This window comes from Sylvia atricapilla, chromosome 13, assembly GCF_009819655.1.
Source record: "Sylvia atricapilla isolate bSylAtr1 chromosome 13, bSylAtr1.pri, whole genome shotgun sequence".
Lineage (NCBI taxonomy): Eukaryota > Metazoa > Chordata > Aves > Passeriformes > Sylviidae > Sylvia > Sylvia atricapilla.
The window spans coordinates 2,084,458-2,322,196 of NC_089152.1; the positions used below are offsets into that span (position 1 = coordinate 2,084,458).

Here is a 237,739-nt window from a genome sequence, read left to right on the forward strand (position 1 = left end):
CTCCTCCTCCTCTGATAATCACCACAAGATGTTTGGTGCTTCCAAAGAAGGCTGAGTCTCCCTGCCTGGTTCAGTCAGTTCTTTGCTTCTCCTGCTCTTGATGGAATGTCATTCAGCATCAGATCTCGATTCAGTTCATTGCACAACAAAGATTGCACTGGCTTGTTTGGAAGCATCTTTTTTTCCTGGGGCAAATGCACCACATTGTGAAGGATTGGCAAAAGCTCCTGGTTTGTGTCTCTCTGTAGGTCACAGGCGGGGCTCATCCCACCCTCTGCTGCTTCCCAGTCTGTCAGAGGCACCATTGTCCCACTTTTTACCGTGGAAGCCACCTCGAAATGCCTTTGATGAGAACAAAGGAGTAGGGAAAACCATGTGGCTGTGTTAGAGCAGGCTGGACGCAATGTAAACCTCTGAGATTGGGATGAGACTTCAGGTAGGATGTCCCGTGAGGGTTTTTTCTCATGGAACAAAGATAGAAGAAATATAGTGGGTCTTCACTGGGGCAAAACTGAGCACTGAGCTCAGGGGAAGGGGTGTAACTGAGAAAAATCAGAGGAAAATATGCTGGTGTCTTTTTTGTTTTATCTTCTTCAGCAGATGTTCTCGGTCCTATTTCTCATTTCAAAATGGGGAATATTTAATATTATTTTTAACTATTCTGTTATTCCCCATTCCAGAATGGGAAATACTCAGTCACTCCCAGATTAGTCTGTACAGATTCTGAGGAGAGTCCAGTCTGAGGGAATAAAACAGGAGTGTGAACCTGACAAAGGGGCTCTCCTGGGGTGGATTCTTCTCTTGCTTTGTCATTTGTGGGTCTACAGGCAAGCACTTCAATATATGTTTACTTTTGATAGATCCCTTAGTCAGTTAATGTCAAAGGGAAGAGTGTTGTGAACTCCTGAACCGAGCTCTGAGCCACACAGAACCTGCCTTGAGAGAGATCTATGCAAACTGAGCCATCCAAAATCATAAAGAAATTCCAAGGCCACAAAAAAGATGTAACTTTTTGCAAAAGATGTAACTTTAAAATCACAGTGTCCTAATCTTAACTGAATGATGGCAGCTGTGTCCCCAAGCTGCCTGAGGTTTATCCTTTGTTTCACACGCCCTGTCCAACACCGCTGTGCTCAGGACCTGATCTACCCATGATAAAAAGCAGCTTCCTGCAAAATCTCTCCATCTCTGTATGTTGAAAGGACGTTAATTTATGAGTTCACATTCCTCTTACTGTGACACATTCGCCGCTTTGTGGAGAGCTCTTCTCCATCCCTCAAATGGCAGCAATGCCCCAGGCCTCTCCAGCAGGGAATTCTGGAGCCTGTGCTGGGAAAGGGGCAGGATGGGACTGAGGCACTTCTTGGACACTAAAGAAATTAATCCTGAACTCCTGCACCAAGTGATCCTAGACCAAAGCCTTTCTGTTCCATGCCTTATAATGGTTTGAATGATCAGAACATAATGGAAACTCTGTGATATATTTATTAATATCTTCCCCCATAATTACTTCTCTTTAAAATATTACTGCCTCCCTTTTTTCAGGCCTGCTGTTTGTGGCTGACCTTGCCTTTCTTCTTTTCAACTGTGCCCATCCACATCACTTGTAGCTTCCCACTGTAGAGCTATAAATCCTCAGCACCACTCACAGACAAGAACAGATGATTCAGTCCAATCTGGTGCATTAATGTACAATCAAGCAGAACTCAAACCACAAAGGAAGCCTTGTTGATTGTGTCATCCCAAGGCAGGAAGTGGAGAGACAATACTGGCCATTTACTTCACAGATGAACAACTTTTGATCTTGCAAATCTTCATGCGTTTGCTTTTATGTAATTCTTACATAAAATCTTGCATGGCTGCTGCACCATCACAGTTGCTCTGTATGCAGCACATCCTCTTTCTGTGTTCCCTGTTTAGAAAGCTAAGCACAGCCTTCATGGGAGATTTGGAAGAGCTTCAGTGACTCCTGTGCACCATGAATTTGCTACTTGTTCAGCTTGTATTTTAAGCTGAAATTCAGGAGAAAATGTCTTCTTCTTTTATGTGCTCTGTGGTGTCACCTTCAAACCATCTGTAACTGGCCTGTGGAAAAGGATCTAGAAGTTTGCCAGACACAAAACTCTTCCTCACCCAATTTCTTTTTGCATTTATTGATGATTTATTATGCTGTAAAATGTCCTCATTTGCACCCTGAAATACTCTCCTCCCTTCTCATAAAAAGAGAAATCTTCAAGAGCAGTTTTTAAAATTTATAAGTGGAGGAAAGACTTGTGGGGAACAGGATTTGCTCAAGTTTATACAGTAAATCAGTGTCAAGTGACAGGCAGGACCACTCTAATCCACTAGAATCAGTCCACATCATTAGTTTATTACAAACACCCTTTAAAGAAATAACAGGGTATTTTTTCCCTCAGTTCTTTGCTCTCTGATAGTTTATATTTTATTGAGAACATCCAGCTCAATGAAGCCATGTGCTTTTAGTGGACGTTCCTGGCATAGAAATGCTCTATTGATCTACCTGCACAAGCCAGTCCAACAATGCAGTATAACTTTAATTTCTTTTGAGAGTTTGTTCTTTCTTGACTGGCTCTGCATCTTCAGAGACTCAGTCTCCATGCCTGATTAATATTGTAATTCTTATATTGTCTTTTTTTATGGTGTAAAGTTCAGATACCTGTTAGAGAAACTGCATAAAATCTTCATCTTCCCCCTCTTTCCCCCCATTCCTACAGATTTGACCAATGCAGAAGAATAACACTTTTTAAATCCTTCCTTAAAAACATTATTTACCTTCCCCATGGTCCTTCCAATAGAACCTTGGGGATTTCAGGCTGTATTGAAGTGATGGGGTTTGTGCAAGAGCAGTGTACCTGCAAAGCAACTTTGCAGCCCATTCATTAAACTTCGGCTTTTTTTGTCTCATGTCCATGTGACAAACAGTTGCCATTTCCTTCTCAAGAGAGCAGATGGTTAAAATAAAAGCCACTGAAGATCAATGCATAATTTTTTGGTGTAACTTCACATCCTGGCCTAAATGGTGGTTTTGTCTCCTGACACAGCACTTCTTTTATTTCATTTCCTCTGAATATTATATCATAACAAATGTGGTGCTTCTTGCAGCGTGCTTTAATGTGGAAATCCCAGTGTTAAAAATCAATGAAGTTAATTAGTGGTGATGAATGAGGGAACATTAATTGCCAGACTGGCCATTAGGATTGCGGGCGGTCAGAGCTGTCAGAGGGCTTTAACTGCTCAGCCTCAGCTCACATTGTTTGTTGCACTGTAGGCACTTTGGTTAGTTTCATCATAATGCTAATTAAATGCCTTGAATAGAAACTATTAATGAAGGATGTAAGTTATATATCACCAGATCTGCAAAAATACATCAGTGTACCTTTTCTCTTTGTTAAATTAACACGGCGACTGTCCCACTCTGTGTGATGATGATGGGTCAGTCTGGAGCAGCGCAGTTGACTTCATTAGAATTATTTGAATTTACCACAGTGTGACTGAAATAAAAAACCTGTCAGTTGTGATTTATTTGCTGACTTGCTGTGCCTCAGATTCTTCTTACTATTCACTGAGTAACTCTGCAGAGTAAACAACCAGGGTATGAAAGTGACTTTTCCCCTGCTCCAGTACCACAAGCAATGAGGCAGAGCTGTGCAGTTATTTGTACACGGGAATGGAACAGATCCTGCCTCTGCAAGCAATTAATACTGATTTTTTCATTATCGTTTCCTGTCTATCCTTAGCACATCAGTGATGTGCAGGGCTTTCACACAGCGTGACTGTGGCAAAGTTTGATAATGTCACAGAGCTCTAAAAGGCTCCCCCTTCCCTTTCATTATGTCATGAAAGAAGAAGAATGCCCAATCCCAAAGAAAACCCTTTTCTTCTTGCATGACATAACCTCTTTCGCATTTGAAAGTCTAGTGCCAGAAGTTGAATTGCTTGCTATTTAATCTTTACTAGAAGCAGCACAATTTAGCCTTTGGAGGGGAGGAATTGGAGAACAGAAACAAACAGAAATACACGACTGTCTTTCTGGTACAGATAGCTATTAATGGACTCCCAGGCAGGCCAAGCTCTTGCTCAGAGCACAGCAGTTTTTTATAAACCAACAGAGGGCTTTTGGTCTTTGTGGCATTACGCTTTCCTGCTTCTAAACAAAAAAAGAAATAAAGCTTGTGTTCAGTTGATGAAATGTAAACTGACTTTCTCTAAAAGGAAAACTCTTGCCCTCACAGTGGGTTGTGCACTTTCCAAACGGAGCTGAGGTTAGCAATTTGAGAGTCAGACAAATTATCAAGTATTCTGAAAATTCTGATTTATCCTTTTTTTTGCCCTTATGTCTCCACTTGCCTGATATTTTCCAGCCAATATATTTGAGCAGAAGGGCATATTTATTCTCTGTAAATGAGCCCTTCCCATGTCAGCAGTTGGGCTGGGTGGGCTGTGACTCAGAGCCAGAATTAGGTGTTTGTTCTGAGAAGCCCAGCTCAGTATGGTCAGGTCACAGCTGGAACACGTAAATTCTAAATGCAGAAATTATAACTTATTCTCATGGCCTAAATTAGTTGGCAAAGTATCTGAAAATTAAGAAATCAACATGCTTCAATTACTTGCTGGCTTTGAAAATCTTTCTCTAGCTGCTGCCTGTGTCCAAACTCCCACCTCACAGAAGAGCTGTCCTTCCACAGCCTGGATAAACAGGGAAATCCCTAGCCAGGGTTTCCCATCAGGCTGAAAAAAAAAAGGAGGCTGTGAGGTGAGATTTAAGACATCTCTCATCCTTCCCTTTCCTTGTTTAAAACAGATAAAAAAGGAGGAAGTTAAATATTACAAAAAAATGGTCACATAATACTAAGAGCAAAGATAATCAGGATTGGGAAATAAAAAGGTTAAACCTATTTGTTGGCTTGGAACTACATGATCTTTGAGGTCTCTTCCAACCCAAGCCTTTCTGTGATGATTTCTGTGATTGTGATTTTGAGTTTCTGATTTGGATTTTGATTTCCATTCTCTACAGCTGGGTGTGTATGCAGCCTCCTGGGCACTGCGAGTGAATGACATTTAATCCTTGGTGCACTAGAGCTTGTCTGAAACTGTCTTATAAGTATTATAATAAATTAATTGCAGTAGACATTTTTAAACCAATCAATTTTGATGTAATTATCATGTTGATGTTCATTACTCAGCAGATAGAACAATGAATCCTGAACAGCTTTTCTTTTATTTTTTATCAAATGCCAAAATCTTAAAATAGATTCTCTGAGCAGCAGAAAGGTTCTTCCTGTGGTTTTCTTCTGCTTGGGGAATTATCTTGGGATGAGTTTTGTTCAATTCCTTTTAAGCTGGAAATGCACCAGACCCAGCAGTGGCTGTGACAGCAAAGAGGGGACCAAGGGGACACACACTGCCAGCTGTGAGAAGTGCCATGAACTTCTTCCTTCTCCTCCTCCTGAAGGCAAAACCCAACTTCTTTGGTCCTTAGCACTCAGTTCTTCTGCTAATGCTGCCACAAGCTCATTGTGAGTAGGATGATCTGGTAGCCACAACGTGTACAGCATTAAAGGACCAGAGGAAAACGTTTTGGAGGCGATAAAAACACTTCAGTGTGTTTGTTGTGTGTGAGAAAAGGGCATGAAAAGATAAATTTCCAAGTTTAGGGCTTGGAGCAAATCTTCGTTTTGGATGTGTTTGGCTTTAGGCTTGTGAGCTGCCACACACATCTCATGGAACAGAGGCAGCAAATCCCTGCCCCAGCCGTGGGCTCTGGCTGCAGGAGGGATTACCTGGAGCACATCTGTGCAGTGGCCAAAATGCAGATTTACTGCAGCTGCTCTGCACCTTCTCCTGCAAAATCAATCAGTCAGTGGGGCCTCATTTCCTCTCCAGTTCTTTGATCTGTTCCTGTTCTTGGAGGAGAGGTGAAATGTGTGGTTTAGCACAGACCAGGGGAGAGAGGAGCTTCCTGAGCTTTGTCAGGAATGTCTCAGGCACAAAGACAAGCGGTCCTCTGTGCCCAAAGAGGATCAGCCCCGGTGTCCCCGATGCTTTTTGCATTTTGCTTTCCCTTATACACAGAAACTGCCTTAAATGTTGATCCCTCACCGAGTGTGAACCAAAGGGCAAATGTCATAGATTTCAGTGGGGTGGACAACACTCCTAATATCCAGTATTTTTCACCTCCAAGCTTTGGAAGCATGGGATGGTTTTGTGGAGCTCTTTTGTCTAATGGCAGCTGGCCAGACTTGCTCAGAAAAAGTTACAGATTCTAAGTTTCTCAGCAGTGAATTGTGCTGACATAAGTAGGCAGTGTAAAAACATGTGAAAGACAAGGCTTTTTTTTTTTTTCTCCTGCTAAGACTGGAGAAAAAACTACAAAAGGATTTCCTACTGCCCTGAGCTAAACTGGCTACTGTGAATCCTGTGCTGGTTGAGTTGCTGCCCAGAGTTCTCCATCTGTCCCACTGGAAGTCTACCTGAAAGGAATGAAAAGAGCTGTGAAGGACACGGCAAAGAAAAGCAACCAAGGAGCAATAAAAAGAAAATAAGGAAATCTGACATTATACTAAGAAATGTTTCTTCAACTCCCACATGAAAATCTATTCAATGATTTTTCATCTAATTAATCTAATTAAGCATCGAATTAATATATTCTTTATTTAGAGGATTTGCATGTTGCTATACAGCAAGATTTTGAATAATTTAGGTTTTACATATGAGTTTGCTGGTCAGTAATGAATGGAAAGCAGGCAACATGATTAGAAGAATGTATTTCCTGAGCAAAGGTCCATGTTTCCCATTCTCAGAATGGCTGAGCAGTTCACAATCAGAGACAGAATTCCAATAATAAACTGCCAATGGAGCTCACACCATGTGGACTTCCCAGTGTGCTGATGGCTTGGCAAAGCCCTCAGATGAGAAAACAGATTAAAACTTCAGATTATGACATTTCAGTGGGAGATCTAATAATTTTCTTTTCCCCTAGAAAAAAAAGTCGTGTTGATTTTGGTTTGTGTTTCCACCTCAGGTTTGCACAGAGCAAACATTTGGGTGGTTAAGGGTGGCCACAGCTTCGTTCCCTTTTGCTGGGTTGCAGCAGAGAGCAGGTGCTGGGTGATACCCCTGGAGATTCAGCTTTTCTCTTTTTCCCTGCTCTCCTTTCTCCACAGCTGTCCCTGAGTCTCACCCCTCACAGTCCTTCTGAGCTCTCCCAAACAGAGCTCTGGAACGTGGCGCTTGTTGAGGCTCAGTTTGGATAAATGCCTTAAGGATGAAGGTGTCAGTGCAGCCTCCCCCAGCTGACTGATGGCTCCCACTGAAGTCACTTCCTAGACGTGGTTAATGTACCTGAGCATGTCACAGCTCTAGGACACTGCCTCCCTCCAGCAGAAAGGGGTGAATTCATACTTTGTGGTGTTAGCTTAGTATTTACTCTACAGAAAGTTGGACGGCCTCGCCGGTGTTTTAGTTAGCTTTAGTTTGGCAGTCAAGCAGATAGAGACACTCACCTGTTCCATTTGCCTGATTCCATCAATTAGACAGTGATTGGCAGGTGGGGAAGTCACAAAAACAACCTTTTCTGCCTCCTCATTGCTTCAGTGTGAAATTGTTCTTGTGGAATGTGTCATTCCTCAGCTGGGGACTCTGGGAAGGAGGCTTTCCACACCACGCTCTATTGGCTGTTTGAATATTCTTCCACACTTGGCTTAAAGTGATGGATAATAAAAAAATGGCTAAAAAGTGTATTCTTCTTTAAAGCAGCTCCTAATCAATAGGATTTTGTTTTGCCAAGTGATTTAATAGTCAAATAGCATTATTATAAAAACCACACCACTTGGTTGAATTAAGTGTCTTTTCCTTGTCATGTTGAGAACCTCCTGGACATTTGTTTGGATCATTTTCTTAGTAAAAAGTACTTCTGCTGCCTCAGATTCTGCACTTTCCCACACAATACTTCAATGAACTATTCCATGAGGCAGAAAAAACATCTGTCCATGTAGATTTGAGAGGAGACAAGGTTGCACCTGAAACTTACAGAAGCTAAACACCATAATTAAATTACAGCGTCTGGGCCGTGGAAATATAGATTTATGATAAGACAGCGGTAAAGTCTTTTCTTCTGGAAAGTAATCCATTTAAAGAGCTCACTTATCTCATCTGGAACAATACTTATTGAAAGATTTGGACCTCAGTTCATACATCATCCTTAATGTATTCTTATCTAAACTCTGCCACATTCTGTGGGATAAGGACAGGGAGAATTTGAATACACGAGGCTCCTTCAAGGGTTTGGGTTTACCTGGGTCCCACCTGAGCTCCTGATTACAGATGTGTCATCTGAAGAGCATTTTAATGGCAGCACAAGAGCAGAACTGAGGAACACATGGGATGTGCCAAAGAAGAAAGGAAAACAGAAAAAATATTCTTAGTATTCAGGAGTCTGAAGAATCAAAGAAATATTTGGAGCAGATTTCACGACAGACGAGCTCTCTTAAAAAGTATTAAAAATGTATGATTGAAAAGTGGAATGTCAGATAACGAGCGTGTTTACAGCAGGGGAGGAACAAAGGCTGACAAGGAAAGTCCATGAGTCAGCACTTGCTGGTGTTCCACGAGGGGCTTTGGGAGCCAAGTTTCCAGGACTGAGGGAGCTGTGTTGTCATCCCTGATGCAGCAGAGCAGCGCTGACACTCCAAGGATGGGCAACAAAGGCTCCAGAAAGGCTGAGTCAGGTCCTTGCTCTGTACTTTGAAGGGCAAAATGGCTCTTTTTTTTTTTTTTTTTTTTTTTTTTTTTTTTTTTCAGGATTCTTTTAAAACTCAGATTTTGCAGGCAATGGTGAACAGGGTGATAAAATCCCACCACCAGATAATAATTTATGGATCAGGGAATGATTTTCTCTGATTCCCTATTGACATTTTTCCACATAAGGGAGGCCAGGCACTTCTATTCAATACTGATACCCCCAGTGTGCCTGCCAATGGTTTTTTATAATCAAGGGAAGGAGTGAAGTCTGCATTTACAACGACCTGCATGGAAATTCCTTGGCACCTTTGTTGTCAGCAAAAATTAGTTGAGCAGGAATGTACATTCTGAAAATGGAGCAGATTAATATCTGGATTTGATTCCTGTCAGGACTTACATGTTACAGACAGGTAGTATTAAAGATCCATTTTTACGTAATGATTTTTTTAAATGCCAATTTTTCTATCTTTTTCTTTTGGGGAAGTTTTCTGGAAAGTGTTATGCACCATTTGCAACTGCTGCTGAAGAGATCCTGGAGGTTTTGCTTTTAAGGGAATTTTAATTTCATTAAAATTCAATTTTGTGATGCTATAGTTTTAGTAATAATTTACAATGAAATTTTAATCTTAAAAAGCACTAATAAAATGCACCTTTTTATTCCAGAAAGTTTTATTTCTATATGATATAGCCAAATGATATGCTTATTTAGCTGTGAATATATATTTCCTTGCTGTATCTTAGAATGGAAAAATAAATGTAATTAAATTTTAGTCAGTCTAATAAGCTTAACTAGAGCATCTTCCAGCAACATGCTCTAGAATTTAGTTTTCCAAATAAACTCAGTGTGTCCCTGATGTGCAGAGAGGATCAATAGAATGGAAATTGCATTTTCCCTCCAAGTGCTGCCATGTTTTATCCCTTTCCCATTTCCAACCAGTCCCTTTTCCCCTTTCCCTGCCAGATGGGGCCCATGGCCCTGCCAAGCACAAGGAATAGAAGGAAACAGAGAGGGAATATCTACAAATGGTGCACAGTTCACATTCCTTTTCCTTCCTGGGTTTCCCATCCCACTCTGGCAAGGCCCTGAGCTGCTTTGTCTCCCCAGGGAGCAGGAATTTCCCTAGGGGTGCTCAGTGTTGGGAAGGCTTGGATTTGGACTCTTCCCCAAGAGGATGTGATATCATGCCCAGCCCTGCAGTCTGTGCCTGCCGCTGCTTGCTGGGAGAAGGCAGGGATGGAATTCCAGCATGGGGGAAATGCCCTGGCACTGCTGGACCAGGGAGGGGATTTGTTGACTCGTGTGCCGGATTCATCACATTTCTTTAAGCTGCAAGTCATGGCCCAGAAGCTCAAGAGCTAACCTTGAAGTGAATATTTGTGTGTATTTCTCACGCAGTGATGATGCCAAGCTCACCCTCAGCCAGTTTTGGCACAAGGATAAGGAGTTAAATGCGGAGAAGCAGCTGGCAGGAGGCTGCTCTGTGGCAGCAGAGGAGGGGCTGGATGGGCCCAGACTGCCACTTTTGGGACTGCAGCCTCTTTTTGGTGTGATATTACTTGATTTCACATTAATGGGAGCAACTTGTGTGCATCAAACAGAGATTAGACTTTACAAATTCGTTTGCTGTCTCTCCAGCTTTCCCTCCCCCAGGTCATATTCCATATGCTGGGAGAATTTTGTTTGATTTGTCCCCACACAAACAGAGTGGAGCAAGACCAGGGCCAGTGGGGCTGGGCTCAATTGAGGCTTGGTTTGTGCTCTAAAGCAAGTGGATCATATTTCCAGTGCTGAGGCTCTCAGGGTGTTCACAGGGTGTTAATGATTTCACATGAAGTTCAATGCAGTTTGAGGGCACAATGGGCTCTAATTATTCCATCCCTGCCCAGATGCATACTGAGCACTGTACCAAACTCAGGGAAACCTTCCTCTACTGTTAGCTACTCTATTTGCTCTAAATTAATCTGAAGTTGAAGTCATTGCCAAGATTTGAGTTCACTGAAGCTTTTCCCAAACAGAATGAAAATTAAGACAAACATAGAGAAATCCTTTTTTCCCCAAGGCTGGTGTTTATCATGCATTTTTCCAGGTTTCCCATTGCTGTTGTTGAGATCCAACTTCTTTCACCTGCCAGCTGCAGTGACTTACTGGAAGAGCAGATTCCTGAGCCTTTATCTAGTCCTTACTTTCCATCTGACATTTATTTATTTCTCGTTTGAAATTGATAGACTTTGGCTTCTCCTTCTAATGAATTTTGGATAGGGGACTGATGTACATTTATACACCCTTCTGCTTGTTCCAAACTGGGGCCATCTCTCCTGTCGTCTGGTGAAAAGAATTTTCCTCTTGCATTGTGAGGAATGAGAGGCCCACTGAGAACTCTCCCTAGCTTGGATCCTCCAACCCTCCTTGTGATTTGGCGTGGAATGGCAGCACAGAGGAAAACTGCAAGTTCCTGTGGCATGTTGTGGGTCAAATCTATTTGGAACTTTTCCAGGGATCAGGATAGGCTTTTGTGTTCTGCATTTCTCCTGCTCACCATGAGATTTCTTCCTCAGCTTTTGGAGATGATTTCAGGATTTTGGGTAGGGAAGTTGGTGTACTCAGTGTCCTGGCTCTAAGAGTTCCACAGCAGCCCTCAGACCTGAGCTGGGAACCTGACAGGAATCCCTCCAGTGATGGGGAGTCACACTTACCAAAAGCACTTCAAATGTTAGAAATAGGTGGGACTAGAAGGGGAGAAGCTGCCAGGCAGCACTGTCCTCATTCTCATTCTTTATGCTGACCACTGTTCGCATTTTTCATTCAGGAAGAAGGGAAATGTTTAATCAAGTGCTGTGCACTTGCTTTCCCTCGCTTTTTCTCTGTGTCTTTGAAAAAGTATGAAAAATGCATAAGTTGGACAGTGATGTTTGACAGATTATCTCTGGTATCCCTTGGGAATGAAGAGATTTTGCAGTTGGGCTTCCTGATGTGTTATTTAGCAGAAGAGACAGACCCTGAGTCCTTTGGTTTCCCACTTCCCAGGCTCCTGGAGTACAACTGAAGTACGTGCTGGAGCAACATCCTTCTCGTCTTCATGGGAAAAAGCATTATCAGATAATTAGACTGTGTCATGAAGATGTAATAAAAATCCTTAGGAAATTAATTAATGCACATGTACAATAGCTACTTTACACCACAACACTTGAGCCGTTTAAAATGAGGTTCTTTTTAAATAGCAAAAGCAATTAGTCTGCTCGGACTGATTGCTGGCCAATTTTTGTAATGCAAGACTTTTTTTTGATTTATGGGAGTAAAAAAATTGAGAAGGGGAAGGGTAAAATTCCATCGTGGCTGTTCTTAGCAAGAAAACTATTTAGTTCCGTAGCTGTATTTTTTTTTTCTGAGCAGCAGCTCTCTCTTGCTTCCTGCAGTCCTGAGTTTGAAACTTTTAATGCAGTATCTTCACAAGTATTAGCTCACTGGTGCAATAATGTTTACTAATATCTGCTGTGTTCAGACACAGAGTTGGATGGGGTTTTTTTTATGTTAAATCTCTTCCTCCTTAAGGAAAATTATTCAGGCTGAAATATCCACGTTCTTTTTGGTGGCATCTTGAAATAAAACCTCCTCTAAAGTCCCTAGTGCTAAACTTTTACTTTAGTAACAATAAGCCAGAATATGAGCAGTGAAAGTAAAGCAGGAAATGCAGCATGTCCCTGGAATGGCCACAACCTCCAGGGCTGAAATCGAATTTGTGCTCTTGGCCTGGGTGCAGCACAGATCTCCTGCTCCACGCCTGACTTAAAACAGGTCCATTGGTTCTGCTGAAGAGCTGGTACCCGGGAGTTTAAACTTCTGATTGAATCCCAGCTCATCTTGGCAGTCAGGAAGTATTTACAAGTATTTACAATTTTTAGGGGGCTGCAAATAACTACAAAAATTTCCTGCCTCAGCTGCTGTCTCTCCACAGGTTGGTGTTGTAGTGAGACCTCGAGGAGTGGTGGGAGTTGTGGTCACACATGGGGCAGAATTTTAGGCAGGTGAGGAGCAGTGGATGCATCACAAGTTTGATGGTGGTGTCATTCACCTCTAGCTGTGCCTCATCAGCAAATGCTCCTCTCCTCAGAGCCCACCATGATCTGCCCTGCCCCTCTCTCCGTGGCTGTTCTGCCTGCCTGGGTTCCTTCAGGACAGGACACATTTTCTTGGCTGCCCTCCTCCCTCCTGCCTGCACGACCTGGAGCAAGATTAGGGCTTCACATGCCTTTTCTTTGGTAGAAAGGGAAAAAATATTGAGTAAGTGACACAGAAGAGGAATTGCTATGCATATTAAGCAGAGAGTGATTGCTGACAGCATGCATTATGTAAAAGGGAAACCTGCACAAAATGAAATACAAACCTTGCTGCAATTTAGCTGTTAATTTAATGTATATTATAGGATTTTCTGATATTACATTGTCAAGGGACAACCCAGCTTAAATTTTCTTACAGTTCCCATGATGTACTTGTAGTCTTTCTATTTCAGCTGCATCTTAGAGTGACTTTTTAAGAGCTTGTAGTGACAGGACAAGGGGGGAATGGCTTCAAACTGGATGAGAGCAGGCTCAGATGAGATACTGGGGGTGTGAGGTTGTGAGGCCCTGGCACAGGTGCCCAGAGAAGCTGTGGCTGCCCCTGGAAATGCCCAAGGCCAGGCTGGATGGGGCTTGGAGCAGCCTGGGACAGTGGAAGGTGTCCCTGCCATAGTAGGGGTGGCACTGGATGGGCTTTAAGGTCCCTTCCCACCCAAACCATTCTGGAATTCTGGGATTCTATGCTGAACTTTTTCTTGTCATGTCAGGCTTGTCCTATCCCTGGTATGGGTTGAGAGAGAACTATTCCAGAAAAAATACTAACCCATTTTTCAAGGAAAACACGATGAACCTTGTGATTTCTCTGGTTTTCTTTCAGTCTCATGGTTTTTTCACTGCTTGTGAGGAGCTCCTGAGCTGCTCTGTCATAGCATGTGACAGGATGAACTGCTCAGTTCTCTGTAATTTATACCCTCTTGGAGAACTGTGTTTGATGAAGTTTACTGATGTTTTCTGTGCCCACAGTGTGCTCAGCAGTGAGCGAGTGCAAGTCCTGCCTCAGTGCCTGATTCCTGCTGCTCCCCTGGGGAAGGGAATGCAGAGTCCTTGGGCAGTGCAGGGCTGGCTGCAGGAGCCTGTGCATGACAGAGCACTGAGAAAATCCTCTGTGCCAGGAAACAAAAAATGTGTCTGGTTTGCTGGGAGGTTAACGAGTCAAAGAGGCTGCGAGGCAGGGAGCAGAACACTGAGCCAGGGCTGGGGAGCTGAAAATGGGAAATAAGGAGAAACAAGAAGAGAGATGAAGCTGTTCTGTGAGGAGAGGGTGAGAAGGAACAGGTTCTCTGAGTGCCCTGATCTGTGTTGTATCAGACAAACTTGAGATTTGCATCACTGCAAAGCATTATTAGTGTGACCTGACAGATCTTGGTGTTGCCTATCTGTTATTGTGAAGTCTCCTGTGTGTCACTTTGGTAACAGAGGGGCTTATTCAGCAGGAACACTTGACCCAAAATCGATGGCTCGGACTTGAGTTTGTAAATTAAACAGCTTTTGACCAGAGCTGAAGATTTTGTACTGCCGAAGTGAAAATTCAGATAATGGCTATTCTATGAATAATGTAAAAGTCAGATTTCAACAGACAAGCTGGGGTGGAGGAAATACAGGGATCATTTCACTATCACTCCATTCACAGGTACCTGGTTGTGCTGCCTGTCAGGTGAGATATCCCCTGAACACTTTCAGTTGGACATTAACATTGTGTATTTGAATTGTTAACAGGGGTGGTACAACATGTTGAAAAAAAAAAAAAGGTTGTTTTTTAGTCTGTGTGGTTGAGGTGAAGCTGAAGGATGCTACTGACATATTTGCTGCTATGGATTTTGACAGAAAATTTGCAGGTTCACAGTCTTGGAAAGTGTTAAGTACTCAGATTGTCTCAGCTCCATGAATCTTCCCAGGAACTCAGTGTGTTGCAAGACAACTGTAAACAGCTTCAAGAAACCTTCAAGCCATTAGTTGGGGCATGTTTGAATCCACACGGTGTTTTTTAAAATATTATTTAGTGATCCCAACATTTCAAAGGCTTTAATCAGTAATTTAGCTGTAATATTTCACCTGGTGTAGTCCTGTTATGACCCATTGGGAAATGTCCCACAGGATGAAGGTTTGGGTTATTTATATGAGCTCTCAAAGAACGTCCCTTTTGTGTGCTGGGCTCTCCACAGTTATCCTGAAGGCTTGGTTAAAATCCATTAAACTCAAGGAGTGATGACCATGGGATGCCGGAGATGTGCACAGCTCTTTGGGAGCAGCAGAAAGCAGCTGTCTGCCTCCTCACCTGTGACCCACCTTGGAGCATGGCACAGCTCCCCACAGTGCCTGCCAACCCATGCCTGAAACCACGGGGATTAAACTGCAGAGCTCAGGGAGGAGCAGAGGGTGAACAGCTCCAGTGCTCTGTCTGCCAGGAGATTCTTTCCTAAGTCTCTTCTTCCAAGAGAAATTCACATCCTATCAAAAGGAGGCTGGATTGTCTGCTTGATGCCACCGTCCTACTGTTTCTACTGGGTAAGGGAAAACCCTTTCTTCCCACCCTAAATAAGAGCCTGGATCTTTGGCCTGGAAAAGCTGTCTTCCTCTTGATCTCAAATGATGGATAACGATGTATCTTCAAAGCGTGTCAGCTTCATCTTTTCCTTTTTCTCTCTCAATAGTGTCTCGATATTATTTAAACCTTCAAAAATGTTTCCATAAAGAAAAAAAACCCCACCTATTCTCCCTTCCTAGACAGAGAAGCAGGAGGCTTCATTTTGGTGGAAAAGGTCTCTTACTTTAGGAGTTATTTGCCAGATTCTGAGCTTTCAGGGCAAACTGCCAACCCCACGGTTTCTGCAGGCATCTGGGAGGTCACTGAACTGGTTTATAAGGAGTTATCATATAGTGATTACTTAGATGGCTTGTGGTAATGCTATAATGGCAGTTCAATTAATATGATAAGATCTTAATTGGTTGTGTGGAATATTGTCTTTTAAACTATGCAAAGAGCCAAGGGTACAGCAGAGGTGCATATAAATCTGACTAAAGCCAGAGTGCTCCTGCCTCTCACTTGCTTAACTCCAGATTTTAGACCACTGCAGGCAGATGAGTCTGTAGGACACTCATTTTTCCCAGTGACGATAATATTGTTGGTGCAAATTCTGCCCACAGAGGGGATATAGAAAGAGCCTGTCTCCAAAAATAGAGGCCTCAGCTCCTACTCAGGGAAAGGAGATGCTTGATCAGCAAAGGAGTGTCTGACAGGCATATCAAAAACCAAAAGAGTGACCTGTGGGCTGAAAAACATTTCAGGAGTTTCAGCTAAAAAGTTGGGCTTTTTAGATAGGAGCTTTAACAAATCTGCTTTATTGAGCTCAGTTTGTGACTCCTGGACATGTTCAAATTTAGGGATGGCTCTCTGTAGCAAATAAAAGTCAAATATCAGCAGCCTTGTTTTTCTCATTTACCTTTCACTGGCCCATTAGAAGAGTCTTCAGCCTCTGAGAATTCCCAGAGCAGTTTTGAATCTGGGAAGTGGGCACAGAGCAGAGTCCTGTCACAGAAACTGGTAAGGGACCTTCCAGCTCTATTGCACACAAATTTACCTGGGCTAACAAAAGTCATAAATCCTCACCTGTACCAAAGTGGTGTTACTGCAGGAACATGGCATTAAATATGACTTGGTTGCCTGGTTTAGATTATAATTATTTCCATTTAAGTTTGTATCATCTGAATGGGACACAGGAATGTCTCACCCAGCTGGGCTGTCCAATCTGAGTTTTTTCAGTTCATATTCACAGAATCATTTAGGTTGGAAAAGCCCTCTAAGACCATCAAGTCCAACCATTCCCCCAACACTGACCCATGTCCCCAAGTGCCACATCCACAGGGCTTTTAAATCCCTCCAGGGAGGGGGCCTCCAACACTGCCAGGGCTTGGCAACCCTTTTGTTAAAGAAATTTCTTCCCATATGGAACCTAAACTTGGAATTTTTCTTTGCTACTACAGATTAACGTAAAGAGCTGTGTTAGAAAACTTCCTGCAGGGGGTGTGAGGGAGTGACTTTGGGCATCAGTTGTGACAGTTTTACACAGGGGAAGGGCATGGAGGAAATACAAAGAGGTGCCCGTGGTCACGGTGAACAACTGGGACACGGACCATGAGGAGGAGATGGGAACCCAGAGGGATGAACGGAGCAGGAACTGCTTGATTCACACCCTGAGGGCAAGAACAGCCTTCCTGTGCTGAGAGCAGGGGATGGGTGTGAAGGCTCAAAGGCTTGGACGTGGTTTAATAATTCAGAGTTTCTTGACTCTGAAAGTCAAACATTTCTTCAGTGAGAGCCAGAACCATCCTGTCCTTAACGAAATGGGTTCCACAGTTCCAGCGCAGGCTGGAGGGGTGTGATCTCTCCAGCATGGCCAGGGCTATCACAGTAGGATTTCTTGCCCTTCTGAATAATTCTGCTGTGCCAAAAGGTGATGCTGAGCTTAGGCAGATGTTTTGCTGCTCTTTCTCTCCAGTGGTCAGGTTGTTCATTCCCCACTTTGCACGGGGGCTGTGAATAACCAGCAGCTGCAGTTCTCAGAGAGCAAGTGAGCATTGACTCAATGGTTCTGAGCACATGTTCCCTCAGCTAGAGAAACATTCTGTCTTTGTTCTGTTTTTCCACCTCTGCCTTTTCATTAGGAGAGAGGACTGCATCGTTAATGCACAACTTTACAACCTTTTATGTAGAAAGATTAACAAAAAGGAACCACACTTAATTTAAGATGACAACTTAGGTTTGCCTCTGGATTCTTTTTTGGCAGACGTTCTCTTCGTAAATTATATTTGACAACCTGAAATAAATTCAAACCAAAATTTATGCCTGAATTTGCTCACAGGGCTGTGGTTCATCAGACTGTGTGGTTAAAAAGCTATGAAAAGTAACAGCTAATTTAAAAAATTATTTTTAGACAACCTACACAGGCTACCAATGCTAAAACTTTGTTTAACTGAAGTCAGGTTTCTGAACACGTGGAGGTAATTTTTCGGTTGATAACAGAGTTGCTTACAGATGTTTGTGCAAGAAAAAAGAAAACAACATTACAAAACAAGAAGAAATGAGTCATAATGATACACTTTCAGTTGCAGTTTAACACAAAAAAGGTTTTAGAAACATAACCAAGGACACGGCATCATTGAAAATTTTCCCAAAGGAGAAGTCAATGTTAGCCAAGATTGCCAGAATTTACTTTAGCTATTACTATGGATGAATAATTATGCTCAATTCAGCCAGTGATATGGGTTCACAGCAGGTTAATTGGTAATAATGGGTTTCATTCCAAACAGTGAGGAATGATTTTTCAACAAGAAAAGTGCTCTCACTGAGGGCTGAAGATGTCCTTGCTTTCTGTTCCCCACAGTGACAATAGCACATGTAGGACAGCAGGGCTCTGGGTTCAGGGAGCTGCCCTTGGTTGCTCGTGGCTATTGACAGAGGATGGGACAGGCTGAAGCATCATCTCAGCTGGGCAGCCTTGGCCTGCTTTTTAAAATTATTTTCCTTCCCCCTGGCTAAAATTTGTGTCTGGACCAAGGAGAACAGAACGATCTTGTTGAAATCCCCAATGCAGACAGACCTTTATCTCTCTTGCAGAGGTGTAAACACAGAGTGAGTCATTTGAAGGAAAGAAACTTGATACAAATTGGTCTAAGAAGAATTTTCTGTGCCTGTGGAATACCATGGGAGTTCTCCATCCCTTCCTCACCGCACCATATAAATAATAATGAAGCAGGAATAAGTCTATTGATTGTGAGCTGGCTGAGAACAGGATCTGAGCTCTCGATTCAGAATCTTCTCTCCCTTCAGCACCTTCCCCTGAGACAGGGCTGTCCTTTGTCATGTACACACGTGCCCAGGAATGAGGAATATCAGTGTGCAGGACAGGATAAGATATGAACACAGTTCACCCTGGATAAGTTTCCTCACCTGGGTTAAACCCCAAGTCATCTCCCTTGAAATGTTTTATCAAATTCTTCCGTCCTCCACCTTCTGTGGATGATTTCCTGTCTCAGCATTTAAGTCCTTGTTTTTTCCCTTTGCTTCCTAAATTGTAGTTTCTACATTTGAGGATCCCAGTGACTTTATCAGAAGCTCTCCAGACAGCAGGGAGTAAATCTCGATTTAAGAAAGAAAAAAGAAAAAAGAAACCCCTCAATATTTAGTTCTTTCATTAGTTCAAAAAGAAGGAAAAAACCCCAAACCTCAGTATGCATGTTCAGAAGCTGCTGTGTCCTAGTCCTCTTGGATTTGTATGCAAGTCATTCCATACAAAGAGAAGTTGGAAATACATTAATAGGACATTTCCAAGGTTGAAATATTTGGGCTGTTATTTTCTCCTCTGCCCTAACTGATGTTTCTTTGTAAAGTTCCCCAGAGAGAAAAATGCTGTTACAGTGTTTGGATTCTTCCCCACTTTGATGAGTCAATGCCCCACGCTCTGCTGTGGGATCTGTTAGAGCTGCAGCACATGGAGAGCCCGTGGAGATGAGCACTGAATGAATGTTTTCCTCTCAGCCCCTGAAATCTGGAATCCCGGGGCTGTGTGACTGAGCAGTCCTGAGCCAGGCCTGGCCACTCAGCTCTGCCTCCCAGCCCTTCCTGCCAAAATACCCCAACGTTTCAGCGTGTTTCCTGGGAGCAGTGGCATGGGAACAGGGACACAAATGTCCGAATTCAGGATGTTTAGATGTAACAAGAGGATCAGCAATGGATCAGTGGATGGAAATGGAACACACACCTGCTCTCCCTGGTCCTGTGGGCAAAGGGCTCAGCTGGGATTCTCAGTGTCCTTCCAAACACGAGTTTTAGACAGCGGGGAAAGAAGTTTGTGGGTTTGGTCCTCAGATGGGCCATTCACTTAAAAGTTGGACTCGATGAATCCTTCTGAGTCCCTCCAACTGAGACCATTCTGTGATTCTGTCATTATCCAGCTGGACCTTTCATGCACAGTGGGGGCTTTCTCTCTGCTGAGCTTTCTACTGTTCTGTCTTTTGACTGTGCTGCTCACATTAACTTTCCATAAATTTTGTAGATTTTCTTGTTGAAAATTTTCCACTCTGTTTCTTTTTATTTTAATTTCTTCTTGATTTAGTCCTGCATGATCCTTTTCTTTCCTTGCTGTTTGAGACTTCAAGCAGAAGGAGGTGTTTGTTGGCTGTCCTGAGGAAGGCTGGAGCCTCTGCTGAAAGTCACCCCCATTTATGTCCACAGAGGTAAAAATATGAAATACTGACCAGCACTTGCCCCTTCCTGTCCCCAGAGGTACTGGCTGCTTTGCCCACCATTAATTACACCACCTGCAATCTCACCTTAGACTTTTAAAACCTTCTGTGGTGTTTTTACTGCAAGATTGTCTCAGATACAAATTGCAGGTAATTATCTACATCCATCATCCTTCCCTGTGTTTCATTAAACATGGAATGGTTCTGCACTGCTGTCTTGACTTCTCTGTTCCCTTTCCCTCTCTGCCCATCAGTGTCTTTAAGGAAGTTTTGCTTCCAAGGTCTTCAAAGGGCAGGTAGGATGAAGTCTCAGGAATTGGAACACCACATATTAGAACAACACCACTGCATCCCCCTCGAAATAATAAAATATCCAGCATCTGTCTTGGGTAGAATAACCTTTTGCTTCAGGCTTTCTCACTCCTGGGAGCTGTATTTTACCCTGAGGAAATATTTTACTGCTTTTGTTTCCTGAGTCTGCCACCAGAGTGATATATGTCTATGTATTTAATATGCTCTCCATGCAAAATCTGAGGTGACCTATCCATCCTGTGCTCAGATCCACGAGCCTGCCTCTGGTTTCGCTAACCAGGAAGGAGCTCTCCTCCAGTCAGGGAGGTAATTCCAGTCTGAAGTTGCTGGAAGTAATGAATTAAACCATGAGATTGTTCTGTGACTACAGCAGTGGAGCTTTTCCAAGTGCTTCCCTTGCTGTGTAAATCACTTGGATTCAGATTCTGAGCTTAACTGAATCACTCATTCCACCGGGGCTTTGAAACAATCCAGGGAATCTGCTCACTTCCTTAGGCAAGAGAGAAGGATTTCATGTGATGCTCAGATTAAGGAGCAGATCTGACACTTTTAAAAGTCCAATTAGAATCACAAAATTCTTTGCATTTGAATGCATTTTGAACAACACAATTTATATAAGAAATAAATCTATTTTTCAAATAACATTTCAAAATGTTGCTGCTCTAGGAGCTGAATGAGTCTTGCAGATGTGACAGGAATGCTTTGAAATGTAGCAAAATACTTTTTAGCCTGTTGAAGAGATAGAAATTGCTCACATTAGAATAGAAATGGGTAGTAAATTTATATAATAAATGATGAGCAGTCTGGAGTGCGTGGATCAGACATTCAAATTAGTTTCTCTCGTAACTCCAATGAAATTTAAGTTACACAAAGATGAAAAGGGAAGATGTGAAGCAGCACCTGACCAAGGTCCTGCACCTGGGTCAGGGAAGGGGAACCTCCAAGGCCAGGTTGGACACTGGGGCTTGGAGCACCCTGGGACAGTGGAAGGTGACCCTGCCCTGGATGGGCTTTAATGTCCCTCCATTAAATGTCCAGCCAAACCATTCTGGGATTCTGTGGAGATCTCAGAGGTGAGATTCGGTGGGATGCTGTCAATACCTCATTTGGCAGAATTCATATGAAGAATCAGGCATTCATGCCAATGAGAAAAATGATCCACTGTTTGCTAGTCCAGATTCACTTGCTTGCCTCTAGCCTGTAAACAGTAAAGAATCTGAACTACTTGGGCTGCTGTTTTGACTAAATGTAGCATTTTAAAAATCTCCTGTTATTTCTATAATATTTTCAACTTTGCAGATGCTTTGAACCAGCAGTGATAGTGACAATATGGTGATTTTAACAGCTGAAGAAGTGCTCCAATTCTCCTGCATTTCTCTATCAGCATATGAATTCCTTCAACCATAAACCAGAATCCTAATTATTTATATATTGATTATATATATATATAAATTATTTCTGACCCACACTCTAGGAGATTTATTGGTGTGAAATCCACTTGTTGATTTTTATTATGCTCTAGGTGGTGGGAATGGTTTTGATTGATATCCCATGATGATATTAATAATATTGTTTGTATATTTTAATGATTGTAACTCAGCTAAATGAGGATATAGATCTGCAATGCCAACATATTAATTCTGTTGTAGTACAAACATCTATTTTTTTGTTAATGCAACTTTTATGTTCCCTTTTAATTTCCTCAGCTGATCCTTGTGTTAGTGTGCAGGAGCAGGCGGAAGCAGCTCCGGAGTCATCCATCACAATTTATAAAAACTTTTTAGCAGTGTGTGGGTTGTCTCATGCCTGCAGAGAGGATATAATTCACTGGCTGTTTTCTGCTGCTGAGGAAACAGAGCCTTTCTCTGAGGGCAGCAGGAACTGGGCTTCGTTAATGTGTTCTTTTACCTCCTGATGGTCACAGAGTCCATGGAATGGGTTGGGTTGGAGGGGACCTTCAACACCACCTTGTTCCAATCTCAGCTTCCTCAGGCTGCTCCAAGCTCCATCCAGCCTGGCCTTGATCCTCACGTCCTTTCACTCTGAGAGTACAGCACAGCCTTATCTCACAAGGAAACTTTAAATTATTTTCCCTCGCCATTAAACAGACGCCCTGGAAACATTTCTGAACAAAATAGGTCAGAATTGAAAAGGTTCAGTTACAGTCGGGGCCTTTCCATTACAGCAGCTATGTGCCAGTGAGGTTCTTTGTCAGCTTCCCAGTAAATTACTGGTCCAATTGAACAGTTCCACTGATGGCAATCAGAAGGAAGTGTTCTTTTCATGTTCGTTTTTATGTTTATACATCACACGTGTGTATAACGTTCATGTAACTGTACACACAGAGTCAGATGGCCCAGATCGAACCCCAAATTTCAGGGTCTGCCACTGCTACCAGGTAGAAATCATTGAAGCACAACCACAAGGAAAATAAAAAAGCAAACTCGAACGTGGAGGTATTTCACTGGAAGAAGTGTTGTTGATGGACATTCAAGTGTATCCTATACAGCTCTGGAAAAAATCAATACTGAAGTTCCTTCAGTGCTGCTTGAAAAATTGTACAGTGACTTACACAGTGACTGGTTCACAAACAGCTTTGGAGGACTCTGAGTCCATGTGTGCTGCTGATTTAGAGCTGGGGGCTCTTTTTTTAGAAGTCAGTGGACAGAAAGCAATCAGTGAATTAGATTGTGAAAAAGTAAAAGGTTTTCTGTTCATTTGCTGCAAAACTCTCCTTGGTCCTGATTTACCAACCTTCCTAAATCCTTGTGAGGTCTCTGTCTCAGCTGCTCCTATGGAGTAGACACTTGAGCCAGCAACAAGAGCAGACACTTTAGTGATAGAATGCTGTTAATCAGAAAACAATTTGGGCTTTTGGAAAAACCAAGTCCCCTGTGGTGTCAGTTGGGCAGGGCTGCAGTGGAGTGTGCACTGTAAGGTGAAACATTTGGGAAGTGCTGCTGGATCTCTCAATCCTCAGAATCTCCAAGGAATTCACTTTTAAGAGAGTGATGGTTTAAGAATTTTTAAACCCAGGGATTTTACACATACTGCAATATAATAAATTATAGCTTACTTTGAAAAAGCTGATCAAATAATTGGTCATTACTTGCATTTGTCTCCTTGGTACTAGTTAAGTAAATGTACATGAAAGATCCCACTGTTTCCATACTAAAGAAGCAGGAGCTGAATACTTGTTGAGAAAGAAATCAAATTGGCAGTTTAAGAACCACTGATCTGTAAAAATGAAATTTAAATTATATTCTAACTGCATTTTTCACATTCAAGACGTGAAAAATATATCTGGTACATTTCCAGCATCTGGCAGTTATTTGTGGCATTATAGGAACTTTCATCCCTGGAACTCTAGGCCATATCCTTCACTGGAAAAACTCAGTTTTAACCCAGTAATGACTTTGTTAAATACAGTGTACAATGCTCTTACACAGGAATCCTCCTTTTATCCAAAGGTCTCAGAACTTGATAGCTCTGCCCATTAAAAAAGTAAACAAAATTTTAACCTTCCTTCAGAGATTCATCAGAAAGGTCAATGCTCTGTTCCCTCCAATTTCCCAGGCTCAGCTGGGAGCTGATTAAAGCTGCCAGCTACAACTTGTCAGTTTTGTCAGAGACAACTTTATAAACCCTTTGTTATTCACTTTGCTGTGTGTTATAAATATATTTATCTTCCTCTGTCAGGCATGGACTGGACAGGTGCTAAAGGAGCAGTTAAGCTCTACCATTAATCTCTCTAACAATGTCATTACTTAGTAACTCAAACCAAAAACATGGACAGAATATTCAGGAACTTTCTCTAGTTCTTCTTACAGGTGACTGGAGTGGTTTGGGGGGAAAATGTTTGTTATTTCAGGAGGTTTCCAGCAAGTCTATGTCTGTAAAATCAGAATACTGACTGACTGTTATTTTGTGTCTCTGGAGGAATTTTCCTGAGTTTCCTGGGTGTATTTGGGATCCAAATATTACCTGAAATCAGCTTTCTCACTTCCTTTCTGTGGTTGCTGAGGCTTGGCAGGCATCTCCTACTGAACACAGAGGTCACGTTCTGCAGCTACAGGTTTAGGCATAACACTGCTAATCCTGGCTTCTTCCAAATCAGGTAGAAGTTGTGACTAAAACCAAGCTGTGTAATGTTAATTTAAGATTTTAGATTTTAGATTTTATTAACGTTAATAAAATCTAAGTAGAACTGTTCAGCTGCTGAATATCTTCAGCGAGGTTCTGCAAACCTGGTTGTTTGGTCTGAAAGATTTTTACTTACAGGGGTACAGCTAAAGCAATAAAAGGCCCCATGACGTGACCTGCACAATGCAAGAGCAGTTGCAGAAGGGAGTGTGCTGTGCAGGTTTTTCTGGGAGCACACACACCCCAGTGTCACCCCGACACTGCAGCTCTGAGCAGGGCTCCCAGCAATCAGAGGGACAGTGGCTGAGCACAGGCAGTTGGCAGTGCTCCCTTAATCACAGGATATCAAACACGGAGTTATCTTTGTGTGCTGCCTCTCAGGAGGGAGAATTCCTGGGCACAGGAGAAGGGCTGCTCATCTCCAGTTGGCAGCATTTGCAAGGGAACTGACTCAGTTTCACAGACCTGTTCTTGATCAAGGGTGGAGCTTCTGCCTCGCTCAAGGAGTTTAGAGGCTCCAGTATGACACAAACTATTATAGACAGTGTGGTAAAGCATGCACTGTTACTTCTCCTCTGAAAGGTCTGAATTAATTTCTGATCTTTGACGGATCCTGAAGGTACATAATGCTTTTCTCTAATACTGATGAGTTTCAGACTGTGCCATTGATGTGAGTCTGGAACAGACGAAGGAGCAAAGGACAGAGTGTGGCCTGGGTGGGCAGGTGTGGAGAAGTGGCAGAGGGTCACTTTTAGAATCTCCCATCGATTAATTTCCTGTTCTTGCTTTGCAGTCTAATGCATTGTGACTGTGTGTCACTTGTTTCTTTCATTTCTCGAGGGTCATGAACAAACAGCACCATTTTAGGATTTTCACAGCGTTTCTGACAAATTCTCTGACTTTTGAGCTTGACTGGAATATTATTTCAAACTGCAATAAATTGAAATCTCTGTTGATATCAGCACTTCCTCAGAGGCTTCATTGTGTTCTGCTCTCAGAGCTGGAAGATGTGTCTTTTGGTTATACTTAGAATCACAAGCAACATAAATTTAGTTGTTTAACAAATTCCCTCTTGGACTTTTCATCACCCAAACTGATGTTTGTAAGTTTGAACATGCTGTTCTCTGTAAGACAGTCTGTTCAGGAATCAGGATGAAGAAAGACAAACAGAGGATTTCTTCCAGGTCATGTCTGAGTGAAAGTGTTAATGTGAACATGCTTGTAGTAGACTTTAGTTTCTAGTTATAATCAATACTTGACATATTTTTCCCATGATTAAATTAAAGCCGGGAAAGTGAGATTTCCCTGAGGAGAAAACAAGTGGCAAAAGAGTTCATTGGTGATCTGCACTTAATCGAAATAAGTGCTATAATTACCTCTGCTCTCATTCATCTCTTTGTCCCTGCCCCCTCCCCCTGGCCTGGTGCCCAACAACTTTCTGGCTTTTCACCCACATCAGAGAAAGAGAGAGCTCACACAAGTGGACTTGCTTTTTCAGAACTCTGCAGGATTCCTTAGGAGTCAGGTAGAGGAAAATTGTGTTAGAGCTGTGTTTCTTCTGCATAATATTTTCCAACAAAATGAAGAGGCACTGAGCATGCTTAAGGTTCCACGGCAGCATCCACATGGAGTGAGGGAGTTTTCCTCATCAGGGGTGAGGCCAGACTGGTTCCCACCAGCACATGGGACACTTCAGGCTCCTGCAAGGAGGTTTTTTTTTCCCCTAGAAGTTGGATTAGTGCTTTCTTTGCCTTGTGCTCCCCTGCGAGGGCTGGATTTGACCCTCCTTGGCTTGAGCAAGGTGTGGGACGTGGATGTTCTCCACACACCTGCAGAGGAGTCAGCTCCTCCCTGATCCTCTTCCTGCACCTCCAGCCCTACCTGGGCACTGGGATTGCTGGTGTCAGGGACTGACTCACTTGCTTCTTTGAGGGCAGTTCCAGGGAAATGAAAACAGGAATCAAAATAGCTTGAAGAAAGACATCAAGTAGAAAAATGTGACTGGAACCATTTAAGGAGTATTTTCTAGAAAATTATACTCAGGCCTTATCTTCCCCACACCAGCAGTTTGATTAGATTCTGAATGAGCCTTTTCAGAGTCCTCCTGGCAGGTCAGCCAGAACTCACCTGCCTCTGGGAGCCAGTTGTAGCCTTATTTCTTTGTTTCTAGGAATAGAACTCAGCAATTGCTCCACCATTAATGATTTCTGCATCCTGAGTCTCTTTCCCTGTGGTTTTTTTAAGGATTAACCACTGGAAACAAATTATTCTTTTATACCTCACATTTCTTTCAAGATTTCTTTTAGACCATGTAAATAATTAAACTGTTTTGAATCTGGAAAATTGATATATTAAATAAGTTGTCTGGGTTTTTATTTCAAAAGCAAACTTTCTTTGTGCATCGCTACTGAACTAGGAAAATCCTTTAACAATACCTGACAAATACAGATGTTTACTCAGTTTTTCCTGTGAAAAGCGTAAGAATGTTATAATTTATGCTCCATTTCTGAGGTACCTGCTAACAGACTGTAAGATTATGTTCCCATGCAAACTGAAAATTACAGTGGCTTTAAATTAAAATTAAGAGCTCAATCTTTATGACGTGAAGTCAGAGGCAGGCTAATGCTATCCTGCCCACAGTTATTTACAACCCAGATGTTTACAGAAAATGAACCAAGCTCTTTATTTTTATTTTCTTATGGAACTACTGTCTCCTCATTAAGTCCCTCCTCGGCGCTGGCCCACGCGGCTCTTTGAGGCAAACGTTGTTTATGACACATCTCCGAGCTGATTCAGAGCTGAGCAGAGAGAAACTGGGAATAATTCCACTGCAAAAACAAGCCACAGTTCAGGTGTTCAACTACCAAGGTGGAAAATTGCTCTGACAGTTACGATGTTGTTCCATCTTTTCCTTAGACTTAAACATCATTTCCTTCCAAGGCGTCACTGCTGCTGTGGTTCCCAGCATCACCAGCCTGCCCTGGACTGCTCATACTGGCCATACTGGTCATACTGGTTGTGCTGGGCACTCAGCACAAGGACCCACTGGATAAAAATTTCCACGGATGATTTACCAAGCAGGAGTTCTTCCCTGTTGTTTATACTTGTACGCTTCACACTGAAGCAAAATGCAAATAATGAAATGCAAGGGGCAGGTTTATCAATCTGAGTTTCACTTTTATATACTGAATTATGAGCATCCAGCTATTTCTTCGTGAAATTCTCTTTAGCCTCTAATTAATAGGAATGCTGAACCCAAAGGCTGTATTTCTGTTTTCTAGATGTAAAGTTTTGATGATAAAAGACAACTTGATGGGATTAAGAAGAATTTGGTAATTTGAATGCTTGACTCTAGAATCCTTTGTATTTTTTTTTGCTTGTTTATCATGTTTTGGGAGTTTCAGAGGGGGAAGCTATGAGATATCAGAGTTCTTGCCTGTTTCTTGCTTGCTCAAATGGCACTCCATGATTAATCTGGGGGACTAATGAGCTTCTCAGTATCAGTGGGTTTTAACAGAGGAAGAGCTGGATGACCTTGTGCACTGCAAAAACAGCAAGAGGTTTAATAAAGCAACTACAAAGATTAACTGCAATTAACTAAAATAATGTGAATCTTTGCTGTGAGGTAGAGGCTCATCATTTGGATGTGAGAGAGGAGAAGAGGGATCTGGTTGCAGTCGGGTGTTCCAGGACTGATTCAATGAGTTATTTTTGTGCAGAGATGGACAAATGCCAGAACCTTTGTACAAAGCAGTGCTCCTACAAGGTAGAGTGGGGATGGGAGAGGTCATGAGTGAACAGAAGAATAAATTTGGCAGAAAGAAATAGAAACCTCTCTCATGTGAAAACTTGTTTATTCATGAACATCATAAAGGCCATAATTTTTTTTGAGCCCACTCACAGTGCCAAAAATGGCAGCACGAGGAGCAACGTGGTGGAGAACAAGCATCGGATGTGAGGCTGTGTGATGTCACAGGATCATTCTGCCCCTCAATGCCAATGATTTCCAGGCTGATTGCAAGCAATCATTAATCACTTTGTATTGAGAGCAACCAGCTCCTTCACATCTGGGGCAAGAACAAGTGGCACCTATTTAGCCAATGGTCTGCTCTCAGCAGTTTCACACGTTGGCTTTCAAAATAAACCAAACTGGGAGAGATGAAGCAAGATTATATTTTTTTTTCCCCGGGAATTCAGATCATTGAAAACCTTAGTTTACTTCTAAATTCAGTGTTCCCCACTCACACTGATGAGAGTGTGCCAGTGAACAACAAGGAATGTCCTACATGGAATTAATGGAGCTGCTGTAAGAGTATTGACGATTTCTGAGTATTATTATACTTCTCTGTATGGTTATTGGAGAGAAGAGTGAGATCATATGACAGCTGTTCCTTTTTTACTCACGTGCACTGGGAAAGGCTGCTGCAAGTCAGGTGTGTACTCAGATGATGGGATTAGAATAATCTCACCAATCCCAGGGGTCAGTTACTGTACATGGCTGATACAAAGCAAGAGCATTAGGATGTATGTTTCCCAATTTATAGATATTTATCCCCCAAACCAAAACGTCTTGGGAAATGAGTCTAACTGCCATGGCATATTAACTATAAAATCTGCCCTATTGTGTTAACACAATGTATTTATTCCACCTTTCTAGTTTAGAACCAGACTTATTAAACTGGGTACGATGTTTCTGGTGAATCCCACGGTGTTTGATAATAATGAAAAATTTCCCTTTGCCTTTCTCCTGTGCCTGACAATCACGAGAAGCTACTTCGACATGTTACATCAAATTGGAATATTTTAAAATGTAAATGTTTCTCAATAACTGAGGTCTCAGGCAGTCAAAGTGAGAGGTAGCAAAGTGCTGCATTTCTATGAGTTAATGAAATACTTTGCCTTTCTGTAATCGTTGTTCCCTAAGGATTGCAGTTGTTCCTTTGAAAGCCTGCTTAATCTCCACAGTTATTTATTTTGTCAGTACCTTCGGTCGTGATGGTTTGCTGTCAATCATCCATTGTCAAAAGAGAAGTGAATTTCATCAAATATTCTGTGGGTGCTGTCCCAGAGCTGAGGAAGGATTTACCTGCAGCCCTTGGTGCTGTAAATGAGACAAAACTCGTTAATGATGTGGCTCATCTGCTCTAAGTGGCTCTGTCAGGCAGGAGGAAGAAAGTGGAGCTAAAGATAACTCATAACCCCAACGTCTTCTCAGAGTGCCCTAAACAATAGCCATTGATCTAAACATAAATTGCACTTATTACAGACTTCATTTTTTTATGGCACATAATTAGATAGCTCTCCCAAGAACTTTTTATCACATGCATTTTCATTAATTAATATTAAACGTCGTTAGCAGTCAACTCGGCTTGATCAAAGGCAGATAAGTTGTGGCAAGGTTCTGAGAAATAACACAGCATTTACTAATTATATTATTGATTTTCTGGTCTGGAGAATCTTCCTTCCAAGTGATCCAAAGTGGACCTTGCTGAGCCTGCTGGGGGTGCTTTGAACATGAGGAGTCGCTCGCATAAATCACTCCTGGGCCTGCTTGTGCATCTGTTTTTTCAAAGGTGATGCTTTAATGGACTCTGAAAGCTGCAAAAGTGTGTTCTGTGTGGCTCCACATGAAAGAGGAAGGAGATTTGGGGGTTTTTACTCCTGATTTTAATCATTCAGAAAAGATTTTAGATCTGTAGGCGGATACTTTTGAACAGTGGAAATAATGTGGCATAGTTGATTTTAATTAGTAGGCCAGCCTAAGACAGAATTTCCCATAGCTCCCTGTGACTTTTTTTTTTTTTTAAATGAGTTTTTAGTACTTTTTTCAAAGTTAATGATACATTCAGACTTTCCAAATTTTAATTTCATGTGAAGGCAAAAACTGAAAAAAAAAAAAAATCAAGCCCAAAACAAGTCGTGAGGTGAATATTTGATTAGAACAAATGTGGATCTGAGCAACAGGAGCAACCTCAGATGTGTCTTATGTAACTTTAGTGCTTTCATAGGAAAATGAAAAGGAATTGAGATCAATGACATAATTATGAAACGTTACTCTTACCCTTAATTGCTTATACTTAAAGCCATGAAAAGCCTAGATTTTAAAGTATGTGTCTGTGTATGTGATTAGCCTATTCAGTTGCATGAAATTTCAATTTACTGTCAATTCATGATAATAAGGTGAGATATTACTAGTAAATATTTTGTTTAGATTGTGAAGTTTGAACATCTTTTAGAGCTAAACCACTATCCAGACTCCAGCTGGCCTTTTTGTGCCTGTTTTCATTGAGATGTTAAAGGTTGGAGGATTTTGACTAAATCCTTGAGAGGAGCAACTCACAGACAGATAAAAAATCTTGATCAGAGTCAGTATTCTAAAAAAAAAAATAAGGTGTCTGAAAAATGAGAAATTAACTATAATTGCTTAACATCAACTTCCGATTTTTGGATTTTTAAGCTCTTAGAAAAACATTCTAAAAACTTCTGACTGCTCTGGTTCCCACCTACTCGTTCCTACTCCCACCTTCTGTTTGACTTCCTAGTTAGCAAATCAAAGAATTGAAACAGGCTGAGAAATGAATGTCTGGGCTGGTGGGTGGGCTCCAAGCTTAAACAAATAAACAGACGAGCAAAACACATCCTATCCCTGTTTCTGTTTGTGCCTGAGTCGGCTTTGGCAGAGGATGAGGAGTTCCATTCCTCAGCAGATGAGGAGGACACACTGTGGCGTCTTTTCCGCTTGGTAGAAAGTCCAGAGGATATTTCAAGGTGGGTTAACAGCACATTCCCCAAAAATCAGTGTAAGGAGCAGCTCAGGAGTGCTTTGAATAGCCCAGGTTATAAACCAGCAATCATTGATTTATTCAGGTATTTCGGTGGTGTGTTTTTCTACTTACCCCTTGTGGCAGTTTTTTAATTGGACAGAGATTTCTCTGGCTCATACACACCTGTTAAACATCCCCAGCTTTGTGTGGCCCAGCTATAGCAGCAGTGAATCATGTAAAACGCTGGGTTAGGAGGAGATGAGCTGGAGTTTAGCTTCACCATACCTGAAGAAAGGAATTCCATGAAAAGGAAGCAATGCCATGGAAGAAGGAGGGAGAAGGAACAGGTGGTAGGACACCAGAGTGGTGTGCATGCTACTGAGATTCTAAGAAGTGGCCAGAAGAGAGTTTACAATCACCTGTCCTGCTTCCACTCATTTTCATGCACAGAGAAAACTTGTTTGTTCTCTGGTGAAGGAAGGATCACTAAATTATACAATCTTGACCCTTTACCCCGCAGCTCATGGCACTCCTGCAGTCCCAGCAGGTGCTGGAATTCATAGCTAAGAGCACAGAAACTGCACAGGTTCCCTTGGAGACCGAGTGAGTTGGGTTGAAGTTTAAATGAATAGAGATACAATTGCCTGTAGTGAGTTCTGTGAAGGGGATGTGGCAAGTGGCTGTTGATGTGGGAAGAAGTTGCCGTAGAATTCTGAGTGGAATCTTCCAGAGGAGTTTTGGACAGCAGTGTGTGAGATAACACCTAGAAGATGATGGTCAGAATTATGCCTGAAGAGGGAAACAAAACTCACAGCAGGTACCTGAAGAACTGGAGCAGGTGGAGGGAGGGGAATAATCTGTGGGGAGCTTAGAAAACCTTCATTACTGCTGTGCTCTGCCAGGGGGATCAACATCAGCTCACATTTTTTCCACAAGTTTTCCACAAGTGTGGTGCTGACAATACCAAAAGTCTCGAGCCTTGTTGCTTTTTTTCCAGCTGTGCTGAAGATGGTGTTTGATGGGAGAGGAAAATGGGGAGCTCCCTTGTTTCCTGCCAGCCAGCACCTCATGTGCCCTCTTTGAGGAGAGGAGAGACTTGGGTTTGGTTTTGTTTAGCAAGATGAGTGATGTTCGCTCAGAGACCCTCAATACACAGTGAGCTGTGTTAAACTTTGCACTAAGTTCAAAGATATAGAAGCAAGTTTTAAGCTCTGATTTTTTGGCCTCTGCAGAGAGATTAATAAAGGACTGGTGATGAAGTGTTGTCCTTGGTCATCTGAGAGCAGTGGAGCTGAGAACAAGCCATGGAGAGAGCTCAGTAAGAGGACTCAGCAGATGGCACATGCATGATGTGGAAAGAGCTCAGAGAGAAAACTGTGCTTGTCTTACCTGGTAGGAAAAAAACTTAATTAGTACATCTGAAAATGAAGGAAATTAAGTCCTAAAATTTCCCCATAAACTCAGGCTTTTATAATTTTCATTAACCTTTTTTCTCAAAGCAGTTAAATAAGTTTTTAGTGTCAAATTTAGGAGGAAGGGGAAGAGGAAGCCAAAGCAGTTGCACGCACCAGTTGTTCAGGTCTGCTTTTGTCCATAGTGGTTTTCCCAGCTCCCGTTTTCCTGCCAGAAAAAAGACTCTGGCTCTAACCTGAGTAGCCCCAGTGCCATCTGCATCAGACTGAGCTGGCACATCCAAATCCTCCCCAGATTCAAACTGGCACAGTGAACTCACTGGACTTCAGCCATCTACACCAGTAGAGACTTTGGCCCGTGCATCTTCTTTGCCTTTCTTCTACCTGAGATACTCCTTTGCAATCCTGCAGTTCTCTGTGGGTATGCTCTTTCTGATGTGTTTATGACTGTTCCTCCCTTGAGTTTTTGGCAGACATTTTGCACAGTGCCCTGTTACTGTAAGCCAGGTACTTTTATCCCTAATGAAGAGTTTCCTGGAAAAAGAAAAAAAATAAACAATAGATAAAGTAGGTCATGGAGACAGCAGAGTCGAGAGCTTTGAGTAGTGATATAAAATTAAATAAGGCTGGGGTCATGTTCTCGTTTATCTCTGCAGTTACTGCTCCAGCAGGGTCTCTGATGGTTCCTGGAAAGGTGAGGATATTTTGGAGGATTGTTTAGATCTGCTGGGAGTTCTGGGCATAGTCTCTGTTTCTCAGCTCTGCACAGAGGAGAAAGCAGACACAGAAGTGTAGGAGCTGGCTGTTATCAGAGCATTTACAGCTGCTGTTCCTGCCCATCTCAACCCCTGAGACCCCTCTCGGTGAAGGTGCAGCTGCTGCACTCAGACTGCTCAGGGGCCCCTGTGCTGGTGTAGCCTGAGGGCCCACCCTCAGTGCTGGCTGGTTGAGAGATCCCCCAGATCAGGTTTAAATCAGGATTGCAGAGATATTTTGCTTTTTGCAGAGGCTTTCCTCAGCCCAGACCCAGCCCTTGATGCCCAGCTCTCCTCTTGCCTGGTTCACAGGGGAATCCAGCAGGGATTGCAAAGATCTCCTCCACACACCTTCTCCATGGCATCAGCTTTGTGTCCTAGCAAAGGGCACATCTGTTCAGCCTGTTTTCAGTGCTGGATGCCTGAATCTGGCAGTTTATAGCTGGGCACCTGAGTAACCAGCCTGATTCTCAGACAGATTTGTGCATGCTCAGAAAACCAGATAAATTTTGTGGAGCTCTGCTTGAGGCTTTGATTGAACCAAATATCAATCCTCCAGTATTGACAGTGTTCCAGATGTGTCTGTAAGAAACACAGGAAAGCACAAAGGATTATTGCAGCTTCTGAGGGAACCTCTTGTATTTCAAGTAAAATTGGCAGGTTTTACGTGGCCACTCTAATTCTTAAGCCATTAGAAATCTAAAAATTGATTGACCGTTTATCTTATACTTACCAGGCATCCACAGAAAGTTATGTTCTGTCTGGGGTATCAATGTCTTTAATAGCTATGAAATTAAAACCTCTTAGATTAAGGTTTCAAGAGGCAGAGAGGGGAATAGAGTGCAGAAGGAGGAAACCTGTGTGCTGCTGTAATGGGGAATGCCAGGGGAGATAAAGCTCTGGGAAATGCCCCAGGAGAAGAGCTGAGGATAACCTGCTGCTGGACCAGTGGGGTCAGTAAAGGTGGAGGTGCAGAGGCAGCAAACATTATTTCCTTTCTGCCTGCTGAAGATACTGAAGATAAAAAGCTTTTCCCTGTCCGCAGCATTTTTTAAAAAGACATGTTTAATTTCGGTGTTCATTTTATTCTGGAGTTTGGTTTGGTTTTGGTTTGGTTGGATTGGTACCTCGAAAGTCCAAGGAATTCACCAACTTTGAAGCCAAATTGGAAAAACTGAATCAGGATTCTCAGTGCAGCTCGAAGGCTTGCAAATCAGCCTTCTCCCATAAATACTGCACTGTTTCTGGAAAATAAGAGATGGATCTTTAAATGAAATATGAGCTGTAGCATTGGGATGTGATGGTGCTGCTGTAGATCAACAGCCATCAATCTGCGTTACTTAATTTGTCCCTGGCTCAGCTGTTCACTGTACTTGAGACTTTTTTGCTGTTTGTTTCATTTTATTTTCCTCTGAGATAAATGAAGACAAAAAGAAAGGGTCAATTGTTCTTGACAAATAGAAGTAATTTTTAAAAACATATAACTGTAAAGGATATTTTACATTTTCAAATGACTTTTTTTTTTTCTGACTTTCACAGCACTTTCACAGATCACAGTTAATTTATTTCATGGTGTGTCTATTGAACATCCTTTTATTTTATTGCTTGTTACTCTCGTTTTCAGGTCAACTTTATGTGCACTCTTTAAATGCTGTAAAAAAGTCTGTTGGAATAAATAGCTGAGGTTTTTAAACTAAGTCTTTAGAAACATTATTCCTCATCTGGGCATGGCTGTAACACTTGGGTTGCTTTATTTATCTTGAGTGTTCTGGGGATCCGAGGTCTTTGTTGCTCCAAGTGTCTAAGGAAGCATATGCTGTAATTGTTTGCCATCTTGCACATGGGTTGGGTGGGTGGCTGGGTGTGAGCTCAATTCAAGCTCATTTGGCTTCTCAGAGATGAGATTTTTGATGAGTAGCAGCCACTTTCCCTCCTGATGGAATGTCTGTGGAGGCATCTCTGAAAAGGCATGGGCTGGGGGATATAAATACACTGTTCACTCAGGAGCCACTGTGACTCCTCACACAGTTTCCAGCAGCTCCACTGAGGGGGAGTTCTGGGAGCAGTGGGGAGGACACGGAGCCTGGCTCCTTCCTGCCCATCCCTGCAGCTGCTCTCAGGTGAAGGGAGCAGCCAAAGGCACAGAGTGCCTCTTCTTCAATTTCCTTCTTTTCCATGTTTTCATGGAGAGGGTTCAGAGAAAGCTGCCCCAGGAGGGTCTCCCAGCCTGCAGGACAGTGGCTGTGTTGAAATCCTTCATGGCCCAGGGATTTGCCTTCCAGCACCAAGCTGCTTTTGGCAGAAGGTGCTGCTGGAACACCAGCCCCTGTCCCAGCTGGCAGGGCCTGGAAGGACAGCTCAGGCTCAGGCACTACCAGGAGCACAAACATTTCACTGGGCTTGACTTTGCATTGATAACTCTGAGGGCCAAATGTTCAAAGGGCTGGCTTCCAGTTTTACACTGGTAGTCAAATATACAAGTACAAAATTATGGGCAGGAAATCACAGGAAATCTTTTTCCAAGCCAACCTTTCTGAAAAGAAGCCAGCAACTATGTGGATTTGGGCACTGGTTCAGCAGTGTTTTTAGGGGTTGTTAATGCAATATTTTCATTATATTTCTGCTGGACTATTGATTAAGTGTTCAATTATTTAAGAAAAAGAAGTTTAGCATTGTAGTGAATAATAGCTTTTTGGATGGGTAGTTGTGCTTTGCACAAACGTTCACAGAGTCTGTGTGAGAATTGACAAAATCCAGTCTGCACCTCTTTGTATGCTGATGGTAATCTCCTGGGGTGGATGAGGAATGCCAAACGTGTTTGCACATTGTTGCTTCAGTGTTTTAACACTTTTCAGTTTGTAAGAAGCTGATTTCCAAAGCACCTGGCAGGTTGGCCAGTGCTCTTCCCCTGGGGAAGACACTGAGACTTTGAGAACTTGCATGGCCTTAATTCCACCTGAAGTTCCAGAGCCCAGTGCTGTGTGTGGGCTCAGATGGAAAACACTGGATGCAGGATTTGGGGGAATTTTGAGCCACCTCAGCCCAGCCCACTCTGCTAAGCCAGGGTCAGCCCTGAAACCTTTGCCAGGGTGATTTAAACAGGGGCCCAGACACATCCACCAGCCTTGGTCTTGATAAACATATTTCATTAGCCACAACTGAACTAATTGCCCAGATTCCTTGCCTCTGACACAGCTCTGTGGTATTTTGACCCAGTTTTCCTCTGAGAGCACTGAAGGAACAATCTTGAGCTTCCAAAAATAACATTTGATAGATTAAGCAGCACTTACTTCATTATTTATTCTCACTTAGCTGTGGCCAAGCTCCTGATGACTCCAGAAGTCAGCTCAGAAAAGCGTTAGCACTGAAGCAGATCTGCAGACTTCATAACTTATCCCTGGAACTGGAACAATGTTCTCTCTATCAAGTACAACTCTCACTGATGTATTTTAGAGCTTAGAAATTTAAAACAGCTTAAGAGTTTTGGATGTTCAGATACCGTTGGGTTGGAGGGCTGATTTCAGTTTTGGAAAACTGAGCAACTCAGTTTCAGAGAGTATGAGGGAGAGTCATGAGGGCACTGCAGCAATTATGACCCTGGTGTGTGTATTCAGGCTTTAAAATAGAGCCTCCAAAACGAGATCTTGGAAATGGAATTGTTTCCTTTGTGGGTACTGAAGAGCACCCACTTCACAGGATGATACAGCAGAGGTGGTGGCTGTGAGACTGAGCACACAGGACTCAGGATTTCCCCGTAAACTGTGAAAATCTCTGACTTTTGCGTTTATTCTTTCATTTCCCAAGTCGTGGTAATTACATGTTAATTTTTGTCTCCTGTCTCCTGCATTAACCCTGCAAGGTGCCAGCAGAAGGAACGCAGCAGCCCAGGGCACAGTCTGCTGTTTCTGCTACTTCTTCCATCACTTGAATTTCTCTGTGCTCAGATGATAAGAATCACATTGTCAGTGCTTTTGTATTCAGTACCTGATCCTTCCTGGAAGTGTTTATCTGTTTAAAACAGCTTTAAATTTTCATTAAAAAACAAACAAAACCACAACCTGTCACTGGCAATATTTCTGTTGGTCATGACAACAACTTTTAGAGGTAACTGGTGAGGTAGAATGGATTTGTTCTTGACTGCCCAGATTAAAACAAGCTGTTCTGAGCAGGTATCCTGAGCTCTGCAAATTATCCAGTCCTTTCATGGTATCTCAAGTTATTAATCATAAATAGAGGCATCCAAAAAACCCTGATCAGTTTTGAAACTCGTGGCCTCATTTAGCTTTCGTAACAGCTTGTTTCGAACAAAATCTGATGTGGAGCCAAATGAAGTGTGTGTTTAAATGATCCCTTGCCTAAACTATCATGAAAATTTCAGATGGGATGAGAAGAAGGAATGCCACCGAGGGCAGCTTGTTGGAAGCTTGCTACTACTTAGAGACGAAAATAGTGTAATCAGCAAACACTCCGTCACTTTAATGCTTCTCCAGTGAAATCCAACTTTTTGTTTCCTGGCTCGACCACTCTCTTGCATTTTCCTCAATCGCTCCCACACAAATACTAGGATCCATTTTCATTTTGGCACACCTCGTTTTCCTGTTTGGTAGAAACTAGAGTTAAGAACAGAATTATTTCTCTTGGTGCATGGAATACATTTTTGAAGAATCAACATGGCTTTGTAAAGCTTTCTTAACGTGAAAGGTCTTTAATGTAAAAGTGTGCACATAGAAGGTGCAGTTAGATCTCCAGGAGGCTTTTGCAGGGTCTCACATCAAACTTCCTGAGAGAAACTGGACTTTTTTGGCAGGATATTAAAGAAGGAAAAGTCTAGATGGGAACAAAGTTAGGTAGGAAATTATAGGAAACAAATTTCTGGCGGCTGGGAGGGTGTAAGAGGGATGTGTTACAACCCCCGTGCTCTTCCACTCTTTCCAAGTGCCCTGCTCTTGCCTGAAAGCAGGAAAGTGGGATTGGTCTGAAACAGCACAATTATGTTCTGTGATCTAATGGTTTCGGATGTTTTGTTTCATTTTTGCCTTGATTTGTTTCTGCACCCCCAAACACATTTCCTCTGACCCAGTTTTGTGTTTTTGCCGATCGCTCACAGGGCCAAGTGACTTCCCAAGAGCTTTCTCCCACTCTCCCGTTGATGAGCCCTCTGTCCCCATGTGCTGTGGATCTGTGAAAACGGGACCCACTGGGGATTTTTAGCACTTTAAGGTAAGACTTTTTAACGTGGCTCTTTGCTAAATGCGTCACTTGGAAATTTGTGGGGGAAATTCAGCCTAGGTAAACTGACTGCATAAACATTTAGACTTTATGATCTTCAAAAGTGCATACGGATTTAAGAATGGTGTGTGCTAGTGAAAAACACCTCTGCTTACAGCTAGACACAAAATTAGGTTGTTTTTTTTTTTTTTTTCCCTTGGTTTAGAGCTCACTTCATCCCAAATTGAGGGAAAAACATTCAATTTAGAATTCTGTCATGGACTGCAAGTTCTGTTTGAATTTTATGTCAAAGTCATGTTATGAAATATTTTATGACAGAGATGTCAAAATGAAATGTTTCACCACTTCTGGCCCTGAACAGGAAAGTCTCCAATGGTCATTTTTAGTTAGATTTTCTAGCCTGTCAGCCAAGGAAGCAGAGGAGAAATTGAACCTGTAGTTTTGGGTTTCTTTTTTGTTTTTTTCCCTCAGCCATTTAAACGACACACTTTTGTTTGGGTTTTTTTCCACAAGAATGTTACCAAAACCAAGTCCTCAACATCTAGAAAAAGCTTTATAGGATATTTATTTCACCCAGCAAGAATTATTTGAGATCTTATTTTCTTTGCAGGTAGGTCCTACCCTCAGGGACACTGCTGCAGGAGAATATCAGACCTGCTTTTTCTTCATGATGTTTATGAAATTTAAAGGATCATTTGCATCTTGAGGTCTCTTTGCAAACCTCAGCACAGTTTCCTCAAAGTTTTTTTGTAAAGAGACTCCACAGACAAATAAATTAATGATTTGCCACCTACTAGTTTTTCTGTAGCTAAGATTTGGAACTTTCTTTGGTGATGGAACCACTGACTTGTATCAATATTGTAGGTTAAATACCAAAACTTTTCAAAAAGGAGGAAGGGGGGAGAAAATAACCTAAGGAATAGTAGTACCTAATCAGTTATAATTAATAGAGTGTGACACTTGTGAAAAACCACCCAGTTGTCCTTTGTATTCAAAGACTCTGCCAAATTTTCCCTAAATTAATACTTTCACTCCTGAAAAAATAATCAGGCCTGGAGAGACAAGAAGTTAAGAGTCCATGTGGGGGTTGCACAGACAACCTTTGTGTCCTTTATTGTGGTGTTCAGCCCCAAGGCTGCCTGTCCTGGCTGAGTGGCAGGCACTGGAAATGTTCAAATAATTTATCTGTAGCTTTAATGAAGTTACAGACATTGTCCCCCTCAAGGCTGGAGCTGCCTCCTTGGAGAATCTGTCCCAAACACTGAATCTGAGGCAGGAATTTCCTGTGTGCTGTGGTGAGCAGTGAAAGCTGAAAGCCCAGTGTTAGATGTCATTACTGGATTCTTTTTTGATATTGGTTTTTAATATGCGTGCTCCTATTTTTAGAGTTTTATTCTGACTCCTGTAATAGCAACCATTCCATTTTGGTGTGAGGGCTTTTCTATTAACAGTGATCAAAGTGAAATATTTCATTTGAATTACAAAAAAAAAGAGACACTTGAGATGAATGAGGTTCTGCTGGATTTGGGGAGTTGGATGGTTCTGATCTTTGATCTGACTTACAAAGTTAGGAAATTAATGACACAAAGCAGCTCCCTCACAAACAGATAATAACAGAGTGTTAGCAATAAAAGTTTAGCAGACAATTTGGAAACTCTTTCTAATACATGTCAAAAAATGTTCTGGGTGCTATTAGGGCTTATAAATAATTCTCTGACGTTTGTTTGGTCTAAAAACTAAACTGAGGCATCCTTTTCTTAAAAACAAATTGAGGTCTCCGAAAACTACAGAATTCAAATATGGGGCTGCTTTAGACCTCATTCTCTTTAGAGTGAGTGAGGCAGCAGGGCTCTATTCTCATTTATTTTTATTTTGTGGGAAGTACTTTAATATAAAGGCTATATAAAATTCAATATAAAGAATGGGTAATTTTCAGCAGGAATAAGTGATCTTAAGAGCCTCTTTCTTAGCATCTGGTGTATTCTAAGCAAATCTTTCTTGAAAGTTTGCTTCCTCCTGAACTCAAGGGCACTGGCTTCAGTTGGTACTGAAGGAGAAGAAATTGTAGTGGGGGAGAAGTTTTATTTCTACCTTGAATTAATTATTATTTACATTTCAGTTTCTGATAACCGATGGAAAGCAAATGCAGGCAATAAATTACTGGTTTAAAGTCAGGCTGCCTTTCTGCCTGTAATTAATGTAGTACAGAGCCAGGCTGCTGATGCTCTGCAGAAGTTAACTAACTGAGCACACAACTGTGTTTAGATTTAAACCCTCTCTGAAGATCTGCATTTCCTGGAGCAGCTTTGTCCTGCTCCTGCTTTGCCCACATCTGTCCATCAGAAGGAGCTTTCCTTTAGCCCAGTTTGCTCAGCCCTGCCCTGTACCAAAGGTGCAGAGGCTGAAGAAGGAGGGTAAATTACAACCTGGAAATACAGTGCCAAGAAAACACTTGTCCCCTGTGCTTTGGCCTTATTGCAGTGTCACAGTTATTTTTGGGAGGGATTTGTGTCAAAAGGGCTGCCAGTTTGTGGAGCCTCACCCTTGGGTTGTTCACATCCATTGTCCATGCTGTGCTCAGGGAATGTTCAGCTCTGCTCTCCCACAGCTCTGACTGTTTGAACACCAGCACTTTTGGCAGCTCAGCCCTCCCAGACACTTTTCCTCCACGGAGAAGCAGTGCCCAGGACAAGGATTGGCAGTGGCTTCTCCAGAAATACATCCTTTCCTCCTCAGCCCTCTGGATTCCCACACTAAGCTTTTGCATTGTCGCTGTGGGACTTTGGAAAAGCCCACAGGTAAAAAATGGTCACTCCTTGACTTAAACCCATTTCATGAGGAACATTAGCATTAAATCTTTTTAATTAACATTAATATGACTTACATGGCTTAAGACCTATCTTTGGGTTTAGCAGCGCTCTAGGAATAATTTAAAAGATGAGCTATTGCTCCCATTGGGATTGTGACTTGAATCCACTGAAGGCAATGGGTGTCCTTGAACTGGCTAAGAAGGCTCTGGGTCAGGAGGTAATTTCTGAGCACTTTTCCTGGCTCTTCATTCTGCTTTGTGATGGCTTCTTTATGCTGGGCTGTATATCAGGGCCCTGCAGAGCAAACCTCTTAACATCCCTTTGCTGTTCTGGACCCTGAGGCAATGAGCCATGTGTTTTTTGATGATCATATGAAGATTCAATCTATTTTTAGGGCAATCTTGTTGCCAGGAATAATTTCTAGGACTTCTGATTTGAATGGTGAATTATGTGTCCGTGTAAATGCCCGAAATGGATATTTAAAAATACTTTTCCCTGACTTAATGTTTTACAGATTAACACCTCTAATGCTGTTACAAAAAGAAAAAAAAAAAGGCAATTTTATTTTCTATCTATTTTGAATTTTTGACTGGTGTCATTGGAGACTTCTAGGCCAACACCTCAAGTTTGGTTTCAAAGCCCCAGGCAGGTGTAAGTCAGTACATTTAATAAATGAACAGGAAGGTGATGATAATTATAAGATAAATACACCCAATGAATTTGGTACAACCTCTGTCCAGCTTCAATGCAAATATTTTTATTCCGTGTTCAGTGTTGTGTGTAATGTGCCCCAATGCTCTGACCTCTGTAATTCTCAGTGGTTCCCCATCCAAGGCTTGAGGAGTGCATTGATTTTCCTTCCATCATGCAATAAGCACGAGTCTCACATCCAGCCCATATTGACACCTGTAAACCCCATTTAAATAAATCAAAGGGGGCATTTGGGTATTCTCCCACCTGCCTGGAGGTTGATGGAAGAATAGATTGCTTCAATACCTCAGTGATTTATTTGTCAGTACAGACAGCCTATCATAAAAATAATCAGTATCAGAAATGTTCCTTGGAAGAATCATTGGGGCTATCAATATCTTGGGGGGCCTAATCATCAAATCCATTGGGTTTATTAGATTTAAATGTATAAATTCCTTTTAGAATGGATTTGAACTTTTAAAGCATTTTACTGTTTAGTTGATTGCTTTTTCAAGTATTTCAATTTCTGAATAGCTCCACAGTACTTGGATTTGCACAAAAATAAGGAGGAAAAGACCTAGAAGGATATTTTCTTCAAAATTGTTTTTAATGGCTCTGCTTTTTTCTCTTTACCCAGGTACAACAATGGTGGCACATGAACTGTTCCAGTGGATTCTGAGAGGGCTTATTCTGACTTTTCTGCTGGAAGCTACTCTGTCCCTAAATCCAGATGATCCAAATGTTTGTAGTCACTGGGAAAGGTAATGTGTAACTTGCCAATTTACTTTTTTTTACCATCCATTTCAGATTTTCCCATTTAGAAGGCAAGCTGAGAACCATAACCTGGTAAATACCACCAGGTCTCAGAAAAGAGCACAGATGTGCTTTACAGAAATAGTACTTTTGAGTGCCTTGGGGCTTTTGCAGCATGCCAAGGAATTGGTTCTAAGGCTACAGCTACTGACCACATCTCCCTGTGCCTTTTGGGAAGCTCCTCCAGAGTCCAGGCCACAGGAGTGCACTGGAGTGTTTGCATTTCTCATGGAGAGACCCACAGAAATGCTGGCCTTGTTCTGTCCTGCTTCTCTCTGCTTGTTGTCCAGCCAGAAAGTTTGAAGCCCTTCCTGCTGCAGCATCCAGGCTGTTTTTGTCTGGCCTGAACTTTGGGGCTCTTCCTGCCAAATTCGTGTCAGCATCAAAGAGTGAACGAAAGCGCTGAACATGAAAGGCCCTGGAATTTCTTGTTCTCTCTATTGTTCCAGTGTCCTGGTCCTAAAAGTGGATCTGAGCAGACCTGTGAGCACAGAGAAACCCACAGCCTTTGATGGGGTTCACGCTCATGCAGGGGCTGTTTGCAGAGGCTAAAGGTCCTGTAGTTCTCAGTTTAACTTGCTTAATTTCCAGTTCTGCTCTCTGCTTCAATTCCACACAAATCTGAATTGCTGTATTTCAGCAGAATACACCCCTGAACAAAGGTAAAAATAGCATCATATTTAATGACTATGTTGTGAGACCTCAATTAGGGAATTAACTCTTTGTAGATAATGCAGCTGCAAAGCAAAGATTGTACAAGAAAAGGATTTTGCAGTCTGCGTGCTGGAAGTGCATTCAGAGCACAGGAATAAAATATTGATTTTGTCTGAAGAAAGTCAGCAACCTAGAGACCCAATCAAGGAGAAACAAAAATTAAATACCAAAATTGATTGGTTGTACTGACCAAGATGACTTTGTTAGTTAGATGTTAATAAATCAAAGGGAAAAGATTGTTAGGGCTATTGCCGGATAATAAACGGCATCATAAAATAATAATTGAGATTTGCAAGTGTTACTGTCTTCCATTAATAATGAGCAATGTAAATATTTTATATTTTGGCATTAGCAGAAGTAAAAACATTATTGTCAAACCCAGCAAACAGTGACTGAGGGCAAAGCAGCATCCAGGGGAACCTTGCCCTGTCTAGAAGGGACACAACAAGCAGGGCAGGAACAGCCCAATCTTCGATTTCAAGCCAGTCAGCCCCTCCAAGCAAATATCTTGGCATTACCTTGTGGGTGCAATCTCCCAGGGTTTAATCACAGCTGCAGTCCTGCTGATGAGAGGGAAATCAGCTGCAGAATTAAGACAGTCGATATAATGAGTGACCTGGAGGATCTAACTCCTGGGTCTCGACCTGCCTAGGGTGATTTGTGTATTGTTCTCCAAAGATATTGTAGCTGTGATAAAGGGGCCAGATCAGCTCCTGAGAGAGGAGTGCCTTGAGCAGAGCACACAGCTGCTGTGGGGCAGTGCTCTGACCCCAACGTGAGCACAGAACCTGGCCCATGGCTTAGTGGTGTTCTGGGAAGATCATTCAGTTCTTGCTGTTGTTGGAGCTCTGTGATTTCTCATCAAATTGCCCAGGTTTTGTCCATATCCATTCACCTTTTCACCTTCTGAATTTCCATGAATTTTGGTAATATTTGGTTTTTTCCTAAAAGAGAATGGTTTAATGCTACCAGTGATATCTCTATGCCCACATCAGTCACGAAGCCAAGCATTTCCAAACTTTTCAGAAGAGCTCTAGCTGAAGGAAACCCTTTTCTGCTCCTTGCTAATACCCAAATTTCTAATATTCTCGATGCAAATATATTTCATACTGGAGTTCCATGAGCAGCAGATCCAGGGAACTGCAGCTTTTCCTGTGGCCCCAGGCAGGCTCTCACCTCCCTCCTTGTCCCCTGGCAGCTACGCCGTGACCGTGCAGGAATCTTACGCTCACCCCTTTGACCAGATCTATTACACACGATGCACAGACATCCTCAACTGGTTCAAGTGCACCAGGCACAGGTAAGAGCTGATCCTCAGAAACCTGAAATCCTCCTGCCTCTTCATCTCCTCACACTCCTCTTGTTGGTACCCATGTTTGTGGTGCTCCAATAAAGATGTGTTTTGGGACAGGGTGTTTGGAATTCCAGGGCGTTGAATAGAAATATGGAGATTTTTGCCTGAAGTTTGAGTGAGAGAAGTGATAGTGTTGGATAGTTGTGTCATGAGATTATGACACAAGCAAAACACAAAGGGGTTTTGATCAGCATTAGAATCCAAATTTTATTGATAGGTTTATAATGCCATGGAATAAATGTGAAAATGGTACAATTATCCAGCTAACTACAAATATCTTGGCACTGTGCTTTACAGCTATTTCTTTTAGCTGTGTTGGACTCATATTGTAATACATGAACAGCTGAAAACCATGAATGGACCCTGATCTCATTTTTGCCTGAAGTTTGAGTGAGATAAGTGATAGTCAGTCCCTCATGGAGCCATCCAGAAGGATGTGTCCTTCCACTGGCCTTACCATGGGGTTGGAAGTGTTTATTCCCTGACCAGACATGACCAACTCTCTTTTCCAAGTGATTGGTGCATGTTCAGGTTTGTAAAAGGAGGTCTATGCACTGCCTAAATTGTGAATAATCAGGCATTTGAGGGTTAGTGATAACTAGAAATGGAGCTGTGTTAGAATTACTGCCCCCAAATCTGCACTGAAAATCAGGTAAAATGAAAATGGGTCCATTTCTTGAACTCAATGAAAGCTTGTACCAAAGAGTTAATTTTTCCCAGGCTGCAGGATATTGCAGTGATATTCATTCTGCTTCCAAAATATCCTAATAAATATCTACTAATATTCTCAATCTTTCAAGAGTTTAGCAGCCAATTTATAACTCAACTCTCATGCATTCAGTTGCAAGTTGGCTGTTCAGCACGCTCCCAGTGTGACTGTGGCCCTTGGCTTTTTAGCTCCTGTGTTACAGTGTCTGGAAGTGAAGAGAGCTGCAGAGCTTTCTGGAATATTGTATAGATTGGAATGCAGCAGAGTAAATTCGATCAGTTTATCTAACATGAGGGACAATAGATTTTGTTCAATTGAGGTAATTTCCATAAACTGGCAAAGCTCTTTTGGAGTGTTTGCTGTTAAATATGCAGTTAAATATTACCTTTCTTATGTGGTATCCTTGCAAATGCTATGAATAAATGTAGGAACGCTTCAGAATGCTAAGAACCTTTTAATTTCTGTGGCTTACAGTGTTGTGGTGGGAAAACCAGGCTGTAAATACTTAACTGGGACTATAATGACACTTTGCAAGGTATGAATGCCTTGGAAGGGTTAGCAAGGAGGAACAAATCACTGGGGGTTAACTTCTCGAGTTGTGTATTGAGAGCAGTTGCCACTGTTGGGAAGGTTTTTGTGCAGCAGCTGACACAGTGGTCTCTGCAGAAGACTCTGTTCCTTTCCATTGATGAGATCTGACCTTGCTGATGTGCAAAAATAAATCATTTATTCTTGAAGAAACTCCTTGCCCTTGAAGCAGGACTGGGAAAATGTTTAAAGACAGCAGCTGCCCCAGGAAGGGCTCCAGTGACTGTCACGAGCACCGTGTTTATAACACAAGTCATATTTCAATCTTCAAAACAAGTATCGATTCCTTCCTTATTGCGCCTTTTATTATCAAAAACCTTCCATGCATTTAAAAATTAATATCGAATGCTTACCCTTAGTAGAACTTAACCCAAATACCATGGCAGCAGGAGGCATTGATTTTCACTGGTGCCCACTGTGTTTTGTGTCTCGTGGTGCAGGATCAGCTACAAGACCGCCTATCGCCGGGGGCTGCGCACCATGTACCGGCGACGCTCCCAGTGCTGCCCCGGCTACTACGAGAGTGGGGACTACTGCATCCGTATGTACACGTGCCACAGGGAAAAGTGGGCTTTGGAGAGGCTGGAGATGAGCTCAAGATGTGTTCGTTGGGGTTGGGGGGCTTTCAGCTGGTGCTGATAGGCGGAATTGCGGGTACGGAACGTTTCGGGGCGTTTTGGGCAAGTTAGAAGGGAAAATTTGGCTGAAGTCATTGGGGAGGGAGCTAAAGAAGTTCCTCGGTGCCTTCTTGGATCAGAGCTTTCTTTGGGGAGTAATTAATGCAAGTATTCACCAGTGCTAAGGAATTAGGGGAACGGAGAACACTCAGGGATAAACTATCGCATAATTTAAACAGCGGTGTAAAGGTTCTGCCTCTTACCTTTCAAAGTTCTTACTTCAAGAGTTAAATGAGTTTAAATATCTCTTTTTTTTTTTTTTTTTTTTTTTTTTTTTTTTTTTTTTTTTCACAATCGTTCCCATCAACAATTTAACTTCTTAAAGCTTCTCAAATGTCAGAACTTTTTCTCTCAGCTGCACTGCATAAATAAATACAGAGCTCAGGAGTGTTTTAGGTCAATATGAGGGGGGATAAAAATCAAAATGGATCTTTCAGCAATGCCTAAGAGCCTTGTTAATTAAAAATACCCTGCACATTAGTGTCACATGTTTTCAGTATTGCAGCTTTCTGAGTGTTCTGCATGTGCTCAGAAGGAAGGTGGAGATGGGACCTCTTGTCCATGTCTTGTGTTGTGGAATTATGACACAAGGAAAACACAAAGAGGGTTTGATCAGCATCAGAATCCAAATTTTATTAACAGGTTTATAATGACATGGAATAAATGTGAAAATGATGCAATTATCCAGCTAACTACAAATATCTTGGCACTGTGCTTTACAGCTATTTCTTTTTAGCTGTGTTGGTGTTTTTATCTGAGGTTCTGTGTTGGACTCATATTGTAATACACGAGCAGCTGAAAACCATGAATAGACCCTGATCTCATTTGCAATGACCTTTACACCAAACAGTTACATTAAAGGGGTTTGGACTGTGAAAAATCACCAGCCCTTTGAGATAAGGCATTAGAATTATTTTACAGAAAGTGTAATAATTTGATCTTTTGAAGTGTAAAATGCTGTTAGTCAAGTCCTGAAAAACGTTTATTGCAACCTCTTGTCTTTGCTGGAACCCTCCCTATGGTAAGCATGTACTTACCTTCAAATATCTCAGGTGTCAATACCATGTCAGTTGTTGTCCCACATGCTTTTATTACAGTCCTGAATTTCGTGACTCAGAATCCTGTCTGGCACAGAGCATATTTATTATCACTTTTCTCCCTGCAATCTATTGATTTTTTTATTTTTAAATTTATTTTTTAATTGCCATAATGTCGCACCAATAAATCTCCCCAGACTTTCTGATTCTTGGAGGATATTAACATTTGTTTTGAAGTGGGGTTTTTTTTGCTAGTACTAATACTTACTCTTCTGCTGCTGCCAGGCAAATTTTATCTTTTTGTGGTGGAGAAAGAACAGCATTCACAGAAATTTTGCTAATGCAGAGCAGGCAGCAGGTATCTGGTCAGACCAAGAGCCCTGTGTTTGACACAGAGCAGATAATAGTTACACTCTCTCTGCTGTTTACATGTGCAGGAGTCAGGTTCTTGTATTTCATTATCAGCCTGCTGTGTGCTCAGGGACATCTGCTCTCCATCCTTCCCGGAGATCCGAGCAGCAGCAGCCGCCGAGAGGGAAATGATGTCAGGGAAGAAGTTCTCCATCATGATGGATTCCAGACGCTTGGACTTATTATTTTGCTACTACAAGTAGCCACACAGCAAAAAAAAAAAAAAAAACCAAACCACAAAACAACCCCCAAACCAAAGAGAAAACCTCCTTGAAATTCTCTGAGCCCTCAAGCAACAGTTTGGAGGCACAATATTTTGCTAATGGGATCCTTTTCGTGTCACCTCTTTTGTTTGTAACACATCGAGCCCTGATCCCATTTGTTTTGTTTTGTTTTGTTTTGTTTTTCCACAATATGTTCCTGTGCCAACAAGCAAATTCTCTCATTCATCATTCTCTGCAGTCAGCAGTGAATTCCATTTTCATTCCTGGAGGCACTTCTCTGCTTTTGCCTTTTTCCATCCCATTTCTTACTTCTCTTTAAACTGGTCTGGTTTTTTTGGCTGTTTCCTAACGATCTTGTCCAGTTCTCCTGTCCCACGTTCCTCTAGACACATTCAGTGCCACTCCTCTAAAGGCAGCTGCTCCAAGAGTGGTCAGGGCACAAAATTCCCCTTTCCTGGCAGGAAGGAGGGGAAACTCCAGCCCTGCAGAGAGGGTTCTTCCCACTCAGCCAGCCCTTCAAAATCCATTCCATTAGCAATCATGGAAGCCACTACAACATGGGGAGGAGGGCTACATCCTGCAGTGAGTCTGATGATCAAAAGAAAGTTTGATTAAAAAACAGTGTGTAGATTAAAGGCTAATTGGTTCTTCTTTCATTAATAGCAGTCTTTATTTCTTGCAAAAGTTAAATAGCTTTGTAATTAACAGTGACATGTTTAGACTAGAGAGGGCTGAGTTTAAATCTCTATTAATGACTGTTTCTTGGATTTTAAAGCAGAAGTGAAGGCTTTCAGCTACAGTTTTGATCTTTTCCCTTCTCGTTTACTAACTTTTGAAAGGATGTCAGATACATGGCTTTATCTTTGTCCTCCTGTTGGGGCTTACTAAATAGATTAAGTCTAATAAAATCTACCCTCAGTTCTAAATAATCATGTTGATCCAGACCTTCTTGCTCTGCCACTTCTCTGGTGTCTTCTTTGCCTTTTTGGCGTTTATATGTGCTGCTGCCCCATAAAATGTGGAATCCAGGCACAAGGTCCAATAATTTAGCTGGTTGCCTGGTAAATTATACAACTGCCCAGCCCATTAATACTTAGGCTAAAGAGTTTTGGGCGTGAAATTGTCGTTGTGCCTCCAAATGGCTTGAAATATTTTGGGTTTGCAGTGGCATTCAAAAAATCCCCCCTGAAAAATGCTGCAAATGCACATCTGCATTTTTTCCCCCCTTCACTGATATCTTAGCAATGTTGTTACCCTTGTGGGAGCTTTGCAAAACGATTCCCCTTCTCTGAATGTTCTTACACTTGACAGAGCTTTTCCCTGAGCTGTCCCTGAAAACAAACAGCACAGTCTGGGCAGTAAATCAGAGCAGCTATGATTTACTGTACTTTGTATGCTAAGGTAAGCTTTTGGCAGAGCAAATGCATAAACTGCAGAAAATCTTTTTTTAAACAACCACAGGGTTCAACTGCCCTTCAAGGTTTTTGTAAGGATGTTTTAAAATTATATTGCCTAGATTAGTATCTGTGGTAGATAAAGCAGCACGGAATACTTTGCTGCTCAAAAAAAAAAAAAAAAAAAAAAAAGAGAAAAAGAATATTACATGACTCTTTTGTGCTCTTTAGCCTGTGAGGAGATGGTAATTGAATAGTTGCCTTTAAGAATATGTCAGGTGGAAAGATGCCCTGTGTGCTAAATGGATGCATTTTTGTCTGAGAGACCAACGCTTTGTTCGGTCTGTCCATTTTAATCTTATTCTTGCACAACAGATTTGTACAGAGGAGACACTTCTTGTGGGGAACAAAGGGTCAGAGACCTGACATCAGAGGCAAGGCAGATGGGACTCTGAGCAGCAGCTATGCCAGCTGACTTTTGGGCAGAAAAGCACCAACCATGAAACAAAAAATGGGGAATTCACCTTTTCTTCACAGATTGAGTCGAGCTTTTAAGTGTTTTCTTCATTCTCCTACCTCGCACTCTTTTTCTAATGTCTAAATCTATGCAATGTGACAGGATGTAATAATGACAGGATTAGTGATTTAACAATCTGATTTGCTGCCATTTATCTGTCTTTCAAACCTGCCAAAATTCAGTAGACTAATAGATTGACCATTTCATGGTGCTTTCCCTTCTTGGCCAAGATATTATTGATCTCAGATTGTTTCTCAACATTCAGCTTTCCACATTACAATTGTCACAAGCATCAGCAGGGCTCCCTGACTTTGACAAATCTTGTTCTAGAGGAGTTGTTGGTCTCACTGGTTGAATTTTTACCAGCAGTGGTATTTCCCTCAGGCCAGAGGTTGGGGACATTATTGTATTTACATGAATTTATTTACCCAGCTTTTCAACTCACCTTTGTTTGATGCCCTTAATGAATTTCAAAAAACAAATGAGGAACGTTCTTTTAATAGCTGACTTGGGAGAATTATGCAAATACACAGCCTGATTGTTTTCAGGAGTTTAAATAACGTTTCCTAAATTCTCTAATTGCAATAGCCACACCGACTCACTGTGTGATGTGTGCATTTCTAGTGCAGGCACACGAACATCCCCACCTCAGGACTGCATTCCCATTCACAGGGCTCGGTGTCTAGTGCAGCTTTTGTATCCTTTGACAAGGCTGCCTTATTGGAGCCATATGGTTGGATTGTTAAACATCTGTAGCATAGGAGTAACAATTCCAGAGCTTCCTGCCATCTGGATGAATTACAGTCCCTGCAATTCCAGGCGTAGGCTCCAGCAGCACACCGACACCACAGCCCAGTGTGCTCATGGGGAGAAGAAAAGGGAATGGCTTTTGTGAGCAGTGCAAAAGTTGGACACTCCTAGAAAATGTTGAATCGGCGGCTCAAACGTCCTGAATATTCATAATGTTTGTTCATATGTCAGATTTGTTGATTTTTTTTCACTTTATAAGGCAGCAGCTCGTTAGCATTTTAGAAGTGTTGCCCCCCCTTCTCACCTCAACTTTAAATTCCTTGTGGTGAGCATTCCTGTAACTTGAAAATATATTGTTTGAAAGCTGCTGGACTTCTAAAATACATTTTTCTTATCTTTACAGACACACATTAAAGCCAGTGCTGGTGCTTTCTGTGAGAGCCTTACTGTTACATTATTCAAGTACAGAGTTCTGTACATCAATAATGCAACCTAAATTAGGGGAAATGCTATAGCAGGACATAGATACTTCCTATCAGGGGACATTCTTTTTCCCTGTCTGATTTGGGATGTGTGACAGCGAGAAAATGGTGTGGAAGGCCTTTCTGCATATAGTTATTAATTATAGAATTGAAATGACAGTAGGAGACACTTTGAAATCTCTCCCTTTATATGCATTGGAGATGACTCCATACATCTTTTCCCAGTGAAGAACGTAGGGAAAAATTATTTGAATCCTTTGTTCCCATCTGAAGGGAAACTGAGCGGAAATGGGCCTTTGCTTGTTCATTCAGAACCTCTGGGGACACAGGAGTGTGAGGGCAGAGGGACACCAGCCCCAGAAGCAGGTCAGTTCAGCTGGTGACACAGGTGAGGCCAGTGGGTTCCTGTTTAGCCTGAAGACACTGGAGAGACCCCTGGATGGGAAGGTGGAAAGGTCAGTTCTCATCCCCCATCCATCAGCCTCTGGATGCTGGGGGATTTGCAAAGATGCTGGTGGGGAGCAGCAATGAAATAAGGGAAGGACTTCTGGAAGCAGTGCAGGAGAAGGAGGAGAAACAAAACGCTCATATGAGGGAATGAAAATAGGATAAAATAAAAAAGATGGGAATGCTGAAGCTATGTAATGTCTCAAGGGGCTTAATAAATATCAGAGGAAAAATTATGCAGGCATAATGGTTGGAAAAAGATTCAGACTGTTGCTAGCATAGCAGCAAAGACTTTTTGGCTGCTTTAGGCAGTCTCTGTTGGGTCAGTATGAAAGCACACTAGGATTGCAGACACAGAAGGAGGCACAGGATCCAGAGCTCCTCATGGTGCTCATGCTAATGCCTGGATGGCTGGGAGCTCCAGCAGGATCAGAAAAAAGCACAAGAGGCATAGATGTGATTCATTGTTGAGTTCAAAGGAAGAGCCATGCAAAGTTTAGTCCATTAATTTGCCCTCTTTTAGCAAAGTCAGGCTGGTCCCCAGCTGCTCTAAATCAGCCCAGATCCACCAGGATGTGTCTGGATGCCCTTTCAAATCCTGCACCTGCTGGGATGCCCCTCAGCGTGGTTCATGGCAGTCCTGCACGGCCTGGAGGCACCAGGGCTGGCCCATAATGGTTCTGTGGCCCAGCCCTCCCCTGCTGCTGGGAGACGTTCACTTGCACAGAATGAAAACAGGCGCCTGTGCATCCCAGGGATGAAGGAGGCTGTGGACACACAGAGCCTTTGCCACTTATGGAATTATGCAGACACAATTCCAGAAGATTTTTCCCCTCCAAAACAGTTTGCAGTTCATGAGTAGTCCAGGCGTGTGGTGAGCCAGGTTAATTTATGGAAATCAATAGGGTCAGAGAGAAGACAAATGTGTGAAATGGAACAGCTTTAAAATTGAAATTGGAATCATAGAATGGCTTGGGTTGGAAAGGACCTTAAAGGTCAGCTTGTCCCAACCCACAAGTTGTTTTCTTGATCACTCCTTTACATCCTTTTCCCATTAATAGATTTCTCTTGTGCTCTGGAGAAGTGTTAAAGCCTAGGAGAAAAGGAAGGAAAGGCAGAGAGAGGAAAAGAAGTTACCTAAATTGAGATGGCCTTTAAAAAGAATTCCTGATGTCCATACAAAATCTGAGATAGCATCTCTGTCTACTTCCTTTATGTATTCCTCTGGCTGTGACCTTCCCTGAGCAGATCCCACACGAACTCTGGGTGTCTGGGAAGCCCCAGTCAGATGTGGGGGACCATTATCAGGCAGATTCCTTCTTGCCTACAAAAAAAAGAGCCACTGCAACCACCTGCCAGGTGTCAGTGCCCCTTCCTCCTTCCTTGGCACCTTATAGACCCAAAATGTCAATAAAACTGAATCGCCGACACTGCAGGAGTGGCTGAAGTGCTCCAGTAGAATGATAACACGTGATAACACACGGTAGCATATGATAACACATGATAATGTGTGAATAACGTGATAACACACATGATAACATATAGTAACATATTATAAATAATTTTAACAGGTGATAACCCATGATAACCCATGATAACACATGATAACACAGCAGGGCTGTGGGTTAACCCAGTGCCTCCTCCCTCACTGTTCCCCGCAGCCGCTCCCATCTCCTTTGTCTGACGGGATGGGAGAAGAGCAAAGATGAGTCAAAGGAAGAAAACTTGAGATAAAGTTTCTTTGAGATTGAGATGAACCCAATGTGAATGATGCTGAGGAGCAGAGAAAGCCTGGCTGCTGTGCCAGCAGAGTTTGGTCACCAAGCTAAACCACAGCATGAGCCAACCTGAGAGGAGTTAACCCATCCCAGCCAGCCACACTGCAGATAATAAACCACTCATCAACAGGGTCCTCAGGAAACCTCCTTCGGGGTTTTCTTTGCCTTTCCAGCTCTTGGTTTCTATAGTGGCAGGGGAGCACTTTGGAAGCTGGAGTGAACCACTCTTTTCAAGTGTTTTTGTCTCCGTTCAGAGCTTTGGGAAGGACGAGCTGGTGCTGGCAGTTGTCTGGGCTGGCTGAGGCTTTGTGGGCCTTGCTCCTGCCACCCTCTGCTCTGACAGCCTTTTATAGCAACAGCCATGGATGCCCTAAATACAGCAACCTGGGCAAGCAGGAGGAGGCATTTGGCTACCTGGGTGGACTTACAGCTCAGCTATCCCCATCTCCTCTAGCACAGGAACGAGAGTGGCTGGAAGCATTTGGCAGATGGAATTTGGCCCAGACTATACAGAGCTTTCAGCATCTTCCTGTGCATAATGTGCATTTCTTTTATGTGAACTTTTGGAACGCCTGGCTGTAATTATTCCATCCTTTTAGCAGTGCCTCTGAACAATACCAATGGCATTCACATAGGGAATACCACGTGAGCCTGACATAAGAAATACCATTCCAGGCACATGGAGTGATCCTGTGCAGGGCCAGGAGCTGGAATTCAATGATCCTTATGGGTCCTTTCCAGCTCTGACCTTCGGGGATTCTATGATTCTATCAATCTGCTTGTGTTTATTGATGTTGGTTACTCAAATGCTGGGTAATTCCTGGGTTTGGTGGGTGGGAATTAAAAGAAGTTGTCATTCCCTTTGTTCCCAGATAACTTTGGGGTTTGTGGCACGTATTCCACATCTCATAGGAGGATAAAGATATATTATTCCATGGATTTTTTGCAACTGCATCCATCTCTGATGGAGACTATAAAAAAAATAGGCAGTTTTCTGGATCTTAATGCAAACTGACAGTGCTCTGTTATGGAAGAAGTCTTGACAATTTGTAGAAAGCAATCACCTATGTTAAAATATAAAATACTTACAACTTTGAAGCATAAAACATTTGGACCAAAACGTAAAAATATTAAGATGCCAAATTGTGCAGAAAATCACTCTGAGACTTTGGAAAATAAGTAATTTTTTCCTATTGAACCTACAACTTTGCAGCAGGAGCCTGGCTATTGAACAGGGTCAGTGCTCCAATTTCCATCACCTTGGGTGAGAATGGGGGCCGTGTACCATTTCTGAGTGGTGTTAACATGCCACAGTAATAAATGATCTGCAGAGTGAGTTCATGGAATCCTGGAGTGCTTTAGCTTGGAGGGGACCTTAAATCCCGTCCCATGGGATGGGACATGGGCAGGGACACCTTCCACTGTCCCAGGCTGCTCCAAGCCTCTCCAGTCTGGTCTTGGACATTCCAGGGATCCAGGGGCAGCCACAGCTTCTCTGGACAACTGTGCCAGGGCCTCACCACCCTCCCAGCAATAATTCCATCCCAATATCCCATCCATCCCTGCCCTCTGGCAGCTGAAGTTGCTGATAGTGAAGGGAAATTCTTCATGGGACTAGGGAAACAAGAGAGTGTGGGAGGGTACAATGGGTAATAGGAGTGAACTGAAGGTGCCCAGAGGGCACACTATGGAAATTTAATGTTTGCAATAGTTGGCAAATCGGTTTTCATTCCTGGTTCCTTAATTGTTCTGAGGGAAAGAAGATGATGTCGGGAAAAGCATCTGTTAACACTCCATACTTAGTACAGGGAAGGGGATTAATCAGGTGTCAAAAAGCTAATCATAGAGCTCTTCTAAGCATGGAGCTGTCCTTTAGAACCTGATGTGCTTGGAACTGCGTCTGCAGACATTCCCTTTTCCTCTCCGTGTGAGGATTACAGCATTCCCCTTCTCATTGTGTGCTGTTGCACTTACTCTCCATTTTAACAGAGGGGTTTTATGGCTCCCAAGGGGGATTTTTCATGCAACTTCAGTCCATTGCAGATTTGATCATAAAACGTTTTTTTAATAGTTTATCTAAAGCTCAGTATTTCTAACATAGGTATTCACTTTTGGAAACCTCACTTTCTCTGATGCAGTAAGTCAAGAGGAACTATTTAATCAATCTATCTAACCCCAAACCTTCCCTTCTTTTTATCAAGATTTTTCCTTTCTGAATGCTATTACTGTGATGTCCCGAAACCCATGTGTAAAACTAGAAGATGGCCTTGCTTCACAAAGCTTACACTGCAAATATGTAAATTGAGTCAAAAAAGAGAAACATTTTTCTGATTAAAGATAAAAAAATATGTATGAAACAGGTTCTAAGGAGACTGGTAAAGAAATGGAGCCTTTGCAGGTACAGCAGTGCTGTGCACAAGAGCTCTGCTGAAGCAGTTCTCTGGAACAGATCTTGGATCTGATGTCACCACACCTGCTCTCACAGTGTCATGTTTTAACAAATGTCCAGCTGAAATAGAATTCCTTTTAAAAGCATTACCAAAAGCATCTAAAATGATCTTTTCACTAAATACTGCCAATGCTATGCCATATTTACCTTATTATAAATGATACTTTCTGATAATGTAGGGAAAATTTTGTTTCTAGCTCCCATCTTCTATCTCCAGACCACAGTGTGAATCCCAGGAACTGGAATGTGCATTTTACTGTGTGTCATTAACAGAAAGTTTCCCTGGACACTCAACATCCAGAAATTGATCCTAAATCAGCTGAACTTCTGCAATCTGGAATTGGTGACAGGAAGTTTAAAGGAGTGGCTTGAGATCAGAGTCAGCCCCCATCATTACACAGAAAGTTTCCTGTGTTGTCTTTTTGGCAGTTCTTTTCAGAAAGTTGCTGTGAAGCACATTGCTGTGATTCCTTTTGAAATGTGAAAAAAGTGAAAGGAGTCTGCATTTAAATATTCCATCCCCAGGAACATTAGTGTAGCTTGTACACAAGTATGATCTTCAAACAGAGCACAGCCTGTCCTTGATTTCAGCGGGGTCACCTTCTCTTGCATTGTGGGCCTTGGTCTGAAATGAAATCTGAAATGTGTTGGCCCTCTGGGGCCTGTGCGTGGCCTCAAGGACAGGTTTGCCTTTAGAAATTTGTCCATATTCATCCTGCTTTGGTGACAATCAAAGAAAGGATTGTTGTTAGATTGACTTGATAAATTTTGGAATAAGAATGAAGAAAGATTTTGTTGGAAACATTGATTGTTTATTCAATTTGCTACAGGACTAAAAGTTTTCTGGGAACATCTGTGTGATTTGGTTTTATTAAGTGTTGCATTGCCTAGCAAAGACAGCCAGAAGTGTCATGCAGTCCAGATGTCTTCATCCATCTACTTCTGATCTTTTAGGAGCAACATTTTTGATGCCTCCATCCTCACTCTAACACACAGCACACACTCTGTACCTATGAAAATCAATCTGCAGTGGAGCTGTGTCATTTGCTGTCAGAAAATAGAATTTTCTTGGCATGAGACCCACAACTCAGGGCAAGTCAGTAATCAGAGAACTACGGACATGTAGCAAGGCTACTAGATTTAAAAATAAATATATCACAGGCTGATGGAATTTGTACACAAAAAAATTCACTCAATGCCCTGAGTGGGTAACCTGTAGCAAAATATGCAAGTGCTGTGCTTTTGAGGTGATTTCCATTTATAAATGTTTCCAATTATAAACGTGTGAGGTTTTTTTCTGATAATGGCTCATTTTCTTTGACATTTTCCCATGTGCTTCCTGTCTCACTGTTTAAATCAAAACAGCTCCTCAGCCAGTGTTGGAACCTGTAAATTCCTGGTCTCTTGGATTGCCACAGTCACAGGAGGAGAGCAGAGGTGGCTGTGGCATGAAGCAAAGCAGAGGTGCTGTACTGGTGGAGTTCCTATGGCAAGGGTGGGAATATCCCCCAGCAGTCAGTCTCACCCAGTTCTGCCACACCTCTCACCTGCCCATCTGTCATTTACTTCTCACCTTCCTCACCTGCAGGGCACTTTGTGTTCCTTCAGTCTTTCTAGGATGGAAATGTTTGTGATTTACCACTTTTAGCTCATTTGCAGCTCTGTATTTCACACCTGGCGGCTGATTTTCCATTCCAGCACAACTCCCAGGGGAGCTCAGACCTCAAGCAAAGTTACCCCGGAGTGGAGAATGGGCATTCCTGCCTCTGTGCTGGGTGTGGTTTGGTGCCAGCTGCCCTCACAGGGAGTTTGATAGGCCAGGTGATCCTTTCTCTTCTTCTGCAAGGTTTGGCTGCTGCTCCACAGACTGGCAGGAAAGCTGGAAGGACCAGGGATCTTAGGTACAAGCTTCTCCTCTATTCCCAACCTGTCAAGAGTTTAATTTCCTCAGGCAACAACAAAGAAATCCCCTGAAGTTAAGAACGGAATGATTGGGGAAAACTTTCACTGGTTTTGGCATTTCTGTCCTCAAAAAACCTGGAGCTTCCTGCAGGCAAAGCCTATTTGACTGCATTTGGTTTTGTTGGAGTGAGGTTTCCTAGGCTGTGTACAGAGAGAATGCCAAGAGTAAATGTTGATATTTCTGCATTGCTTAGAAAAAGATAGTGCTGCTCTTTCTGAAGGTGCCACGCAGAGCACAATTTGCAGACAAATTAAGTTTGTTGGTTGGATGAATCAAGTTCCAGTGGAAAATTAACAAGTGAAAATGTATTTCCTACAAATTGCTGGGAAGAGTTGGTCAATTTACCAAAAGGGATGGAGCAGACAGAGGGCACAGGAGGGGAAAAGCTTTCCAGGGTCACAGATTCTGCTCTGCTGATTCAGGATCTCCCTTAACCTCATTAACAGTTTGAACTAGTGCTAATGATTGTTTTGAACCCTGAGTGAGGCAATGGGAAATCATTTACCAGAAAATGTTAAATGCTGGAATTGTCCCACAGAATAATATTGTATTAGAACATTGATCAGCAGAATTGATCTCAGTGTAACTCTTTCCTCTCAACGTGGCAGAATGCAATGATTATGTCTACTTGAAGCAATGACAGAAAATGCATAAAACCAGTTGCAGGCCTCAAAGGATCAACTACCATCAATATTTAGCTGATCCCTGATGAGTTCTCTCTGGGTTCCAATTCGCTTTCTGTGAAGGCAAGGAGAAAGACTGAGCCTTAAAACTGTCTTGGTTTGAAATACCAGTGCCTGCCAAGCAAGGCAGGAACCTCCCTTGGAACAGAGAACGTAATTCCTTCTGAATTATTATAACTTTGAAATTACAGGGCTTTCAGCTGAAGCTGTAGGAAAATAGCAGTTCTTTAGTAGTTTAAACTGGTATAACAAGGCAAACAAACAACAAGGGGCAGAACACAAACCCAGCCCCAGAACACAAACCCAGTCCAGGGACACAAACCCAGTCCCGGGACACAAACCCAGGCCCGGTACACAAACCCAGTCCCAGAACACAAACCCAGCCCCAGAACACAAACCCAGCCCCAGAACACAAACCCAGTTCCGGGACACAAACCCAGTCCCGGGACACAAACCCATTCCAGGAACACAAACCCAGCCCCAGAACACAAACCCAGCCCCAGTACACAAACCCAGTCCCAGAACACAAACCCAGCCCCAGTACACAAACCCAGCCCCAGAACACAAACCCAGTCCTGGGACACAAACCCAGCCCCAGAACACAAACCCAGTCCCGGTACACAAACCCAGGCCCAGTACACAAACCCAGCCCCAGTACACAAACCCAGTCCCAGAACACAAACCCAGCCCCAGTACACAAACCCAGCCCCAGAACACAAACCCAGTCCTGGGACACAAACCCAGCCCCAGAACACAAACCCAGTCCCGGTACACAAACCCAGGCCCAGTACACAAACCCAGCCCCAGTACACAAACCCAGTCCCGGGACACAAACCCAGCCCCAGTACACAAACCCAGTCCCAGAACACAAACCCAGTCCCGGGACACAAACCCAGTCCCAGTACACAAACCCAGTCCCAGAACACAAACCCAGCCCCAGTACACAAACCCAGTCCATCCCAGTCCCAGCCTCCGTCACTTTTGCCTTGGGTGCAGTTCCGGGCACGGCCACCGGGGGCGCTGCTGGCTCCCGGCGGGGCGGGTGCGATGGTCCCCCCAGCCGGCAGGGGGCGCTGTGACGCGGGCCCGGTTCCTCCCTCATGCGGTGATGGCGGCGGGAAGGATGGCGGAACGGGCTGCCGCAGGAACCTCGCAGCGCTGCCTGGGAGGGTGGGCATGAGCAGCAAAGGAAATGTCATCAGAAACTCTGCAGCTGTAGCAGGAGCTGAGGGCTGTCCAGCAGGCAGTGTAGCTGGAGCAGTGGCAGAGAAATGGTGAGGCCTAGCTCCTGAACATGGCTGGGAGAGGCCCCTCTGGAGGAGAAAAGGGCTCAGGGTTCCAGAGTTTCCCCTGAGGCCCCTGAGATGGTGAGGGCCCTTTTTTTAGTGAGGTAGGGTGTTAATAAGACTCCAGTGCAATGGCTGCTCCCACAAGCAGAGCTTCACTCACGGTAGGAGCAGAGAGCAGGAGATGGAGCCTCACAATGCTGGTGAATTCTCCCCACAATGACGGCAGCCTGTCCCCTCACCAATGCCACAGCGAGAGAGAGTGAGGAGCTATGCCCAGCCTCTTCCCCCAGCTCAAAATCTCAAGGTGTCTCTGCCCTTCCAAAGAGAAAACCCCCGGGTAAGAGAGTAGCAGCTGCACCCTTCTCTCACCTTGGCCATTTCGTTAGTCTCTCAAATATTGGTTGTTACTGTCTCAGCAACAGATGGGACAAAATTCCATGAGAGAAACTAACTAAAGGAAAAATTCTAAACCCCAACAAACTGGTAAGGGATTTGGGAGTGTGACTTACCTTAGAGGGTCAGGATTTCACCAGAAGGAGGAATTTCTCTCTTTGCCCCAAGGACAAACTCAGGCTCTGGCATGTCCTGATTCCTCTGCAGCCCTGGGGCTGAGCAGGACTCCCTGTGTAGATGTCTCTGACCTTGGTCTGAGGCATGAGTTAGTCAGGAGCTGTTGGATCAGGCATTGTATCTCTTGCAGTATTTGCCTCCTTTGTACACTTAAACCCCTCCTGCCTTTACACCCATTCCTTTGGCTGGAGCTGAGCTGTGGCTTTATCTCCAGACTGGGGGCTCAGTGCTGCTCTTACCCAGCCCTGTAACCTGTCCACTTCGCAGGGCGGATGCTCACAGTCCCTCAGTGCCTTTCCACCATCCCTTTTTGTGCCTTCGACTCCTGTACTTGTTATTAACACAGCCAAGGGTACAACAGAGTTCAGCTTCCTGACCCCAGTCGTGCTCTCTGACATTTGCTGCTATGAGGAGGCTGCTCTGCAGCTCTCACTCAGACAGCACTAAATGCTGAGTGCCATCTCCCATTCCCTCTCTCCACCAGAGCAGATGAAACCAATGGGGCATCAAAATGCCACAAAGACTCTGTTAAATGTGTGATTCCCCCGACCTCTCCTTTTGCAGGCTCTAAACTTCTCTGTCACTGTCACTGTTCTATGGTCAGTGATGCGAGGCCATTCCTGTCTCAGGGATGTGCTGCTCCAGCTCAGCTGCTCCTCACAACCAACCAGACTGGGATTCCAAACTGTGCTCCACCAGTCTGAGGGCACACAGAACAAGTGACAGTCTCCTCCCTACCCTGCCCTTCCCCTGGCACAGTTTACTTCCTTGTTCACTCCCTAAAGCAACAGATTGCAGCATGGGCTGAAGGAGGTTCTCACCAGTGCCAGCTGCTCAAGTGACAGTAAACTGTGAGCATTCCTCCTGAAGGGCCCTTGGAGTCTGGAACACTGAGATCTGGCTGGAATCATTCCAGGATCCCTAACCTAGTCCATGCCACAAGCCTGGGACACTCAAGAATGTGGGAGGCTCTGTGTTCACCTCAGTAGTGATCAGAAACTCAGTTTGCCATTTACCCACTGATAGAAAGGGTAAAAAGCTACCACGGAGTTTATGCTTGTTAACAAACCTTCATGTCCCAGCAAATGGATACAGGGATTTACTGATCTATTGCCAGTGATGACAACAACACATGTCAGATTCTGCTCTTGGGAAAAGACAAATTCCTCAGAATGGATCTCCACAGTTCTTTTATTTCAGACATTCACAAGTCATGTCTGGCCTAATCCCTGAGCTTTGGCTGGGTGTCAGGACTGAGGATAACACAACCCAGAACAGATCAATACCTCACTGAGGCAATGGTCAGAGATCCCCCTGTCCCAGACAACAAAAAGACCATTGATTCTCTTCTGATTGCATTGATGCAGAGTGTCTAATTCCAAATCTGCAAAAGAAGTGCTGGAATTGCACCTACAGGAAAAGGAGCTGATCTTCTGACCCATTGATGTTATCTGCTCTGCATCACTCTAATCTTTCCTTTGCTCACATTGATCTTCTTGGGTTTCTGTTTCTCACTGGTACTTTCATGGGAAGATGAAAAAGAAGGGTTGCCATGCACTGAAACAACAAATTCCTCAAAGCCTGAGCAGGCTTTGAGATCTCTTCATCTCTGGAAGTCACTAAACCTTGCACAAAAGTGCTTTCCAAGGTGATAAATTAATGGATGTATCCTGAGCGATGACCACAGAAATAGATGTTAAGCAATGCAAAGAGCTATTATCCCACTTCATTGAAGCAATTATCCAGGAAACCATCAAATCAGCTTGAGTCCTGATGGAAAGTCAGTGATTTAGGGAGGAAATCGTCCATTCCACAAATAAGCAATAATCTAAGAATGAGGAAAACCTACCTGGATGCATTAGCTGTAGTCATCTTTCTTGTGCTATCAAACCTCCCTTTCCTGAGCCCAGGCAAAGACAATCCAGCCAAAAGCTGACTACAGGCTGATCTAATGAAGCTGATATTGTGGACTCAGCACAAGCTGGACCCAGGCCAGTGCATTAAGATGGAAGCACCAGAGAAGCCCTGAGTGAATAGATTCCTAATGGATAAGGAGCAAGAATCTTTTTCATCTTTTTTCATCGGCTCTGACCTCTCTGCATTATCTGAAACCACTGGCCATAGGATAACAGCAATTTCACCTGACAAAATCATTCTTTACCCTAAAAGTGGAGCTAGGGAATGGAGGAATGGGCTAAAATGGCCCAAATTATTTCAGGGACACATATTAAATATTGAAGGAAAGCATCACTTTTTCCATTAAATTTCTGCTTCGTTTAGTCCAAGAACTATCAAGCATGGGTCAAAGTGGTTAAATAATCTGAAGTTAAAATACCAGCAACATGAAAGTGAAAATGCAGGTTTACTGTTGGTTCACAGAAAATAAATGAAATTGGTCAGAGTTTGGGTAAGATCAGTGCATATGGAAGAAAACCTGGCAGAGGTAAGACAGAGAAAAGAAGGTATTTTGGAGCAATGACCTTGTGCCACGTGTGCAATCCAAATAAACCAGTTCATTCTGCACAGTTCCAGGAGGCTGCCTGAATTCCTCATTGTGTCTCATAGCAGCATCCATATCTCCATTTAGCAACGTTTTCCATTATCCTAATGTATCTCCAGTTATTTATGCTTTCTGTCACCTCCTGGCTGCTCTATGATCCTGGGCAGGAATCCCACGGAGCCCAGGAAACTCCGGCGTGTTCGGAATGCTCCGGCACAGCTCTCCAGCAGCACAGCTCACAGAGCCTGGTGTCTGTTCTGCTCTGGCTCCTTCACACTTTGGAATCATCCTGCTCTTTGTTCTGGAGATATTTTGCTTGTCTGGCACGGCCAAGTCGGGCAATGGCAGATGGAAGTTGTTGGGTCAGTAGCTGTGAACTCCCACAGGTTCTAAGGACCACCACAAATGTTACCACACTCCAGTGCAAGCACAAATCAGGTTGTTAGTGACTCTGTCTTTTGTGAAATAAAAGCACAGGTTATATTTTTGGACAATGAAAAATTTTCAAGTTTATCACTCCATACTTGTTCCCCTAGGATGAAACTCTTCCCTAAATGCCCCTCAACCTCTGGGAAAGGGGCTGATTGTGGAGCTCAGTGGTGCCAGCTGTCCGTGGGTGGACAATGTGATGAGCAGGGTGTCACAGTGGGTGTAACAACAAAGTTAATCCCTGCAACATCATAATTTGGGTCCATACAGAGGAATGCAGCATCGAGGAAGACAGAGCAACTCTCCATCCCTGCTTTTGTCTGGGATGAACTCCCTGTGGCTCCCCTTAGCTGAAGGAACTCTGCAGTGGAAATATTCTGCAGTCTGCTCTGCTGAGCTCTTCTCCTCATTGCAATATTCTGGCAGCTTCACACCTTGGTAGAGAAGAGACACAGACAAACCATTTATCATATCTGAATTCTGGGCAACAATTAAAGAATAAGCACGAGTGTTAGAGGAATCCATTTCTCTAGTGCAGCCATTTCAGGTGTTTAAAGAGTTTCATCTTTAGGTCTATTTCCCTGAGGATTGACCTTACATGTTAAAAAAAGGCCAGTCTGTAATTATAAAGTAAGTGATAAGCATCAAATGGATTGTTACAGAACCCTTTTGTTGCCTTTATTGCATGATAAGGAGCTGTTGCTGTGTAACCTTGAATGTGGGCAAATAACTCATGCTAAACACATTGCGACAAAGATGGCATTTTGGCAGGGCTTTGATGTAGGTCATTTTATTACCAGGCTGAATCAAACTACAAACTGATGTCAAACTCATGCCAAGAATGCTAATAATACACTGATCAATGAGGTGCTGGATTGCTCAAGTGAAGTGGTCGAGGGAAAATGCAGACATAAAAAGTCTGGAATTCCAAAGGTTGAAGTGCTTGGACTATTATACTGGGAGGAATTATATTCCTTGCATTAGGACAAGTTTTCTTTACTCCAGGGGCCTTTAGCTGAGTATTGAACAGGACAGTGTCAGAAAGTATATACTTATCTTTATTTTTCTTGACCTTTATGTGCAAGTAATTTTTATAGTTCCATTAACTAGTAAGATCATTTGCAAACCACTGTACAAAGTGTATTATGAAGAATGCCTTGGGGACCATTGTATCCTATTATGTTGAATGTTAATAGAATGAAAAATTAATTTAAACTCTAAAGACTTGAGCAAGACAAGACTTCCCTTTTATAGGAGAAATTCAAAATTTTATTTGCTATGGTAAAACTTTAGAGCTGTACCCCAATATGACCTTTATAAGCCTGGTTTGAATCAGTCAGTGCAGGAGTCTGATTGTTTGCCACTTTAAATAAAATTACTCCTGTCAAAGTTTCTCTGTTTAAAAAGGGGTGTTTTCTGTCACCCCCACATTTGGGATTAGTCACTAGTGAGCTCTGAGCTCACAGCTCCTTGTTTAGCAATTAATCAACCAGAGATGAGAGAACCCACGGTTCCAAGAAGCATCTTCACATTACTTGAATCTTTAATTGCTCATTAAACATTGTCATCTTCAGCGATGTGGGACTTCTGAACACCTGAAAACAAGGATACAGTTCTTTATAATACATTTTTTATTCTTTTTCATGTGACTGAGTGCTTTGGAATGAGGAGTTCTCTCTTGAGTCTTGCTGCTAAGTCTCACATTGCACTCTTCCCACAGGACTGCAGCTAGACAAGTGATTAAAGAAACTTTATTGCTTAATTAGTTACTATTATTTCATATTTATGTTAACATAGTTAAGGTGTGATAAATTTGTGTGGAAATCAACTAAATATAGAGCAGTAATGTGCAGGAGTTTTGCTATTTGGGAGAGTAAAGAACCAGTCCCCCATCAACCTTCTTGCTCACAATGTTTGCCTCAAGGTGAGAACGTGGCCCACTTAAAAGCATAAAAAATGCTACACATTTTACATCTTAGAGTGATTTGTTATTGCAAATGTCTATACAGGCAACAGCAAAATCTCAGTTTTGACTTCCACATCTCTTACAAAACTAGGATGTCACATCAATGAGAAATGTCCTCTCAGCTAAAGCTGTGCAGGGCCCAATTCCCAAGGTGTCCCTGGCCCAGCATATCCTATATCCATTAGCACACTGTAGTTGGAATAAAAACCTGTAACTTTGTGACTATTCTATATGTGAACTTCTCCTTGTTCTGGATAACCAGACATTTTCAAATGGTTGCATGAAGGTGTGTATATTCTTATTGGAAAAAATCCTGTTTATCTGATACCCTGTCCTGAGTCTCATCCTACAGCTGTAGAGCAGGATGCTTCACTCTCTCCAGAAAGCCTAAGTCGAGTAAAATAAATGCACAAAAGATTAGGACAATTAGTGACTAGAGATTAGCTATGAATATTTCATGCCCACTGCAATACTGTCTAAACACAAGATATGGAATAAGAATAAATTGCATTTTTGACATGCAGCAAACGTAGAAAGGGAATTATTAATTTAGAAAGATCTTGCAGTCGTTTTAACGAGGCGGCGTTCTAATCACTGGTCACGTGGGATCAGCTGGATAAAGAGCAGGAAAGTTTGTCCCACAGGATTATTTTAAGTTCACCTGCATTTGAAGTTGGATTTAAATCTTCTGTAAACAGCTCAGTGGGTTTGGTCTACAATGACCCAGCCACGGAATAGGCAGCAAAATGTTTCCATGAGCTTTGATGGCAGCCTGGGTGTGGTGGGAGTCCAACCAGAATGTCAGGAGTAGCAGGAGTCATTCAAAGCTACAAGGCAATGCTGGAGAACTTTTGGCACAGGAAATATCTGGGAACTGAAAGAGCTCCAGCTTTCATTTCACCTGCAGAGCAGGGAAACTTCCAGAAGCTTTGCTGGCTCCATTTTCACTACAGCAACCCAAAGCTACTTCCCCAATCAGCTTTGCTAGCTTTGGTTTAAACAGGAAGGAATTATCTTTGTCTTGGGATAAGCCTGTTGTAGTCCAGCTTCAGGCAGTTCTTGGTTAAGTTAACTCAATACCCACATTTCCCATCAGATATAAAAACCCAGGCTATACAACCATAGGTTTTGTATGATCTAAACCTTGTATTTTGTACATATGTACATACAGTTTAATACAGTGACCTCATTGCCACTGCTTCATGTTTATTAATAACTCATACGTGTTGGTCTAGATGGAAATGGTGTGTTCCAACTTAACCATCCAGTCTGAATCTCTGGCACACTGAATTTTTGGCCGTGTCCTAAGTGGTAAAATGGAAACAAGGCAGTAAGCAACAAAGTTCAGTCTGTAAAGCAGTTATTGAGTGCTCATCAATTCTTTAGTATGTTATGGGCACACACTGGAAACTGTCAGACACAGCACAGGAAAAGAGAATCCTAAAAACCATGAGCTGTTCCTCAGCCAACCTGTTTGTCTTGGCTTGAACTTGAGGATATTGAACTTCCAGTATTCCATCAGTGAGACAGAGAGCTGCAGTTATGGAAAACTGGCTGACCTTGAAAAGACACAAATGCACTTACAGCCACTGCATCGTGGAGTAAAATTATTTATTTTCCTAGAGATGTTTTTACAAATCTATTTTGGATCTTAACACACTTCCAAGGCCGAGCTCCATTTTGTATTATGAGCAGTTGCAATTAGAGTGCGATATAAGAAGCTGCTGTTCTGTAATATAATAATAATAAATGTCAGTTTGGTAAAAACTTTATTACAAAGCAGAATTGCTAACCAAAGGAATTTCTGACGTGCGAGTTTTTCATCACAAGGCTGAAGTGACAAATGAATTTATTGCTGTCAAGAGACCTATATTTTATTTTGGTCACTTAGCAATAATTAAATCTTGAGAGTAATTATTTTTTTGTGTGCTTGCTTTGTTTAATATTTTTAAACAAAATATTCCTCTCTGAGGCATTGTTTAAGGTATTTCTAACAACCACTTAATATGTTTACAATGCTGTGTGTTGTCTCCTCTCAACAGCACTGTGCACAGAGGAGTGTGTGCATGGAAGATGTGTCTCTCCTGACACGTGCCACTGTGAACCAGGCTGGGGAGGGACTGATTGCTCAAGTGGTGAGTAAAGATACAAAAATATGATAAAAATATGTGTTGCTATTGAAAACCAGGCCTTATAAAGCAGTGGCCTTAGGACTTGGATGCTTTGAATGGAAAAATGAGGCTTGTCTGCTGATTGTTTTGTAAGAATTCATACTGGGTTGGAACAAAATTACCTTTAAGGTTCCTTCCAACCCCAATCATTCTGTGGTTCTATGAATATGTGAGAATAGCCTTTCCTAGGATAATGACATTGGACTTTTTTGGTTGTGCTTTGCAAAGAAATGTGAAATGCAGTGGAGGATGCTGTTAATGCTTTTGGTCCTGTTATTAGGATACCAGTACGGATAATAGAGCTCTATAAAGAATTTTTTTCTCTCTCAAATCTTTAATACAGCACATTCTTCATGAAATACTCTGTGGAGTGTTGGAGCTGTTTGGAAAGCACTCTCTCCAGATAGAATTCTTGTCCTGCTCAAGCCAGTGGGAGTTTTGCCATTGACTTTTCAGGCAACCCAGATTCTCTCCTCTGACTTACAATCCATTCCTTAAATCCATACTGCGAAGTTAAGGAAATGGGAACTGGGAGTTCTGCACCTTTTGCTGGGGAATTAATCCACACTTGAGGCTTTCAATTCTTTCAGCTGGCAAGGCTGTGTTTGTTAAACTCTCTTAATTGGGAACGGTGAGTTTAAGTGGTGGGTTCATGCTGGAATGGAACAGGCAGCACAAACACCCGAGTGTGATGTAACACAGGCCTGAGACATTATTGACAGAACAGGAATAAGCTTGTTAAATGGAGTCAATTTGTGCATCAGGCAAGTAAATAAAGCTGCATGGGGAGAGGTGCTGTGAAATGAAACTGAATGGACGTTTCGTTTTGTGCTGGCTTCCTCCCTTCCTCCCAAATTGATTGGGATCTTAAGAAAGAAGCATTATTCCCAATCAAGAAGGTAACAGGGGAGGGATCTATAGCGGGAGGAGTTAGGAGGGAATGGGAGGTAAATGTGCCTGAGGGTGAAGGGAATGGGAGGTAAATGTGCCTGGAGGGTGAACACAACCAGGGCTGAAGGCAGCAGGGCAGATTCCTGGATGGCTTCCTGCGGTTTTGCCTGCAGCTCTGCTGCATATCCCCTCGATTCCAGCAGAGAAGGGAATAGGAAAGGAGCAGGAAGAAAGGACTTGGATGCAGAGGGGATGTGGATGCTGCAGCCCCGGGAGTGTTCAAGGCCAGGTTGGACAGAGCCCTGAGTAACCTGGTGTGGGGGTGGCATCTGCCCATGGCAGGGGTTGGGATGAGATGATCAGAGAGGTCCCTCCAGCCCAAACCATTCTGGGATTACATGATTCCAAGGATGGAAACAAAGGCCATACCATGGGACTTGAAGCAACATTTTGGGATTACCTGGAATGTAGACAAGGGAAAAACTGGGCATCACGGCATATTGAATATCTATCTTTAAAAGTATTTTTAAAAAGAGAAAAAAAAAAACCATTAATTGGGAGATATTGTATGGATTCTCAGGAACTCATTTGATGTTTTGATTATTCTAAATACCAGATTTAGTTTAACCGACCAGCGAGTATTGGTACAGTGCATGTGCACTAAGTTAAAAATAATAATAATAATAAAAAGACTATGACAATAAGGACATGCAGATATAGATTATACATTTATAATATATACATGTGCACTCACAGAGTAAAAAGCATTTCATTATGTGTAAAAATGGCCAGGAAAGGATAAGATGTCAAAGTACAGAATGGTCTTGTGGACTAAAACTACCCAGTGACTCTTATTAAATTGCTCTAATCTTGCAAGTGGAGATAAAAGAAAAAGAAGGTTTTTCCTATATTGAATATTTAGCTTTTTAAAGTAATTAGGAATATTAAAGCACTGACAATGATTGAGATAGAAACATTATTCATAACTTTTATTTCCGCACTGGGCAGGGATCCAGTATATTTCATTTATGAGGTTTCAGTGGTGGAAAGAGAAGTGTTAGCCAATTCCTAAATTAAATATGCCCCGTTAACTTTTATAAATGATAGCCCAGGATTAGCTTCAAAATTTAAGCTTTCATTTTATTAATATAATTAGTGTGTTTGCTGGCCTATAGTGCCCATTGTCTTTCATTCCACTTGTTGTGTGCTGGGTAACACGTGTTCCTGTCCTAAGGTCTGATCCCACAAGCTCTGCCCAGTGCTCCAGGAGGGAAAATCAGTTTTACTGCACCTGAGGGCTGCTCACGTTTCTGCTTGACACTAGAAAGTTGGAGGAGTGGACTCTTCCTTGTCAGGAGACTTTGTTTAAATTCAGAGGTCTAAAGGGACGGATTTCAGCTGAACACAGCACACTGTTACTCCCAGTATTTTCACAGAAGGGGGAATCCAGAAGTTTCACCTAACTGAGGTTAACCAGGTTTTTCTGATACATGATCCATGTGTTCAATCATATTTTACTGTTATCCAGGTGTAACGTGGAAAACAATTTTCACTTCTACTGGAATAATGTGTCACCTGTACCTACTTTCTCTCTGTTCCTTCATGACCATCGGGTAACCAGCCAGGTGTTTGCAGTGCCAAAGGCTGTTTGGGATGTTCCTGCAGGGTGTGCTCGGGACAAACCCAGGCTGGTGCTGGATGGGCCCATCCCAAACCCCGTGTGGGGCTTGAGAACATCCCAATCCATTCCTCAGGATCAGAGATTTGGTGCAGTCAAAGGCATATTGCTTTTCATGTTGGCTGTTTGAAGGCTTTCACTGGGAGAGGGATCAGCAGCCCAAACACTCCCTTGAAACTGAGTGAAGCTCCCGGGAGCTGGAATGGTTTCCTGATCTCTCCTGAAAGAAGTGGAGCCTCCCTGACACTGGGGAGTGTGTTGTCATTTACTCAGGGAAGATCTAAGGGTGCTCACTCTTTCTGAGATACAACTTCAACACCCTGCTGACACAGCCCTTAGAACTTTCTACAACTTATTTCTGACTTTCATTTGACTCAAAGGGTGAAATTCAACCACAAGCAAAGCTCCAGCACAAGGTCCAAGTGTCACTTCAGAACCAGAAGTCAGATCCAAATATGCTCTTTTTTTAGTGTGCCTATGCCTGGAGAGGGTCTGAATTCTGAACACTGAGCCCCAATTTCCCATGGAGAGGCAAAGTTCTGGTGTAAAATGCAGTTCCTCAGTGTTACCATTCTTCCTTGGCTAAAATATTCTCAATTAAATGTTTTGAATAGTTACAGCTCCAGCCTGTAGTCATGCAAACAATTTAATCATCTTGCTCAGACTCAGTTTCATGCTTTCCTAGAACCCAGCCTGCAAGACAACAGTTACAAAACTTGCTTTTTCAGTGCAGCTCTCCAGTGACTGAACATGGTACATGTTAGAGTTCATCTGTTGTCAAGGTTAAAATAACTTCAGATGAATTGCTAAACAATTATAAAAAACCCCAGTGCCATATTCAGCTCTGCATGTCTCTGTACCTGTGTTTTACTGCATGCTGTTGTACATCTGTCCATGCCCACAGGTCTAGCCTTGATTTCATGCTATAAAGCTGCAATATATTAAGGCTTGATTACCATAACAATAAAAAGAGAAGTAATGAGGTATTAACTAAAGAAGCTCTTGAACAAAATGTTTTCAGCATTTTAATGATGCTAAAAATTAAAAGGAAAATACTTTTTAAAAACCACTGCATACCTTTCCCTTCCCTTTTAACTTATTTTATTGAGTCAGGCCTGTTTTGTCCATGCAATCTGGACTGTTGGTTTTTTAAATACAAAGCAAGATTGCAAATGCTCTGTGTGAACTTACCTGCTCACCTTTCCAATTATTTCAAAGCAATTAGCTTCAAACAGTATGATATACTGGCTTGAAGTTCTGGTGGGGATATAATTGCCTGTTGGTGGTTACCTGGCCTCTTCTGGGTCTTGCTCACAGCCATCTGTATTTACAGGCCCTTAGGCCCCCATCCAGCAAAGAATTTAGGCTTATCCTTACAGAAATAGGACTTTTCATCTGCTTTAAGTATTTTGGTAGTTGTTGAGATAGTTTTCAAGAAACAGCTAAAAAAACTTCAGTGAATTCTACACAAAGCTCTCATTGAAATCATCAGGCCTGTGAGGAGTAAAGTGGTCTTTCTTTCAAGGTGTTAATCAGGTACTTTTATTGAAGAACTTTTTGATTCTCATGAGCATTATTTATTGTGAGGAAGGTCACAGAAATCTTTCTGCTTAATAGGGCATTCTCAAAAAAGGGCCAACAGGTAGGAATAAGAAAGCTCAGGGCAAGAACCCCGAATTAAAAGCAAGAATCTTCCAAAACTGTGTGTGCCAGGTTGAGAAATTTCCAAGTAAACAAACACAGAGATTGTAGTGAAAAAAATTAAAGTGGTTTTCAAAGTGTTGGATTTGTTATTAGTTTAGAGAGAAAACACAGTACTTGCCCAAAGTGTAACTAAAGAGATATTGGCATAAGAACACCAAACCATCTTTCTTGCTGTGTCACCTGGGGGAGAGAGATTACAGTGCTGCTGTCTGGCATGGCCTGATCCATAACACATACATATGGATAACAGAGTTTGCCTTGGAAAGGAGCTTTTGTACAAGCTGTCATTAGGAACAAGAACCTATTTCATCTTTATCTCTTTGTCAAAAAATAGCCAAGGTCATAACAACAGGCTGTTGTAACATCACAGCAAGATCACTTTTAAGGGTATAGCCCTGGAGCAGCTGGAGTGCCTCAGTCCTGAGACTCGTGATGAATGGGAACAGCAGATCCTGTGCTAAATCTGAGTGGGGTTGTTTGACAAGCCATGGAAAGCAACAGCAGAACTCTCGGGAGAAAAATGAAATGTTTTAAAGTGAGGCTGTGGTGGTTTTCAGGCTTGATTTTGGCATTCGTGTTCTCCAACTGCTTTGAACTATTTCTGAAGAGGAAATGAAGTTCAAAGGAAGGATCCCTGGTTCATGAATTCAGACTCAAACATAATTAATGTGGGAGGCTGATGTGCCAGAATCATTTGCTGATTTTTCATCCTCAGATTTTTAGGATAAGATTGATCAGGAAACAACCAGAGTCCACCAAAGAGGGGCAAAGGTGCAGGACCACAGCTCTTGTAAGCTGTTAATGGGCTACTGCTTAGATCCAGTCCCTGAAGGACACCTGCCCATGGCTCTTGTCTGGGAGTGGGTCACTGTGGGGTTTGTACCTCAGTGACTGCTGTATCCAAGTCCCAGCTGAGGTCACAGGACCAGGTACAATGTTCCTGTTTCCACCACAGCCCAACTGTTCCATTTGCCATTCCAGCTGCTGCGTTTAGAGGCAGTTTCTAAAGATTTGTTTGAAGTTGTTAAACCGCAATTGCGATCTAGTCTTAATTATTGCTTTAGCTGAAACAGGATTTCATATCCATAGCATGTGGACTTCAAAGTTTTAACACACTTTTCATTTAAGTCAAGCTCAAATTACAGCTTAATTTTGATGTGATTTGCAGACTCAGTGACAACCGCATCATGCAAAGAGATGCAAATGTACAAAATCAAACTCCAGTGAGGCTCATACGAGGATCTTTCCATAGCAATTACAGAGCGGAATTGATTTCTGTCTCTCAGTTCTAACAATTTGCTCTTCCTTAAACTTAAAAAACACCCATCTCCCTTCAATCACTGCTGAACTGGTGTAATCAGGTAAACAGCTTGTGTTTAATTTTTGCCTCTGCTGGATGTTGGGCCCACGCACCAGGGCTCAGGCCCTGGGTTTCATGTGTTCCCAGGCTCTGTGGCAGCAGCTCTTCCCGGGCCCAGCCCACGCAGGACAGCCTGTGACAGGGAAGGAGATGTAAACACAAGCTGCTGTGCAGTGCCGTTGGTGGCACAGCAGCATGTCCTGCATGTATTTTTACACAGATAGTTTGGCTGCATTAAACCAGGCTAATCCAGCACTCTTCATTCCGTGGGAATATTTTGTCTCTTGCTGAAGCTGTTGCTATCTGCCCAGTCTCTTGTGGCAGTTTCTCCTCACTTTGTGAGGGATGTGTATCCTGTATCCTCTCAGCTTCCATGAATTAACCACTCGGGAGCTGCTGCAAGCTCATGGAAAGGTACTGGAGTCATATGAGCCTGGGCTTCTCCCACAGTAACAGGGCTGGGCAGAGGGCAAGGGTTGATTCTGGAAAAGGAAAAGCCGATCCAAGATTTACTCTGGGAAGGAACTGCTTTCTGTACTTCTGTGTGATTCATTGGTGATGAATAGATCAGCTGCCAGTTGTTCTGTCTTGTACTAAAGTGAGTGAAAAATAGAAATTCAGCACCCTGTGTCCTTTTACTTTTCACCTTCATCTTCCCTGCCAGAGTCTGGGAGAGTTCTTCCTTCCCTAAATCAGCTGCTTGTGCCTAAAACCAAGGTAGTGACAGATCATTTCCCCAGCACTCCCAACCCTCCTCTGAGACTCCCTCTTTTGGATGATTTGAAGAGTCAATTGAGCTGACCTGACTCTGTCTGTTCCAGTCCCTGGAGTTTTGTCTTCCAGCTCATGCCTTGCTCTCAAGGCTTGATCCAGCCTTGTACTTCATACATATGAATAGTCCTTTTAAAGTCAATATGGAACAATCTTAACTTCTTCAAGTTAGATAAGTGCTTGAGCCATTACCTGAATGGGAACTCGTGAGATGAGGTGGAAATCAGGTTGGTGAGGATCTCTTTTATAGGGGCCAATAGTTTCTGAGAGTCATCCAGGATGAGCAAGGGCATGAACATTGCCTGGGTCCTACAGCTGACAAATGAGAGGTGAGAGGACAGGTAAGACCCAGTGACCACAGCCCCTGGTGAGCTGGATGGAAATTCTGTGTTCCATGGAACTGAGCTGCAAACCTTTGTGCTGGGGATCTCTGCAAATCAGTTTGAATCCAGCACTGAATTCCTGCTGAAAACCGAAAAGGGAAGCTGTGAGCAAATCTTGCTGTGTACAGCCTTGCTGATTGCCTGTCAGTAGGGCAGTATGTCAGGGACTGGTGCTTCCAAAAGGCAGTGAGAAAAGGCATTTAGGTTTTGGAGCAGAGAGCTGGGTGGGAGGCTCTGGGAGCAGGCAGGGTTATCTGGGCAAGTTGTGTCCCACAGCATCCAACAGTGTTGTTGTGGAGTTTGTTACAGAGCAACAGTGAAGCCTTCCCCAAGCACAGCCCCTCTGAACCTGGAGCACAACTGAGCTGCTCTCTGATCTGGGGAATGGCCTGATGATTGACTAAAACTTTGGATTTTCAGGGTAACTTCCAGCAAATGAAACCATGGTTACAAGCACTGAATGGGCTAAACACATTCCCGTGCAGGTTGATGTGGTTATGCAAGAGGGAATTTGGCTCCCATACATCTTTCCTTGGCTGCCAAACTGGTGAGAGCAGAGCAGACTTCACAGAGAGGCAGCGTATGTGTGACGAGTTGTTAGTTTTATTAATTTGACTGAGGTTTTTCTCACTTTAGACAGAGTAATAGCTATAAAAGAAAGAACCTACTAAAATATCCTCTTTAATGAACTGAATTGCTAATGCTGAATTTCACTGCTGGAGCATCTTACAATAATGTGGCTTTAAATGTGCACTACACAAATGAACAGACTTTAGATCAATTTAAAAGTACCATTGGTATAATTTTATGGCCTGGTCACTAAGAGCTGTCACTCGGAGAAAAGTGCAAAATTTCCTTCCGCAAAGAGTAGGCAAAAATCTCAGCTGTGGACACCCACTCAAAAGTATTCCTGGGGTTTTTCACTTGCTAAAAAATACACACAAAAATATCAGTGGTCCTTGGGAAAGCTTCTAAACCACTTTTCTCTGTGTTAGAAATGGTGAGGGATTCCAAGGCAGAGCTCTGCTCAGTGTCCAACACTAAGGTATCAGAAAATCCCTCAGGAGCTATTTCAGGCACCTGAAGCTCGAGAAGCCTCAGGCCTGTTCTGCTTTTTCTGGGTTATGAATTATTGTCCCCAAAGACAAGTGCTACAACTGGGAAAGGCCCTACTGCTTCATCCCATGCTCTTAAGATTTTTTAAAAGCTGCTGTTTTTTGTAGTTAAAATACTATTTTCTGGCCAGCCTTTAAGGATTGAAATCCTTGAAAAAGGAAAACCAAAGGTTTCATTCAAAAGTTAGACTTGAAATTCACCTCAGGCCTCCAGCAGCTAAAATTGGCTAGAAAATGGCAGATATTCATCACGCAGTGATGGACACCAGCCTGCCAGTGTGGACACCTGAGAGCTGAGGCACAGCCAGTAAATCATTCCAAGAGCACCAGGGAGTGTGCCCAGGCATGGGAGGCAGGCTCATGAACACACAGCTCTCCCTGGTACTGAGGGTTTCTTTATTTAGGCTGAAATTTCAGGGTCTCCACACCAAGCTACTAAAACATTTTATTTCAGGAAACAGCAGCTGGGTGTATTTTAGCTGCTCTTTGGCTGCTGCACTGAGCACTCCCCATGGTCCCTGTCCCCTCCCACTGACCTGGTGCTCTACGTGGGCAGTGTCTGCTCCAAGGGAAAGTGTTACCCGCTGAGATTTGTCCTCAGGCTTCACCCGAATTCTGTGTGAACTTAGCTCAGCCTCCACAGGGCGGGAAGTCCTCATTTATCCTTGATTTCAGTGGGAGTTGAGTATATCTGTCGTCTGGATTGACTGGGCCCATGTTGGAGCTGAAAAGGGACGGCAGTGGTGGGCTGGGAAGAGCTCGGAGTTAATATCTGTGCTAAAGAGGAGGGAGGCTCTAATGTACAGCTGGCCTCGGTGTCTTTGGGTGGGTTGCATTTAAAATACAGCCTGGAGGCAGCTCTGCTAACTTTAGAGATGTGTGATGATCGGATCTGCAGGAGACTACGCAGGAGTGATGTAACACGACAGCTCAAAGTGAGAGTGATAGCACCGAGCTCCTCCATCTCCTCATGGGGACGTGGCAGCAGAATGGGTTATTCTGTTCTTCATTGGTTTTGAAGTTCTTCCCATGTCAATGAAATACCTGTGTAGAAATAAGAGAACTCTTTAGGGATGTATCTGCCATTGTACAGGCTGACACCCTGGAGTTGCTCTTTAGCCTGAAAATCCCTTGCATTTCTGGTAGCTTCTCCATGCAGGAGGAGGTCATGCTGATCTTAAATCACTGTGTAAAATGAGAAAGTCTCAGGGAGTTTTTTGTTTTACCGAGTGTTTGTGGTATTGGGAGTTTGATAGCAAGGTTCTGAAGTGAAATATTTTCAGAGGTTTCTCTGAGAAATCCTGTTCTCCTAAATTACACTCACGAAAATCCCTCTTAAGCCCCTCAAATAATACTCTGATACCTATTTGCAGTCCTTACAAAACCCTGAAAAAGCGTTTGCCATAAGAGCAGATACATTTTGTCCCCAATGAAAGGAGTGTTTGTTGACAGCTTGTCTGCCTTGGTGTTGGGGAGAGAAATAATGAGATAGCAGAGGACTTTAACAAGTGCAAACGTGGCTGTAAATGCAGGGCTGGCAGATCAGAGCCCTCAGAGGTGAGCGTTTTGTTCTCGCCCCTAATCCAGCTCGGGCAGGGAGAGGAGCAGGCCCACAGCTCTCCAGAAGGAAAAGTATGGAAAATGAGGGAATGTGTCGTGACCTAAGGAAATAAATGAGCAGATGGTGTGCCAGCATCATACCTGACACTCCAGAGGAGGTGGTTGTAGCATAACCACCGACTGCAAACAGAGTTGTGAACAGAGCCCAAAGCCAAGAAAAGCAGGGGAAGGTGATATGCATGGAGGCATGGAATAAAAAAGCAGGGCAAAATAAAGATTGAGACATGACTGAGAAGGAATTTGCAGGAAAAGTTGGGAAAATAATCAAGGTGAGGCAACAGGCAGAAGCAGGAGGGGATAGGAAATGAGGTCAGTGTCCAGATAACTGACATGAGACAATACAGAGCTGAATTTGGATGTTTTACAAATGAACACTGTGATGCATGTGAGGTACCTACCATTTCAGCCTTGTATTATTATTGCTGTTCTTATCTCAACTCAAAAAGGATTTTCCCCTTTTCCAATTCTCCTCCCCAACCCATGGTGAGCAGAGTGAGCAAAGGCTCTGTGGGATTTCTTTGCCATCTGAGTTTAAACCAGGACAAGAATCTGAACCAGATGATGTCCAGACAGAAGAAGGATTTAGAGATGAAGTGCTCAGGTTTAAGTGGCATTTGTCTTTTTTTTTTTTTTTTTTTTTTTTTTTTTTTGGTGCTGGCAAAGAAACCTGTCGAAGTGTTTATGAAGGGATGTAAACTTGTTTTACAGCATTATGGCTTCAATAAACACTATATAATGTTTAAACACAATGTATTGAAGTGGGATGCTGGAAGTTATAGTGCATTCAACTGCCAAAAAAGCCTTTTCTTGGCCTGGAAGGATGATGCAAGCAAAGGAAGTGCAGTTTTCAATAGACAGGGTTTATTTTGTTACTGACAAAAGCAGAGGTGAAATACCAGGAATTTTGCACATTAGGGAAAATTTATACAGTCAAAAGTTCACTTGTATTTCTGTACTCATGAAAATACTTTACACCTTTAGTCTTGACCCTTCCTCACACCATTTGATTGCCTTAAATGTGTGCTACATAACAAGCACATCTTCCAGTCATTTCCTTACAGCTCCTAAAGACCTGATTCAGTGCAGAGAGACTGCAGAGTTTTATTTATTAAACATGCCTGTGTTAGCCCAGCAGAATATCTGGACGTTTGGGAGTGAAAAGGAGAGTTCTAAAGACCTCAATCTTGTCCAAGAAAGCCCAGTGAAGGCCATTTGTCAGGAAAGCTGGGAAGAGACCCAAGTGTCACAGATATGGGTGTCACTGTCTTTGTAATGGCAAGAACTCATGAAATATGATCAGTGACCTAAAAGATGAGTAAAGTCAGAGAATGACAATGCACAATGAGTTTCTGGGTTGTGCAGGGAAATCAAAAGGGACCTACTGCTACACAGAGACTTCTGCTTCAAGAACTACAGGGGAGAAAGGTGGAAGAAGGAAAGAAAGCAGGTGAGAAAGGTTCCCATCCACAACTACTCTGTAGCAGCAGGTTTTTTGTCCACTTTCATGGCTTTGGGGTGTGCCCTGCAAGAAGGATTTAGGCCCCATTAAGAATACTAGTAAATGCCAGATGGAAATGATGTATGTATTGTTACAGAGATTATTTTATATCAGGAAGAGCTTTATGGGCATCAACCAGAAAAAAAGAGAGATAAAACACTCATTCTTTGATCTTGGAGGGGGGTCATTCAACATGAAAAGTCTCTGCTGTTCATCATTTTCATTTTCAGTAGCTTCTCTGCCTATCACACAGTGCTTGCTCATGTGAAGACCAGAGGCTGCCAGGTTTTATAACCCTGACCAGGATGCTTAAAAATATGTGCATCAAATTCAGGGTAGGGGGTGAAATCAGCCAGCAAAACTCAAATTTTACCAGAAGCAGCTAAAAAATGAAACAGCAGACACTTGGGGTGTTTTGCAGGTAAGGGTTTCTCAACCTTCCTCCTGCCTGCTTAAATCTCACCTTTCTGAACCCCAAGTACAGAGCTGCAGTGTTCTAATTATGCAGCTCTGTGAGTAAATCATAAAAACTGATTACAGGAGAGCCAAGGCCCAAAATCTGATGCCCTCTTTGACTTATCCACATTGCAGTGATAACTTCCTAAATAAAGATCAAATCCTGGAAACAAACTGCAGAAGGAGGCAGGTTTGCAGAAAGATATGAGGATTCATGTGGAAGATCAATTTTTCCATAGAGATTGCACACTTTGCTGCTAGGGTGGGAGGTAGGGAGAGTTTGAGGAATTCTTGGGAATCCAGAATAACCTTTGCTTCATCATTTACTTGAGCCTGTCTGTTTGTGCTTCCCAATTACATGGCATCCAATTCAGTTGGGATAGCAATAAAAAAAAATACATGCATTTCTGCAAATATTATCTCCTTCTTCTAGGACAGATTCCAACTGTAAGTCCCCAGATTCCAGTTTAGGAATATCAGTACCTCTGCCTTGCAGATCTGGTGGGGCTATGGGCCATAGGAGCCGCAGGACAAAGCCCAGTGAATTTGTTTTTAATATCAGGTGAAGGATTCCTTTTGTCAGAGTTTATTCAGAAATCCTTTGGGAAGAGGATGTTGTTATTTAGCCCATTCATGGAATCTGCTGGTGGCAGCCCAGGGCTGGGTTCCTTGGGAACCACCCCTCCATGACATTGGTAAGAGTCTCACCACCCTTCATCCTCAGCTTCTGCCTCCTGGGCTCTTTGGAGTGCTCAGGTTCACAGCTTAGAGCTCAATCAAATACAAGAAGTGCCATTTAGCCATTAAAAACCTCCTCTGCTGTAAGGGTGATTAAAGACTGGAACAGGCTGTTCAAAGAGATTATGGAGCCTGTCCTTGGAGATATTCAAAATTCAACTTGATACAGTCCTTGACAACTTGGACTAGATGATCTCCAGGGGTCCTTTCTACCTCAGCTGTTCTACAATTCTATGATTCTATGAATTATTTTCTTCCTGTAAGTTTAGTGATCTCTGAATCAGAGCAGGAGGCTTAGTGGATTGCTGGATATGGTGGAAAACATAAAATATCTAAGCAGCAGGTCAGAGCATTCTGAAAGCCCCTGGGAATCTCCTGTGTCTGAGAGCAGAACTGTATTATGGCGAGCCTGTCCAAAGAATTATGTGGTTATTTCACTCCAAAATCCTGAAATGCCATGGAAATTCTTGTGACAGGATGTATTTTCATCAGTAATTTCAACAGTACTAGCATTCCTTGCTCATATTCAGGAATTCAGGCTCCGTTCCCAACTCTGTTTCTGGACCGCTGCATGATTCTGGACACGTCCTTTCCCTCCATATTTCATTTTCTGGTTTATGGAAGGGTGAGCCTGACCACATTTGGGTGGAATACTGAACTTTCTATAGGAAAACTGCTACAGAAGAAAGCTGTTTCTCCTCAGATGAGTGAGATCCTTGGTTGTGTGCTGTGTGGTGGATGCATGTGTTCTATCTGACAGCAAGAAACGACATTAATTAATTACTCTGACGTGCAGTCATGATGTTGCAGTGGGTTCCCGAGATGTCCAGATGTTGGGCTGTTCTTCCAGGATGCAACATGTTGGAATGCATTAGGAGGAGCATTTTTGCTCTGTGGATGACTATGACAAATTGAGGCACAGCCAAGCCACTCAGTTGCTCCCAGGCATCTTTCACACTTCATCCATTCCATGAGTGATAGATGGTTTTAAACCTCTCCCCCCCTCTGCCTTTTTTTTTTGTTTGTTTGTTTCTTGTGGGAAAAAAAAAAACATTGTGGATAATGGAAAGGAAATCATCAGCGCTAATATTTATCCCGACTTTGTTTTGTATCTGCAAGATCAATGTTTTTATAATTCACTTTTCATTCTCTTTTGCTTCATTTGCTTTGTTGTTGTAAAGGACATGGTGCATCTCGGGATCACATTTGGAGTGCAGTTTTATTAATGCAGAACTACACAAGTGGAATCGTTGTGGGTTCATAGAAATTATAACAAAACCCCAGCCATTGTCAGGTGTTTAATGTCAATATTGAACATTTCTGGGTGCTTTCTTTAAAGCAGGTACAGCTCCTCTCACCTGAAATTCCTTCAAGGCTGATAGGAGAAGGTGACTTAGGTAAACTCCACGTGTGACTTTTGGGGGTTGGATATCCCAGGAAGGGTCTGTTCATCCTGAGCAGGTGTGAAAGGGAGAACATGGACAGGAGGAACATCAGATACTGAGGAATGAAACTGCAGAAAATTCTCTGGCTTGGGCTGGTATTGCCATAACAGGGAAACACACCCCAGACCTCTCTGTAGGGAAACATTACACTCCATTAAGCAAACTAAAATGTACATCTCCACGCTGGTGCTCAGGATCTTTGTAAATGCCATTTCATCTGCATTTTGGAAATCCCAGTAATGGGACTGTGGCCAGTGTGCTGCCAAACGAGGAGGCTGCTTCCCCTCCAAGTTACATGGTTCTAATATTTTGTTTTCTAATGCAGATCAAAATCCAAATTCTCCTTTTTCTGTAAGTCTTTCACACATAAAAACCCAGCAATAACAGTAGACCATGTGAAAATAAACCAGAAATGATGGAGCAGGGTCCAGTCTCGATCAGATCTGTCAGCAGCAGTTTCCATAACGTTTCCTATGCTTCTTGCACAACACAGACCTTCCTCATTTCTCTACTGAAATCGAATAGTTTCTTTAATAAAATAAGCAGTGATCAGGACTGGTGCATGGGTCATGAGCTTGTATAGGAAATTGAAGTTTTCATAACATCCAAGAAAGGCAAGTTAAAATTCTAGTAAATAAGGTTAAAAAAATCCTCTTTTTCTTTATAATTGAGATTTCTTCTTATACTTCCATTAGAGTGGGATTCTGGAGAGAACCAAGTTCTGAAGTTTTCTCTTTGGGATAAATCACATTTGTGACAAAACTCCTTTGTCAGTGGAAGTCTGCCCACTGAGCAGCTGCACTGCTGCTCACCCCTCTGGGAGAAGAATGACGAGGTTCCTCTGCCACTCACATTTCAGTGAAGGTCTCAGATCCAGCTCCAATCCCTCCTAAGGGGGATTTCAGGAGTTAATTGATCTGGTGTGAGCTCTCTGCACAGAAACTGAACTTTTCTTTCCCTGGACACGGCATAACAAACATCTTCATCACCATCCCCAACTCCATGACTGATTAGCTTTTATTTGCTTCTCTCAGTGTCTTCCTCTAGAGCCACACATTTTCCTGGTTTCAATACAGAAATGGAAATTAAGTGTCAAACTAGGCTCTGATATTTCAGAAGAGACAGACTTGAAAAACAGAAACATATCCAGAAGAAATATTTAAAATTTTAACATGGCCCAGTCCTCAGATACCCAATAACAGACCCAGTCTGAGCAGGGGCTGTGTGTAATTGCATTCTGAGGAAGAGAACAGAGCAGCTTCAGTTACAGGATTGTTTGATTTACTGTAATTAGATAAATTAATCAGTACCTTAATTTCTAATGCAGAGCACAGTGCTGAAATGAGTTGCAGATATTTGGGGGTTTTTTTGTTAAAAAACAAACTTCTCCATGACAGGTCAGTGCTAAAAAGCTACCAGAGCTCTGTGAGTGTGTGAGAGGTTTGAAACTTCATAAAAATAAAGTATAGCACAGAGAAAGTTACAGTTGGGTTACTTGTTCTTTTTAAGAGGAAGAAAGAGGTTTGTGTGAGTTAGTTACTGCACTTCTATCTACGTTTGTAAGCATCAATACATGACTGCCTTGGCCTGACCTACAGATAGCGAAAAAATATTTCAAAGCCAGGAAGCAAAGGGCTTCCTCCCTGTCCTTTGCTTGTGGTGCTCCCATTGACATCCCCTGTAGGATCCCTGAAATTGTTTTTCCATGGAGCTGGGGTTGGTTACCTGTTCTGCATGAAGGACAACTCGTGAACCACCTGGGTGATGGTGCTGCCAGACTTTTCAGGGTCCAAAATCTCCCTGAGCAGAACTCTTTGTAGACAGCCCTTGTTAACAAAGGGACTTCTGACTGATTATGGTAAATATAAACCAGCACATTCAGCTTTCTTCTGTCTCCTCACTCCTCCACCCTTTTATGTCAGGCTTTCAACACAGGGATTCTCTGGACACATTAAACATGAATTTTGGTTTAGTAGTTGAGTGCAATCCTGTATCTTATTAAAAAGCTCACTCAGTGATCAATGTCACATTACTAAAACATGTTTTTCTGTTAAACAAATGCAGGCCAGAAAGCAGGTACAGGTTTTTCCTTGTTGGAGAGGGAGCTGGGATTCATATTGAGGCATGGCAGCCTAGAACACCTTGCCCTTGAGATGCTACTGCCACAGCAGCCTGAAGTGATGATCCTTTGTGCTGGAGCCAGACCTGAGGCTGTTTGTCCCCATGTCCCCCCTTCTGTCTCTTACCATCTCCCTCCTGTGTCATTTGCTCTTGCTTTCTGCTTTCATCCATTCTGTTCCTGTGCTCCCCTCCCTTGTTGCCCTTAATTCCTCCTCATTCCTGGGAGGGAAGGGCAGAGACCCCCCTGTTCCCCCCCAGCACTTGGAGCCCCCAGGCTGGGCTGTGCTGGGGCCTCCTGAGCAGCAGCTCTGCTCAGTGCCTCCTGATTGCCTCCTCCAGCAGGCAGGGAGTGAAGTGGGATTCAAGGAGCTGCCTATGGCTTCACCCACAGTGAGACGTTGGAACAGAGCAAGGAAATGGCTCTCAAGCAGAGCAGTGGCAGGGTTTTAGTGCCTTGAGTTCTCTGTTATTCCTTGGCTTCCCTAGATTGCCCTGCTGCTGCTTGGGTAGCCTGGCTAAAAGTCTCCAACACCATTTTGTATCACAGAAAGGATCCTTTAATGTGTTTCAAAATGCCAGCCTGTCTTTCATCCAAATACCAGCTATTCTGTGGGGTTACTGTCTCAGCCAGTCACTCATCTAAGTGGAACTGCCAAGTGTGCCACTGGTATCACATTGGGGTCCCCCTCTCACAAACAGAGACAGGCAATCAGAAACACTTATTTAATGTAATTTGTGATTCTGTGAATTCAACGTTTGCAGGAACTGCCAGGCTGCCACCCCAGGGGACTTCAGCAATGTAGTTCTATATTTGAACTTTAAGTGGGGGGAGGCGAAGAGAGGAATAAAAAGAGACATACATAAAGGCTTATGAGACATTTTCTAGAATTTAGGAAATAAGAGTCTATAAAACACACTTCAGTTCTAGTAATGGGGATAGAATTGTTTCTGCAAAATCAGAGATTGCTGCTGAAAAACATCAGTCACCATCTGAGCCTGCTCTCAGATGGCTTTTCAGTTCAGGTGTCCCTGCTCCAAAAGTCTAATTAGAATGAACAGAGTCTCCATTTCTTCAGAAATTGAACCCAAACCAATCTCTGATGCTGGCAGGTTTGGAGAGCAGGTGGGGCATGATTAGATTTCTGACTCTGACCAGACCCTGCACCGAGTGTCCTGGCACATGGCACCTTCCTTGTGTCTTTTGTTTGCTTATCATCATTAAAAAGTAATTAGTGAAATTAAAGAGTTCTGACTGTAGTACACTGTCTGTTTGAGAACAAGATGGATTCTGGTGAAGAATCTCAATTTAATTCCTGGCACAACAGTTTGTGTTCCACGCCAGGGATCAAAGCACGCATGGCCAGGTCCCTGTGCTTGTCTCTAGGTTTGTGCCTTGGGGAAGGAAGAGCCTGTGGCTTCTCAACCTACTTTGTGGAGCACTGTGAGGTGGGGGAGCTGCTCCCTCTGCCCTTTCAGGACACAAATTCATAAATCACAGCCCCTCCCAGGCAGCTCTGTTGTGCTGGTGAAGGAGAGGTCGCAGCAGCCCAAGGCCACCAGGGCATTCTGTGAGCAGGTGAGGAGTCCCAGGGAGCCTGGATGGCAGCAGCAGCATCTCTTGATGGAATCCCTTCCCTAGCAGCCCAAAAGATCCTTACCAGACACTGCTCTCAGGCTGAAACCTCTGGAATTGTTATGGGGCACTGCTTAAATTGCTGTTACAAGGTCATGTGTGATGTCTTGGCTGTGCTCACCACCTTCACTTTAATCTGTGAGTCAAATGCTAATGCAGTTGTGCATCCACTCTGGTAGAAATGACCATCAGACCCTCCCAACCTATCCAGAGGGAGATCCTTACCTGTGGCTTGAAATAGGGTGAAATATGCAAATATTCCTTCTAGTTGTAGGGAGTTGAATTATTTGTATTCCACATAATTTTTTAATACCCCCTTTTGTTCAGCAATTAATATTTAACACTCTCAAATAAAACTGTCAAACAATATGGTTTTCACAATACAGTTTTAAAATATCTACCAATCCTTCATCTTCTATTATAATAAAAGACTGGAATGGCTAATGTGAGCGGTGATTTAATTTGGTTATGTTAGCACAAAGATGAGCTTTAATATTCCTCTTTATTTTATTCAGAAACATAAAATCATAGAATGATTTGGGTTGGAAAGGACCTTAAAGATCATCCAGCTCCAACCCCCTGCCATGGCTCAGGATGCCATTCACTACCCCTGGCTGCTCCAAGCCTGGCCTTGAACTCTTCCAGAGATGGGGCAGCCACACTTTCTCTGGGTTCCTTATTTCCCACACAGTTTGTAGGGGTTTTTTTTGTGGATGCAAAAGAAAATCAAGAAAACGTGAGTGCACAGGACATTGGTGATTGTCAAGTGTCCATTTGGTGACTTTTCCACCCATTTCTAGTTCGCCTGGAAATTTATCTCGACTTAATTCTCTGGTTATGAGCAATTTGCAACTTGAGCACAAATCCTCCTAACCTTTGCTACAGTTGTGTCCTTGATGTAATAGGGAAGGTAACGCATTAGTAGGCACACGCTGAGCTCGGGCTGTACCTGAGATTTAATGATATTTAACTCTGGACCTAATTTCAGTTTACAAGCGATTACACGCTGTCCTCTGGGACATTGCTGCAAAGAATTTCCAAATAAGTTGCAAAATAGTGACGAATTAACTTGTAGTTGTGTCAAAATCAATTATCTTACATGACAGCTCAACTACACTTTTCTGTTTGCTGCACTGCAGCATGCTAAACATCAGCCTAAGCATAAACATAAAGTCCTTGTATGTCAGACTCTGGAGCAGATTGATCCTGTATTTCACGGGCATGCAAATCTCCCAGAGGCTCAGTAGAAATGTTTTGCTTACATTCACAAAATCAGAATATTCTTTCCTGCCATGTTTATAACCTGTTGCACCATGCAATCGTATACATTTGATATAATTTGATCAAAATATTCTCGTGGATGTTGTCCTGGGTTGACTGAATTTTAAAAACCTCCTCAGAGATCAGTTCTGCCAAGGCAAGGTCACATAAAATCCCAGCCAGGTGCTTTCTGCAAACTCTTGCTCAGGTGAGTGAGGGGCTGCCTTCACACTGGTGATGGATCAGCCCCAGGCAGGGCAGGTAACTGGGGAAATGAGCACTGGGTCTTCAGGAAAAACGTCAACAACCAGCTGGATCCAGCCAGCTCCCTCACCACACCTGGAGTTTGGAGAGGAAACAGGAGCTGGAAGAATCCAGAGAGTCAAATCACTTTTTCTATATGAGGAACTGAGAGGTAAATTTTCCATCCTGGAGAAGCTGCACCCACAGATCCGATTGGTCCCTTCTGTTTCTGAGACACTCGTTCTGCACAGAGCTCCTAAACATTTAGGACTTGAAACTTCTCAGTTTGTAGCTGTAAAGGTTTCATCACATGCTGTGTGCAAAGAGATGTTATCTGTGAAAGCATAAACTCCTGTACAAAATCCTGTAATTATATGATTATAAAAATGCACAGAGCCACTTTATCATGGTTTATGTACAAAAGACACTTAAGCTGACAGATAGCAATATTCTCTAGGGCTGTGATCAGCTTAAGAGAAATAAAAGATAGTAAAGATACATCAACATCTGTTTAGGTCAGAATCACTGCAGGAGAGGCTGCTAGTTTGGAGTGGCGTAGTTCTGGAAATCTGTTTTTCAGTTTAGCACTTGAGCTGGCTCCGTGTAGAGGCCTGTCAAATGTTACTACAGAGAGAAATACGTCGAGGACTTGTATCGCTTCCAAGCTTTAATTCCTCTGATATATTTTGGAGAACAAGTGTTACTGAAATAGTAGATATTCCTGCCAACAGATTACTGAAGCAGGAAAATACTATTTCAGATGTAGTATTGTAGGTAATGAAGATAGAATAAATGACCTGGCTGTAGAAAATAACATCAGTCATTTATGAATTGCACAGCTATAAAACAAACGTTCAAAACTAAGGAAATCCATTTGGAATGTGTTTTGGCTTGGGACACCCAGAAAATGTTGTGTGATAAATACCCCAAAGTTCAGGTTCTAAGAAAACTGTCAGGAATCAGCAACTTAAACTTAAGAGGCAGAAACTTGTAGGTGGAGACATCAGAGCCAATTTCATATTAGTTATCAAAAGGGAAGATAATTGAATAACTAAAGAGAGTAAAGATAAGTAGTAAGGAATAGAAAGCAGAACTGAACAGCAGACAAAACTATTTTGACTTAGAAGTCAAAATACATTAGGGATGAAGTGAGATTTGCCAAAAGTCAAGCTATGCCTATTAACAGAAATAGCAGCTGAGTAAAAAGAGACAAGAAAAGGATGGGGGAGTCCTGCTTTAGGGGAAATGGAGTGGGACAGTGGTGTCACCAAAACCAGACAGATGTTTCTGCAGATCTCTGTAGGGATGATGAACGTGGGGTTGGGAAGACGATGAGTGAAGGGGAAAGAAACAGCCACAGCTGAGGCAGGAGCGCGATCTGAAGGCATTAATGTGCTCCTGGAAGACAAGGGTGAGCTGCCAGCCAGGCTCCAAAACAGCAGGAAATGTGACCTGGGAGCAGGGAGTGGTCGATGAATCCTGCCAGGGTGAAAGGGGCACTTGTCAGAGCCCAGAATGTGCTGACCAGGTTCTTGCAGGCGTTGCACGTGGAGGAGGTTAATGCTTCATCCAAAGTTGACTTATTTGAAGTTACTCAGGGTTGGGATTTAGCAGAGTGAGGCAGCAGTGCACAGAAACTACACACAAATCACACTCAGCAGAGTGTAATCACAGTTACACGGCTGAATGACAACGCAAACATTTCACCCCCGCTCTCAGTAAATGTCTTCTGCCTCCTGACACTCTGTGTCTCACTGCTGGGAAGGACCTGGTGGGCTGAAATCCACTTAAGCCCACTCCTCCCTTCAAATTGTCTTCTTTATCCATGTTTTATGTTCTGTGTTGGGCTGAACGCTCCCCACGCTGGTCTAGAGAACTCAGAAAGACACATATTCATTCCTTGGTCACAGTATTGTGTAGCTGAAGAAAATAGAACATACTTCCTACATTTAACAGAGGGGGAAATAACATATGTAGCTTAGAGGCCTGTTTTTCCAGTCTCAATAATATAAACATCATGGAATACATTTTGAAGGAGCTAAGAGAATCAACTGCCTAGAAATAAATGAAAAACGGATTTTAAAAGAACATATATTTATCTAAGGTAGATAGTACAAAAGGCAGCTAATAGCTTTCTTTGATAACATAACCAATTTTCCAGGCAAAGGAAACGGTGCAAAATGCTTTGTAAACACAAACAACGGAGGCAAATCGCTGCCTGATGGGTTCCCTGTCAACGTTGCCTTGGCTAGGAATTCTGTAGCTTTGGGAAGTCAGGGAAAAAATGTATGAAAATCCCAGCATGAAGCGGGTGACACTCCCTGGGGATCCCCAGAGCGTGTGTGCTGCAGCAGAGCCGGCTTCTCCTCGCCAGCTTTGGGCTCCACGGCCACGGCGGGTTCCATCGCTCCACTGGCAGAGGCTCCAGGGAGGAATTCCTCCTGGGAGGAATCCCCGTTTCCGTGGGGCTGGCCCTGGGCTCAGTCTTGTGAAAAACGAGATTCACTTTTTGGTAGATTTTAAGAAACAGGTTTTAATAAAAAGATAAGACAATTAGGAGATAAGGAAAAAAGCAAAGTACAGCCAGCCGGGTGACTTGGCATTTAGCCAAATCCACAAATTGCTATTTCACAAGCTTTCTTTAAATACCCTTTTTGTTGTATCAGTTTGTTGAATATTCATATTTTTCCACAAACTAGTTTCCATATTCCAGGGACTGTTTTGCACGGCCCCTCCTTGGGTCTGCCTTTTTAGAGCTGCGTGTTTCTGGGCTGTGTCTTCATCATCACCTCCAGCTTCGGCCTTGGTCCGTGCTTCCTTCAGATGGGAGATGCTGATAGCTGGTGTATCAACAGCAGAGTCTTCTTTACATGTTCACTGGATGTTATCCCAGCCAACAGACAGTTTAAGCAATTACTATATCCACTACTACCACTATCCCTAGTTTTTTTTATTAATAGCAGAAATAAAAACTTATATTCTTACCACAAAGTTATTAATTGTATAGTACACATTTTGCGAAAAGCCAGCTTTAAAATAGGCATTTATAACAATCTCACCCCTCTCCAGTGTCCGGCGGGGCTGCTCTGGAGTTCCTGAGCTGCACCTTTGGGTGGGGGCTCAGGGGCAGGGCAGAGGTGCTGCTGCTGGGGGCCGTGTGTGTATTTAACCGCCGAGAGCACCACAGGGCCTTCGGTCTTCCTGAGAGGATGTTGCAGAAGTTTGAAATGTGCCATTGGCGCAGAATTTGTGAAAGAACATTTGTCTCCTGATGAAAGGCCCTATTTAGGAGTTCACAGTTACTTTTGAACCATTAACTCCAGCGCAGAGCTGACCTCTCCAGCGGTTCCAGAGCCTGCAGCTCACAGCCAGGAGAGCCCATTGTGAAACCTCGTCCCATGAATGTAAAGATTGTTTTCCTGCTGGGTGCATCCAATTCCTCATCTTGCTGACAGTTCCCTGGGTGTCCTGATAGGCCTCTCTTTCAGACAACATTTCTACTTAAAATCCTCTCCTGTTGGCCCCTTCATGTTGGATAAAGCAGTTTCCAGCTGGTGCAGGTAGAGAACACTCTTTTATTAAAGCAGGAATTGGTCTTTTTTGTAAAATTCAATTTGGCTATTAGCCTTATAAAACATTTCATTATTGTTTATAGCTGGTGGCAGTGGGAGGGATGTCCCAGCAAGACAAGAACTGACTTGTGACAATCATTTAGGTATTTGGAGTGACCCCACAGAAGTGTCTGGCTGCTCTAATCCTGATGTAAATATCTGGCCTGGAGAATAAATTCCCATAAATTTGTAAGGATCCTGAGATCCTGAAATGTGGCATGGTACAACTGTAGGCACCAAACAGGAGCCTAGAATGGAACCAATGGAACCTCTGCCATCAGAATTCATATCTGAATTCAACACTGCTCTGATTTCCAGGCACTTTCCATCATTCACCTTTGGTATTTTTTACCTTGGAAAGAGTCTGAGCATTTCCTCTGTAGAATTCCCTTTGCTGACTCCGTTTTTCACTCTTGTTTAATAAGCAGCAGGAAAGGGATTACTTAACATACTGCATTAAAGAAAGGGTGACATTCTAGTCCTGGCAGGCAAAGGGAGTTTTGGAATTGACTTCAGTGGGGTTTGGATTTTATGCACAATATTCATTTCCTTCTTCAGGAATACTCACGTCTGCTCTAATGTAAATAAATATTACCATGGAAAGTTATCCAACTGCAATTACTTTTTGCATTACATCCTAAATATCTACTTGTACATGACATTTACTAAAGAAAAACACTTGCAAATTGCATGTTTGATTAACATTACATCTTTCCCAGTTTAAAAAGGGTATGGTAATTGAAAGCTGCATTACTTAGAAACCATGAACTTTATTTGAGCTCTTCTCTATGACTGCAAATCTTCCCTTTTTTATTGAATATTTCACTAAACATTTATAATAGGTGGAAGGAAAGTCCTTTTAAAGCAAACACCCCAGAACATGAAGGTAATGAACAGTTCCTGCTCTGTCACTGAACAAACAAAGGTGCACATGAAGGGAGACTTGGGTACAATGAGAGCTGGAGTTTTGTGCTGGTGGTCCCTTCCACAACTTGCCTTGTCTCTTTTGGTCTCTGAGAGCTCCTCTGCCCCACTGAGAGAAGTTCCCAGCAGCTCCCATCACCTGCTGGGAGTGCCCATCCTGGCACCTGCCCAGTGGGAGAACAGACATTGCCTTTGAGGACAGGCACCCTTGAAAAGAGGTGACGATCAAATTCTCTGCTTGCAAGATCCTTCACAAGCAGAACAACGTCCTTTGGAGTTATTCTTGCAAAATGCCATTTGGAATGTCGTTATTCCAGCCCTGGTGTCCAGTTCCCACACTGGTGCTGTTCCAAGGAGCTCAGCAGAGTGTTGCTGATCCCTTCCCAGAGTCAGTGCTGGTTTGTCTCCGTGCTGCTGGATGAACTCCTCTGGGTGAAGCTGAGAGGAGATGTCACATGTGGTGCATTTTGCATTAGAAATGAGCTCCTCAGTTTGGGGAGTGAATATTCTGGGACTGTAGCAGTTTTCCTGGGGGAATTTATTTGTGCTGTTTCCAACTTCTGTATCAGCTCTAAGCCCGAAGTTGGTCAGACAGTTCCAGTGCAATTCCTGCTTGTCTTGCTGGGAATGTCGGGTCCTTGGGCTGTTGGGAAGCAGAGCTGATGACTCTTAGGGGAACAGGGTTAGTGGGAAAATGAATATGAAGAACACTGGCTCTAAACCTAAATAAATTTACCTGTGCTCTTTTGTTGCCTTCTTATGATGCATGTATGATATAAATTCTCAAAATCTATTTTTATGCTATTGCCAGCAGCCTACAAGTCGAGTAAGTAAGAATTATGGCTGTCATAACAGCATCACTTAGGAGGAAATAAAGGAAAAGACAAACATGTCCACACAGTACTTATAAATCTATTATAAACTCTGGTCTGTGCTTTGCTACAACATTGTTAATTTAATCTCCATTGCAGTATACAGTGATACAGTAAAGAAAATTTACTGTGCATGGAACTTGAGACCTGATTAACTCATCTAAATATCGGAGTCAGTTCTTGAATGTGTGTACAAACCTCCAGGAGCTTTGGGATGTGTGATGGTCTTGTAGGGATGAAATCAGTTGGCTGCTAATTGGAAAATGCTGTTCATCTCTAATTGCAGCTGGTGTTCAGAGGTGTTCTTCCCCAGCAGGTGAGGCAGAGCCACGTTCCAGCACTGCTTACATGTCACACCTTGGGACTGATGCTGGGGACACAATCCCTGTCCTGGTGTGCACCTCATGGCAGGAACAGCCACTTGTCCTGCTCAGGGCATGGGGTGCCCCTAAAATCAGTCCTGCAGGGGCAGTCACAGCCTGGGTGGTTTGCTTGTGAGTTAAATGTCCTGTCACGGGGCCATTGCACCACATGGGCCAGCCAAGTGCAGCCTCATGTGAGGGATTCATCCATCTCACCCAGTTTGCTGCTCTGGGAATTGGAGCTCCTGGCCTCTCAGAGACACAAGTGCACAGTGCTTTGATGACCCTGGAATTCGATTTTTGGCTGTGCCTCCTCCCTGCAGCTCACTTGGGACACTCTGGGCTTTTGCTTCCACCCTTCCCTCTGGAGTATGGCGTGTCCTGGGATGTTCCTCTAGAAGAGATCTAAGTGGAAGAAAAAACTGGATTCAATGGAAACAGTTTTGTGAGAACACCTTTAAAGCGTGAACACACAGTGAAGTCCTGTGGAAGTTTCCACTCTCAGCCAGGGGTTTATGTTTCTTTAACCCCTCAGGCCACCCAACTACATTCATTTCATCTTCTCATCTCATTATTCAGAGGTTGGCCACACTGCTCCCAATGGCATTCCTAGAAATGTCATGACTTTTTTCCCTTCCTTGGGGCTTGGCCCTGTGCAGAATGCTCATTTTCGGTAAGCTGTGCTGATTAATAACTGTATTTTTCTCCATTTTATTTCTGAAATGCCCTTTGCACTCACCTGAGCAGCCAGGTCACCAAGCAGGAGAATGAAAACTGGAAGGAACCACAGTCTAAGCACTCAGTTGAAAAACAAATAAATATCACACACCATTTTTATGGAAAACATTAAATAACTGAATGAGAGGAAGATACTGCACTTGCACTACTCAGGCCTTTGAAGTAAAGGTCTATAATGTATTATTTGTTGTGCATCTGCCACTGCTGCAATATCAGCTAATGGGGGAAAGGTGCTTTAGATGTCACTCTAGAGAGTAAAAGCACAAGACTTAGTGAGTCCTGGGCTGCAGGAGGAGCTGCTTTGCTGCTCCCTCTGTGGCTGCAGGTGCTAGAACTTGCTGCTTGTCCTAACAAGTGGTGATGGAGGGCATCCTGTTCACGGAGGGAGGGCAGGACTGCAGCCAAGGGGGTTTTTGTAGGTGAGGTAAGAGCTGTAAGAAATCCAGGGAAACATCCACCTCCCTCATCGGCCCAGGCACCCTGGGAAAGGCCTGCTGGGTGCCCACCCACAGCTGCCTTGAGGGGCTGGACAGATGGGCAGCTCTGGGGCCTGATCCACTGGGCACAGCAAGAGTGTAAATCCCATGAGATCCCTGGGAGGAGGACTTGGGCTGCCATCCCATCCCTTTTCCCACCCCGCCCCACAAATGTCCCTTTGCAGGGGTGGGAGGCACTGGCTGTACCACATCTGCATCTCCTGGTGTCTTCACCCAGCAGAAAGTATCTGGTAGGGATCTTCAAATAATTTTTCATTCCCATTGTTCCTACAGAGCTCTAATGGGGAGCAGTCAAAGAGAAAAAATCCATTTTTTGTCTCTGCTTCTAATTCAGCATCCCAAGAGGGAGGCAGACATGACTTTCCTGTGATGATCCATGGCTGCTCTCCTTCATGTGTGGTGGAGAAGATGTGAGTCCTGAGGAGCTCCCACACAGTGCCTTGGTCTGGGAGGGAATGTCTCTGGTACCTGGAGCAAATGATTGACTCCCAAGACTGGGACAAACCTCCCTCCACTCCAGCAGCTCCTTCTGAGCAAGGGCCTGGTGTGGGACCAGTGACCATTAATACACTCAGTCTCTTCATTCAAATAAATGATGGAGACAGAAAAAGTCCATGTAAATTTTAACCCTAAATCACCCCAGATTTTTCCAAAAGGAAGCCTATGTTGGAGGGAAAAGAACCACTGTTTCTCTCCAACACATGGCTCAGCTGAAACTGGTTTAAATATCTGTAAAAAACATTCATTTAGAAGTTGCATAAGCTCCCACTTACTCCTGTACAGGAATTGGAGTGGATTCTGTTTAAGTGTTACTGTACTTCTCGTATTTGCCACTGACAGCCTTTCTACATCATATAAATAATCTCTAGAGCACCTAATTTAGTACTATTACAGTCCAGATGAAATGTTTATGTAATTTCCCTTCTTTTGAGATAAACTTCAGATACAGAGAGAAAATTGACTGTAAAAATGACATTGTAGGACTCTATATTTATCTTCTCTCAGTGATTTCCATAGCAAATTTACTCCATTTACCATTTGAAGGCTTTTTTTTTTTTCCTGTTGCCTTACTGTAAGCATGGCAAACTGAGCATGAAATTGTACCATCATGGTGTGTTTCTCCAAATCACACTTGTCACACTTGTAATCTCAGCAGAGGCAAAAGACAGATCTGGCGTCTGGGCTGCACTTTTAGCAGTGATCCCCCTGTAATTACAAAAAGGCTGTTTTATTAAATACCACACCTCTGCTATTCCTAGGCTGGAGACAGGGAGGGATATGTTGGGATTAATATTTACAGAGGTGTTTTGCAGCCCCAGCCAGGAGCAGCACTTTGGTGTGATAGGCAATGTCAGGAGACAAAATTTAAAAGCCTTTGCTTCCAACTGATTAGTCCCATATGCATCCTTTGATGCTTAAAAAAAAGGGTTCTTTTCCTCAGGGCAGTAATAAAATCATCCTTTTCTGTCTCATTGTCTAACTGCAGCCAGAGAACTGCAGTATTTTTGGATATTCTGCCAGTCTGCCAAAGGCTGTTGGTGGGTTAAAGCAAGTTCCTGGTGAAGAGGGGGAGACAGTCAGGCAGAAACAGACACACAGAGACAATATAAATCTTATTTAAAGAAGAAAACAAAAGGCATCTTTTACACCAGATTTTTTTTTCATTATTTTTTACTTTCCTGATCTTTTTACTTCTACATCTTGCATTAGTACTGCCTTCAATCCAGTATCTTTTCAGCTCAGATTCTTGTCTGAATGCCCAGGGCCTTTGGTAAAGCACGGTAAAACTTGCTAGAATTGTAGAAGGTGAATCAAACCTCTGATGTCAATCAAAGTCAGGAAAACATCAGCAAATCCACTGAAAGCAAATCCACAGAGAGCAGACTGCCATAACTCCCATCCCCACAGGATCTAATATTGGAGAACACCTAGGGCACTGGGTGTTTGAGTGCAGAGACATCATGGAACCAGGGATCTGATGGATGTGGAGTTGTGTCGTGTAAATGCATTTAAATATCACATAGATTTCATGAGGTTCAGAGTATGTGCTCGAGATGAGATTAGGCAGCATATGGTCCTGGTATCTGTGACTGTCAACACATCCCTTCTCCCTTCATCCATAGAAAACTGTCTTCAAGAGGTAACCTGCTGGTGGGGAAAAAAACCACTTATTTGTTGGCAGTCTACTCCAAAAGCCAAACTTAAAAAGCAAGAGTGGCATATTAGAAAATAATAAAGATGCAAGATTAATTTCAATAAATATCCTTGTGAAATGTTTTGATAGATGGCTATATTTAAAGGGAGTGGCAGAGTCGTTTTGGATAAAAGCAGTGCCCTTCAATGGTTTGTTTTGTCCACAGAGGCACAGGTGATATTCAGTGGGATCCCAATTCCTAACCTTTGGACTGCTCCACTCACAACATGATCTTGGTGCCCAAGGAAATTCAGTGTTCAGCTTTCCCTGGCGTTGGATGGGGGAGTTTCTGACTAACATCCATTCTTGATGTGCAACAAAAATGCCATATGGAGTCAAATTGGTGATCGCGGCTGCTTCAAATAGAGTGTTATTTCTTATTTGTGACATCTGAACAAAAAAATCCCTTCGAGCTTGTCTTTTAGTGCTGAGCTCTCACATCTTATTGGCCGAGCCCTTGATGAAAACAGGGAACGATCTGGAGAAGTCGGTTTTGCACAGGCATTTTTCTGTGTTTCATTTCAAAGGCTCCTATTATTAATGAATTGTAAAGAACGTTCTTTTAATCTACTGCTGCACCTTCTCGTTACCATGAATTCATTTCCTGTGATGATCATGGCAACACAAAGGGTGGCTCTGTAAATTCGGGGCTGTGCAGTGAGACCTGACAGTGCAGGGGCCCTGCAGCACAAAGGTGGAGTGTTCCCAACTCACTTTGGGGTGGCAATTAGCTCCCTAATGCTCCCACCCTTCCCACCTCCCACCTCCTCTCACTGGGGATAATACTGACATTTAGGAGCTGCAGACAAATGCTGCAGTAAGGATGGGAATGCTTTTTTAATGGAGGCTTCTGCCATAGCTGGGAGAGAGCAAATCGTGTACACTATTTGCATGCATTTCAATGTGTATCTCCTGATGAATTTCAGGGCACTGTTTGTTTCAGGGGGGAAAAATAGCTGATGTAGTCACCATAATTGAATGAAGTCTATTTTAAATATTCTAATGTGGGAGAAAACCATTCCCTGCAGAAGGCCAGAGTGAGCCTGTGTACCTAAGAAATCACATTTCAGTCCTCAAAATAATCCTGGAGTAATACATAGATCATTTTTTTGGTCCTGGCACAGATAAAAGTCCCTCAAAAGGCTTGATGGCAGTGATGGATCCAAGACACAGCTAAGCTTGTCACTGGCTGGGACATCTCCTTGGCCCCTTTTGTCCTTTGGCTTTAGGCATCACTGGCCTTAGCCCCAGCTCTGGCTGCCCCACAGCCCGTGGGGGACAGGTGAGGACCTGCACCTCCACACTTCTCCCTAGACCTGCAGCTTTTAGCACAAACCCCATGAACCCCGCCAGGACTCTGGCTAAACACCAGCTGCAGCAATGCTGCTGATGTCTAAGTTTTGGGACCTCCCTTGTCCAGATGAGGGCAGGTTGTCCCCACAGCTCAGGGCTCCGTGGTCACCCCTGTGTCTCTGTGGTGCCGTGATCAGCCCAGTGACAGGAGAACACAACCCATGGGGAGGTGAAATTCCTCTGGAAAGCTGCTCCCCTTTCCTTGATTACTGACTTGGACCCTCAGCATTTCACACTTTGAGCAAAGGCTTGTCTACCCCAAGCCAAATCTGTCAGGAATTGCTTCCTCTCCATATTCTGTTAAAAAGCAGCTTTAATTGTGTCTTTTCCTTCAATAACTTTCTTTTTAGGGTAAAAATACAGAAGAGGTTTAGGAAATTGAATGCAGTCATGTTCTATCCTGTGAATAGCAGGATAGCAAAACCAGCAAACACAGTTTCTTGTCTATACTTGTGTTTAGTTACTCCTCATGGTTTTGGGTTGAACACTCCCAGGAAAATCCATCCCACATCTTCCAAATTTGACCTTGGGGATGGTCCTGCACAGGCCAGGAGTTGGACTCCATGCTTCTTGTGGCTCCCTTCCAACACTGCATGTTTTGTGATTATATATACCCATATATCCATAAACTATAATTTTATCTATTCATAAGATTTTTAAAAAATTTGTTCTTTACTCTTTTTTGGGGGTATGAGCTGGGAAGTTTCTTATTCAGCGGAACTTGATTTTTAAAGAGCTCAGTTCACTCAGGAAAATGGCAGAAGTGGTGCAGGGTGGAGCAGAGGCAGGCAGGCAGCAGGGATCCCTAAAACACAGCAGCTGGAATAATCCAGCAGATTTGGCACTAAGCTTCCCTCTGTTGGCACCATGGCATTGGTGACCCTTTGAGGTGAATGAGAGAATGATGGAAATAGGAACCCACATAAAAAATGCATTTTTATCCATCCTTTATCCACAGCAAATTTTACAAAAGTGACAAATTCCATTTATTTTCATTGAATTTTCCAGTTGCCTGAAATACCAGGAAACAATGTGATCCACCTGGGTTTTTTGCCTTGTCTCAGGCCTGAAAGGAAATCTCTAGTCCACAAATGATCAAGATTAGTATTTGCTTTGCTTTCATGAAAGGTTACCTGTAGAGTGCCTCACATTCATTGGGAAATTTATTTCCTGATGAATCCAATTTACATTAATGTGGGCTCATTAAAAGATAATTATTGTGCTGAGAAGAGGACCACAGCATCCATCAATAGAACATCTGTAATTGTTTTAGTCGTATGATAAAGAGATAATTCTGAGTTCAGCTTTTCATAATGCCACTCTTATAAATGTCAAAACTGGATCCTTATTGTAGCAGCTATGGCAAAACTTAATTACTCTGATAATTATTATCAAGAAGCAGATGTCTCGCACCAGCTCACCTTCTCTCCATTAGCACAGTATAGAAACCTTTAATGTTTTAACAATCAGGATTTTGAAAGGGGCTACAAGGGTCATAAATGTTAAAATATCTGGATCAGCCACGCTTTGCTTGGAGGAAATTAGCACTTTTGAAGGCAGCATTTGGAAAACTGTTAAACAGTGGTCCAGCTGCAGAACTCTTCTGTACAGTTTCCCAACATTGGAATAGATTTAGAGAAAAGTTAGTTTTATCTGATGAATTCTGCTCTGTGTGTGGAAGCACACCCCGGAGTTCTGGCTGTGTTAGCAGGCTCACCCCTGATTCACATGACACAACAATAAATAACAGATCCTTGCATTCGTAGAGCTCCGTACCTTCTTGTTCCAACTATTTAATAAAGTAACCCATTCAGCATCAGAGCACCTAAATAGACTGGGAAGATGCCCTGTACAATAGAGGTCATGGGTTTTAGCTCTTCTTGGTGTAGGCAAACACGCACTTGATAAGAGGGAGGAGAAACTAAAGGAAATGATCAGTCAGGAGGAAGCAGAAGGGCAGACAAAGGATCCAGTCCAGCGGTGGAGATCAGTGAAACGATGTGTGAGGTGATGGGGGTGTCCATGTGTGCTGCTGGCAGAGCAGGAAATTCTCCCACCTGTCAGGAGGAGTGTAACAGCCAGGCAGCAGAACCCTCACTGCCAGGGGTGCCCTGGGGACTGCAATTCCATGGCTGGGAGCAGAACTAAGGGGACAAACAGACCTCATACTGTCCCTTCCACCAAGGGACATCCATCCTGGCATTCTCCAGGTGCCTCCATGGCAGCAGCAGCAGCTCTCCCATTCCGTGTGCATCTCTCTGCTGAGCACTGGGTGAAACGCTTTGCTCTGCCCGCTGGAAAATTTATACAGGAAAAAAATATCTACTGATGCCTCTGAGAGTCAGAAAACCCAAACAGTCAGGAGTGAATCCATAAACAAACTGACTACAGGGGCTCTAAATGTCCAGCAAAAACAGAGAACTAAAAAGGAGAGAAAAAACTCAGCACCATTTGATTCAAAGAACAGGCATGAAATTCCCAGTCCTAAGGTTTCCTTTCTAGTTTGTACTTGCAGGAAGCACTTGCAATTGTAAGGACATTTTTCAGCCTGAATCTTTGCTCATCTGTTTGAAGAACACCCTCACTAAGAACCGAGTCACGCACCCAGGTTTGGAGTAGCGGCTGCAATCTACCACTTTGATTAAAAAGCCTAATTTAAAATTACAAATGTATTTTTCAAACCATTCTTTCAGCTCTGTAAATGCTGAGATTCTTTGTGAAGTGTAATACAGTTACTTTTATGTAGTAATACAGTTCTCAGTGTGTCTCAGATAACATCAGGCTCTTACATATTCTGACTAGGCAATGAATTTCAGTTAATAATGATGTTTGGGACATTAGCACCTTTCATCTGGAAATACTGAAGAAATACAAAAACAATACAGAAACCTCAGAGCAGGATTTCTAAAGGGCTGACCAAGGCAGGAAATGTGGGCCGTGATTCATGTCTCACAGTGGGTCAGGCTCCTCTCTTTCCACCCCGGGCTCTCAGATCATTCCCTGTACAATGGGCTCGGAGCCAGATCTAACATTGTATTTTTACGGCTCTGCAAAGCACAAACCGCCTCCCACTGCTTCTTACATTTCACAAAGGTGGGGATATGACTGTGATCCGGCTCGACTCAGGAGTTCATCCATATTTAGAAAGGCACTTAGCACATCCCAGGCCAAGTTTACATATGCATATGCATGGGCTGAAGCAAAGCAAACGCTGTAAGACCAACCCCCGCTCGCATGAGGGAACATTCAGTGCTGTGACACGGCTGCAAGACTGAGCAGGGTGAGTCTGGCATGAACCCCAGGCCTCTGGCTGCCCCAGCTGAGTGCTTTCACACTTCCCTGCTGTTCTGCCCCGCAGCCTTTCCTCCGCCACGTGCTTTGCAGAAAAAGTGTTTCCTGAAGACATGCCAAAGGCACGGGGCATTATTGGACTGGAATTACTACAGAGACCCAAGTTGCCATGAATCCGCCAGTGCAGATCACTGAGATAGCAACGCTGCTTCTACACAGGGTTTTTTTATCTTCAACCATCCCATGATTAGAAGAAAGTTCTGTATATCACAGGGAAAAGCAGGGATCCTTGAGTTCCCTCCAATATTTTTAAAGGCTATCACTACCACAGATAGGGTAGAGGAAATGTAACTGTCTTGGAAAGTTAGATGGAAATAGATACAGACTGTACCTGCAGCTGAAATAATGACTGAAGGAGCTGTCTTCTGATGAAGAGCACATTTCTGAAATACCCTGTCGCAGAGCATTTTTTTCTGAAGTTAAACCTAGACACAGTCTCTCCTAGGAATAGGGAAAATTGATTTGCTTACTGAATTGCTCACAGGAAAAGCTGATGTTGAAAGTTAAAGTAATTACAAAGAATGGAAAACAATTGGGCCCAAATCAGAAGGTTTTTTAAAATCACTGTTCCTGCCTTTGACTTCGGCAGTAATGCAGGGGTCTGCTCCCACCACGGCGAGGGTTTGGAATGCACAAAGACATGAGCACTCATTGAGCATATGCAGTAATGTCTGAAAAACAGATCTATAATTCCTTTCTTCTCCCTCTTGCTTGGTTTACCAAGGAGTCCCTGGGGTGCTCATTGTTAAACATATTCATAAAAGTTCTCCAACTCCAAGAGAAGTGAAAGATGCAGACAAAACTCCTGATTTTGGTTCGAGCTGAGCAGCACCAGTAGAATTTGCCAGTGGCTCAGCTCCTCCCTCGGTGTAAATTAGCACTTAGAACTCCAAATGGAGTTTTGTAGTTTCCACCAGCTTGTTCTGCTTGCAGCATTACAAGTGACAGCTGAGTTTGGCTCGTCCTGCTAGAACAAATAGGAAAAGGAGAGAACAAAATATCCTTTGCCAGCACTTTCCGGATGATCTTTCTTTGTGATAGAAGTGTTTGTATTTTGATAAGTGCCTTTTTCACACAGTCCAGCTACTTTTTCTTGAGCCTACAGAGGGATGACACAAGCACATCCTCAGTGGGAGCCAATTGATGGAGCCTCAGCAGTGAAATGGGCAAATTCTTACAGCACAAACCTGTAACTCCTCTCCTGGAGCCAACAGCGTTGGTGCTGTGAGGTGGAGCAGCTGTGAAAAGCACCTGAATTATGCAGTGATCTGACACAGGCTGGAATTTTCCCACCGAGGAAGTCCCTACTTGCTTTAGTGGTGATTATGCAACACCAGCTCTGGTTTGTTGCTCTTTCCTTTCCTTGTGCTAGAAAACAGGATGTGTACTCTGCAAATCTGCACTTTCCCTTATGAGATCTCCATCTTGTGCTTTAAAATCTATATTGTATGAAATGTCAATCTGTCCACTTTTGTCACTCTGAATGCAATAAGTATCAGGTTAATAACAATGGTAGAAAAACAGCTCCCTGGGAATTGGGGTGGGTTAGCTGAAACACTGCACTGATTGAAACAGAGTTAAAAGCCATGTCATCCTGTCACCTTGCAGTGTGACAGTGCTCCCTGCTCAGCCTTCATTTCCCTTCCATCTGCACAGCAGCTGCTGCTCTGGCACTTCCCACAAGGATCCAAAGGCTGGAGAGGGCTTGGCCAGGCAGCTCCTCCCTGCTCCCTGACCTGCAGCACATGGGACATCAGCACACTCCCACCTTTGCTGGTCTGGAACATTCTCCTCAGGAATCTCTGCCTGTAAGAGACTCAGCAGAGCCCAGAGAAGCAAGCAGAAACATCAGTGCTATTTTTAAAATGGCTCTAACCTTCTGTTGTCCTCCTCATTGATTTGGGATTGGAAAAGAAAAAAAGAGCGGAGTAGGATTTGATAGGTGACCTCTGACATGAAAGAACACAGCAGTGCACAGCCAGAAAGGGAAAGAAAGGGGAAAAAAATAAAGGAGAAAGTTTTAGGTACCTATAATGCATCACATGCACGTATATGACTGAGCAAGTATAAGAAACCATATGTTTCTTATTCCAATTGTCCTCTGCACCCTTCTCTCCAAAGAAGGGATAGTAATGAAGTTTTATTACACATAAAATTAGCTTCTCTAAGTGCTACCATTAACTAGATAATAAAAAGAGTTGCCTGAATCTTGCAAAAGAATTGTTTTTTAAAATGTCAGTTAATTGCTAAATGACTCCAGCTCCTTTCCAACTTCTTTATCTTTGCAACAGTGAAGACTTCAGCAAGTGACTGAAAGCTTTTATGTCCCTCTTCTTCATTCCCTGAGAGGAAAGGCAGGAGACAGAGGAATCCTCTTACACATTGCAGCAACTTTTGGTGTTGGAGCATCCAGTGTGTCCCTGCCCCTTTAGTGTCCCCAGGACAGACTGACTCACCAAATAACAACTCCTTGAGATGTTCAGGGCTCTCCCAGCCCTGGCTCAGCCCTGGGGTCACCTGGATGTTCCAGAAGGAAAAGTTACCAAAAAAATTATTACAAATGTGCTTTCAAACATAGCTGAACATCAAAAGGAATAACCTTTGGATTGGTGGGGATGGGTCTATGAGCCCTGAGGTGGGGTTAAAGCTGCCTCAGGTGAGGTGTTCTTCCCTGGAGCCAGGGATGAGCCATCAGTGGACAAAGACAGGAATTGGGACGAGACAGAGATGAGGGGCAGATTCACACCATCGGGAGGAGCAAAGCCCTTTCAGGCATGTTCATTATTTGGTGCTGGGGATATTCTATGTGAGGCTGGGGTCCCATTCCTGCAGCCCCTGGGACCTGACTCTGCTTACCTTTGCCCAGCTCCAGTTCTGGGGATTCCTTTACATCTCCTCTCCTTGCTCGTGGTATCTACTCATTTAAACCTAATTCTACAGAGCTTTGGAGAACTGGTTTAACATCAATCTCATGCTTTGTTGAATAGAAATAATTTCAATTGAAGCCTATGGGTAACTGCCTGGAGTAAGTGCTGCAGTTGTGAGCAGCTTTGGAAAAGCCCATCAGCTGTGTGCCTGATGCCTGAGCATCCCCATGCAGAGCACAGGATCCCAGGGATATTGGCAGAAGACTTTCTGGGAGCAAAGGATCCCAGGGACATTGGCAGAAGGCTTTCTGGGCTTTCTGGCTTTATCCACAGCCTAAGGCATCATCAGTAATAGAGAACTGCATCACTGTCTCTTCCACGTCTCCTCATGCTTCAAGAGTTCTGTTTAGAGTATTGTATAAATCAGTATGAATCAAGTTTAACTGTGTTTTTTATCCAAGAATGCTGTCTAAGCCCTTCTCACACTGTACAGAGAAAATATTCCTTGCCCCCAAATCCTGTGGGGAGGAGTATTTATCCAGTTTTTCTTGGATGAAATGTCTGTGGGATTCAAATGTCAAGCTTAGTTCCAGTTTTCTTAAAATCTTACAGGATCTCTTATCAAAATGGTGGAATTTTCTCCAGCAAAAAGGCTACCTCTAGGCTGTGGCCAAACTCTGCACCAAGTTTTAATAGGGAGCTCAGAGGATTAATTAGGTATGTAAAAATTGTTGGCAGTAATGAGAATTCATGTCCTGCACCAAAGCTGGAACCTCTGGTTGAAGAGACGAATTGCTTGGGAACACATCCAGCACTGTTTGTTTCATGTGAGATCCCAGTGACTTCCATGGGAATTCCTTTATGGAAAGTCAGTGGAATATGACACTCTGGTCATTGCATCTTAAGAGACTTCAATGCTTCAATGATTTCTATGACTTCAGCTGCCCCACAAGACAAGGAGGATGGTCTGAACCACGTGAAGTGGCTCTGGGGTGAATGTGTGGGTGATACAGGAAAGCCAGGTGAGAATTAACTGAGTTATCTGAAGTGCTTGTGAATAAACTCCTCACCCTACACTGTCAAATTGTCTCTTCTCGATAGATCCAGCCACAGAAAAAAACAATTGACTCATGTTTGCAGAGTTATATTCCTGAGACAATTTTCAATATCCTGGCACACGAAAATGTAGATTTTCTTTAGGTGTGCTGATAGTTCTTCTGAAGAGAGATCAGAGGAATCTTAAATGTCTTAAAGCAAATCAAACTCTCCAGATATGGTTGTGCTTTTGAATATGCAAAATATTCGTGACTGGAAGGTCTTTTAGCCAGGAGTCTCTGAGCTGATGTTGTTCAGGCCGTTGACAATTCCAGTTTCTCTTCCCACAGTGCAGATGTTCACAGTGCTGAAATGCTATTTATGGGTAAAGAAAGATGCTATTACAATACTCTGGTAATGAAGGGAGAGTTCTGTGGGTTCATTGCTTCTTTGTTAAATACAAAACCCAATAAAGGGATTTGGAAGATGTCTGGGAGGGATAACTAACAGAGAGTGAAAAAATGGGGAAAAGGAGAGACTGATTGAATGGTATAGATGAGAACACACACAGGCAATTCCCTCTGGTTTGTATTCTGATCACACAACGGTGTTACTCTGCAGTAACTCCTTGAAGCTAATAGTTTATAAAACAAAATTAGTCTGGAGAGAAAAGCAGGTATTACACATTTGTAAAAGGGGAAGAGGAATTTGACCTCATCGAGAGACATTAGTGAGGAATAACTGGGGGGGAAATTCTCCAAAGTCTGAAATTGCACTTTGAAATGGCTGTAGGAGCTGTGTACCTGTGATGGCAGAACATGCACAGGTACAAGGAGCTTTGTGCAGCTGCCCCTCAAGGACCTGGCAGCCAGGGCTGGGTTTGTCAATGCCCCACGTGTGCTCCAGCAAAGCCAGAACCACCTCAGCACACAGAAATCGGATGCAGCATCAACAGTTTACACACTTAAACACAGTTACACATCAGCTTTTAAACTTCCTATCACTTCTGAAAGTGACATTTAGATTCCTCATATGAATAACTTTTGATGATTTTCTTCTGCAGCTGAAGCAAGTCAGCGATTTCTGTTTCCTGGGTTGTGTGGGTCTTGCCTTTGGCTGCTAGGGCCAGTTTAAAAAGTGGCAGTTGCTGTATTGGGTTTGCAGGGCCAGATTTTGTTGTGGGGGCCCACAAGGGTGAGAAGATTCTGTGAGAATTCTCCCCGTGTCCCAACGCTAGCTGGCTCCAAGATGGATCCAACACTGGCCAAGGCTGAGCCTGTCAGGGGTTTACTGGAGTAACAGAGTTAAGATGGGGAAAATCCCCAACCTGTGCACTTGCAGTTGGTGGGAGGAGTGAGAGGAAGAGCTCTGCAGACCCCAAGGTTGTATTTTCTGTCCCCTGTCCAGGTGAGGAGGGAGGTGACAGTGTGGCTTGGAGAGCACCTGATGACACCAGGGACACCCCACCCACCCAGGCACTGCCAAGGCAGCACACTTGGACTCTCTGTTTGCCAAGTGTCATGTTAGTGCAGGCTCTGGAATGATTGGTGATTTCAGGATGTTGTTTTCTAAAGAAATTGGAAACGCTGGGAAATGAACTCCTAAAATACTGTGTAACGTGTGTATCTCATTTGAAAAGTGTTTTGGAGTATCAGCTCTTTGAGGAGGTGAGCACTGTGCATATTAAAATGATGCCTTTTCAAAGCTCTGAGCTGTTGCTAAAATGTTACAATAAAAAAGTCATTCCCTCCCAAACACATTACCAGTTAATGCAAACACAGGATTTTTTAAAAAGCCATTCCATTTCTTGGTGCTGAGAGCGAGGAAACAATCCAGAGGCTGCAGCCTCATGCCAGTGACCTCCTGTGTCCCTCTGGAGAAGAGCATCACGCTGGGGCTGTGCCTCTCATTCGGGGACAGAAGGCAGGAAGAGCTCCAGAACTTCTGAATGGGGTGAAGAATACCTTTTGATCAACTAACAGCGACATTTTAGGATGAAAGTCGTGAATGCTAAAAGCCATTTCAAACCAGCATTGGAATAGGATAAGCAGCACTTCAAGCACCTGAGATGAAATAAGCAATTGTTTTGTGGGAATTCTTGATCAAAGAGACAGCAGTTCCTTGCCTGCTGCATCAGCAGGCTGTGAGATGGGGAAGTAAGCACCAAAATTCAGGTGTATCAGCCTAAAACACTGCACAGACATGGGCAGCTGCACCCTGCAGGAGCTGAGGATACATCCCTACCTCCAGCACTACGGGAAACAACAGAAGTATTTTCCTACTTGAGTTCCAGATGCAGGGAGAAAAAAGGATGTTACCAAGGGGAAAATGCAATATGCTGACCATCTGGTGAGGCACTTGCAGGCAGGGTGAGATCTCAGCTACAGGAATGGATCCCCCACATCTCCCTTAGCCAGACTGCCAGGCAGCAGCCGAGATGCAGAAAAGATTTGGCTATTAAGAGGTGCTGTGAAATACCACGGTACTTGAGAGGATTAACATAACCAAGTGCAGCCTTCAGCTGCTTGACTCTTTGTGTGTTTTGCACTTATGTAACATAATGTAGCAATAAATAATGTAGTATTGCATTAGACCATATGTTGAACATTAGCAGGAGTGATGTCACACACTAATTACCGTGAACAAATGACCTATGATTTCAAATCCATTATTTCAGAAGTGTGCGAATTGAAGCCTGTTGGAAGTGGGAAGGACCAAGCAGGTCCTGGCTGAGGAGGCTGGTGTGAGGCCAGGCTGGGCTCTCAGTCCATGGCTTTGGGATCAGCAGAGGCCTGGCTGGGACTGAGCTGGAGACAAACTCAGCTCCAGCTTCGCTCAGGCAGTGGCTGAGGGTCCAGGACTGAGCTGAGATGCAGCCTCTGGGTGCTTGGGCTGTGGGTGGTGGTCCCGGGGCTGTCCTGGGCACCCAGGACCCTGAGAGAACAGCCCACACAGAGAGCAGGGCTGGAATGGCCCTGCCAGGGCTTCTCTCCAGCGAGGCACTTCCCCAGTGTCCCGGAGCACTTTGGAAGTCCCTCCCAGCTGTGCTCACCCTCTCACAGGCTCTGCTGGGTCACATCCTGCACAGGATCAGGGTTGGAATTATCCAACTGGAAGATTATCCAGTCCAGCTCTGTGACATTGTTTCAGTTTGACCAGATTTTGACTTTGACTTACCAAATGGCACTTCCTTCCCAAGCTAACTTTTTAACCAGCCCATTTTTGAGAACCTTCCTCAGAGAGATGGGTCAAACCTGGAACACACTGTCAATGCCAAATTCTCTCCCTTGTGCAATGCAGAGGTTCCTTTGGTGTTCAGCCTTTAGATACTGAAAGCTGTGTAACAAACTAATGTTTACAGACTATCATTCCTTATTCCTCTCTTTGGAATCAGGCACAGCATAGACATTTTTGATAAATTATTAAATATATCCACCAGGTAGTCAGGTTGAGCAGTGTTCATCTTAAAGGCTCAGAAAATAGACATTGCAGTGCAGTTTTTACTTATTATGCAAGACTTCTTCTGCAAGCAGAAGTGAAGAGTGGGAGAGGTGGAGATACAATCCCATGTGTTGATGGAGTGATTACTTCAGGAATTCATTTCTGTTTGCTAAAAAACTTCATGCAGATTTGTCCAGGTCGTTTGGAGCTCTGCCTCTCAACTGTGCACATGCTGAGGATTATGAAACCCCACTTAGCTCTCATCTTCTGAATTCCTTTTATCTTGCTTTCACTTTGGACTGCATCACACTGAAATTTAGTGGGAATATGTTACTTCCCTAACTGCAGAGTTACCATAATGCATTTAACATGGCCTGCATATCAATTACATTCCTATAATCACGGATTAAAGAGTCTGGAAAGGCGCGTAGAAAGAAATCAAGAATTTAGTTAGGTTTTATAACTGTGGGCTTAGAGTCAGTGAGAAATAAAAATGCATGCAGACTTGGTTTTCCTTCTCTTCCCTTCCTTGGGCAGCTGCCCAAATGTTGCATCTCTGAGTTAGAAAAAGGAGTTGGGTTTGGCTCCTGTACAGATTCCACATTCACTGAGCTGCTTTCTTCATTTAGTGAGCGCTCTCTCTGAGCAACACTGGCCACATTCATCTTTATTAGGCTCTAATGGGAGTCACTGCACGGGAAGCCTTGATCCTGAGCTCTGCATAAAACTGCAGCTTGCAGATGCTCTAATCCTACCAGCTATTAGCACAATAAATTTATAATTGATATATAGGTGTAAGTCTTCCACATCACCTACCTGAAAGCGAGAGTTATGAAATTTAATCAACTGCCTGTGTCCTTGGAGCTGTGATCTCCCTTCATGGAGGAGAACAAAATGTCCATCAGTGCTCCTGACAATTATTAGAACCGTTGTTAATGTACTATGAGGAGTAATTCACCATCAGGGCAAGCTCTGAGACACAGCAGGCAAATTTAAAATATTTTATTGTGCTAATATTACAGTTACCAGTGATATTTTAAAGCAATTTGCCGTGATAATGTCAATGCAGTGCTAAGTAGTTCCTTTTAGTGCTGTTCACAGAGAAGCTGATATCCACACAGATGTAGCAAAGCTTCTCAAAGACTGGCTTAACACAAGGGGAGAAACAAAATCAGTGTGATCCAGCCCAGTAGTGAGGAAAGGGATGCTGGGGGGTTTCTGGAGGGGTTTGAGAGCCTGAGCTGAAGCAGTGCTGGGTAACAGATTGCAGCCAGGACACACCAGTGACTCCACCAGGAGCTGGTGCACTGCAATTTCCATATTTTCCTTCCTAAGAAAAACAGAAATGCTCTACACATATGCAAAAATAGTTAACTGGTACCTCCAAGGCACTATTTCAGCACATTTCTGGGATATTAAGACAAACTAATCATGTCTCTAATAAAGAAATGCTGTTTTTCCTCAGCACTATGCAAGGGAAGCAGCATCTTCCTGGAGGTGTATATTTGATGAACTGCAGCACTGATTATTTGATTGATTTAACTATCAGAGAGGTTATAATAATAATAATAAACCAATTCAAGACATCATTAACTAGCAGAGCATTTGAAATAATACAAATGAGACAATGATTCATGGGCATGTTCAGATTTATTTTTGTGAACTGTTGGGGTCCTTAGGTATTTAGAGCCAGTTTACACTGAAATACACAGAATTATGGACACTTATGCAATGCTGTTTTCTGAGAGAACTTCTTGATCATAACTAGTTTGGAACCAAGCAGAAAATAAAAAGAGCATCTAGAACATGAAAAGGAAAGAAACAATATCTCCAGAAGGAGTTAGAAAAATGCAGAAGTTTACAGAGAGCTCAGCACGGGGTAAGAGTGGGAACTACCTCCAGCCACCAGATATTGGACAATTAGTTACCTCAAATTTGGGTTGGAAGGCTTTGGAAAATGAATGGGTTTTGTTACGCTTTCGTTTGTGCTCCTTCACCTGTGGGTGTCTTTAGGTATGCAAATGTGTGCCTTAATACAATTGTGGAGGCAAATATTTGTGATGTTTGTGGGTGCTGTGGCTGCCTGGGGTAAAGGCTGACTTTTGAGGCACCTGTGAAGCTGCCATGGGATTGAGGAGATGTAATTTATAACTGCATTCATTTCACTGGTGAAACATCTGAGTTGCCATTGCTGTCCCCTGTAGTCCATGGGAGTTTGCCTTCCCACACTGATGGGTTGAGGATCTTTGGCATAAACAAAGACTTTGTTATAATGGCTTCCCCATCTCTCCTTCCTTCTGTGTGCACATCCTTTAGATCCAATGGGAAAAACTGATCTCCTGCAGAGACTTTGGAAGGCACAGAAGAGGCTCCTCTTCCCCTCCTGAGCCTCACCTGAGACCAGGTGGCCTTAACGTGGCTATTGGAGGTTTCATTCACATTTTCCACAGTTCTTCTTTTTTGCTGCAACAAAGGACTTTCTTTAACTAGGCCACCCATTACTGATCAGATACTTTTATCCTTTCTTGCCAGGCCCAAACTCTTTTCTCCTATCCGTAATATTCTTTCCCTGTTTCTGCTTCATAATCAATGTAGGCAGTTTTATTAGTTCCAGGATCTAATTTAACATCAAAAGAATCAGACCACCTCTCTGGTGTGTGAATGAGTGGCAGACCTGATTCAGGGAGGACATAAGGCACGTTTAGTATTTTATAGAATCAGGTTTTCTGTCTGCCAGCATCGCTGCCTCAAATGCAGGGACAGCTAAGGGAAACCATGGTGGGTACAAAAGCAGCAGTAAAGAGTTTTTTGTGCCAGATCCCCGAAGTGTGCCTGTAAAAATATTTCCTGAGGCAGCTCTCCATCACTGCTTGTGTTAAACCTTTTAAGTCCATGTGTAATCTGGTAAATCTTCTTCATCCAGATAGATGGATTTGAATGAGAACTCACCCCGCGAGGAAAGACTGGCCCGGAGAAGATAACAGTTCTTATTTGTCATCCTCTGTTATTGTAACCATATTACAGGGGATAATGAAGTGCAAGGGACAGCAATTAGTTGGTGGCAGCACAAGTGATAAGCACAGCACCAGGACTTTCATACACTGCGGTGTGCAACGCAGCCTATTGATTTAACGGCGGCTTTTCTCCCTTTCACTCTCCAGTAAAAAACAGCACCGAGATTTATGTGAGCAGCACTGCTTTGGAATACAGATCAGGCTGGAGAAACGCTGGTGTGAATCTTTGGATGCTCACAGTTTAAAAAAACCCCAGCCTAGGTTAATTCATAAAGTGCTTTGCAGACGGGCTGGATGCCGTGTGGTCCCCGGTAGGGCTCCTTGGCTTTGTTCCTCACACCTGACTGCAGATTAATCTGCCTTTTAACTGTGCCTGCATGGAGCCACACATGCTTGGAGCCACCAGCAATGTGTCTCTCTCCAGGTCTCCCAAACTGGGTCACCCTTCAGCTATTGGTGAGTGGGAAATTATTCCCTTTGAGATTCCCGAGGCACTCCGTGGGGCTGTCTATTGTCATGTTCTGGCACTGAGATTGTAGAACAGATTATGGGCAATCTGTCAGTTCAGGCTGTTCAAGGAGAGATGAAAAATCAGACACGTGTTGCTCTCACACACTGAGCAATTCGAACAAAGACAACAGAAAAAAGTCTTTTTCTCCATTTATTATTCCATGATTATTTCCTATTATATTATGGCAAGTAAAGCATGAAGTGCACCTTGAATAAAGAGCTCTAATGATGGATGGCCCTTGGCATTATCAAAATGTTCCTGTGGATCTCCATGGAGAATAATTTCAGGTGTCTTAAGTGAGTTTTGATGTTCAGCAACTTCCACAGAGGAGGCTGAACCCCACCCCAAAAATCACTTTTGGTTGCACCTAAGAACGCACTTCCCTTGGCAGGGCTGAGGCCAATGAACCACAGGGTGATGAGGAATTTGGATTAGTTTGTAATTAATGTTTTCTGGCACAATTTTAAACTTGAAAATGAGAATCCAGAAGAATTTATTGTTGATCTTGGAGGGGATTTTAAAATCAGTTGAAATCATGGCCTTTGAATACAACCAGGCCACCAACATTGTAGGAATTTTTGTATGGACTTCCAGAAGTGCCCAAGGCCATGGGATGGGGCTTGGAGCAACCTGGGATAGTGGAAGGTGGAATGAGATGGTCCTAAAGGTCCCTTCCCCTCCAAATCATTCTCTATTCCTCTCTCTAACCTTGAATTATGTAAATAATGAGTTGCAGGCTCTGCCTTAAGCAGGGTATAGCTTTTTTTTTTTTTTTTTGGCTTTGTCTCTGATAAATAATCATCTGCCAGGGAACATGTTTAATATTTGCACCTAATATTGTAGGTTAAAAAGAGAATTGTGTTGGAAATTTCATTCCGGTAAAAAAGCAGGGAGATGACAAATGCCACAAAAAAGAGCTCCAGTCACTGCAGTGCTGAATGTTTTCTCCTCTTGGTTTTATATCAGCTTCCAATTACAGCTACAAAGGCAGAACCCCGATGTTGATGTAATTAGAAGACATATAAGCAAATCAAGAATTGAACACATATTTCAGAGCTTAGGATAAACAATCCTAATAACCTTTTCAGCCATTAAAGAAGCCTCTTTTTGTTGTTGTTGTTGTTGTTCTAAATAAAGGACATTCTGGCAATGGCTGAACAAGGATGAGAAAGTTGTGGGGAATTTGAGTTAGTGGGATGATTTACTGTGGGGCAAGGGTTCCCTCCCAGCCCTAGCCCTGGTTTGGATGGTTTTTTGTGCTGTTGGCCTGGACAGTCACTGGCTGGATCCTCAGCTCTTGGATTAAACCAGAAAACAGCCCCATGGATGCTGCATCCCCTGTGCCCTCAGGCAAGTTGTGGGAGTAATGATCCAAAAGGGTTTAGGAGTTTTATTGCAGCAGGGGTCAAATCTGCACCAAAAAAACCTATAACTGAGTCTGTAATTCTTTTATGGGCAAAGCTGCAGGGATTTCTGCTTGATTAAGGATTGCATGATTGAGGCCAGTGACATTAACAGGCACAGTGTCCCCTCTGCATCTAAAATAGTGATCAAACATGACAGGAAAAGCCATGTAATAGCAAAATCCCAGCACTTTCTTGCTGCTAAGAGTGGCTTCATGCTTCCTGTGCTTCCCAGCTCTATAAATGGGATTAATTTTTATTTATTTTTTCTGCCATTAAAAGCAATTTTTGGAACTTCTCTGTTGTATTTAATGCATATCTTTTGCCTGTCCAGGCTCTGCGCTTCCCCAGCTTTGTTTTGAGGCTACCTGATCAATAAATGTCACTGCTGAAATGCTTTGCCAGTTCAGGTATCAGATATTAAACCAGAAGCTCCGGCTCTCTTTTACTGGTCGTGACAAATTGATTCTTTTTGGTCTACCTTGCATTTCTCTCACTTGATGTGTCTGAAGAGAGGGGGATTTCTCAGCCCCTGCTGCTGGGCCAGCCAGAATCCAAGATCCTTTAAAGATTTGTTATTAAATTTGTCTTGTGCTCATGTAAAATGGCAACTGGTGGCATCCTTATAATGTGAAAAACCATTTGTGTTTTGCCAGTTAAAAATACTAAACCAGAGACTGTCCATGCAGAATGAACCTGCACTTGGTAATTACAATTTGTCCATGAATACTCAGGGCTGTGCAATTAGGTGAGGAATTATATTCTTAAAGGACCACTTGGGCACTTTATGGCCAAATAAAAACATAACTGTTCATAAGTACAGGTGCATATATGTTTGCTTAAAAAGAAACAACAAACAATTATTGGATTAGAGGAACCATTTATTCCCTTCCCCAGGAAATAGGAGGACTGACTTGTGCTGAAGGAAGGATTTTTATCCTTGCTGCACAAAACCTGACCAGGATTGTTTTCCAATTACTGTTTTGAGCAACAGCACAAGTTCAGGAATGGATTAATCTGAAACTTTACTTGTAGCTCCCTGAAATACATCCACAGTTGACTGTTTGCAGCCAGTTTTGCTGAGACACAGAAGTGCAGAGAGCTTTGCCACTTGGTTTAGCCCTTTTTCCCCTCATAAGTCCATTAACAAACATTTACTGTTCTTAAGAATTTGTGACACATATGAAATGTAGAACTTCTATTTCTTCAGAGTCAGTTAATGAACAGAGTGTACATTTTTGTCTGCTGGAATCTGTCTGGGAGATTTCCAATTCCTTCTGCTTAATTTCTGTGTTCTGGAAGTTTTAAAACTGTCAGCAAAGATGTTTTACCAGTCTTCACATTATGGCAGGAACTGAACCTTACTTTCATTAAGGGCTGGAAAGGGATGCCAGTTGGATTATTTTTTCCTCACATCCCATAGCAGGAGGTGAGCAAAAGCAACCACTGCAAAAAAAAAAAAAAAAAGAGAGCAGGTGAAATATGCACCCACTGAAAAAAAGCCAAAAACCAGAAGAGCTTTAGTCATCTATGCAGAACACATACAACAACTAATTAAATCAGGTTTCATTGAAATTAAAATAAACGGCCTGAATTAATGACTGCAGCTTGTGAGGAACACTCAGCTCCCATTGTGCAGGCAGACTTTACACGAGGCATTTTTGCTAAGACATTTTGGGGAGCAGAAGCTGTCACTGTGTGTTTGTGGAGAAGGGCAGAGGACAGGACAGAGATCTCTGCTCTGGCACCTGGATGTGTCCCAGCTCCTCTGCTCCCTGCTGGCTGACCTTTGGCAAGGCACATCTCATTTCTGACAGCCTCTGAACGCATTTTGTAGTCTCCTCAGGGGTAGCAATATTTAGGAACAAAGCCTCGTTGTCCCAGTAATGTGTGATTTGCTTGCTGCTTTATTCCACAGGATGGGGCTTAAAGAAAATTTATGGGAAATGCTGCCTTGTGCTGGATCTCTGCACAGGAGTGAATCTTACCCAAGATCAATAGAGTCATTCCCCAGTCCTGTGGGTTTTGTGAGTGCCACAGCAGAAAGGAGTCAGGTCCTTCCCCAACAAAAGCACTATGCCTCTGCCTTAATTGCTAAGTTGGGAATTGGATAAATACTAAATTCTGGTTTTCCAGTGTTTTCCATTTCTCTGTGACCATTGATGAAATTACAGCCTGCTAATAGCAATGTGACATCCTGGCCGTGGGAAAGGTATGTGGGAATTGTCAGCAAATGCAAGTCTGAGTGAAAAAAGTCCAAGTCCTCACCTGTTGTTATCCTGCTGCCTTCGTCAAGGTTATACAGTGTTTTCAGCAATGCATGGGAAGTGATATTTTTAAGTTATTATTTTGATTTTCCATAAGATTTGGCCACCTCTGATGGGCTGGGCGAGTCCAGCACCTCTTCGGCAGAGACTGCTGGGAACAGCAACTACAACAGTGAGTTGTACATATAAATCCCTAAACATACACATCCAATGGCTCGTGTAGGGTGGTGGGGTCTGAGGGAGCTGCTTCCAGCCTGGCCCTGGGCGTGGTTTCTCTCTTGAATGGCACAAAATCCTCTGCACACCAAACCTGAGGGATGCTGAGGCAGAAGCTCAAGGGAATTGAGTAGTTTCATGCAGTGTTTCAGTTAACACGGTTGGATTTTTAAATTCATCCCAAACCTGTGCTTTAGGCAGCTGGATGGATGCAATTTATAGTTCCATGTCCTTAAATCCTGCACTTTGTACCACGAGCCTGCCTGGTGCTCACCTGGGCTATTTGACATCTCCAAAACACCCACTGGAGACACGAGACTCCTTCTGCTTCTCCCTTAATCTGATATTCTGAGGCGAAAGAGATGTTGAAGCTTCTTCTGATCACTAAAGACCTCATGGAGTTTTACATTAAACCAGCTCTGGGTCAGTATGTCCTGGCCACATTTCAGCCTGGGTAAATCACAGGGCACAGGATTGGATGTTCTGGCTCATTTTCTGCTTCATCCCCTTCATTGTGTTGTGTATCAGCAACACTCTGAGGACCAAATCTTCTGGCATCAGCTGCCTGTGGTAGAACTGCATCCATTTCTACTCAGAGCCACTTTGATCTCGTTTCCTTATGCAAAACATCTACTGAGAGCACTCAGAGCAGGCAGGGAAAAGAGAACCTCGACTGTGTCGGTATTTGCTCCTTTAATGTATTTTGGGATGTGCGTGGGTTTATTTACAAAACACGTGCAGTTAAATGTCATTGAAAAATATAATTAAAAATCAATTAAGAGACCATTTTAAAAACAAGAGGTTGTAAAAATGGAATTTACAATAATAACCAGACTAAGCATTTGGCATTTACACGTCTGCACCAAATAGCAATTCCCTTGTTAGTTGTGCTTGAGTGACAAGGTACTCGCTTATCTCCTGGATATAAATTCCAATATTCTTGTTATTGCTGGGACAAATAAATACCTGCATAAAGACTTCTTGCACTGCCAAGTAACACCAACTGATTAAATTCAAACAATTGTGTTTTTGTTCTTGTCTGGGCCCAGTGCCAAAATTATCCCGTTGTATGAAGGGCCAGATTTTGCACTCAGCTTATGCTCAGTTAATGTAAGGTAAATACTGTGCTGCCAATACAAATATTCTGAAATGTTTTCACTTCCTAGATAAAACCTGAACATGCAGAACACATAGAAGCCCAAATGGAAGAGTATTTGGCCTGTAACACAACATGGGGATGAAAGGAATTGCTGTGACTAGACCTCTCCAAGGGGGAGGACATGAGTTGTGCTTGGAGCCTGTGAGGTACAGGACACATGTGACACATTTTGGCTTCCAGAGAAATAACTGGCAGTACCTCCATAAATCCACTGGAATGCCTATATATAATATATATATATTATATATATAATGCTCCTATATACATGTGGAGCTCATGCCTGCACACTCTGGATCTGGTTTTAAATGGTAAGAGCCCAAGGACTCTCTTGCTGTGGGATCAAATATCCCAGATTTTTAATCAAGCCTGAAGTTTTTTTTTTTCTTTGTTAATACTCATCCCCTTCCTCTCCCATCTTCATCATGAAGAGTTGGGGGAATTCCTGAGATTCTTGTAAAAGAGGTGGATATCCAAATATCTTTTAAATGTCTAAAAAGCATTTTTAACATCATGAGCCCATAGGAAATGCTGGAATCAGTGACAATGTCCATCTGTGAGGGTTCCATGTTGAAGTCCAGGATTGCCCTGGGCAAGTTCTGTGCCTGTGTCCACATCCCTTCTTTTCATGGCAATAGTGAGGTGAGAGATTGGCTCTTCCTGAGTTCTGGCGTCAGCCTGGAGAGCAGGGAGTTGTGCTGGAGAGCAAAGTGCCTCCTCCTGGGCTAGCTGGAGGGTTGGTGGTAGCTGCTGCACGGGGCCATTTCTCTCAGGTGATGGATTAAAGTGGTCTGAGACACTTTATCCCACAGCCTCCTGTTTGATTCTGTGCTGATTGGGTTCTCTCCTGTGCCTGGCTTTGGCTTCTACAATTTAGCTCTCGTTCCTCATTACATGCACAGACCAAAATGAATCAAAACCCTCTTGAAAAATCTGACATTGCAGCCCTTTAGAGTTTGGATGATACGGAGAGTCTGTTTGCCCTCTTTATGACTAATCAGAGGTTTCGTATGTGCCACCCCATGCTCTCATCAGTTCAAGATGCAGAAATCAGCCCCTTTCTTTTACCATTGCGTCCTTCTTTGTCTCTGAAGATCTCCATTAAAAATCTTACTGTAATGCTCAATCTGCATTTCCCCAGTTCTCAGATCCATGGATACACTGCAATAACACACTTACACTTGTTTTATGAGGAGGGCTGACTGTAAGTATTTTATTCCATTTTAAGGATTCCTTCCCTCATTTTTTGCTCCCAGAATTCAGACCATTCACAGGGGTCCTTGCCTGTGCCATCCCTGCACCCTCCCTGCAGGCAGCACCCTGGTGTATCCCTCTCCAGACATCTTCCCTCTGATCCAGGCAATTTGTGCTCAGACTTGGATGGAATCTGGGTTTTTTGTGCTCGCATATGAACATCTGCTTCAAATTCCCAAGCCAAGAAAGACAAGAAGCAAATTAAACTATTTGTTCTTCTTTCTGTCTCTTTAATATCAAAGTCGTTTTCCTTACATGCTCCTTAAGCTCCCACTTTTGATCAGGAGATATTAAAAATGGATCTAAACAACTCACATCTTAATCATATTCCTTTGTGAGCAGGATAAGAGTGAAGGGAGCAGGGGAGAGAAGCCAAAGCTGCTTGGCTGCTCATGCTCAGAATCCAACACATCCACATTCCCTGCCCTGGCAGCAGAGGAGGGTCCCTGTCCCTCCTGAGCTGCCCTCTGCAGAGCCTCTGGAACGTCCTGCAGCTTGAAATCAATCCTGCCTGAGCTGGAGCAGCCTGGGAACAACTCCCTGCTGCTCTCTGATTTGTGCTGGAGACCTGCAGAAGGGAGTTTGGAGGATGACTCAGACATTCCTTCTTCCCCCTGGGCTTTCCTGCTGTGCCAGCCCAGCAGCCAAGGCGCTCTTCTGGGTGCCTTGGTTGCAAGTTCTCAAAAATCTCTTCAAGTAAATTCTATGAAATGTCTTTTAAGAAGAACCAAAGTGAAAGTTGAATGTTTTCACAATCCTGTGCAGATTTTGGAAAAGATGTCGCTCCCTTCAGCAGGAAAACCAAGAAGTTATGGGGCTATTCAGCTTCAGTCAATGAAAAATCAAAAGAATAAAATAAGGTTTAGCATTTCACAAGAAATTGTTCATTCTACACAAACCTGATTTTGTTCTGTTTTGATGAGATCGCAGATTTAGTTGCAAGTTCTATTAGAGTAGCTGTGCAAATAAAATAAATTTTTGTGACATCTTTGATTCAGTACTGAAGGATATTCTGATTAAAAAATCAGCACTATACAATTATCAACAACATACATTAATAATTGAATAAAAACTAAATGACAGATCTCAAAAAGCAGCTGTCAATGTGGAATAAACAGCAAATGTATTTCTGGTGGGTTTCTGCTATTCCACTTACTCCTATCAATATTTACATTACTGATCTAGGAGTAAATATGGAATCTCTGCAGCGAAAATTTGTGAATGACAGAAGAACTGGCAGAGTGGTGAGTGCTGATGGGCACAGAGCGTTCACACAGAGCCATCGAAACCAGCTGACAAATTATTTCAGCATTTCTGGAGGAAGGCTGAAATTGATGTCCATATCATTGCCATCCCTGCCCACGGCAGGGGATTGGAACGAGACAATGTTTAAGGTCCCTGTGAACCCAAACCATTCCGTCCTTTCCAGCCCAAGCCTTTCTATAATTTCCGAGATTCTCCTATTCCCTGCAAGGAGCTGAGCTGGTTTCAGTAGGCAGTGAAGGCTCTGGGAACGGAATGATCTGCATGTCAGGCAGGAGATGACAGAGCTTGCCAAGTTAAGAATCCAAGGAAACAGGAGCTTTGTCCTTGGGCCGGGTGATTTTGTGCCCCAGTTGAGGTTAACTGGGAATTCCATGGCCCTGGAAGGCAGCGCTGCCACATCCCGCAGGGACAAACCCTGGCCACGCCAGAGGAGCGCTGGGGCAGCCCCAGGCTGAGCCCAGCCCGTTCCCGGGAGTTCTCCCGCTGGAGCTGGAGCTAATGAGGCTGAGGAGGAGGAGGAGGAGAGCAGCACTCTGCACACCTGCTGCCTGCCCGCTGCCAAGAGCCTCTGCTGCTGCGGCAGAGCCCAGAGCAGAGAGGAGAGAAGCAGCAAATGCGATCCCTTTCCTGCTGATGAGGTAGCTCAGGGGTGAGAGGGCAGCATGAGAGGAGCCTCAAAGGCTTGAAGACCCCAGAAGTGCAGAAGGGAGCCCTGGGTTATTTCCAGAAATAAAAACAATTGGCACCTCATTTCCGTGGATCTGAATTCAGTTCAGTGTTTCTGTTTTAACAGAGAGTCATCTTAGGTCAGTGGGAAGATTTTGATTTATTTAGTGAGGTTTATACTGGGCTTTGCAGCCCTGCTTGCCACAAAGCCTTCCCTTTCCCTGTGGCTTTAGGACACCGAGGAATGGAAACCTTCATCCTTCAGGGAGACATGTAACTATGAGGATTTTTATGCTTCTCCTTGTGCCAGCTCAAACTTCATGGATAAGTTAAGAGCTGCTCTTCTTTGTGCTCTCAGTTGGCCATCTGTCACTGACACTAAAAACCCTTGGAACAGAAATATTAGGAAGCTTTGGGAAAGATCTCACCATGCCCTTAAAGGGGTGTGAGGTTTAGTGGGCAGCTGTAGAAATGGCTTTGCTTTATGGACTTCACCTGCTATAAAAAGGCAACTCACTACCCACAGTCTTAATTAGAGTGCTCTGGACTATTAAGAGGGATGTGGGAGCTTTGTCCAAGCCAGACAGAAATCAGCCAGCGTGGATCTTATCTAGGATACAATTTTGGGAATAAAGTCTCTCTATTTGGATGTTGTGTTCCAAAAACATCTACTTGCAGTAAAGTATCAAAACAAGACATTTTGAGTCTCACACACAACTCATATCTTTTCAGAATAGTGCAGATCTGGGAGCCTTTGAGCTCCCACGGGAGTTAAATAATGATATTTATAATCATTTGTAAAGCCATTCCCTTGGAGGTGTGACAGGAATGAGCCTCACATCTCTTACAGCACAAACTTCCTAAGCGAGGAATGAAGGAAGTTCACATCTTCTGATGATTTATACCCTGACTGCTGATTCCAGAGTCACATTGCTGTAGCTTGCAAGCCAGGGGATCGTGACAGCAGCTCAGGCCTCCTCTTTCTGAGGGCTCTGTGGGCACCTAATGAATTCACTGTGAATTTCCCACTGTCTAAGTTTTGGCTCTAAATGGCAAGATCAGTCTTTGTCTCTCCTTCTACTGAGGGAGCTTAAAGCAAAGTTCCCTGAACAGCGAGGACTAAAATAGCTGAATGCAGCAAAGAAACCTTTCTCAGTGAGCTGTCTGACATCCATCCCCTCTTCACAGGTACTCTGCAGGCCAATAATCCCTCCATGAGCCCAGAAACCATCCCACATTGCCTTTTGGCTTTGGATTGCTGTGGTTCCAGTCAGACCCTCCTTCCTCTAATAGGCAGACATGAAGTTGTCATCTAGAAAAACAGGACTTACAGGGAAAACCTGCGTCTCTGAGTCACACAAGCCCATCCAAATCTTTCCAAGCTCATCCACTTCCAGCGTTAATGAGCTGCTGTGTGACACCTCATGGGTACAACGTCCCATGACATAGGGAGAAGAACCTCCTTCAGCCCAGGGAAGGCCCCTGGGAGCAGGCAGACAGCAGGAGCTGCTCAGCCTGTGAGCCACAGCAAGGCTGCAGAGGCTGCAGTTCCACCTTGCCTTGTAACAGTGTAAGATTTATTTTCAGATCTTATCAGCAATTCACTGTGGGCTGTTCTCTGCTGAGCAAAATTCATCCATCAATCTCCTGCTATGGCCACATTCCAGCCTACACCGAGGTGACAGTTCAGTTGTGCTAATGATCAGCCTCACATCCACATCCGCATTCCCCCTTGGTCTGATTCTTCTTCTCTTATGATAATTTAATTGATTGAGCACACTGGCTTCTAGTCAAGAAGCTCTTCTCAGCTTAACTCTCAGTTTTAAAAAATCACCGCTCAACATCTCTATAATTAGAGTTAGTTGCTAAACCCTCTATCCAGGTGATTACTGGCATATGAGAGGGACATAACCTGAACTGATCAAATCAGGGATTTAGCAAAATGCCCTTGATCCATGTTTCACAATTCCTCAATGTCTTCTACTTTGGGTACTTTCCCCCTTTTTTTTGGTGTTAAATATAGCTAGGTTAGGAAGGTTCATGTAGAATCAGGACAGTTAGGGGTAATTTTTTATTCATATCCCTGTTATTGTTTGGGGAAGCTCAGTAGGGTTCATTAATATTGCATTTCCAATGAAAAGGCACTCAAAAGCCAAACAGTTCAATTATATTCTGGAGCTGCAATGCGATACAAAAATGAGCAGTGCAGTGATGCTGTCGTGGTTTAACCCAACTGCTCCTGCCTCTAGTCAACAGCAGCACTCTCCCTTCATTCCACTGACACAAACCAACCCAAATGCCACGATCTGAGGGCTTCAGCTGGGGTTTTGTACCTGAGTCAGGTTCACTGGGAGGCCCAGGAAACAAAAGAAACTTTGCAGTGACGGAGTCTGGCTGATCCTACGTGCTGACCCCACTCCATGAAGGTGTTTATTTGCAGGAAAGCTCCCCACTGCAGGGATGGAACTGCAGCTGCTGGAGTGAGGGAGGATGTGCCAAGCTCCCTGTTCTGCTTTGCATTTCCTTGGTCCAAAAGGAGCACCCAGAACGTGATAATCTGCATCCAGAATTATGAAATATCTCCTTCCCATCCTGATTGTTCCCCTTCAGCCTGGAGGGGAGAAGGTTCTGGGGAGACTGCACTGAAACCTTTAAGAGGGTTATAAAAGAGGAAAAAGTCACTTTTTACACTGATAGATGATGAGAGGACGAGGGAGACTAGTTTTAAACTAAAAATGAGAGAGATTTAGATGGGGTGTTAGGAAGGAATTGTTCCCTGTGAGGGTGGGCAGGCCCTGGCACAGGGTGCCCAGGGATCCCTGGATCCAAGCTGGACAGGGCTTGGAGCAGCCTGGGACAGTGGGAGGTGTCCCTGCCATGGCAGGGGGTGGAATGGGATGATCTCCAAGCTCCCTTCCAGCCCAAACCATTTGTGATTGTGTGATAATACCTTATTTCTCTGAAAGAGAGAGTGAGAACTTGTGATGGATTCCAATGAAAGTGAGAGCGTGCTTTATATGCAGAGGCCTCTGATTTTCCTGATGCAATGGGATCTAGTGGCTTGAAATGATGATATAAAAAAATTTAATGTTTTGGAAGTTTTATTCTTTTTCTTTATATGAAACACCAAAGTAAAATTTGATTTTGCTGGATTTATGGCTTGATCACTCACCCTATTAAGAGTAATGATTCCACTCTCTGACCTTGTAGGGCACCAGCTATGAAATTTGAGATGATGGCCCAAACATTTTTGCAATACAACTCTTGGCTAGTGCATGACAGGCTATTGACTGAAATACTGTCAATGCACAAATGAGATTATAACCAGAGAAGGTCTTGATTGCTTTGGTCTGTTATTCAATACCCTCTTCTCTTACAAGCAGCTTCTTGGCATTTTTTTCAGGCTAACGTAGACCTCCCTTCCCTGACAAATGACACAGGAGTTGATTGTATAGACAGACTCTTTGCTGCAGTTTTTTTGTCTGCAGAAGACTTCTCTCTAACAGGACTCCTGCACTTGCTCTCTGCAGAGTCCTGTGCTCTGCACGGGCCTCTCTGAGCCTCGTTCAGGATTGCAGAAAGTCTGTGATGGAGAGAGCAGGAGCAGCCTCACGTGCTGCTGGGGCAGAGTTCCGTGGCTGCAGAGGGGAAGGATGGCTGGAGTGCTCAGCTTTCATTTCATTTAAATGAGCAGAATTGCTTTACTTCCCCCCTAGGTATAACAATTATTAAGAATTTATATTGCTATTCATGCTGTATAATAATGAACAGAAACTGGCTTTGCACTCTTAACCTTTGCTGTTAGGTAGAAATGGAGAAGCAGCAACAGTGACTCTTCTGAGACCCGATATATCTGCACCATCACACTCACTGCCTCCTTTGTGAGACAGGGAGTTTGTGCTGTATCATCTTTGGATGGCCCCAGTGTGAAAAATAACTAGTTAATGCATTTTTTTTACTTCCTTCCATATGTTTCCTAAATAAATCTATTCATCACTTAAACAAACCCGCCCAGCTTTTCTCATGTATTCTGATTTTTTTGTTAAATATTGTTTGTATTTAAATATAAATATTGTTCAAAATGTAGCATTAATATTTTGCCTACTGACAAGCAGTTCTGTAGCTTATTAAAATTTAAACAGCCATTATGTACATGAAAGTTTTTTTGTTGTAGTTTGCAAGGTGCTATAACAATAATTACCCGAGTGCATCAATCATTTTTCATTACCTCATTTGTATCACGGGGATAAGTAGCTCCAATTAAAATCCCATTTTACATAAATAGATATGGTTTGAATCAAACCACAGTCTGTTTCCACTTCTGAAACGCTGGCCATAGGATATCTTTTTTCATTATGCAAAGTGTATGATGTGTACTGCTTATCTTTTTGTGCTTAAAAAGGCATAAGTCTGCAGGCAGACATGCCTTAGTGCAGGTTTGGCAGGGAACAAATAATTGTTACTGTAATTATCTATCAATTTTACTGTTCCAAATATTTTAGCCAAAAAGCTAACTAGTATAATCACATGTTTATTCCTGACACATTATAGTTTGAGTAAGCAGAACTGAAAATGTTTAATATGAATTAACAGCTCCAGGAAAAATGATAATTTTTCTATTACTCGTGATTTCCCCTCCACCACGGCAGCTTTTCTGCTAAATGTGCTCGTATTGTCAGCTATTGTGGGAGAGCAAATGAGGGGAAACTTGGGGAATTATCTTGTGCTGCACTGTGATTGACTCTGCAAGGAAACAAATCGGCTTTTCCCTTTCACACCTCTGCCAGAGGCTGGTCCCATTCCCAGGCTGCAGCTCAGGTAAAGGAATCTCTGCCCTCTGTCCCTCTGGGAACGTGGGATGTCTCTGCCTTCCCACACTGAGGCACTACCATCCATCTTGGCTTTTCTTCTCCCCTCTGCACTGGTTTTGGCTCAGCCTTCAGATCTCATCATTTTTCCTCACAAACCTGGGAACGTCTTGGTTCCAGAGGGTCACTTCAAACCCACCTTTTCCTGCAAAGCTTTTGTACACTTTCAGACTTGAAGTGTTCAAACTGCAAATGGATCAAAATCCTCTGTGCTGCTCCAAGGGGCTTTTAATATAATTTCTGCAGAATTTGATGAGCAGAAAATTGCAGAAATCTCAGTGACTCCAGCAGAAGGGCTAAACAGTAGTTTAGGTCGCACTGTTCCTTTTCTGTAAATTCCCTTTCTTTTCTCAGCCCAGTGCTCTGCTTCTGGAGAAGCTGGGGACAGCAGTGACATTTGAGAGGGGCCAGGCTGTACCAGGTGCTGATGGCCTGGACACTCTACAGCCCCTGGGAGCACCTTCAGAAGGGAGCTATGGAGAAAAAATAGGGGAAAAATGAAACAAGACTGAAAATTCAAACTGAGAGGAGGTTTGGATTAGATTTTGGGAGGAAATTGTTCCCTGTGAGGGTGGGGAGGCCCTGGCACATTTTCCCAGAGCAGCTGGGGCTGTCCCTGGATCTCTGGAATTGCCCAAGGCCAGGCTGGATGGGCTTGGAGCAGCCTGGGACAGTGGAAGGTGTCCCTGGCCATGGCAGGGGTGGCACTGGATGATCTTTAAGGTCCCTTCCAACCCAAACCATTCTCCAATTCTGTGATTCTACAAAAAATGTAAGACTCAGGCCCAATAATATCCTAAATTCTTCCTGCCAAATATTCAAGCATGTGCTTAAAGGGATGTTTTGGGGCTGTCCAAAATGAGGAAAATTAGGAACTTGCAGCAAATTATTTAGCTCAGTTTTACAAGAACTTTTTGAACTGCTGCCTTTTTGCCTCAAATCATTGTCTCCCACCTTCACATTCCTGCTGTTCCTGCTATGACTAAACCCCTTATTTGTGCCATACCTTAACCACCAGATTCCTCCTCTGGAGTGCTGAAACAGTAGATAATGTCTGTGTTTTTATTTGTCAGGTCAGGAGCACCAATTCATAGCTCAGGGATCATCAGCACCGTGAGCTGACACCAGAGTCTGTCCAGCTGCTGTTTTCTTACAGTCACACAACAGAAAATCAATGGTGTCAGGAACACTGGGATAATTCTACTGTTACAATCAATACATGCTGATTAAACCAGTTGTGTCTGTTGGGTAAATTTGCTGCATCATAATTAGAATTATTAATTAAAAATAGGAAATCAATTGACACAAATTAAGCAAAAAAAGAAATTTGCTTTATTTCTTTGACACTCTCTCCAGAGGCCTCAATAACTGTGACAACAGGGACGTGACCAAGTGGCATTTGTCAGTTTTTTAATGCTGTCCTGAGTTTTAAAAATTGACTTATAAACCCTGCTAATGCAGCTCCCAGGAAATCAGAGAGGAGATGTTGTGTGTGCAAGAAGCAGCTCTTTATTTATTGCAGTTAGTCATTATTCCCTGCCTATCCAGGAGTAAAAAGCAGGAGTCATGTGCGTGGCCATGGGGAGGGGAAGCAGCTGGGGAGCAAAAGCCTTGGGGAGCAAGATGAACTCATCCCCTTCCCAAGTTGTTTTCTGTTTTCAGATAACAAGGATAAACAAATTGATCATTTCTGTGCTGGTTCTAATGGGCCTCTCATTGCTGGCTACTTCCTATAATGTGCTGGTGACCTTCATTATTTTCAGGGACACTTTATGTGGGACACCAGGGCAGGGACAGCAGGAATTCATGTGGCCTTTCATTCAGCTCTTTATTTTCCTCTCTGTTTCTTCAGGATTTTGTGTAGTTGGGTTGGTTTTGTTTTTTTTTTTTCCTTCTTTTCACTCAGTGTTCTTTTCCTACATACTTTTTCTCCTTGTTTCCTCCTACTCTTAGTGGTTTCCCTTTTTCTGTCCAATAATTTCCATGCTTTGTTTTCTCCCCTCCCCGTTCCTCTTGCACACATGAAAGCAGGAAAGTGCAGGATTACTGAGGACCTTCATACTTCTGTGTTTTGCTCAACCAAAGCCAAATATTTTCTCTGAGCTTTCACACCTATGAAAGATGGGAGGGCAGAAAGGACAACTGTTCTGGGTCAATGTGTGACGGGTCACTGCTGGTGCTGGTTAACATAACGCTCTTTTAGTAATCATTGGTGGGAAACTGGGACTGTGCTGTTCAGCCAGGAGAAGTGAAAGCTCCAGGGAGAGCTCAGAGCCCCTTCCAGGGCCTAAAGGGGCTCCAGGAGAGCTGGAGAGGGACTGGGGACAAGGGATGGAGGGACAGGACACAGGGAATGGCCCCCACTGCCAGAGGGCAGGGCTGGGTGGGACATTGGGCAGGAATTGTTCCCTGTAAGGGTGCTGAGGCCCTGGCACAGGGTGCCCAGAGCAGCTGTGGCTGCCCCTGGATCCCTGGAATGCCCAAGGCCAGGCTGGATGGGGCTTGGAACAGCCTGGGACACTGGGAGGTGTCCCTGGGACACTGGGAGGTGTCCCTGCCCCTGGCTGGGGATGGATGATCTCCAAGCTCCCTTCCAACCCAAACCATTGCAGGAGTTTATGATCTCGTTCATAGAGCTTTTCTAGTCCTAAACCTGTTTTTTAAGGTGTTTTACAATAACAGTATTTCATTGACGTGTATTTCCAAGACCAGTCAGAAGTAAGAGCAAATAAAACCGTCTGTAGTTTAAAAGCCAGGACAGATTGAGTGGTTTGTACAAGAATCAGGAAAAGCAGAGTTGTTAAAAGTCCCAATTCCAAAGACTTATGGCCACGTCTCCGGCGGGCTCAGCAAGCTGCCACTTTGGACCTCCCTGACAATGGAGAACATATGGAAGCAGGAGGATCCATCCACTACATCTGAGCACAACTGTTGAGTACCTTCAAATTAAGCCGTAAAAACCTGGGCATCAATAAAGAACTTTACAGCCCTCGTGGAAATAGTGTAAAATAAGGTGGATGTACTCGAGCAGTCAGAAGCTGAGAGGAGAATGCTGGCAGCTATGCTCAGGGTGAGTTGTGCTCCCAATGGGAAGTAATAAAAACCTCCCACAAGGAAAAATGCTCCCATAATTGAGACTTGGAAAACAAAGACTTGGATCGACAGCTTCAAATCTTTTTTTTTTTTTTTTTTACTAAGATCCCACCTGGCAGGATTCTGTGGGCAGCAGCTCGGTGCTCTGTTGCCAGGCCAAATCTGAGGAGAAATCAGGTTATAAAAGCTACACTTGGGGAAAGGAGCAGCGCCTTTCGCTTTCCTTTCACTGGGCTGGGGATGGGGGATGTAATTAGAATCTCTGCTTTATAAATCTTTGTCACAGCATTTGTCACATGTCACTGCTGTGGCCCTGCTCCACCGTGGGTCCTGTTGCCATAAGTGAGATGTAAACAGTCATCAGTGGCTCCTCGGAAACTGCAGGGCAGGCAGGAGCCGGTGCAAGGTTATCTCTCAAGGTGTAGCCATGATGAGATACAATTACTGGTTTTTTCTGAAGCTTTGAAGATGGAATTAGTCAGCTTATGCATAGAAGTGCTTGTTGTTTCTTGGCAGTCAAGTGGTGTTTTGATTTTTAATGAAATTCACAGTATTTGCATGATGAGGTTATAATTATTTTTAAGTCCATGGGTCTAAGAATAAGCCTGAAGTCTTTTGGCGGATTCAAGGAAAAGTAACATCTAGAAATCTGTGTTCACCTCTGACAAGCTTAAAAACTTGAAAAAAAATATTGTTATCACCTGTAAATTGTTGATCGTAGAGCCCTGCTTTTAAAAATGTACAGAAACTGGTACCAAAGTCAGAAAAATTGAATCTTTTCCCAGACTGCTGTTAGAAAGTTGGCTTTAGCTCTTTACACAGCTCCTCTTGCATTGCTGGTGAGGAGCAGGGGACAGGACATTGGTTCCAACAATGACATTGGTGGCCACAGCCACCACAGCTGGGATTTAAGAGATTTGTTTTTTATGCAGTTGTTAAAAAAGTGTTGCTGTGTTGCTCCAGCTCCATTGCAAGGAGTCATTCCATGATCCCCTGACCTGCTGGGCTCAGGAATCACAAAGTTGGGAGATAGACTCTGGAAGGAGCTGATTGAATTGCCATGTTTACTGCAGTTTCTCAACAATTTCCTTGCTTTTCTAGCAAATTTAAAAGGTTAAAAATGCAGATTTTTAAAATTATGTGCACCTGTGTTCTCAAGTCTCAGTGGGAAGTCACCTTCTTCAGCTTTTAAGTGCAGAGACCCAGTAATTTCCACTACCTTGATCCTGATCCCCCAGTTTAATTTTCTGTGTGCCTTTCAAGAGTCAGGATAATTCTTGAGCTTATAATGTTGCTTTCAATCTTCCTTCTCTCAGATCTGCCTAGGAATGAGTGAAATGAGTCAACAGTAGAGGTTTTTTTAAGCCTTCTTCAAGTTTTACACCAGCTCCCTGACAGAAAATGTCAGAATTCTTTAAGTGTGACAGAAATTAAGGATGTGCCAAACAGAGGAGTCTGCATTGAAGAGAGTTGCAGAACAATAAAGAATTTACATTTGCTGGCTGTGAGGTCTCTGTAAGGGCAAGTCCTTCTGGTGCAATATGAACTTAACTCATTTACTTGTAACAATTTTAATTAACAAATACTTGAAGAAGCTCCAGCAGTCCCTGTCTTTGGAGTTTTACTGCCTTTTGGATCCCTTGCCTTGCAAAAATTCCAATTGTGCTACTTTGGCAATCAGCAGGGAAACAAAACCTACCAGGTCCCAGCACGGTCTGTGGAAAATTTTGCAGGAAATATTGTGTCATTTGGGTTTGGTTTGTTAGAGACCAAGGGAGGGAGAAGATCAGCACAAGGGTCTGTCAGAAACAGGGTTAATGGGGATGGAGGCAAACGGACAGAAACAAACCTGGAGAATCCCAGACTTCCTAAAAGAGAGTAGTGGAGCTGTGGGACCTGGAAATCCAGGCAGGAGAACCCCAGAAGTGTCACTCAGTGTCCCAGCACTGGCTGAGCAGGATGGAGAGGCTGGGTCCCTTCCCCAGGATGTCCAAGTCCTGCACCAGCCACATCCCACTGCAGTTTGCATCCCAGGAATGCTCTTTGTCCCAACTTTCCACCTTTTAAACACTCCTGTTGATGAGAAACAGAAAAATACTTTATGAATTAATCTCTGTATACATTAAAGAGTCATTTTTCATCTGTTTAATTCAGCACAGGCTTATAAATGTAGTGAAAAAACACACTATAAGGTACTTAGAGCATAAATTCACACTTTAGATCTTGGAGTTGTCCTATCTCAGTGCCACCACTTCCTTTCTGGAGAGTTTTGTAGTTTAATGTAATTTGATTATCTCAGTTTCCCTTCTATGAGATGGGCATTAAATACATTTCCCAGCTCATAGATGGACTCTGAGAATCAATCAGTTTTTGTTTGGGGCTCTGGTGATGGAGGCAATTCTATTAAATGTGCAAAACCACATTTACATACCTACAGACCCTACATGTTCTGAGCTTATTGCACAGTTTAGAACCCAAACAGTTGCATATTGTCACTCTTTTTATTACACCAGCATATCCTGAATTTTATTTAGTAAGGTACTCTGAATAATTAATCACCCAACTAATAATTATCCATTCCAAATAAAACGACTTGATTACTAAGCCTGATGAGGAAAATCCAGTCAGGAAAGAACCCTTTCAAAAACAACAACATTCTGCAGATATCCTTAATATTTAAAGAGTGAGCTATATTTAGTAAATTCTTCTGAAGCAGGGGGAGAGGAACGGATGCTAATTTCCTGTGTCATCAGATTTGTGCATGTGTGTCAGCAGCATTCCTAAATCCAGTCCCCATCCTCACAGACATCAGGAAGATCCAGCATCTCCCTGGGTGGTTCCTGCTGTGGGCTCCTGCCTCCTGCTCATCCATGATTTAATATTTGGGGGGTTTGGCGTTAGCTCTGCTCAGACGTTCTGCAGGGAACAGGCCACCTTTCCAAGCCAAGGAATCGGCCAAGTTGTGGAATCAGTGTCATTTTCCAGATGGCACTCACTTAACCCACAGAGGCCAGCCCTTATCAGAGATGATTACAGATGATGGGAAGAAATTCCCTGGCTGCAAAGGGCACTGGGGTGAGCCTGAGGTGCTGCTGATGGCACCGTGCAGCATGGCCACTGACAATTTAGCTGATGGTCTCATCAGACGACCTCTTTTTCCCTGTGATCTTTTTTAAGGCACATCTCCACTGCCACAGGAGAATGTAGAGATCTGAACCTTAAAATTTAAAACCTTTTAATGCACAGGTGCTGTGCTCTCTTCCAGCAAAGCCCTGTTCACTTCCCTGCTGCCATCCAGCCAGGATGTCACATGTGACTATTTTGCTTTTTCCTTGTCATTAAAAAAGAGAGAAATTCAATTAATCCAGGGGTGAAGTTGTTCCACAGTTCCTCAGAGTGCAGCTGAACCCCCAGGACTCACACCTTGAGCCTGGGAAGTGGAGCTGCAGCGTGGATTTTCCTGGTCTCTGTGAGGCTGACCCACGGATAATGCTGCAGGCACAAACAGGTTGTTTGTAAACAGTGAGGAAAAACGTGTGGAGTGATGATTTAGTGTTTCTGCCTCCCTGACACTTGATGGCTTAATGCAGGAATCCACAATGGGGAAACTGTTCCGAAAGCACCGGCTTCCATATGGCTGGGATTTTGTCAAAACATTTCAGCTCAGTACACCCATAACTGATTGTGAGCATGAACAGTTTTGATCAGCCTGTTTTTCAGAATGTAAAACAGTTTAAGAATTGTCTGTTTTTAACATCATAACAAAAAAAGTTTCACTTCCCAGTTTAGAGCAAGTTCTGCTTTAGAAATTGGCATTAATTTACGCTTCTGTGAACAACATTGGAACATGTTGGGAAGTCAAAATAAAATACCAAGGTTTAGACATCCCATCTCAATAATTTATGAGACAAGACTCTCTCCTCCTGCCTGGCTCTCCAGAAGGACACCCAGGCCCCAGCGGTGGGCAGAGGAAGCTGCAGGACACAGGCAGAGGTGCCTGAGCGTTCTGCTCAGCACTCGGGGCTGGTGCTCTGCTGGCTGAGGCTGCTCTGCTCTCTCAGCATTTGCATCCTAAAGAAGTGGTGCAGGAGAGCTGCAGCAGTGGTGCAGTCTGAGGAGCTGCTCTAGAGACACTGGAATCTTTCTGATGCTGGGCTCTGTGTCCTCTGCCTTTCCAACACACCCAGGGACTTGCAGGCTTTGGCTCCTGATATTTTAGCTCTGCAGTATTTGTCTGCCTCATGATCATCTCTTTATTAAAAGCACATCTAACATCTCCATTCTTGAGTGATGTGAAAAGAGAGTGTAATATTCTAGTATTTCAGGATTTTTCCTTTTTTTTCCCCCATCAGTAGTTTCAGACTTGCTGTTTTCTGTTGGTAAATATCAGAAAGGTTTTGCAGAGGCTGTGCTGAGTCTTGAATGTTCCAGTTTTTACAGGGTCACACAGGGCAAGACTTTTTCACAAAACTGTTTCTTTTTCTGTGCCTGAAAGGGACATTACTATTAATGGTTTATAAGAGAAAGACAGCAGTGTATTTAAGGTATCTTGAAGACATTGGGTAACATTAAAGAGCCATGTGAAGGTTCAAGTATGCCTAGAAGAAAAGAGAACAGCAAGTAGCTGGTGTGGATACCTGCACACAGCTTTTTGCAAGCCTTTGAACTGTTTTAGATATAAAAGACACCCCTTTTTCAAAGGCCATTGGGCTTTTTGCTGCTCTAATTCTCTCTGAATGTCTGTAAGGCACTAGAAAAGATAAGATTTTTCCTAGATTCAGGTGCTGGGGCAGAACATCCTTTCAGCTAATATTATTTGGCTGAGGAGCAGTGCACAGGTGACCCAGTGACAGGACAAGGGGGAGAGGTTTCAAACTAAAAGAGGAGAGATTTTGCTTAGATGGTAGGAAGGAATTCTGCCCTGTGAGGGTGGGGAGGACCTGGCACAGGGTGCCCAGAGCAGCTGTGGCTGCCCCTGGATCCTTGGGAGTGTCCAAGGGCAGGTTTAACAGGGCTTGGAGCAGCCTGGGACAGTGGAAGGTGTCCCTGCCATGGCAGGGGAAGGAGCAGGTTCTTTAAGGTCCCTTCCTACCCAAACCATTCCAGGATTCTCTGATTAGTCATTAGGAGGGAATTGTAGCAAAGAGAATAAGTGGTTCTTTTTACTCTCCAGCTACACTGTTGGAAATAAAACAAATACCCTGATCCACAGTGTTTACTTCGTGTTTCAATACCAACACAATAAAATAAATTGCTTATTGACCATCTTAAAAATGACTGATGAGTCAGGGCTGCGAGTTACGTTATGCATGAGGGATGTGCTTATCCATCCCCTTGAAGGGGAAACTTTATGGCACAATTTGAAGCAGCATTTCTTCCATATCCATGTCTTGATTTTGTCCACTGCTCGGCCAACCCAGATCTCAATTCTGCTCCCTTTGCTCAGCAGCTGCAAGAGAAGGGACACATCCCCGTGTGGGAAGGACAAGGAGGAACATTCTCTACCCCTTGCTGTAGTGACAGGAAGCTTTTCTCCTTTAAGCACTGCTTTAACTGCAAATAAGCAGATATTGCCTATCTGGCAAAACATCAGCAGGGTGACCTTCCACAAGGAGGGGTTTATGCACTGTGAAAAACAAGGAGCTGAGCTGCTCTCCAGAGCTTGGGCAGGCAGGGCTGGTCCTGTCCCGCCCTCTGCATTCACACGGGGTACAAAGGTGACTGCAGGCCTTGGACCAGGCTGTTTTCCACATGCTGGATTCCCCAGGTGGAGGATGAAGTTGTCCTGCCCAGCTGCAGGAGCTGGGGGAGGATGTGACTGAAGGAGATCCAGCCTGGGCAGCCTCCTGCAGCTCCCAGGGGTTCTGTGGGTCTGCTCCAAACTGCCCCAAAGTCAGCTGGAATTGCTGAACCACGGGGAACTTCGCTGCCTCGGTTGTTCATTTAGATCACTCAGAGGAGGAGGAAGCCCATGTGGATATTGCATGAGGCTTTTCCACACCAGGCACTGCTGTTGTGTCAGCAGCTCTGAATCTCTGGGGTCAGAGGCCTCTCTCCTGCCACCACCCTGAGCTCCTCCAGCAGGAATTTCTTGAAGGCTGCAGCTCCTCCTTATCCCTGTCCTGCACTGTTTTAGGCATATCCAGTGTATTTCTACCCCTTCTTGCAGGCAAAACTGATTTTACTTCTATGCAGAGGCATTACCAGAAAATTTCATTACCTAGTCAATGAAAACATCTGAAGTCCATTACAGATGTTGAGAGGGAGAATGTTTTACCCAGTTGGAAGACAGAATTTGTGTGTAAGTTACTTGCAGATATTATTATTACAAGCCTGTCCTAGACAATAATAATGAAGTATTGATGGAAGTTTTGCCAGAGCAAAGACTGCTGGGTTTCATACAGAGGAAAGAGAGTATCTTCATTTAGTTTTATTAGACTCTTGATACTCTGCCCATGTATTTTTTAATTCACCACAGTAAAATTCTAATTAAAGAACAGACTTTGCCTCCCATTAATATGACACTAAAAAAAATAAAACCACCACATTTTAGAGAAGGCAGCATCTTCTCCACAAAAATTATAATGAGAAGACAAGCTGCCGGTGTTGTATAGAATGTTGTCACTCCCTTATGAAGCGTTTCATGATTTTAAACTCCTTGTAAGATCCAGAGTGTCAGTAGAGTTAAAGGCTCATTAAACAGAGCAGTAATTTCTGCAAAAAGAAATAGGAAATATTCTCAGGGTTTTTTTAATGTTCTAATTTTCACTTCTTTTGAAGCATCTGTCAAAATAGCTCATAGTAGAAATTCTGTAAGCACCACACTTCGAGATCTGTCAGGAGTAGAAGTTCTTTCTTCCTTTTTGCTGCTTCCAAAATTTATTGAGTTCATTACAGGATTTGATGAGGCTGACATCCAAATACTTAACTTTTCTTTGACTTGGAGGGATTTTGTTTTCATTTATCCAACAGACAAACCTCCAGCTAGGTAACTGTTGTAAGCATTCCACAGAATACCACAGGAATGTTCTTTAAACAAGAATTACCTTGCAAAGCAAATGTTTCCTCAGAGGATCCTAAATAAACTGCAGGGTCTCTAAAGTGCTGAGCCTGAGTTAGGCTCCACATGTTGGAGAGTCAGTGACTAATGAGCTCATCATCCAAGATTAAATCAGGGCCCAAATCAGCCACATGTTCAGTATCTGATTCAGAACAGGAACTTCAGGGAGAATCAGCAAAATCTTCCTTGAAGGATGAAAATCTGTTCTCCTCTCCTTAAGAAAGAAAAAAAAAAACAAACCCAAGCCCTAAATAAAATCTCACAAAATGAGATTGATTTCTGCCTGTGAGTAATAATTTATTAATTTTGGGGAAAATCAGCTGATGTTCCCTCCCCAACTTGCCATTTCTACCTGATGAAGACTGATCCATGAACTGGGAGGACGAGACTGATTGTAAGTTCTGCCACCCTCAGATTAACCCCTGGGGTTTTCCTTTGGGGTGGATACACAAATGCATATTTACATATGCTAAATACATTCTCTGGGCAGTCTTAGAGTTGTAAACACCGAGACTGGCATTTTCTTCATTATAATGTGTGAGCTGTGCCTGACAATCTGGCTTTGGAGATAAAAGGAATCCAGGTTTGGGAACCTTAAGGCTGCAAAACTACAAGCTCAGAAGTCAGGAAGTGCCAGGATACCCTGTGCTCACATAATTAAAGAAAATATCATCATTCACAGGCTCAAGTACTGAATTACTGCTGTCCTTCCAGCCTTTAATCTGACATTTTATTTTTGTGACACCAACTCCATGAGTCAAATGTCTTATTTACATGGGATGCTCCCTGTTTGCTTTGGGGAAACAAATGAAAGCAAATGAAGAATAAGAAAAAAATCTCTCCAGGCTGATGTTGATCAGCAGGGACAGAGCAGGGACAGAGTGGGTGATGGACTGGGAGCACAGGGCTGTCACCTTCCCCCACCTACTGCACAGAGACTGAGCAGGAAAAATTTTAACAGGAGCCCTGCTAAGGCCCTGGAGCCTTTAATTTCAGATTGCTTTTAATACAGTTGGAATCTTTGAGGAAAGTAGGGAATGAGTTATCCAGGGGTGCCACTAAATGTCTGTAAATTGCATTTTTTATCGTTTGATTGAGTGCAGGGGAATTTCCACTGGGGACATGTGAGCACAGCCCGGCTGTGGGGCAGTGGAAGGTGTCCCAGCTGGTGAACTCATGGAATTAGAATTTGAAAGAACATTTTTGAAGGGCACTTCTGAAAATCTGAGTTATTCTGAGTGTTATTAACACGGGTTAGATGTTCCAAGGGTGATCAGTGTTATGAGACAGGTTTTTTGGGTTAGAATAATCCAGCAGATCAGCAGGTGATTTGTCAGTGACCTGGCTGATGCCTTTAGCAGTGTGTTGGTGTCACTTGAGGGGCCCAGCACTGCTCAGACCCAACACAAAGTGCTGGGAAAGGTCATTGCAGGGGAATTCCCTCTTTAAGGACCTTTTCCAAACCTATTCCTTGGCCTTTGCCAGCAAAGGTGTTGAACTGTCCCTAAAGGAGTCATGTGTGTGCAGGGAGCAGACACAGCTCAACACAGGGCTCTAATTCTGCTGCTGAATAAAGTGCAGGGAATAAAAACCTAATTGGTTATGTCACATTTGCCTTCATTGCAGTCTGGTGTATGTTTTTGCTGTTTCTTTGCCTGCTTTGCATTAGGTGGGTCAACCATCTGATTCTAAAACTTTATTAGACAAAAAAAAACCCCAAAACCACCCAGAGCTAAGTCCACATTTCACCTCAATTTGTATGCATAGAATCATTTTACAACAGTACAGTTACATTAAGAGGAGAATCTAGTCCTAATTTCAAAGTAAATTCTAAGATAATCTCTCTTAAACCATGTCCTCCTAGATTTAATAAGTTAATTTTACTTCCTGTTTGCACTTTTAAGGGCTGGTATCTCATTTAAACATTACAAACTGAATTTGGAAATATTCCAGAATATCGATTATTGAAAATGAGCACGTTCTGTGCTTTAGCAAATTTGTAGAAAGCTTCTTTGAAGTGTGAATTAATTGAAGTTCTCCATGAGCTCAATATGGTCCTGAGTTCTTGGGCCAAGGCAATGAGAAGCTGGGGTTTTTTCGGCTGTGCCTTGTGCAGGGTGTTTGTGAACATCCCTCTGACTCTGCAGACCTGCAATACAGAACAGGTCCCCGGCTATAAAAGAGCCACAGGGAGGCTGATGCTGATGAGAACAGAATAAACTCAGACCTTGAGAGCACAGGTTGTGGTGCTGCTGTGACAGATAGAATTTCATATTAATAGTGTGTGTGCAGTGATGGAAAAGCCCTGGAACAGAGCTTTTGACTCTCTCTCGTTGGGATAAGTCACTCCATAAATGTCACCCCTCCTTTGGGAGTCCTTTTATTCATCTCTTACCTTATCAAACTCCTGTGTTTGCTTCATTGGGTCTGACTTGTGCTGCTGCACTGGGCACTGGGTGTCTCCATGGACTGGGAGCACAGCAATTCCCTGCTCATTCCTCCAGGGATCATCAGCCCGTGTCCCCAGCGTTATTTACCAGGACACAGCTGGGAACAGGATGCCAGCACGGCCACAGCAGAAGCATTTCCTCACTGCAGGGGTGGTTAAGCACTGCCACAGGCTCCCCAGGGAAGTGGTGGAGTCACCAGCCCTGGAAGGGTTCAAAAACAAGCAGATGTCACTTCATGATATGGTTTAGTAGGCACAGGGGGTGTTCAGTTTGAAGTTGGGCTTGGTGATCTTGAGGTCTTTTCCAGCCTTAACAATTCTGTGATTTGATTATTCTTCATGCAGAGCCTGCAAGAATTAGCCCTCACTTCAGGAAGGAATTGAGGTTTCAGTGTGGGAGTGGGGATGGCAAAAAGAGGAAAAAGCTTGGTGCTGCTCTGAGCAGTCTCCTCCAAGGGGTGACTCCTTCCCCTGTCCCAGCACCTGTGCACACCAGTGTGACTGTGCTTAGACACCCAGCCTCATCCCTCACAGAGCCACGTTCATTTTTACTGCTCACAGTTCATCTCCAGCCATATTTCCAAGAGTGAAGAAGTGAGGAGGTTAGCACGTTTCCCAGGGAATGTGGGCACGGACCTGAAATGCTGAAGCAGCTCCCTTCAGTGCAGCATCTCCCAGGAGAACAGGGGCTGCTTCAGACTCATCCCTCACGGTATTGACATCCCCACATGCAGCTAAGGGGAGCATTTGTACCTCCCTGACATCACCTCTCCCAGGTTGCTTTCCTTATTGATAGTCTGGTTAAAGTCCCTGTATCATTTGGACATTTTTAATGGCATCTGCATTTACGGCGGAGCGCTCGTGTGAGCTTTAATCAGCTCTCTGTTCACACGTTGTTGCTGTTATTATTTATCTCTATTACAGTAACACACTGAGGCAATCAACAAGAGCAGGATCAGCCTGTGCTAGGCTGGGGCTGGGGTTTTAAATGGTCTCTCTTTGCCCATGAGAGAACTGGCTGCTGATCCCAAAGTGCAGCAGGATCCCATGGCTCTGAGCCTGCTCTGCTCTCTGTCTCTGTCCCAGAGCCTGGAGTCACTGTCACACACCAGCCAGCATTTGGCACACTGATGTATAGAAGAAAAATACCTTTTGGTTGCTGGAGTCTTTTGTTTCTTCTGTTTTATAATTTTCTACCAGGAGCTACTGAATGCCAGTCCTGTAGCCAGTTACACACTCAAGTAATCTCACACCCAAGTGAGCCTGCTGAGCTCAGTGGAGTTAATTGTATGAATAATTACTTGGATTTTAGCTTATCATCCCTGTATCTACCTTGGTAAAGGTACAGAAGTGCCCACAATGCAGATCTCAGAGTTATCATTATATCATTATATAAAGATCACATCATGTTCCAACGAAATGACTCCGCAGTCACTGGAGTCACTGGAGTCACTGCAATATGGGACTGAGAGGAAAGGGGAAAAGAAAACCAACAGGAGCTGCTAAACTTTGAGCAGCAAAGGTCTTATTTTCATGTGATGTTACTGCAGTGTAAAATCGGGTGAGGATGAACTTTTGTTATCCAAATTTTACACTGACACGTTGCTAACAAATTTCACTCAATTCCCTTTGGTGAGATTGTGGGGTGAAATTTGCCCCGGGGGGAGGGGGAAGCAAGTTTGTGACCAAATACTGATTGTAAATAAGTGTTCAAACAGGATGGACTTCCAGAAAAGGAGCTGTGTTTGGGGCAGGCACATTACAGTGGAAATGAGATTCTTGAACTAATGATGGGAAATGATTTTCCCTTGCTACAAATGGTTTTCTTTTTTCCCCACTTTCTTTCAAAAACACAGACCCAGCAGAGTAAATCAGATACTAGGAGCACCCACCTGAGGCATGAAAAAGCAAGGATAGAATCATATCTTCTAATGAGTGTTATTTATTCATATTAGGGAAATTAATTGCAACTGGAGCTGTATTAACTCAGAAGCAGCCGCAGTCTGCAGTCAGGGCTCTGATGTGAGGTGTGGGAAGGCAGGAATCAATCCCCAGAGCACACAAGGTGCAGTTTGATCCCTGAACTCCACTTTCCCTGTGCTGAGGGACATCAGCTGTGCTTGGGTGGTTCACATTTGTGCCCTTTACGGAGGTGCAGAGCTGCATCCCTTGATGTTGAAGTTGTGCAGAAAACAAATCAGTGTTTCTGCAATGGAAATTGCTGGGGAACTCCAGCAGCTCCAGCAGCTTTGCTCCCTGCCCCAGAAGGCTCACACAGCCTTAGCAAGTGTCTGTGTGAAATAAAGATAGATCATCTCTTCCCACAGATTCTCAGTAATAATTTAAGTCTTATAAAGAGTAAGATTTTGTTTGCCTGGCTCCCAGTGGTGTTGGAGAGGAACTATCATCCCTGTTTACAGCTGGGGGGGAAGTGAGGCAAAGCAATAAACGATCTGGATGAGGCACGAGTGGGATTCATTCACAGGGGTACACGGTGTGCTCTGCTCCCTGCAGGACACAAAACCTCTGCCCCTGCATCCTCTAATACCCTGCAGATCTTTTGGAGACCTTGGCATTGTCTTCTGGGGGTTTATTTCGGCTTTAGCACTTGCTCAAGAAACACAAATTTGTAAACTGGTAATCAGCAGTGCAAATTAACTAAGAGCTGTCTTCTTTTCCTGCTGGATAGCTTCACACTGATCAATGAGTATCCTCTTTCTCAAAATGAAGGATAATAAATAAAAATATTGCCAAAATTATGGATAGAGGCAGTTTTCCAGCGTGGGTTTATAGCCAAGTACTGTAGAGGGAGAGGGCTATGAAATTTCTAGGACAAAAGCAGTAGGCTTAAGTGAGCTTTACATTTACCTCGCTAATCCTGGCAACAGATCCAGGGCTGGGAAGCAGAGTGTGTCACCTGGGATTAGTTTCCATGTTTGCAAATAGAGAGTTTGTGAGGACAGCCCCGTTGCTGGGATTCCACTCTCCTGCCTGCCTGGCGGTGGGGTTTACACCACTGGCACCAGGGTTGGTGCTCAGATTGAAACCAGCTCTGAGCACAGCCAGCTGTACCTGGAAAGGACACCGTAACTGTGCCTTTCCCACTTGCCTCTCCTGAAGAGGATGAGGATTTTCTTCATCCGTGCCACAGCTATGGTGAAAGGCTGCTAAGTGGAGGGTAGGGCTGCTGAAGAAATCCTTTGTTTTCCTGCTGACTTTTGGCTGAGGAAACCTTGACCTCAGGTGTTTGCTTGAGCTCCGTTCAGTGCGTGCAGCTCAGAGAGGTGTTGTTCAGGTGCTGTTTCGATGGCAAATCAGGATAAACTGTTCCTGCAAGGCTGATTTCCCTCTCCCATCCTCCACATGCTCTTCAAAAGAGAGGGGATCAGGCAGGATTGTCACATGAAGGGTTCTCCCTGGGCCTTAATGCGTTCCTTAGGGATCCTCCTGTCCATCAGTGGCCAGAGGGTTTGAGGTCCTTCTGTGTTGCTCTTATTAGCCCAGGAATTACCTGATATATTCACTCCATACCTTCATCCCTGAGCCTGGGCAGCCTCAGGATGTGTTATTTTCTTTCCTCCCATCTATTTAGTCCAGACAACAAAAGTCAGGAAGTAAATAAATAAATAAACCTGGAAACAAACAACACTAAAGAGAAAGTTTTCTTTAGATTATCTTGTATGTTATCTTATGGGAACATAACAAAAACAATATTTGATGACATTATTAAATCGACAGGATTTGCTTGACAACACCACCTGCCATTAAGTGCACTGCAGGCAGGATGTGACCCTCTGCATCTAATTCCGCTATAAATTCATTCCTTCCAGCAATCTAAAAGCACTAAGAAACAGGATATTAAAAGATTTCGGGCCTGATCCAATAAGATGTTAAACAAGTCATCAACAGTGATGCCACTGTGTCCTTGCACCCTAAAGCTGGGCTGGGGGGCTGATGCTCAACCTGGGGGGGTCTGGGGGAAGATGTTGAACCTGGGTTGGGGCAGCAGATGCTGAAGCTGGCTCTGGGGTGGGAAGTTGTTGGAGATTGGTCTGGGGTGGGAAGTTGTTAGATATTGGTCTGGAGTGGGAATATGTTGGAGATGGTCTGGGGTGGGAAGTTGGAGATTAGTCTGGAGTGGGAAGTTGTTGGAGATTGATCTGGGGTGGGAAGCTGAAGATGGGTCTGGGGTGGGAAGTTGTTAGATATTGGTCTGGAGTGGGAATATGTTGGAGATGGTCTGGGGTGGGAAGTTGAAGATGGGTCTGGGGTGGGAAGTTGTTGGAGATTGATCTGGGGTGGGAAGTTGTTGGAGATTGGTCTGGGGTGGGAAGTTGTTGGAGATTGGTCTGGGGTGGGAAGTTGTTGGAGATTGGTCTGGGGTGGGAAGTTTAAGATGGGTCTGGGGTGGGAAGTTGTTGGAGATGGTCTGGGGTGGGAAGTTGTTGAAGCTGGCTCTGGGGTGGGAAGTTGTTGAGGATGGGTGGGAAGTTGTTGAGGATGGGTCGGGGCAGCGGATGCTGCGGCTGGGGCGGGATGCGGGCAGATGTTAAACCCGGCTCAGGGGGGACAGTCTGGGGACAGGAGTGCCTTTGGAAGGCTCTGTGCTGAGGCGTCCCCGTGTCCCCGCCTGGGTAACTCCGTGTGTGTGTCCGCAGGCTGTGACAGCGAGCACTGGGGGCCCCACTGCAGCAACCGCTGCCAGTGCCAGAACGAAGCGCTCTGCAACCCCATCACGGGCGCCTGCGTGTGCGCCGACGGCTTCCGCGGCTGGCGCTGCGAGGAGCTCTGCGAGCCGGGCACCTACGGCAAGGGCTGCCACTTCCAGTGCCAGTGCCACCACGGGGCCACCTGCGACCACCAGACCGGCGAGTGCCACTGCGCCCCGGGATACACCGGCGTGTTGTAAGTGTGCCGGGAGCTGCTGGGCTTGGGCCGCCTCTAACGCCATCACAACTGCACGAGTTTACACCCTGCTGCAGGCTGGCCTCTGGAGACATCAGGGAGCGGGGTTTCTCAGAGGGAAATCTCTGTTCTTGCTGCTGGTTGTACCTGTGGCTCTGAAGGGAGCCTTCGAAAGCTGCAGAGGGGCTTTGGACGGCGACACAGTGGGGATGGCTTTAAACGGCCACAGGGCAGGGCTGGATGGGATACTGGAATTGTTCCCTGGGAGGATGCTGAGGGCCTGGCACAGGGTGCCCAGAGAAGCTGTGCCTGACCCTGCATCTCTGGAAGTGTCCAAAGCAAGGTTGGACATGGTTTGAAGCACCCCAGGACAGTGGAATTTGTCCCTGCCCGTGGCAGAGAGTTGGATCTGGCTTCAGTGTCTCTTCCAACCCAAACCATTCTGGAGTTCTATGATTCCATGCTATTTAAATAAAATATAATGCTAAAATAAGCTTTAAAAAATCACTTATATTTTCCAACTTGCACAACAACTCTGCCTGTTCCTAATTTCAGAATGTGAATACAACCCAAATTACAGTGGAGTTTTGATGAGCAGTTGGACTCTCTCCTCATTAGCAGTCCAGTGCAGCATCAAATGGGACTTTTCCATCCCCAATTTATTTGACTTTCAATCTAACTGAGAAAGCATTGCTGTTAACTATATCAGCTTAGTATCTAGGGGGTAAATTTTAAGCACAGAGAGCAGGGATTTAGCGGTGTGACTCCTATTAACTTTAACGAGAATCATGTAGCTAAATCCCCATCCACCACACGGAAAGTTTACCAGTAGGATTCACAAAATCTGCATATTAATTTTAGGACAGCAAGCAATAGTTTCTTGTTTAAAATTGCCCACAGTGTAACATCAGTTCTCATTAGAGATCTTTCAGTAGTTTCAGAAGTAATTATGTTTTTCAGAATTATTTAAGGGGAAAGGAGAATTTAGTCACTGAATTTGGTTGGAGATCTATTGTAGGTGAGTTAATACTTTTGCAGTCTATTATTTGTTGACCTGCATGAAGGGGAAGCTAAAAAATAAGGACAGGGTTAACCCTCATAAATAAGTGATAGGCCTTGTGAATATTTTATTTAGTACCTGATTTCCTCCTAGACTTGTGACCTCAGTCGTGGGAGCAGTCACTGCTGAGGACTCTGCTCCCTCTGGGGAGTGCTCCCCTTGACATCAGCGTGTCAGTTCTCAGCAGGGCCAGCCCCTGGTGTTGTAGGAACACCTTCATCAGAGGACAGGCAGTTAAGGGGTGTTAAACATCCTGTGGTTTCAGGACCTCGATGCTGAAAGCTCTCAGGTGCAGATGTAGAAGACATTGGCCTTTGCAGGGATTACCCTCACATTGCCCCCCACGAGTACTGAGAGAGACTCAATGAGCTTAAATAGCCTTTAAATGATGTTGAGTCCCTGCCAGTCCATTATACACTGCAAATGATAACATTCAGTAGTGACTGGAGAAATTTCCAGCGTTTTAATCCCATCCCTTTATTCTGTTTGCAGCTTCTTTTATTGCCGTGTCATATAATTCACATTGAAGGCTTCATCCAGCAGCTCGTATTTTCCTGGGCTATTTTAATGGTTATGGGCTGTCCTGTTGAGATGGGTGGGATTTGGTAAATGCAGAAAGGTTGCACACATGCATCAGCCTCGCAGGGCTGGCACATAAACAACCCCAGCAGAAATGAAAGGAATCTCAGCTAATCAGCAGTGCCAGCTGAGCCTTACTGACGTTCTGGTATTTGCATGAGGACTCCCATGATGACCCGTGTCGTGGGTTTTCCTCCTGCACTGTTTCCTGTGAGCTCTTTCAGACGATCTCTGTGTTTTGTTCTCTCTCCCCAAAGCTGTGAGGAGCTGTGTCCCCCCGGCAGCCACGGAGCCCAGTGCGAGCTGCGCTGCCCCTGCCAGAACGGGGGAGTTTGTCACCACATCACTGGGGAGTGCTCCTGTCCTGCTGGATGGATGGTGGGTACTGCTCATCCTCTCCTGTTCCCTGTCCCAGCTGATGTGTGCCAGCCAGGCTCCAACACTCCCCAGGCTGGGACCACCTTTGCTGGCTGTGCACAGGCCACCCCTTTGGGACCTGCCGCCTCCCCTGCAGGTGTTCCAAAAGCCTGTGGGTGTGGCACTGGGGACAGGGGTTGACACTGCGGGGGGAATGGTTGGATTTGATCATTCTGGAGGGCAGTTCCAGCCTCAGCTGTTCTGTGATTCTCTGACTGGTGGGTGCCATCACAGAGTTTAAACACAACAGCATGCCACGAGACAGGAGAGTCGTCTGTGAGCTCCAGTTCCCTGGAATGTTCCCTGCAGCCTTAGACAGTGCCCTGACACTGGACAGAAAGCTCAAAGCCTGTCAGAGGCACCAAGTGTCCTGTTCCCCTTCAGGGCAGGAGCTGGGGGAATGGTGGCTCGGGCTGGGGGCAGAGTGAGCCCAGGGCACAGCTCAGTGCCTGCCCTTGCTCAGGCACCACTGCCATTGATTGCCAGAGATTTGCTTGTGTCAGGGCTTGCACTGCAGAGAGACAACTGCCCTAACCTTTAATCCTTCCTGTCAGGAAAGCAAGGCCAAGCATTTTCAAAGTCCTCAACTTTATCAATAATGCAATAATGAACTCTCTTGGGGCGTGCCAAGTCTCACAGGCCTTCATCCCTCTTAGCTGTACTAAATTTCCTGGCATTTTTCCTGTATCTGACAATTAGTCTCTTGGCAAAGTTGCTGGATTTTAAAGCATGTAAGTACTCTGAATTTTTATTTTTATATGGAAGGCCCTGCAGATCATCACACAACTCTGACTTCTGCTGGGGACCCTCAACCTGTTCAAACATACAAAAGCTGAGAGACAGGTTTATGTTCCTTTCCATTTGCACATCAAGTGCTTTGAGTTCAAAAGTACCAACTGCGAGATGCTGCTGTGCATCAGCAACGTGGGAGAACATTGCTGTCCATAAGTTTTGGTGGAAAATATCTCTAACTGGAGAGCTGGAATCTCTAACACCACCCATCATGGCAAAGGTGGTGATGGGGTTATTTCATTTCCAATAACAAAGGCAAAACTTGTCAGCAGTGTGAATATGGCCCCTTGCCCTCAGCTGGCAATCAGTGGTGGCAAAGAAAAAGTTCTTTCCATGAGTGCTGGAGCATCAGGGAAGCAATTCACATATTTTTGAGGGCCTATCAGTCCATTCTGGCACTACTCCTTAAGAAATGATCAATAAAGTGATTCACATAAAAATAGTACTTTTTTTCATCTCTCCTCCTGCATTCCAAGATTTCTCAGGATCTGAGTTGTTTTGCCGTACTCTTCCTTACTTGTATTTTATCAGGAGTTTTCTCTTCTTTTTCAAAGTCAAAACATCACTAACAAATAAGAATATCAGACTAGAACAGGAATTTTTAGCTGTCTTTTAGGATGCAGCACAGACCCTAAGAAGAAGCAGAGCACTGCACAGCAGCTGGGGTTGTATTCTGGCCCAGTCCTGCCCAATTCCTTACAGCCTGGAGTTTCTTTTATGCATTTTTAGGAGCCCAGAGAGACTTTTTTGAAAACTGTGTTGTTGGTTGCTCTGTCCCTGGAGGAACCCTAGAGTTAACAATTGATGTTTGAAACAAGCATAACTGAAAATTGAAGAGAGAGATCAAGTATTCTGCAGAAAGAAACTGAAAATATAAGTAAAAGCACTCAGCTTGTAAATGTTGAGATTTTAAGTATAAAGGGTCTCTCCAGGGTTTTAATGAAAAGCTGGTAATTCAGTGTACAGAGAGGGATAAGAAGTGTGTTTTCATGCTATATTTTTAACTCTTGGTGGTTGGAATGGTTTGGGAAGTGAGACATGAGGGGGCTGTAAACGAGCAGGCGAGATGGGATTGCTAGACAGCATTCATTTTATTTCACACCACGGGTTCCTGTGGCACCAGGAATTTTACTTGCTGATTTTGAGGCTTGAGACTGCACATATATATTGAATATACCATCAGTTTGGAAGGGGAGAATTCTCCCTAGACAAGTGCAAATCCGTTTGGACTTTATTGCTGCTGGAGGAGCTGCCACTTTTATCCTTTCCTAGGTTGGCTTATTAACAGGAGCTCATCTCCCTCGGGGTTTGGTGGGATGGGGAAGGGGAGGCAGTGACTTTTAAAGGAGGAATTTCTGGGGTTCTGAGGTTCTTCCTTGCATCTGCCATCTTCAAAGCCTGGTTCTTTTACCACTTGTAATTTCTTTCCTCCCACCAGTGCTGAATGTCCCAGCAGCACCAGTTCCATGGACGGTGTCCTGTGGGATTTTACTGCCCCAGGGGCTCTTCACCAGGAGGATGGTGGCCAACAGCCTCTATTGTTGAACAGTCAACAGAACGTGGCTTCCAGCATCCCACAATGTTGGGTTTTTTTTCCACTTCTGTGCCTTTGTGGCTGTGGAGTTTAGTGGGTGGCTGCTTTAGGGCCTCATTAACAATTTACAGGTTTAATTCTATACATCTTTCTCATTTGCAATATTAAATTCTCCAAGCGCTCTCAGGAAGTGGGGAGAGAAGTTAATTTAGCATTTACAACGCTTCTCAGAAGGCCTTTGGAAGGATCTCTGTGCTCAGGAAAGCAGCAATATTTCCTGATGTGACAGAACATTTGTCACTGGCAACACCCCCTGGTTGGCCCCAGACCCCTTCCCAAGGCATCGTGGTGCTGAGGAAATACAGCACATTCCGCTCATCACTTCTCTCTTATTGATTCTGGCCACTGGGAAGCATCATTTGTATTTTTGCCTATTTTTCTTTCTGTTATGGATTTTAAACGTGGGGGCGTCTGAGAAAATGGAGCAGGAAAAAAAAAATCTTTTCTGTCCTACAAAATACAGCAAACAATGTCAAAGGCAGGAGTTGATGAGATCAGGGCCTTAAAAAAGGTGCTGATGGGGTGAACTTTGCTGATTAGATGTATAAGCATCAGGAAATGTTGGTCTGACATTTGATCCTCTAGAGAGGGATGTTTTGAATTCCCTTAGTACATATTAATGCAAAAAGTACAGCTAAAGATTCTCTTGGCTCCGGGGGGATGCATCCCAGAGTATTGCTTTCTCATCATTTGTTGATAGAAATCCTGTTCCTTTTGAGACGTGAAGGGAGAAAGTATTTATTATCAAGATAAATGGACACTTAGGTTTTCAGATATATAGTGTTGTGTATTACTCAAGTCCAGAGACACCAGTTTTTAACACTGTAATCTGAAAGTTCTTGAACTGAGGCCAACCTGTCTGTTTTACAGCCAAAGAGTCACATAGCTCTGGCTGGGAAAGGCTCAAAGTATCTGTTTTATGGTGACATTGAAGAGCAGCCTCTTCACTTTGGGGCTGTTGATACAGCTAAACTTCCCAAGCCCCGAGGAGTGAAAGCAGCCATTTATATTCCTGGGTTATATTTTGAATAAGCTATGTCTGATACGTGCTTTGTTCAAAACCCAGAGCCCCCGGGGCTTGGTTAGGGAAACAGAGAAATTAAACCCAAATAATCCTGTGGCCAGACACAGTTTCTGTCTCACACTGGGCACTGTGGTGGCACTGGCAGCAGCACCACTTGCTGCAAATGCCAAACATTTCCCATTATAGGACCACAACTTCGGATCCCAGCAGCGCCAGACTTGTTTTGGCTGAAGTTCCTCAGCTGGATGCCAGCCTCAGGCTTTATATTTGCTCACAGGGAGAAAAAACATTCATACAGCTTCTAAGAAAGTCTGGGGAAATCCTTGTAAGGCCTTGATACTTGGCAGGGACATTATGGGGTACCTGGGGGGAGACCACCTGTGTCTGCCAGGTGAATTCTCCAAAGGCAGGAGCCCACACGAGGGTGGCATTCCCTGCCTTGGGGCTGAACAGCTGGAGCAGGGATTACCTGGGAGCTGCTTTAGCTGGGAGAAGCGCCAGGGGACACAGCAGGGCCAGTCTGCCTTTGCTTCAGCCCCAGGGCTGGGGAAGGAGGAAACATCTCAGGGAGGAGTGTTTGGGTCTGGGTGGAGGAGAGGATTAAAGGGGAGGCTGCAACAGGGATTTGGAATAGACTGGGGTAAAGAGGCAGGAAAGCAGAAGGCTGGGAGCACAAAATGAGATGTGGAGTTGAGGCAGGTCAGGGACTGAGATGTGGCTCCAAGGTTGGGGATAAGGAGCTGGGAGGATGCTGCATCCTGTCACTGTTTAGGAATTAGGCAGATATTCCACTGCAGGATTCCTTCTGCCCAGGAGGCTGCTGCAGTGCTGATGTGGGGACCCACATGGCTTCTGTGCCATCCCTGGGGGCTTTCTGCAGCTGTCCTGATCCTCATTCCTATCCTGCCCCTCCACGGCTTCCCCAAAGCTCTGGCAGATCCATTCTGGGCTGCGCTGAGAGGTGGATGTGGGGCTGGAGAGAGCAGAGTGCAGGCTGTGAAGGGCAGGAGAGGAATCTCCAGCTGCTCTGTGGGGTTGGATCAATGAGACTGGCTGAAGAGATCATCCCAGACCATCAAACCCAGCACGGCTACACCCTCCCAGTGCAGCCTTTCCAGCAATCCCTTCCTTCCCAAACCCTCTGTGCAGCCTGTGGCCAGCAGCTGCTCACACTCTCCACCTCACAAAAAACCCAGGAGCAGCTTTGGTGGCCTTCTCTGGCTGCCTTTAACTTCTCCCACGTCTTCATGTGGCTGTTCAAGGGGCAGTGCAAGCCCAGCTGCAGTTTGAGGGGGAGATCCAAGGAAGAGGATTATCCATGAGTGTGCAGTGGTGAGAAAAATCCCTTCTGGAGTCAGGCCAGGCAGGCATTTACTGTGGTAGTAGAGTTTTCAGACTGTCTTTAGCACATCTTATGCAGATAAAATATTGCTGCTACACTTACATCTAGTTTTAGCAAGAAGGACAATAAAATTCCAAGCTGCATAGAGAAATTTATTGCATTATGGATGTTGACTGAAATATTGCTCTTTCTGCAACCTCACCAGGGGCTGGTGTGTGCACAGCCGTGTCCTCCTGGAACCTTTGGAATTAACTGCAGCCAGGATTGTCCCTGCCACAACGGAGGACACTGTGACCCTGTGACAGGAAAATGCCTGTGTGCAGCTGGCTATATAGGAGACAGGTAAAAATCAACCCCCCCAAAGCCTTTCATTTGAACCACAGCCTGCCAATATTTATATCCCTTCTAGGACAATCTTCCTCCCTGAAAAATGGTGTTATGTTTCTATTGCTCCAATTAGGTTCATCCTTCTGAAGCACTTCAAGCAATATAAATGTAGCAATGTTATTACTTTTTATTGGCAATGCTCTCCATTTACAGGGGGTTTTAATATAACTTTTAAAATTTAATGGATTAAATTTAATTTAGATATTTACAGTGATAAATTTAATAGAGAGCATTACATGTTTACAAGATATGTAAATGAACTATCTTTATACAAATTAATATCCTCAAGAGTAAGCAATGCAGCAGTTTAATGTCTCCTTCATTCCTCTGAGCTGCTGTAGCACTGATCCATCTCAGCCACCAGCAAAAGGTGATAAATCCTCAAAATTTATAAACGAGAGCCTTCACCCATGAATCGATCAGAGCAGATGATAATATTGTTTTACCAAGGTGTCATGGATCCAGCAAAATGACTGCACAGCCACGTCAATGAGGGATTGCAGCACGTGCTGCCTGAGCCTCCAGCTAATCCTGGCCACCAAAGGCTGGGCAGTGCTGTTAGGGCAGCTCTCAGGAGCTCTGTGGCACCAGGGTTTGCAGAGATGCACAGCTCACCACTGGGTGTTGTGCTGAGGCACTTTCCCCCCCGTGTTCCCTTTTTTATTAGCTCTATACTGACATATGCTACAATTATATTTTTATGCAACAAAGCTCGTTGAAATTTCTCATCTCCGCCTTCTCTGAATAATCAGCAGGTCGTTGTAGCACAAACATCCAGCCTCAGCCCAGTGGGAGGGTCAGGAGGCTGCTCCTTCCAGGTACATTTGGAGCTTCCCTGTTTCCATTTCATGGACAGTTATAATTGGAGGAGGCTCTGGAGTTTATGTCAGGATTTGCACGGGGTCGAATACAGAAGAAAAACTAATTATTTCCGAGTAATTTAGAGGAGAAGACATCAGTGTGCTTCTCTTCCCCATTCTCCATCTGGAGACTGCTTCCAGACACGTGGCACCATATAATTCCTGTTTCTCTTTCTCTCTTTGTGGAGCCTTTTGCACTAAAGGAGGCAAATGTGCAGCCTGGGCCTGTGTAGTGGTGACCACACCTGACCCCCGAGCTGCTCCCAGTGCTGGGTGCTGGGGAAGGCTGACAGAGCCTCTCTTGCTCTCCTCATTTGGCTCTCGCACACCCTGAGGGATTCCTGGCTGCAGGTGAATCAATCCAGCATCGCTGTTGGGGACGAGGAAAGAGGATTTTACTGCTCATTGCCCTTGGAGAGGGGCTGGAGAGGCAGCAGGAGGCAGCTCAGGGAAGGCATGGCAGGAGCTCAGGGATTGTCCTTGAGCCACGGAGACTCATGAGATCTCCCTGGAGAAAAGTGAGAGAGGTTTGGACTCCAAAGAGAGACCGAATTTGGGAAGGGAGACAGTAAAAAGGCAGAATCACTTGGGAGAAGTGGAAAAGAAGCAAGGGAAGGTGACATTCTGGACCTGCATCCGAGCAAAGCCCTCAGGAGTGGCTCAGCTTCCCCACCCCAGAGCAGGGGAAAAAACACACTGAGGGGAGAGGCAGGAGAGCAGGAATGCAGCTGTGTGAAAGGATGAATAAGAACAGGATTGAAAAGGTAAACAGGCAGTTGGGAAAGCTCTGCTGTAGCAGGGTAAAACTGGATTAGCCTAGAAATTCCCACCTTTCCAATGGGTTCCTGGAAAGTCAAAACATGTTCATCTCTCAGCCTTTAATCCCCTTTCCACAAGGGAAGGGAAACCTTAGGCCTGTTGTATCCAGCTGCAGTTCTGCTGCTTGGGCTGGGCAGCCCTAGTTTGTACTGGTTTGTACTGGTTTGTACTGGCTGTACTGGTTTGTACTGGCTGTACTGGTTTGTTCTGAGCACACACTTGCCCTGCCCTGCCTGGGGACTGATTTCAGTGAGGGATGAAGTTTTTAAAGAGGCTCTCCTTGGTTTTGTGTCCACACCACAGGGACAAGGGGACAGCTCCAGTTTAGCTCATGGGGTTTTACCCTCTGCATCTCCTGCAGCTGTTGCAGTGTCACAGCAAATTGGAGATCAGCAGAATCTCCTGCACAACAAAACACTGCTTGCTTTAACGTTTTACAAGGCATTGAAAAAAGAATCTTCTAAATAATGACAGATGCTGTGAATAACCGCAATAAAGACATAAATACATTTTACCTACTATCATCTTAAAATTGTCAATAAGTACTATATAGTGCTACAGTTTATCATCATGTGCAGAAGATAATAACAGAGTTAGATAAATATCTGTGGAGATGAAATGGTCATAAAGGTCTATGTGAGTGTAATTGCCACACTTTTGTTCCCTACCTGTTTTCCAAGAGTGGCACTGCACTAAATCTCTAGGAAATTGGCAGCGCTGTTAATAACTGCAGGATGCTTTGTGCTCACTGAAATGACTGGATCTGTCATGGAAATGTGTGTTTTACAAACTGGAAAGGAATAATAGCAGAGGCACAGTAAGAAGCTGAGGATAGAGTGTTTCAGAATTCAGGGAGAAGTGAACATGCTGGTTTAGCTTGGTTTTCCATATTGCCCTTAAATCGACAGATTGAATCTGAACAGAATAAATCTCACATTTATTAGGGCTGTATGAGCAGATTTGCTCTCCTGTTGTTGTGTTTGCACTTGTATCTCTTATCTCCAGGTTAGTGCATTTTGGATGGCTTTTCATATTTGTCTGTGCTACATAAACGTGATCACTGTTTCAAAACAAAGAGGACAGCCTACAAAAAAAAACTTTGCAGCCTTATTCCTTAAAAAAAAGAAAATTGTGGGGGAAAATGTAGGAGCGTGCACTAAGTTCGTCTGTTAAGCAGGCTGTCTTCTGTTTAATATTTTGTGAAATTGCTTCCATTAATTCTACAGGTGACAGCCATATTATCCTATCCCAACCCAAATAATTATGGTACATATTAAAGTTCAGTGGGTATTATAATACGAATCTCCCCAGACAGGCAGAAAGCAATGTAAATTAAACAAGAAACATAACTAGGGCTTAGCAGCTCATTTTGTAATTTAATTGAACAATGTATTTGGTTGTTAATGGTGCTATGGACACATTAGATTGATATGTTGCAAAGGAAAGATGTTTAAGTAGAAAGCTAATTCCTGCTGTGATTATTCTCATGTTCCAGAGGAGTCATTATTAGTATTCTTTGTATAAAATTCATTAGTGGGAGCTGCTTGATCTCCAAATAAATAAGTTGGTTAAATTGTTAGTAGAAAAAGGCTAATTATGTAAATGGATTAGGTCGTCAATATTTCATTTCCAGATGCTTTTCTCCCTGCTAGGTAATGCTTCATCCTCTATAAATATAGAATGATACAGTGCAGTATTGACTAAGAATTCACCCCGTGGAGCTCAGAGCTCTCCTGCTCACTCAGGGGCAGTGCAGCAGTGGGGACATGAGGAGCTTCATTGTTCCTCCTTGCATTTCATTTGCTGGGAGTGTTCCAGCCCCACTGTTCCCGTTCTTTGCTGCCTCTTTCCTTTGCAGCTGAACCCCCTGAGAGCAGCAGGGCACTCTCTCTCTCTCTCTCTGCTGCCTCTCCAGACTCTTTCCCTCTTTGTCCCAAACTCCTCTCTCACTTTGGGTCTGGGATGAACTCCTCAACTCGGATTTGAAACCAGCAATTGTGTTGGTGCCTGCTGGAATTAAATCACCAGCCAGGCCCTTTGCTGTGCTCATTTATTTTTAGTAAAACGTGATAATCTGAAGCTGCAAAAGTAATGCCCTTCTTATATACTGCCTGTGTTCATTGCAGTTTTGCCTGGCTTGCATCACACATTAATCTTTTATTACTGATCATTATATTAACTCTCACCTGCCAGCTGTGAAATGACCTGCAGAAAGACATTTAACAATTGCCTCCATCCACTGAGTTTACAGTATACACTTTAATCAATGCTCAGGCTTAAATTAATGCTGATAGGCAATTTCCAATGCCTGGCATCCATGTGATAAGGGAATTGGGCTTTTCTGGGCTTCTTTTTCTGTTTTTATTAACTGAAAAGGCCTATCTGTATTTCACGGTGGATCATGTAAACTGTGGTACTGACTCATTGCAGAATTTTGAAACCACTGAATTATGTCAAGCACAGAATCAGTTGCTTTCTTCAGGACCTTAGCTGAGCTTTTCCAAGTAGGAAATAATCTGAACTCTTAAATTGGTTGTGTAGGACAAGGAAACAGACTTTTTGGCAGATCTCAGAACATATCCAAGTAGGGAGGTATTTTTAACAGTGCATGGAAGGTGCAATTTAAAACAATCTGTGTAAAGTGTTTGCAGGTTCCAATTTCATGTGCGCCAAATATTAAGAATGTTGGCAATTTTTAAGAAGATTCTCCACTAAGGAACATGACAATTATTTTTATTGAGATTTTATACTACTGAGCTACCCTGGAGTAGGAGAAGAAACACAAATTTAGACTTTTAGTTGCTCAGAACACACACGAAACACAAAGAGGGGTTTCTTTTCTCCTTGTTGGTATAAAACTGGAGCAATGACAGCAAAGAGGGCAAGTAAACCCAATACATTGCTGGAGAACATTTTGCTCAGTATTACTAAATACACTTTCCCTTTTAACTCTGCTCATCACTGAGAGGTCCATCTGCTTTCGAGGGAGGTGCACAGTCCTCCTGTGATCAAGAGAAGTCAAACAGCTGAGGGGTGTTATAATAAAATATTTTATAGCCTATCAGCTTCTCACGATTGATGAACACAGTTGTCAAGGTCCAGGAAAGAAGCGTGCATTTTGTGAATGAAGGTAATACGAGCTAATACCAATTTAGCAGGATGTAATTGGGCAGGGAGGAATGCAGCTTCTCTCAGCAGCGATTTGCATGCCCAGGATGCCTCCTGTGAGCTCCCGTGGTTCAGCCAGTTACTGCAATCAGGGAGCAGGGATTGCTCTGGTTGGTATTGAATTCATTAACAAAGAGTAAAAGCAATGTCCTGCTGTGGCTGTGACTGTGTCCCCTGTCCCCACCCCCTGGCAGGTGTCAGGAGGAGTGTCCCATTGGCACCTACGGCTTCCAGTGCACCCAGAGCTGTGACTGCCAGAACGGGGCCAAGTGCTACCACGTCAACGGAGCCTGCATCTGTGACCCGGGCTTCAAAGGCACCCACTGCCAGGACAGGATGTGTCCTGAAGGCTTTTATGGCCTCAAATGCAACAAGAGATGCCCTTGCAACGTTACCAACACCCTCAGGTATGTACAGCACGTGATATTCCAGTGCAAGAAAAGCACTGGGAAAAATTCAGTTAGCTACACCCCTTGTCCTTTTCCCTGTAGTTTCAAGTACAAACACTAAGAGTTTCTCTGGTTTGCCAAATTTTGATTTAAGTGACCTCAGGTTTGGAACCATTAGCCTCAGTCCAGCCAGATGCTAAGCATGGATCTGTTGACAGTTCTGGTAACACCTGGCACAGCCTGACATACAGCTTTATCCTGAAAATCTTCTAGGCATAAGAACCACCAGATGATGCTCATGTGTGTGGATAATAACCCACTGAAGTTTAGAAAATAGACACACATTTACTCAAATCCTTCACTTCCCCTCTTTTTTTATGACATGGGTTTGCTTGTTAGATCTATAGACAGCAAGGGGACTTTCAACATGAAACCTAATTTGCTTCAGCTGATGTCTCATGGCAAATTACCTTGTTGGAAACACTTGAGGCAGATGTATAAATAGACTGAAATCAATATCCCTGAGTCAGTCTGTGGAACTGTAACACGGCTGACATTGTCAAAATAGACTCCTCGTGTGAGCCTCTTTTTGCTCTTCATTCTCTTTGTGTATGAGGAAAATATTCAGGAAAATAAATATCAGGGAATTATACCTACAATGGAATGAGCCTCACTTAAAAGGTCAGGGTTTGATGTTTTATTCCCTTTTTTGCTTTTTTAAAGATCTGATTCTTGAGGTTCTCTTTACTATGAGACAGAGCCACAAACAGACTTGAGCACTTTGAATTTACTTTCCCATTGCAGCCTTGAATAGGTTTTCCAAACGTTTAAAAGGAAGAATTTAAGACTCTTCCCTGTTATCCTCTTTGTTACCTTAAGTAACTCATTGCCTTGTTCACTGACTGCTGGAATTGCTGTTTGGAGGATCCTCACTCCCTGTCTTGCAGTGAAGGGAGCCTGGACAGGCAAACCCCCCTGTGCTGGGCTGTCTGATGTTCTGGAGCCACATTTCCTCACCCAGTGCTGAACCCCTCAGCTCCCACTGCATTCCCTCCTTTCCCTGCCCATTCCTGTTCAGCAGGCAGAGCCAACTGAGGGTTGTGTGGGCTTCAGGGGGAGGTGGAGATAATTGATGCCCAGGTAAAAATGCCCTTGGTACAGACATTCTTCAATCTGGAAGCAGACAGGTGGGGACCTGACTGTCCTGCTGATGCTGACAAACCCACCTTGCCATCTTGCTGCTGCTGAAATATAAACACACTCAATTATGCATGCAAGAAATGGCACCTCATTTGTGTGCACACACAGACACACACACACACACACAAACACTTCAGGCAAATCTGTCTGTGCACTTGAGATAGACCCTATTTGTCTCAGCCTTGGAAATAAACAGGTGATTTTCCATGTGAATTCAGCTGTGAGTGGGGAGGCTTTGCTTACCTGAAAGTCAGAGCTCACAATGGATCATTTAAAAACTTGTAATTGTGGTGATACAAGTCCTGTGCAGCGAGAGAGCTGCAGCACAGCTGGGTTTGACAGCCAGGATCCAAAGGGTTTGAGGCTCCCAGGGAGCTCTGTACAAGAGTCTCCCATCGCTTCTGATTATGTTGTGTATCATGAAATCACTACAAAAATACCATCCCTGAGGCATGAGCTGCACTTACACACAAAGGTTGGTGCTGAGGACGGGGCATGCCTCAGGAATTGCTGCAGAGTGAATTGAGGGATCAATCCCTACAGTGTCACATCACTGCAGCACCCGTGGTAGATCCAGGCTGAATTGCTCCTCAGTGCAAACTGCTCTTCAGGTGCACGGGAGGGTGAGAATATGCTGACACTTGTGTCCTCACCCCTCCTGAGCCTGCAGAAACCTGGTGGTTCCCATAAAGGTGGAAATAGAGTGGAAGCACTGCAGGCTACAGGCAGGACTCAGCTTGGCTGTAGTTTCTCAGCTATGTGTTCAATTCATTAAGAGTCTTTTAGGTTGGGTCAACTGTAGGTTGGAGGGTGAAAGAATTCAGTGTTACTCAGAACTACCTGTGAGGTGCTCTGAGAGTTTGCCAGAGGATCTTCCCTGAAAGAACAGACTTGCACCTTCTAGCTGTGAGGAAAAAAGAGGTCTCAGAGAGGTTTGAGAGAGCTCAGGAAGGGGAGGATCAAATCCCCTCCCAGCTCTTTTCTGGCCGTGTATGTGGTCATTCCTACACCCCCTGCCTGTGCCTGGTTGCTGTCTGATGGGAACATTTCATTCCTTCCCTCCCAGCCCTGCTCTGTCAGCGTCCCTTGCAGCATCCTCTGCTGAGATGGTATCTCAGGTTCCTTAATAAATGAGTCTGCTCTCTCTGTTGATAAAATCTCCCTTTTCCCTACATCTTATCGCTGCTGTTATGGAACAAAGAGATATCAGCAAGCTGTAGATCAGTGAATGTTCTTTCATTCATCCATGGGATTTCAGCTCTCCATTTTTCCACCAGCTCTGCAGAGTGTGTTAATTGCTGAGCCAAGGAGCGTCAGAGCTGATGGAAAATGACCTTTTCCAAAGGCACTCCATATTCTGAACAAATCTTTGTGCTGATTGTTTAACCAGTCCCATACAGTGCACTTCTCTTCCCACCCACCTCTTCCCATTCCTCCCTGACTGTTTGTATTGAAACTGGGCTCTTCCAAAGTGACTCATTTACCCACAGCCATCCGTTTTCCCCAGGAGCAGTTTAAACTGTTGGCTACTTGTTGTGATCCCCAATTGTGGAGGATAATTATTAAACATTTGTAGAAGGTGAAGGAAACTCTTGTCCCTGGATTTTTCTCCTTTGATCTGGTTGTTGGAGAGTTGACTGGAATGGAAAGTTCTGAGGGCTTTGAGGAGTAGCTGAGGAGAAACAGTAGGAAATACACAATCAGCTTTTCCATTTTGATAGATCTCTCTGTTTTAATGTCTGAAGAGATCAGAGTGATCATCTAGTCTAACCTCCAGCATGGTAATGACTGAAGGACACCATCCAATAATTTCTGCTTCAAAGCACACTGAAAGGCACTTTGTAGAGGGCTTTGAACAACCCCCCAGTTAGGTGATTTACAATGTGGTGGTGACTTGGACTGTCCTTCCACAGGAAAAGCTACAACTGTAAAAAAGTCCGTGTTGAGACAGCCTACAGGGGCTGGAAGGGAACAATCCTGCCTTGTTCTTCTGGCAGCAGGGAGGGAAATGCACAGCTGGAATTGCCCTGGCCACCCACCCACCCTCCTGTCACTGGTGTGGGGCCAGCCTGGGGAGCTGTGTGCCCTGGGTGATGTCTTTCCCAGCTCAGAGGTGGGAGAGGGAAGGAAGCCACTGGGATAAAGTCAAATGGGATGGGCAGATCATCTCCAGGGGCTCCAGTTACTGCCTCAGCACCAGCAAGGGGAGGAGGATCAAACCCCGTGGAGCTTCCATGAGCTTCTGCCTTGTTCTGAGTCAATGATGGGCTGGACTGAAGGAGCAGCCCTGCAGCTCTCACTGTGGCCACTGCTTCAAAGCAAGAGGCATTTTAGTAAAGGAGACTGGATGTAGTGTGGACACCATAAAACAGAAAATAATGTAAAATAAGGATTAGGCTGCTGATAAAGAAAATGAGATGACTGGTGCTGCTGTATAAACAGAAAATCAGGAATTTCACTGGAAAGGTGTTGCTTTGGCTGAAAGATGTGTGGAGAACAAACTCAGAATTTGGAACAGACTGTGCTGTCTAAAACACTTCTAATTTGCCTTGAGAAATTTACCTGGCTTCCTCAGATTTCATCAAAATTAGATGCTTTAAAAATTTAAAGGTCAAAAATGCCTTAATGCTTTTCAGTTCAGCTAATAAAATTTTTAAAATTTTTTATTAAAATTCTTTTATTGCTGTCAGTGTGTCTCAAAAGCCAGGGATTGTGCAGCAGCAGGAGCCCTGGAACCCTTTCCTTGTCAGGCCTGATGTGTGTGTGTGGACAGCTCTGTTCCACCTCTGCTTGGCCTGGAGCCACAGAACGTTTGGCTGCCTGTGTTCACTCCTGGTTTCTACTCTGCTTCTTCCTGTGATGCAGGAGAGTTGAAGAAATAAAAGTTGTTAAGATGCAAACCATGAAGGATAACTGCCAAACTCTTTGAAGAGTGTGAGGTTCCCTTACTGCTCCCAGCAAGGGTTGGAAAACAGATACTGGTGGCTTTGTCTTTGGGATCCTTTTGGAACCCTCCCATTCTCTCACCCATCCTTCAGTGATCCTTCTGCAGAGGAATAGTTTGTGTTCATTAATTTCATTTATTGGGGGCTGGAGAGATGCCTCACGGGCACTGTGACCCCTGCTGGCAAAACATTACACGGACACCATGGCCTGGGGAAGGGGCATTCAGAACAGGAGGGGAGGAATTCTGCGCATATTTATTAAAATTTCTAGCTGTGTTTCCTATTCAAGCTTTATTCTGCCTCAAAAATCTCAGCTTCCATCCAAGTAGCATTTAATTCACTGGGCAGTCTGTATGCATGGAGGTTTGGATGAGTGATAGATGAATTTCCTGGCTCTGTTCTGTATCTAGGGACATCATTGATCAGAATGTGGTTGGACAAAATGCCAGCAGAAGAGAAACCTTCCTAACACACACATGCATCCAGCACTGTTCCTACATCATGAGCTGCAATATATTTAGTATGTAACTCTGCTCACTTTAATTAGTGGAATAGCTCATACAAACCAGAGAGAAAAAGAGAATTTATATAAAAAATTTTGTACTATTTAGTGATATCAACTGCAGATCTTGAAAGGGTTTCCAAAGGAAGAAAAGCATCATTTTAGAAACAGAAAGAATGAAGGCAGAAGAGTGAGTTGGGTGGCCAAGATTGCCTGGCAGGATTGGGAAGAGAACAGCTGCCTCGTGCAGTTTGGGAAAGCAGCTAAATCTCAGCCCTCCTCAAGTTAACGCTGCATCAGGCACCTGCATTGTCAAACAAATGCTTTGGAGGCAGGAGAAAAACAAACCCCTGATCTGCTCAGGCTGACAGCAAAATTCTCCTCTCTTCAACGGGAAGATGACATGGGTGGAGGGACCCAAACCTCTGCAGGGGATTTTCCTGGCTCACAGTCCCGTGAAATGTGCACGAGGCTTTGGTGGGTCAGAATATGCCCCCAAACTTCTGCTGGCCTTGGTTTTGGAGACCAAGTGCCCTGTCTCCAGCAGATTCTTCTGGAAAGCCTGCTTGGTTTTGATTCTTGTTTTTGTGCATGCCAGGATGAGTTTTAGGCCTTAACACATAGGCTTGTACCCCATGGAAAAAAGCTGATGAAGGAGCCAACCTCCGAGTAAAAATTCCGAGTGAGTGTAGTATTTTCTGCTGAACTGTCATAGACTGATTCCAACTGCCCTGGTCATAGATTACCTTTGAAATATTTAATTTACCCACCAGATGTAGTTCTCGTGGAAGCACATGATACATGTAGTAGTAGTGGAAAGAGAGAAACACAAAATTCATTTCAAAATCCTTCTTCGATGTTGGGCTTTCTGCTCCTATTAGGTGATGATTAATAGACACAGGGGGAAAACCCGAGCTTTTATTATTTTCATCTGAATGTTAAGAGGTGCTTTGTGGAAAACCATAATTTCAGGGACTGCTTTGTCATGGATGGTAGTTTGTTATGCTGATGAATTGTTTTAATTAGTCAGTAAAACACTATTTATGATGAAACGTTTGACACTTGGAAAATTTGATCCTTTTTAGTTGCAACATTATATGATCAACCTCTCCTACCAGAAATTGCCTGAAACATAGTTGGAAATTACATTTTATGAGGTTACCTTGAAAATTAACATATACAATATTAATTTTATAGGTGTAAAGAAACCCATTCAGTCATGTCTACAATGTTAAACTAGAGCAATAAATAATTGTAAAGGGAGGGAAATTGTTTCTGGGATGCAAAACCCCAGGAGACTGGCCCAGAGAGAGAGAGATCCCACCTTGCAGAAGTCTATTCTTCTTGTTCTGAGAGTAGAGAAAACAGGATTTCTGGCAGTATTATTTCTCATCTCTCTCAGTGGGGGCTGAGCAGTGCCATTGCTGTGCAGTGCTGTGCTGCAGAGGCCACAGGGCACGCTGAGCTCTCAGCTGCAGCCTCACACTCCCACCTCCAGCCCTTCAAACCAGGAGTCAGCACAGCTCCAGCCTCCTTCCCTCCTCTCCCAGCCTCAGCCACAGCCTCCTCCTGAGGAAACCTGGAGGAGGAAGAGTGCCCAATAAAGACAAACTGTTTCATGCAGGAGGAGCAGAGGGCTGAGTTTTCCACCTGAGGATGCAGAAGGACCAGGCATTGTCCTCTCCATTCTCCTTTTCTCTCCATGTGCTCTCACAACACTGTGGGATTGGCTGAATAGAAATGGAAGCTGGAGGATTAATGTTCATTATGCAGCAAAAAGGAACTTGACTCATTTCCCTGCACAGCTGTGGCTTACTCCCAGGGCTCCTGTTAACTCCTGTCCTGGCCAAATCCCAAGGCTTCAGGTGCTGAGCAGTTCTGGTCACTGTGGCTGAATATTCCCTGCAAAACTCTTCCTCCAAGGAGAGTTTTCCCTTCCAAAACACTTTCCTTTCCACCTGTGTCTGCTGGAAGGTTCTGCTGAGGTGGCATTCATTTTTAAAGCACAAATCACAGTGGGATGGGATAGGAAATGATAGAATAGAATAGAATAGAATAGAATAGAATAGAATAGAATAGAATAGAATAGAATAGAATAGAATAAGAATAAGAATAAGAATAAGAATAAGAATAAGAATAAGAATAAGAATAAGAATAAGAATAAGAATGCTGTGCCCTCGAACTCAGGTTTCTTTTCACAGCTCTCTTGATGGCATTCTTCCACCCACTGGAATTTCTCCTATCCCTGAACATCTTTAGCTGGCTGCGTTACAGCCAAATAGTGCAGCACATTCCTGTCCTACAGCTTGTAAGGGTTAATGGTGTGGTTGATGTCAGTAATCCAAGCCACACTGAGTTGAGAATGGAAGAGCATAAACTTCAAGGTGTAAACTCCCCAGTGCTGTGGCAGTTCCCAGGTGTTTGGAAATGCTGGGCAATTTAGCACCAGATTCTCTCTTCACTTGCTAAATTATACAACTGCTCCTATCCACCACCCTAAAGAGTTTCCAGGCTTGTCCTGTCTGTACTGTGACACGTGAAATGTTCTGTGCTGTGTTTTTCCTTGCTGCCCACACCTCACTAACATCTGTCTCTTCTCCAGCTGCCATCCTCTGTCTGGGGAGTGCAGCTGCAAGGCTGGCTGGGCTGGCCTCTACTGCAACGAGACGTGTCCCGTGGGCTACTACGGCGAGGGCTGCGGGGTGCCCTGTCCCTGCCACAACGGGGCCGACTGTGACAGCATCACTGGGAGCTGCATCTGTGCCCCAGGCTTCATGGTGAGTGCGGCTGGGCCTGGGCAGGGCTTCCATCTGGTTTGAAATAACATTTGCATTAAAGCAGCGGGTCATTTTCAGCCTTTCTCTGCTAAATCCACATCGCTGTCCTTTGAGCAGTGTCAAGCCTGTGGCTGGTGTTGTTTAGTTAACATCACTGTTCTAAGTTTATTGCTGTTATAAAGGTAAAGATTTGGTTTCCCATAGTATATTCTGAGTCAAGACGTAACAAAAAAGGTGTCAGATTATTGTCTGCCTGGAAGAGCAGAGAAAGAATTCTCATGGCCGTTCAGCATGTTCCTTGTCAGTCACACTGTGATTTTAATAGATGAAGATATTTTAAAGTGTTACAAATGATAGAGCAATTTATGTCTTTCCTGAGCCTGTGTGGCAGGTGTCTTTTACCTGAGCATCAGAAAGAGCTTCAGACATTCTGAGGTAAACAAGCATTGCATTTTATAGGTGAGATGTAAAATGGCTGAAGAAACCAGCCATTCAACCAACACCAAAAATTCAGAGTTAACAATTGCCTGGCTGCACCAGAAAGTGTTGGGACAGGGATCCAAGTGTCCAGTCCTGCCAAGGCTGGGCAGAATGGAATTCTGGCCAATAAGTTCCCTGGTTGTGTGTGTGTGTGAAGCTGCTCCCCTCCAGGAGCACTCCATGGAGGAGAGGAGCAGTCTGTGTTTAAGAAACAATCCTTCCTAAAGGAAAAAAAATGCTTTAAAGAGACAATTCCACCAAACTTCATAAAAAGTTAGCTTTCTCTGCTCTTCCTTTTACATGATCTGTCCCCACAGGCCTATCTGTGTTTTCTATACCATTACAACAATTCTGAGTTATAATTACTGTGTTTACTGGGTGTTAAGGGACAGGCTGCACAGCTGGGACAGATCCATGGTGGGGAGGTCCTGTATGACATTAGTGACATGCCAAAGACTTTTTTGCCTCCCTTCCTTCTAATTCCACACCTGAGCTTGTGATCCCCAACTGGCATCTGCAGAGCTGTGCAATTGGAGTTCTGGCTTAAAGACACTTTTGTTCTCTGCCTCGTGTCAGCAGCTGAACCTCAAAGTTGGAGCTTCCCCTGATTTCCAGGGGTTGTCTCAATGCCAGGTGTGAACAGATTTATTTAGCTGTGAGAGGTGGGACTCAAAAGCATCTGTGCAAGACTATGGTACTTAGAGATGTGGGGGGAAAAAAAATGTTTATGAGGTTTGATTCCCAACTCCACAAACAGAAAATAAGAATTTGTCTTCTCTGTACAGTCATTGATACACAAGTGGAGGAAGGATGAAGGCAGCAGCATTTCAGTAACACAATCCTCCTCCTTATTAGGAATGCTGTCCAAATTTGCAGCACAAAAGCATTCAGGGAGCCTTTACTGTACACATTTTAAAAAAGCATACCTTGTCCAATATACATTGCCCCAAGGCAGCATTAGTGCAGGCAGAAAGCCTGGGAAGTTCCTATTGCATTGCTTCAAAATAATATTTAATCTCATAATAAAGAGCTTTCTTGCATTGACATTTAAACAGCTTGGTTATTGAGGATAGCTCTATAATCACTGAAGCATATTTAGGCATTAGTATCATTGCTCTCACATAATATACTATAATCTCTGGCAATTAGTCCATGAGGGGAAGTAAAGCCTTGAAATTGCTAATTTATTGCCTCTGAAGCATATTTGTCATTCGTGTGCATGCCAGATGAGCTGCAATGGTTCTTTCAAGAGCTGCAGAGCACTGGCTGTGCAGAGAACTTCCTGGGAACCTTCTCCTCTCTCTCTCCCCGGGGCGTTGTCCTTTCGGGATGCTCCGGGCAGGGAGGAGAGGAGCTGGCAAAGGCTCTGCACAGCTAGGCTGGAGCTGCCTTTTCCCAATGGCACACTCCAAGCCAGGCTTTCCCTTCAGATATTCCTGCCTGGCTCTTGCTGGGGGAGCAGAGGAGCTTTGCCTGGGGGTAGAGCTTTGCCCTTGGACTGGGCGAGTCTGTGAGCGCCGGTTCCGAGCTCAGGATGTGTCCTCTGGCAGGGCTGGCACTGGAGTGGTGCTAATGCAGAGCTGGGCAGGGCTAATTAGTCACAAAAACCATCAATGAATCTTCCTCTTGCTGTTTCAGTACGAGGCTTGGCTGAGGCAGCCACACGGGCAGGAATTTCGCCACATCATTGGAAAGAATAAAACCAGGAGCAGCATCTTAGGTTTTACAGCAGTGTTGGATTTACACAGGATCCGAGGGCAGAGCAGTCAGAGAGGCTTCTCAGGAACAGGGAAAGGAAGAGAAAATGGTGGGAGATGGGAGATAACTGCAGAATTGATCTGCAAAGGCAGAGAGGTTGGACCCACAGGACTTTGGGATTCCTGGCTGCCTGGAATCTGCAGTGCCCAGGGAAGGACAGTGTTTTCCTGACAAAGCACTCCTCCTGCCCACTCCTCCAGCACAGATGGTGGGTTTTAACTCACCCTGCCTGTGTCAGGGCGGCTGGGCTTGGTTTCAGGATGAATCATCTGCTCTCGCAGCCAAAACAGGAACATTTTGTTGGGATGCAGAACAAGCCATTAAGAACACAAAGCATCTGGTCACCTTTATTAAATGTATTAAGTGAAAAGGCAGCCATCCCATACGCTGCCAGGTACGTGAGCAGAGCACTTAATTTTTGGAAATTTAAGAAGATTCAAGTTGTAAAATAAAAATGTATATGGTAGCTTAAAGAAAATACATTATTTATTAGCTGTGACATTTCCAAATATTAAAATGCCAGAGCTAAATAGTGGTGAGCTTGCAGTTTAGTATAGACTTTCAAAACATTTTGTGTCTTTTTTTTCGTGTGAATGTTTTGGGTCAGACTCAAGAGCCAGATTTGCATGTTTGGCTCTAAACCCAAACGACAACATTGTAAAGTTTTGTTGGGTGTCAGGGTATTTGTGTGAGGTGCTGCTGTGGCTCTGATCCCGTGGGGGAAAGGCTCTTTTTAACCTCTGCAGGTTCTGAAGCACCGTGCACAGCTGGGTGTGGGTTGGGCTGAGGGGTCCACAACCTAAAGCAGGCAGTTCTCGCAGGCAGCACACGGAAAACAGGATAATAATAGAGGAGACACAATAAAATCCTCCCCCAAATCACAGCCCAACTCCCCGTTACTCCACAGGCCTGTTGGGAATGCTTTGCTTCCTGCATCCCACTGGTGAAGGAGGATAAAGGCTGGAGCAGTTTAACTCAGATGATTACAGGGAATCATCATTACCAGCACGCCAAGAGGGCACTTCCCTCCAACTGGGATTTTTAACGTATTTGAGGGTTTCCTCTTTGCAATGACGGGATGAATTGCCAGAATGCTCTTCTGAAGAATGGTTTTGTAAAGCTCTTCTGCTGCCATCTCATTTGTGACCAGAAGGAACCTGGCAAACACACACAGGGAGTGCACAGATCAGCCCTAAAAAAACACCAGGGGAGAGTCTTGACTGGTAGAAATTGGATCCTCCCTCCCACGTGAAAGTGGCCACTGCTTGCAATAAATTATCTGGATGCAATTATGGAGATGGTGAGAGGGATTATACTGACTTGTACCTCCTCCTCTTTCCAAATTCTGCTCCAACATGTTCTCCTGTAAGTCCACTGAACCCAGGTGTGCAGGAGGGACCTAAAAGAAAGTGGGACTTGCCTTGTCCTCGCTCTATTCTTTTGGTTTTGGTTCATTGAATTTTATTCCTGTAATTCAATAAACATGGTAGAGAAGGCCAGAGGATATGAATTAAATATGACAGGAGACCACAGGAATCCTGACCTTGTGTCTCACAAGGAAATCTTGAAAACAACCCCCTGCATGTACCTATCAGCATTTTAGCTGCTGAAATCATTATAAATGCTATTGAGATACAGCTAAGTTCACCTTCTCCGTTGCACAGCTAATTGCAGCTTCCCTGGAAGCAGTGGCTATCTGGAGACCTCATCCCGTGCTATGCCTTTGTTTCTTTATGGATGCTTTGTTTTCTTCTTTTGAAAAATGGGTTTAACTTGAAACGCTTCCATTCTGTGTGTTGTGGCAAGGAGAGCTGTAGTTAAAACATTTCTCAGCCCAAGACACTCTGAGCAAACTTTTAACACTTCTCTGTGGAATGTGTGGTCAGCTTTTACTTCAGCGGGCACTTAGGTCTATATTTCACATCCACATGACAGAACTTATATTACTTTAAAGAGTTCATCTATTTATGCTGCAATTTTTTGAAGACCTGTCTGCTTTTATTGAACCCTGCGTGCTGGCAAGCAGAGCAAGCACTTCATCACCAAAATGAAAGAATCCATTTTGACATTTCTCTATTTCTTCACTATATTGGTAGATCCCACACAAGCCAATCACACGCTGCACAGTATGGAAACTACAACAGTGGGGATCTCTTACTAGAAGATTTTTCAGCTTTTGGAATAGCTCTTGGATTCCCTAAAGCTTACCAAGATTTATCTCAGTGCTGTGCATCTGTAGCTATTTGCATCTTCCGTGGGCATTGTATCAAAATTGCATTTTAAAAGCCCAATTAATGCCTTTCAAATGTATCCTTATAGAGGTGCTTATGTGTATGGATCTCTGGCTGGGCTCAGTGGGAATCTGGGCACTTAAGCCCTGAAACACGGGCTTCATTTGGGTCTTTAAGTCCATAATTTTGTCTGGCATGCCTGAATTTCTCAACATAATGCTTTCTCTACCACAGGGGTACAAATTGCTCCCAGGGCTTACAGCAGAGTAAAACTTTACAACCTACCTGCACATTGAGTAGAAGTCAGCCCTCGTAGCACACAATGAACAGTAGCTCAAGCATTTAGTAAAAATGAGTATAAATTATAGTGCTCTAAAGCTATTCAAATGCACACCAAATTTTGCACTGGATAATCTCTTGGTCAGTACAAACACCCACACACAGGCTCAGACCACTCTTAGCCTGCTCTGTGCCTACTCACTGAGCAAAATGACCAATTTACTGTTCCACAGAAGGAGAAGGAGCATGATTATGGTCCTTTAGAGGTCATAAACACTCAGAGATCCTGTCCGTTGAGTATTCCAGCCATAACAGGCTTCCTTCTGGCACCTGCCATATCTCTTGTTCCCTGAAAAAAACACACAGAAGAGAAAAACAATCTTTATATTAAGAAAAGTGGAAGCCTGTTCTCCTGTCCTACACCTTTAAAATTCTCTCTGTTGTCTAAAAGAAAAAAACCAGAGTAAATAGAGAGGAGCACCTTATCTTATCTTCAATTGAGTTTTCCCTGAAGGACCCAAGTCCCAGGTAGGACTGGAGAAATTTGAAGCATCGTTGCCTGTAGGTGTTTTCTAAACACACAAGGTACAAATTTATCAGAGTATTCCCTCTCTTCTACATATTAACTTTCATCTTTATTCTAAATGTATCATTCTTCACCACTTCACAAGGAAGCAGGGGAAAAAATGGATGAGACTTCTTTGTGTTACAAGCCCGTGGTTCGGTAGTAAAATTATTTTATAAATTTCACAAAATTCTTAATATAAAAAATGAACGTAAGGCTGGAGATAGCAGATCTGGTTTGGGGGCTTTAACTCATTTAAATGATCCATTTCTCTTTGAGATAATTCCAAAAGTACTTCAGTGGAAGCTCATCGCAGAGCAACAGGGCACCTCATCAAAAGGTTTAAAAAGAAAAGAAGAGGGGAAAAAATCTTCAATAGAGCCTGTGTCCTTTTATCCTTGATTTACCGAGCATATCAGTTACCCCCCTTTGTTAAGAGCTCTTTTCATTTCTAGGTATAAAATAAATTCAACCATTTTATCAAGATGTTCTTGTTACCAGCCACCAGTATAAATTTCACTTGCCGTAGGTGGGGGAGAGGTTTTCTGGCACAGCAGTTGTCCAATTAACTGGAGTATCACAGGCAACAGGAATGGTTTGCAGGGTCTGGTTTCATGAATTACCTGGGTGCAGGGGGAAGATGCATTTTCTCCTCCCTGGTTTCCCATTTGTGGCCATGACCCAATGGAGAAGGGCGAGGAGCGGAGGCAGAGGGGATGAGGAGAGGCTCCCTCACTGTGCAGGTGGGTCTGAGCGTGGCCTGCAGCTGCCAAGGCATGAATTATTAATTGATATTAAAGTAAAACAAGTTGTCTTAGAAGCTGTGGGGCTACAAGAGCCTTGTTGGCCACTGGTTTCTATCCCCAGTGCTCTGGGCTCTCCTGCCCCGCTGCAGTAACGCTGTCAGCTCTCCTTTGGTGCTCTGCCTGGCCAAGGACACTCAGGTGGGCTCAGAGACCCCAGACTCAATCCTCTGACTGCATAACCAGGCTCAAAGTGCCATGGATCACATTCCATAAAAAAGAAAAGGGTTCTGCAAGGTTGAGTATTAAGTCAAGACACAGAAGAAATTGATTCCCATTCTCCCAGCCTTTGAACTCTTTCCTGTTTTGCTTTTTTTTTTTTTTTTTTTTTTCTCTCTTTTGTTTCACCTCAGTTATCCAAAGTTCTTAGCAAGAGTTAATTTTAGGAAGTTTGGGAATATCCCACTGTAGCCCTGACTTACTCCACAGTTTCCCCTGAAGTAAAGAGACGCAGACAGGGGGAAAGCCAAGCCAACCAGGAGAACTGTCCTGGTGATCCCAGAAAGAGCTCAAGAGGGAAGGTCCCTGCTGGGATACAGGGAGCACAGAGATGCAGCTGAAGAGTCACCAAAAGGACCTGGCAGATTCAAAGTGTTCTGAGCAGGTTTGAGAGGCTCATTTTGTCAAAGCCAGCAAGAAGGAAATACAGGCTCTTTGATAACAGATATCAGTGTCAGTTTGAGGTCTGGAGGTGATGTGAAAGGCAGAGATATGGGAAATGCAACTAAAACATCCTTTAAAAATGGAAGATGGAGCTGTGCCCTGGGAAACCATGATGGAAGTCAAAAGTTATATTCACCTGGTATTTAAAAATTGAATAAAGATAAAAATCAGTCTGTCAGAAGAACACAACCAGTGCCCCTACACTAACTATGGCTGCATCCCAGATCCCTCTCTCCTGGTTTTGAGGAATGCCCTCTCCTTTGAATTTGCATTTTCTTGGTATCTTTTGGATAGAGATAAGTCTGAAAGGTCAGCTGATTGGTTTTTAAGGCTTATAAATTAGTTCACAAGTGGATGTGGGTCAAGAAGTGGCTCTCAAGCAGGCAACAAAACCTCTCTGTTCCATTCAGCCTAAGAGTGAGCTGGGAAAATATCTTTTGAATGAAGGAACTGACAGTTTCCCATTGAACAGGAGTTTTCCTGTCATCTGGGCCGCAAGTTGGAAGGTCTGAGTTTACAAACAGAAATCAAAACATCTCACACATGATGTTTTGGTGCATTTTCCACATTGAGCTGATCACAGATCATTTGCACTCATCAAGATTTTTGCACAGTCACAGAGCAGATGAAAATGTGAATCACATCTTGATATCCCTTTTCATTGATGACACCTGAATTTTCTCCCCCACTTCTCAGTGCACACAAAAGAACATATTTGTGTGTGTGCAATGGCTGTGCTTTGATTTTTCCTAGTCCATTGGGGCTAATAACAGAATATAAATTTTTTCATCCCAAAGCTACTCGGTGTGATCAGCACAGACTGAGAATGATCCTCCCTTGGCTGTGCAGTGCCCTGCATGGAATGACCTGGTCTCAGTCCAGCTGCCCGTGGATCAGTGTGTACATCACAATCCCCATTTCCATCAGCAGCCACCAGCAAATTTGCTGCCACATTGAGCCTTTTTTCACCATTCTCCCTTCACAAACCATTGCTTCAGGTCAAGGCTGGTGACGTGGCTGTGTGATCCACCCCGAGGTCCCTGCAGGGCTTTTTTCTGGGGACAAAGAGCACAGGTACTGAGGGCTTTTGGAGCAGCAGCCCCAGTGAGCACTGTGGTCCAGCCAGCCTGCACCTCTCCCAAATGGAAAATGAGTGCAGCTGTGGGGTGACACTGGCACACGTCATTCAGGGGACAATGGCCATCCCCTCAGTGCGAGGGAGCTGGCCGTGGGCTGAGGATTTCAGTCACGGCTCACAAAGGGACGCTTCTGGCTCTGCTGAATTACAGGAGGAGATAATCTCCATCCCAGCTCCAACAGGGCAGATCATTATGGGGAGGCCGCCTGTGTATTCCAGGCTTTCAGACCAAGGCGCTCCCCTATTGATTTTGATATCAGTGTTTTATATCAGCTTTATAGAGGGTTTTTATATCAGTGCTGTCAGTCAGGCGCGGTGCCGTTCTCCCCCCGAGCTCCTGTGGACCAATTAGGGATTTCTGCGGGAGCTGTGGAGTTGTGTTTTCGCGGAGCCTGCAGTGCCCTGGCAGCACCCGGCTGCAGGAGCAGGAACAAAGGCTCTGCTCCCACCTCGGGGCGTTTGGCGGAGCTTTGGAGCAGGTGAACTATTGTACCGCAGTGTTTAACAAGGTCACCGAACGCACAGGACACAGTGGCTCCCGCTCAGCTGTGCAAACTGCAGCCTTTTCTTTGAATTCAGTGGAACTTTTCAAAGCCTTTTATGAGCTATTCCATTTCATTTTTTTTTTCATTTTTTTTCCTCTGCTCACTCTCTTGTCAACGCACAAGCTGCAGAAATTGTCTGTGACAGCTCCAATTGTACTTTGCCAGCCCAAGTTTACCTGCACACGAGTGCTGCCTTCAGTGGGATTGTCCCAGGTACACAAGGAGGGGGTTTGCCTCAGTGCCTGCCTCTACTAATGAGAACTTATTCACACTCACACACGGAGTTTATCATTTGAGATCTGTGAGCAAGTCCCAGGTCTTCTCTTTCTTCTTGTATTTACTTTTACTGGGCTCTGCTGCAGTTTTATTTACCCGAGTAACTCCAAAGTTTTTGTAAGTGGGTCCAAAGGAACCAACTTGATACAGAAAGCCTGAAAGCCTCTGCCTTTGTTGCCAGTTGACATATTTCATGTGTTTTATCCTTAATTGGCAATGTGGCTATGTCAAATTGCATTTCCCTTCCTGTAGCCTCATTCAGAACCAGTGCAGCTCAATATTCTGCTCAGACTGAGTTATTTGATCTGAATTTTGCAGAGGGATGAACTGCTTGCCATTAGCAGTGCCTCCTTTCATCTGTTAGGCTTCCAAGTGTATATATCTTTATCCACGCTATCTATGGTTCTGTGCATGGAAGTTTTGGTAGCTGACTCTCCTGGTAGTTCACATTGCAGGCTGACTTCATTAAAACCTCCTAAGGACAGTGTTTAAGTCACAGGGTAGTTTTGCATTTTATTTTCTGTGCAACTGTACTGTCAAAGGCTTTGTCTTTCACAATCAGACATGAAAAATCCTGATTTTGTTGTCTCATGCCAAAGACCAACTGAAATATTACCAGATCTCAAACTCTTTCGCTGTAGGGTTTTGATTTAGGAATATCTGTGAGAGTTTGAAGGGGATATCTCTTATCTGCCTGTGTGTGGTCACCTGGTTATTGACCAGCCTTTCAGAATTACATCACAAAACCCATTATCTTCGAGTTGACATCTTTTCTTTTTTAGATGCTGGTTTTTTTTCTTTGATCCTCTCCCCTGTGGATCCTGCAGCTCAGCACCAAGCTCCACCACAGCTGTTTGCAGCATCAGCCCTGTTCCTTTGTGTTTTCCATCCACATTGCTGCTTCCATGGCTCCAGTGCTCATAGCAAGGGGCCAGTTGGGAATTCCTGCTGTTTCCAGCACTTTTAGCTCCTCCCGGACTCAGTTTTTTGGGGTGTGGACACAAGTTCAGGTGTGCACTGATGGGCTGGTTTGAGGCTGTGCTTGGGCATTGTCCTTTATTGCACAGCTGTGGAAGGAGTCTAAAAGAAAGTTTGCAAATAATGCAAAACTATTTGGATTGTCAAGGCAGTAGCAAATCTGGGGAAAGATTCCTGTTCCTGAATGAGTGGGTATGCTGAAATTCAGAGTTTAACAATGCAGAGTAATAGATGATAGGAAAATAATGTTAAGTAAACACACAAAAGATGAGTTCTAATTTAATTCCTGCTATTCAGAGAAAGAGATCAGGCAATCACTGTGGGTAGTTTTCTGAAAAACTCAAGCCCTCAATGAGTCTGAAAATCTCAAACGAATCCAGAGTGCCTGACAGAATAGTTAGAATGATCAGGATGAGAATAAAACAGGATGGAAAAGCCTTTTTTTTGGTATTGTGTAAATCCATAATATATCCAATTCTCAAATTACTGTGCACAGCTTGGCTGATTCCTGCTTACAAAGGATAGAATGGAAATGGTGACAAAGATCATCTTTTCTATGGAATGATTTCTATAGAGAGTCACTCGATAAGCGGGAACTGGGCTCCGAAAACAGATGGCTGAGGAGGGAGAGGATAGAGATCTGTGGGGCTGGGGATGGTGCACAGAACATGAACAAGGAATGGTTATTTACTATTTCTAATAACACAGGAACAAGGGCCAACCAATTAAATGATTGCACAGCAGGTTAAAAACAAAGAGAGTGCTTTTCACAGAATGCGTAATTAAGTTGTGAAATGGCTCCCATAAAATGGGAATAACAGTGGGATGGTTTTGCTTAGAGAAGGGGTCACCGAGGGTAGGGATGTGAGAGGTCTCTCACTCCATGGGGGAAGGGGAAGAAGGAATGCATTCTTGCTACTTATCACAGCACAAGAAGTTTCCCAATTAAAAATCAGGCAGTGGGTTTGAAGCAAGCAGATAAAGATGTTTCTTCTGCTTTGTATTTATAATTAAACTGAATCTTCTTGCCAGAAAACATCATAGAGGCTGAAGGTATAAATGATGCCTTTTATTTCCTATTTTAGCTGATGTCCTTTTTGCAGAACTGTTCAGACTTGACAGCCAGAACCCACATTTATTATTGCAAAAAAAGTCAAGAGGCCACAGCTGTTTTACAAGGTGGATCTTGGACTGTGGCACTCAGGCTGGGTGGATAGAGCTGAAACCATCTCAAATTTCCAAGCAAAGGTATTTCCATTGAATAGCTGGGGCAGAATTGACAGGCAGCTCTGGGTTCTCACCCTGAAGGTCACTGCCTGGCACTGAAATGCTAATCTGTGTTTCCAAATGGCTCCTGTTAGCCACTCATCTGCTCTGCCCAAATCCGGGGAAGGAAATGATGGAAGTGCACACAGTGAGTCAAAATCTTTCCTTTGCCACAGGGATAACCCCAGATTTGGTGCCTTCATTTAAAAATGGCAAAAGAAATGCAGGGTTGTTTTAATCTTCACCAGTATATTCAAGGACTGTGGTTTGGTATTTTGACATTTAGCCCCTTCCATCCCCAGTTTGGACATGAGTAGTGTGTTGGGCACATCAGGGAGAGCACATGTGCCAGAGATGTGCTTCTCAGGGATGTAAATAATTCCCACTAATTTGAAATAATGCACAGGATGACTTTACCTTCGAGGATATTTAATTGTGATCTGGCCATGTGTTACAGGGCATCTTAAAACAGCCCCTGGTCAAAGCTGGTTACAGTGACAGCAAAGAGCCCCACAGATATTTGACTCTTTACAGCTTCCCCAGAGTTAAGTTTAAAATATTCTGAGAACTTGCTCCCTGCCTCACCTGTATAAATCTGCAGTGGCCCAATTCCAGGTTTAAATTCCAGGTTTAAATTGCTTTAACTCCAGAGGACTTGGTTTCCCAACTGGCCCCACACAGGACACGAGAAATCCCCTTGGTACAGCTGTGATTTACCTGCCTTGATAATCCACCTGGTTTACCCAGTCTAAATCCAATCCCCTGTTTTTGGAGAGGTCCCTCCTGGATAAATGTGGTTTGTGATATTCTATTAGGTGAAAAGTGCTGACTGCAGAAAAAAAATATTCTTGTTCAGAGGTTGATGATCATCTTTTGTACTCTCCACACTACTTTCCTTCTGAATGCATTTAATTATATGATGCTGTATTCATTGCCTTGCTGACACTAAAGGGCTCTGTAGTTAAGCCTAAATACTAAACCAGGCAGATATTCAAGTGTTGTAAAGTCAGTCTAGATTTTTTTCTTTTTTTTTTTTGCCAGCAAGTGCTGCCCTAATTTACGGGAAGCGGGAGGGAGGGTGTGATCTCTTGCCTGCTTTCTTTATTGAATTCTCTTCCCTTTTTTAATAACCATGTTTAGGTAACTGGTACTGTAGGAATGGATTTTTTTTAATTGCAGATTACTGACTGGTATTGGACATACTTTTAGTGCAAACTAGAAAACTGTTCCCTGGTGGTGAGGGGGATTATAATGCTTGCTGACAGAAATCCACCTCAGGTTTGCTGACTTTTACTATGCAAAATCCAATTTTTTTAATGAAGGTTTTATTTGTGTTTGTTTTCACTGGATTTCATGGAAGGGAAAAAAACCTCCCAAAGCTGGGATTTGCTGTTTTATTCATCAGTTTTATTGTGCCAGGGCATTGTGGGTTTTTTTGGCTGTATGGAGCACGTTGGAGCCAAGCTGCTGGAGGGCAGGAGAGTGGTGAGATTCTGTGCACCCTCCACTGGAAAAGATGAATTTCCAGTGGAGTCCCAGTGTGGGAGGACCCTGAGCCAAAAGGCAGTGCCTGAGATGCACAGATCCTTGCATCCTTCACAAAAAAACCCCTTTTTCAGCTGGGATTTGCTGGGCTGGAAACCATGAGCCCCGTCCAGTTAATTCCAGTTTTCCATGTGCACAGAGTCCAGACTGGGGGGCTGCACAAATTCTCCCATCTTGATAGGTTCAGATTATTCCCCAGGCAGCCAAATCCTTCCAAAGGCTCTCCTAAGCTGTGACAAAGGATTCCCAAAGTGCCTGGGCTGGGAAAGGTCCCTTCTGGGACAATGGATGGATAATGGTTGCTCTGAAACCCCTTGTAGCCTTGAATCATAGGCTGAGTATTCTCTCTTTTTTTTCCTTTTATTTTTTTTAATACAAGTAACCCAAATACACTGTTAACGTATCTCAGATCAATTCTGAGGCCGTGCAGTGGGGAACAGAACAGCCCAGGTGGGGAGTGAGACGTTCTGGGGACCGAGAGGCCAGAAATGAGAATGTGATCCTGGTTCCTTGTGGCCTTACTGAGGCAGTAATGTAAGATATGCCACTGACAGGCCACAGCAAATACATTGGGGTTTATAAAATAGGAATCTGTGGAATTTAACCAGGTTCTGTACAGTTTGGAAAATAACAACCGCAGTTACTTTGTGGTAACTTCTACTCCCCTCTCACTCAGAGCTCACAGCTTTGCTAGCAAAGACTGAGATCAGTAAAATTAAATTGTATCTAATAAACTACTGTAGGTACTTAAAATTATTGACATTATTTATAATATTTTGCTTACTCTCTTTTAATAACAAATGAAGTTTGCATTTTGTTTGCGTGCATGTTCTGCTGAATACTTCTGACCCGTCATCAAATTTAAGAATCAGTATCAGGCTGAGTAATTCCGAACTTGGCATTTACTGTGAAATTTACTGTATGAATTAGCATATTAGCACAAATTCCGAGGTGAAATAAAATGCTGACATCCATTTGTAAAGGTTTGTAAATCCTTGTAAGGTCATGGGAAGCAGAGGGGAAGTTCTGCTCGTTCCCAAAGGGATCTGTGCTCGGCGTGTCCGTGTGGTGCTCGCAGAACTGCGGTGTCACCGGGGTGCACACTGGGGGAAGCTTTGCAGATGGCTCTTTGGAGGGGTTGATGATTTCGTGTAAGACTCTGGCATTCAGGCTGCCAATGGTTTCTGTCTTTGGATGAGTCATGAGCTGTAAAGTCACTTCTTTAAGTGTAAGAAAACTCTATCCCGTCCTTTCCGCCTTCCTCTGCCTTTCCTCCCGTGAAAAGGGCGTGGGGAAGAGGAGACTGAACGAGGTCATTGGTGGCTTCATTTTGTCCTTTTAGATGTGTATCAAACCCCAGCACAGCTGCATCACACTGCGTTACAAGGTGGGTAAAGGAACTTTTGTCATCACCTGCACACGGAACCCACAGGAGCCTTCCTTCAGCTTTTTACTGCATTTTATCATTAGCACCAATAACAGCCTCTGCAGGGAGTAATTAGTAACACCCAGAGGGGAAAGGAATCCTGCCAGAGGACATCATTATGTCTGGAAAACTAAAGATGCTGTGTAGTAAGGTCGTGAATAAATTGTTTGAGTGCAGGGTGGAGGACAAGGCCGGTGCAAGTACAAAGTTTCCCCCCGCTGCTGATCCGCTGATGAAGAGCGCAGTAATTTCCACGGAACACCATTAAGGAAATTAGTTTGTTCTGACAGTTTGTGTTGCTGGATACCATATGTTTACCTTGAGGGAATGTTTGTGGAGAACTACTTTGGGTTAATTGTAAATGTCACAATTAAATAAGTAAATATACAGAAGTGTATCTGTGATCTGCATCAGTGCACAGACACCGTGTCCCAGCACACCCGTGTCCCACGTGCTGTTTGCACACAGAAATATTCATCTGTTGGTGCTAAATCCATACTGAGCAGCTTATCTGGACACGCAGGCCTCAGGTCCAAACAGCAGCAGCGTTTTGTGTTCCTGATCTGTGGATCAGCACACACAGGAGCCTCTGCACCCTTCTTGGCACTCAGTGCTCTGGGCACCCGGCGTGGAGCATCCCTGGGCTGCTGCCAGGGGCTGCACCTCTGGTCCTCCTGCACAGCCTGGAGAGGAGAGGGCGAGGGAGGGGAGCAGATGCTCTTAGAAATCTCTGATTAGCTGGACTCCCACCGCAGATCACCAAAGGTCCTGATATTTTGCCTTTCCGTGCTGTCAGTCGCCCCCAGTAACCTGTGGGAGCTGAGGAATTTCAGCACCTCGGCAGATTAAACCTCAAGAGCAAAGCTGTCACCCGGGTCTTTGTCATGCAAACTTGAGGCCAGGTTCAATACCATCCTGTTCCTCTTCTGCATTGCAGAAGCCTTGAAAAATTGATTTTCTGTTTTGCCACTGAGTTCAGTGGAACCCGACTTCAGCACTCCAAGGGAATTTTATTCCTGTAGACTGTGGCTATTTCTGAGATCCTTCATTTCACATCCTTAAATAGCAAACTTTGTGACAGACCGGGTGTGGGTGCAAACTTTGCTGGGTGTTGTTGACCATTGCTGGGTTATTAGCTCCCTTTATGGTCTGGGATGCCCTTTTTTCTTCCCTTTTCAAAATGCATTTCACAGACTTGAAGTCCTGATCCAAAACGCACAGGAATAAATACGAATTTGTGTATTGATCACCAGAAAAGGATTTTTAAGGGAGTTGATCACTGCTTATAGCAGCAATGCATTTTTAAAAGAAACAAGTAATGTAACCTGTTAGGGTAACATTAATCCAGGGAAAACACTTTCTGAAGCAGGCAGAGCTTGTTAACCCAGCCAACACCTAAGGCAGCACTGTGTTTTTAAGCTCTACTAATATTGAACAATAATAATTTTGGAGGAGGAAAATCTTCCCCTCTCCCTGAACAGAAACAAGACATATTATTGACTGCCATCCAGAAAGATGGATGCTGTGGCCCTCAGAGTCTATTAATATTTGATGCTGATGGATGTGAGCTGGCAGCCTGAGTTATTAATGGAGTTTGGTTCCTTGGACCTCACCCTCAATCCATGGGGGAAAATTAACCATGATAAGAACTGGATGTCCAAAGCTCTCAGAGTGCTGGGAAGGGCTGTCAGATCCAGCAAAAAAGGGTGTTTCTGAAGTACTTGCAGGCATGGAAAATCATAGGTGGGGCTGCTTAGGTCACTGCCACCATTCATTCCGATTTAAAGGGGACTTTTAGGGTCCCAGGAATTGTGGATTCCCTCCTCTATCTTTTCCATGTCGGAGTGCTCCCATCAGGTTTGGATTTGAGACAGGAAGAATCTCAGTGGTGTTAATCTCTGAGCAGGGTGAGGTGTGGGACATCCATCCTTGGTGGCTCAGGTCTGGATTTGAGAGAGGAAGAGGCTCAGTGGTGTTAATCTCTGAGCAGGGTGAGGTGTGGGACATCCATCCAGCTCAGGTCTGGATTTCAGAGAGGAAGAGGCTCAGTGGTGTTAAACTCTGAGCAGGGTGAGGTGTGGGACATCCATCCTTGGTGCTCTCAGGTCTGGATTTCAGAGAGGAAGAGGCTCAGTGGTGTTAAACTCTGAGCAGGGTGAGGTGTGGGACATCCATCCCTGGTGGCTCTGGGGTGGCCTCTCCCAGGCTGGGGGCTCTGTGATGCAGAGCAGAGAGCAGCAATGTGCTGCTCCACACGGAGCAGACCTTTCCCACAGCTGACCCCACATTCCCTGAAGAGAGTTTTTCCATTGTTTAAGTCAAAATTGACCCCTGAAATTAGAAATAACCCAGTGGATAGATTCGGGGGTGTATTTGGATAACCTGGGCCCTTCTAAGTGAAAATACTGAAAATGAAGCCCCTTTGAAAGGTTGTGAGATCCATATGGGTCATTCTGATTTGGAACGTAGAGATGGAAAATACCAAGTTATTTATAGCCCAATTTCTTAATATAGCTTTAACATTTGCAGGGATATATGTTTGATTGAATTAGCTACTCCCTCCTAGCATGGAGAGCACATCCAGGCATTGCACTATCCTCGTTAACCTCCTGATCTTAATAGGGAAAAAAAAAGAATAATCAACATAAGGAGCACAGCTGTTGATTAATTTTACTAAATAGGGTAGAAATGTAAAGTACCATATTGCAAGAGTGAAGATTCAATACACACAATCTGAAATCAGTTTATTAGAATATATAACTCATTAACAGCTGGATGCATACAACTGCAGCATTATCCACTCAGGCAGGTGGTGAGAGGGAGGTGGAATTTACATATCTTTGACAGTACCTGAATGCATTTCATTTCAGAGGTCATTCTCCCAAATCAAGTTCAAAATGTTAATAACAAGGTGTGCATTTATAATTAATAAAATCTTAGAGCCAGTGCTATAGTTCAAGTGCATTTTCCTCTTATGTAATTAAGAAGTTAAGTGTATTTGGCAGTTGTCACTCAGAGAGCTCTGAAGGTCTCACTTGTCAAACCTGGGGATAGAAATCTCATTAAACCAGGTGGGGTTTTTTCAGTTAAGCTTTGTTTGCAAAGTACGTGAGTGGATGGTGGGCAGCCAGAATGCCCAGCTCTGTCACTCCATAAAGCCAAGTACATTAAGGTAAATGCCAAAACTCCAAGGTTTGGGATAAACAGCCTGATGTCCAGCTTGTGAGAATCACAGAATCACAGAACCTTGAAGGCTGGAAAAGGCCTCAACCACCACCAAATCCAGCCGTCAGCCAGCACCACTGCTGTGTTCACCACAAAGTGACACATCCACGTTTTTTAAAGATTTCAAGAATGGTGATTCCACCACTTCCCTGGGCAGCCTGTTCCAATGGTGGACAGCTCTGTCTGTGAAAAAGTTTTCCCTAATATCCAATCTAAACCTCCCCTGGTGCCACTTGAGGCCATTTCCTCACCTTTTTGTCCTGCCACTTGTTCCCTGAGAGAGGAGGCTGACACTCACCTCACTACAACCCTTTTTCAGGGAGTTATATCCATTTTCTTTGGGATGATCCCAAGTGATTACAGAAAACCAGGGAATCCACTCCAGTTGTGCCTGGCCCCAAACACAAGCTGTTCTGTGGTCACAGAACATCAGCTGATGAGGAACTGGAAATCCTCCTGCTGCCTCCAGCCCTGGCCCAAGTGGTGGTTTTGGTGTTTCAGAGGCGTCAGGATGTGGGGATGTGGTTTTGAGGTGATTGATGGTTGGGCTGGATGATCTTGAAGGTCTCTCCTAACCCTGATGATTCTGTGGTTCTGCGGTTGGTTAATGTGATTCCCAAAGGGGTATTTTAACTCCACATCACTCTGCTCCCCTTTCCTTTTCAAAGGAGTTTTCTTTTCCTTCTGGATCACTAGTTCAAATCCAGATAAGGTCAGTTGTCATAGAAATTATTAGCAGTACCAGCAGTTCTGTGTAGTACACGGAATGAGTTGGGAGTTTCATTCACACAGGATAAGGGTTCCTAAGTGGCACTAATTGGCTGTCTAATTGTCACACGCAGGAGAAAGGAGAGGATTGATTAGGCGTGGAGGCTGAATGCCCCTCTGCCAGCCCGGGCTCCTGGAGCTCATTCCATGGGCATGCTGGCAGGGTAATGAGGGGCAGCCTGCTCTGGATTTGCTGCCTGTCAAGGCAGCATCTTTTCCTGCCAGCCCTTATCGGGGGCACTTGTTTTACTCCACCAAGGTCAAAGATAGCATCTTTTACAAACGGTGCCTTCACTCAGAAATCAGAGACTTGCGGGATTTACTTGTGAGCAGGGTATTTTTAACCATTTCCTTCCCCCTGAAACAAAGTTTTTGGTCTAAAATAGGATGAGTCACATTGATGTGAGGCAGAACTGCTCCAGCAAAGCAGATGGGGGTTTATGGTGCTCAGAAATCTGTTCATATTTCCTTGTGCTGTCTGGGTGTCTGCTGTGTGATGTACAGGCTCCTGGAGGAACTTGTCACAGCACAGGGAAGCTGACATGGTGCACATTGCTCTCCTGATAAATGGAGCCTCCTATCCAACAGTGAAGCCTCTCACCTGCAAAAATACATTTTGACCAACATCTTTTGCCCCGAGCTACAGGGTCACACTGTGCAGTGGAGTTACTTTTTAACTTGTAGTAGGTTCACTTTCCCTGGCATAGAACTAAATTATTTAAGTTTGACTCACTGAAGTAGTAAATTTAGGAGCTAATTTGCGATGTGGAAGTCAGGATTACACACAGAGGAAAAGAAAGCAAAAATACCTTGTATACATTAATGTGTAGACCCAGCTATGGGACTCAGTAAGTTTAGTAAGGCTTAAACCTCAATTAGTGAGGTTAAACCACAATTGCTTTAAACCTTATTGTGCTCACATTTTAATTCCCTTGTTGTGCCAGATGAACAGGATTAGTAAGAACTGTGCCTTTCCTTTCAGCCACACAAGCTGATCAGTGCATACAGCACACCAGAATTTACAGTATTTTATATTTCTGTAAAATATAAATATTTATTCTCCTTTCCCTCCCTTTGCCCACACCTAGAGCAGAAATAGGAATGAGACCATGTTTGTGTGTTCTGCTGTGTGCCTCCTGTCTCTGCCATCCACATCACTCCTGTTCTGCCTTCTTCCTAAAGTCACAATCTCATGCAAATTAATTGAAAACAAATGCAGGTACCAGCTACGCATCAGAGAGGTCTGATGCACCTGCCATGTCGTTTTCCTCTCTGCCAATCTGTGGAAGACGAGCAGGCACGAGATCCTTTAGGTTTTTAACAACCCTATTCTTAGAATATATTTTCCAAGAACCGCAGAGCAATCTCTGCACGGTTTCAGACTGTATATTTTGTGATTAGTGCTTCATAAGTGATGTTTTGCTTAATGATCTAACATCTGCTCTAGGAGGTTTGTTTTTGTAACTTCCCCACCTCCTGCTGAATGACTGCCAGAAACTTGTCCCTTTCCTCCAAGTCAATCAAAGCACTAATTGCATCATAATCATGGGAAGCCAGCGGTGACTGCTCGAGTGCTGAAGACTCAGCAATCAACACTCTGCTCGGAGAGAGAGAAAGCTTCCCCGTGCCGGGAGTTTCCTGCGTGCCGGGTTTCTTTAGCTGACTCGGACTTTTCTGGGTTGCAGGGCGATGACTGCACCATCCCCTGCGCGGCAGGAACCTACGGCACCAATTGCTCCTCGCTTTGTAACTGCAAGAACGACGGCGCTTGTTCCCCTGTGGACGGGCTGTGCTACTGCAAAGAAGGTAAACAAAATTCACATTTCACAGGTGCCTGCCATCGGTGCCTGTCCCCTTTGAAAGTGGCACGGCTGAGCAGGCAGGAACTCCACTATTTTCTTGTCCCAGTTCAGTGTCCTAGCTCAGCAAGGTTCCCAGTGCATTCACAGGGGCCACACTTCTCTGCCCTGCTGCTGAAATGCATCACAGAACTAAATGTGAGGGCAGAGGCACTGCTCCACTCCAGGGGAAATGCAGAACAATCCCCTGGCTGCTGGGTTTTTGTCCCCTTGCTGCCCTCTTTGTCCCAGATTCCAAAGCCACTGGGCCCAGGAGTGAAGGCAGATTCCTGCCTGTGTCCTGCAGCCCTGGCACTGGGCTGTGCTGGTCTTGGTCATCCCCAGCAGCCCTGACCTGAGTGCTGCCTGCCCATCTGTACCTTGGGCTGTGCCATTCCTGCTGCCCTGGGCTCCTGGCTCATCCCAGCTGCCAGCCCTGCCTCTGTGGGCTGGGTCCTGGCCCTGCCCTTGCTGCCATCCTCAGCTGCTCATCCTCCTGTCCCCTGCCGTGGTGACAGCCCGGCCTTGGGCAGGTGTCCTGTGTCTCCTGAGCACAGGTTCAGGATGTGATTCTCATTTATTTGGGGAAATAAGAAGTCTTGCCTGCTCCAGGGTGAGTGACATCTTGTCTTCCCACACGTGTGTCCATAATTCTCTCCTGGACGTGGTGGTGAGCACATCCCATGGATCCACCTGAGAATTCCTCCTCTGCTCCATGGCACAGTGGCTCTTCTGTTCCCCCAAAATCCCAATATGAGCTATGCCTCTATGACATACATAAGCCCTAAAACAGAAGTGAGGCAAATAACAATAAAATCTGGCATTTCAAACATGAATTAATGGATCACTGTAGAACCCCATTTAATGAGGGTGTATAAACCATGAGTTACTGCTCAACTCCATGACACAGAGCTGCAGTGTAATGAAAGTCATTGTACTCTTGGTAGTTAAGATTTGAGCCTTAATGGCTAGAAATGATGGCCTTGGTCTTTTTTTAGGTGTAATAGCTGCTTTATATTAAATAGCATTCTCAAAAAAAAAAAAAAAAAAAAGGTAAAAAAGGTAAGAAACAGGCAGCATCACACGAGAAGTTCTTGCAGTCCTGTAGGTCAGAAGGTCTCTGACAGACAGGGACTGTCCCAGCAGTTCCCAGGAAGGCATCACACACCTAAATGTGGTTACAGCCAGGCCTGTGCCACCTCCACCTGTGTGTAGAGATGCTGGAGATGGAGCTGGGAGGTGACAGTGAAAGGGTCAGTCTTTGTCCCCAAGTTAGCCTTGATTTACACCAAGAAACTAGTCCTAGAAACAAAGAGCTGCAGCTTGCCAGCTGCCTGTCTTGCTGTTCTCATGCCAACATCCCAATGCTGTTTCTCTCCCCTTTCCTTAGGGTGGCAAGGAGTGGATTGCTCCATTCCCTGCTCCAGTGGAAGCTGGGGTCTGAACTGTAACCAGACGTGTTCCTGCAGCAATGGAGCGTCCTGCAGGCCAGCTGATGGCTTCTGCCTCTGCTCCCCGGGATGGCAGGGGGACTTCTGTGACCAGCCCTGTCCTGTGAGTGCAAAGAGCAATGGGGGGTGGTCTCACAGCTCCTTGACTCCACAGTCCCCACAGCGCTGCTGAACAGAGAGCAGGGCAGGATGTCCATTTGTCTGTGATGTCTGAAGGAAATGAAGTGTAAATAACAGATTGGGGGTCTGGCAGTCAACTGGATGTATTATACTTTGCATTGTATTTTATCAGAGCTATTGCTGTGTTATCTGCATTTCCTTGGACGTCATTTTTTAAAGTGATTCCTCATTTAGTTCTGTATAGAAACATCAGGCCCCGAGTTTCTGTCTTCTCTGTATGTTAATTTAAAAAATGCGACTCAGCACCGAGAGCGACGTGATAGATGACTTTGCACATTCCAGAACAAAAAGCTGATCACTGAGAGGCTTTTTTTTTTATTGATATTTTTGAAGGATGGAACATATGGCCTTAATTGCAGTGAGCGTTGTGACTGTAACCATGCTGATGGGTGTGATCCTGTCACCGGCTACTGCTGCTGCCTTGCAGGCTGGACAGGTAAAACAGCAATTCCCTTTGTAAACCTTGGGGCTTTGCTTGATTTGGGGGGCTTTGTTGGTTTGTTTTGCTTTGCTATTGCATCAGTTATAGCCTTGGACTTGTGACTGCAAACTTCTAAATAATAGATTGAGACGAGATCAGCTGAACTTGCCCGTATTTAAATCACTCGTGATGATGACAATAATTGGCATTCATTAAATTTGTATTCAGATGAGTTGAAGATGGCTCCAAACCAGATGTTAGCCTTCTGTAAAAGCATCCTCAGGAGGGATGCAGATCATCCATAATCCTGCAGAGTTTTTCTCCTTGAACTGCCCTTTCCACAGGGGTGTAGTTGTGGGACGGTGAATCCTGGGCCCATCATCCCTGGGATGCAGACAGAGCATTTCTGATGAGTCATTACAGCTGCTCCACCATACAAAACTCAGGTTCTTCCCGTTTTCCAATGGTCCTTGTCACAGGGTAGTGGAAAGAGCAGATTAATGCTGCTGGTTTGACAGAGCTCTTGTGATTACACAGCAACAGAGAGGAATATTCAGTGAAGTTGAAGAGTCCAGACTGGAGTTCTCAGTACAATTAGACCTGCACTTGACTCCACACTGATGTTCTCTTTGACAGCAGTAGGGGGCAAGTTATTGACCCAACCATTTCACACTTTGCTGCCTAAAATGCTGGTTAATCTCTCTCTGCTCTCTGTTGAGGCCCTGAGCGGAAATAAAGTTTTATTCCATATACTGCAGAACCACCAGTGGCACTGACAGTCAAAATGTATTTATATTAACAGCAAGTAATTTGGAAAATTTAATTGTTTTTCAAACAGTACGAGTTAGAAGGAGGCATGGAGCAAGGCAGGCTGATGAGGCAGCAAACATTTGGGATGCTGTCACCTTTCCCATTGATTTATGCCTTCTGTTTCTGATGGAGAGGACATCCCACAGCAGCCCAGCTCCCAGGAGCATGAGGCAAAAGCAGTGAAATGATGCCTAAAACATACAATGGGAATAATCTTTAAAGAATTAAATAAAATGTAAAAATAATAAGTTCTACATCTCGTGTACGACAAAGTGACTTTTCGAAGATCCTGGACATGTATCCCTGAAAAGAACATTTTTCCCTCAAGAAAATCCATTTTATAGGTTCACTTGCATCCCCTCCTTCTTTCTCTTGCCTTCCTCACTGGCTGGGCTGCGTTTATCTTTCTCTGAGCCTCCTTGCCATCAATATATCCATCTATCAGGATTTAAAACTCTACTGATCATTATTGATGATCAGCAGAGAAGCAGCTGGTGGGTTTTCTTGTGGTCACCGTGAGCTTCTTCAAGGGAAAAAATGGCCTTTAAAAGTACAGTGACTTGAAGAGAGATATTTATATACACCTACTCTAAAAGTTTATTACACATCTCCTGGATGTTCCAGAGGAAACTGCAGGGAGTGACCTTTGCAGGGAATGCAGACTGAAGGTGTGCCTTTTTCTCAAAGGCATTGGCAGCAAATACTTTGTGCTTACTCCCATGCACATCTGTAAATGGACATCAAATGCAGATACTAATTAATTGAAGGTAAGAATAACTTCTGATGTCCTTCTTTTAATTTGCATATTGGACAAGACAAGTGCATATTAACTTGGAGGGGATTTGCTGCAGCCTAAGCACTTTATCCATCAGTGTGCTCCTGCAGTTCTGGAAGTCTTCTCTTCAGGATAAACATTTCAGGGAGGAAAATATTATATCCATATTTGAGACCACGTTTGAGTTGAAATGCTGACAGGGCCCTCTAAGGTGGAAATGTTGACAGACAGAACCAACACGTGTTTTGTCAATTCTGTTCCAATGTTTTTTCCACTTGGCTTGGCACCAGACACAAGGATAAATTCTGCTCATACCAGGTTGAAAGTATGTAATTTAAGAAACTCTTCAGCTAGATAATTATGTTTTCATCTTAAGGAGTATGGCATCAGTGAAAGATTAATCTTATCTGCAGTTGTTGTAAACTGGGCCATGATGTGTATTGCCGTGCATTTTGTTAATATGAGGTGATAAATAATTCAGGCTGAAATTTTTGCTTTCTGGTTTTGGTACTAATTAGGCATGGCCTGAAAAAGATCAGAAAAGTTCAGGATCATGGAACTTCTGAAGGTTCTCCTGCCCACTCACACCAAACAGAGAATTCACGTGGCTTTCTGATCCTAATAGCCACAAAACTTCATCTGAAACAGCATATTCTGTATGTTCATCCCAGACGTGGGGCTCCCTCTTGATGTCTGTGTTTTATGTAAAGATCAAGGGGAAGATTGAACCCATTTTCTTTAAAGCGGTTTCAAGATGTTACTGATAGAAACCTTCAGGGACTGATAGATGGTAAGAGCATGGAGGAGAACTGACAAAAGAAGGGGAAAGTCATGTCCAGAGTAGCATGGGAAGGTAAAAGCACTCTGCCATCCTTTTATTATGTCATGACTGCCACCCAAGACTATTACTCAGGACAATGACCTGCTGTGGATACCAGCTGGGGGAAGGTAATTTTCAGGAGCTGAGTGTCCCTGGCAGATGGGAAGATGATGAAGAGATCCCCACATCTCTACCAGGAGATCACAAAGCTGTGCAAACCAGCTGGATGCATAAATAAGCACAGAGGCAACAACTGCTCTGAGCTGTGCACATCCCCTTCCTGTCAGGCTCTGTGGGGAATTGCACGTAGAATATTCACAGAATGCACATGTGCAGCCAAAGGCAGGAGCTGGACCAGCTCTGGACGTGGTTGTCCTGTGTATGATGTGTCCTAAAACAGGCAAGGAAATGACTTGTCCCCAGCTTTTGCTTTTGTGCAATTGTCAATTGTGTTTTCAAGCTGGTTGAGAAAAACCATCCATACACCAAATGGTAAGTTCATGCAGCTTTTCTTTTCAAACACGTGTTGTCAGGCCTCCCAGCAGGAGCTGATATTACTTAGATGATACGTGTCTGATGGGGAAAGTGAAGTATTTGGTCCTCAAAGTTTTTCCTCACCAGTACCTGGTGATACTGCTCCAAACCACCCAGCCAAGTGCTGGGGCACGTGGTGTCACCAGTGGCTTTGGAGCTGCCGTGGCAAAATGCTCCCAGGGGGTTAAAAACAAAGTGAAACTTGTTGAGATGTTGGCCAAAATCAGATCTGTGACCTGCTGATGCCATGCAGAGCTGCATTTCCTTCCCCAGGAAGGAAATGTGGGATGCAGTGACACTGGGGGCTCAGCCTTGCACTGGAGGGAGTTCTCCAGGTTGGACATACCCTGGAAATCCAAAACAAGAGGTGCTCACATCTAGTGCTGTGTAAAAAGGAAAACTCTTGCTCTCAAAAGATCAAATCTTGATTGCTCAGGCTGTTTTTTAAGGATTAATAAGGATCTCTTTCCTCACCTTTGCTGTGCATTTTAGGTGCAGACACTTCTGTCTGTGCACAGGTCCCTTAGAGCTCCAACACACCAGGCACTTGTGGAAGAGGTGTTACTTTATGTACACTCAGGTTGAAATGAAAACGCTCAGTGCTAATTACATTTGGTTAATTAGGGATCCTGCACACGCTGAATCCACAGAGGGCATGGAAACACAGAAATGCTGTGTGGTAGAGCAGCTCCTGGAGGTCCTTTGCAAGCAAACAGGTCCTGGAGAAGCAGGATGAGTCTCCTGTGCTGGATGCTCAAGTGACAATGAGAAGGTTATAAATTTCAGTTCGATTTCTCTGTATAACCTGCAATGGACAGGAAAGAACCAGCTGCCCTGGAGCCTTGCTGGGTGAGCAGGATGCCCGTGCTCCTGTGCCAGGGGTGATGCTGTGCCTCTGGAGATGACAGCTCCAGCCAAGCCCTGTGGGGATGCAGGATGCACTTCAAACCCCCTCAGCTTGGTCCCACCTCAGGCAGCTGCTGGCAGCAGGTTTTGTACCAGAAATGGCTTCCTCACCCATTCCAGCTGGTTAAAACCACGTAGCCTTTAGCTGCTTCCCTCAGGAATCCTTCAGTAATTAAATTAGAGCTGCTGGTCTGTCCTCTAATTTCTGGAGGTGCTTGACCAGAATCAGGTGAGACTCCCTGGGAAAACAGACCCAAATATTGCCCCTCCTGCCCCCAAGACCTGAGTCCATCCATTTTCCCACTCCCAGAGTGATCAGAGCAGGAAAGCCACAGCCTGGTGCTCCTCATGCCGAGCTCTGCTCCTCCCTGAGATGAGCCCATGTGCTCTGGGTTAATTGTGCCAGGGTGTGTTTTGTTACCCTTTCAGCTCCTACACTGGGATTAAGTGGGAAGTGATCTGCAGGGGGATATATTCCACTCCTCTAAATGCTAAGGTCAGTTAAAATCCTGTTTATCTGAATTCCTTTAATCTGAAATGCTGTCTTATCTGCATCTTGTTCTGCCTTTTTTTTTTCTTGTGTGGTGCTCTGGTTTTGCAGAGCTGCTGTGGCGATGGTATCTCAGTTCCCCACTGAGCTGGGCTACCCAGAGGCTTCTCTCAGTATCCAAAGTTTATTCACTAGATTTGAACATCCCAAAGACGTGTTGGGAAAATTCGCCTGGTGCTATAGATATGAGATGGAGAACATAAAAGTGTACATCCCATAGTTAATCATAAAAGAAGCCCATATAGATTTTCCTTAATTAACCAGGATGGCAAACACAGGTATGCAAATGATGCATGCTGCTGAGGAACATCTTGTTATTACCTTGGTGCTTTACACCTTCAGGCTTCATTCCTGGCTCAGAAGAGCAGCCTCCCTCTTTGCTGTAACGCAGGAAATCAAAATGCACATTTCACTGTCCTTTACAACCTCGATAACTTTCACACGTTTCCAGCAACACAAAGCCTGGTTTCTCCCCTGGTGTGCAGAGCTCCAGCACAGGGGCTGTGGGGTCTGGAGCTGCAGGATTTCCACATCTGGGAGGGATGGGGTCAGGAGGTGCTGCTGGGCACAGACCAGGGCGGCTCCAAGGGACCAGGCTGCAGGGCTGGGAACATTTGTAGGCTGGCAGTGACATCTGCACTGTCACTCAAACACAGAAACATGTTTCTTGCCTCCTGTGGACGCATTAATTCAGGAAAACTGATAAGGCTGTTACTCAAGGGGAAAGCCTTTTTGAATTTTAAAGCAACAGTGACCACTTTGATGGGGAGCTCTAAGGTATTTTTAACTTCACTTTCTCTGAGTTCTTTGCAAGGAGGTGAAAAATCCTTGCAGGAAAAAACCCACCCTTCCAAAAAATGCATTTTGTTTGTACCAATATGACTTTTCTTCCATTGCAGCTGTATCCAATGTATAATCTCAGGGCCAGATCCTGTCCTCAGCTGCACTGGGTTGAAGCCTAAATAATTCTCTGGTCATTAGTAGATCAACCTCACCCCTGTGATGATAAAACTGGGAGCTGGTTTTCCAGCCTATTTCCATGCCTATTTAAAACCAGGAAAAAAAAAAAATCTAGGACTAGTTTCATGCACCTGCAGCTTTTTAGCTAAAGATTCAGAGTGTTTTAGAATTCACAATGTCATGGGTTGACTTTTTTTTTTTTCCCATCAGATTGTTTCATGCCATTGGTTTGTAAGACAGAGCCTAAAATACCAGAATAGTGCAATAGTAAGTTCCTATTAAACATGCATTTTCTAGATGTCTTATCCCATTATCTACACCAGATTTTGCATTTATCACTTCTGGCAGTCTTATCCCAGATTTTTAAATTAATAATTTATTTCTGTGATTATTCTGTATCCTTACATTAGCTTTAAACGGACAGGAGAACCAGAAATTTCTAGAGTCAGTCTAAAATGGTGCATTTTAGCCTCTCCCCTGGCCTCTGCCTTTCCAGTGTGAAAATCCTTTCCACATGAAAGGTGTGCCTACTCTCTGGATTCAACAAGTGCCCTTTAGTCTATGAATGTAAGATAAGCTTATTAGAAATTAGCTTTAATTTTTCATTGACTTAATTTCAAGTGAGTTGATAAGATTTTAATGTCAGGCTGCGCTTAAAAATTCTCTCTTTGACAGGAACCTTTAAGCATGGTTCCTGCTGATACAGGGCAAATTTTCAAAAATATGAATTATGAAGTTATATCAAAGATTTCATTGATGTCCTGACATTAATTATGTCTGTGTCTTCCCTTGGCAGCTACCTGGGGGGCTCCTGATTTTCATCTGACTGAGGTTTACTTGTGCTTGTCCTGTGCCAGATTTTGTATATATTTCACCTTTTGTGAAATCAGTTGGATTATTGCCACTCCTTCAGTGGGAGTTGGATCAGACCCTCAGACTATAATTAGCAGCTGCAGTAAGGCTCCTGCTAAACTTCAACATGTATGCAAATCATTGCAGTAATAACCTTATAAACACAGGAGATACACCAGCCCTTTTATCTCTGTATTTATTTGGGGGTTTAATTTTGCTTAATAAAGGATAGCTTTTAAATTTCTGAGAGAAGATGGAGCTTGGATGGCATCCTGGGTGATGCTAATTTAATGGGCTCTAAAAAACACGAGACTTGATGCTCAAGGTACCCAACCCTTTTCCATTTTAATATGGAGACTTTCTAAATATAAGCCTGGCTGTGTGTACAATAGTCACCTATAAATAAATGTGGGCGAGAAGCAGGGGAAAAATTATTTGTGCACATTTCAGCAGACTAAATCCTGCCTGTTGGCATGCTGGGTGTGAAAGGAGGAGAGGGAAGAGTGCTCAGCCTGCAAGCTAAAATGAGCTCTGTGTGTGTACTTGTGTAGTGGAGAGACTCTTTACAAGAGCAGGTAGTGACGGGTCAGGGGGGAATGGCTTCACACTGCCAGGGAGTAGGGTGAGATTGGATATTAGAAAAAGTAGAAATGTTTTTTATGCTGCCTTTACTAGGAGGGTGAGGCCCTGGCACAGAGAAGCTGTGGCTGCCCCTGGAGCTCTGGAAGTGTCCAAGGTTGGACAGGGCTTGGAGCAACCTGGGATGGTGGAAGGTGTCCCTCCCCATGGAATGGGATTGGGATGACTTTTAATGTCTCTCCCAGCCCAAACCATTCCATGGTTCTGTCATACATCATGTTATTCGTGAGAGTTGGCAGTGAGAAATGTTGTAAACACCTTCCTTCCCCTCCCACACCAAGGAGAAAGGGTGGGATTTCAACATCACAGACCACAAAAGGCTTTGGTTGTGCCCCAGCTGTTCTTCACTCATGGTTTAGCTCAGGAGTTTGAACATTTCCAGCGGGAAAACAATCCAGGTTTTCTCAGTTACCAGTTCCTCCTCTTTGCCTGCTGATGGTCTGCTTGGATCTTTCCCAGCTTTCTCTTCCCTGCTGGCCTGAAACTGTTCCCAGCATTTGAGAAATAGGAAAGCTCTGAAGATGAAGCAGGGCTGTGTAGGGCTTGACTCCTTTTAGCCCCATTTCCTGCAGGTCTGCCCTGCCTGCTCAGGGCAGCTCTTCCCCTGCAAGAATTCACCCTGGAGAATACCCTGGAGCAAAGGGAGCCACATCCTCCTCAATTTTAGCAAACATTTTGACTTAGCTAATATCTTGTGAGGTAGGTCCCTTGCCTCAAAAGCTTTTATTGCATAAATTCCCCGGGTTGGGTGATTCATACCTGGAGATTTCTCTAGATAATTGAAAATAGGGGTAGGATTAGAGCTCCACAGAGGTGCATTAGGCTCTAAGTGTATTACTTGTAGAAAAACACTTACATTAATGGGTGCATAAATCGCCCCTGCACAGATGAGAGAGGGGACAATTTCGAATTTTTCACTGGCTGCAGGGAAGAGCTTATTCTTCATTATTTAGGACCAGATCATGGAGCTTTCATTTAGACTGATGGGCTGTTACACTCAGGAGCTGCCCCTCTGAATCCACTGGTGAACGATGCTCAGCAAGGGAGGAAGGGCTCCATGGCACCAATTTGGGAAAAAAAATAATCAGTGAAAAAAAGGATTTGAGACCACCAGAGAAGTTCATAGATAATGTGAGTGTGGCTGTTCTCTCTGCTGAGTAGTTTCACTATATAAAAACAAAAATAGCTTATTTGCAGACTAGATGAGCAGCCATCAATTCTTAATGTTTCCATTTAATTTTATGAGAGATCCCTTTATGTTTTCTTCTATCTGCTGCCCTCCCCACACTGATTTTTCTCATTCTTCAGCATTCTTAAATGCTGAGCTGTCAGGAATTGTGCTGTGGTGCTTCTCACTGGCTCCGAGTCAAATACTTCAGGGTTTGCCTCAGATAAGAATAAAGATGCAAAAAGTGATAGAAAAGCATCAAGAATTCTTTCTGAACTCTTGTTGGTGCTCTGTGATAGCCCCTCTGAGCAGCTGGTCCACAGCTTGGACAGTTCTTTCCTGTGTTCTTAGTGAATTGTCTTTTACCTTTTAGAAGCAGCAGAGGAGGCTCTGCTCAGGAGAGCACATGGACCTAATCTCAAATAGAATTTAAATAGGATTTATAGGGCCAACAGAAGTGGAACAGCCATAAGAGTATCGAGGAAAGACAAGAGAATAAGGTTAAAGAAAACATGGATGTGTGATTCTAGAAATCATTATCAGAAATAAATGTACAAGTGGGGAGGCCAAGGCAGGATTTGGGGTGACCTGGGTGGCCTCTGGCTGTGGCCCTGGGCTGGGTGGGGGGACAGAGAGCAGAGCCCACCAGGGACAGAGTCACATCCTGAGACATCCCATCCTGTTCCCACCACCTTCAGCTCCCCTCAGCCCCTGCCCACAGCCAGCCCAGCCCTCAGCCTCAGCCGGAGGGTGTTTGCTGTGTTCTGGGCTCCTGTCAGCAGGGACAAACCACCACGGAGGATTCCTCCTGCCACAGGCACCAGCCACCACGTTCCACATCAAAGCCAAACGTGACTCACCAAAGCTCCGGCCTCCACGGCACTGCCTGCATAAATCCAGTGCCTATTTTTGCATAAAAAGCACTTCTTTCCAAAGCTATTCAAATGCCAGAAATAAGAGATTATTATGACTTCATGTCATGTTGAAAGACAGGTGGAGGAGAGCACAATGTTTGTGTTGGATTCAAATGTCTGCTGAAATCATTCCTGTCATTCCTAATTGATGTTGCATCTGTCTTTAGATTGGGACTATTGAAGGAAAGAAAAAAAAAAAAAAAAAAAAAAGCTGAAGATCTTATTCAGAGAAATAATTACAGTTATACACTGGTAGATATAAAATTAAAGTACATGGGGGGAAGGGAACTACATCCTATAATTTAGCAAATTCCTACATCCCTGAAAAATAATTAGATGCTGGGCAGTGTGCAGGCAGTGCTGCAGAGGCTACTGTCAGGGGAACAGCAGTGGTCAAAACCAGGCCACTGCTTCTCATTTATTCCATCCATTTTTGCTCTTTTATTGTGTTTGGAGTATTAGTTTCCAACTATCCAGAGACACAGCAGAGAAACAATGGCAGCTTTATTAAGAGCCAGAGACGTAATCCCCAAGCACAAGTGCAATTGCAGGAGCTGGAGAAGGAAAAAAGGGAATTTTGCTTGTGTCTGGCTTTCAGGAATTTATCCTCCAAAGTCCTTCAGCCTGATGTAGTTATGGGCAGCACTAGATCTGCATTACTTTGACAAACTTTCTTGAAGCCACTGAAGATTATTAATGGAAGCAGCCTGTGAAGGAGCTCTTCAATAGATGGCTCACATCCCACTTGTATAGCCTGGGGAGTTTTTTTCCCCTCTTCTTTTTCTTGCTCCTCTTCCTGATGCTTGTGTGGATGTTGGATTAATCCATCACAGCTTGATTTGTAAATTTGAATACAAGGACTGACTTCATCTGATCAAACTTGAAGCTGCTCCATGTAAGACAGACACAGGTTTCTATCAACAGGGCAGGGCTGGATGGGATATTGGGCAGGAATTGTTCCCTGTGAGGTTGTGAGGCCCTGGCACAGTTGTCCAGAGAAGCTGTGGCTGCCCCTGGATCCCTGGAAGTGTCCAAGGCCAGGCTGGATGAGGCTTGGGGCAGCCTGGGATAGTGGGAGGTGTCCCTGCCCATGGCAGGGGCAGGAATGGATGAGCTTTAAGGTCCCTCCAACCCAAACCCTTCTGGGATTCTGGGATTCTCTCCCTCCTCTCCCTCTCTCCCTGCTGCTTTCCTTTATCAGCATTATCTGCAGCTCCACGTTGGAAGATCCCTGTCCAGCCAAATGGCTTCACCCTTGGGAAGTCTGGGGGTTATTCCCAGATATTCCCCATGACCCAGAGAGCGGCTGGCAGGAGATTGTCCTGGAGGGGCAGGAGTTTGGAGCAGCTCTCCTGTGTGGCTGTGAGTGCTCTGATGGGCTGAGTTCAGTCCAGTTTGTGTTTGCCACTGGAATTCAGGGCTGGTTTTGCTCTCCACCCTGTGTGCAAAGGAGGTTGGGGTGGGGAGAAGGAGCGAAGCCTCTCCTGAGACTATCTCAGCTAAATGCCATGTACAGAGCAATCCAAAGGGAATCCCACTGGAGAGCAGCCAGCGTTTACAGAAATCCAATACCCCAAATCCCTGCTGGGCCATGGGGAGTTTGTGGCTGCTGTTTCACAGACTGAATTAAAGCCACAGTGGGCTCAGCTCTTACCTGGGCTCTGCCTTACTGCAAAACTGCAGATCTTTTGCTCATGTCCAGCGGATAACTACAATTTTATAGAAGTTATGTGGATTTCATTTACAATTCACCCCCAGAACATTGTTTAAAAAGGTCTTGGAAGTGTAATTTTATACCAGTGTCTGCAATTGTGAACCACAGCCTCGGGCTGGCAGATAATTCCCTGGTATCCAGGCAGTAGAGTTTATGTATAGAACTGCTTCCTGCAGCTTCCAGGACTTCTGATAGTTGTCTTTCTAATTTCTACACCATGCATGTGAAACCAGGACTTTGTTCATAAATTAGAAATCTGTGGTTATAACACGAGGTAATACAGAGGTGTGTCAACTTCAGCAGTTTTTGTAGTTCTGGAAATTGAAAACTAATTGCTTATCAGAAATGTTCATCAGCAAGTTCCTAAATAAATATTAAAGTTTTACATTACAGAATCTTGCTGCTTCACTGACTCTGACTGTAAAGTAGCTGGGAGGGATGGACTCCCCCTTTACACACTGTCAGGTTAGGGAATTGTAAAATTAAGGTGCTTTTTCCAGCACAATTCCATAAGTCTTGCATGTCCAGAGATGCAATTTTAACTTCTCATTTATATTTGCAATTCAATGCGTGGAGGAGCCTTCAAAAATGAAGTCTTCCATGAGAATTAACTTGGAGTAATAAAAAGCAATAAAACCTGATTGCGGCACCATCTCGGTTGTCTTCTGGAAATGCTCAGATAAATAAGGGCTGTAATGGGTGCCAGTGGCTTCTGGAAAGTTTCCTTTTCCCCCCTCTCCATCTTGCTACAACAATCAGCTCCACAATGAGTCATTGCCTTCGTTAGGAGAGGGAAGACATCCCTCATCACTCATTACCAAAGGAAGGACTTTGCTGCTGCAAGGAACAGCCCTGGCATTTTAATTCAGGTGCCTTCCCCAGGAAAAGAGGCAGTGTCATTCTTCCCCAAACTTTGGCAAAAGAGACAAGGAATAATGCTGTTTAATTGTCCCCGTTTATAAATAGCCCATCCACGATGACAGGGTTGTAATTTTAATGCTGCAGTCAGGAGGGAAAAAGCACTTTTTTTTTTTTTTTTTTTTCTGTGTTTGCATCTGAATTTCAGTTCGGGGAGCTCACACTGAGACTCAAGGCTATAAATGATCATATATATGTATTTATAAGCAGACAACATTTATTTCTTTACAATATATTGTCGGACTTTTTAATTACAGAGCACTGTGGATACAATACATAAATGCACACACAAAACACTTGTTTAAGTAATCCAAGGATATATTTGATTTCAAAGGGAGCAGGGAAGACTGTTTAAAATAATTGTTTTTCTTGGTTTTACTAATACAAATCGTCTCTTTTCACCATCCCTTTTTTCAGATTTATTTACTTGGATATGAAGGAATTGAGCTTGTATTAAGTTTTTACTGTATTTTAATGTGGTTTTTATTAAGCTGTACAGAATGGCCCATGCCTCTTTATAAATAAACCTAAGATCATGTATTACTAGAAATCACATTTCAAACTGTAGTTTTGCCAGAGTTGGTTAAGATTTTCTAGGAAGAGACAATATAATTGTGTGATTAATCTTCAGAAAAGGGAAATTTTGGCTCTGCAGTATTTCTTCCTGTGTTAACTTCAGAGATTTATAAAACCAACCCAAAACTGCACTGTAAGTGTGTTTGTAATGACTTTTAGCTGATTTAATAATCCTCAAAGTTTGGTGACCCTACAGATCAGAGCTCCCCAAATGCAGTGCATTACCTCTGGCACCCAGATGAAGTTATCAGAGGTGGAGGAAATGATTGGGATTGTGTTTGTGCAGAGCACTGCCCGAATCCAGCCCCTGGGCTGCTTTGATCCCAGTGTGCAGTGGTGACAAAGAACACCTCAGGCTGGGGATGATACAGAACATCTCAGGGATGATACAGAACATCTCAGATTGGGGATGATACAGAACATCTCAGGTTGGGGATGGTAAAGAACATCTCAGGTTGGGGATGGTAAAGAACATCTCAGATTGGGGATGATACAGAACATCTCAGGGATGATACAGAACAGCTCAGGTTGGGGATGGTAAAGAACATCTCAGGTTGGGGATGGTAAAGAACATCTCAGGTTAGGGATGGTAAAGAACATCTCAGATTGGGGATGATACAGAACATCTCAGGGATGATACAGAACATCTCAGGGATGATACAGAACATCTCAGGGTGGGGATGATACAGAACATCTCAGGGATGATACAGAACATCTCAGATTGGGGATGATACAGAACATCTCAGGGATGATACAGAACATCTCAGATTGGGGATGATACAGAACATCTCAGGGATGATACAGAACATCTCAGATTGGGGATGATACAGAACATCTCAGGTTAGGGATGACACAGAACTTCTCAGGGTGGGGATGATACAGAACATCTCAGGGTAGGAAGCCCAGCTGGGGTGTGTGGGCACACCCCAATCCCAGGGCCAGGCTCCCACTGGGGTCGTGTTCTTGGGAAAGTTTCCAAGCCAGTTTCCATTTTTACTGTTGTTATCAATGCTCCTGCCCGTGCCACTCCCTGCAGCTGGCACTGCTCAAAGTCCCTCTCAGTTCATGGTCCTGCAAACCCATCGAAGTGCCCTTGATCATGCAAATCACCCTGCTAATTGCAGGTATTGATATTGCCTTCTCCCAGTGGAATGAGAGCCTCTCAGACACGGTGTGCAGGATCAGCTCCTTCAATCACATTTAGACGTGACAAGCCATGGCACAAGGTGGTTTTTAAAAGCCACCAGTTTAAACAAAACCAGTTGAAACCATTCCAGAAACCTCGTGTTAAGTTTCCTGGCTGTGTGCTCCTTTTGGAGCTTTGCTCTTCATAGTAATAAATATCAAACAAGCAGCCTGGGAAGCTCTGGGAGCTGGATTGGCAGGTCTCAGTCTCCCTTTGACACACAAATGCTCAGCCAGTGCTCACATATGGCCACTTGCTGGATCAGAGCTCTGTTCCTTCACACACAGCTGGGGAGCTCTGGGTGGATGTGGGGTATGAGCACAGAACACCACAGCACAGGGGTTTAGGCCAGGAAGGGAACAGAACACAAAATAGAGCTGAATTTACTTGTGCTCAAGAATCCAAATACTGAACATGTTTTTGCAAAATCCTGATTTTTCTTTTTATGGTCTTCCAATTCACAACAGGTAAGTAATCAGGCTTCAATCAACTGCCTATTTCCAGACCAGTTATTTGAGCTATTTTGTGACTTTAAAGCAATTCCTGACCTTCATCTCTTGGATGACATGCAGCGTTCCTTTCATGGTGCTGAGGACTGAACAGGCACCCACTAACACCTGCAGAATTCACCTCTCTGGCATTTTCTTAATTTTCACTTTATTAAGCAGATGAAAGAGGAGCTGTTTCCTTCCCAGACTCCCTCGCTGGCTCTGAGAGGCTGTGAGCCATCAGTCCAGCCAAGCATTTCTTTGATCAATGAGCGGAGTAAACCTTGTGGGGAGCCTCTAACGTGTGGCTTTGTGTCCTTAGGCATCCACTGTGACAACATCTGCACCCAGGGCCGCTGGGGACCCAACTGCTCCATCTCCTGCAGCTGTGAGAATGGAGGCTCCTGCTCCCCTGAGGATGGAACCTGTGACTGTGCCCCAGGATACAGAGGACCCTTGTGCCAGAGAAGTAAGGTTTTCCGTAGCTGGCTGAAGCAAGGCAGGTAGAAATGTTTTTATGACACCAGACAGACAAATGCACAGTTTCTGAGCTGCTTTAGGGCAGCTTTATGACTTCCTAAGGGCAAAAGAGCCTGAAAAATGCTCCTTCCTCAAGAAGGCAAGGCTCTTCTGCACTGAGCTGTGCCTTGTGCTTCTTCTGATCTGCACCTGAGGTCACAGGTGAGCTGAAAGGAGGAGCAGCACCTTTATAAGCCAAAGCTGGTGGGACACAGATGTACAGGGAAGTCAGACCCATTAAAAAGAGTCAACCACCACCCATCACATAATGACAAGTGGATGAGCACTGGCATCAAAATAACAAGGCAATGTTTTCTTATGTGCCAGAAAAAGAAACACAGCAGCCTGAAATAGCTCCTGTTTGATGCTCTGCTGCTACATATTAAAATGTACCAAGCAGATAAAAATCCTCTCATTTGCTTTATCTGGGAAGCTGCATTTGCCCCATAGGGACCCCAATTCACTGATCCAAACTACACCAGCCATCTTCCTGTGTAAACAAGAAATGGATTTGTCTTTCTTTTCAGCTCAGCATTTCTTCTTCTTCTTCCTTTTGTTCTTCTCCTCTTCTTCTTCTTCTTCCTGTAAGACATTCTGCATGCCCAGTTCATACATCCCCTTTGATTTCACCAGTTACACTTGACACTAGAACACACTCATCTCTAAAAATAATTTGTAGCTGACAGTTTTTATTTAAAGCCATTATAACAGTGACCTCTAGCACTGCTGTAGTTAATGGCCTATAAGCATTTCCATTACAAACCCCAATTTCCAGGTGCTTCAGCATATCTGTGTAGCTGTAAAACCTCTCTCCAAGGCTAAAGTGTGGTGCTCAGAGCTTCAGGGAGATGAGCAAGAAGATGTTTTGCAAATTTGAAGCCTTAAGAGTGCAAAACTTCCAGAAGTTAATAGTTTCTGACCTTTCTGAGATGGAAGAAAAAAAAAAACAACCATCAGCTTAGTTCTATCAGCTGTTGGCACACAGGCTACAAGAGCAAACCTTGTGCCCAGTTTGCAAGGCCAGGAAATCAGGCTGCTCCCTGAGGATGTTTGCAGAGCATTTAATGGGGAGAAATTGTTTTTCCCCACTGGGGTGGCAGCAGAGGGATCCTGTGGATGCTCTGTGTAGGAATCCAGCTTGCTTCCACCTCTTCTGTGGGATTCAAGAATACCTGGTGAGCAGGAGGCCTTGCTAAGCTTGTTTTTAAAATCATCCACATTTTTTTCCCTTAGAAAATCATTTAGCGACAGAATTTAGGCTGTGCAAGGCAGAGCTGAGGATGATCCTGAAGATGATACTCAGCCAACCTGTTCTGTGTGTGTAATCAGGATTACACCAGACACTGGGATGGTTTAGTGCTCTTAAGGCTGCAGAAATGTCTCCAGGAATGATCCAGGTTGTTTTATAGCTACTGCATCATCAACCAACCTGTCAGCTAAGCTCCAGCTGGAAATGTGCACTGGGGTAAGAGCCTGACACCCTCTGAGAACACCCAGTCCAAGAGAAAATTCTCATTTGCTGGAAAAATAGAACAGACATGATTTAGTAACCACTGAGCCAGAACTGTAGAACAGAGAATTGCAGGAGTAAAAATAAAAACATATAAAGTTATTTTTACTGTCACTTACTGCAATTTAACATTTCTTTGTGTTATCTATTGCAGTGAATGTTTGGACAGTGGATGCTTTTTCACTCTGCATGCTCTTAAGAAGCAAAAATCTGCTTTTAGAAGAGATACTGAGCCATAATCCTGACTCTATACCTGATGTACAAACTCTGTAATAATTTCAATTCCAGTTTTAGGCAAAATAAGCACACAGTCCATGACAAGTTTACTCAGCTCTCTGGTGTGATTACTGATGCAGGTCAGGTGATTTTGGATGGTGTTACATGATTACCATTAGTAGATTCTGTTCATCACTTGATGGCTGTTGTTCCTGCCATGAAATGTTTAAATGACTGCCTCAGCTTAGCACAGGCATTGCACCAGACAGCTTTTGCCATAGTTGTTTTGACATAAAATATTATTCCTAATACACCCTCTCTGATTTCTTGACTCAGTTTCCATTTCCTTCTGAGTTTCTGTTGTCTGTACCCGTGTGCCAGTGTTTCTTTTCCTATCTATCCTGAAATTTTAGCAATGTGTGTTATTAACCATATCTGCAGTGGGCTCTGAGGCCTCAACCATCTTAAACTTCTGTTTTGTCAAAGAATTCAGGTGAGAGAGACTCAAATGAGTGTCCTGAGAGAGAGAGAGGCTGCAGAGAACTCCACTGTGGTATTAAATAGCCAAGGACTTCGAAGAGGAAGGCAGGTGGGAGTGTTTGAACACAAGAGCAGTTTTACCCAGAGCCTGCACTTTATTAGACATGGAACAACCCAACAGGCTTCATCATTTCAGCTGTCACAAAACCCCGGTGGATAAATTAAGAAATATTGGGTTGGGATTAAGACAGACAGAGAGTTCTTGACTTTTCAGTGACGAGAAGACGTTGGCAAACCCGTGACAAAGCTTGGTTTGTTCTGTTTTCAGTCTGCCCCCCTGGGTTTTACGGGCACCACTGCAGCCAGCCGTGTCCCCAGTGTGTGCACAGCAATGGGCCATGTCACCACGTGTCCGGCCACTGCGACTGCCTGCCCGGCTTCTCCGGCCCCCTCTGCAACCAAGGTACCCCCAGTGCCACCCCCCTGCTCTGTGTCACCTGCTCTGAGCCCCAGCCCCTGGGGCCTGCCTTTCCCCCCTTGTTTCAGCAGCTAAGACGATCTTAACTTGGCAGGGAAAGTGCAAACAAAGTTCTCAGTCACCCTCTTGTAAATCTGATGTGCTCCTGGTTTCATAAATAAAGCAGGTTCTGCCACCCTGCATGGAAATGACTGTGGGATGAGACACCTGCTGTAAATACATCAGCATCCAATGGTTTCATTTCTCTGGCTGCTCAGCCTGTCCTCAGCTGAATGCTGAGAGCACCTTCATGTGATCTTTGCAGCAGGGAGGGACCTGTGAAGGTAAAGGCCAGCTCAGGGGAACACTCCCAAACACCTGCACAAAACCTGCTTTACACTGTGCAGGACCTGGCTGGGAACAGCTAAAACCATGGACACAAGGGCAGGAGACCCCAAGGAAAGTTTGCAGTGAGGCAGAGAAGTGAGTTCATTTTCAGAGGTGAACTTCAGCTCCCCCAAACACCCATCACCTTTCTGGACCTTTGAAAGTCCCACATTTAACTCCAGGTTTCATTTTCATCCTAAAAATACCCACAAAATCACTCAGCCTTCTGCACTCTCAGTTGCTGGGTACTGCAGTGGGCATTTTCTACACAGATATTTAAAAGAAGTGATTTGTAGTGGCCACTGCCCCTGTGAAGTCACCATCCCTGCCAAAATTAAATGACACTTTCAATGACCTGCTTCTCAATAAGTTGGGATTGCAGGCAGCAGTTACCCAGAATCATTCAACACAGATTAAGTATAACAATGGGATTTTTTTCCTGTGCTCTATAGTCAACTAAACATTACACCAATTAATTTATTAAAATGAACGTATTTCAGTGAATTTGTCCATTTTATGTGAAATGTTAGCCAGATTTCAAAGCATAAGCAGGTCTAATTATCCTCTTAAGAAAACTATTTTATTTTTGCTCAGATGTTCAGCACTTCTGGTTTTACTTTGAAATGTTGATCTATCCAGCAAATTAATCTTAAAATATTCATGTCCTAATTAAAATCAATTTGTGTTGCAGTTTGTCATAATGAGTTAACATGTTAACTTTTTATTTTCTAGAAAGAAAAAATGCTAATTAATTTTCCATTAGACAAAACGCGAAATGAGGATTTCACTTTGGAATTTTCATCTCCTCCTGCCATTGGCAGCAGGAACATTCTTCCACCAGCAGCATGTGCATGTCAGGAGCTCGTGTAACCCCCAAAACTGCACAGAGTGACTCAGGTTGTGCCAAGGATTCTGAGCTGCAAACAACTAAACAGCTGTTTTGTGAATATCTTTCACAATCACGGAGCAAGATGGGCTGATAATAACTTGTTATCACTGCTAGAACACACCTGACATCCCACGGGGACTTTGGGAGTCCCACTTCAGAGCTTTCCGAGCTAATTAACATCCTAATCTATGTTGTACAGTCAGGTTGCTGCTGAAGAAAGCAGCGTTAAGCCTGGCTTTACAGCTCTCTAAAAGTGATGGAGACATTTAAAAAGTGCTTGGATTCGGATCTCACATCTTCACAAGAGTCACTCTGTCAGTCCGCAGCCGGGTGGTTGAATTTAGGGAGAACAAGCATTTTGTCACCCCTCTGTGCTGACATTGGGCATCATCCCATTTCCCAGAGACAAGAGGAGCTCTTGTGGAACCCCTCTGCCTGTGTCACCGAGGTGTGACCTGTCCCTTTGTCCCCTCAGCTCTGTTTGGGTCACAGACCCTGCCCTGATCCATCACTATTCCACGGTGCAGAACAAATCAGCTCCTCCTCTAAGGAAGTCCTTTGAGAGTCACATTTTTTGTACACACAAAGCCCAGCTTTGATGGAGGTGGTGTTGCCTATCTCCATCTCAAAGGTGCCATAAAACAGTGCCTGGAGCTGGAAGGGAACAATGGGGTGGCCTTTCCAAGAGCCTGGCCTGACAGAGATCAGTTTGTGCTGCCTGTGGTAGGAGGGCTCTGCTCTCCTTCTCTCCTTGTGTATTCTCTCCATCTGGCAGTGTATTGTGTTGAGTTTTATCTCTTTTCACTTAGGAACTGCTCTGTTTAGCACAGTGTGAAAGCCAGACCCAGCTTTACCCACTCCTACAGATAAGTCCACAGTCTATAGAAACACGAGCAGAAAACAATACTCTGCTGTAGTAGGAGCAGAGGATGGCATATTATATAAAAGTCAATGAATCACAGCTCAGGATTTCAATCTGTGGCTGATTCACAGTCAGGATAGATTGAGGTCACCTGCAGAGACTGCTTTTGAGAAAGTGAGAGAGGCTCAAGTGGTGAAACAGCTGCATAATTCAGAGAAGTGCCTTAATCACTTTTTTGACATCGCTATTATTTACCAGGATCCAAGTCCAGTTCCATTTGTTACACTCTTTGCAAAGATGGACTGTATGTTTTATCTTGTTTTGAAAATACATCTGTTTTTGTCAGGGAACGCAGCCAATAAGAGCCCAGAAATGAAACATTTCATTCGTTACTGAGCAGAGCTTTCCATCAACTTTAACGTTAAAGATTTCCAATAATTTGGTGGGAGGTTGAAGATCTACATGTCTATTAGTTTCCTGTCATCCTGTGCTTAGGATGACTCTGGAAAAAAAATTTTAAAGTTTCTTTTCTTCCTGCTTCACTTAGGTGGGCACACAGGGAGAGGTGCTGATGTTGCTGGGATGCAGCACATCTGTTAAATAGCTCTCAGTCAAACAGATACATACCATACATAAATACATAAATAAAAAAAAAATCCTTGGAAACCAGAGCAGTCCCAGCCACTCACCTGTGTGAGTCCCAGCTACTCACTGAATCCTCCTGAATTTTTCTTGTTCTTTTCCTCTCCCAATGACCCCTCTTCTCTGTTTTGTCTCTCCTCTTGTCATCCATCCTTCCACACTGCCCTTCAATAATTGCAATCTTCTGACTGGATTAGCTTCATTTTCCAGCAGAAAAAATGGATTTTGACATGACTTTTTCCTATTGTTTTACTCCTGGGATGCAAGCAAAATGGCCTTGAATACTTTCTGCCTTTTCTTGCTTTTCCAGAGGAATTTTGCTTCATCAAAGAAAAAAAAAAAAACCTGGTGTAATTAATTTTATCTCTAATTGCTAAACGCTGAGTGATTTCCTCCCGTTCCTTTTGAAGTAAAGTGCTTTGTGTTTTCAGTGTGTCCCAGTGGGAAGTTTGGGAAGGATTGTGCTGAGGTGTGTCAGTGCACTGAGAACGGGACCTGCAACCCCATCGATGGATCGTGCCAGTGCTTCCCAGGCTGGATAGGCATGGACTGCTCCCAGAGTAAGCCTCTGCCTTCAAACATCCTGTTCTGGGGTTTGTTTAGTGCTCTCTGAAAGTTAAAGACAGATTCTGGGGAAATCCCTGTTGTATTTACAGCCCAGTGCCTTACTCTCTTTAAAGCCGATTGCTTTTTAATTAATCGAAGTTAGCTTTGGATTGAATTAGTTTCTGCATTTGGAGTTTGCAGAAGAAGTGACTGGCTTTTATTCCAGGAAAGGGAGGTCACAAGCTCTTATCAGAAAAGAAAGCTCCATGCTTCCTTTTAATTTCTAGCTGGATTCTTTTTTATTTATTTTTTTGAAATCATTTTCTTTCAGCTATTACATGGAGACATTATTAACCAGTAAATGTTTTCATGTACCAAATCCCTAGAATTGAGAAATTAGGCAGCTGAAATATTTCTATTAAATGTAATTTAATTGTAAAAGTCAATGTGGCCTTGTAGGGATGAAGGATTTCTTTCTGAAAATTGCCCAGGTAGAAGATTGGCATTTGCTGATCCCAAAGTGTCATTTCCTGAGAGCATCCCTTAATTGAAGCTAGATCACAGAGGGAGGCAATATCCGATCATTCAGAAATGTTACTTCATATTCAGGATACAACTAGCATATTAGACAGCATTCCAGAGTAAAATATATTAAACTCCAAGTGATAAAGCAGGAATCGGATAAAAACAGACAGCTGTAATTTTGCTTTTATTGTGTGTCTTCCACAGGCAGAATATTGCTGTCACTCAAAAACAGCAGAAAAAAAAATGGCCAAAAAAAAAGACAGAAAGCTGCACATATTCCTCATTATATGTAGCCATCTAATTGGGAAATGTGTGTTAGTGTGTGTTAACCTTGGACAGGATGGTTTTCCTCACAGAGTGAGGCAGGCCAGGTCAGCAGGAGCAGCTCAGGGGCAGGAGCTGTGGGCTCTGTGTGCTCTGCATGAGCAGAGGGGACAGGGCTCTTTGCTCTCCCTGTCCCACCCCAGGCTCACCTGGGCTCCTCTCCCAGGCTGTTTCCAGCCCTGTGCTCCCGTTAACCTGGAATGACCTGGCCTTGGAGCTGCACAGGAGATAATTTTAGCTCACAGCTCCTGCAGCTCTGCCTTAGAAAGGCATTGGAAAAGTATTTCTGGTTGCTGATAGCACAAACACTTGGGGCCAAATCCTGCTCAGCTTTACGTTGTGTGAGTCCAGTGACCTTTTGTTGGATTTACGTCATGGCAGGGGTTTTTTTTGGCCATTCATTCTGGCTTTGGAGGTGTCTGTCAAATGCCAGAAGCTTCCATTTATCATCCATGGAGCCACTGGCATCCATGGAAATAGGCCTGGTGTCTGTACCTCCAGGTTTCCTGGGAACCTTGCCTTATTAATTCCTGTCTTTAGCAGGAAGCAATGGAAAGTGCTTTTTAAAGCAAAAATATAGTTGTTATATTGAAGGGCTATCATAATTTCGAATCTTTCAGTCTGGCACTAATAACTGTAACTTACTGCATTCATTTTTGGAGGGAGGCTTAAAATAACTTTTTAAAATGTATTAATATTGTACTTGTTGAAATATAAAATAGACCCGGAGATTTTAATTTAATATTAGCCCCCGACAACAAAAGCAATCTGAATTTGTGGATGGGAATTCATACTGGAAGAAGTTTTCTTTACATTTTTACATGATTGGAGTAGCACTCTGTGCTTCAAATGAATGTGGTAATTTTGGTGGTTGATTGCATAGCAAAGTAAACCTGAATAGCTGGGCTTTATTATGCAAGAATTCCAGCATGTCAAAAAGAAAATTAAATTACCTCCATACCTTGCAACCCTGCCTAAATTGTCCTCACAGAAAATGCCAGTGAGGCAGAGAGTGGTCACAGCCCAGAGCAGGGTCGTGTCCAGGGTCACTGCAGCAAAGACCTGATCCTGCCTCTGCCCTGCACAGAGGTGATGGAACCACAGAGCCCTGGAATGCTTTGGCTGGAGGGGACCTCGAAGCCCATCCCACCCTGCCATGGCCACCTTCCACCATCCCAGGTGGCTCCAAGCCCCAGTGTCCAGCCTGGCCTTGGGCACTGCCAGGATGGGGCAGCCACAGCTGCTCTGGGCACCTCACCATCCTCACAGAAAGGATCCTTCCCAGTCTCCCACCCAGCCCTGCCCTGTGGCAGTGGGAAGCCATTCCCTGTGTCCTGTCCCTCCATCCCTTGTCCCAGTCCCTCTCCAGCTCTCCTGGAGCCCCTTTAGGCTCTGCAAGAGGCTCTGAGCTCTCCCTGGAGCCTTCCCTTCTCAAACTGAACATTCCCAGCTCTCCCAGCCTGGCTCCAGAGCGGCTCCAGCCCTTGGGTCATCTCCGTGGCCTCCTCGGGACTGGCTCCAGCAGCTTCAAATCCTTCTGCTGTTGTTCCCCAGGGCTGGGGGCAGCTCTGCAGGTGTGATCTCACCTGAACAGGGCAGAGGGGCAGAATCCCTTCCATCGACCTGCTGGGAGAAATCCCTGTGCCAGGGAAAGGTTCCAGGGTGGCACCAGGGTTTGGAGAGCAGCTGGTGGCTTGGAAGGGCCAGTCACAGTGCAGGAGTCACTGCCAAGCTCAGCAGTGTGAGGTCCTGCCTTTGCTGGTGTCTCACAGGTTCTCCCTTTATTGGTGCTCCTCCACAGCACTAACACAGTATCATTGCTTTCTTGGTGGGTTTTTTTTTGCGGTTTTTTTTTTTGGTTGTTGTTTGGTTTTTTGTGGTTTTTTGTGGGTTTTTTGGGTTGTTTGTTTGTTTGTTTGTTTGTTGTTTTTTGGGTTTTTTTGGGTTTTTTTGTTTTTTTGGTTTGTTTTTTTTTTTTTTTTTTTTTTTTCTGTCAGCTGACTGAATGTTTTTTATTTTCATAGCTTGTCCCACTGGGTTTTGGGGCCCTGATTGCTTTCATTCATGCAACTGCCACAACGGAGCACTGTGCAGCCCCTACGATGGAGAGTGTCGATGTACCCACGGTTGGACGGGGCTCTACTGCACCCAGCGTAAGCCTCGCAGGGACAGGGGATCTGTCAAAGTGTGTGCTGCTACCTCGCGTCTCTCCCAAGTATTGCACTTTTTCCCTGGAAAACCGCACGCTCCTTCCTCCTGATAACCTCACGTCACCCTTAAGAAAATAGCCCCGAAGCTTTCCAAGGTTTTTTTTTATGCCTTTGGCGCTCGGTAAAGGAGGGGGAAATCATTTAGATTATTGATTCATTGTTAGAATTTGCACAGTCAGTGTCGCTGCTTTTTTAATGCTGCAGTATTTGTGGTCTGATTTAGGAAAATGTTAGAGATGTCTCACTCTGGTGCCAAATTACCGGTGTGAAGGAGGAGATCCAATTCTGGTGAGCCTTTTAAGAAGGTTCTTTCACTTGCAAATAATTGATTGATCCCTGGTCTTCCAGAGAGTTTCTGTTTAGCATCTTCTTTCACTCCTTGAAAATGTAGTTTGTATAGCTGGATCAAGTTTTTATTCTTCTGAAAAACTTAAGAGGCAATTCTGTAAAGATGAGAAACATTACTTCAAGAAAATTGGCTGTCACAGTATCTCTGCATTTAGACCATCAAATAAACGTCATTAAATATACAGAGGCTGAAAATCCATAGATTTATAAGCCCACATACTTTGTGCTGATAACACATGGGAGTTTTGGTTTCAGCTTGTTCCTTACTCTTTCCTTGTTCTGCTTGCTGAAAGGTTGCCCAGCTGCTTTTTATGGGAAGAACTGTGCCAATGTGTGCCAGTGCCAGAACGGAGCCGACTGTGACCACATCACTGGGCAGTGCACCTGCAGGACAGGATTTACAGGCAAACAGTGTGAGCAGAGTGAGTACAGTGACCCCAGCCCTCTCCTTCTCCAGACAGGGGGCTGTCAGCAGGACAGTGACCCCAGGCACCTGCTGTCATCCATAGGGAGGAGAGAGCACCTCTGGAAAACAGGGCAGTCTGAGCATAAGGAAATTCAGTGAATCTCTGCAAATTGGGCCTTTTGTTGCCAGGCTAAAGATAGGGGAGAGAAAGCAAGTCACTTCCCAAATAACTGGTACCTGATGGATACACACCTCAGGCCTTGTTGGTGCTGCTGAGAGCAGCAGCCCCAGGTCTCCCAATGCATGAGGACAAAGGGAATAAGTCCTTTCTGCTCTCTGCCTTCAAAGAATATTGGGGATATGAGGCTTTCCCACAGAAATTATGATGTAGACATGGGCCAAATAAAAATTCATCTTTACAGTGAAAGCAGATCAAGGGGAACATGGAAACATTGCCATTTTGGGGAGGGTCTGTGTTTAGTTAAGCAGTATTTCTCGGTGAACCTCAATTCCCTTGTAAGGGATCTGGAATGTCTTGCTGGAATTGTTGTCCATGTCCCACGGGAATATTTAGCAGGCTGTGCCAGCAGGCTTCTTTAAAGAGTGTGGAATGAGGGTCCTGGAAACTGGGTGTGCTATAAGTGGATAATTAATTGTTTGTCCAGTGCAGTAATTCACAAGGAAATTGTCACACCCTTACTGGGACTTTAAACACAGGTGAAACCCACCTCATCTTCCCAAGGCATTAATTCCCCAAGGTTCCCTCACGTTTTTTGGCAGTCAGGTAATTCAGTAGCATTCCTGTGAGATCTGCAAGGGAAGGCTTTTTAACTGTTCCTTGCTGCGTGGATCTTTATGGAAGAATTTGTGCATGTGACTTTATTCATAAATGTGGCTTTGCACACACTTGCATTCAGCAAAGTGAATATCTCAGGGCCAATTTTGTGTTCGTGGGGGATTGCACATGGCACCTCTGTAACTCTGTAAGGAGACAACTTTCTTGGATTTGGGGATGCTCTTCACTGCAGCCACAATCAAAATAGGAAACTAAAGAATCCCACAAAGAACTGCACAACAGCAGATTTTATACAAGGAGCTGCTTTATGGTTTGACCCCTGTATAAAGCCTGAGGCTTTCTTTTCTATCCAAACTACAAATGTATTTATTTACTTGTTTTTCTACTGTTTAATCTAAAAGAATCTCTTCATTAAGGCTCCTTCCTTCTCCAAATCCTGCTGAATGGGCAGTCACACTGCAATGCAGATGAAATGCTTAATTGCAGGCATCATTTCTGTGGTGCAGTCCCAAAATTTAGGCCTTATTCATTTTAAGTAGGCTGCAGGCTAATAAAAGAATGAGCATTAATTGTAATGATTCTATTTTTTTTCTTTGTTTGAGTACCAACAGATTAAAGACACAATTTTAATACACATTGCAAATCAATAAACAGATACTGGCTATGGTTCTCTACTTAATATTAAATTTTGGCTACCAGAAGCTACTTTGAGACTGACATTGGGGAGGTGCTGTCATGCAATGAAAAACATTTGCAGTGACACACAAGGAGTCACCTCTCAAACAATATATTCCACAGGATCATAGCAAGAGTGCACGTTTTCAGTAATGCAGCTTCTCCATGGAAATAAGTGGGATGTGACAGACATTGTTTCTTTCAATTTATTCTTGAATAGTGCTTCCAGAAGTACAGTAAGCTGCCTACAGATTTATTGTAATGGCCCATCATGGTAATTGCATGAATAAATTTCTCAGCTGGACATTCAATCATTTTGTCTTTGATAGAAACACAAAGACAGGATAGAAATTCCTTCTGTATTAGGAATCCTGACACCAAAACAGAGCAAATTGAACCATTCAGATGCTGAGTTCTGAAATCCCACCTGCAACATTCTGTCCACCTCCTGGCACTGGTAGGGATGAGTAGGAAAGCATGTGGGGTTTATTTCATAAAGGCTGTTGGGTTCATAGAAAGGTTCATTAAAACTTTTCTTTGCAACTGTCCCCATGAAAAAAAAAAAAAAAACCCACAACAGGTAGGTTGGTGAAGACTGCTGAGCTCTTGTCTACAGCTTCTGAGCTCAAGCTCTGTAAAACTCTGAACATTTGTAACATGCATCAAGTCTTCTAAAGCCTTTGTACCTATCACTGATTTCATTCTATGAATTTTCCGGAAAGTTACAGCTTAATAAGTAACAAACTGCACATAGAACACATTCAGCTTCTGCTTTAGACTAAGAATAATTTCCCATTAAGGTGTTACCCTAGAGATCCTAAACCCAGGGAGACTTCTCTACTGAATTTCCCGTGTTCAGGTGTTGTGCCCATTCCCAAAAGCAGCAGGATTCTCTCCAATGTTTTTCTTTGGCTCCCCAGAGTGCTCTCCAGGGACATTTGGTTATGGTTGCAAACAACTGTGTGAGTGCATGAACAATGCAACGTGTGACCACGTCACAGGCACTTGCTACTGCAGCCCAGGCTTCAAAGGAATCCGATGTGACCAAGGTACAGTGGAATTGTCTCTATAAAATCCCTCTCTCCCTCTCTCTCCCCCTCTCCAATGATGTACTTGCCTTTAAAAAAAAAAAAAACACAGTGTTTCAAAAATGAAATGCACGATTCAATTTACAGTGTGTTATGAATTACTTTTAACAGCGGCTCTTATGATGGAAGAATTAAACCCCTATACTAAAATTAGCCCTGCTCTTGGATCAGAGAGGCACTCAGTGGGAGCAATCATTGGAATTATTATTCTCCTTCTAATTATTATGGTCTTGCTGGCACTCTTTGTGTGGTATCGACGGAAACAGAAGGAGAAGGGCCATGACATGCCAAGTGTATCTTACACTCCAGCCATGAGGATGACTAATACAGATTACTCACTTTCTGGTAAGGGTCTTTTTATGTTAATCAAATCCAGACTCATATTCCTGTCTGTTGGGGAAATACAAGTTTCTGTGATGTGTAACGTGTTATTGAGCCTCAAAAATAATGACACTTCCATTCTTCCTCAGAACACCGTGATCTCTAAACACATCAATGGGACAGGAAAGCAAATGTAAAACTGATTTAAGCTGTTTTCTGTGTGGAGGTTGATATGGGATATACCTAGGCAGGAAATACGCCCCATGGAATTTTGGGTGATGTGCATTCCTGTTGCAGGGCAGAGATGTTCTCCTCTGTCAAACCTTGGGAAGCCTTTTCCTGTTTGAGGAATGGGATTGGCTGGGTCAGTCCTAAGGTTTGGGGTTTGTCTGTGTTGCAGTTTGTGATGTTGTTAGGTATTGTCACTGCTGTGTGCAGACCAGTCCTTGTCCCAGCTGGTGGGAAACATCTTCCCAGCAGCTGAGGAAAGCAGGAGAGAGGAAGAGGAAGGCTCTTCAGGATCAAAGCATTCTTCCTTCTTTTATCCTCTGCTCCTGCTGTGGAGGACAGCTTTTCTTGACAGATTTTGGGGGATGCGATCTCCTTTTCAACGCTGTCATTCTTCATTCCTCTCTGGCCAATATCAGGACGATGCCAGGCAGGAGGTGGCTTTTCTTCCTCCTGGTTCTCCACTGTCTCAGTGGGGATCTTCTCAGTCTGCCCTCTGACTTCTCCTCCTTTTAAATGGCTGAAACTCCAAGTCCAAGTAAATACAAGCCCCTGGGGCAGGCAGAGGTTTTTTCTTTCTGCTTTCTACTCCAAATGTCTGAGTCTCAGGGGGTGTGCAGCTGGAAGCTTTTTATGGAGTTCCCTGCCAAGGATGTGCCTGGAAGGAGCCTCTCCCATTTAGCCAGTGATAGTAATGCCTGGCTGCACCTGGAATTTCATCACAGAGCTTCTCATGACATGGTGACTTCAGTCCTCGTGCCAGAGACGTTTTCCTGCCATGGTGTGTCCCACATCAAGGGTTCTCTGCTGAGCACCATTGACTACACTCATGTCTAGACTCAGCAGAGCATTCCTTCTTCTGATAGGCACAGATGGGGGGAGAAATTATCATGGATCTCCTTTCATTCATTCTTATTTTGGAATTTTAGCTTTGCTGGCTCTTTCTTAAGCTGCCCATTTGGGTAAGAAACAAGATGTTCTTCACCTTTCTCTCAGGTGCAGCCACCTTTCCCACAGCTCCTGATGCCATAGGATACTTAAGTTCATGAAGAACAAAAGTATTTTGGAGATGACTGAATTCCTGGATCCATATTAAATAGCTGGGGGTCACATCCCTCATCTGCACTGGACCTGGGATCTCTTTTGGCTCTTGGGCTGGGAGTTCAGCTCTGGCCCTTGTGGCATTGCTGCTCTGTGTCAGGTCAGTTTGTAAAAACCCTGAACACCAGGTCCCCACAAACTCAAACAGCACCAGGGCAGGGGGGCTTCATTGGCTTCTCTAGAAAGAAATTGGATGATGGTTCTTTCCTGTCCATCTCAGTCAGTGATGGGGATGCAGAGACTGGGTCTTTTCTTGCCTCTTGCTTTCTTTGTGCAGTCCTTCTGGCAGTAGAAATTGTATCAGTCAGGAAGCTGCAGCAGAGTGGGGTCAGGCATCTCTCTCTGGAGGTCACAGGGAGGACAGTTTTCTTCCTCCTCCCCCTTGGAAAACTCTGCCATCTGAGCTTGCAGAGGAAGATTAAGGAGCTAGAAACACACTGCTCCATCTTCAGCTCATTAAAAATTGCCTGCATTATTTCAAGTTTTGGGGTTTGCCCTTTTTAGAAGGGCATTTTCAAATTCTAGACAAGAGCTTCTGAAAACTCCCTGCCAGATCCTGACTGTCCTCCAGCACATTCCCCTGCTGAGATTTACAGTAACTCCCCCAACTTTGGCCTTACCAATGCTGCTTCTCTTCCCTAGAGCAGAGAGGCAGGAAAAGGAGCTGATGTGCACCTTCCTCAGCAGAAAGTGGAGAGGTGGGCACTGAGAGAGGCTCACAGAAAAGGAGCAAGACAACAGGTGTGTGTGTGAGGGCAGGTGTGTAACAGAGGATGCTGAAGGACAGCAGCAATATTGCACACAGGGGACAGGGATTCCAACCTCCAGCTGCAGGTTTCCTTGTGGATTAAGGGCAGAAAATACCATGTAGATGTCCTTGTCCAGTGGATCTAATCCCATGTAAACCCAGGTACTTTGGCAGGAGTTCCACCTGGATGGCTGCAGCACCCAGCCCTCTGAGGGTTGTAACATTATGGCTCTCCTGAACAACCAGTTGTTATTTTGCCTCTCTACTCTTATTTGGGTAATGGTGGTGTTGCTTCTGAACACACAGATCCCCAGCTCCTGGAGGCAGCAATTTCTTCCAGCACATTTATTTCTGGAGGATGTTTTTGGTCTTTACGCCCTCAGCTCTGGTGAGGCTGATAATCCATGCATGTGTGAGAGAGATTAGGAGGAAGGGAACCCCCTGGGCAGCCCTTGGACTCTTTGGCATTTGGGGATGAAGGATGTGGCAGTAAAACACACACTTTGCCCAGCAGCCAGAGGAGAAGAAAACCCACCCATGCTGGGAGGGTTTATCCACAGCACACAGATCTAAGAGCAAACTTTCCCAAATGAGCCTGGAATCAAAATGGTGCTCCCCAGCATGAGAGCAGTGCACTCCAAAAAGATTTTCAAGTGCAGGTTGTTTAGTTCAAGGAGATGGGCCCAGAAGGGAAAACTGTGTGGTGGTGCTGGAGAGCAGCAGAGATTTCTTAGTGGGACTTTCACAAAGACTTGGCTATGGGCTGAAGTGATGTTTGAGGTCTTACCAAGGTCTTAGCAAACTTTCTGCTATGGGTGAATACTGTGCTGAGAGCCAAGAGCTAAGCAAAGCTTGCCACAAATAAAACGTCGTGGATCCTGAAGCCTAGACAAGACACTTCCAGAGATGATCTGCAGATGATGGGTGGTGGGAGGTGGCAGAGTGAACCCTCCTGTTTGGAGCCTTCAGCCGTCTCCCTGACACCGTGTGGGCAGAGAAGACCCACACAAAGAGAAGGAAGCAGTTCCATTTAGCAGTTGAGAAGTCTGGGTTGGTATTTATTGCACAGTGCTCACTTATTCCCTTTTTTTGGGGCTGGGCTGGTGCCCAGTTTCCACAGAATTGTCCTGCAGGATGGGGACTGAGGCTTTCTGTGGCACCCCACAGCCCAGGCTCAGAGCAGGAGCTCAGTCTAATTCCTTTTCCTTTAAGCATTTAAGTCTTTCCTTACTGCTCAGACCAGAATAAAATTCTCACCTTTGGAAAGAGAGAGATTTTTTGGGGTTGGGTTTGGGGGGTTTTTTTGTTGGGTTTTTTTTTAAACAGGGATAGCATTAGATTTGAATTTGATGCATTTCCAGCCAGCAGTTACAAGAGCTTCATGAATAAATGTGTAGAAAATGGACTGTGCTATCAAGGTAAATCACTTTGGGTGGCTACTTAAGTATCGACCAAAGGGAACTGTGCAGAAGGAGTAATTCTGAGTTCAGGGGGCTGCGTGCCAGGGGGGAAGAAAAGGATTTGGGGGGATGTGTACAAGCTCAGGGTCATTAATTCAACACTGTGCTAAGTAGTAGAGCACTCTGGTGGAGTTTTATTTCAGCTCGTTTTGGGTGCAGGAAACAAGCTGCAGCCAGCTGAGCTCAGTGAGGACTGGCATTGTCCCAGGTGGCTCCTGGTGACATCAGTGCACACCTCGAGTGCCACAGCAGGGACAGAGGGTCCTGGCTCTTCCTTCCAGCTGCTCCTTGCCCACAGCCAGCGGATAAGGGAAGGGGAAGGCAGAGCTGACACCACCAACACTCTCAGAGCAGAAAGACACAGATCCAAGTGTCTGTGTTTAACTGGGACTGTGGGCTGTGGGAAGGGAGGAGGAGCCCCTGAGTGGGCTCAAGGCTGGGTGAGAGCAGCTGTATTGGGGGCACACAGTGACCTGAGGGGTGGGATCCAGCCCCAGTTCCCACTGGCAGACCCCAAGAGAGAGCTGTCTCCCGTTGTGATTGGAAATGTCTCAGAGTTGTGGCTGGGGGAGATGGCAGAGCCCCGGCAGCCTGGCTGACAGATGTTCAATGCAGAGACTTCAGCTCTGCAGTCACATCCTGCTCGGAGATAATTTATTAGCAGCAACTCTGGAAAACAGCTGGGACCCAAAGGCTCTGCACTTAGCACAGAATCGAGCTGACCTCGAAAATCCCTTTGCACGTTTCAGCAGAAAAGAGCAGCTTCCCCTGAGCCACAGCCTTTATGTAAGAGACACCCTGCAGATAAACCCTGCTTAGAAACAGGACACTCTGCAGTAATTTAGGCTCAGTCTAGATCTCCACAAGATGTCAGCAAAGCAAAGTGCATGTTCAGAGTGAGGCAAAGGCAGAGGGCAAGGCGGGCAGGGTGACGGTGCCTGGGGACCCCAGAGCCAGCCCCTGTCCCCCCTCACCCATCACTGCCAGCCCTCAGTGAGGGTGGTGAAGGGCTCAAGCAGCACTCCAGCACTTCATTACCCTTTGGCATGAAGGTGTTCCTCACAGCCACCCTCTCTGCCTGCACTTGGAGCCCGATGCTTTGTTAAAGCCCATTCATTTGCTCCTTACAGGGCCTCGTTGTTTAAATGACGCTGCTCCAGTTGAAATTTTCCATCCCTTCTCCTGATGGTACTTTGAAATGTGTATCCATTTGTTGTGCAGCTGGAACCAGATTGGGATTGATGTTTTCATTAGAACTGCCAGTATAAATATGATGCCTTTCTTGGTAAATTATTCTGCTTGGTAAATGTGTTTATAACTTAAATTGAGGAAATAGATAAAATGTCTCTGAGCATACAACGTAACTACTCAGGTTTTCCTTTCAGCTTTGGTTTTGAAAAAGCCTTTGCACACAATGTAAAATGTTTTGGACTCCTTGGTACAGTTATAGCACCTTGATTTCTGACATTACTCCAGGTTCTGTGACAAAGAGGTTTCATTTGTGTCAACTGCAAGACTGCTCAGGGGCTCTTCCATATGTTAAACTAAGCAGGCAGCTGTGTTGCATTTCCCGAGTTTTGCTTCCTTTCCCTCACCTGCAAAGCAGCTGGACTGTCAGGGATGACTCCATTAACATCTTCAAGGAGATAACACTGTATTATTTAAGTATTTTGCCTTTTTTTCCTCTCATATTCAATGCTAATAGTGAAGAGCTTCACACCATAATGCAGGATAAGATTGCATCTGCAAATGTTTGAGAACACCCAGTACTCCAACAAAGATTCCTAAACTACATTGTCTCTACCTTGTTTTCAGTTTCTTAAGAACTGTTGTGGCTTCCAAAGTATTTTTTGATGACTTGTTTTCTTCCCAGATATATCCCAAGGTAGCAGCAGTGTTCATTGTTTTTCCAACCCAAGCTACCACACTCTCTCGTGTGGGGTGACTTCACGCTTCTTCCCCAGTAATCTGGATGGAGACAGCTCCTGTAAGGTAGATATTACCCCACCCCACTGCAGCAACCTTCTCATCAGTTCAAGGAAATCAGCCAGAGCAATGTCTCTGGGGCCCTGTCGTCTGCCAGCACTGTTTCTAACTCCAGGGGAGCATTCCTGACTTCCCAGGCACTGAAAGGTTGGATTTTCCCCTCCTGCTATCTTCCCAATCTCTGGGAATGGGAACTGGAGTCTCATGCCTGTCTGGGTCAGCAAGCCTTGGTGTCTTAGCAACTCCGAGGTATGTTTGCTTCTCAGAAGAGATAAATAACTCAATAAATACAATTATCCATTAACACAACACCAGGAAATCAATGGAGCATTAATCAGTGATCTCACTTTGCTGCTCGGTTGTTTCCCACATCAGACACAAATTCCCTGCTGACACAGACAAGCAGAAAGATGCAAGGAGGTACCTGAGGTGCTTTTGAGGACTGTCCTGACCCATCCAGGGACATTCTGGGAGCTCTGCTGTCACTCCTGGCTCTCCAGCAGAGCTGCTCCAACCCTGTCGCTGGAATATCCAGGAGCACTTTCCTTGTCATTTGTTGCAATTGATTCCCTCAGACCTTTCATGAGCAACACTTTAGCAGTAAATTCAGCACTTTAGGAGTAAATTTAGATATGGCAAATGGTAAAACAGCTCTTCCTTTGGAGCATTAAATAAGCCCAGATGGGGCAAAGCAGAGGGAGCAGGGGAAAAAGGAAATGCAATTGATTTCATCAAGGTTGTCAGCTTTAAAAATGATGGTGTTTCAGGCTGTGTCACCTTAATCCAAAGGTAACTATTCACTAGAATGCCATACAAACAAGATTAATGCAAAAAAAAAGACAGTATTGTACAGGACAGGCAAAAATATCTCTGCATGTGCTCCTGTAAGTAATTTCTTGGTTGTTAAAAGAAAATCTCATTAAAATGTAATAAAAAGGGCTGGCTCCAGAGATTTCTCAGAGAAATGTTTAGACAGATGTGTAAATATGTTTTTTGATGCAGATGGTTCCCCTCGCATCATGAATTTTTGCTCCCCAAATTGAAAGTGCAAACGCTCATAATGTCGAATTTAGGATGAGTGTCCATCTGGACCACTAATCCTTTTGCAGAAATTTAAATGAATTCAGAAAAGGTCAAAGCCAGCACCTATCCTGGATTCCCAGCCTGCAGTGCCATCTTCTCACAGAACTATTTCAAAGATGAAGCTGCTGGAAAGGTTTAATCCCCAAGTGGTGCTTTGGGACTGGCCTGGAAGCTGCTCTGGCCATTGTAGTCAGTCAGGCTGTCCTGATAATCACTGAAAGACCTGGAATAGAACTGGTATTTTCAGGGTATTTATCAAAATATATGGCCTGATATTTCCTTTAGATCTCCCAGCATCTCACTTATTAATGAGAATGCTTTGCAGTGCTGAATAGCTGGGGATGGCCAAAAATACACTTTGTCTGTCTGCAGCTCTGCAGCCAAGTAAGACAAAGGAGCAAATAAAGCCTTAATAGCTGCCTTAACGAGTTCATTTCCCAATCAGTTTGCCTGGTGCCATTCTCACTTTCTGCAGAGAAATGTGCACAAGTTGTACTTGGAGGATTCATTTCTTTCTAGTGCCAGCTGGGGTCACAAAGGAACCGGCACAGATGCAAAATGGAAAAAAAAATAAAAAAAGGCAGAGGAATGTCTGAAGTGCTGAGGCAGAGGCAGGGATGTGTTACCCTCCCTCTGCTCCGAGGAGATCAGGCCTGGAGCCATCCCTCTCTCAGCCTGGGCAAGGCACCAAGGCAGGACATCTGGGAGCCCTGCTCCACTTTGAGGAGAGTCTTCTCTCCTGTGCTTCCCCGCCCTTCTCTCCTTTCTTTCTGTGTCTTTTGCCTTTTCTCCCCTCTTTTCTTGGTGAGCTCTCCACTCTATTACCTTTTTTATTTCTCCTGTCCCTTTCCCTAGTCTCTTTTCTCCCCCAACTCTACCCTCTAATTCCTGTTTCCTTCCTGCTCTCCTCTCCCATCTCCAGGATCCGTGGCTGGGGGCCCCCAGCGCTGTGTGCTGACCCTGCTGCAGCTCCCAGGGTGGCACCTCTGCAGGGAAGAGGTGGGTGAGGCTTTAGCTGCACTGGGGACAGTTGGTGACATGGGTCTGTCTGCCCAGGATGGGAGCAGGGCCAGGATCTCATCTCCTCATCCCCCTCTGCCAGGCAGACATTTGGCCACTGCTCAGCTCCTGAAGGTGAACCACTGAAGCTGCTGAGAGACGAGCACCAGTGGAGAAATTAAACCCTCCCCACGTGTTTGTGCCAGCGGAGCACAGCCTGGAACACGGGCAGGAGGAAAACAAGTGGGAGGAGAAGGGGGAGCCTTTGAGAAGAGACTGAGAAAAGGCTTGGCTGCTTTTATCTGGCAAAATGAATGCTGAGGGGGAGCATGATTGCCATCTCTAAATACAGCAAGGTAAACACGAGGAGGGAGGAGAGCTGTTTAAGTGAGATGACAGAGCTGGCTCGAGAACAAATGAGGATGAACTGGCCATGAATGCATTGAAGCTGGAAATTAGATTTCTACCATCAGATCAGTGAGATTTTGGAATAGCTTCCCAGGAAGACTAATGGGACAAAGAAATCTGATTACTGTTAAAATGGAGCTTGATCAGCTCTCTCCGAGGGATTCTGTGCCCAAGTGTTTGCAGTAAAAGGCAGCTGGACACAGGGATGGGGGATCCAAGCCCATCCAGTCCTGTCCCCGAGCCTGTCCCAGGTGCCAGCAGGAGCTTGTAGGGCTGAGTTTCATCTCTGTGCAAGGTCCCTGAGAATGGATCTGCAGCTCTGAGCTTCAGGAGGAGGCTCCAGCATCTCAGGGCAGGCTTTGAACTCCCAGCACTTTGCCACAAGTGACTGCCCATCCCAGGGGCAGAGTGTGGCAGGTGAGCTCAGGAAAAGGCTGGGACCATTGGAGTCAAGAGGGATTTTGCTGGGAGCCTAAGTGAAGGCAAACCTTGACCTTTGCTTATGAGCTCCTGCAAGTAGGTTTGGCCATTTTTTCTCATGACATGTGGCAGCACCAGTTGGTAATGACACTGCAAGTTACCGAGGAGAATCAGACACGAACTCAGGTGAACTTCTGCCACAGAATTACTGCACCAAAAATTTCCAAAGCACATAAATAGAGATTACCTACCTCCATCCCCGTGTCTTCACGTCAGACATCTCATTGCTGAGCCACAGACCGGATTTCAGGTGCTGAAGATGTTTTGTTCAGAGGGTGTTTGGCAGGACCACTCACAGAACACCTCTATGGGCTTCAATGCCAACTTTGTGTCTGAATTTTTGAATCGTGCATGACATAAAAACAAACCTCACTGTTACCAAGTGAAGTTTGTGAAGAATCCTCTGTGTAAAGGATGAGGCTCCTCACAAGCAAATGGAGGATTCTCACCTTGAGCTTTTGCAAAGCTCATAATTCCACCCTCATTCCCTTCCAGCACCGCAGCAAAAGTCCAGGTGTTGGTTTCTACAGACATCATAAAAATCAATTGCTATTAGATGTGCTGAATTTTTAAAGCCAGCAGTTTCACATCTATTAAAGGAAGTTCTAAATTCTACCAAAGACTTCACATAAAATTAGAAACTGCAAAACAGAGGTCACTGGAAATGGTCTGACTGGATGTCACCCAGCTAATAAAAAGGAATTCAGTACAGAAGGCAGCACTGAAGTGCCTTTGACTAAAACTTGCCCAAGAAAAAGGAGCAAATACAGAATGGCTGCAAAATGTTCGGGATGAGCATCTGAAACTGAGCAGCACAAGCTTGGACCAGGGAGATCTGAAGCCAGTAGTTAGGGAAATAAATGTCAAATTATTGATTGCTCTCCTGAAAGATAAAGGTATGATGGAATTGCTGCCAGAACTTCTTTGCCTAATCACCAGAGACTTAAAAACCTGGGCATTGACAAATGGCTGGTGGTGATCAGGTGGCTACTGTCATCTATCCAGCTATTTCAGATAGACAGATAATGACTCTGCTTTCCTCAAGCTGTCTCGTTGATCTTAAAGGAAAAGTTGCCAGATATGAGGTAGTTTTAACCAAATTGCTAAAGTTACCAGCCTGGAATTTTAATGGATGAATTTACTATGAAGGATTTCTTCCTCCAGAAAAGCAATTTTGCTTCACAGTAAAAACTGAAATATTTTCTATCTTAAAAAAAAAAAAAAAAGTTAACAAATTATAGCGTGTTAAGGAATGATAGTAGCACAAAGAGACAGCTATAATCACATTTAGAAAAACTGCATTCAGAAAAACTTAGAAATGTCCCCAAATCATTTCATTAAAAAAAATCAATTCTAGCGCATGGCTCTTCATGCCAAATTTTAGGTTTGTGAGCTGATTTATAAATCCTGCAAACTCACAGCTTTTAATAGAAACCCCAAGACTTTAATAAATGTGCTCTGAGTGGTGCAGCTGGGTTGAAAAATCAGCATTTCTGTTCTGGCTGCAAGCTTTGAAGGGAAGAACAAAGCCATGGGCTCTGCTGAGGAGCACTGATGGTGCCAAGGGTCAAATTCCTCCCGGTGACCACATTCCAAATGGATCTGCTCTTCATCCCCCTGTCCCTGCTGGACTGTCCAACTGCCCCATCCATCCCTCCATGGATCCCTCCATCCATCCCTCCATGGATCCCTCCATCCATCCATGGATCCATTAATTCATCATCCCTCCATCCCTGTCTCTGCTGTCTCTGTTTCCATTCCCGGTTTGGGGAAGCCCAGGGAGCTGCTGGATGATCCAGAAATGACTCCTGGGCTCTCCAGGCTTGCTGCAGAACTTTCTCAGACAGCAGGAGCCCAGGGACAAGACAGGGATGCTGCACCCCGAGGTGGGGTGGCATAGCACTGAGGGCTCCTGGAATGGGCTGTGCAGGAGTGAAAATGCCTTTGGAATGTGGCTGTAGGTGCTGGGCCCCAGCTGGGATTTAATTTCCCAATAGGCTTCAATGCATCAGTGAGGGGCTTTGTTCCAGGTCTAAAAACCATATTGAGACAGCTAAGCAAAAAGGAATGACAGAGCAGGGAAAATGAAATGTTGTGGTAATTTTGAATAGTCTCTTTCAATTTTAACCTCCTTTTTGTTAAGCATTTTCTTGTAAATACAGTAAAACAGCAGAGCTGAATGCTTCCAAACACAGCAGGAGGCTTCCCAGTCTGGATCAAACACAGGAGGGCAGTGATGGCTTCATGACTTTTCAGGAACAAGGTTGGGATTTGCTCTTGAATTGACACTTCCTCAGCACCAGCAGGCGTGGCTTTCAGGGGAATAATGTGAGGAGGAAAATTCAGCACTTTGAGCACCTACAGCAAGTCCCAGCCCCCTGTTCAGGGCTCAGCTGGTGACCACTCACCTGAGGAGCCCCTCTGCTCTGTCCCAGCCCAGTGAGGCCCCCTCCTCTCCCCGCAGGCTCTGGGAGGTGCTGTCCCAGCAGGGCAGCCCTGCACTCCCCTCTTTGCTGGCAGATCCACAGGGGCCCTTGTGCTCCATCATTGCCAAAGTGACTTTCCTTGAACTGAGAGAACTCGTGTCCCCTGCCCCTCCTGTCAGTGCCCCCACAGCCACAGGCAGCCCCTCTGTGCATGCTGCTCCAGGGGTTTGTTCCATCCATCCTTCCCCACGGGTTCTTTGGGAGTCCCACAGCCATCCCAGTCGTGCTTCCCAAGGAAATCCCGTGTTTTCCAGCATGTTTGTGCTCATGGCTTGGTGAAGTGACTTTCCTTTGTGATTTTCCCTAATGCTAGTGAGCAGCTGTCCAGCTCACACAGATAAAGGGCTGAGGTGGTGAGGCCAAGGCAGGAGTCACCTCCCATTTTTGTTCCTGAGTCCTTGGGCTGTAGTCTGGGGTGGGAACCGTCTGTCTCTTCCACCATTAACCCATTATCATACTTTTTGAACAGCTCAGTAACAAAATCCTTGACAGAGAAACTGCAGACTGGAGACCCTACAGCTATCTGAATGAACTAGGTCAGTAATTTTTAAACACTTTCATCACTTTAGTAGACTTTAGAGCAATTCCAAATCCAAATCAGCCTTTCATAAAGGCATTAACAATAATGAGGAATATTGGTGGTGTCTTTATCTCACGATCAGAATTGCCAGTAGTGAAAGATGAAGAATTAAAAATTGTTTCCTTTACCACAAACCACAGAGTGGGAAAGCAAAGTCAATATTCATTTTAGTCTCCCTTCCAAGGTTGCTCTGTTGAATCACTATCATCTACTCTATAAATGTTTTTTTAAGGACTAACTCAGGACATTAAAAATTGAAATTTGGCTTTTTTTTTTTTCTTTTCCCTCTTTCATGCTTAATAAAGCTTAGTACTAAATACTGGCATCTTGATGAAGGTGTGGAGCCTCTGTGGGAGCTGGGGTGTGCAATGCTCCATTATCTCCCAGTAAATCATTCCGTGGCAATTCTGAACCACCAGCCAGTGCAACCAAGCCAAGAGTGAAGTTTAATTGCCTGAGTTTATTCTCCCTGGCTTCCTGGCATGAGTTTTCACAGGGTTTTTAGCAGCTCTTAGCACAAATCCTGCCCAGATTTAGTGCTTTGGATGCTATTTGAGCACTCAGGGTTTGGCTCATCAGTGGCCGAAAGCATTTGTCCTTTCCTTTGCTGGGATTAGTAACATCTCACTGAAAATACGCAGGAGGAGGGAAAGTGCAGCATTAAGCGACATTATGGGATTTTTAAGGTCAGCTGTGTCCCAGCTCACATGGCAAAGGCATGAACTTAGGGCAGCACATCCTGCCACTGCCCCTCGCTCCAAAGACTCCTCCCTGCATCAGGAAAATCACAAACCTGTCAAGCTCCAGTGCAAAACCTTCTCATCCTTGACGCCATCCATGTTTTCTGTGTAATAAGCTGCAGAACCACTGTAGTTCTTATCTGTATGTGACATGGGGGGAGCTGTGTGTGAGGCTTTCCAAATGCTTCTCAAACCACCTTCATTCTCCTTTTGGCCATTTTGCTGCTTTTTTTTTTTTTTTTTTTTTTTTTTTTTTTACATTATCTGCTTTCTTTGTGTTAAACTTGTGCTGAGCTCCACATGTGCCACCTCTGCTCTGCCTTCATGTATTTTATTCTACCAGCAGAAATGATGCTAAATGCCTCTGCAGCAAGAAGGATCTAGAAGTGATAAATACTTTAGCTAAGGGCTCTCCAGCAAAACTCTCAGCTTTTTTCCCATAGTATTTTGCATCCAAGATAACTTTTTCTTTCTTCTTTCAAACTAATTGATGAAAATTAGATTCTTTTTCCTTTTTTTCAGTGCCAGAATTAATGCCTGCTCAGGCTAACTTTCATAATGTTGAATCCTTGCTCAGATCAAGGCCATTTTTACATGAAAACAAAAAGTTTTCATTTCTTGGTATTACTGCTGTGCAATAAAAGCTGCAGGTTCCTCTCATGAAAATTTCAGAAGAGAGTTAAAATCTTTAACTTCGAATTATAAACATAAAATAAAAATCTAATAAGGTCACACGGGGAATCTTGACTTTCAAACTTCATCAAGCACAGAAGCACCACAGTTAAAAACGTGTTCCACCTTCTGATCCCGTGATCAGCCTTCGTTTCATAACACGAATGCTCCAACTCATGTGTTGGAAGAGCAGCCAAGACTTGGGCAGGGCTGGATTCAGTTAAAAAGTTAAAAATAGCAGTGAACAACTGCCCAACTCCTCTGCTGTGACCCCATGAACTGTCACAGAGCAATGTGGGAGTGAGCCAGGAAGAGAGAGGGAAATGGAAGAGGAATGGAAGAGGAATTTGGGATGGATGGAAACTCTCCACTGGTTCCTCAGGCAGTGATCCCAAAGGATGGGACCCAGCAGATGGGGAGCACCAGGCTCCCAGACCTGTCAGAAACTGCAGGTGTCCTAACCAACAATTATAGCTGGAGAAAGGAAATTGTAAGAATATCCACACCAAAATTAACTTGAACACTCCCAAAAGCTGCAATGATAAGGATTTTCTTAATTGCCCTGGACCTCACCAGACTGCAGGGGTTTTACCTGTTTTGCAGGACTCTGTTTGCCAGGTTCATGTTCTTTCCAAGTGGGAAATGCAAGGACAAAGCCTGCACTTTTACTGCTGCACACTTGTTTGTGAGCTTCAAATTCCAGATTTTCAGAGAGCTGATTATGTTCAGTGGAGTCTGGGGAGAAGCACAAGGAATTCCCATGGACTCTGAGACATCAGAGTTTGGGGACTCTGTGGTGCCAAGAAGAGGTGGCTTTGTCACCCTCCTGTGTGTCACTGCCTGCTCCTTGTCTCAGGGAATGGCTTGTGCTGGCATTTTCTCTCTCTCATGTTGCAGAACTGGAACGGTTTGCCCCGTGTGTGATCCCTCCTGCCCTGAGCAGTGGCAGAGCTTCCAGCTCTCACCCCAAACAGCTCAAAACTCCCAAAGCACTGACCCGAGCTCCTCTTGTCTCAGTAACTGGAGCACTGGCCACAGCAGCTGCAGGCAGGGCTGGGTTTGCCTGTGATGCTTTTCTAACAGCAGTCCTGGGTGCAGACACTACAGTGGGATTTGCAGCACATCGTGAGTGACTCAAAGCTGTGTTTGTTCCAGAGGACCAAAGGCTATAAGTCTGATTCACTGCTGACTTCACTTTTTTCTCAAAGCCAAAAGGTGTGGAAAACTATTTCCAGCAGAGACTCTGATTTCACCCCAAGAGATAATTTAGCTTCAAACTTAAACGTGGACTTCAGTAAAGTGCCACATCCCTGGCCTGTTTAGGACTTTTCCACATTAACTACTTCTGCAGTTTAAAAAATAATGTATCTATTATTCATCTCACCTCCCGAGGAACTCGGTGAATAAGGGGAAAAAAACGGGCCATAAACCCACAGTTTTATAACGGATAAAAGAAAACTAAAGGCAGAATTACAGGGAATCTTGGGTTGGGAAGGGCTTTGTGGGGTGGTGCAGCCCTCCCAAGGGCAGTGCAGCTCCCCATGGCTCAGCCTGGGTCCCCTTTGTCCCCTGCCACTGCCTCTCCATGGGTACAGCCCCAAATGCTGCTTGGACACTGCTGCCCTTGGAGATTTGCTCAGCCCTGGCAGGAGGAGGATGTGTCACCCCAGGGATGGCCTTGGGGAGCCCCAGCCCTGTGGGTGTGGAACAGGGGATGAACTGGTTCATCCTGCTGTGGGACAGCACAGAGCTCATCCTGGGACAGCACAGAGCTCATCCTGCTGTGGGACAGCACAGAGCTCATCCTGCTCTGGGACAGCACAGAGCTCATCCTGCTGTAGGACACAGCACAGAGCTCATCCTGGGACAGCACAGAGCTCATCCTGCTCTGGGACAGCACAGAGCTCATCCTGCTGTAGGACACAGCACAGAGCTCATCCTGCTGTGGGGCACAGCACAGAGCTCATCCTGCTGTGGGGCACAGCACAGAGCTCATCCTGCTCTGGGACACAGCACAGAGCTCATCCTGGGACAGCACAGAGCTCATCCTGCTCTGGGACACAGCACAGAGCTCATCCTGCTCTGGGACAGGGCACAGAGCTCATCCTGGGACAGCACAGAGCTCATCCTGCTCTGGGACAGGGCACAGAGCTCATCCTGCTCTGGGACAGGGCACAGAGCTCATCCTGCTGTGGGACAGCACAGAGCTCATCCTGCTCTGGGACACAGCACAGAGCTCATCCTGCTCTAGGACAGGGCACAGAGCTCATCCTGCTCTGGGACACAGCACAGAGCTCATCCTGCTCTAGGACAGGGCACAGAGCTCATCCTGCTCTGGGACAGGGCACAGAGCTCATCCTGCTCTGGGACAGGGCACAGAGCTCATCCTGCTCTGGGACAGCACAGAGCTCATCCTGCTCTGGGACAGCACAGAGCTCATCCTGGGACAGCACAGAGCTCATCCTGCTCTGGGACAGGGCACAGAGCTCATCCTGCTGTAGGACACAGCACAGAGCTCATCCTGCTCTGGGACAGAGCTGCCCAAACCTCCCAGTCTGCCTCGCTGTCCGCAGCAGGATGGGTCTGGGAATTGGCTCCTTGTGCAAAACAAAGCAGAAGGTGCTCGAGTTTTCTGGGTGGGTCACTGGTGGCCAGAAGAGCCCCATCACAGAGATCCAGTCGGGTGCTACCAGCCCCTTTCCTGTGCTCAGGGATGGGCACTGAGAACCAGAGCAAAAGGTTGGTTTGTCTTTGATGTGCCAATGACACATTTATTGTCTCATTTAGCCATTTCCCTTATTTAGAAAAAAGAAAAAAAAAAAAAAAACAACAACAAAAAAAAAAAAAAAAAAAAAAAAAAAAAAAAAAAAAAAACCAAAAAAAAAACGGTGTCATTAAAAAGGGCTGGTACAGCATTGCCCATGGCCATGACAACTTTTCTGCAGAGACCAGAGGACACACAAGGACAAGTTGCTGGGAGACCTCTGGGACATGCTGTTTGTGGGGCTCTTTTTCCAGGGTAACTGAGTTACTTGACTGGGAATCCCATAAGCCACAAGGACATATCTCAGTAACCAAATCTGTATTGATTGTCCCAGTCAATAGGAAATACCAGACTCTATAGCTAAAAAGATTTAAAGGCTTACATTAGATTTTCCTTTTGATTGATATCTAGGGTAATTTGCAGGAGTGAAAATGGAAAAGGTCCCCATCCCTTTCTGTCTCAGCTTCTGTGAGGAACAGCAAGTTCCTCTGGAGCTGCACAGGGCAGAATCGTCTGCTGTCAGCTCTGCTCCTGGTGCTGCACTCAGAGCACAGTGGTCACTTAGGGACTGTTGTCACATCAGTCACTGAACTGGGCAAATTCACGAGCGAAGTGATAGTAGGTAATTTAAGAAAGTTGTACGCACCTTAGAGTCGAAGGCTGTGAGTTAAATAACACACTCTCCACAAACAAAACAAAGCCTAAAATTAGTCACAGAGCGCTGCAACGCAACCTGCAGACTCCGATTTGAAAGGGCGTGTCTCAAGCTTCTTTCACACCATTCCAGTAATGAATGTCTCAGCAGATGGTTTTTATCCTGATCTCCTGATGGATGGCAGCTCTTGGGAACCCTGCTGCAGAGAGCTCTCCCTTGCAGGGAAACTCTTATGCACATGCATAATTCCAGGCGTGCACAGACTCCCCACTGGAGCCGAGTGTGTGCTTACAGCTGAGGATGTGCTTAAGAGCCTCCCTAAATGAAGGCCTTGATGTACAATTTAGAGGGAAGAATATATGCTGCTCAGTAGTCAAAGCAATCCAATTTACATAAATATTTATTTGTTTTCCATTATATATCATTTTTATGCAGGTGCTTGTGGGATGGATAGACGTCAGAACACATACATAATGGAAAAAAGCTTCAAAGGTATGGTATCCAGAGCTGCAGAACCCTGCCCAGGTGTGAGGAGGGTGTCCTAGAAGAGGTGAGATAGGAGCCTGGCAGAGGCAGGGAGGGGCAGAGCCGCTGCCCGCCTGGCTCCCAGCACTCCCGGGCCATCACTTTTGGATGCAGAGCTCCCCAGGGCCGCGGGCTCTGCACACAGAGAAAGGGAGGGCTCAGCCCAGGGCAGGTGGCGCTGCCCAGGGCACGCTCAGGTAGGAGCCAGTGGTCACCCACGAAGGCTCTGGGGGAGCTGCTGGTGGCAGTGCTGTGTCCCCTGCTCTTGGCTCCTGGCCACGGGGAGCTTAAAGAAAACCCCCAGGAAAGATCCTGGCCCTTTGCTGAGAGGGATTTCCAGCAGGGCTGCGGAGGAGCCCTCCCTGAGGCACCAGCAGCTGTGGGCACCCAGCCCAGGGCAGGGCTGAAACAGCACCTCAGAGGAGTCCTGAGCACAGGGCCCAGTGGCTTTACATGGCACTTTTCCTCCACATTCAGAATCTCCCAGTTCGTCTGGCCCACGGGAACACTCGGCACAGAGGTTCCCACAGCTCCTGGCAGGTCGGGCTGGGCTTTAGCTCACTCAGCTTGTGCTCCAGAAGATGGAGCAAGGGATCTGTCTCCTGGGGAATTGGCAGCTTTCAGGCCGAGGTCCTTGACCCGAATCCAAGGCTGTTCGGCCTGGGAATGTCCCTCCGGGAGCCGAGGAGGGAAACCCCCAGCGCCTCTCCCTGCCCTGCCCTGGGGCTGCTGCAGCCGGAGCCGCGGGGCCAGCGGTGCCCTGCTCACCCTTTCCCTGCCCTGCCCTGCCCATCCCATCCCTGTCCTGCCCTTCCCTGCCCTGCCCATCCCTGTCCCTTCCCCTGCCCTGATCACCTTGCCCTGATCACCCTTCCCTGCCCTGCCTCTGCCCTGCTTTGCTCTGTCCTGCCCCTTTCCCTGCCCAGCCCTGCCCTGCCCTGTCCTTTCCATCCCTGTCCATCCCTGCCCTGCCCTGCCCATCCCATCCCATCCCTGCCCATCCCATCCCTGCCCATCCCAGCCAGGCTGAGCTGCTCCAGAGCCATTCCTTTGTCCCAGCTAACAAGGAACAGCAAAAGCTGTTCCACATAAAACCATTAACGAGCTTATAGCCAGGCCTAGACATCCCTATTAGACATCCATATTCACGTTGTAGCTGCTGTTTTCAAAATACAGGGATGCAGTATTGGCTAGAGCATGACCTTACCACACAGAATCACCAAAGGAAACCAAGGATCCATGACTAACTTTTTGTTGATAAAGCTAAAGTAAAAATATCGAATGGATTATCTATGGATATGATATATATGATTTATGATATACAAAATACTCAATCCACTGGTTTCAGCCACTTAAATTATTCCCTTTTTCAAAAGACAAATCTTATTATAATAGAGTTAGTTGTTGTCTTTACATGGAGCTCTTAACTTCATTAGTTTAAACTAAATTACTGTGTTTACAAAGTTTAAAAGTACCTTAAGCACATGCAGCAGGAGCTCCCATCCATAGGCACAGTCACACAGAGGGAGATCAGTGGGGGCAGAGAAAAAGAATCACAGTGACACCAAACTGTGAAAGGCATTTTCAGCTGCTACATATTATCCTTAATTTTTAGGATCTGAACCATTTGCATGGTTATTTCTTTGCAAATTGAAAAATCGGGCTGAGAAGGCACAGCTGGGTTTCTCTGTGGCTGCTCAGCTGCCTCAGACAGGCAGGGGCAGGGACATGGGGACACACCTCCCTTCCCAGGTACGGCTGGGAGCTCACCTGCAGCCACTGAGGGCTCTCAGGAACAGCTGCCCTTGGCTGAGTGAAGCTTCCCAAGGCCCCTCTGAAGGTCAATTCCTGGGCTCAGGCAGCCCCAGGGCTCCCCCAGTCCCACGGGAGTCTCCTCCCAGGAGGAGCTGGGAATGTGCCCGATGCTCAGAATGAGCTCTCCTTGCCCTGCCAGGCCCTGACTCACACATTCCTCAGAAAATGGTGAGGAAGAAACTCCCAGTCCCAAACAATTGGCTTCCTTCAGCAAAAAGACTTGGCAGGCGGGTGCCTGGTTTTTATCTACTTTCATCCACTTTCAAACCTTGTCTTTTCCCACCAGTGTGGTGTCACTGGGGCCAGCCTGTCCTGCAGCTGGGAGTGGTCTCTGGAGCCCCTGGACCACACAGAGCCTTGCAGGGAGGGGCACAGGGGCTTGAGGCTGAGGCCAGGCCGTGGTGAACCCCCAGTTCTCTGGACAGACCAGGGCTGGGGGCTGTGCCCAGAGCAGGGCCCAGCACAGGGGTGTCCCCTGGGCAGCCTGGCACCAGGAGTGCCCTGGAGCTCCAGGGCTTCGGGTACAGAGATCTGGGATTGCCAGGTGTCACAGTGCCAGCCCTGCGCCCTGTGGCACCTGGGGACAGGGGCTCAACAGGCACCAGGGTTTTCAGAGCAGGTTTCTGAGACATTTCTTTCCTCTGCATGGTGCTCAGTGACACCAGTCCGAGCTTCTCCTTTCAGCTGAGTCCTTTGGCTTTTGGAAGTTTGGGTTTTTTTAAATTAATACTGCTGCACTGATGGAATGATGTGACCTCAGGCACGACCATTTTAAGGAAAAACACCCATGCTTTGTAGAAGAGCCAGGAAAATCCCAGCAGAGAGAAGCACTGATCCCAGGGATGCAAGGCTGGGCTCAGGGCGGTTCATCCTGTTGTACAGGATGTGTCCCCACTCCTGTGTCCCTCTGAGAAGCAGCAATGGGCCCTCGCTGTGTCACTGTCCCTGCAGCAGCCAAGGCTGGCCAGCTTAGGGACAGCACAGCAAGGGCTGAATGGCAGGAGAGCACCTTCTCCCAGGGCACAGCACCTGTCCTCAGCACGGCCACCTCTGTGAGGGACCCAGGGCTTCCCAGCAGTGCCAGGGGAAATTCAGGGCAGAAGAGAGGAGCCCAGTCTGTGGGAGTCCTGCTAATAAAAATAAACCCTCCAAAGGGCTGGTGATTGGTATCCAGGCAACACAGAAGGCAGGGACTTCAAAATTAGAGTACATTCCCAATATTTCTCTGCAAGTCCAGCTGATTGAGTGCTTCCAGTGAGTCCCAGCACTGTGGGGCAGAGCTTCTCCATGAGACTGGACCCTGTGGCAGGGAGGGATGAGGAGGCAGCACAGCCAGGGCTCACACATGGCCTGCAGCACCATGGGCTGAGAATCTCTAAATGCGTTTGTTCTCCTTAAATTAACTCAAGAAACAACATTTGACAAGTTATGTCAGGCTTCTTAATTATCCCCAAATTACCAAAGTAACTCAGCTGCTTCTACAGCCTTTAGAGTTAAATCCTCCATGATCTTGCCCATTATGTTTCTCGAGGGCTGATGACTCCCTGGTGTACCCAGAATCCCAAACATCCACTGGTGCTCCATAAAAAATACCGTGTCCAAAGCAGAGGTCTGATCCCAGACAGACACAGAGCTCTGTGTACGTCAGCAGGAATGGGCTCTCTGGGCTCTCAGGAACCTTGTTTCACAACCTCTCCTGGGAAAAGGCAATTCCTGGGAGAGGCCAAACAAGTCTGGGCAGCCCAAGTGGTACTCACTGGTCTCTTCCAACTGGTCCTGGGAAAGGAAGGGAAAGGCTGAGGGGCACCTGCCTGGGAGGTAATGTCAGCCCTAACTGCAGTGCAGGTGAATTTTAGCTTAGGGAGGTAAAAGTAGCTGAGCTGGATGAAATAAAACAGCTGATGTGATGGGATTTTTGCCTTTGCCAGCTCCAATGTTCCCAATTCCACAAACAAACCACATAGCTATTTACCTGCAGCTGCAGCTCTGCAGGAGGAGGAATTCTCACTCTGCTCTTTGCTGTAGCAGCCAGCAGTCCTTTATAATCAGCATTTCCTGAATGTACACCCAGCTCTGGTTTGATTTGTTCCCTCCCAGCTGACAGGGAACACTTTGCAGGGGGCTCTTGGGGCATGGAGGGAATCCTGCTTTTCACCCTGTGAGCATCTGCTCAGCGCACTGCTTGGTATGGAGAAGCAAATTTATGATAATATTTGTGTCCCTCACCCCAAAATGCAGAGCTGGCTCATTAAAGGCTGCCCAGGTTCTCCTAATGGCCTCTATGTTCCTGCAGTAGCCACCAGGAGCTGTAACTGGCTGGCAGCTGGGGCTGAGCCTTTCGTTTGGCTGTCTGTGGTTTCCTCACCTCTAACACCAACAGATCCCACCGTGGCACCTGGATTTAGGTCACATACACAGCAAAAGCCAACACTGAGTTCACGCACGTGCAGAAGCCTTTGGTCTCACAGGGTTGCTCCATCTCTCTGTAGAAGGATGGGATGGGGCAGTTTTCCACTGACTTGTACTGGGCTGGGGTTGGTGGCACTGGAGGGACAGACCCTGCAGCCAGGGAATGTCACTGCTGCTTTGGTTCCCAGCTCCTTCATGAACCAAACCAGGCGTGCTTCACTTGGAAGCAAAGGCACTGCCCATCTCACCCAGGCTGATGTCAGACAAGGAGTTTCCAAGTTTCCTAACTAAAAAAAACATTGCATGGTGCCAGGCCTCTGCCAGCCTCCCCATCCCTGATGGTCCCAGCTCTTTGTGTGCAGTGGAGCTTCCCAGCGAGCTGCTGTCACTGACCTGGGAGCTGAGGGCTCCCCAGCCTCATGGGTACCACTGAAACCAGAGCCCAGAAAGGCAACACCTGGCTGCAGGTGGCAGAGCACGACCTGGCACCTCCCTCAGGGCTCAGCAGGACCAGGGACACCTGGCCAGGGGTGGTGGACACACTGCCCCAGAGCTGCAGGAGGGACAGTCACTCCCAGAGGAGCAGAGCTGGCACGTGAGGGAGCAGATGGGGCTGGCAGGCTCAGAGCCGAGGTTTGGAGTGGAGAAGTGATGTCGTGTTGTCTGTCTATTTCTTAACCTGAATTTCTCTTTTTGTCTCCCATACTAGACAGCGGGGGCAGCTGGGATTGCAGCTATTTTGCAAGTCCCCCTATTTCACCGGGAGTATTTCATATATACCAGGATCTGCCTTTGTACTGTAACCCAGCACAAGAAAATGCCTCATCTTTCATTGCATCGCTCTAATTCTAAATTACTGGCACTGCCCAGCAGGATGCACACAGCAGCAATGGCACGTTCTTGAATGTCAATGTTAAGACCTATTTATTCTCTATTGTTTTTTATTTTTAAAGCAAGACTGGCACTGTACTTTGCAGCGGGCTGGCCTATCCCAGCCAGGGTCACTGACCGGGCAGGCTGGTGGGCACAGCTCTCATGCCAACCTTGTTCTCCCCGTGTAGTGCCCCTGTCACCTCCTCTCCAGCCCAGGGGAGAGGAGCAGGACATGTCTACAGCAAAGAGGGGGAAAAAGCAGAGCAAAAGTGAGGCTCAGATGGAGGCTTGTCCCCCTCTGTGGAAACCCAAGCATTCCCAGATTGCAGGATGCTGGGTAGCCCCGAAACGCAGGGGCTGCACATGCAGAGGCTGCTCTGGTGCAGTTCTGAGCCTGTGGCAATGTGCACAGGACACAGGGCACTGGGTGTGACCAAGGCCCCGGGACTCTCCCTGCAGTGGCTGAGCTGCCAGGGCCAGCAGCAGGTCCTGCCTGCGGGATAAACACGGGATAAACGCGGCTCCGTAAGAGTTAGGGGGAGGGAGGGGAAGGATTGCCACCTCAAATGAAATATTGCACTAAACGACAGCCAGAACCTTTCACAGGAAAACCTTCAGTACTGAGTAGGTTTTCATTTCTTTCCTGCTAGTGAGTGGTGGATGCAATGGTCTGGAACACCCAGAGCACAAGCACCGGGTGTCTGTGCTGGAGGCTTCAAGGATCTTCCTTATCCCCTGTCCCCTTATCCCCCCCAGCCTTCCTGCAGAGGCTCAGTTGTAATTAACCTAATTAAGCTAATGGCCCTAACGCACCCACTCCACTCTTGTTTTGCAGATTATATGAAAGAATCTGTGTGCAGCTCCAGCACTTGTTCCCTGAACAGCAGTGAAAACCCATACGCCACCATTAAAGACCCCCCCATTTTAACCTGCAAACACTCCGAGAGCAGCTACGTGGAAATGAAATCACCTGGTCACAGGGAGTCCCCGTATTCCGAAATGCCAACTTCATCAACAGCCAATAAAAACATCTACGAAGTTGGTAAGCAGTGGGTGGCACAGGGGGGTTGGTGACTTTCCCCTGTCCTGGGGATCCTGGGCTTGGCGTGGCGCAGGGATGAGCTGGCAGGGGGAAGGGGAGTGTTTGGTTTGGGGAGCTGAGCCACAGTGGGGCGTGTCCTGAGCTGGAAGGGCCCCACAAGGATCAGGAGATTTGGGCCTTCTGCTGGTCAGCACAGCCCAGCTCTCTTTGCTCCCCCAGAGCCCACTGTCAGCATAGTCCAGGACGCCCGCAGTCGGAGTGCCAGCTACCTTCAGAACCCCTACGACCTGCCCAGGAACAGTCACATCCCTGCTCACTACGACCTGCTCCCCGTCCGGCACAGCCCCACGCACGGCCCTGCCTGGGACCAGCAGTCCTAAGGGATGGACTTCACTGGGCACTGTGCTGCCAGCACAGACTGAGGAAGCACAGGAGAAGCCGTTCCTCCCTTTGCTGCAGACTGGCAAGGACCTGACACGGCATCAGCTTGGGCCAACTGCTGCTGCATGATGTTATTTATAAAGACATTTTTGTATGGGTACCTGGAACTAACGAGAGCCTCCTCCACGTGGGACTGGAGCACATCACCCCAGGAAGGTGTCTTCATGCTCCAGGCAAAAACTCTCCGTGGCGTGTTCTAACCCTGGCTTTGCTGTAAAATAAACCACAAAAACACACTAAGGACTTCAGGATGTACATTTCTACCGACTGCATCGAGAACCCTTTTACTGTTAGGAACAAGGTGACTAGGAATACGCTGGAATTTATTTTCATCTTTGTCATGGGAATGGACATTTTTCTGAACGAGAGCAGGGAAACTTGTCATTTCACTGTCTGGAAAGCTCATTTACTGCCATCACCATGTGCAACCTGTGCAGATCATGCTTGGTAATTAGCGTTGAGATTGTCATCTCTATATTCAGTACCAGACAATTTGAGTTGAGGAATATTAACGCAGACACTTTCTGTGCAGTTTTTAGTATCTTTACAAACATCCCCTGATCTTTGCTAATGAATGGAGTTTCCACAATGAGTCTCACACCCATCTTAGCACACTTTTAACGCTGATTGGCACAGGTAGGCTTTGATTTTCCTTATGCAGCTTCTCTTCTGATAGTTAATCCAGCAGATCTGTCAGGCAGTTTAAACTGCTGCCCCTCCAATTCCTGCCTCGGGACACTGCAGGTTTGCACAGACCAGCCCTGGTTTCATTTCCTTTCTCAAAGCTGAGCCACATCGGCTTCTCTCTCCCATCTTCCCAAACCATCTCCTCATGATTCACTGTCAGCATGCCACTGATGACACCTCTGACCTGATGTGCATTACCATGTAGTGCAACTTTATCCGCTGATGATTCTACCTGAAATGTCATTAAATGGAGCTGAAACTGGGTTTTCTTTTTCAGCAGCTGTTTGTGAAGTAATTATCAAGGGTCTGACCCATGGTAAAATTTTGGACTGAGCCACCATGCTATTTTTTTTTTTTAATTTATAATCTCTATTGACCTAGAAAGTAGAGTACTTGCCGTTAGTTCCTTGTAGATTTTGAGCATGAAGTAGTATTGACTCTAAGTATGTAATTTTATTAGGCAAACGTGGAAGTAGCAAGTTGATTGCCTTTTAAATATAAAAAACATTCTGTTGCACATTTGCCAGTCTGATGGAAGCAGCAGAGGACGACAGCAGCCCCATGGGTCTGCTCACAGCACGATCCCAGGTGTGACCTGCTGGGCTCAGGGCCTGGCAAAAGGAGCCTCCAGCTCAGGGGCAGCAGCTGGATCCCAGCTCTGGGAATACTCCTGGATCCCTGGAGCACGGTGCTGGGGCCCAGCCGTGTCCCCACAGGTTGGCTCAGCCTCCCACCTGGGATCCCAGCCCCTGGCTCTGGGCATTCTGCCCCTGGGAGCCTTTCCCTTGGAGCCAGGACTGCCCAGCCTGGGCTCCCAGAGCAGGATCCTGCCCACGAGGTTTCCTGGATGCTGCACGTGTGCATGGGGCCGTGGCTGATCAGCAACAGCAGTGTTGTTTTCCAGGAAAGCCTTATTGGAGACGTAAGGAAACAATTATTTTGTAGGCCCAGTAGGAATATATTTTACGTACATGAATGGAAAGACTTACCTCAAAAATATCAAGAGAAAGGCGGTTGGATGAGGAATACTCTCGTTAAGACCCTCTTTGGAACCCAGCACAGGCAGCCCGAGCTGCTGGCCTGGCCCACCTTGGTGTGTTGCTGTAGTTCGCAATGACACTCCAGAGAGCAGAGATGTGCTCAGTTGTTTGGTTTGGGTTTTTTTCAAAGCAGGATTTTGAAACCAAATGCAATGATGTGCATAGAGCTTAACAGGAAAAAAAAAAACCAACAAAACCAACAAAAAAAGTACCTTCTTGTATATCAGCATTAGCTTAGGAAACAGGCACCAAAATGGCAATACTTTTTTTAAGGCAAGACAGATTTGTAATATATTTGTTCACTGTGCAAAGGTATCCTACCTTGTACAAAATAAATTGAATTTCTCTCAGCGTGTAGTTCTCCAACGTTCTCATTTGCAGAGCAAAACTTCCAGCCCTGCACAGATCCGAGCTCTCCAGGGGATGTGGCTGCTCCCCTCAGTCAAACCCCCAGGCACCAGGCTGGGACAGAACTGGCAGCATGGCTCAGAACACCCACTGCTGCCATTCCAAGCTGGAATAAACCAAAGGTAAGTGGCTCTGCACACCCTTCTCCCAGTTCCTCGGCAGTCTGGCCTCAGTGAGACTCCTGGGAATGCACAATCCCATCTGGAAGAGCCCCTGCACACCCCCAGGCCCTTGGGTGGACACCTGAGGACCCAGGGGCAGCCAGCAGTGATGGACAGGACACGAGGCAGCCCAGCAGCTCCCAGGGAGCCCAATGAATAAAACAGGAGCACAGATTTGCAGCACTGCAGAAACATCTTCAGAGTTAATGAGTCCCAGGCAATGCAGCCACTGCTACGTGCTGAAGCTTTTCAGTATTTGTGCTTCATATTTCTAAAAATCTTGTTAACTAAAGCCCAGCGTGTAATCTTCTTATTTGACAAGCCACGCTCGATAAGCTATTTAAGACTGGAAATTCATCAGGTCTGAATTTATAGAATAAGTAATTCTAGCTTAATAAAAAATGTCTTTAAATCAGAACAATTCCATGTCCTTTCTGCTTAAGAGTCAGAACCTCAACTCCTGTCAAAGACAGGAACCACTGATGCTCACTGAGTAATTGTTAAAAGTTGGGGCTTTCAAATATGTAGATGACAGCAAAAACTTCTGGCAAGCAAAGCCCATTTTTGAAGCATTATATGGAATTCCCAGAATCTCAGAAAGCTCCTTCCAGGGCCCAAAGCAGGGTGTGTTACCATCAGCTGTCTGCCATTAGCAAGAAGGAGACACTTCAGTACACGAGTAGTGCCAATTATGGAACAGAATGATTAATCAGCAGCTGAACAGGACAATCCCGCATTGGGAAGCATTCAGCTGGAATAACAACTTGCATTGTCTCTCCCAAAACACCTCGGGAAGCACCTTCCTGTCC

At 44.4% G+C, this 237,739-nt stretch overlaps 1 protein-coding gene and 1 long non-coding RNA gene across 2 annotated transcripts; one reads left to right on the top strand and one right to left on the bottom strand.

The window, feature by feature from the left end:
- The first annotated feature begins 38,638 nt into the window (after positions 1 to 38,638).
- MEGF11 (multiple EGF like domains 11) lies at positions 38,639 to 234,742 on the top strand. The gene is made up of 22 exons (XM_066328204.1): positions 38,639 to 38,724; positions 42,871 to 42,994; positions 44,959 to 45,060; positions 46,852 to 46,952; positions 68,020 to 68,112; positions 142,191 to 142,437; positions 144,334 to 144,454; positions 149,451 to 149,587; positions 154,674 to 154,886; positions 162,118 to 162,292; positions 181,924 to 182,044; positions 183,467 to 183,630; positions 184,041 to 184,143; positions 198,261 to 198,407; positions 200,992 to 201,126; positions 204,332 to 204,460; positions 208,147 to 208,275; positions 210,651 to 210,779; positions 210,930 to 211,163; positions 227,965 to 228,021; positions 233,987 to 234,193; positions 234,413 to 234,742. Exons 2-22 carry the CDS (start codon positions 42,879 to 42,881, stop codon positions 234,571 to 234,573), a joined length of 3,021 nt encoding a protein of 1,006 aa, XP_066184301.1. The 5' UTR covers positions 38,639 to 38,724; positions 42,871 to 42,878; the 3' UTR covers positions 234,574 to 234,742.
- On the bottom strand, positions 229,653 to 233,642 carry LOC136366911 (uncharacterized). The gene is made up of 2 exons (XR_010744602.1): positions 231,842 to 233,642; positions 229,653 to 231,645 (listed from the first exon to the last, which is right to left on the bottom strand). It is a non-coding gene; the product is annotated as an uncharacterized lncRNA (long non-coding RNA).
- Positions 234,743 to 237,739: the final 2,997 nt, after the last annotated feature.

Bases quoted from the DNA above. Each gene is read 5' to 3' on its own strand.
- MEGF11 (XM_066328204.1), top strand. From the start codon at position 42,879: ATGGTGGCACATGAACTGTTCCAGTGGATTCTGAGAGGGCTTATTCTG. The intron at 144,455-149,450 runs GTGGGTACTGCT...CAACCTCACCAG, and splicing joins CCTGTCCTGCTGGATGGATG to GGGCTGGTGTGTGCACAGCC. The intron at 198,408-200,991 runs GTAAGGTTTTCC...TTCTGTTTTCAG, and splicing joins AGGACCCTTGTGCCAGAGAA to TCTGCCCCCCTGGGTTTTAC.